This window comes from Sarcophilus harrisii, chromosome 2 (genome assembly GCF_902635505.1).
Source record: "Sarcophilus harrisii chromosome 2, mSarHar1.11, whole genome shotgun sequence".
NCBI lineage: Eukaryota > Metazoa > Chordata > Mammalia > Dasyuromorphia > Dasyuridae > Sarcophilus > Sarcophilus harrisii.
In genome coordinates this window covers 395665876-395954233 of record NC_045427.1, presented here as the reverse complement: position 1 = coordinate 395954233, position 288358 = coordinate 395665876, and the positions used below count along the sequence as shown (strand labels likewise).

Here is a 288358-nt window from a genome sequence, read left to right as displayed (position 1 = left end):
CCAGAAGATTAGATGAATTCACAATTTCACCAACAATGCATTAGTGTCCTAGTTTACCCACATCCCCTCCAACATTCATCATTATTTCCTGTCATCCTTGCCAATTTGAGAAGTGTGTAGTGGTATCTCAGAGTTGTCTTAATTTGCATTTCTCTGATCAATAATGATTTGGAGCATCTTTTTCATATGATGAATTCTTCATCTGAAAATTGTCTGTTCATATCTTTTGGCCATTTATCAATTGGAGAATGGCTTGATTTCTTATGAATTAGAGTTAATTCTCTATATGCATGCCTGATTTCTTAATCTCCTTTTTCAGGATTTTATTAATATTAGCATTTAGAGATATAAAATTTCCCCTTTACAATTCTTTTGGTTGCCTCCTGTAAGTTCTGGTATGTTGTCTCATCATTGACATTCTCTGGGATAAAATTATTGATTGTTTCTATGATTTGTTATTTGATCCATTCAATCTTTATAATTCTGTTTGTCAATTAGTTTTTAGCCTATCTTTCCATGACCCCTTATTACATGTATTTTTTTTATTGCATCATGATCTGAAAAGGATGCATATAATATTTCTGCCTTACTGCATTTGATTGCTAGGATTTTTTGTGCTAATACATAGAAAATTTTTGTGTAATCACCATAGATTTCTAGAAAAAGGTATGTTACTTTCTATACTTATTCAGTTGTCTCCAGAGGTCTGTTATATCTAACTTAAAAAAAATGATTGTTGATTTTGTGATTGAATTTATCTAGGCTGAAGGAGGGAGGCCAATACCCCTATTAATAAAATTTTCTTTCGATTTCTTCCTGTAATTGATTAACTTCTCTGAGAATTTGGATGCTATACCACTTAGTGCATATATGTTTACATTGATATTAATTCACTATCTATCGTAACCTTTAGCAAGTTATCTATAGTAATCTTTTATCATAATCTATTTTAATTAGACCTATTTTTACTTTTGCTTGGTCTGAGATCAGAATTGCTACCCCTGCTTTTTTTTTCCCCTTACTTTACTTGAACCATAAAATGTTGTGCTCCAGCCTTTTACGTTTATTCTGTGTATATCTCTCTGCTTCACATATGTTTTTTGTAAACAACATATTGTAGGATTCTGATTTTTAATACATCTTGCTATCAGTTTCCATTTTATGGGACTGTCCATCCCATTCACATTCATACTTACTTACAATTACTAACTGTATTTGTCTCTATCCCATTTTTCTCCACTTATACATTTTTCTCTCCTTTCCTTCTATCCCTCCTACCAGTGTTTTGCTTCTGAAACTCCACCTCCCTCAATTTTCCATTTTCTATTATGCTCCTCTCTTCCCTTTTCTTTTCCATTTCCCCTTCTACTTCCCTATAGGGTGAGATAAATTTCTATACCCAACTAAGTATGTATATTATTCCCTCTTTGAACCAAAGCCTAATTGTGTAAGATTTAAACAAAGTTCATCCCACCCCTTGTTTCCTTCTATTGCAAAAGTTTTTTTGCACCTCTTCATGTGATGTAATTTATCTATTCTGTTTCCCCCTTTCTTATACTAGAAGAATCTTTTTTTTTTCATATTGTTATATCATTACATTAAAGTCCATTTATACTCATGCCCTCTGTCTGTGTATACTCCTAACTGTCCTAATAAAAATATAGCTCTCAAAATTACAAGTATAATTTTTCCTAGGAGGGATTTAAATAGCTTAACATTATTGAGTGATGTTTTCCTCCTTTTTACCTTTTTTATGCTTCTCTTGAGTCTAGTAAATAGAAAGTCAGATTTTCTATTTAGTTTTGATCTTTTCTTTAGGAGTGATTGAAAGTCTCCCATTTCAAAAGATATATATCTTTTCACTTCAAAGATTATGCTCAATTTTGCTGAGTAGTTGATTCTTGGTTGTAATCCAAGCTCTTTTGCTTTCTAGAATGTCATATTCTAGTGCTTTTGTTTATTTATTTATTTTTTAATATATAACTGCTGCTAAATTTTGGGTAATCCTGACTATGGTTCCTTGGTTTCTGAATGGTTTCTTTCTGGCTGCCTACAGTCTTTTTTCCTTGACTTGATAGTTTTGGAATTTGGTTAAAATATTCCTTGAAGTTTTTATTTTGGGATATCTTTCAGGAGATAATTAGTGGATTATTTCAATGGTTGTTTTATTTTCTGCTTCTAGAATATCAGGAGAGTTTTACTTGATAAGTTTTTTAAAGCCCTTGTCTAAGCCCTTGTCTTTTGATCATGGCTTTCAAGTACTCCAATAATTCTTAAATTCTCTATTCTTCATTTATTTTCCAAGTCAGGTTTTCTTTTTTCAATGAAGTATTTTCTATTTTTTCATTCTTTTAATTTTTTTTTGATTCCTGATTCCTCATGGAATTATTAGCTTCTACTTGTCCAATTCTCACTTTTAATGAATTATTTCCTTCATTTAGCTTTTTTTATCTCCTTTTTCATTTGACTTGATTCTGTTTCAAAGGAGTTGTTTTATTCAGTAAATTTCCCCCCATTTCACCAATTCTATTTTTTAAGAAGATATTTTCTTCAGTGAGCTTTTTTTTTTTAATTTGGAAAATTCTATTTTTTAAGGATTTTTTTTTCTTCAGTCAATTTTTGTGCTTCCTTATCCAAGCTGTTGACTTTTTTCAGTTCTCCTACATAATTCTCATTTCTTTTCCTAATTTTACTTCCACTTTCTTATCCTATTTTAAAATCCTTTGAACTCTTCGAAGAGAAACTTTTGAGCTTGAGACTAATTCATATTGCCCTTTGAAGCATCACATGTAAGTATTTTGCCATTGCTATCTTCTTCTGAGTTTGTGTTGTGATCTTCTCTGTTACTGTAATAGCTTTCTACAGTCAGAAGTTTTGGGGTTTTTGCTCATTTTTTTTTTTAATTGAGCTCTGCTCCTAGGGCCCAGGAGACAATGACCCAAACTTCTTTTGCTTGAAGATAAAAGCCTCATCACTGGCTTTCTGTGCTGTGACTAGAGGTGGTAGTTCCTTCTTCCTTGGACTTGGTTATCCTGATCTAATTGTTTCTATTGTGACAGTGTTCTGGGAGCTCTTAATTTGCCCTCTGTGTTGGGGTTGGAGGGGTTGGAGGTATCACAACTGGTTTGTTGTGCCAACTAGCTGTTGTGCTGTTCTTAGGGAAGGGGGGCATCACCTGCTGATCTATGGTTAGCTAAGAGTTTCCCACTGGAAAGGGCCATGCTCCCCTTTTACCTAAGTGAGAGAGATCTTTCCCGAAGTTCTTCTAAGTAATTGTAAACTGAAAAATTATTCCATTGTCTTTTTGAGGATTCTGTCACTCTTGAATCTATTAAGTAGCTTGGTTTAGCATTGTTTCCTAGGGAAACTGGGAAGAATTCAGGCAGTTTCTTGGCTTCTCTCTACTATCATGGATCTACCCATGAAAAAAGCATCTTTATTTCAATATAATTGGTTTCCTTTATATTCTTTATATTCTAATTTACTAATTTGAAAACATTATTCTGATATGGGATACTTAGGCTACTTTATACTATCAAAGGGGTATATAACATACCACAGATTTTACACACACACACACACACACACACACACACACACTTTAAGAATATTTTTAAGATTCATAAAGGAGCTAGCCTATGTCTTTGAGACCAGAGTAACTAAATTCCACTAAGCGAGCTATTTTCACAGGTTTGTTTTAAAGAGAATACAACATAATTTTCAGGGCCATTAAAATATAAATTATGATGATCTCTATATAATAGATATAGAAATGTAAGCTATCTCAAAATCATGTAATACTCATTTAGTAAATAGAATCCTGTTCAATTTCAGTAATAGAAATGAGGTGCCCAAGGTCAGAGAGTTAGCAAGAGTCAAAGGTAAGAATTTAAATGCAGATCTTCCCTTATTGGAGTCAGTGCATTTACCACAACATCATTGTCATTTAACATCAAATTTGAAGTGCCAAAGTTTATCTTTGGTGATCACCACTTCTTTCCATATTCTTATTTTCTCCTTTTAGAAATATTTTCCAGACTTCAAGTTCTTTTGCTGCCCCCAGTTTGCCTGAATAACTGATTCACCCTAAGCTCTTAACTGCTTTCTCTGCATTTCTCTCTCTGTGTGTCTCCATCTCTGTTTCTCTATCTCCCAGTCTCTCTGTTTCTCTATCTCTCAGTCTCTCTGTCTCTCCATTTCTCTCTCTCTCAATCTGTTTCTCTCTCTGTTTCACTATTTTTTTTCTTTTTTCCTCTATATTTCTCTCCTCATCCTACCTCTATCTCTCTCTCAATCCTTAAAGGGATATATGTGTGTGTTTGTGTGTTTGTATGTTTGTATGTATTTAATGATTGGATTTCAGAGAACTCCAGAAATTCCAGAGAGAAATTGGGAGACATATATTGGAGGAGAGTTTACCAGGTGGTTCCCATCACCCCTACATATGTATGCTCACAAATCTTTTTACTGTTTTGAATAAATGGGCATTATTGAAGATCACTCCTACCTAGGTTTTTGTTCAGAATAATTGATTTAAAGCTATAAGAGACTTCACAATTATTTTTTTCCAAGTTTCTCATTTAACAAATGAAGAAATTTCAGTCCAAAGAGTCAATTGATTTACCCAAAAATAACACAGGTATTGTAGTGTTCTGGTTTAGCTTTCTGGAGGTCTTGGTTTCAGCAGAGTAATCACCACAAGAATAGCCAGGGATAAAGTCCAAATTCTTTATTATTTCCTTCACAGTTTGTCACCTTGCCTGCGGCTCAGTTAGCTTTCTGGAGGCCCTCCTCCAGAATAGGTCTTAATTTCAGTGGAAGAAACAGGAGAACCACCACCTATGGTTTCTGTCTTGAAGTTTCTCTCAGTCTGAGAGCTTGAGCTCCAGCCTCCAGTTCTCTGTCTTTTCTGAATCAGTCTCTGGTTGAGTTTGTCCCAGTTTATATGCTCTATTACAATTACATCATTATAGTATACTGAGTATAATCTAATCTAATCATTATCACTAGGACAATCATACTGAACTAGAGAACTCACATGTTAAACTAGATAACTATTGTCTTATCAATTCCACTGAGCTAACACCTTGTTTAAATCAATCATACTGAGCTTAAGTATATTTCTCCAAAGTTCTTGCCCTTTACACTATGACAATAAATATAATGCTTTTATTTCCACTTCACCCTAAAATTCTACTCCTCTGTACATTGTTTACTAAGTGGTAGAAATAAAAATTCAATCAGAAAGAAAGACAATTGTTGTCCTTGAGAAAATTATAGTTCTTCCGGCCAAGATGGGAGCAAGGAGGCACACAGCTGTGTAAGCTGCAAGGAGGCACACAACTGTGTAAGCTCCACGTTTTCTCTCAGAATCCATCTCATTACAAGCCTCTGAATCAATGCCTGACTGAAAAAAAAACCCACAAACAGTTACCAAGAGGAGACATCCTTAAGATTCGCCAGCAAAGGTCTGTTTTTGCTCGAGGGCGGGACGGTTTTAGATCGGGCACAGGCTGAGGGCAGCGGCAGCAGGAGCTTGGGAGGCAGCTCACAGCCGAGCAGACCTGAGGGGGTTGGGGTGTGATCTCAGCCGTCCTTGCAGGGAGAGCTTCACCACAGGATTGGATACTTTGCTCTGGCAGCAAGTCAGTAGTCCAGCAGAGAAGCTAAAAACACTGGGGGTGAAGAATACAACCCCAAACAGCTGGAGTTCCTTGAGACCGGCCACCCCTCCCCCACAGTGTCTCAGCACGCTCTCAGAGTCTCAGAGCGCAGGCCAGCACAGTCCTGCTAGTGCCTCGCTGCTGCCCCCGCAGTCTGTAGAGGAAGCTCGGTAATGCCACCCAGCCCCTCCCCCCAAAAAAGCAGGTTCCATTTGGGTTTTTTTTTTCCTTTTTTTTCTTTGCTAGTTTGTCTCTGATTCTTCTCTGACAAAATGAGCAAAAAGTTAAAAAGGACTTTAACGATTGACAGCTTTTATACAGACAGAGAACAGACTCTAAATCCTGAGGAGACTAAAAACAGATTATCTTCAGGTGAATCTCCACAGGAGGAGATCATCTGTTCCTCAGCACAGATGAATCTCATAGAAGAAATTAAAAAGGCTCTCACAAGAGAGCTACAAGAAAAATGGGAAAAGGAGAGGGAGGCTTGTCAAGAGAGTCTGGAGAAGTCATCCCACTCACTTAAAGACAGAATGGATAAAGAAATAAAATCCTTGAAAATAGGATTAGTAAACTGGAAACAGAAAATAGCTCACTAAAGAATAAAATGGGCGAAATGGAAAAACATTCCATACAACAAATTGAACAATTAGAAAAAGATATAAAAAAGTGAGTGAAGAAAACACTTCACTGAAAATAAGAATAGAACAAATGGAATTGAATGACTCAAGGAGACAAGAAGAATCAGTCAAGCAAGACCAAAAACCAAAACAATGGAGAAATGTGAAATACCTTCTGGGAAAACAACAGACCTGGAAAACAGGTCTAGGAGAGACAATCTGAGAATCATTGGACTCCAGAAAAATACGATGAAAAAAAGAGCCTGGACACTATTTTCCAGCAAATTATCAAAGAGAACTGCCCAGAAGTCATAGAAACAGAGGGTAAAATAGACATTGAAAGGATTCACCGATCATCCACTGAAAGGGATCCTAAAATCAAAACACCAATAAATATAGTGGCCAAATGCCAGAACCCTCAAACAAAGGAAAAAATACTCCAAGCGGCTAGAAAACCCAATTCAAATATAGAGGAGCCACAATAAGGATCACCCAAGATCTAGCATCATTCACATTAAAAGATCGAAGGGCCTGGAATATGATATTCCGAAAGGCTAAGGAAATCGGTATGCAACCAAAAATAACTTACCCAGCCAGAATGAGCATCTTTTTCCAGGGACGAAGATGGTCATTCAACAAAATAAGTGAATTTCACCTATTTTTGGTGAAAAAACCAGAACTTAACAGGAAGTTTGATCTGCAAATATAGAACTCAAGAAAAACCTAAAAAAGTAAAAAGAAATCTTGGGAACTATATTTCTGCTGTAAAGATGTATAAAAAATACATGTATACCTTGTTCTAGAAATCAGAGGTGGAAAGGACATTGTATCAGAAAAAGGGTAAAATGGGGGTACTATATCTCACAAAGAGGCAAAGGAAACCTATTATATCTGAGAGAAAGAATGGAGGTGGATGAGTATAGTGGGTATTTTACTGCCATAAGAATTGACTTTAAGATAAAAAATGTTAGACATATTCAATATATGGTGAAACTTCTCCCATCTCATTGAAAAGTGAGAAGGGAAAAGTGAAAAGGGAAGGAATAAGCTAAGCAGAAGGAATACAGAAACTGAGAGGGAAAAGGAGTAAAATAGGGGAAGGAACTCTAAGGTGGGAGGAGGGATACTAAAAAGGGAGGGCTGTGAGAAGCAAGTGGTGCTCACAAGTTTAATACTGGGAAGGGGGGTAAGGGGGAAAGAAGGGAGAAAAGCATAAATAGGGGTTAACAAGATGGCAAGTAATACAGAATTGGTAATTTTAACCATAAATGTGAACGGGGTAAACTCCCCCATAAAGAGGAAGCGATTAGCAGAATGGATTAAAAGCCAGAATCCTACAATATGTTGCTTACTGGAAACACACCTGAAGCAAGGAGATACATGCAGAATAAAGGTAAAAGGATGGAGCAAAATCTACTATGCTTCAGGTGAAGTCAAAAAAGCAGTAGCCATCTTGATCTCAGATCAAGCAAAAACAAAAATTGATCTAATTAAAAGAGATAAGGAAGGGCACTATATCTTGCTAAAGGGTAGCATAAATAATGAAGCATATCAATATTAAACATATATGCACCAAGTGGTGTAGCATCTAAATTCTTAAAAGAGAAATTAAGAGAGCTGCAAGAAGAAATAGATAGCAAAACTATAATAGTGGGAGATCTCAACCTTGCACTCTCAGAATTAGATAAATCAAATCACAAAATAAATAAGAAAGAAGTCAAAGAGGTAAATAGAATACTAGAAAAGTTAGATATGATACACCTCTGGAGAAAACGAAATGGAGACAGAAAGGAGTACACTTTCTTTCCAGCAGTTCATGGAACCTATACAAAAATAGACCATATATTAGGACATAAAACCTCAAACTCAAATGCAGTAAGGCAGAAATAGTGAATGCATCCTTTTCAGACCACGATGCAATAAAATTACACTCAACAAAAAGCCAGGGGAAAGTAGACCAAAAAATAATTGGAAACTAAATAATCTCATACTAAAGAATGATTGAGTGAAACAGCAAATCATAGACATAATTAATAACTTCACCCAAGAAAATGACAATAATGAGATATCATACCAAAATGTGTGGGATGCAGCCAAAGCGGTAATAAGGGGAAATTTCATATCTCTAGAGGCTTACTTGCATAAAGCAGAGAAAGAGAAGGTCAACGAATTGGGCTTACAACTAAAAATGCTAGAAAAGAAACAGATTAAAAACCCCCAGTCAAATACTAAACTTGAAATTCTAAAAATAAAAGGAGAGATCAATAAAATTGAAAGAAAAAACCTATTGAATTAATTAATAAAACTAAAAGTTGGTTCTATGAAAAAACCAACAAAATGGACAAACCCTAAGTAAATCTGATTAAAACAAGGAAAGAGGAAAATCAAATTGTTAGTCTTAAAAATGAAAAGGGAGAACTCCCCACTAATGAAGAGGAAATTAGAGCAATAATTAGGAATTACTTTGCCCAACTTTATGGCAATAAATTTGCCAACTTAAATGAAATGGAAGAATAGCTTCAAAAATATAGCAGAGGAAGAAGTAAATATCCTAAACAGTCCCATCTTAGAAAAAGAAATAGAACAAGCTATTAACCAACTCCCTAAGAAAAATCCCCAGGACCAGATGGATTTACATGTGAATTCTACCAAACATTTAAAGAACAATTAACCCCAATGCTATATAAACTATTTGAAAAAATAGGGACTGAAGGAGTCCTACCAAACTCCTTTTACGACACAGACATGGTACTGATACCTAAACCAGGTAGGCTGAAAACAGAGAAAGAAAATTATAGACCAATCTCTAATGAACATCGATGCTAAAATCTTAAATAAAATATTAGCAAAAAGATTACAGAAAATCATCCACAGGATAATACACTATGATCAAGTAGGATTTATACCAGGAATGCAGGGCTGGTTCAATATTAGGAAAACTATTAGCATAATTGACTATATCAATAAGCAAACTAACAAAAACCATATGATCATCTCAATAGATGGAGAAAAAGCATTTGATAAAATCCAATATCCATTCCTAGTAAAAACACTTGAGAGTATAGGAATAAATGGACTTTTCTTAAAATAGTCAGGAGCATATATTTAAACCATCAGTAAACATCATATGCAATGGTGAAAAACTGGAATCTTTCCCAGTAAGATATGGAGTGAAGCAAGGTTACCCACTGTCACCATTACTATTCAATATTGTATTAGAAACACTAGCCTCGGCAATAAGAGTCAAAAAAGAGATTAAAGGAATCAGAATAGGCAGTGAGGAAACCAAACTATCACTCTTTGCAGATGATATGATGGTATACTTAGAGAACCCTAGAGATTCTACAAAAAAGCTATTAGAAATAATCCATAACTTTAGCAAAGTTGCAGGTTATAAAATAAATCCCCATAAATCCTCAGCATTTTTATACATCACCAACAAAATCCAACAGCAAGAGATACAAAGAGAAATTCATTCAGAATAACTGTCGACAGCATAAAATATTTGGGAATCTATCTACAAAGGAAAGTCAGAATTATATGAGCTAAATTACAAAAAACTTTCCACACAAATAATGTCAGACTTAAACAATTGGAAAAATATCAAGTGCTCCTGGATAGGTCGAGCAAATATAATAAAGATGACAATACTCCCTAAACTAATCTATTTATTTAGTGCTATACCAATCAGACTTCCAAGAAAATATTTTAATGATCTAGAAAAAATAACAACAAAATTCATATGGAATAATAAAAGGTCAAGAATCTCAAAAGAATTAATGAAAAAAAAATCAAATGAAGGTGGCCTAGCTGTACCTGACCTAAAACTATATTATAAAGCAGCAGTTACCAAAACCATTTCGTATTGGCTAAGAAATAGATTAGTTGATCAGTGGAACAGGTTAGGTTCACAAGACAGAATAGTCAACTATAGCAATTTACTGTTTGACAAACCCAAAGATCCTCACTTTTGGGACAAGAATTCATTATTTGACAAAAACTGCTGGGATAACTGGAAATTAGTATGGCAGAAATTAGGCATGGACCCACACTTAACACCGTATACCAAGATAAGATCAAAATGGGTCCCATGATTTAGACATAAAGAACGAGATTATAAACAAATTGGAGGAACATAGGATAGTTCATCTCTCAGACTTGTGGAAGAGGAAGAAATTTGTGACTAAAGATGAACTAGAGACCATTATTGATCACAAAATAGAAAATTTTGATGACATCAAATTAAAAAGCTTCTGTACAAACAAAACTAATGTAAACAAGATTAGAAGGGAAGCAACAAACTGGGAAAACATCTTCACAGTTAAAGGTTCTGATAAAGGCCTCATTTCCAAAATATAGAGAGAGCTAACTCTAATTTATAAGAAACCAAGCCATTCTCCAATTGATAAATGGTCAAAGGATATGAACAGACAAGTTTCAGATGATGAAATTAAAATCATTACCACTCATATGAAAGAGTGTTCCAAATCATTATTAATCAGAGAAATGCAAATTAAGACAACTCTCAGATACCACTACACACCTGTCAAATTGGCTAAGATGCCAGGAAAAAATAATGATGAGTGTTGGAGGGGATGTGGGAAAACTGGGACACTGATACATTGTTGGTGGAGCTGTGAACAAATCCAACCATTCTGGAGAGCAATATGGAATTATGCCCAAAAAGTTATCAAACTGTGCATACCCTTTGACCTAGCAGTGTTTCTACTGGGCTTATACCCCAAGAAGATACTAAAGAAGGAAAGGGACCTGTATGTGCCAAAATGTTTGTGGCAGCCCTGTTTGTAGTGGCTAGAAGCTGGAAACTGAGTGGCTGCCCATCAATTGGAGAATGGTTGGGTAAATTGTGGTATATGAATGTTATGGAATATTATGGTTCTGTAAGAAATGACCAGCAAGATGAATACAGAGAAGCTTGGAGAGAATTAATGAACTGATGCTAAGTGAAATGAGCAGAACCAAGAGATCATTATATACCTCAACAACGATACTGTATGAAGATGTAATTTGATGGAAGTGGATTTCTTTGACAAAGAGACCTAATTCAGTTTCAATTGATCAATGATGGACAGAAGCAGCTACACCCAAAGGAAAAAAAAAACACTGGGAAATGAATGTAAACTGTTTGCATTTTTCTTTTTCTTCCTGGTTACTTCTACCTTCTGAATCCAATTCTCCTGTGCAACAAGAAAACTGTTTGGATCTGCACACATACATTGTATCTAGGATATACTAGACATATTCAACATATATAGGACTGCTTGCCATCTAGGGGAGGGGGTGGAGGGTGGAGGGAAAAATCGGAGCAGAAGTGAGTGCAGGGGATAATGTTGTAAAAAAAAATTACTCAGGCATGGATTCTGTCAATAAAAAGTTACTATAATAATAAAAAAAAAAGATGCTAAAGTTCAAAAAAAAAAAAAAAAAGAGAAAATTATAATTCCCAAGAGGAAAACAATACATAAAGGCAGGGCCATTGGTAGTAGGAACCAAGAGTCCAGGAAGTGATAAAGGAGACAAGGTTCTAAAATTTTCTTAATATAGTTTCTCATAGGAATTTAGACTTCAGAGGAAGGGAACACAAACTAAACTATACTTTGAATATAAGAAAACCAGAGTCAGAGCAAACTTGTGTGGTTAGTTGGCTGCTTTGTCTAAAAATGTCCAGAGTCAGAAGCAGAGCCAAGAAAGGAATGGCTATCTAGCTTCTTTTAGTATGGATTTCAATTATGCTTTTAAGAAATTTGGGTCTCTGTGTCCCTAAAGGTCCTGATCTCCCTTGCCAAAACAGCTTTCAATATATTTGATTCTCAGAAAGTGAAGGACTGAGTTGAAAGAATAATTTGAATTCTGCTTTGAACAATGAGGCCCTAGTGCAACCAAGTTTGGTCTCTTGAAGGGGTTGTTAGCATTCAGGTGGAGTAAATGATTGCTTTGAGAGACCCACACAATTTTTTCAGTTTTCCAAACATTTTGTATTCCCGGCAGCACTACTCTGGGTTCTGGAGTGTCAGATTTCAATCCTTTTTGGCTGAGGAAAGGCATTTTTGAGTATTTGCTAGGTGCTAAGTAAATAGGAGAAGCATGAAGATTTCAGCAGCCTGAGAAAGCAATTACTGCAAGGCTTTCCGCTCTTAAATCAGAGGATTGCTTGGGTTTGAAGAAGGACAGGGAGAGTACATTGAATATAGAGGGAAAACTGTTGGGAAATAAGGAAAAGAATTGTTGATAGAGGGATATATCTTTAATTTACTCTCAAACTGTGCTTTGACAAACCACAGATTATCTTTTTAAGGATGTTTTATTTAACATCAAAGCAAATAAAATTCATAAAAAAGAATGAGCTCCAAGACTAAAAAAAAAAAAGTCTGGATCAGACATAATTGTGCTTCATTATATATAATTAATCTTTGTAAGTTTTAAAGGGGATCCCAAAAATCTTTATCATGTCTTCTCACACAAACCAAAAAGTTATAGCTTTCTAATAATGTTTTTAAGCATCTGTTTAATTTAATTAGAAGCTGAGCTTTGCCAAATACATTGGCATGTCATAATTGTGCTCTTCAGCCTCTGAGTTCCCTATTAAAAAGACTTCAAGTTTTGCAGTCATATGGACTTCTCAATGCCTTTCACCTATGCTTTACTCATTCCCACTTCTACATCTTTGATTCTACTCTTACTTAGATTTGCTTTCCTAGCAGAATATAATGGTATGAATGAGGATTATAGATAAAGTATCAGGTATATATATAAAGTCTGGTTTCAGGTACTACATCTATCAGAGATTTACCAGTGTGACCTCAGCTAAGTCATTTATCTTCCTGAACTTCCATTTGCTCACCTACAAAATGAGAATAAAATGCTTTACTATCTCTCTCATAGATTTGCTATGACAACTTAAATAAAATAATTAAGGTAAGATATTTTATAAATTTTAAAGCTTTGCAGAAAACATTATGTATTATGACTCTTTGTGATGATTGGCATTATATTCTTCAGTATTCACCATAATTCAACTGATACTATAATATATATTATACTTGAAGAGCTTTGTTCTCACATGTTGCATTCCCAGAAAACTACTTAAAGTTCTATGTACTTCATGGGTACATATATACTTTAAAAAGTATCACAAAGTGTCCTAGCAATGCTTTTGCTTTATATTAATCAGAGGATTTCATTCAAAGAAAGGATATTTGATGAATTATATCATAAGAAAAAAGAGAAAAAGATTATTTTCTCCATAAACAAGAAAAAAACTCACTCAGAAGTATGCAGATCAACAAAAGGAAGAGTGGACATGACTATTTCAGGAACATGTATGAGCACGATGAATTTGTGAAGGAGTAATTCATGTTCCTAATACTCTGTAATGGGCTGAAGCTCAAGTTGATGCACTGAGGTCCCAAGCACGTGAAGGTAAATAGTAATTGGACCATACTCTATTAATATATATGCTTGGAGAAAGAATGGCCCCACCCACTCTTTCTGCAAGTCCTGATGTGTTGTATAGGAAATGATGATTTTGGTGGGTGGAGGCAGAAGGGAGGAAGAGAGGTGGGGAGAGACTGCTGGCTGGTTTCTTGTTGCAGCTGCTCACATTGCTATCGCGATCCCCCTTCACCTCCACAGAGAATAAAGATTGAAGATTTTCCCTTAACCTGAATTCCTGACTCTGGCTGATTTTAAAATACGTGGTCATCACAATACTCACAGCTATCTATATCCTATGTGAATGTCCTTATACTGCTGATCTCAAGTGGTAAGATGAGCAAGAGTAGGTTCTATAAGCTTTCTCTTATTTCATAGAACATAGATTAAAACTTTAGGTCTTATAGGTGAGGGAGGCTGTCCTTTCATTCACCTGGTCTTTCTAGATAAAGACTAGAAAGAAAATTTTAACTGCTTTCTTTAAATCTTTTTTTTTTTTTTTTCTTTTACCTATATTGGAAGTTACTAGTGAAAAATTTCATCCTAATACAGAACAGTAACTGATCTACATTGTGACTTGGATGATCTATAGGCATATTAAACCTCACATGTCTAGAACTGAACATATTCCCTCCCCCCCAAACCATCACCTCTTCCTAACTTCCCTATTTCTTTCAAGAGTACCACCATTCTCCCAGTCAGCCAGACTCACCACCTAGCTGTTATCTATGAGTTCTCACTTCCTCCTTCCCCCCATATGCAATTTGTTGTAAAGAATTGATTTTACCTTTTTAATGTCTCTCAAATGTGTCCCCTTACTGAAAGTTATGTTGATTTAGTGACTCATTATTCCTAGCCCTGCTTGTCAATCAGTGTTGAGGAGGCTCTTGTAGATAAGGTGACCCCAGATTGCAGCTTTTTGCATTATCTGCTCTTTGCCACACCTCTCTACCTATACCCTATCTGCATAAATTCTCATATACTTGAAAAGGACCTGAAATGTAAGGGTCCAACCCCTTTTACTGACATGGACCTATCTTAATTTATCCCATTTTGAAAGTTAATAGTAAAAGTCAACTTCACCTTTAAAGTTTTCACTGATCTGTGATCAGCGCACCAACATGTTGCTCCCTTCACATACTTTTAATAATCTCCTTAAATTTTTTGTCCTATTTTTTTTTCTTGTTAATCAGAGTAAAATCTCAGACAAAGAAGTTTCCTTTTAACAAATGATTAAGACAGCCAGAAATCTTGTTTTGTTTTCTGAAGGTTTTTCACTTTGGCTCTTGGGAAGCTTCACCCCTGCAAGCCTTCTTACAAGCATTGCCTGGGAGTGGGCTCAAGTGGACCCCACTCCACCCCATAGAGGTTAGTTAAGCAATGAAATGTCAATCAATTTAGCTCCCCAGAACTCAGAGCAGAAAAGAGATTTTTCCCCCCTCTTCACATGAAGAAAGGCACAAAGTTTTTTTTTGTTTTTTGTTTTTTGTTTTTTTAATTTAATAGCCTTTTATTTATAGGTTATATGCATGGGTAACTTTATAGCATTAACAACTGCCAAATCTCTTGTTCCAATTTTTCACCTCTTACCCCCCACCTTCTCCCCCAGATGGCAGGATGACCAGTAGATGTTAAATATATTAAAATATAAATTAGATACACAATAAGTATACATGACCAAAGCGTTATTTTGCTGTACAAAAAGAATCAGACTCTGAAATATTGTACAATTAGCTTGTGAAGGAAGTCAAAAATGCAGGTGGGCATAAATATAGGGATTGGGAATTCAATGTAATGGTTTCTAGTCATCACCCAGAGTTCTTTCTCTGGGCGTAGCTGGTTCAGTTCAATACTGCTCCATTGGAAATGATTTAGTTGATCTCGTTGCTGAGGATGGCCGGGTCCATCAGAACTGGTCATCATATAGTATTGTTGTTGAAGTATATAATGATCTCCTGGTCCTGCTCATTTCACTCAGCATCAGTTCATGTAAGTCTCTCCAGGCCTTTCTGAAATCATCGAAAGGCACAAAGTTGATGTAATAGGTAAGTAAAGACCTTGTATGTATTTGTGTGGAAACATTCATAGAGGGAATGTTACTTCTGAGGAACACAATCTTATAAGTTTGGGATAATATAACATAAGTTTACAACTGAGAGATGGGGCTTTGTAGGGACCGGGAAAATAAAGGGAGAAAAAGAAAAAAAAAATCATATTTTGGCTGGATAAAGGATGGGACCTTTGTGCTGTTGGATGTTTATTTGAAACTTAATTTTCAACTATTCTGAGAGAACTTTGAATTAACATTGTCCTCATTTTCATAAAACAAACATCAGTATGCCCTTGAGAATAACAGAAAGAGTGAAAGGTTTAAGGAATAAAAATAAGTTTAGAAATATGATACCAATGCAACACTAACTCCCAGCCATGTGGGACTGCCTACCCTACCTAATCATTTCTTGACTTCAGTTCTAGTTGTGAATAATAGAGACAAAATTTACTATGAAGGTATAGGGAAAGGAACTAGGAAACAGCAGGAATTCATAAAGGATTGCAATATGAATAGTAAGGGAAATGTTTGATCAGGATGTGAAAGAAAACATTTACAGGGTTGTTTTTTGTTTGTTTTTAAGCGAAGTTTAAAAGAAAGCAGGGGATCTTAAAGGACATTAGAGAGAAGAGTGAATGAGTACAAGGTTAAGGAAAGTTGTGTAGTCTGAGTAAAGAGTTTTGAAGATTTGGAGAGAAGTGAACAAGGGTTTTGATTATCTGGCTATTCTTTGATATCAAAGCTCCTAAAACTGCAATTTGGGAACAGGAAAACTATCTGGAAAGCTTCAAGAATAGGTAAATGAGACTGAGGAATAAGAATTGAGAGAAGAAGTTTCCAGGACTAGATAAGTTCATGACACATCTGGGACTCATGATGAAATGTGCTGATTAAATGAATGTAGATAATGGGTTACCAGACTATAAGGAAGATTGGTATTACTTAAAATTGATGATCATAATTGCTTTGCTTTGTCCTTTTGTTTCATGGCATTTGTGTTTATTGAATTTTCTTTAGTATGTAATGTGCTTTCTCAAATAGCTTTTTCTGTAACATTCCTTAGTTTACTGTAAAGCCTATTTAAAACAAGGTTTGTCTCCTTGGAGATACATGCAATTCTAAGTTTATTCAACTTCTTGATATGATGGAAAAAGTTGTTGCTGAACCATATATATTTTGTTTTATTGTTCATTCATTTCTATATGTGTAGTTAACATCAAATGGGGGAATTATTGAAAATTTTGTTAACTCAGTGACCCATTGTTCCCACTCATTCCATCAATGTTGGGAAAGGCTCTGCTGGATAAGGTAACACCCAGTCTGCAGATTTTTGCATTACTTCTTGTTTGCCACACACTCCTTTTTATGACATATGTCCTTATCTACACATTCACGCTTGCTACCTTAGAGAAGAGCTGTGATGCAACAGTTCAACCACTTTTGCTGACACAAGCCTATGTTTATTTCATTATGAATGATACCAATAAAAGTTGGTCCTGCCTTCAGTGATCAGTTCATACTTGTAATAAACATTGATTCTCTTTGAACTGAGTTTTGTCTCCTTATTTAGGGTAGAAGCCAAAGCAGAATTTCCTTACAACACTCTTCTCTTCTCTGACACTGCCACCTCCCTATTATGAGTATCCATTATCTTACACATGGATTAGTGCAATAACCTTCTGCCTGGTCCCCCTGCCACAAATCTATCCTCTCCTCAGCTATCAAAGTTATCCTAAAATTTGGGTCTGATATGTCACAATCCCCAACCCCCAACCCATACTCACACACAGACACACACTCAAACATATACTCCTGAACTCCAGTGAAAATCATTTCCAGAATAAAATATAGAAGTCTGTTTGGAATTCAGAATTATTCAGAATCTGCCCCTGGTCTTCGTACTTTATTTTCTCACATATACTCTGAGATACAATGACTCTGAGCTCTTTCTAGTTTCTGGAACAAGAAACTTCATCTCCTGATAGGGCATTTGTTCTGACTGTCACCCATGTCAGGAATATTTTCTCTACTTATCTTGGTCTTCTTACTTCCCTGGTTTCCAGTCTCAAATAAATCTTCCATATAAAATCTTTCCCAATACCCACTAACCTAATGCTTTCTCTGCAATGATTATTTTAAATGTGTCCTGTATATAATTTATTTATATTTAGTTGTTCACATGTTGAGTACCTTTTTTGTTGTTGTTGCTTATTTTACAGTTTTATAAAACCATGACAGCATTTGCAGTTTTCTTAGAAAACATACTGGAGTGAGGGGCAGCTAGGTGGCACAGTGGATATGTAATGTCAGAGAAACTGAGGCAAGATAGAGATTAGAGAGTTTTTAATAGTTTTTTTGAAAGGAAGAGATTTACTGGGACCAAATGGATCCATGGTTTGATCCCAGGACTGAATGAGACTACAGTCTCTAAGAATCCAGCCAGGAATGTCTGATACAAAGAATTTTTTATAAGTTAACAAGAATGATGACATAATGGGAGGAGGCACTTGGGATGGGGATCACATAATGAAGAAAGTACCAGAGATGGGAAGAGGCTCCTGATATTCTAATTAATTGGGATGGGGAGAGGCACCTGATATTCTAATGCTGTCTAAGATATAAGACCTTTATCCTATCACACATTCTAATGATTAAGAGGGAATGGCTATAACCTAAGGTCTTGGGGCAAAATAACTGAGGTAGGACAATTAGAGAAACTGGGTCTGGACATTAAAAGGAAACTGTTAATCCTAATTGCTTCAGCAAAAGTAATAATAATAAAAGATGCTGGAGCAGTTTGTCATTTTCCTTCTCCAGCTCATTTTACATATTAGGAAAATGAGACAAATTTGGTTAAAATCTTGCCCAGGGTCATTCAGCTAGTACATGTCTAAGACTAGCTTTGAATTCAGAAAGATGAGTCTTATTGATGCCATGCCTAACACAGATGAGGTCTTAGATAGTCAGATAAGCATTTGCAGAGAAAGACTGAAGCATTAATAGGATTATAATAATCCCTGAGGTAGCTGGAACGAACTTGGATTGGATGCTTTCAACCTTCAGTGAGCCTTTTGTTCTTAAGTAGTTCTTTTGTTCAAGTGGACTTTGATTGTTGCTTCACACCAGACTGAGGTTTCTAGTAACTTCATCTTTACAGTATAATATCAGAAAATCAAGTTATGATATCAAATGACCAAAATTATATTTCCCCTATGAAAGTTCTGTTCATACTGTACATCCTTGCCAATTTCTCCATGAATTTAGCCCCTTATTCAACAGCATACTCCTTATTATGACTAAACTCCTTTTTAGGGTTAGCCCACCATGACATACTCCTACTTTTTCTTTGTTATACCTAACTTCTTTTGAAGGTTAGCTAACTTCTCTTGGAATTTAGTCTGCTCTTAACAGTGTAATAAAATCTTTTTCCTTTGATTTAGAGAATGTTTAAATATAAAAATTCTTTTGAAATAACTTGTGACCCTGGCTGGTAACCTCAACACAATTTGGGGTTGACACTCTATATCCCATCACTTTAGTGAGTAAGTTCAACATTTTAGTGGCCTGGTATGGGGAGAGTCTGCACCCCTAAACCACTTCAAATACTGATCTATTCACTGTGACACCTGGTTTCTTAGTGAATGAGATTGACAGGTGAAGTTTTCTCAAGAAATCTATGAGACCAGGCTTAAGTCATGTGATCCCTATTCCCAGAGGTCTGTAGAGCTGGAAGATGAGGTCTTGGGCCCAGGTTGCAGGAACTCACATGATCTCTAGGCCTAGAGGTCTCTAAAGGCCAAGAGTGTAGGTCAGTGACAGGAAGTGACAAGAAGTGACATCACCCACAAGAAGCAGACAACATTGGTGACCACTGGTCAATGATGGTTACTTCCTTTTAATCTATCCAATGAAAAAGGCTTAGGTCTTTTGCTATTTAACCAGCTTCCAGCTGTTGGATAGAGCATATGTTGGGAGCTGAGATGTTTCCTGGGTGTGCTTGGATTTCTACTGCAGGGATTTAAATGTTTTCTCTTTGTACCTGAAGACCTCTCTGATTAGTTAATTTGGGGAAGGGGGTCTAGCACCCATTCCACACTCTAGAGTATGGTATACATAGTTTGTTTATTCATAGTTGGTTTTATGCCAATTCTCCCACTACTGAAAGCTCTTTGAGGGCATTGATTACCTTTTGCTTTTCTTTATATTCCCAGCATTTAACACTAGGCCAGAAACACAGTAGATACCTAATAAATGGATTTTTTTTGAAAGACTGATATATAAACTTATGGATTTGCTTGAAGCATTGAGAACTCAGATTGTCCAGGTTCACTATTCACTTCTGCATGCAATTCCACCACCACATCACACCCCCGTCCAAAGATAAGACTTATCTTTTTAATTTTTAAATTAAATTTAAATTTTTAAATTTCTAAAAAAAAATTAACTGTGTGCAACTTTTCTTTCCAGAAAAGGAGAATTTTTCTTCTCAGTACCAGCTCTTGGGAGCAGAGGATAGCCAGTTAACTAAGTAGAAGCTTGAGAATCTAATCAGTCTTTGACCATACTTATTTCTATTCACCAGTTGTAATATCTTTGTTCCAAAACATTATCTGTCTTAAGGTTGCAAAATTCATTTCAATGTCTGGCAATTGCTAGATCTATTCTTCTATATTTCTGGAATTTTACTAAATGCAAGGAAAAAAGAATTCCTGTCCTAAAGAAGGTCACATCTTAGTGGGAGAAGACAATATTTTAGAAATGTCAATTTGAATTAAGAAGGAGATCATATAGCATAAATTGTGACCTTTAATCAGAGGAAGGAAGATGCAACAATTCAGAGGTAGGGGGTGTTATTGTGTATTGGACTCTGTATTAGGACTCTGGGAGAGGGGCTGCAGTTTCAGGGGATTGGCTCATTCCTAGGTTTCACAGTCTGTGGTTTGTCTATCAATTGAAAGTCTATTGGGAAAGTGTGGGAATTCCTGCGGAAGAGAATTTAGGTTACTACAAAATAATCAGAGGCTGAAAATGATAGTCTGGTTAGACTCAGGCAATTCATGGGTCTGAGAATGAGTACAAATTAGCTGCAGTCAGTTTGTAGTAAACGGAGAGCAGGAATGTGAAAAAACAGATTAGGGATGAAGATATATCTGTTGATGGAACATGGTAGAAAAAGTCACAGGAGAGGAAGCTGGCCTCTGTGCTTTCCTTAAATGGATATTTTGGGAAATGTCAGCCAATTAGAATGAAAGACCAAATGTGTGGATTCTCCACCTGAAACGAATATCTGGGATTGAGAAATTTCTAAGGACTGGCAGAGAAAGTCTGAAACAAATGTGAAGCAAATATAAGCTATTGAGATGAGACATATGATACATTTTTTTTTCCCTCTCTCACCCCTCCTCATTTCATTACTCCTAGATTTTTTTGGATTTTCAGGATATTTTTAGCATGTGAGGGAAAAAGTAGGGAAAGATACTATCAGCCATAACAACAGAACAAAACTTTGTTATCATTCTTTATGACAAATTTCTACTTTTATTATATGTGGTAGTCAGCTACTAACCTTTAATGCTTTGAGCTATCCTAGTTAGTCAGTAAAAATTTGCTGAATGATTCACAACTAAATAATAGAGGGCAAAAGAATTGCTTAGAGAAAATAAACTGAAATGATTTTAAATAAGTTAACTTTGAAATCCTAGAGGTTCTCTAGCAAAACCAATGATAAGAAAATAAAAATCCCCAAACTGTGTTAACTCAAAATTATAGAATTCCAATGTTTTCAACAATGCACGAAGGAATTTTCTTCAAGGATGTTCACCTTTCCTTGATACCAACCTCCAAGTATTCACTTCCTACATAGTTTTCTACCCTAGTTTAATGTCAATGTAAGAAACAAAATATCTTACCAATAACTCCACAGATTCACTGAATTCAGGAAAGTATATATTTTTTTTTGATGGGACAATTGGGGTCACTCTGTCAGTCTATATCTCGGTGTAGAATGTTTGTGGCATGTTTGTTTTATGAGCTAGATTAAAATTGTAAAAAAAAAAAATCTGAAACAACTCAGTTGTGGGGATTGTTAGTAAGATCAATATAGCCCAATCTCTGTTTGCTAATTCTTCTCATCTCAGAACTATAAGGAAATTCAAATTCTGCCTCACCTGCAGAAATAGGGAAAGCAAAACCCTGGTGATCCCACACAACCTTGCCTAAATGCCCCCAACCTAGCTTGGGGGAATGGGGATGGACTGTTGGGTCAGTAGGTTCCATGGTCAACATTCCCCGAGCCCTGGCACCTGAAACTGAGGGATATCTTGGTACTCCATCTTTTCAGCAGGCTCTGTCCAGAAACTGCCTAGGAAGAATTCAGGTACCCCTGGCACCACCCAGAAAGCCAGTCTGCATTTGATAAGACTACCATTTTCTATCTCAATTATGAATATATATTAACTATGAAATTTATGGAAAATTATTTTATTTCTGCCCAGTCTTTTAATGTCAAAAGAAGTAATAGATGTTGTTGAGAAGTGCTTAGCATAAAACATGTATATGAATGTTAACTTCTTTATGGATATAATTGCTTTAAAAGATGCTATATTAATGTTAACTGCTTTTTTGGATATAATTGCTTTGAAGCATGCTATATAATTGCATCAGATTTGATAACTTTATGGGCTTTTTAAAAATGTGACCAACAGATAAATGATTTCTAAGCAATTTATTTTTATTTTAATTTTTGTTGAGGCAATTGGGGTTAAGTGACTTGCCAAGGGTTACACAGCTAGGAAGAGTTAAGTGTCTAAGATCAGATTTGAACTCGGGTACTCCTGACTTCAGGGGTGGTGCTCTATGCACTGCACCACCTAGCTACCCCATTAAGCAACTTTAAAGGAAAGTCCACTAAAGGGATCTATTTGCACTGATAGTGTTGAAGAGTTTTGCAACTTTTAGGAAAATAGAAAATCAGTTTGCCACTACTTTAAAAGTCTAGTTATCTAGAGTCAGACGTCTATGAGCCACGTCAGTAAAAAAAATGACACCTTTTCCTGGCTCACAAAAGAGAAATTATTTGTGTAGATTTGGAAAACAACCAAACTGCAATTCAGTTTGTCTTTACTCGTTAACTAAAGTTGTCAGTTTTGAAATTGTTCTATCTCAGTTTTAAGAATCATTTTGTTTTCTCCCTAAAACAAAAGGGAAACTTATTTAAGGGAATAGAAACTACAGCTAAAACTATTTGACTATTATGTAGGAAAATTCTAAAATTGTTAACTAAATTACTATAGTTATTGTCATCATGTTAAGCTTATCAGTTTACCTCCAGTTATGAGGTATGAACTCCTTTCCCCATTCACAGAGTGGGGGAGGTATCAAATAGCATAACCCAGAAAACATGAAGAATACTTGAGGTGGACAGCTTAGAAAGCATAGCTCCCTCCCTGGCATCTTTATCAACATCCCTTAAATTGTAAGCGTGCCAGTTTTCTTAAAACCATCAGGGTAAATATCATCAACCCTGAGAAATAAGTCTGTTTAGGATTTATAGTTTCTCAATAAGGAATGCATTTACTAAGAATCTATAAGAATGTATGATGATTGATCCTTTGCACCAGGATAAGTTTAAACAAACAAAACATGTTAAACAAAATCTCTTGTGGGTTTTAGTCCTGATACACTTTTAAAGTAATGTATCTAGCCCTAAGATGCAATTGATAGAATTTGCTATTAGAGATAAAATTTCTTGGGACTGACTGTAACTGATATTCTTTTTTTGAGTTCTGAATTTAATTACCTAATCATTAAGTCAGTAGCCCACCTTAAGAGAAAGAAGAAATCACCTTTTAATCTGCTTCACTGAAAGAGTGAAGAAGAGAATTAAGAAACAGGTTAATTATGAATGACTTAGGGAAGACACCCAAGGAACTGAAGAAAATTCTGCCCCCTTTCAGGGGTGCCTTGTAGAGGATTCAGATACCCCTGGCACCACCCAGAAAGCCAGTCTGCATCTGATAAGACTATCATTTTTTATCTCAATTATGAATATATATTAGCTATATGAGGTATTAACTCCTTTCCTCATTCACAGAGTGGGGGAGGTATCAAATAGCACAGACCAGAAAACATGAAGAATACTTGAGGGGACCACTGTTTTCAGCATATATTTTGTTTATCAGTCTGCCCCAGATATTTGGAAGAAGCTGCAGAAGTTAGCTTGGGACCGCAAACTTCCTAAACTCAACTGTTAAAAACAGCTTTTGAAGTCATTAATAATAGGGATTGAAACAGCTGCAGAGGAGCAGACTGCAGGGTCAGAGCAAGAAACAAGAAACAGGCTCAAATTGTAGCTGCTGCCATATCCAGGAACCATGGGGGTTCATGCATTAGATGTCACAGTCAGGGCCAGTGGGCTCACAACTATCCTTGGAAGAAACTCCTAGGCCTTTGCCCTAAGTATAATCAGGAGGAACAGTGGAAGAGAGGCTGCCCACAGGGGACAAGCTGCTCCTCCCAATGTCCTGCCCTTTGGTCTCCAGAGGTCCAGGAGTCTGTGGCTCAACCATGCCCCCTTTTGCTATATCATGATGGCCGAACCCAGAATAATTTTGGACATGGCAAGTAAGACTATTGAATTTCTTTTTGATACAGGGGCCTCTCTCTGTCTTGCTCTGGCACTCTGGTCTCATCTGTCCTTCCCCCAAAAAAGTATTAGGGATTGAAGGGAAATTTAAGAATTGTTTTGAGACCTCCCCTCCTTGCCAGTTGGTAGCCTGTTATTTAAACATTCATTTCCTAGTATTCCCTCCTATCCTGCTTTCTTGTTGGGGAGTGATTAAATGATGAAGTTGAAGACCCAATTTTCCCTTCTCAGACCACCAGGTAAATTTTTTGTTTTTCTCTCAAAGCCCTCCCATATTCCCTCTGAAATCTGGGAGATAATAGATTCCTCTGTCTGGGAACAAGGAATCCCCGGGCGGGCCACTCATGCCACCTCAGCCTTAGTGGACCTATGGGATCCCATTGTGTTCTCTCATAGATGCTAAAACCCAACAAAGCCAGGATCTAGGAAGAGTCCCTGATCGAGAAATTTCTTAAGCACAAGATTTTAGTTCTCTATGAGTCTCCCTGCAACTATACTCATTCTGATCCCAGGGAACACAATGGTTTTCCACTCTAGATCTTTAAAAATGCTTTCTTGCATATCATTGCATACAGAATCACAATTTTTTTTTTGCCCTTGAAACCCAGGGGAATGTAATCACTGAACCAATGCACATGGCCAGTATGGTTTAGATGGTATCTCGAACTGCAGCCCAAACATGCAGAGGCTCCTTTGACTTTAGGCCTTACCAACCTTTCCCCCAGGCAGAGGTATGAAAGGCCCACCCAGGTTTATCAGGGTCTGTTAAGGTCCAGAAAGCTATAGACTAATCTCTTGTTCCAGCCTTTGCCCAACCTAATAAAAGGTGGGGCCAAACTCAGACCTGCTTAATTCTCAAAGAAATTTGGGTGATACTCCTTAGAATTAAAGTGTCATATAGCCCTTTTGGAAGTAGCTAGAAATTGGAAAAAAAAAAATGGATGCCCATCAATTGGAGAATGGTTGGGTAAATTGTAGTGTATGAATGTTATGGAATATTATTGTTCTGTAATAAATGACCAGCAGGATGAATATAGAGAGGCTTGGAGAGACTTACATGAACTGATGCTGAGTGAAATAAGCAGAACCAGGAGATCATTATACACTTCAACAACAACACTGTATGAGGATGTATTCTGATGGAAGTGGATATTTTCGACAAAGAGAAGATCTAATTCATTTCCAATTTATCAATGATGGACAGAATCAGTCTCACTCAGAGAAAGAACACTGGGAAATGAATGTAAGCTGTTTGCATTTTTGTTTTTCTTCCCAGGTTATTTTTATCTTTTAAATCCAAATCCTCTTGTGCAACAAGAAAATTGTATGGTTCTGCACAATATATTGTATCTAGGATATAATTTAACATATATAAGATTGCCTGTCATCTAGGGGAGGGGGTAAAGGGAGGAAAGGGAAAAATAGGAACAGAAGTGAGGCAAGGGATAAAGGGTAAAAAATTACTTATGCATATGTTCTGCCAATAAAAAGTTATTAAAAAAAAAAAAAAAGAATTAAACTGCCATAGCTCCTGAAGCAGCTCCAGAAGATAAGACCTGTCCCTTTGTCCCAAATGAATTTCAAGATGACATCTTGAGGGAGGGGGGCGGGAAATGATGTAATATGAAACCTTAAAACTTTTGGTTTTGAAGTCTGCCTCAGGAAACTCCTATGCCCCAATATATCTAATTCTGACTACTCCTTATTCAGATAGTTTCTGGCCTCAACAAACTCCCACAGATCAAACTCTTGAAACAATAGTGAATAAGATCACTCCAATTCATTGCTGACTCTTTTCAGTAACAATCTGATCAAGTGAGAACCACTTCTTCCTAGTATGAGCCATTGGATTAGCATATCTATGATAGAAAGCTATCTAAGTATATCTCCTTGCTTCAGTTTCTTTACTGGTTTCCCTTAGAATTCAATCTGCTTAGTATTTTATGTTTTTCCAATAAACTTTGTCCCTTGACTAGAAGATGGCTTCAAGCCTGCAAATTCCTTTGAGACATCTCATGATACTGGTCTGGCACTTGCTTCCCACTCCTTTTCCCAACCTCAGCAGTGGCATCTAACTATTTTTCATTGCCTCTTTGGTGTAACTTATCCCTTAATATTTACTCACTAGAGTAAGAATGGTCCAAATCCAGAACTAGATTTATAGCCCTTAATTCATCAACCCTTAAGAAGACTTAATTTCTTCTGATTCTGTCCTAACTTTCTTCAGCAAATGCCTGGGTAAAAGGAATAGCCAACTGGGCCAGTGCACAGGTGCTCACTCAGTTCCCAGGCAAAGTTGGTTTAAGAGTCCTGCTTCCATAATATCACCCATGATTTGTGTGGGGGTATGCTCATTCAAGAAATTGCCAAAAGTACCCTCAATTACATTCCAGACTCAGACACGTGCCACTACAATCTCTAGATTTCACCCTGCCATGAGAGGTAAGGTTGTTGATCTCCAGCAGTGAGGGACTAGTGTAAAGCATTGCAATTCTCTCCAGGAATGTTATTTTTGGAACAAAAGGAATTCACTCTCATGTTTCTCCATACCCAAAAGGAATGGTACTATCTGGGACAACTTGTAGCACAGACATAGAAACTGTTTTTTGTTCAGACTATTTACAGAATACCTTACCAATTCCTATCCCCAAATTACTCTTTGGTCTTCATTTTTTAAATGGTTAGCCTAAGCATTATTCTAAATTGGACAGTCTCTTCCATAAATTCTCTTTTTTCCTCTTGGGACACAATGGTACTACTGAAGAAAGCCTCTACAATTCTATAATTTGACAAACATCAAACTGAATTATTTATGGGGTATCTTTCCAAGTAATATTAATCCCAAATCTTAATCTGATGTCCCCATCCTGTACCCCAAATACTATTGCAGCAGAAGAAAAGCATATATCCTATTAATCTCCACCACCCCTCCCTTCACTGGATTGATGGACTCCTTACAAGGAACCCATTCAGACACTGGGTAGTTTGAGTGCCATTCACTAGCCAGTTCCAGTTCTTTCCTCAACAAATGGGGCCCAAAATCATTTGAAGTATGGAGAAATGGTCTCATCTTCTGAAACTACTTCCTATTGAGAATGGGCATTGAGCCAGGTCATCTTACAGGAGTTTGAAGGAAGGAGTTTGAGCTGATTAAAGATTTAGTGGGTTGAGTCAGGTCCATGAAGCTGGTCTATATAGCTGTCTAGTAATGGTCATTTGAAGGTGAAGTGCTCAAAACTTAAAATAAGGCTAAGAAAATGAGAGAGAGAGAGAGAGAGAGAGAGAGAGAGAGAGAGAGAGAGAGAGAGAAAGAGAGAGAGAAAGCAGAACCCTCATTCTTGGGAGATTTGCTTATACCTTCCCTGAATATTCTGTAAATAGTCAGGCATCATTTCTCCTTTTAGAGACTATATTATACCCCAAAAGCAATTTGAAGAAAGGGGATTCACAAAATCTTTCATTAATAGATGTCATTTGCCTGTCAAAAGCAGGATAGTGATAGAGATTAACCCAGACTTCTGCATGAGACATATGTGTAAAGCCTCTGCCAGTATTTTTTTTTAAGATATTCCCCCTCTTTTTCTTGTTGAAGGACAAACTGGAAAAAGGCCAATATAGACTGGCCAGCAATTTTTCAAGATACATTATTCAAAAGAAAACATTATAAACATTATACAAAAACATGTTATTGACACATTAGTAACAAACTTAAATAAAAGTGGCTTTCCCATTCAAATAACAAAATATTCCAAAATTACATCCTTCTAAGAAAACTTGAATACACTAAAATCCTCTTCTCTAAACTATACAAAGGGTATTTCAGCTTTAGTTTCAATAATCAATAAAATAGCAGGTCACATAGACAGTTTTCATTTTTTTTTTTACATTTACATAAGGTCCTTTAAGGACCTTAATTTATACAGACACATTCATCTAGCAATAGATAGATGACTAAGGCAAATTACTCCTTTACCTATTTAAAAGATACAATGACTGTACATTTTCAGATTGAAAACAGCAAAATATAACATACTTGAACTGTGCTTATGGTTCTATTGACCATTAACTCTGATTATTGAAATTTGCTATAAGAGGAAAAAGCAGGGGGATAATTATAATAATTAACAATAACTAACAGTCAACTCAGGAATCCATTTGAGTAACTTAATGATATTTCTCTCAAATGTTGGGTTACTAACTTAATAATTCATCAGATAATCATTCCCAAATTCAAGAACCAATACAGTAACAATTATAATCTCAAGAGATTTCATCTCAATAGCAAGTTTCACTAAGCAGGTTTTAAATCCTATACTATCTATCCCATGTATTTGTAGAGCAAGAAAACTATAGATTGTATTTATTAAACAATAAGATCATGATACACTTAATAAAGATTAGATAATTTGCTGAATGGGTTTTAAAAATAACTATTTTTAGAGAATTTGCAGTTAATAAGAAATCTAACAAACTTCTAGAAGTTCCTTATAGTGTTAAGCAGTAGAACTTTTGATATAGCATCACAGACTTAAAATAACCACAGGCTTGAAAAAAAATCATTCAGTTATTAACTTCATGTAAATATAAGCTATTCCTTTAAATAATAGAAGCAATTAACATTAAAGGAATTTCATTTAACCAGAAAATGGTGGGGGCAAAGAAGGGTGAGAGGTGAACTCTAGATAATAGGTTTATTTTCTCACTTCTAAGGAGTAGCCACATTCAGTGAGGGAAGGGTGGACTAAGCCTTCACTTTCCCAAGCCAACAGATCATGTAAATAACTAGTATACATTCTTCAATCTTAAATTTTAGATTAACTATCAAAAATCCCAATAAAAAACCTCCAGAAATCTAAATGTGAAACCTAAATAGAACTCATCATTCAGAGCCAAGCTTTTTCCAAACCCCAAAAGTTCACAAACCAGCGCCAGGAGTTGAAGTCTACATCCACTGCCTGTCCAATCCCACCTTAAAGTAATAGAGGCAGAGATAAGACAGTGACAGAAATTGGTTTAGCACCCTGGTCCCAACCTTTGGGGAGATGGTCCAGTCTAAAAGCCAAGCCTTTGTTTGGGTCAGTCCACCAAGGCACTTGGCATTGTGGTGTCTTTCCCTTTCTTCCCTTCCCGCATACCATGTGGTGTCTTTACTAACGCCACTATGCTTTCTGATCCCACTTCTCCTCCATATAGCTAACTTTTTTAGGGTGATAAATCCCTTTCAGGATTTAGGTTGTCAGCTAAGGGCATGTACCAACCTCATGGAGTATTTCCTTTCTCCTAACAAATGGCAAGTTCCACTAAGTAGCTTGTCCTTTCCAACATTAATTATTAAAATCCCTTTCTATACTTTCCAATTTTATTTCATATTTATCATTCTTAGTTTCTATTGTCTTTCTCCATTTTGCCTGCAATAATAATATATTATGTTATATTATAATATAATAACTATTATATTTATATATAATAATATATTTTATAAATTATAATTATAAATTTAGAAAGCAACATATTTCATTTAATTAGGAGATACAAACATGTGACCTCTAGGTAAGTTACAAGAGAACTTTGTTTTAATAATCTATTTTTTTAACTTCAAATCAAATACAGATTTAAATTTCTAATAGCAATACTACTATATGCATGCAGTTTTCTAAAATCTTATTCCCAAATGCACCCAATTGAAAGTTTTTTTTCTTCTTTTTTATTGTAACTAGTTTATTTATTTTTAATAATCATTGTTCATGTGTATTTTTAATGCAACAAACTCATATTGGGAAAGAAAAATCAGAGCAAAAGGGAAAAATCATGGAAGAGATTAAAAACAAAAAACATTCTCCAGTGGATAAATGTTCAAAGAATATGAACAATTTTCAGACGAAGAAATTAAAACTATTTCTAATCATATGAGAAGGTGCTCTAGATCACTGTTAATCAGAGGAGTGCAAATTAAGACAACTCTGAGATAGCTCTATACACCTCTCAGATTGGCTAAGATGACAGGAAAAGATAATGACCAATGTTGGAGGGCATGTGGAAAAACTAGGACACTAATACATTGTTGGTGGAATTGTGAATGGATCCAGCCATTCCGTAGAGCAATGTGGAACTATGTTCAAAAAGTTATCAAACTGAGCATATCCTTTAACACAGCAATGTTTCCATTGGGCCTATATCCCAAAGAGATCTTAAAGGAAGGGAAGGGACCCACTTGTGCAAAAATGTTTGTGGCAGCCCTCTTTGTAGTGGCAAGAAACTGGAAACTGAGTGGATGCCCATCAGTTCAAGAATGGCTGAAAAAAATTGTGGTATATGAATGTTATGGAATATTATTGTTTTGTAAGAAATGACCAACAGGATGATTTCAGAGAGGCCTGGAGAGAGTTACATGAACTGATGCTGAGTGAAATGAGCAGAACTAGGAAATCATTGTATATGGCAACATCAGTATTATACGATGATCAATTTTGATGAATGTGACTCTTTCCAACAATGAGATGACTGATGCTAGTTCCAATGATCCTGTGATGAAGAGAGTTATCTACCTCCAGAAAAAGGACTGTGGGAACTGGCTACGGATCACAACATAGCATTCTCACTCTTTTTGTTGTTCTTTACTTGCATTTTATTTTCTTACTCATTTACTTACTTTCTTTGGTCTGACTTTTTATTTGTGTGTGTGCAGCAAGAGAATTGTAAAAATATGTTTATACATATTGGATTTAACATGTATTTTGACATGTTTAGCATATATTGGATTGCTTGTCATCTAGAGGAGAGGGTGAGGGGAAGGATGAGAGACATAGGGCTATGCAAGGGTCAGAGTTGTTAAATTGTCCATGCATATGTTTTGAAAATAAAAAAGCTTTATATTAAAAAAAAAAGATACTCATTTTCTGAGAGATAATGCAGAATAAAACATTAAAATACTTTACACATAGAAAAATAAATAAATAAATAAAAAAGAGGAAAAGAAGTGAACATAGCATTTGTTGATTTACCTTTAGTCTCCTTAGTTGTTGTTGTTGCTGTTATTTTTTCCTGGATACATATGGCATTTTCTGTCCAAAGTCTATTGGGACTGCTTTGAATCACTAAACTATTGAGAAGAATTAAGCCTTTCATAGTTGATCATCACACAATCTTGCTGTCATTGTGTACAATGTATTCCTGGTTCTGCTTATTTTGCTCAATATCAGTTCATGTAAATATTTCCAAGCCATTCTAAAATCAGCTTGTTCATCATTTTTTATAGAACAATAATTATCTTCATATACCACAACTTGTTCAACCATTCCCCAGTTGATGGATATCTACTCATTTTCTAATTCTATGCTACTACAAAAAGAGCTGCTATAAACATTTTTGCACATGAAGGCCCATTTCCCTCCTTTATAATGTCTTTGGGATACAGACATAGTATTGGCACTGCTGAGTCAAAGGGTATGCATAGTTTTATAGCCCTTTGGACATAGTTCCAGATTGCTCTCCAGATTGAGTGGATCAGTTCACAACTCCACCAATAGTGTAACAGTGTCCCAGTTTTCCTATTTACCATTATACATTTTGGTCATTTTAATCAGTCTGAGAAGTGTGAAGTGGTACTTCAGAGTTGTTTTAATTTGCATTTCCCTTATCAATAGTGATTCAGAGCATTGTTTCATATAACTATAAATGGCTTTAATTGCATCATTTGAAATTGTTCATTTCCTTTGATTATTTATTAGTTGGGGATTGATGTGTATTCTTATAAATTTTACACAGTTTTTTCTATATTTTAGAAATGAGACTTTTATCAGGAGTACTGGCTGTAAAGATTTTTTTCCCAGCTTTGTACTTCCCTTTTATTCTTGTTTCTGTTGTTTTTGTTTGTGTACAGTCTTTTTAATTTAATGTAATCAAAGTTGACCATTTTGCCTTTCATAATGTTCTCTAGTTCTTTTTGGATCATAAATTCCTCCCTTTACCAAATATCTGATAGGTAAATTATCTCTTGTTCTCTTAATTTGTTTATAGTATCATCCTTTATGACCAAATTATGTAACCATTTTGACTTTATTTTGGTGTGGGGTGTGAAATGTAGATCTAAGTCAAGTTTTTTTAAATATTATTTTCCAGCTTTCCCAGCAATTTTTGTCAAATACTGAGTTCTTATTACAGAAGCTGGAGTTTGGGGTTTTATCAAATACTAGGTTGCTATTGGCCTTGCTTATTATGTCATGTGTATGTAATCTGTTCCACCAATCTACCATTCTTTTTCTTAGCCAGTACCAAATGGTTTTAATGACTGGAGTTTTATAACATAGTTTTACGTTTGATACTGTTAAGCCACCATGCTTTGTATTTTTTTAAAATTAATTTTCTTGATATTCTTGACCTTTTGTTCTTCCAGATGAATTTTGTTATTATTTTTTCTAGATCTATAAAATAATGTTTTATAAATTTGATTGGTATGACATTGAACAAGTAGACAAATTTTGGCAGAATTGTCATTTTTATTAAATTAGGTTGGCCTAGCCATGAACAATTTATAATTTTCCAATTTTTTTAGATTTGATTTTATTTGTGTAACAAGTATTTTGTAATACTTTTATATAATGTTTATAGTTCTTGGCTTTGTCTTGGTAGATAGATCCCTACTACTTTATCTTCTTTCAACTCCATTCTCTTACCTTTCCCTTCTGTATTTCTGCCCACCCTTCTATCCCTTTTCTTTTCCTCGTACTTTATAGGGTTAGATACATTTCTATACCTAACTGAATGATAAAACATTCCCTCTTAAAGTCAAAACTGAAGAGATCAAACTTCATACAATGCTCATTTCCCTCCTTTCTTTGCCTCCATTATTACACTAGTTCTTTGCATCTCTTCATGTGGACTATTTGTCCCATTATGAGAGACATAGGCCTATGGGAGCAAAATGGCTATGGTTCCTATCTCTCTCCTTTCCTCCTTTTTTTTTTTTTTTTTTTTTTTTTTTTTTTTTTTTTTTAGAACAGATTTGTTTCCACAGTTTAATGCTTTTTCTTTTGATGTCATCACACCAGGGACCATTCACTATCACACCCTCAATCAATGAGATGGCTTCCTTTGTTTGCCTCAGTGATAGATAAAGTTCTCAAGAATTACAGACACTTTTTTTCCTATCTAGGGATGAAAAGTTTAACCTTTAAATATATATTTTCCCCCTGTTTAGCTTTTTATGGTTCTCTTGAGTTCTGTGTTTGTGGATTAATTTTCTGTATAGTTCTGTTTTTTTTCAGTAAAAATAAAAGTCTCTTATGTCATTGAAGTTCCATCTCTTCCTCTGAAAGATGATGTTGAGTCTCTTTGGGTAGTTAATTCTTGGTTGTAACCCCAGATCCTTTGCCTTATGGAATATGGTATTCCAGGCCCTCCTATCCTTTATTGTAGAAGATAATCTTGCCTGTTGCTTCTTGATATTTGAATTATATTTATCTGGCAGCTTGCAGTAATTTTTCCTTGAGATTATAGTTTTGGAGTTTTGCAATAATGTTCCTTGTGGTTTTCCTTGTGGGATCTCTTTCTAGAGGTGATAGATGGATTCTTTCAATGAATATTTCCACTTCTGTTTCTAGAATATTGAGACGTTTTCCTTAATGATGTTTTGTAGAATTCTATCCAGGGTCTTTTTTTTTTTTTTTTTTTTTTTTTTTTTTTTTTTTTTTTTTTTTTTTTGGGTCATGGCCTTTAGGTAGGCCAATAATTTTTAAGTTATCTCTTCTGGATTTATTTTCCAGGTCAGCTGTTTTGCCAATGAAGCATTTCCCATTTTCTTCCATTTTTTTCAATCTTTTTAGTTTATTTGATTGATTCTTGCCATCTCACAAAATCATTAGCTTTCATTTACCCTGTTTTAGTTTTTAATGTGTGATTTTCTTCAATTTTCTTTTGAATCTCTTTTTCCATTTGCTTAATTATACTGTTTAAGAATTGTTTTCCTCAGACAATTTTTTCTCCTTTTTCCATACTGTTGACTCTCTCATGCATACCTCTCATTTTTTTTTTTCTACCTTTCTTATTTGCTTTTTGAAATCTTTTATGAAAATTTCCAAGAAACCTCTTTGGGCTTGAGAACAATTTATATATCATTTTTTGAGATTTCTTTTGTGGACATTCTGCTTTAGTCTGAGTTTGAGTTTTGGTCTATTACCATAGTAGCTTTTTATGGTCAAGGTTCTTTTCTGTTTCTTGCTCATTTTCTTTCCTTTCCTTATGGTATGTTTTCTTTTCCTTTTTTTTTTTTTTTTTTAAACTTTTAAGGTAGAACTCTGCTCCTAGGATAAAGGGAACACTGTCCCAAGTTTCCTGTGCAGCTTTGAGTTTTGGTTTTGAGCACAGGGACCTTGTGTTTGTAGGAGGTACTTTTGCCTTCTCTGTTCAGGAAACAGCCTCATTTCCCAGAGTTTGCCTTCTCAGCTGGGACTGGAAGCTGCCCCACCGATTTTTCTCTTTTACTGACCCAGGACTGAGGATCTTGGCTGATTTGCTGTGATTAAGATTTACCGGCTTTCTCAGAGTCTATGTAAATTGGGCTAAACACTCTTTTCATCCCAGTGAGACTGACCTTTCTTGAAGTTTCTTTCAGTTTATCTTGAGCTGGAGAGTGATTTCATTACATCAGATTCTGTTCAGAGGCTTTGAATCTCATGTGGTTTTTGAGAGATACTGGGAGACTTTGGGCAGTTTCCTTACTTTACTCCAACATCTTCTATACCATCTAAATTTTAAAATGCAGCAAGTTAGGCCACATTTTTTGGAGAAAACTCCTCTTCTCCCTCAAAAAACCCATTCTCCTAGACTGCCTGAAATCTGTAAATGTCAGTGAACTATTTGAGAGAGATGGAGACACAGGCCCATGGGAGCAAAATGGCTATGGTTCCTATCTCCCCCTAAATTTTGTACTCTTCTCTAAATTCATGTGAAGTGCTCATATTAAGAAGGGGGGAATTTTAAGGTAAAAAATGGATTTCCCTCGATTTCCCCATGATACTTGGAGATAGACCATACTCCTTTACAAAATCTAGAGTCCCTGAGAAGTGTTTTGGTATTCTTTGGGGGAATATAGGTATCCATCTAGAGAGAAACTGATGCTGACTCCAGAGCATGAGGTTTTGGGGGAGCCTATCATTCTTTGGAGAAGCTGGACTGGACATAAGTCCAAATACAGAGGCCCTTGTCATGCCTAATCCCCTCTATGGAGAGAAGCTTGAAAGCTTAAGAAAAATTCAGGTTAATTTGCATCAAGATGTCTTATAAGCACTTTTAAATTCTAAACTGGCCACATTTTTTTTTTTTTGGTAACTCAACTGACTGAAATAAAGAAAATGAAATACATCCACATGCATAAACAAAAACTGCTTTTAAATTCCTTTTCTTTCGATCTAGTACAGAGTTGTTTCTTCCCTACTTCCTGGAGAAGAACCTTTTCTTTTCTGGGGCCCCAACTCATAATATCTGGATCCATTTTCATTAAAATGGGGGCTGCCATTTTAATGAAAAAAATAATCTTATCAAGAACTCCACAAACTCATTGATGAAATCAGGAAGAATTTATTTTACATTCTTGGAAGAATGGGTGCCTAGATGAATAGATACACCTTTGAAACTCCAAAGGCAACATTTTATTTCCTATCCTGAAGCACAAGTCCCTCCCCTGATTCCTCATTAATTAGATATTACAGAAGTTACCTTACATGAATCTTCACCCCTCATTACATATCAAGTTCTTTGTTCTAAAAGACCTTCCATTCTAGAAGGAGAAAGGGTAACAGAGAAGAGCTAAGGGCAGAGAACAAAAAATTATTTTCAAATATCAGGCTATCATCCTTCATTACAAAAGTCAGTCCTTGCTTCTATGGTATTAACATTCTTTTGGGAAAAGATATCCTCTATCCTGGATTATTCCTTGGTGTTCTTGTGAATTTCAGTTTTCTAATTTAAGTTTTGTTTAACCAATTTAATTTTCATAACTATGGAAAACTAATGCCCATCCAGTTGTGACATCAAGTCTACATACTATCCTTGTAATTGAGGGGAACTTGAAAGGACTCACCTTTTATCATAACCAAAACACTTTGTAATTGAAGGTGGAAGATTCTAGAGTCTTGGAAAACAATTTAAGTGAGACCACTTATACTCAGATAATAAGTGGTCTAGCTATCTCCTAAAACTAAGAATATACATTTTTTTCTCCCAAATATAATGTACTTTTTATATAACTATTTATTTTATAAATAGATGACCTTTTTCCCTCCTTCCTTCATTTCTTTTCTTTCTTCCTTCCTTCCTTCTTTTCTTTCCTTTCTTTGTTTTTCTTCCTTTCTTCCTTCATTTCTTTTTTTCTTTTTCCTTCCTTCCTTCCTTCCTTCCTTCCTTCCTTCCTTCCTTCCTTCCTTCCTTTTTTCTTTCTTTCTTTCTTTCTTTTCCTTTTTTCTATTTTTATCTTTTTATTAGTTATTTCACATAATACTTCGAATAATATTTAGCTTATAAAGACTACCTAAAAATCTGCATATAAAGAGATATGTCATGTCTGGACTAGATTCTGCCCATTTTGTAATCTTTCTGAGACTTCCAGAATAAATAGCTACTTACTTCACTCATAATTGATTTCTGACTACTATTATGTCACCCTTATCTCAAGAACCCAGATTTATGAGTGATGATCCTCTTGGATTCTTAAAAATTCTATGCAACTGCTATCCAGATGGGAATCATATTATAAGGCAGCCAGGTAGAATAGTAAATAGAGTATTGGATTTGGAGTCAGGAACATTTGAATTAAAATACTTCCTCAGATACTCCTTTATGGATTTAATCTATTAGTTAATGACATACTCAGGCCTTAGGCATATTTCTTTTTAATGGATTCTTCCAACTTCATTTCCTTGATAAACCTATTGCTCTCTCAAATCTATATTTCTTATTTACCACTCCTGATGCCTATTTTACCTCTTATTTTATCTGTAACCTCTTTTCCAAGATCCCTTTTGGTTACTGTGAATTTGTCATATGTGTATTTCTCCTAGAAATTGCTACCCTGACCTTATCACAATTACAGGATAGTACAATAGCTTCTTGAGGCTGAGATTGTTGTTATTTTTATGGTGGTGGTAAAATCTTAAGTAACTATGTGTGATTGAAGAAGAGAGCATTGATAAAATTACTTCCTGAGGCAAGCAGGGAAGGGAACTGATGGAGATCAATTTAATCTCATAACCTACCCCCTATAGAGGTTATAGGCAATTCCAAGTTGTTATGTTGAGACAGAAATTGAATTATGTTTAACCACCAAGGTTAAATTTTCCCTATAAATCTGTCCATGTCTCATGTCATCTTTATTGAATCGCTTTGGGGATTATAACCATCATGGCACTGTCTTGTGGTGTCTTCAGCCCTCCTGCCCATGCCATGCAGTGTTTCTCTTCTCATCTTCCCACCATCCCTCATGGTGTCTTTCTCCTTATAGCTAATTAAGTTTTTTAAGATGTTAAACTCCCCTATGGATTTAGCTGCCAGCTAATAGCATATTCCAGCCTCATGGGGTATTCCCTTTCTCCTGATTAGTTGTGAGATCCACTAGGGAATTTATGCTTTTCATTGTTAATTGTTGAAAACCCTTCCCTTGTCCTTTCAATTCTATTTTATATTTATCATTCCTCTGTCTATTGCATCTCTTCATTTTGTCTGTAACCTCTTCTCCTAAATTAAACTATCTTTGCCAAGGAGAATGGTAATTGTGAATTATTTACATGACGAACTCCAACATTTGGTGCTTGAATATTAACCTCATAATTTAGAACTAGAAATTACTTACTTCAATCACATTGGTGATGGCGGCAGTAGTGGTATATGTTTGCATTGTCATCAATAGCATCGTTGTACATGGGAGGTGCTTAAGTTGGAGGAGAATCCTCATATACCATTCAGTGCTGTATGCAAGGTCTTAAAGAAATAAATTGTTGAATCCATGTTGATTGAATTGGGGATATGGGTAAATGAGGAAGGGGAAATGTAAGCACAGATATTTTCACATGCTACTGAATCTTTCAAACAACTGCCAGGAACCAAAGAAAGGAATGTAGTGTTTTTTTTTGTTTTGTTTTGTTTTTTATTTTTTGTCTTCTAGCTGAGGTCTAGCTTTTACCGTATAATGTAGGCAGGACATTGTGTACATTGAATTTGTAGTCTCAAATGGAAATGAGTTCAGTAGTTCTATTATGAACACCTGTGGGCTTTTAATGTAGGATCTCAGAATTGCCCAGTGGAAAATTACCCTTGGTCATCCCCATGGTATTTTTTTTGTCCTCTATTATTCTTCAATAGCTTAATGTCTCCATTTATAAATGCTTGCATTAAGTCCAGAAGCAAACATTGTGAATACATAATATCTAGCTGTGCTAAAGCAGTTTTAAAAGGCTATAAAATGTTTCCTGATGGTTAATTTTATTGTTAGATAAAGTCTACGGTGTTTTTCCTCTAACAAGGTACTCCTACGGAAGTAGAGATTAAAATTCACTCAGCTTATCCAAAAACAAATACTTAATGTTGAATCAGTAGGTCAGTTATCTTATTTGGGTAGGGAATTTTAGAAAATAGGAAAAGATTCTTTTGTTATGTTTTCAACTTAGTGAAGCCTTCAGTATAGTGATTTCATTTCCCCCTTTCTCCCCCCACCTGCCCCAGTTCCAAATAATTGTTTCTACAGGTTAAAGGAAACACAGGCTAAATAGATAATGGCATTTGTTTGGCACAATAGTAACTAGTTTGCTTGACCAAACAATTATGGAATGACCAGAACTCAGAAGTTATACTTTGGCTTCAGCAAATCAATGAAAATTTATTTGGAGAATAGCAAATTGCATGATTCCTACATTTAAGCAATCATCCTCAGTCAGAAGTGGGGACCTCCCAGTAGAACTTTACACTGAGGGCCGCTATATTTCTGCTCTCACTGGTTTTGACAACATTCTTAATGGGAATGTGAGGACAACTATATATTACAATGATCTACTATGCCCGTCATTTATTATCAATACAGTCTTATTCTAATTTATTTTTACTGATATCAGCACTTTATGGAAAAGAAACACATCATTAAAAAAGTAATGGGATTCATCTTCTCTGTCTCCTGTATTGTTGTTCAATCGTTTTTCAGTTGTGTCTGACTCTTTGTGTTTGTATTTGGGGTTTTCTTGGCCTACTGGATAACAGAATGCTTTGCCTTTTCTTTTTTCAGCTTTTTTTTTTTTTTTTTTTTTTTTTTCAGACTAGGAACTGAGCAAAATAGAGGGATCTTGCCCAAGATCACACAACTAATTAGTAGTAACTCAGATAGTTACTATCTGAGGCCAGATTTAAATTCATGAATGTGAGTCTTCCTGATTCAAAGCTCAGGGAGCTATCCATGGTACTATCTAGCAGTCTTCCTCCTTTGTCCACATGTATTTATTAAGTACCTAATATGTATAGGGCATTAAACTGAATCTTGAGGGAGATACTAAAAGCAAATTGGGCATTATCCTCACCTTCAAGGAGCAGGTCCAAGATGATATTATGAAAAGTCTATTCAATAACGTTTTTGGAGATTTATTTTTGAATCATGGTTCTGTCATCCACCTATAATAAACAAGCCATTTAAGCTCCCTGATTCTGTTTTCTCATTTTTTAAAAAAATGGCTATAGTAAGTGTTGCCATACCATCTTCAAAAGTTGGTTAGGTGAAAATGTTTTGTACATTTAAAAGCATTCATATCAACTATTAACATACACAATAATAATGAATATTGACTTATGGTTAAGTGTGTAAAAGAGGTGAAAATTAGGTGCTAAGAGGGAAAAGATAATTACTGCTAGGAATGTATTAGGAAAACATCACAAAAGAGATAAAATTGTGGCTATGTCAAAAAGAATGGGGAGGTTATCAATAGGCAAAAGAGGTTTACAGTGAATCAAGACATAGAGATAAACTGTGAAGGACATATCTGTGGGGATAATAACTAATCTAGCATAAGTAGGAACATTACACACATGAAGAGGTTGCATGAGGTGAAGGCTGGACGATTACAGTGGCACCATATTGTGAAATGTGACATAGAGTTGGTTTCTAATCCATTCTCCTATCCACTTGCTTTTATGCAAAAGAGGTTATGGGTGACCTTAGAAAAAGAAGTTTAAATATATTTAATGACTTATAGATTATATTTTACTTTCTTTTCATTATGGTAAGAAAAGTTGAGTAATTTTTCCTGGTCATCAAAACTAACCATCATTTCTTTTTGACACAAAGTCATAACTTGAAGGATAATAGATTAACGTTATATAATTGCATAGCCAGGTTGTTTTCAGTTAAGCCGTATTCCATGCTTAAATCTGTCTACAAACCTGATGCAACTTATTTCATTGATTTTGTTTTTGTTTTTGTTTTATTTGAACAATAGAATTGAAATATGTCCTTCCAATCTATTGGTGAAAATTATTTGTCTGGCTTGTGATTGTAAAAATAAAAAATGAGAAAAAATACTATTGTACAGTTTCTTAAAAATTTGATGAATAATAATAGTCTGCCTAAAAGTTTTGCTCAGAATTGTTGGAGAGCAAACCAGGGTGTAAATACCCAGAATTTTTCCATCAACTTACAAGTTCTAAGACTCCAAAATATCTTATTGATAAATAAGAATTTTATTAGAAGAACATTTTATTTTTAAATTCTCAAAAAAAATCAGATATATTATATAATTTAATCTTTAGTGAGATTTCTTCTTTAACAGTTTAATAGTTTCATTCTGGAAATTCACTTGTAAAATCCTTGTCTATTAATTAACTTGCTGGAGGAGATAACAAGAGAGCATATGTTCTTGGAATAATGATATTTTGCATTTTAATAATACCCACATTAAATACTCAGTAAATATTTGTTGAATAATGAAGGAGTGAACCAATGAGTAAAGAATTCCTAAAGCAGAATATATGGATTCCTCACACAGGTCGGGGCTCAGTGTGCTAATTTCTGGGTCATAAAATAAAAAAAAAATAAAGATTTTTAAACAATCCATTTATTTCAAAACATCTGAGATCTCCCATAATTTTTTTTAATTTCTTCTCAACTCTTGATAATATACCTATTAAGTAGTGTGGTCTCCCCACTCCTAATATGTACAATTACTCCTATATAAGCTATTGAGCTAGTATCCTAGACATGGTTCTTACAATTTTTTACAAATCAATGTAGTCTTTGGCTTTTCCATTAGGTATCTCTGAAGGTCACTCCAGAAGTAGGTTTCCTTTTTTATTCATCATGTCACTATAGAGATACAGTTCCTTAATATGAGGAAATCTCACTAACAAAATTTCCTCCCAGGTATAGAAAATGATAAACCATTTTATGCTCTTGGAGATACAACTATAAGACTGAAAGGTTTAGTGATGCTCATGGTCTTATGACCATGATATATATATATATATATATATATATATATATATATATATATATATATATATATATATATATATATATCAGAAACAGGACATGGACCAGTCTTCTTAATTCAAAAGCTTGTGTCCTATTCACTCTTACCAGGTTATTATTTGAAAACCAGCATTTTGACCCAATTGGCATTATCTCAGTTCACCATGTTTCCATTTATAGACAATAAGAAAATTCTCCACAATTTGAAATTCCTGAGAAGTTTTTCATTTTCCTTTCATATTAAATACTAAAAAAATAAAATAAAATAAATGCTGCTCTAAAAGGCCAGTGGCAGTCAAGTACTAGGAAGTGAACAGTTACTTTGTCTCAATCATTTAAGCACAAGTAGGCATGAGATTTGGAACTCAAAGTCCACTTAGCTGTTATCTTATCCAAATCTCTGGTATATTTAAGGAAATGGAGATACAAAAAAGTTAGAACTGAGATCACACAGTTAATATATAGAGGAGAAGGGAAGTGAGCCCATGTCCTGTGATTATAATCCAGGACATTTCTCATTAAATTACAATAAGTTTCTCCTACCAGAGTGATTATGAGATGCACTCAGGATGCAAAAAAGAAAAGTAAGAGTTAAATACAATAAACTGACTACCTAGTTCCCATGTTCTGTTTTGTTTATTTGTTTGTTTTCTTGATGAAGAGAACATTCAGAAATAAACATAAGCTACAAGCAACTACTGTGGTCAATGTTCTTCCCAAGTGGCCAGCTGACTATGGGATAGGTGATTGAGATTTAATGAAAATTAGTTTACATTAATTTTATTGTGTAATATATCTCACCTGCCTTAACTAAAATGCCCCCTATGCTTCTTTAGCAGAGCATGTGAGAAGCTATAAAGCTCAGTGATGTTCCAATAGAAATAAAGTTAATTGTGTCAGGAGGGAAATAATGCAATGACTCTCAAGATGAGAATAACTGATCCTGACATGGCCTCAAGACGACAATATTATGCTAATTAGCAGGATGTACTGAACCTTTTTGGTAAGAATGGGTAGAGACACTTTAAAGGGCAATTCAATATAATGTCCTTTGAAGGAAATAAGCCTGAAATACTCCAAAAGTTCAACCTATCTGATGCAGGCCGCAATATACCTTGCCAATAAATGATTTAAGGAAACTTTGGGCCAGTGCCCAGCAGGAGTTAAGGAATTGAAAATTATTGCTGAAGTAGAATAGCATAAAGGTATCTGCTAGAAAAAATTAGCACTAATAAGAGCCAGCAATAAAAGCTAAAATATATTTTGGAGACCTGCCGACTGGCTGATACTCCCTATTGCAAAGAACACAAGATAAAAAGTGATGAAGTGGAAGATCTGAGACAGAATGCTTTGTTTGCAGCACATTTTCTGTAATCTAAAGTCATAGAAAAATAATAATTCAACCAATAAATCCATTAGGAATTCCTTATTAAATATATGCTTTGTTTCAGGTACTGAATTAAGTGCTGAGGATATATAAAGAAAAAATTGAAGAAAGCTGTTCCCTCAATGATCCTACATTCTATGTTCAGAGTCTGGACTACTAGAAATTCTATGCTAATAATTTGCCCATCCTATGAATGCCATATTATGATATACGTAAAGCTATTTGTATCTGCCATTATTTTTAGGAAAGAATTTCTGTTTCTGTGTGCCTTATGATTTCTGGATTTAATGGTACCTTCTTTTCCTTGGTAGATATTATGTAGCACACAGTATATTTTAAAAAGTAAAGTGAAATTAGTTTTCTTTTTATATTTGACAATATCTCATTAGATAAAATAAGTGAAGAATCAGGGTTGAGAAAAACTGGATTAGACATTGCTTAAAAGATTTTTTCAGACCAGCCATATCATTGAAATCATGGTTTAAAGGGGACAGTGAAGAGGGTACTATTTTATCAGCTCTTGTCTAGACTATAGGAATAGTCTTTTAATCAATCCTTCTGCTCCCAGTCTTTTTCCATTCTAATTCATCCTCTATTCATCTTCCAAAGAGGTAAAGACTAGTTCTGCCTATGCCATGCCACTCAATAAACTCCAGTGACTCCCTATTACTGCCAGAACAAAACAAATGAAATATTCTGGCATTTAAAGCCCTTTAAACCTAGATTTTTCTTACTTTTCAGTTCTTTTTACCATTTACTTCCTTCTATGCAGTCTATGCTCCAAGAATACTTCCCTACTTGCTATTCTAATTCTTTGTTTGTTTTTTCCCCCCTTCCTTCCCTCACTTCCCAAGAAGCTATAATTAAGTGTGGACATATAAATATAGCTATAAATAGATATCCCCCATATATATAGATATAGATATAGATAGATAAATGTGTACATATACATAGAAATCTATAATCATATACATATATGCACATATACATTCATATTCATATATGTTAGACTATATTTTGCTTATTTCCAGTTCTCTTTTTCTCTGAAGATGGATAGCACCTTTCTTCATAATACAAGTATTTCTATATTTTTCACAATCTATTGGCTCATTATTTCCTACTTCACAACAGTATTTCAACTTTATACTGTCCAGTTAATTTAAATAGTCTAAAACAATATTGATTATTATAGTGTGTGTGTACACTGACATATAATGTTTTTTTCACTATTTTTCTCTTTTGACTAAATCTATTTTAGCTTTAATTTTGCCTAAGGTCATGATAAATAACCCTGCATTTTAACTCCTTTTCCCCTCTAGCAGCAGCCCACACTGGGATGCATCTGATTAGTATAGTTGTACTTGGTGTCTCAGAGTCCTTCAATTTTTTCCTACTCCAATGTCAGACTCTCAAGCTGCCTGAGATGAAAGTTTCTAAGGCTAAAACTTCCTCCCAACCCCAGCTGCCCCAAGGAATTGTTGATGCACTTTGCTCAGAATGAATTTCTGCCCCTGGAGGTTCTTTCCTTGGTTCTTCTGAAGTAGTCTTAGGTGAAAGCTTTAACTTCCAAAAGCTTTCTGACCTACCCCGACATCCTCTCAATACCCTCTCACCCTACCTATATTTCTTTGGGATATATCATCACAAGTTCCACGTGAAACTCTTTTGAATCTTCATTATCTGAAGGAGGCAATCTTGAATTCTTGAAGGTTATGGTAAGGGAGCACAAACATTGTCAAGTACCACCAAGCTGGAAAAGTCCCAAGTTTATAAAGGCTGTCAGGTTGTATGTTTGCCAAACTCAGACTAGTTAAATATAAAAAGTCTCTTCAACTTGGTGGCTCAAGTGTGTTTATCAGGAACAATAATTAGTAAGACTGAATCTATAGAGAAATTTAATTTTGTGTCATTACTAAGGATATCCATACTGATGAAATTATGAATCATCAATGGTTTGTATCAATTTAAGTTGAACAAATAGAACTGATTCTCATTCATACTCTATTCATGCCTGCTATTGGATTTATTGATGTGACTGGCTATTTTGTCTTACCATATAGAAATAGCCCTAGACATTTATATTATTTAATTTAGTCTTATTGTCATGTTCCCTTTCTTAAACTCTTAAAAGTATTTTCTATTGTTTTATATAACTTTTTCTGATAGACTTTCCTTCTCTTTTACCTAACAACTTTATTTGGGCATATTTGGATTCAGTAAGATGAGACTTCCTTACTTTAGGCCCAGTGCTCTATCTCTACACCACCTTGCTGCCCCATAAACTTCTATGCCATTTTACATGTTTCTTGTATTTTCATTTTTAACTTTAAATTTCATTTATTCATGTAATAAATTCAATGTCCTTTAATAGCATTAACATTAAGAGGACAAGAATTATTGTTGTGCCAAAGTTCTTTTATTGTCCTGACTCAGTTTCTCTAATTATTCTGACTCAGTCCTGCCTCAGTTTCCCTGCTTCTCAGTTCTGCAAAAAAAAAAAAAAAAAAAAAACCCTCCCTCTTTATCAGAATACTTGATAAGGATAAAAGATCTTATGTTTTAGAATATCAGAATGCCTCTCCCCATCCCAAGCTATTGGAATGTCAGATACTGTCTTATCAAGATGCCTCTCTCCATCTCTGGGGTGCCTCCCTCCATTATGTCATCTAATCTCCAGGGGCTCACTCCACCCTGTCAAAGTCCCATTTGTACTCTCAGTACCCTGCCTCTGCCCCTGTCTCAGTCTACCCTCCACATCTGAGCCACATGTATACATGTTATTGAGAACTCTGTTGGCTGGATTTTTGGAGACAATAGTCTCATTCAGCTGTGGGACCAAACCATGGATTCACTTTGATCCAGGTATAACTTTCCATTTAATAAATTATTAAATACTCTCTAATCTCTGTTTTGCTCAGTTTCTCCGGCATTACATTATGTCTTATTTTTCATGCCTCACAGAATCTTGAAAAATGTAATTTCTCAATAATTATTTGTGGACTGATTGAATGAATGATGGGAAGGAAATGAAACAAAAGTGTAGGATATGTCAGTGAATTAATAATGTAATTTTCTTGTGTGTTCATGAAGGAATTATCTTTGCTACATTTTGGCATTAAAAGAAACTTCAATCATTTCATAGTTACTCTAAACTCCAAAGAGTTATTGGTATAAGTATTAAAAACAATCATCCCCTCAAATTAACATAGAGGTGTTTTTTTTTAATTTCATAAAAAGTCCATTTCTTTTACATGTTTCTATTAGTTGGGGAAGTAGCAAGATTCAGTAATTGAAATCCACAAAGAAATTAAAAACTCAAGGATAGTCGATGATTTTCTTCATTCCCTCTCAAACCTTCTACCAGATCTACAAAAATTGTTACATCATTTAGTATGAATTTTATTTGTGATAGAATTAATAACAGGATGCCAGAGGACAAGACATTAAAAAATTATAAAAAGATAAATGTTAAATATTGTGTAATAGAATGACCATTATTTTCTTTTCTTAGTCTTTCTGGTAAAAGGCTCTCTTTGTTGCAGAGATTATTACTTCTCCAGTTTAATTGGGGCCCCTCTCCAAATCTCTAGCATAACCTCACTGATTTTCACCTTTTTGTCTTTCAATTACTGATGTAATCAGACATGCCTCAACAATACCCTACCCCTCCCTATAAAATGACATGATCCTTTTTATTATCCTCAATTTTCCCTGATCATAAAATCATAAATCTAGTGGTGCTAAGACATTAGAGGTCATACTTTTTTTAAAAAAATCTAGTAAGTTGGTTTACATTTTGTAATTAATTCATTTTTATTTTTAAAATTTATTTTTTAAAATAATAATAGCTTTTTATTTTTCATAATACATGCCAAAATACTTTTCAACATTCACCCTTGCAAAACCTTGTGTTCCAAATTTTTCTGCCTCCCTCTCTCCCTTCTTCTTTCCCTAGACAGCAATTAATCCCATATAGGTTAAATATGTGCATTTCTTCTATACATGTTTCCACATTCATCATGCTGCACAAGAAAAATCAGATCAAAAGGAGAAAAAAAAAAGAAACAAAAAAACAAGCAAGAAAACAACAACAAAAAATGTGTTGTGATCCACATTCAGTCCCCCTAATTCTCTTTCTGCATGCAGATGGCCCTCTCCATCACAAGTCTATTGGAATTGGCCTGAATCACCCCATTGTTGAAAAGAACTAGGTCCATTAGAGTTGATCATTACATAATCTTGTTGTTGCTGTGTCAATGTTCTCTTGGTTCTACTAACTTTACTTAGTATCATCTCATGTAAGTTAGAGGTCATATTATTATGTAAATGAGGAAAATGAGGATCTGGAAACTTACTTGCCCCAAATAATTTAATAATATTATAGGATAGTGAAAACCAAACCAAACAAATCTTAATTTAGACCCAGAGTTCCTGGGTTCAAATCCCAGCTCTGCCACAATGTGAGACCTTGAACAAGTCACTTTCTTGTTCTTTACTTTGGTTTCCTCATTTGTAAAATGATGATCTCTAAGACTTTACTTCTAAATCGATAATTTTATGGTCTTGTGAAGATTAAGTAAGTGAAAACAGATGGATGACTTGATGAGTGGATTATTCAACATATTGTCAAATTCAAGGATTAATGCACTAAATCCAACTGAAGATTCAAATATGGCCTTTTTCTAGTATTATAATGAAGGTACCCATGCTATTACTGTGAGTACACCTTTCTTATTGTTCACTAGGTTCACGGATGATTCAATACAAAATATGAACTTCTACATAGTCTTTGGGTGGTCCAAAAGGCAAATTATGCAAAAATATGTGTATTTTTTTCCTTCCTCTCTCCTCCCTTCCTCCCTCCCTTCCTTCCTTCCTTCCTTCCTTCCTTCCTTCCTTCCTTCCTTCCTTCCTTCCTTCCTTCCTTCCTTCTTTTTGTCCTTCCTTCCTTCTTCTTTTCTTCCTTTCTCCCATTCTCTCTTCCTTCTTCCCTTCCTTTCTCCCTCCCTTTCTTCCTCTTTCCCTCCCTCTTTTTATTTTTTTTTTTCATTGCAACTGCGGCCATCATTCACAGGGCCACAAACTGGTGGCCTCCTTCTCTTGGGATTTCATTTTGGTGTCAGACTTAGTTCAGATATCTAATCAGCTAAGTTCAGTGGTCCACTTAGACTATTTTGCAGCAGTGATTATAAACATGGGCCACTATGCCTAACAATTGCACATTTTCCATTGGAGATATTTCACCGTATGGATATGTTTTCATCACTTGAGCTGTCTTTATTTTTTTCTTTCTTAATAGTATTTTATTTTTCTAAATACATGCAAAGATAGTTTTCAACATTGATCTTTGCAAAAACTTTTGTTCCAAATTGCTTTCCTCTCCACCTCCTCCTCCTCCCTCCCCATGATAGCAAGCAATTCTATATAGGCTAAATATATGACACTATATATTTAAAGGTGTACTAGTTAATAATATTTAAATGTATCCATAATGATAATTAATAACAGGAAAAATGCTTAATAAGAGCTCTTTTTTTTCAGTTCAGCCTGAAGAAGGTGGCATATGTGCATTTCTGACTTTTTGCTTCAAGAAAGTCATTTATGAGTTGTGGTGTTTCAGGATTATTTTAGTCATTGAAATTTTGACCTGCTTTTTGGTTCTTTTAATAATGGCTCCTAGGAGTATTCCAGAATACATTCTGGAGACACTTTCAATTTCAATCCAGTTTCTTTTACAAGCCTGATAGAATTCACATTCTAAACTTGACAGTTTAAGACAGATTTCGGTAATACTTCCAAGCATTTCAAATGCCCAGAAATTTTGCATTCCCAACTACTACTCCACAATATATTCTAATGTTATTTTGATTATCTGAAGTTTGTGTATATGTGTTTCTAAATTATGTTCCCTTGCAAGTAAAAAATACCTCTCTGATCTGTATGGTGATGTGCCATTTATAACAGACAGCCGAATGCTGTTGTTTCTGCTAAGGATTTTAAATTTAGAAGAGTTAGTGCTGTCTGGAACAAAATTTATAATGAGCTATCTATATCTAAGTTAATGAGATTGATGCTATATTCACCACAGCTATTATCTTCATTTAGGGTATCCTATCAACAAAAAAATAGTTTTTTTAGAATTTAGTAAGTCCTTTTTGTGGCTCTTCCTGTGTAACCATGGTGTTATATAAAGAAATATATAGAAGCCTTTATTGGAACTATTTTTTTTAATGTGGTAAAAAATAAGGCACTAGTAAGAATGTGTCCTTCAAAGTCCAAGGATTAGTACCCATAGGACATAAGGAGCTCCATTTGGTCCCCGAATACATATCAATTTAGTCTTTCTTATCTCTCCTATTCCTTGTCTGTAAATCTTGACTGAGCAACTTAATAGATAGTTTTCTACCTTTACTCCAAGTGAATAATACAGACATCTGAGAACAGAGTCAAAGGAGCATCTCATTGCCTCTTTTCAATAATGATTTTTCTTTGCTTGAACTCAATGATACATTTTTGCCAGAATCTGCTTTTCCCTAAAGACTAGTTAGTGGGAGATCATTGATTTATAATGGACTATTTGAAGACTAAAGAAAACTGTCATTTATTGGTTTAAATGACATATTTGAATCTAAAGGACACACTTATCAATGTAGTAGATTTTTGTTTATGTTGTTCTAAACATTTCTGATCTATAAAATTTGATGTCTAAAACTAGCCACACTGGTAAGTTAATGTGGGAGAAAATTAATTAGCAAAGATGTGCAAGTATTTTCCAGTTGTTTTATAATATATAATATGAATATCTTGAATGATTTACAAAATGAATGGCAATTAAACTCATATTAGATTAATAGTATCTGTAACAGAAAGTATAATTCAAAAATTCCTTGAATATTTAATAATATTTCCCCTTTTGACAAATACTTTCGTCTTATAATTTGTATGGCTTCAAATTAGTTATTCTGACTTCATAGAGGTATGTATAAATTACATCTTTTTGAATTTTATATATGTTTTATTTTCATAACAAAAACATGAATGGATCTATGATCTGATCAATATAGATTACTATTACCTCCCATATAGAGATCACAAGCCATCTTGTACAATTCTTATCCATGTGCTCCTACAATGTTACTACCAGCAGGCCCATTCAACATGTTGGGGATTTTATTTACAGTAAGAGAATCATCAGTGTTGTGAGGCTTGACAAAACAAAGACAATTTCATCAAGAAACAAACATTTGAAAAACTTTAACATTTTTATAGAAATCCCAAAAGTAAATGTGCAAATCTGTCTATTCTTCATTTTTTTACAAGTTGACAAATAAGTTTTATTAATCACACATTTCTTTGATGTTATATTTTTCTCTGGTTCTTTCAAAATTCTTTTCATTTTTGTTTTGCAACTTCGTTGTACCCATTTTTAGCCTCCACTATCCTCTCAATGAAACTAATATTTCATTTATCTGACCCAATTCCATGTCACTTCCATGTTTCTTAACTATGCAATAATACATATAGAATGTGAGAGTTAAAACTCTAATGTGATTGTGTTATTTAAGACACACATTATAGATTCATGTGTGAAATGGTGAGCAACTGATTATGGGAAGACATTCTAATCCACTATAGTATATTCCTTAGCCTTGATCCATTTGTTGTTGTTGCTGATAGGCCGAACTCTTGAGTTTTTTTTTTTTTCTTTTAAAATATCTTTTCTAGGAGATTCTGCAGTTTCCTGAGACTTGACAAAACAAGAAACTCAATACTTTTATAGATTCCTTCATTGATTTGGGCCCTGTTCTATATCTCCTCCATGTTAGTGGTGAAAACTTTTTTAGAATTTCATTTCTCCATTTTTACTATTTTATATGAGATAAATGAATGATGAATTATTAAATATTATTGTATTTTAAGGAATTTTGCATAATGCTAAAGGAATTGTATGTGTGTGCATGTATGTGTATGAAATAAGTTGTGACATAAATAAAATTTTTATACATTTCTTTTAAATCAGAGATCAATAATTGGCTAACCTTTGCTCCCCAAAGATATCAACAGTAATTTATTTTATAAACACATAAAGAAATTTAAGACATAATTGATATAGTAATAACTTCAAACATATGAATTTATATTTAATCTTCTGAAATTGGATCATTAGTTTATGTTTCAACTTTAACTGATATATTTACATGAAATAATCCTTTCTTTGGTTCTTCATATAACATAAAGAGAAATGACATTATTAAACACTGATAACTATAGAGAGGATGCTCTTCTCCTTTGACTTTTAATATTATGATATTAGAGTGTGCTGAAATTCTATATTGTTCTGGTTCCTCTGATTACCATGACCCCACCCCTAAGTTTAGCATATCACATAAGTTTATAAGTAACTAGTAGATGGCAACAATAGTTGGAAGTAAGATTGTAAAAGAGGAACATAAATGTCACAAACTGGTAGATATCTTGTTATAAAAGTGATTTTCTATGCTCCTTTTCCTCCCCATTTTTTTCCCCTTGCTGCCTTCCTCCTTCAACCACCCCAAGTCTGTCTCTACCATGTCTATCCCTATTTCCACCCTGAGTCTTTTGACATTGTACTCTCTGCCTCATTAAAGTGTAACTGAAGCATCACTCCTTATTTCCTGCCATTGTGTTCTTTCCTAGTGATTAGCTTAAGAACTGGCTGTGCTTGCCTCCAAAAATGAACCCCTCTTGCAGTTCCTTTCATGAGTTTATAGGGTTGAAACTAAATTCTGTCCCATAGCTAGTCTGAACATGACTCTATTATTTCATTGGTAGAATTCAAGGATGGGCAGATCAATTTTATAACTCCCTTACTTGAAAGACTTATTAAGTCACAATAAATCAATTTAGAATTCAATAAATCAATTAAATGTTTGCAGTTACCTCCTGTATTTTAGTGAGTCATTATGACATGAAAAGTCCTTCAAGCATTAAAAAATAAGAAAAAATATAAGTTACTTTCTTTGAAAGGACATTAATAAGAGAAGAGTCTTTTTGATCTAATACAAATTTATAATTTGGGACTACACCAGTTGTTTTGAGGGAATAAATAACTTCCCACTTCTTCATATTTTCACAAATGGAATGTCATTTTATTCTTTATATTCAGAGGTTTTTCTCACGTATTTTAATTAGTCTAGATGACATATAGAAAGAATGAGACACAAATAAAATGACTTTTTAATAAATTTTTTGGTAATGAATCATGTCTGAAATATAACTAGGCAAAAAGACATTTTGAAAATATTGACATAGGAAACAGACTAGTGGATACATTTGGAAACTAGTTGGATTTTATGGCTAAAAACAATTTTAGGAAGTATACAGTGTGCCATAATCCTACCGAGACAGGATTTCTTAGTTTAATTGAGTTGGACCCTAATTGACTGAACTAAAACTTTAAATAAGCTTTAAAGAAATATAAGATTTTCTTTGAAGTAACAGCAGATGTGAATTGATCTAAACATTCTGGAGAGCAATATGAAACTAGGCCCAAAGGGCTATCAAACTGTGCCTACCCTTTGATCCAGCAGTGTCTCTAATGGGCCTGTATCCCAAAGAGATCATAAAAAAGGAAAAAGGATCCACATGTGCAAAAATGTTTGTGATACCCCTTTTTGTAGTATCAAGGAACTGGAGATTGAGTGGATGGATGCCCATCACTTGGAGAATGGTTGAATAAGTTAGTCTATGAATATTATGGAATATTATTGTTCTATAAGAAACTATCAGCAGGATGATTTCAGAAAAGCCTGAGAGATTCAAGCCAGTTCCAATGGATCCACTTAATGTGGATCACAACATAATATTTTCACTTTTTGTTGTTCTTTGCTTTTTGTTTCTTTATCATTTTCTCTCTTTTTGATCTGATTTTTCTTGTGTAGCATGATACTTGGAAAATATACAAAGAAGAATTGTACATGCTTAACATATATTGGACTATTTGCTGTCTAGTAAAGGGGGGGAAGGAAAGGAGGGAGACAAACTTGGAACAAAAGGTTTTGCAAGGTGAATATTGAAACTATCTATACATATGTTTTGAAAATTAAAAAAAAACTTTATAAAAAAAGAAGTAACAACAGAAATAATATAGAAGATAATTGTTCTCTTGTAGTTAACAACAGTGTACTTTTCATGTGTTATAATAAAATCTGCTATCAACAACATAGTGGCTGCTTACTGAAACTACAGTAATACACAGCTATTTTACCAAATCTTTCCACCCTTTTCTGAGTTTTGTGACCTCAACTTTATAACTGAAAAAGTAAATATGGATCCATTCACTCTATTTAATTAGAAAAGTAGACTGGGGAAAAGTGATTCTACATGCAGGAGTTCCTAGGGTGTTTCCATATTGTCCATTAAACATATGATCACCTAGAACAGATTTTTAAATCCAGAGAAATAGAAAAGAAGATGAGTGAAAACAAGCGTCATTGTTTTGTAAATAAGAATTTAGGAATATAGAATTAAAGAATCTTTGGAATGGGGCCTGAGGAAGGTCATCTGATTCAATTTTTTTATTTGATGCATACATTTCTTGTTTGTCATTGATGAGAGTTCATTTACCATCTAATTGAACAATTCTAGAAATGGGCACTTACTACTATACATATTAGCTCATTCCATTTTGCAGACATTTTAATTGCTAAAAAGAAATTACTGATTCACAAGGCAGTTTATGCAACTTTCTGGATAGTTCTAATTGTTATGGAGTTATTAAATTTTCCAGAAATATATCTATCTTGAAAGGTATACAAAATAATATAAATTTTACAACTGAATTCAAACCAAGAAACCTAAGTAGCTTAACCAAAGTTATAAAAAAGTAGAAGAATATGAGTGTGTATGTGTATACATGCATTTAAATATTCCTAAAATGCTTTGTGATTTTTCTAGTAAAAAATGAAATTATATCAGAAATCAATAGGACATAAATAAAGATGAAATATAAAATTCATAAAATAATAACAATAATATTGTATATGGACAGCAATTTTAGTGGAAATTCTTTTCTTTGCCTACTTAGTCCCTTAGCCCCATCACAATATCTATAAAATTGAAAGTTAGAATATGGAATGGAGCCATGTTATTGCTCCAAAATTTTGAATTTTTGTTTTACTACTACTATTTATTGTGGAACATATAATGATCCAAATAAAATTGCCTTTGGAAAATTTTGGCTTTTTATATGATGTTCCAGACTTCTTAGTGTCATTCTAAACCTTAATAAAATTTATAATAGCTTTAAGATATAAAAGCTTGCATATGCACTAAGGTTTTTGGGACACTTTAAATACCTCTTACCCCAGATCTTCATTACTAATGTGTGTATTTCTGTGTGTTTTGTATATATATTCGTATAGGTGCATACAAACACATACACATATGTTATATACACATATGTACATCCATATGTATACTTGAGATCCAGAGATAGAAGAGGCTATGAGCCAGTTTGTTTCTTAGTAATAAAGAGTAGGATGTTAAGTAATTTCAAATATCCTTGTCAGCATGGACAATATAAAAATACTTTCCCCCACTAGATGGAGCTATAATATATCATAGCTGATGGGAAGATTATATATTGATTTCAATTTGATTCAGTTCAATTAAACTCAATTCAAGGTAACCTCTAAATCTAAACATATAATTCTATTATTTCATAATCATAATATAGCTAACAAAAGTTTATTAAGTATAGACTTTGTTCAAGTTTCTAAATATGTAAATGTTTGTCAGTAAAGACCTCTTTTGCTATTAAAAAACTATTGCTACTGAAACTTCTTGTTTGTCTTTTCTCCCTCCCTTCTTTCCTTCCTTATATAATGCCGGACAAACTGAGACAAGATAGAGATTAGACAGTTTTTAATATTTTATTTAGACTTCGGAGAGAGAGAGAGATTGTGCTGGGAGCATGATGCCCCCATGGCTGATGTCCAAAGCATCCACCAGCTAACTTGAGTTCTCAATGACATATTTATAACTCTAAGCTCCGGTAGCTAAACAAAGGCAGGGGCATTGGAGTCCAAACTTTGGTGAATGGGAATCTCCAGGAAGGGCCCATCAATCTGGTTCTGACAGGTTAGGGGGTGGGACTATAAATTTTTGATAACATAGGAGGAGTTAGGAGTCAGTAAGTCTGAACTCCCCCTTATCTTTAATTTATACATTTATAATTTATAACTTTAGAGTAACTAGCCCTAAGTTATATCAGTTCTATTAATCAGGAGGGGGGCTGTAAACCAGGGGGATTAAGCCAGAACAATTCAGGGAAATTGAGGCAGAACAATAAAATGGAACTGTGGCACCACACTTCCTTCTTTCCTTTCTTCTTTCCCTCCTTCCTTCCCTCCCTCCTTCCTTCCCTCCCTCTTTCCTTCCTTTCTTCTTCCTTCCCTCCCTCCCTCCTTCCTTCCTTCTTTCCTTCCTTCCTTCCTTCCTTCCTTCCTTTCTTCCTTCCTTCCTTCCTTCCTTCCTTCCCTCTTTCCTTCCTTCCTTCTTTTCTTTCTTCTTTCCATTCCTCCCTCCTTCCTTTGTTTTATATCTATGGCACTTGTATTTATCATAATGGAGTTCAAAAGAAACTCCAAGCTTTATTTAACTATGAATTCTTCTAACAAACTTGATCCTCTCCTATGCATTACTGAGTCCTGAAAAGTCAATCCTTATTTTTACAGGATCTGTTAATTAAGATCTGACATTATCTATTATTCATTATTAAAAATGTTTTTAAAATTTCATAAATATTTTCACTAAATAACAACGTATTTGCTAAAATAATGTTTAAATATTTTTCCTAGCTACCAGGGTCAAAAGGTAGAATTAATCTTTTTGAATGATTTCTAAACATAATGAAGTTGTAAGGACAAGTGATAGCAGAATAGATCAGCTTGTAACTTATCTCTCAAAGAAAACATTAGCAGAGATTTAAAAACAAGACACAAAACAAAAACTAATCTTTTATTTATTTTTGCTTGGGCAAGATTTGACAATATGGTGGAGTTTCTAGAAATGGCCACTTCTAAGTTTCAAAATATGAAGATGGTCAGCAATATAATCAGTGGTGCTGACATCAAATCTGATGTACTTCAAAAACATGCATTATGTAATATTCTACTTTTGTAGCATTTAAAGACACATTTACTAAGGAACTGAAAAACAGTTGGTGGGTAGTTGCAACATACCAGGGGAATTTTTTTTTTATATTTATTGATTAATCTGTCTAAGTTTCACAATATTAGTATAATGGAGAATTTCGCTGCATAATAACAAAGCATTCATTTAAAATATTTCATTTCATTTTCAAGCCCTGAATATCTGGATATGTTCAATATTTTAAATTAATAAGGATAATACTGCCAATAACTAATCAAGCCTGATGATGCCCATGGGAAAAGAATAAATGACAGATGTTTAGGTCTATTAATTTTTTCTAAACCTCCTTGAATCAGCTATCACAATGAGGGTATTCATGATATTCTTTGGACAAGCATTTATTAAACACTTATTGCATAACTATAATTATCTAAAGAGATAACAATGAATATATCCTTTACATAATCATTCTATTTTTAATAGCTATAATTATTGCCCTAAATGGCCCCAAGGCTGGAGCTTAACCTCTGCCTTGTTGCAGCCTAGCTTTAACTTGGGCAAATTATTTCTCTGATTGTCCACAAAATGGTGAAAACAAAACTTTTCTTTATAACTTGTAAAGTTGTTGTGCCCTAGTGGCTATAACATTAGGCTTAGCATTAAGGTGGCTAATACTAAATCACAATTTCTGTGGGTTTCAGGCAATTCCCTAAAAATTATTTATTGATGTATAACTGAGGTGTAATAAAATTTTAAAAAGTTTAAAGCTGAGCTATGAGGTTGTGCTTTGGTAGAATGAGTTCCTGCAATAGTTCACCACAATTATTAAACCACAATTGTCATAAAGTAATCCAGATCAAGTATTTTGTAATTGTAGAGCACTACATAGACGTAATTTAACAATCCATAATATGACTTATTTGTACTAAGAAAATGTCTATATATGAGATTTGTGACTTCTACACATTCTGCATCTTGTTTCTCACCCCCCCCCCCCCAATTAAACCTGTGTTTACTTAAAAGACAAAGCAAAAGATGCCAGGATCAAAATATGCTTCCTTTAGAGGTTTCAATCTTTTTAGGCCACAATGGCATAGGGATCTTCCTCAGTGAGAAAGTACATTCATTCCCAGCAGAAACCAGTGAACTTCTTTAAAGGGGGCAAGATAGGAAAATTACAAATTTGTTATTATTTCTTTCAATCAATTATTTATTCTCTGTAAAATGTAAATATTAATGCTATATTTCTGTTGAGTCATTTTTCAATTGTGTCTGACTCTTTGTGATTCCATTTGGGATTTTATTGGCAAAAATGAGTGGTTTGTGTGAGAAATTGATGGATATTTGGCTTTTATAGAGTTATGAAAATTAAATTGGAAAAGTGAAATGAATTAGAAAATTGAAACCTACAAGGATATCAAAGAATAATCAGGAGTGGAGGATATTCCTGAAGCTAAATTTGAACTCTGGGAGGTGAGAAAAAAGAAACATTGATGCATTGTTGTTGGAATTGTGAATTGATTCAACAATTCTGTAGAATGATTTAGAACTATTGCTAAAAGTCTTTAAAATCATGCATACCGATGCAATACCAACTCGAGGCTAGTATCCCAAAAAAGATTTTTTGAAAAAGGAAAAGAACACATATGGACAGAATTCTCAGGACAAAGAATTGTAAATTGAAGGTGTGAGGGATGTAGAAGACCCTTACCCAAAATGACTACTCAGAGATCATTCAGTAGAAGGCAGAAAAGTTGTTTATTGAAAACCTCCAGAGGATGAGCCATCCCATCATGAGATAAGAAAAAGAAAGCTAAAGGTAGAAGGGCAAAAGAAGTAGTAAAGATACATAGCTTTTATACAAGAAATTACACCACAAGTAAGAGAGCATTGAGAAGGCGAGAGGGAGGCATCTAATTGGTTGTTGCTATTTGAAGATATTGGAATGGAAGGTTTCAGGGAAATCTCCTGATTTCTAGGAAACAGAAAATGAGGCCTTCATGTTTAATCAAGCAGATAGTGGTCTAGCTAATGGACTAAATATTGATAAAGGTCAAATACCAATAAATGTCATCAGCTCAGGTTAAGTAAATATGTTTCTAACTGGCCAAGGCTCAAGTAAATATGAGCCTGCACATATTATACAGGTCATGGGGAAACACAGAAACAAGGAAAATAAAATACAGAAAAAAAACTCATACATTCCTATAAGTTCTTCACCTTATCTCTCTATTCCCCACAACTCCCTCCTTACAATATGTGAATGACTTTTATCATATTTCTATGAAGAACTTACACACTGTTCAAAATCAATTAGCATAGTTATACATAGATATCAAGTTCATCATCAAGATCATCCCTCTCTAATACATTCCAGTCTTTTCTCTGAAGAATCATCATTTTAATAGCATCTTCTGTATGCAATATTTTGACAGGGACCATTGAACTATTCTGGTTATTAATCTAATTATACAGGGTAGCATAGTGGCAACAGAATAATACCACTGATTGCAATAAGTTCATACCATAAAAATTGCTTCCACCAACTGTCTTAGAAACAGTTATCACAGAACAGATTGGCATTTGGCAGACATAAAAATACAAAGATAAATAAAGAAAGATGACAATCTAGGGAAACCGAGGCACAACATTGCACACTCTCATTCTGAATATTTGAATTATTGAATTACCTCCCCTAGATACCTGGGAGGTCTCAGCATCATAATTTTGGCCAATCCAATGTGAAACAAATAAATCAAAATGAAACCAGAAATTGCACATACTTATGGCAAAGACAAGTCTCTTCCTGACAACCCCAGAGTTATCAGCATTACAAAGGCCCTCATCTCAGCCAGAGAATCCAGTTTGAGATGGACAGTTCTCTGTTTTAGGTGGTCTTCAGTCATTTGTGCACTTAACTCAGCTTCTGCTTATACAGGGAGTAGCAGGGCTTGAGACAGCCATGCTGCCCATTCAGAGGGGCATCTCACTCCAGGGGAGAAGGGGAGGCTTGGAGTAACTTCACCTGTCCCCACCCAGAGGAACAGACAGGACTGCTACTAGAATACAGATTTCTGAGCAGAGCTATCAGAGCATGCACAGTTAGACCATCAAGGCAGGCAAACCCCGAATATTTTAAAGGCTTGATCTCAAAAGTGCAATGTTATTGAAAATGCTGAGATACCTATTAAGAAACTGGGGTTACAGGACTGGAGACTGCCAATCCCAAGACAGGTGTCTATATCTTGAAGATTTCCTAAAAACAAAATAGTTCCAAAAGCTGAGTCTTTCAGGGCACTTCCACAGAATAAGTGGTTTCAAAGCTAAAACATAGTAAAAACAAAAAAGAACTGCTTAAGGACTTCCAATTAAATCTGAACTGGTGATATAGAGGGTGGGGCAAAAGTATCTAAGACAAAGTGAACAGAAAACTAAGGGTTTCCCACTCTTTTAGGTATTTTGAGAAAAATCCAACAGTTTCCCTTTATCTCTTCCTCTCCATTTTTTTTTTCCTCATGGAAAGGAATCATCCAAAAACAAACAAACAAAAAAGTAAATAGTCAAATAACCCTCCCACATATAAATCCCAAGAGTGAATTAAAGTTCCTATACATAACAGATTAGTACAGGAGGACTAGTACATATTACACAGGTCATAGGGGAAACAGAAATAATGAAGATAAAATACAGAAAAAGAATTCATACATTCCAGTAAATTCTTCACTTTATCTCTCTCTATTCCATACAAAGGGATGTCCCCTAATTGGGGAATGGCTAAATAAATTATGATGGAATGTTATTGTTGTTATAAGAAATGATGAGCCCAATGCTCTCAGAAAAACCTGTAAAGATTTTCACAAGCACATGCGAAGTAAAATGTCTTCATACAAAGCAACAATACAGATTGAAGCATACCCTTTTTTCAAATACATAATTTTTCTTGAAATTTTTTTTTTGGGGGGGGGATGAGTAGGGGTGGGAGGGAGATCTATATTTTCTTTTACAACCTGACTTTTATAGAAATGTTTTGCATAACTTCACATGTGCCTTCTCAATGCGGTGGGGAAGGAAGGGAGGAAAAAGAGAGAAAAAGAGAATCTGGAACTCAAAGTTTTAAAAACCAATGTTAAAATTGTTTTACATGTAACTAAAGGAAAATAAATGTTAACGAAAAATATAAATTTAAAAGAAAAAAAAATTAACTAAGAAAATGTCTTCTTGCTTCCAGGCCCAGAAGTCTAGCCACTGCATTGCCTAGCTACTTCCATTTAATATTTGCACTTGTAATAATGATGAGCTTTAAGTCTCTTTAACATTTAGATAACAATATCTATATTTTAAAACTTGTAATTACAACTCGGCTAAGGAAAGATGAAATTCCCTGGTGTGAGAAGTTTGTTTTGCCTCTATATCTTTTCAATTCACTCATTTACTGGGAAAAACTGAAGGAATTTGAATTTGAGAAGCTGAGGATCCTAGAAATCTTAGTGTTCTGGAACTTATGGGACAAGTAGACTATGTTGGACATTGACCTAGATATCAGAGGTTAAAATTAAAGCTTATACAAAATGGTGAATATAAAGTTTTATCATCTATGGAGATCAAAGAACAATGACCAACAAGTTCAGCTTAGAAAGAGACTTGACCTTGAGGGAATTAGTTCTTTAGTTAGCAATATCTCTTCATTACAAAAAAACAAAAAACAAAAAACAAAAACAAAAACAAAAACAAAAAAACAAAACCAAAACAAACAAAAAATTCCACCTTAAAACCTGGAATTAAGACTCTTCACTTGGGTGTGTGTGAAGCTTCATAGTAAAGGTTCTGAAGGGGAGGGAAAAACAATATTTCAAAAGGCAAAATGCCAAGAAAGTGTTTTGGTTTGTTTTGTATTCCCTTAGGGCAAGTTATACTGGTTTATGGTGAATGGCTACTTTTAAAATAAATAAAACAAAACAAAATATCTAACAAATCTTCTGTCAATGAAAATAAAACAATGTAATATAATCATCTAAAGTTGTGTTATTCAAACTCACATTTCATTTTAATTGGAATAGAACCAATTACCATATTTTACCTAATTATAACTTTGAATAGTGTGAATTCAAATACATTTAACCAATTCACAGAACTCTACCATCTACTCTAAGGCCAAGGATTTCAGCTAAGATGCTGAAGTTTTAAAGAAACTCTTCAGTTACATATCCATATAGATTTTGTCTGGTTGTTATAAAATCTCAAGATTTTATATCTTGAGTAAGAATATTCAGTGAAGCATTGTCCTTTACAGGACACATATTAAGCAAAGCAACATTTAATATAGATTCCATGTAAATGGAGCCCAGTAAGAATCAGGTCTGGTAGCATAACCAAATCATATCACTAGAACATATCTTTGTTAATTTTTCAGTGGCAGCATTTGTGATGGAAATCAGCCCCTATAATTCAGAGACTGATTTATCATTATTTTTGATTGTTTAGAATTAAGAAAGTCATAGAGACACTATAATAATGTGGATTAAGCTTTAAAGTACAATATATGTAATTTTTTTTATTGTATTCTTTTGTTTTCTTGGAGAAATGGCTGTTGAATATTTACCAGTATCTGATTGACTACATGAACATATTTTTGTTGAACAAAGGCACATGCAAGTTTTAAAAACTGGGAAAAGTTTTGGATGTCAGGCCAGCAATGTACTATGTCTGATGATTATTACAAATACCCTTCCCACAGCACTACCAAGTGTAGACTGAACCAGTTTAAAGTGGAAATATTTTTTAAAAATTTTAATAACAATTTTTCATTAAGTATATTTTACAAACAAAACCAGTGCAGACAAGATTAGAAAGGAAGCAGTAAATTAGGAGAAAAAATTTACATTGAAGGGTTCTGATAAAGATCTCATTTCTAAAATATATAGGTAATTGACTCAGATATGTAAGAATACAAGCCATTCTACAATTGATAAATGGTCAAAGAATATGAAAAATTTTCAGTTGAAGAAATTAAAACCATCTTTAGTCATATGAAAAAATGTTCTAAATCACTATTGATCAAAGAAATACAAATTAAGACAACTCTGAAGAACCATTACACATTTCTCAGGTTCACTAAAATGACAGGAAAAGTTAATGATGAATATTGAAAGAGATATGGGAAAACTGGGACACTAATACATTGTTGTATTAAACCTGTACTTTAATTTGTTGTATTTAACCTGAAGTTGTGAACTAATCCAAACACTATAGAGAGCAACATCGAATTGTGTCCAAAGGGATATCAAACTGTGCATACCCTTGGATCCAGCAGTGTCTCCAGTGGGTCTGTATCCCAAAGAGGTATTAAAAAAGTGAAAAGTTCCCACATGTACACAAATATTTATGGCAGCTTTTTGTAGTGCTAAGAAACTGGAAACTGAATGGATGCCCATTAGTTGGAGAATGACTGAATAAGTTATGCTTTATGAATATTATGGAATATTATTGTTCTAAAAGAAACCATCAAGAGGATGCATGTGTTTTGAAAATAAAAAGCTTTAGAACTTCCAGCCAAGATGGCAGAGAGGAGGCACACAGCTGTGTAAGCTATGTGTTTTCTCTCAGAATTCATTTCATGACAAGCTCTGAATAAATGATTGACTGAAAAAACCCACAAATAGTTACCAAGAGAAGACATACTTGAAATTCGCCAGGAAAGGTCTATTTTTGCTTGAAGGTGGGGAAGGTTTTAGATCAGGTGCAGGCTGAGGGCAGGCAGTGGCAACAAGAGCATGGGAAGCAGCTCACAGCCAAGCAGACCAGAGAGGGGTGGGGTGTGATCTCAGCCTTCTGTGGGGAGAGCTTTGATACAGGATTGAATACTTTGCCCTGGCAGCAAGTCAGTAGCTCAGCAGAGAAGCTAAAAACACCACTGGGGGTGAAGAATACAACGCCAAACAGCTGGAGTCTCTCTGGACCTGGCCACCCCTCCCCCACAGTGTCTCAGCAGGCTCTCAGAATCTCAGATCACAGGTACATCACAGTCCTGATATTGCCTCGATGCTGCCACACCCTTCTCCTCCCCACTGCAGTCTGTAGAGGAAGCTCGTTAACACCACCCACCCCCTCCCCCCAAAAAAGCAGATTGCATTTTTTTTCTTTTTTTCTTTGCTAGTTTGTCTTTGATTCTTCTCTGACAAAATGAGCAAAAAATTGAAAAGGACCTTAACCATTGACAGCTTCTATGTGGATAGAGAGCAGACTCTAAACCCTGAGGAGACTAAAAACAGACTGTCTCCAGGTGAATCCCAAAAGGAGGAGATCATCTGTTCTGCAGCACATATGAATCTCATAGAAGAAATTAAAAAGGCTCTCACAAGAGAGCTAGAAGAAAAATGGGAAAAGGAGAGGGAGGCTTGGCAAGAGAGTCTGGAGAACTCATCCCACTCATTTAAAGACAGCATGGATAAAGAAATCAAATCCTTGAAAAATAGGATTAGTGAACTGGAAACAGAAAATAGCTCTCTAAAAAATAAAATTGGTGAAATGGAAAAAAATTCCACAGAACAAAGCAACTCAATTGGACAATTAGAAAAAAGATATAAAAAAAGTGAATGAAGAAAATACTTCATTGAAAATCAGAATCGAACAAAGGAAATTCAATGATTCGAGGAGACAACAATAATCAATCAAGCAAAACCAAAAAAATCAAACAATGGGAAAAAATGTGAAATACCGTCTTGGGAAAACAACTGACCTGGAAAATAGGTCTAGGAGAGACAATTTGAGAATTATTGGACTCCCAGAAAAATATGATGACACTATTTTCCAGGAAATTATCAAGACAACTGCCCAGAAGTCATAGAAACAGACGGTTAGACATTGAAAGAATTCATCAATCACCTACTGAAAGGGAACCTAAAATAAAAAAAAAAACAAGAAATATAGTGGCCAAATGCCAGAACCCTCAGACAGAGGAAAAATACTACAAGTGGCTAGAAAAACCCAATTGAAATATAGAGGAGCCACAATAAGGATTACCCAGGATCTAGCAGCATCCACGTTAAAAGATCAAAGGGCCTGGAATATGGTATTCTGAAAGGCTAAGGAACTCGGTATGCAACCAAAAATAACCTACCCAGCCAGTATGAGCAATTTTTTCCAGGGAAGAAGATGGACATTCAACAAAATAAGTGAATTTCATCTATTTCTGATGAAATAACCAGAACGTAACAAAAAGTTTGATCTACAAATTTAGAACTCAAGAGAAACCTAAAAAGGTAAAAAGAAATCTTGGGAACTATATTTCTGCTTATAAAGATGTGTATAAAGAATACATGTATACCTTGTTCTAAAAACTAGAGGAGGTGGAAAGAACATTGTACCAGAAAAAGGGTAAAGTAGGGGTACTGCATCCCATGAAGAGGCAAAGGAAACCTATTATATCTGAGAGAAAGAATGGAGGGGGATGAATATAGTGGGTATTTTACTGCCATCAGAATTGGCTTTAAGAGAAAAATTTTAGACATATTCAATTTATGGTGAAACATCCCATTTCATTGAAAAGTGAGAATGGAAAAGTGAAAAGGGAAGGAATAAGCTAAGCAGAAGGGAATATGGAAACTGTGAGGGAAAAGAGTAAGATGGGGAAAGAACTCTAAGGTGAGGGGGGGGAGGGATACTAAAAAGGGAGGGCTGTGAGAAGCAAGTGGTGCTCACAAGTTTAATACTGGGAAGGAGTGAAAGGGGGAAAGAAGGAAGAAAAGCATAAACAAGAGTTAACAAGATGACAAGTAATACAGAATTGTTAATTTTAACCATAAATGTGAACGGGGATAACTCCTCCATAAAGAGGAAGCAGCAGAATGGATTAAAAGCCATAATCCCTACAATATTTTGTTTAAAGGAAACACACCCAAAGCAGGCAGATACATGCAGAGTAAAGGTAAAAGGTTGGAGCAAAATCTACTATGCTTCAGGTGAAGTCAAAAAATCAGGGGTAGCCAACCTGATCTCAGATCAAGCAAAAGCAAAAATTAATCTAATTAAAAGAAATAAGGAAGGGCACTATATCTTGCTAAAGGGTAGCATAGATAATGAGGCAATATCAATAGTAAACATATATGCACCAAGTGGTGTAGCATCTAAATTCTTAAAAGAGAAATTAAGAGAGCTGCAAGAAGAAATACACAGCAAAACTATAATAGTGGGAGATCTCAACCTTCCACTCTCAGAATTAAATAAATCAAACCACAAAATAAATAAGAAAGAAGTTAAAGAGGTAAATATAATACTAGAAAAGTTAGATATGATAGATCTCTGAAGAAAATGAAATGGAGACAGAAAGGGGTATACTTTCTTTTCAGCAGTCCATGGAACCTATAAAAAAGTTGACCATTAATTAGGACATAAAAACCTCAAACTCAAATGCAATAAGGCAGAAATAGTAAATGCATCCTTTGCAGACCACAATGCAATAAAAATTACATTCAACAAAAAGCCTGGGGAAAGTAGACCAAAAATTAATTGGAAACTAAATAATCTCATACTAAAGAATGATTGGGTGAAACAGCAAATCATGCACATAATTATTAATTTCACCCAAGAAAACGACAATAATGAGACATCATACAAAATATGTGGGATGCAATCAAAGTGGTAATAAGGGGAAATTTCAAATCTCTAGAAGCCTACCTGCATAAAATAGAGAAAGAGAAGGGCTTACAACTAAAAATGCTAGAAAAGGAACAAAGTAAACACCCCCAGTCAAACATTACACTTGAAGATCTAAAAATAAAAGGAGAGATCAATAAAATTGAAAGTAAAAAACTTTTGCATTCATTAATAAGACTAAGAGTTGGTTCTATGAAAAAAACACAATAAAATAGACAATCCCTTAGTAAATCTGATTTAAAAAAAAGGAAAGGAAAATCAAATTGTTAGTCTTAAAAATGAAAAGGGAAAACTCGCCACTAACAAAGAGGAAATTAGAGCAATAATTAGGAGTTACCCAGCTTTATGCCAATAAATTCAACACCTTAAATGAAATGGAAGAATACCTTCAAAAATATAGCTTGCCCAGATTAACAGAGGAAGAAGTAAATATCCTAAACAGTTCAATCTTAGAAAAAGAAAAAGAATAAGCTATTAACTGACTCCCTAAGAAAAAATCCCCAGGACCAGATGGGTTTACATATGAATTCTACCAAACATTTAAAGAACAACTAACTCCAATGCTATATAAACTACTTGAAAAAATAGGGATTGAAGGAGTCCTACCAAACTCCTTTTATGACACAGACATGGTACTAATACCTAAACCAGGTAGGCTGAAAACAGAGAAAGAAAATTAAACCAATCTCCCTAATGAATATTGATGCTAAAATGTTAAATAAAACATTAGCAAAAAGATTACAGAAAATCATCCCCAGGATAATACACTATGACCTAGTAGGATTTATACCAGGGATGCAGGGCTAGTGCAATATTAGGAAAACTATTAGCATAATTGACTATATCAATAACCAAACTAACAAAAACCATAACTAACAAAAACGATATGATTATCTCAATAGACGCAGAAAAAGCATTTGATAAAATCCAACATCCATTCTTAGTAAAAACACTTGAGACTATAGGAATAAATGAACTTTTCCTTAAAACAGTCAGGAGCATATATTTAAAACCGTCAGTAAGCATCATATGCAATGGGGAAAAACTGGAACCTTTCCCAGTAAGATCTGGAGTGAAGCAAGGTTGCCCACTATCACCATTATTATTCAATATTGTATTAGAAACACTAGCCTCAGCAATAAGAGTCGAGAAAAAGATGAAAGGAATTAGAGTAGGCAGTGAGGAAAACAAACTATCACTCTTTGAAGATGATATGATGGTATACCTAGAGAACCCCAGAGATTCTACTAAAAAGCTATTAGAAATAATTCATATCTTTAGCAAAGTTGCAGGATACAAAATAAATCCCCATAAATCCTCAGCATTTTTATACATCACCAACAACGTCCAACAGCAAGAGATACAAAGAGAAATTCTATTCAAAATAACTGTCCACAGCATAAAGTATTTGGGAATCTATCTACCAAAGGAAAGTCAGGAATTATATGAGGAAAATTACAAAAAACTTTCCACACAAATAAAGTCAGACTTAAATAATTGGAAAAATATTAAGTGCTCTTAGATTGGCCAAGTGAATATAATAAAGATGACAATACTCCCTAAATTAATCTATTTATTTATTGCTATACCAGTCAGACTTCCAAGAAAATATTTTAATGATCTAGAAAAAATAACAATAATGCCAACAAGATTAGAAGGGAAGCAACAAACTGGGAAAACATCTTCACAGTTAAAGGTTCTGATAAAGGCCTCATTTCCAAAATATAGAGAGAACTGATTCTAATTTATAAGAAACCAAGCCATTCTTCAATTGACAAATGGTCAAAGGATATGAACAGACAATTTTCAGACAATGAAATTGAAATTATTACCACTCATATGAAAGAGTGTTCCAAATCATTATTAATCAGAGAAATGCAAATTAAGACAACTCTGAGATACCACTCCACACCTGTCAGGTTGGCTAAGATGACAGGAAAAAATAATGATGATTGTTGGAGGGGATGAGGGAAAACTGGGACACTGATACATTGTTGGTGGAGTTGTGAACGAATCCAACCATTCTGGATAACAATCTGCAATTATGCCCAAAAAGTTATCAAACTGTGCATACCCTTTGACCCAGCAGTGCTACTACTGGGATTATACCCCAAGTAGATACTAAAGAAGGGAAAAGGACCTGTATGTGCCAAAATGTTTGTGGCAGCCCTGTTTGTAGTGGCCAGAAATTGAAAAATGAATGGATGCCCATCAATTGGAGAATGGTTGGATTAATTGTGGTATATGAATGTTATGGAATATTATTGTTTTGTAAGAAATGACCAGCAGGATGAACACAGAGAGGCTTGGAGAGACTTACATGAACTGATGCTAAGTGAAATGAGCAGAACCAGGAGATCATTATGTACTTCAACAATGATACTGTATGAAGATGTATTCTGACGGAAGTGGATTTCTTTGACAAACAGACCTAATTGAGTTTCAATTGATCGATGATGGACAGAAGCAACTACACCCAAAGAAAAAACACTTGGAAATGAATGTAAACTGTTTGCATTTTTGTTTTTCTTCCCAGGTTATTTTTACCTTCTGAATCCAAATCTCCCTGTGCAACAAAAAAACTGTTTGATTCTGCACACATATATTTTGTCTAGGATATACTATGACATATTCAATATATATAGAACTGCTTGCCATCTAGGGGAGGGGGTGGAGGGAGGGAGGGGAAAAATCGGAACAGAAGTGAGTGCAAGGGATAATGTTATAAAAAACTACCCTGGCATGGGTTCTGTCAATAAAAAGTTATTATAAAAAAAAGAAAGAAAAAATAACAACAAAATTCATATGCATTAATAAAAGGTTGAGAATCTCAAGGGAATTAATGAAAAAAAAATCAAATGAAGGTGGCCTAGCTGTACCTGATCTAAAACTATATTAGAAAGCAGCAGTCACCAAAACCATTTGATATTGGCTAAAAAATAGATTAGTTGATCAGTGGAATAGGTTAAGTTCACAAGACAGAATATTCAACTATAGTAATCTAGTGTTTGACAAACCCAAAGATCCTAAATTTTGGTATATGAATTCATTATTTGACAAAAACTGCTGGGATAACTGGCAATTAGTATGGCAGAAATTAGGCATGGACACACACTTAACACTGTATACCAAGATAAGCAAAATGGGTCCATGATTTAGGCATAAAGAACAAGATTATAAATAAATTAGAGGAACATAGGATAGTTTATCTCTCAGATTTGTGGAGGAGGAAGAAATTTGTGACCAAAGATGAACTAGAGACATTTACTGATCACAAAACAGAAAATTTTGATTACATCAAATTAAAAAGCCTTTGTACAAACAAAACTCATGCAAACAAGTTTAGAAGGGAAGCAACAAACCGGGAAAATATCTTCACAGTTAAAGGTTCTGATAAAGGCCTCATTTCCAAAATATATAGAGAATTGACTCTAATTTATAAGAAATCAAACCATTCTCCAATTGATAAATGGTCAAATGATATGATCAGACAATTTTCAGATGATGAAATTGAAACTATTTCCACCCATAAGAAAGAGTGTTCCAAATCACTATTGATCAGAGAAATGCAAATTAAGACAACTCTGAGATACCACTACACACCTGTCACATTGGCTAAGATGACAGGAAAAAAATAATGATGAATGTTGGAAGGGATGTGGGAAAAGTGGGACACTGATGCATTGTTGGTGGAGTTGTGAACGAATCCAACCATTCTGGAGAGTAATCTGGAATTATGCCCAAAAAGTTATCAAACTTTGCATACCCTTTGATCTAGCAGTGCTACTACTGGACTTATACCCCAAAGAGATACTAAAGAAAGGAAAGGGACTTGTATGTGCTAAAATGTTTGTGGTAGCTCTATTTGTAGTGGCTAGAAACTGGAAAATGAATGGATGACCATCAATTGGATAATGGTTGGGTAAATTGTGGTGTATGAATGTTATGGAATATTATTGTTCTATAAGAAATGACCAGCAGGATGAATATAGAGAGGCATGGAGAGAGTTACATGAACTGATGTTAAGTAAAATGAGCAGAACCAGGAGATCATTATATATTTCAACAACGATACTATATGAAGATGTATTCTGATGGAAGTGAATTTCTTTGACAAAGAGACCTAATTCTGTTCCAATTGATCAATGATGGACAGATGCAGCTATACCCAAAGAAAGAACATTGGGAAATGAATGTAAACTGTTTGCATTTTTGTTTTTCTTTTTGGGTTATTTCTACTTCTGAATCCAATTCTCCCTGTGCAACAAGAGACTTGTTCAGTTCTGCACACATATATTGTATCTAGGATATACTGTGACATATTTAACATATATAGGACTGCTTGCCATGTAGGGGAGGGGGTGGAGGGAGAGAGGGGAAAAATCCAAACAGAAGTGAGTGCAAGGAATAATGTTGTAAAAAATTACCCTGGCATGAGTTCTGTCAATAAAAGTTATAATAAAAAAAGAAAATAAAAAGCTTTATAGAAAAATAATAATAGCTTTTTTATTTTCAAAATACATGGAAAAGGAAGCTTTCAACACTCACCTCTGCAAAACCTAGTAATCCAAATTTTTCTTCCTTCATTCCCCCCACCCATCCCCCAGACAGCAAATAATCCAATATAAATTAAACATGAGCAATTCTTCAAATATATTTCCACATTTATCATGCTGCATAAAAAAAATCAGATCCAAAAGGAAAATGAGAGAAAAAAAAGTAAGCAAGCAAACAACAGCGACAAAAAGATGAAAATACTATGTTGTGATCCCCATTCAGTTCCCATAGTTCACTCTCTAATTGTATGGCTCTCTCCAACACAATTCTATTGGAAATGGAATGAATCACTTCATTATTGAAAAAAGCCAAGCTCATCTCAGTTCATCATTACATAGTCTTGTTTTTGGGTACAATGTTCTCTGGGTTCTACTCACTTACTTCACTTAGTATCAGTTCAGGTAAATCTTTCCAGGTAATTCTCAAATCATTTTGCTGATCCTTTCTTATAGAACAAAAATATTCCATTACATTCATATACCATAACTTATTCAGCCATTCCCTAAATGATGGGCATTCACTCAGCAAAAAGGGATGCTAAAAACATTTTTGTACATGTGGGTCCTTTTCCTTTTTCTATGATCTCTTTGGGATGTAGAACCAGTTAAGACACTACTGGATTAAAGGATACGCACATTTTGACAGCCCTTTAGTTATTTGGAATTATTTTGAAAAGTATAAATTAAAATATAATAAAACTTAGATAACATTACATTTGAAAAGTAAGTCAACATAAAGGGCCTTATGTATGGTTTAATGAGCCATGTATCTATTTGAATTTGAGAACAATTAATTTATATAATAAAAGGATTGACCTATTTACATATAAAGGGACTTATACCCAGAGAGTAAATGAGTGAATACACTTTACAATTACTATCCATTTTGATCCTTCCAACGGTCTTGGAAAGTAAATGTTGATATTCTCTCCTTTTTACATATGTAAAAACCGAAACAGAGTTTAAATTATTTGCCCACCATCACACAGGCAGTAAGTGATGTATTCACCTTTGAATTCTTCTTATTGATCTAAGGGCAAGCACTATATACATGGTACCATCTAGCTGCCAGATAATATATGTATCTGTATGTATATATATATATATATATATATATATGTTTCTACAATCTATCTTATTCCTGCAAATGGGCAATAAGTGGGGCAATTTTCCAAAATCTCTGTTCTTTGAATATAGTTCTAATTTCCAAGGGATTTTAAAAGAGATACAGAGGCTTTTTGTTGTTGTTGTAGATTCAAGAAAGTCTACAAGAGAGAATGTTATGGGTAGTTATTTTTTTGTGTGCCCTTTCTCTAATAAATACTTAACAAGGAGTGTTAAATCTATGGTAGAGAGATTCAATATAAAGATATTTTATATATATATATATATATATATATATATATATATATATATAATGACAATAATGAGACAACATAAGAAAATTTGTGGGTTGAAGCCAAAGATGTAATAAGGGGAGATTTTATGCCTTTAAATGGTTACTTGCATAAAATAGAGAAAGAGAAGATCAATGAATTGGGCTTTCAACTACAAAAGCTACAAAAAGAACAAATTCAAAAACTTTAATCAAAAACCAAACTTAAAATTCTAAAAATAAAAAAAAGAGATGAATAAACTGAAAGTAAAAAAAGAAAAATAACCCATTGAATTAATAAACAAAACTAAGAGTTACTTTTATGAAAAAAATAACAATAAAATAGATAAATCTTTAGTTAATTTGGTTAGAAAAGGGAAAGAGGAAAATCAAAATCTTAGTCTCAAAAGAAAAAGGGAGAACTTTCCACCAATGAATAGGAAATTTGAGAATTAATTAGGAATTATTTTGCCCAACTTTATACCAATAAATCTGATAACCTAAGTGAAATTGAGGCATACCTACCAACATGTAGATTGCCCAGATTAACAGAAGGGGAAATAAATTACTTAAATTGTCCCATTTTAGAAAAATAAATAGAACAAGCTATTAATCAACTCCCCAAGAAAAAAAAATCTCCAGGGTCAGATGGATTTACATGTGAATTCTACCAAACATTTAAAGAACAATTAAATCCAATATAAACTTTTTGAAAAATAGGAAAAGAAGGGCTCCTACCAATTTCCTTTTAAGACATAGATACAGTACTGATATCTAAACCAGGGAGGATGAAAACAGAGAAAGAAAACTATAGACCAATTTCCCTAATGAACATTAATACAAAAATCTTAAATAAAATATTAGCAAAGAGATTGCAGAAAGTTATCCTCAGGAGAATACACTATGACCAAGTAGGATTTATATCAGGAATGCTGGGCTGGCTCAATATTAGGAACTATTAGCATAATTGAATACATCAATAACCAAACTAATAAAAATGATATGATTATCTCAATAGGTGCAGAAAAAGCATTTGATAATATCCAACATCCACTCCTATTAAAAACACTTGAAAGTATAGGAATAAATGAACTTTTCCTTAAAATAGTAGCATCTATTTAAAATCATCAACAATCATCCTATGAAATGGGGGTAAACTGGAACCATTACCAATAACATCAGGAGTGAAACAAGGTTGCCCATTATCACCATTAATATTCAGTATTGTTTTAGAAATGCTAGATTTGGGAATAAGAGAAGAAAAAGAGATTAAAAGAATTAGAGTAGGTCACGAGGAAACCAAATTATTACTCTTTACAGGTGATATGATGATATACTTAGAGAACCCTAGAGAATCAACTAAAAAATAATCCACACCTTTAATAAAGTTGCAGGATACAAAATAAATCCACATAAATCATTAGCATTTTAATACATCACTAACAAAGAAAACATACAAAGAGATACAAAGAGAAATTTCATTTAAAATAATTTTCAATAGTATAAAATATTTGGGAATCTATCTGCCAAGGAAAAGTTAGGAAGTATATGAGTAGAACTACAAAGCACTTTCCACAACAATAAAGTCAGATCTAAACAATTGGGAAAACATCAAGTACTCTTGGATAGGTTGAGCAAATACAATAAAAATTACAATACCATCTAAATTAATCTATTTATTTAGTGCTATACCAATCAAATTCCCAAGAAACTATTTTACTGATCTAGAAAAAATAATAACAAAATTCAGCTAGACTAATAAAAGGTTAAGAATTTAAAGGGGATTAATGAAAAAAATGCAAATGAAGGTAGCCTAGCTGTACCAGATATAAAACTATATTACAAATCAGCTGTCATTAAAATAATTTGGTACCGGCCAAGAAATACACTAGTAGATCAGCCTAGATTAAGTTCACAGGGCAAAATAGTCAATGACTAGAGTAATCTATTGTTTGATAAACCCAAAGATGCCAGGTTTTGGAATAAGAATTCATTATGTGACAAAAACTGCTGGGAAAATTGTAAACTAGTTTGGCAGAAACTAGGCATTGACCCACACCTAACACTGCATGCCAAGATAAGGTCAAAATGGGGTTCATGATCTAGACATAAATAATGATATTATAAACTAATTAGAAGAACATAGGATAGTTTACCTCTCAGATCTGTGAGGGAGAAAGGATTTTGTGACCAAAGAAGTGGAGATCATTTTTTATCACAAAATAGATAATTTTGATTATATTAAGTTAAAAAGTTTTTGTACAAATAAATCTAATAGAGACAAGATCAGAAAGGAAGCATTAAACTGGGAAAACATTTTTATATTCAAAGGTTTTCATAAAGGCCTTATCTCTAAAATATATAGAGAATTGACTCAATTTATAAGGATTCAAGCCATTCTCCAATTGATAAATGATCAAGGGATATGAACAGACAATTTTCAGACAAAGAAATTGAAACTATTTCTAACAATATAAAAAGCAGCTCTAAATCACTTCTGATCAGAGAAATGCAAATTAAGATAATTCTGAGACACCACTACACATCTCTCAGATTGGTTAAAATAACAGGAAATGATAATGATGTTATGTTGGAAGGGATGTGGGAAAACTGGGACACTACTACATTGTTGGTAGAACTGTGAATGGATCCAACCATTCTGGAGAGCAATTTGGAATTATGCCCAAAGTGTTATTATACCTTTTGATCCAGCAGTGTTTCTACTGAACTTATATCTGAAAGAGATCTTAAAGGAGGGAAAAAGACTTATATATGCAAAAATGTTTGTGGCTGCCCTTTTTGTCATGGCAAGAAACAGGAAAGTTAATGGATAACCATCAATTGGAGAATAACTAAATAAATTATGCCATATGAATGTTATGGGATATTATTGTTTTTTAAGAAACAACCAAAAGGATGATTTCAGAGAGGGCTGGAGAGGGTTAAATTAACTGATTCTAAGAGAAATGAGCAGAACCGGGAGATCATTATACACAGCAACAACAAGATTATAAAATGATCAATTCTGATGGATTTGGCTCTCTTCAACAATGAGATTGTTTCAACCAGTTCCAATGGTTCAGTGATGAAGAGAGCCATCTACATCCAGAGAGAGGACTGTGGAAACTGAATGTGGTTCACAGCCTAGCATTTTCATTCTTTTTGTTATTGTTTGTTTGCATTAATTTTGCTTCTTTCTCTCTCTCTCTCTTACTGCTTTGGTTTGATTTTTTTTTTGCATGGCATGATAATTATATAAATATGTATGTATATATTGGATTTAACATATGTTTCTACCATGTTTAACATATATTGCAGAACTTGGCATCTTGGAGAAGGTGTTGGGTAAGGGGAAGGAAATTAGAACACAAAGTTTTTGAAGGACTAATGTTTAAGAATTGTCAATGCATATGTTTTTTTTTTAATAAATTTTTATTGACAGTACATATGCATGAGTAATTTTTTACATTATCCCTTGCACTCACTTCTGTTTCAATTTTTCCCTTCCCTCCTTCCATCCCCTCCCCTAGAAGGCAGGCAGTCTTATACATGTTAAATATACATATCCTAGATACAATATATGTGTGCAGAACCAAACAGTTCTCTTGTTGAACAAGAAGAATTGGATTCAGAAGGTAAAAATAACCTGGGAAGAAAAAAACAAAAATGCAAGTAGTCCACACTTATTTCCCATTGTTCCTTCTTCGGGTATAGATGATTCTGTCCATCATTGATTAATTAGAATTGAATTAGATCTTCTCTTTCTTGAAGATATCCACTTCCATTAGAATACATCCTCATACAATATTGGTGTTGAAGTATATAATGATCTCCTGATTCTGCTCATTTCACTCAGCATCAGTTCATGTAAGTCTTTCCAAGCCTCTCTGTATTCATCCTGGTAGTCATTTCTTACAAAACAATAATATTCCATAATAATCACATAACACAATTTACCCAACCATTCTCCAATTGATAGGCATCCATTCATTTTCCAGTTTCTAGCCACTACAAAAAAGGGCTGCCACAAACATTTTGGTACATGCAGGTCCCTTTCCCTTCTTTGGTATCTCTTTGGGATAAAAGTCCAGTAGTAACATTTCTGGATTAAAGGGTATGCACAGTTTGATAACTTTTTGGGCATAGTTCTAAATTGTCTCCAGAATGGTTGGATTAGTTCACAACTCTACCAACAATGCATCTCAGTGTCCCAGTTTTCCTGCATTCCCTCCAACATAAATCATTATTTTTTCCAGTCATCTTAGCCAATCTGATAGGTATGTAGTGGCATCTCAGAGTTGTCTTAATGTGAATTTTTCTGATCAATAGTGATTTGGAACACTCTTTCATATGAGTGGGAATGGTTTCAATTTCATCATCTGAAAATTGTCTGTTCATAGCCTTTGATCATTTATCAATTGGAGAGTGGCTTGATTTCTTATAAATTAGAGTCAATTCTTTTTGGCAAATATATATATATATATATATATATATATATATATGAAGAGCAACAGAATTCTGCTATGAATACCACAGGAGTCTAATCCAAGGGTATGAATATAATTACAGTGAACAGAACACCATAGTATATTATGGACCTATGCAAAAAAATACTATGTTAAGTAGAAATAGCTGAACTAAAAAGGCAAGATCAATGATAATAAAAAATAAAGTTAGAGATATATAGAGAATTATTTTTCCCAAAGGGTAATAGGTTTTTGATGTAAGAAATTCCATAATACGGGGGAGGAGCCAAGATGGTGGAGAAGGCACACACGACATTCTAAGTTCCTCCCATACCCTCACTACTAATTACCAAATTCAACCTCAAAAATAGAGCTTGACTGGTAAAATTCATGAAGATTGGAAGTACAACAACTAGATAATCTGGAAGATCACCAGAAAAGGTTTGTACTGAGCAGTGGCTGAGCAGGCCAGCACAAGCAGGGAGATAGGAGAGGCTAGCATACTGAGTGGACTATGACAGGGATAGTCTCCATGGCTGGAAAATTTACAGGGAGGATTCTACCACAGGTTGACTGCTCTGTTTTGGTTGCAAAGCTGTAGATCAGCAGAGAAATTAAAGCCAATGGTAGAGTGTACTCCAAAAAACATCAGACTCTAATAGGATCTGGCTATACCCATCCAAAACTGGAAGTGATTTAGCACAGACCACAGCACAGCTGTGCATCCACGTTCTGCAGCACGGGGCTTTTGCCCAGGGCAGTCACAAATCTATACAGCAGGGGGGGCTTAGCCCAGGGCAACCTCTAATCTGCATAGTGGGGGATTCAGCCTGAGGCAATAGAATTTCCACAGCATGACTGTGCTCCCTAGGGCAAAGACACTTCCTGTGTGGAGCTTTTCCCAGAGAACTTATGTAGTTTGGCCACTCCTTGCAGCCCATTAGCAGGATAGCTACTGTCCATATATCTATCCCTGTTCTGCAAAGGAAGCTGGTAACCTCCTTGCCCTGAAGGCAGACTCTAAGGGCTTTAAAAAAAAATGAACAAAAATGCCAAACAGACCTTGATAACTCCTATACAGAAAGAGAGCAGGTTTTCAATCCCAGGGAAACTAATAGCAGACAGTCTCCAGAAAAAACCCCAAAGGGGGATGTAACTGATCCTGATCACACAAGGCTCTACTAGAAGAAACTATAAAAAATATTAAAAGAGTGTTAGAAGGAAAATAGGGAAAGGAAAGAGAAGCTATGTAAGAGAGTACAGAAAAGGCTTATAACTCACTTAAAGAAAAACTTTGATAAAGTGGGCAAAGAAAACAACTTCCTGAAAGATGAATTGGAAAAGGTAAAGAACTCCCAGGCAAATAGAATTTGTAAATTGGAAAAGATAAAGAACTCCCTGGAAAGTAGGATTTGTGAATTGGAAAAAGAAAATAATTCAGTAAAAAAAAATAGTTAAATGGGAAAAAAATTCCATAGAGCAAAACAACTCATTTAAAAACTCGATTGGACATATACAAAAAGTTTAAAAAAAAAAAAAAAGCTAATGAAGAAAATAACTCATTAAAAATCAGAACTGAACAAATAGAAATGAATGATTCATTGAGATATCAAGAATCAGTCAAACAAAACAAAAAAAAATGAAAAATTAGAAAAAATGTTAAATATCTATGTGGGAAAATAGCAAATCTGGAAATTTAGGGTTATGGTGCATTTCCTCTTCATTAGTGGAGAGTTCCCCTTTTCAGACTAACAATTTGATTTTTCTCTTTCCTTTATGAATTGTTTTTCTGTGAGGCTGAGATATTAATACAGACTCCCTATAAAGTACTAAGCAAAACACATGTTAAATGGGGCACACAGCTGCTTTTTTTTTTTCTCTTTACTATAAACTTCAGATAATTATGTCAACTTTAAATGCACCAACATTGGATCCCAGTTACAATGTTCAACACAGAAAGAAAACTTAACAAATAAACACATGCTTTTATTTGCTTTCTTATTGGTTTATACTGTACCATCAAAGGTAGCTAGGAGACACAATGGAAAAAGTTGCAGAGTTGGTGTTGGGAACACTTGAGTTTAAATCTGGCCTTAGATGTTCACTTGCTCTGTGTCCTTGTGCAAGTAACTGAAGCTTTCTTGCCTCCAATTATGAGCTGAAGAAGAAAATGGCAAATCACTCCAGAATTTTTGTCAAGAGAACATAATATGCCATCAGGAGGAGTTGGAAAAAACTGAAATGATACAACAACAACAACAACAACAACCGCAACAACAACAACAACTGTGGTATTAAAGATTATTGATAAATGGAATTTATTTCATCTTTTTTTTTCTCTCTCTTAGGATAGCTCATTGGGATTCCCAACAATCCAACAAAAAATTAATTACATGATAACAACAAGAGGACCCATTGTGTTAGATGAATCCACTAGGGTTTGCTTTTGAATGCAGCCTTACCCTTTCCCATTCGTATCATTAGGTCATCTTTTCCACCCTAATTGAAAAACATAAGGAGAAATTGTATCTTACGTTTGGATTATCTTCCCTCTTACTTTGGGGACTATTAGAAATGAACAGAGATCATCTATAATTTCTATTAAAAATAAAAATTAGCTATTATATATCAGAAAATAAGTACCATCCTAGATTGCTCCATCTGCTACTAGAAACTTTCTATGCCTCATTTCTGCCACTCACTGAGACAGGTTATAATAAGCAGCAGCAAAAGGAACAACAATAAAAGCAACAAAAATTAAAACAAATGCTTCCAATAACTTATTATGAAATACATCCTAATGTCTCATTGATAATATGATATTGTTATGTTTCTTCTGGCAACTTTCTCTTTGAATACCTGAAAATTAGATACCCAGTTTTTTTTGGGGGAAGTTACATTTTTATTATCTCTATGTCAAACCTATGTATCACTTCACTTGTTTGATACACTTTTATAACTTATTAGTTCTTTGATCTTAATGATAGAGATATTATATCCATCATACAGCTTACAACCCCCCAATGATTTTTTAATCAGTGCAATTCTAGTTTACATTATTGCACTTTCTGTATTTTATCTAATTTTCTTTAAGAATGTCAGCTTCTTGAGGTCAGGAACAGTTTAGATAAAGTTGATTTTTTAAAAAGATTCTTTTAAAAAACTATCAACTTGCCAAACACCAATAAAGATGAATATTTCCATATCCAGAAAACAGAAATAAATGAGGATTACATATGACATTGGGAAGACCTATTAACTAAGTTTTTTCCAAAATTACATATTGAATTTAATATGTTATATCTGTGTTCCCTTTTGAGCTTCCTTTCCCCCTTTCTGTGCATTTTAAATGCTTCATTGGGGAGGATTCTGAAAGGTGATAAGAGTAGGTTGGTAAATTTCTTTTTTTTTTTTTTAAGTTTCATAAAGTTTATTATAACATATAAGAAAGATTATATCTTATGATAAGATTGAGTTTAAATGAGAAATGCAGTATTTAGTTTAAGAAAGGAGTATAAATAATATAAATCATGATAATATAATAAAAATCATGTTTTATGAAAAGATGGTGAAAAGGCTTTTGTCAAAATTCAGTACCAATTTCTCTAAAAAACTAGGAAGCATAAGGGAAAAAATGACTTTAATAGAATAAATAATAGCTATTTAAATTTAAAAGTAAACATTGTACATAAAGAAAAAAGATAGGGGCCTTTCCAATAAGACAAAATAAGAATATTATCACCACTGGAAATAATAGGTGTACTAATAATATCAGAATGAAAAAGTGAGAGAATAAGCATAGACAGAAAAAAACAAATTGCTTTCTTACTAATTCAATAATTTACTTAGAGAGTAGCCTAAAGAAATGAACCAATTTAAGCTTATTGAAATTCAGTAGTTGAAGGTTATAAAATAAATCATTATAAATTATTAACATTCTTCTATGTTATCAACAAAACACAACAGGAAGTTCTTGAAAGAAAAATTTTATTGAAAATAACTGCAAAAATTATAAAATATTTGGAAGTGTGTTTACCAAGATGAACTTGAATCCAGTTATAAAACACTGTAGAAATAAAAACAGATCTATCTGAAGAAACATTCATTGGTCTAGCCATTAAAATAAAAATGACAATATTACGTAAATTAATCACAGTGCTGTGCCAATCCACTACCAAAGGAATATTTTATAGAGGTAGGAAAAAAAAAAGGAAATCCATATAGAAACACATGGTCAAGAATCTCAAGGATAATATTTTGTGATCAGTAATGGTCTCTAGTTTGTCTTTAGTCACAAATTTCTTCCTCTTCCACAAGTCTGAGAGATAAACTATCCTATGTTCCTTCAATTTGTTTATAATCTCGTTCTTTATGTCTAAATCATGGACCCATTTTGATTTTATCTTGGTATATGGTGTTAAGTGTGGGTCCATGCCTAATTTCTGCCATACTAATTTCCAGTTATCCCAACAGTTTTTGTCAAATAATGAGTTCTTATCCCAAAAGTGAGGATCTTTGGGTTTGTCAAACAGTAAATTGCTATAGTTGACTATTCTGTCTTGTGAACCTAACCTTTTCCACTGATCAACTAATCTATTTCTTAGCCAATACCAAATGGTTTTGGTGACTGCTGCTTTATAATATAGTTTTAGATCAGGTACAGCTAGGCCACCTTCATTTGATTTTTTTTTCATTAATTCTTTTGAGATTCTTGACCTTTTATTATTCCATATGAATTTTGTTGTTATTTTTTCTAGATCATTAAAATATTTTCTTGGAAGTCTGATTGGTATAGCACTAAATAAATAGATTAGTTTAGGGAGTATTGTCATCTTTATTATATTCGCTCGACCTATCCAGGAGCACTTGATATTTTTCCAATTGTTTAAGTCTGACTTTATTTGTGTGGAAAGTTTTTTGTAATTTAGCTCATATAATTCCTGACTTTCCTTTGGTAGATAGATTCCCAAATATTTTATGCTGTCGACAGTTATTCTGAATGGAATTTCTCTTTGTATCTCTTGCTGTTGGATTTTGTTGGTGATGTATAAAAATGCTGAGGATTTATGGGGATTTATTTTATAACCTGCAACTTTGCTAAAGTTATGGATTATTTCTAATAGCTTTTTTGTAGAATCTCTAGGGTTCTCTAAGTATTAGGTTGGTAAATTTCAAGCTTTCCATGTTACTCCCACAAACAGAACACTTTTGCACCTTAGCGCTAACATAGATTGAGGAAAAAGTCAAGAATACTTGGGCCAGAATAAAGGTTTTCCTGATATGTCCCAAGTAAAAGCAAAGGAAGACTCCAGGGTCTAGGATTAACTCATGTGAAGTGCAAACACCTCCAGGCTATCTCTTCAAAATCACCAAGTGAGGAACCCTGGGGGTGTGTCTGGAGCCTCAGCAGGAACCACAGAAACTTTCACCTCATTGACATGTGGAATTAATGTTTGAGTCTAGGAAGACTGAAGGAACCTTGGCTGATTGGGAACACCAGGTCCAGTTGTGCCACAGAGATGCCTTCCTGAGTGAGAGGGAACCAGAGCACCCGTGAGTGCAAATGTGAATGAATTAGGAATGCTGCTGGTTGTGGGGATGTGCTGGAGGATGGAATTCTTGGATTAGAGTCCCTGGTCAGAGTGGAGAGCTGAAGGGAAGCTTAAAACACCATCCTTCACCCCATGAGATGCTTATACTAATATCTCTCTCTCTCTTTTTTTTTTTAAATAAAACAGAAAGGAAGAGAGAACCCCACTATGGAAGCATATTATGGGAACAAGAAAAACTTGAGTTCATTTTCAAAGGATGACAATGAAGTAAAAAAAAGTTTCTACCCCAAAGAATGGCATAAAATGTCTCCCTCCCTGGAGAGAATTTTTAGAACTCACAAAAAAAAATTAAAAATCAAATGAGAGACCTTGAGGAACAAGTAAAAAAAATCTTCCAAAAAAAAAAATTATGAAAAAGTTAACCAACTAGAAAAGGAGATAATAGAGTCTCAAAGACAAAAATAACTCTTTGAAAATTATCATTGGACAAAGGGAAACCAGTGAAGCTAAGAAGACCAAGAAGTAACATAACAAATTATAAATAATGAAAAAACCAAACAAGCAAACAAACAAAACAAACAAACAAACAAACAAACAAAACAATGTGAAACATCTTATAAGAAAAACAACAGATCTGGAGCAGAGATCAAGAAGAAAATATATAAGAATAATCAGACTTCCTGAAAGTTGTGATAAAAAAGAACCTTGGCAGAGTAAAGCAAGAAATAATCAAAGAAAATTGTCCTGGAGTGATAGAACAGAAGGGAAAAATAGAAATAGAAAAATTTCACTGATGACTATCTCAGTGAGATCCTTTGTGGAAAACACATAGGAAAATTATTGCCAAAAATTGAAACTCCCAGATTAAAGAGAAAATTTTGCAAGAAATAAGAAAAAAAATTAATTATGCAGGAGCTACAATTAGAATTGTACAAGACTTATCAGCAATCACAATTAAAGACTGCAGGTCCTGGAATCATAGCTACTAACATTAAAAAAAAAAGGTTTGCAGTCAAAAATATCATATTCAGAAAAATTATCTATAATATTGAATGAGATAAAAGGACAAGCAATGAACTTGCAAATTTTCAGGACTTTCTATCAACCAAGGACAAACTTAATAGAAAAATTAACATATAAGACCCAACATCAAAGATCACTTTCAAGGAACTCAACATGGACAAATTCTTTATGTTTTTTGTAAATGGGAAATGAATACCATATGTTTAACATCGTCATCAACAATAAGGTAGCTCAAAAGAAAAGATTGGAGCAGAGTTAAGGCAAAAATAGCAGTTCTTCAAATGAGATGCAGAGGAAGAATAGACACAGAGGCATTGTGGGGTAGATGAGCTCATAGTTCTGAAAACCTACTCACATTGGGAATATTAAAAAGGCAACACACCTGTATACCATGAAGGGCAGAGCATGCTCCAAATCTATAAAGAAATAAGGAGAGAGGAATGAGCAGACTAGGAAACAAAGGGTGTGGGAAGAAGACAAGGGAAGAATTCAAGAGTGAGGAGAGGTTAAGTAATAGCAAGGCAAGTTAGGAGCAGCATTAAAGCAGTGAGTCAGCAGGGATGGCAAAGATAAGTGTATGTGTATTGGGGGGGGATGACGTGTAGTTGTCAGTGTATGTGTATGTATGTATCTATATATATATAATTCCTTAATTACTAGGTTGCTTGGGGATGGTGCAGGGGTTGAATTGGGTAAATAAAATAAAAATGGTGAGTAGCAGAGAACAAAAGAATAATTTATGAGGAAATAAAAGATGGACACTCATGAATATAATTTCTTCTACTAATATTTATGCTTTCTTGATTTGGTAATTTGTTGTTATATATATTTTGAATCCTTCCTGATTTTCTGCTGGACACATGACAATGTTCTCTTTTGTTTTATTTCATTTTGTATTATGTTCCTTTTCTGATTTTCTTTTTTATTATTCTGTTTTTTTTAAATAAAACAAATTATTTTAAATTGAAAGAAAGCAAAAAAGAAAGAAAGAATGCTTTGTTGGCATTGCATTATTTTTATTTTTTCACCTCATTCTCCTTTCACTTTGTTCATTACTCCATTAATAACAAAATAAAACAAAACTAACAAAAAGGAAAAGCCTAAGTTCCCTCCTTTGTAAATGAGTATGTATACTCAGATAAAACAAATTCAAACACTGAACAGGATGAAAATATATTTCTCATTCTGTACCTCTACTCTCTCACTTTTTAAAAATATATGGGAGGCATGCTTCATCATAAATCTTCTGGGGTTATGATTTAACATTGTATCAATTAGAGTTCAAGTATTATATTTCTTTAAAAACTCTATTATATAATTTGTTCTTATAGTTCTCTTCACTTTACTCTTTATCAACTCATACAAATCTTTTAGGTTTATTTGAGTTTTACAATTTCTTATGGTACAATAATATTCCATTAAATTATTGTATCCTAATTTGTTCAGACATTCATTTGGTAGGTACCTACTTGGTTTCCAGTTCTTAATTACAACAAAAACAAACGCCATGACTATTTTTGCATTTATGGGCACACTTTTTTTTTTAACAACTTCTCTTTGGGTCATATGCCTAATAGTGTTTCCTTCCAGTCATTTCCCCCACCCACCCCCCTATTTCTCAGTATTTAGTGCAGAGCTTTGCATGAAATAGAAGCTTACTGAGTATTGTTGAAGTTAACTTTAAGGATTCCCTGCATTTGTAAATATTTTTTCCTGGCTATTCATACAACATTAGACTGTCCTTATCTTATTTCTTTATCTGGCTACATAAAGATCTGCCCGCTTTTCTTCACTTAGAAAAAGTCAGGCTGGCTAAAGGTTAAATAAAATCTTCATTCCACTCTTGTATTAGCCTTAAGCTTTGGTTTATGGTAAGCCAGCTGTCAGATTTTCTATTCTTAGCTTCTGACCTAGAATGTTTCTTAAGAAAGATTCACTGAAGGCTCTTAGTTTTTCTTCAAAAAAATTTACATCCTGAGTAACATTTTTATTGTTACTGTTTAATGTTGCAAAGTAGTTTGTTAACTGAGATTTCAAAATTATTGCATTATAGGATTATAGCATTTGGAGATGTTAGGAACATTAGAGATCTTTTAATTCAGTAGTGTTGAACAAATATAAAAAGCTATCCTTGTCAGTAACATATTTAAGAAACCATGTATTAATATTGTCTATCTTCTGTTGTCATTTAAAAAAAAAGATGTACCAATTAGATTTAAAACTTTTTTAGGCAGCATTCAGAAGTGTTGTAGACCCCATTCACAGCCATATGCTTGATAAATTGATATAGTCCAACCCTTTCATTTACAAAGGAGAAAAATGAAAACTAGAGAGCAAATATGATTTTTCCAAGATCATATACTAAGTAATTATCAAATCCAGAATTAGAAGTAAAGTCCTTATTTAAAATCTGATGCTTATTCTAAACTATTCTATTCATTTTTTCCCCTTCTAGTCTATTCTCCAATTCTATTTTACAAGCACTTATTAAGTATCTATTGTGCTTTGGGTACCACTTTTTAAAAAAGTGAGAGGTGCAACACTTGCATGGATGAAGCAAAGATGGCCGTGTAAAACCAGGAAACTGCTTGAGTTCTCCAGGTTTCAACTGAAAACCATATGAAACAAAGTCTCTGAGCAGAGTCTGGGAATGAAACCACTAACGAGCTCAAGACAAACTGGAAAAAAAACTTGAAGAAAGGTCAGTCTCACTGCGGTGAAAAAGGTGTTCAGCCCACTCAGACAGATTCTGGGAAAGCCAGTGAGAAGGTCTTAATTACAGCAAATCAGCAACCAAAATACTCAGTCTTGGCTCAGTAGAGTAGTAAATCAGTGGAGCAGCTTCCAGTCCCAGGTCAGAAGGCAAACTCTGGGAAACCAGGGTGTTTCCTGAACAGAGCCTGAAAAGTTACCCCTAAAAACACAAGTGGCCCTTGTGCTCAAAGCCAAGAGTCAGAGCAGCACAGGAAACTTGGGACAGCACCCCTTTTACCCCAGGAGCAGAGCTCAACTCTAAAAGTTAAAAAAAGAGGAACTAATAAAAGAGAAAATAAAGAAAATGAGCAAGAAACAGAAGAACCTTGACCATAGAGAGCTACTATAGGTGAGACCAAAACAACAATTCAGATGAGGAAAAAACATGCACAGAAGAAATCTCAAAGAAAGATATGAAGTGGATTCAAGCCCAAAGAGGCTTATTGGAAGTGCTTATAAAAGATTTAAAAAGGCAAATAAGAGAGGTGGAAAAAATGAGAAAGAAAATGAGAAATATGCATGAGGGAGTCAGTTGGAAAAAGAAGGAAAAAAATATCTGAAGAAAACAACTCCTTAAACAGTAGAATTAACCAAATGGAAAAAGAGATGCAAAAGATAACTGAAGAAAATCATACAGTAAAATCCAGAAAGAGGCAAATGGAAGCTAATGACTCTGTGAGACAGCAAGAATCAGTCAAAAAAACTAAAAAAGGAGTGAAAAAATGGAAGAAAATGTGAAATATGTCATTGAAAAAACAAATGATGTGGAAAATAGATTCAAAAAAGACACTTTAAACATTATTGGCCTATCTGAAAGCCATGAGTCTGCATAGTATTCTCTATAAGATTATTAAGGAAAACTGTCCCAATATTTTAGGAACAGAGGGGGAAATACTGTTTCAAAGAATCCATCAATTGGAAAGAGATTCCACAAGGAAAACCCCAAGGAACATTGCTGTGAAACTCCAAAACTATAATCTCGGGGGGAAAAAACTGCAAGCTGCCAAACAAAACAATTCATATATCAAAGAGCAACAATCAGGATTATTCAAGATCTGGCAGCTTCTACAATAAAGGATTGGAGGGCTGGGAATATCATATTCCCAAAGGCAAAGAACCTTGGGTTACCATCAAGAATTAACTACTCAGAAAGATTCAGCATCATCTTTCAGGGGAGGTCATGGATCTTCAATTAAGTTTCAATCATTTCTATTGAAAAAAAACAGAATTAAACAGAAATTTTGTCTGTAAACACAGAACTGAAGGGAAGCATAAAAACATAAACAGAGGACAAATATGTGTTCTTTAAATTTTAAACAGTTTACATCTCTAGATGGGAAAATGATATATGTAACTCTTAAGAACTATATCTGTCACTGCAGCAGATAAAGGGGGACATCATGTGGATTCAGAATATGATTGTGAATGCATTCTGATGTGATGACATCAAAGAAAAAGATATTGAGAGGTGGAAAAAGTCTCTACTGGAAAAAGAGAAAAGGGAAATTATTATGGGACAAGTAGATCACATGAAGAGGCAAAAAGACCTATTACAATCCAGAGAAATAAGTGAGAGCATAGTCTGAAGTTTGATCTCATCAGTTTTGGCTCTAAGAGAATAACTTGATCATTCAGTTGAATATAGAAATTTATCTAACTCTATAGAGAAGTAGATGGAGAAAGAGCAAAGAAAAGGGAGGGGCAGGATTTAAGGGAGCACAGAAACACTAGGGGAAAAGATGAGAGAACAGAGGAAGGGATGGTAGAAGATCATGTAGTAGGAGGAGTGGGTTAAAACAAAAAACACTACTAAGAGAAATAGGCAAGTGGTAAAATAACACCACTAAGGATAGGGTGGGAAAAGAGAACAAAAGTATATACAGGGGAGAAAATAGGATGGAGGGAAATACAGAGATGATAATCCTAACTGTGAATGTGAATGGGATGAACTCTCTCATAAAATGGAAGCAAATAGCAGAGTGGATTAAAAACAAAATAATGCTACAATATGTTTATAAAAAACACATTTTGACAGCGAGAGACACATACAGAGTGAAGGTAAAAAACTGGCACAGACTTTATTATGCTTCCACTTAAGGAAAAAAAAAAGCAGGGGTATTAATTCTGATCTCAGATAAAGCAAAAGTAAAAATAGATCTTAATAAAAGATAAGGAAGGAAAATACATCTTGATAAAGGGTACCATAAACAAGGAAGTAATAACAATACTAAATGTATATATATATATATATATGTATATATATATATATATATATATATATATATATGCAACAAGTGATAGAGCAACCAAATTCCTAGAGAAGATTTTAAGCCAGTTAAGGAAGATATAGACAGCAAAATTAGTCTAGTGAGGGATCTCAACCTTCCCCTCTCAGAATCAGACAAATCTAATCACAAAATAAACAAGAATTAGGAAGGTTGGGGCAGAGCCAAAATGGTGGAGATGACAAATGGGTCGTTCTGAGCTCTCCTTTACCATCAAACTATTTTAATGAAATTCAGCCTCTGAATTAGTGCTTGACTGTCAGAACCCACAAATATTGGGAGTACAACATATTACCAACAGAAGATAATCTTGAAATTCATCAGAAATTCTCATGCTGGGATGGAACAGGACTAGGCCAGGGACAGACTCAGGCAGATAGGCAGTGATGGCACTGAAAACAGCTCAAGCTGGGCAGACTGTTGGGGGGGGCAGGATGTGGTCTCTGCTGGTGGACAAGCTGCAGGAAGAACTCACTATTCTACCCTGGCAGCAAGCCAGTAGATCAGCAGAAAAGCTATAAACACAGAGGGTAAAACTATAACCACAAAGCTAGTCTCTCAGGACCTGGCCACACCCACGCAACACCTGGAGTGACTCAGCAAAACCCAAGCGCAGCTGCAATTCCTGTTCCTAGTGCAGCTGCAGTTGCTGTTCCCAGCACAGACATTGCCTTTTTGCTGCTTCTGATTTCAGAACAACTGCTAATCCCAATGAAACTGATGGGTGTTGTCTCACTGCCCCTTCACTGCCACTTGCTCTTGTCTGTAGAGGCAGCTTGGAAATATCTCACTGCCCCCCATAAGCAGACTGAAGCTTTTTTTTTTTTTTTTTTTAATGAGCAAAAAGGCAAAGCAGGCTCTAACTATAGATGGCTTCTATACTGAAGGAGAGCAGATTTCAAAACCTGAGGAGACTAAAAACAGTGTGTCTCTAGATGAAAATCCAAAGGTGGATATGATTTGGTCCCACCACCTAAGGCTCTCATAGAAGAAATGAAAAAGGATCTTAAAAGAGAACTAGAAGGAAAATGGGGAAAAGAAAGGAAAGCTTTGCAAGAGGGTCTGGATAAAGCATATAATGCATTAAAAGACAGAGTGGAAAAAGAAAACAACTCCCTGAAAAACAGAATTTGTGAACTGGAAAAGATAAACAGCTCCTAGGAAAACAGAATTTGTGAATTGGCAAAGGTAAACAATTCCTAGAAAAACAGAATTTGTGAAACTATTTCTAGCCATATGAAAAGATGCTCCAAGTCATTATTAATCAGAGAAATGCAAATTAAGACAACTCTGAGATATCACTACACACCTGTCAGACTGGCTAAAATGACAAGGAAAGATAATGCAGAATGTTGGAAGGGATGTGGGAAAACAGGGACACTAATACATTGTTGGTGGAACTATGAATATATCCAACCATTCTGGAGAGCAATTTGGAACTATGCTCAAAAAGTTATCAAACTGTGCATATCCTTTGATCCAGCAGTGTTACTATTGGACTTATATCCCAAAGGGATCATAAAGAAGGGAAAGGGACCTGCATGTGCAAGAATGTTTGTGGCAGCCCTCTTTGTAGTGGCCAGAAACTGGAAACAGAGTGGATGCCCATCAATTGGAGAATGGCTGAATAAATTGTGGTATATGTTTTGTAAGAAATGACCAGCAGGATGATTCAGAAAGGCTTGGAGAGACTTACATGAACTGATACTGAGTGAAACAAGCAAGGCCAGATCATTATATACTTCAACAGCAATACTATATGATGACCAATTCTTCTTTTTTTTTTATTTAATAGCCTTTTATTTACAGGTTATATGCATGGGTAACTTTACAGCATTAACAATTGCCAAACCTCTTGTTCCAATTTTTCACCTCTTACCCCCCACCTCCTCCCCTAGATGGCATGATGACCAGTATATGTTAAATACATTAAAATATAAATTAGATACACAATAAGTATACATGACCAAAACGTTATTTTGTTGTACAAAAAGAATCAGACTCTGAAATATTGTACAATTAGCTTGTGAAGGAAATCAAAAATGCAGATGGGCATAAATATAGGGATTGGGGATTCAATGTAATGGTTTTTAGTCATATGATGACCAATTCTAATGGACTTGGCCATCCTCAGCAATGAGATGAATCAAATCAGTTCCAATGAAGCAGTAATGAACTGAACCAGCTATGCCTAGCAAAAGAATTCTGGGAGATGACTAAAAACCATTACATTGAATTCCCAATCCCTATATTTTTGCCCACCTGCATTTTTGATTTCCTTCACAGGCTAATTGTACACTATTTCAGAGTCTGATTCTTTTTGTACAGCAAAATAATGGTTTGGTCATGTATACTTATTGTGTATCTAATTTATATTTTAATAAATTTAACATTTACTGGTCATTCTGCCATCTGGGAGAGGGGGTGTGAGGTAGAAGGGGAAAAATTGGAACAAGAGGCTTGGCAATTGTCAATGGTATAAAGTTACCCATACATATAACCTGTAAATAAAAGGCTATTAAATAAAAAGAAAAGAAAAGAAAAAACAGAATTTGTGAATTGGGAAAAGAAAATAATTCCTTTAAAAATTGGCAAAATGGGAAAAAAATTCCATAGAACAAAACAACTCATTTAAAAACTTAATTGGACAAATACAAGAAGAAATAAAAAAGTAAACGAAGAAAACAATTCATTAAATATCAGAATTGAACAAATGAAAATGAATGAATCAAGGAGACACCAAGAATCAGTCATGCAAAAACAAAAACAAAAAAAAAATGAAAAAAACAGAAAAAGATATCAAATACCTACTTGCAAAAACAACAGACCTAGAAAATAGATCTAGGAGAGATAATCTAAGGATTATTGGACTCCCTGAAAATCATGATGAAAAAAAGAGCTTAGACATTATTTTTTAAGAAATCATCAAAGAGAATTGCCCAGATGTCAAAGAATCAGAAAATAAAATAGTCATTGAAAGAATTTATTGATCACCTACTGAAAGAGTGCCCAAAATTAAAGCCCCAAGCAATATTGTGGCTAAATTCCAGAACTATCAGACCAAGGAAAAAACACTACAAGCAGCCAGAAAAAAAACAAAAAACAAAAAACAAAAAACAATTCAAATACCAAGGAACCACAATAAGGATTACTCAGGATCTAGCAGCATTCTCATTAAAGGATCAAAAGGCCTGGAATCTGATATTCCAAAAGTAAAAAGGAACTTGGAATGTAGCCAAGAATAACGTACCCAGCCAAACTGAGCATTTTCTTCCAGGAAAGAAGATGAACATTTAATGAAATAGGTGAATTCCATTTATTTCTGATGGAAAAAAAAGAGGTAAACAAAAATTTTGACCTCCAAATATAGGACTCAAGACAAGCATAAAAAGGTAAACAAACAAAGAAACAAAATTCTTGAGGACTATAATTCTGTCATTAGTATACATAAAGAGTACATGTATAATTTGGTTTTACTGTTATAATATAAAAAAGGTGGAAAGGAGATTGTACCAGAAAAAGGAAAAAGTGGAAGTAAAAAGAGGGAAACTACATCTCACAAAGAGGCAAAGGAGACCTATTATATTTGAGGGAAAGAAGGAAGGGAAATTAACATAGTGTGAATCTTACTTTCATCAGAATTGGCTCAAAGAGAAAATATTAAAAATATTTGGTTTACATAGAAACTTCTTCCACCTCATTGAAAAGTGGAAGGGGAAAAGCAAAAAGGGAAGGGGTAGGCTAAATAGAAGGGAATACAGAAATAGTAAGGGAAAGATTTATGAAAATGGGAGGAACTTTAAGGGAAGGGAGGGATTCTAAAGAGGAAGGGCTGCATGATGCAAGTGGTGCTCATAGGTTTAATACTGGGGAAAGAGTTAAAGGGGAAAAGAAAGTGAAAAACATAATTTGGGAATAACAAGATGACAGGAAATACAGAATTAGTAGTTTTAACCATAAATGTAAAATGGGTAAACTCCCCCATAAAGCAGGGGTGGATAGCAGACTGGATTAAAAGCCAGAATCCTACAATATGTTGTTTAAAGGAAACACATTTAAAGCAGGATGATATATACAGAGTAAAGGCAAAAGTCTGGAGCAGAATCTATTATGACTCAGGTGAAGTAAAAAAAAAAAAAAAAATCAGGGGTAGCCATCCTGATCTCAGATCAAGCAAAAGCAATAGCTGATCTAATTAAAAGAGATAAGGAAGGAAACTATATCTTGCTAAAGGGTAGCATAGATAATGAAGCAATATCAATACTAAACATATATGTACAAAGTGTACAAAGTAGTAACAGCATCTAAATTCCTAAAGGAGAATTTAAGAGAGCTGCAAGAAGAAATAGACAGCAAAACTATAATAGTGGAAGATCTCAACCTTGAACTCTCAGAATTAGATAAATCAAACCACAAAAAAAAGAAAGAAAGAAGTTAAAGAGATAAATAGAACGCTAGAAAAGCTAGTTATGATAGATCTTTGGAGAAAACTGAATGGAGACAGAAAGGAGTACACTTTCTTCTCAGCAGTTCATGAAATCTGTACAAAATTGACCATATATTAGAACATAAAGACATCAAATCCAAATGCAAAAAGGCAGAAATAGTAAATGCATCCTTTTCAAATCACAATGGAAAGAATACACCTTTTTCTTGGTAGTACATGATACCTTGCAAAAATTGCTCATGTATTAGGGTATAAAAACCTCAAGTACAAATGCAGAAAGACAGAAATAGTAAATGCTTCCTTTTTAGTCCACAATGAAATAAAAATGATATTCAATAAAGGGCCAGTAAAAGATAGACTAAAAACCAATTGGAAGTTAAATAATCTAATTCTAAAGAATGAGTGGGTCAAACAACAAATCACAGAAACAATACATAATTTCATCCAAAAGAATGACAACAATGAGAAAGCATACAAAAAACTATGGGATGCAGCAAAAGCAATTCTTAGGAGAAATTTTATTTCTCTAAATAGCTAATAAATTAAAAAAGGAGAGGAGTTCCAGTCAATGTTCTGAAGTAAAAACTCTCAAGTGACTCACTGAAGCTCTATTTATGCTGCTTTTCCGAGAGTGGGATTGTGGGATATCTCCCAGCATGCTCTCTGACCCTAAGAACTTCAAGGGAGGTGTGAATTCAGATATCTCATACTAAAACCTGAAATCTCCCAAACGTGTGCACTCCAATGAGTACTTAAATACTTCTTCCTTATAAGAGCTCTCTAAAGGTGTGAACACAAGTATCGTTTCTATCAGTTGTATTTAGTACCTTGTTTCAATTTCTGGCCCAAAATATCTCCTTCTAAGATCAAATCAATCAAATCAATTAGGAATGCAACTAAAAAAGCTAGAAAAAGAATGAATTAAAATCCCCTACTTAAATACCAAATTAGAAAATTTGAAATTCAAAGGAGAGAGTAATAAAATAGAAACTAAGAAAATTATTGAACAAAACTAAGAATTATTTTTATGAAAACAAAGCTAACAAAAGTTAATTTCCTTTGAAAAGGAAAGGAAAAAATAAAATCAAATGAGAAAAATAATTCGTAGTTATTTTACCCAATTCTGTGGCAGCAAGTCTGATAATCTAACTGAAATGGATGGATATTTACAGAAATATAAATTGCCCAAGTTAACAGAAGTGGAAATAAAATATTTAAATAGAGACATTTTAGGAAAGAAATTGAATAAGTCATTAATGAACTCCCTAAGAAAAAATCTCCAGGGCCTGATGGATTTACAAGTGAATTCTACCAAATGTTTAAAGAAAAATTACTTCCAATACTATATAAACTATTTGGAAAAAATAAGTAAAGGAATTCTGTCAAATTCCTTGTATGGCACAAATATGGTACTGATACTTAAACCAGAAAGAGCCAAAATAGAGAAAGATAATTAGACCAATCTCCCTAATGAACGTTGATGCAAAAATTTTAAACAAAATATTAGCCAAGTGATTATAGCCACTTATCATCAGGATACTACACTATGACCAAGTGGAATTTATATCAGGAATGCAGGGCTGGTTCAAAAACTGGAAAACTATTATTGTAATTGACTACATCAGCAGCAAAATCAAGAGAAATGATCTATGATAATAGATGCAAAAAAAAGCTTTTCACAAAATACAGCACCCATTCCTATTAAAAACATTAGAGAGCATATGGATAAAGAGAACTTTCCTTAATATAATAAGCAGTATCTATTTAAAACAATAGCAATCATTACTTGTAATTCAAAAGAGCTTGATGCATTCCCACTAAGATCAGGAGTGAAACAAGGATGCCCATTATTACCACTATTATTAGATATTATACTAGAAATGTTGACTTTAGTAATAAGAAAAGAAAAAAGAAATTAAAGGAATTAGAATAAGTAATGAGGAAATAAAAGTTGCACTCTTCACAAAGGATATGATGATATATTTAGAGAATCCTAGAAAATAATCCAAAAACTTACTGGAAATAATTCACAACTTTAATAAAGTTGCAAGATATGAAATAAACTCACACTAATCATCAGCATTTCTATATGTTACTGACAAAGCCCACCACCAAAAGATAGAAAATGAAGTTTCATTGAAAAGTAATGTAAACAAAATAAAATATTTGGGAGTCTACCTATCAAGGCAAACCCAAGAACTATATGAACATAATTACAAAACATTTCTCAAAAAAATAGTCATATCAAACAATATTTCAATTCTTCATGAATAGGCCAAGCTAATATAATAAAAATGACAATTTTGCCTAAATCGGTATACTTGTTCAGTGCCATACTAATCAAAATGTCAAAAAAATATTTTGTCGCACTAGAAAAAAAAATAACAAAATTCATCTGGAAGAACAAAAGTTCAGGACTATCAAAGGAATTAATGAAAAACATTATAAAGGATGGTGGCTTAGCAGTATCAAAACCAAAACTAGAGCTGAATAGAAAATTTGACTTTTGAATACAAGAGAAGCAAAAAAAAAGCAAGCAGGAAAGGAGAATCATAAAGGACTTAATAAGTTTAATTTTCCACATGGGAATATAAATACTTGTAACTGTCAATCAAACCAGAACTTCCTTTAGCTATGAGTGGCAAGAGTGGAACAACAGACTGAAGAGTAGGAGAGTCAGGGATCAAGCAGAAGTTTAATTAAATTTTAAGTGAAAAATGCTTACAATCAGTTCTTCTGAGGAGAAGGGCTTAATATGATGGGGCAAAGATAGTGCTTTATATACATAAGACAGCTGGACTATAACAGTTGTTCTGGGTCTTGATTAACAATTCTTGCAGTAGGCTCAAGGGTATTCCTGGGTCCTTTGGGAACAGTATTTAGGATAGTTGTCTTATGTTTTAAGGATCATTGAGATTTATGAGGTATAGAACCAAAGTTAGAGTAGTGGGAACTGGAATGAAATATCTGTTTTATTTCACTTAACAACTATAAGAAATGGATTGTGAGCATGTCAATCTTCTGGCTCTTAGGTCCCTAGGAAAAAGGGGAACACCTGATTCAATACATTTTGCCAGAAAGTTAAATCATCCACAACACAAAGGATTGCTGTTATGCCAAGCTCAGCATTGTCTGCTTGGTAGGCCTTAGCTATATAAAACAGGTTATCTCCAAAATATTTTGATGTTTTCCCCTTTTAACTAAAGTGGGAAGATAAATAACCTTATAGCTAATAAAGGAGAGGCAGGTATAAGAGACTGATTGATTCAAGATGAGATGTTGCCCAGGTGATCTATCCAGGTAAGTATGTCCCAGGTGTCATTACTAGCCATTGTTTGCTTCTAAGCAGAAAAGGAGTGGGGAGCAAGAATGTATGAAAAGAAAATGCCAACAAATGCTTGAATTACAGTCTTGTGGGTTGGGCATGTAACTATATACTCATAAGTTTGACAGCTATGGAAGTAGCTAATAGAACCTAGTAGGATTGATTAAATGATGTATTGATCAATTAATGCAGGATCAATTTTTTCAGGCAAAACATGACTTGCCTGAGATGTACAAATGTGAGAAAACTACTTGAATCAAGCTTTGCATCTGAACATATTGATAGTCCAGTTTTCCAGCCTTGTAGAGATAGACTCAAATAATGCTATTTCCATGTAAGACATAATAACATTGTCAGGTACAAGCTTTCCATATTTCTTCTACAAACAGAACAAAATTGTACCTCATGTCAAACATAGACCAGTGAAAACAAATAAGATATGGAGCAGAATAGGGATTCTAGGACATTCTGAGGAGATCTGAAGAAAGAGAATAAAATAGATGTTTAACTGGTATGAATTGTAAACACCTCTAGGCTAGTTCCAGAGAAACAGCTAGTTGAGAGCCTGTGGGCTAGCTGCATTTGGAGGGAGCCTCAGCCAAACTCACAAGAGTGGTCCCAAACAATGTGGGAGACTTGGGGGTATGAATCCAAGAAGATTGAGTAAATCTCAGCTGGTTAGGAATACTAGACCAATCTAGACTACAGAGACTGAGCCCTGAGTAAGAAGGAACCAGTACATCCATTGAGTGCAGAAGCAATGGAGCAGGGACGTTACTGGCTGCCACCACTTGTAAGATGGTGGAATTTTCAGTTCAGGGGTCTTAGGCCAGAGAGGAGAGCTGAAGTAACGCTATATCTCCCCATCCCAGAATTAGAGGTATTTATACTTTTTCATTAAAATAAATGAACAGGCAAAGAAGAAAGATCCCAACCATAGAAACTTACTATGGGAATAGGTGAGACAGGAGTTCATCTTCAGAAAAGGACAGTAAAGTTTAAAAAAAAAAAAAGAAAGACTTTTCTACCCCAAAGGGTAATGTTAAATGGCTACCTATCCAGAAAGAACGCATTACCATTTTGTTTGTTTGTTTTTAATTAAAGCTTTTTATTTTTTAAAACATATGTGGATAATTCTTTAACATTAATCCTTGCAAAATCTTGTGTTCCAATCCCCCCCCCCTCCGCTTTCCCTCACATTCTTCCTTAGATGGAAAGTAGTCCAATATGTTAACCATGGTAGAAATATATGTTAAATCCAATATATGCATACATATTTATATAATTATCATGTCACAAAAGGAAAATCAAATCAAAGCAGTAAAAAATGGGGAGAGAGAGAGAAGCAAAATAAAATGCAAGCAAACAACAACAAAGAGTGCAAATGCTATGTTGTAAACCACACTCAGTTCCTATTGTCCTCTGGGTGTGTAGATGACTCTCTTCATCACTGAACAATTGAAAGTGATTGGAATTATCTCATTGTTGAAGAGAGTCACATCTATCAGAATTGATCACTGTATAATCTTGTTGTTGCTGTGTATAATAATCTCCTGGTTCTGTTCATTTCACTTCACTTACCCATGAACTGATGTTCATGTAAGCCTCTCCAGGACTCTCTGAAATCATCCTGCTGGTCATTCTCACAAAACAATAATATTCCATAACATTCATATACCATAATTTATTTAGCTATTCTTCAATTGATGGAAATCCATTTAGTTTCCAGTTTTTTGTCACTACAAGAAGAGCTGCCACAAATATTTTTGTGCATGTGGGTCCCTTTCCCTCCTTTAAGATCTCTTTGGGATATAAGCCCAGTAGAAACACTGTTGGATCAAAGGGTATGTACAGTTTGATAATTTTTTGACCATAGTTCCAAATTATTCTCCAGAGTGATCGGATTCGTTCACAGTTTCACCAACAATGTATTAGTGTCCCAGTTTTCCCACATCCCCTCCAACATTCATCATTATCTTTTCCTGTCATCTTAGTCAATCTGAGAGTTGTGTAGTGGTATTTCAGAATTGTCTTAATTTGCATTTCTCTGATCAATAGTGATTTGGAACACTTTCATATGAGTGGAAATAGTTTCCATTTCATCATCTGAAAATTGTCTGTTCATATCCTTTGACGATTTATCAGTTGGAGAATGGCCTGAATTCTTATAAATTTGAGTCAATAATCTCTATATTTTAAAAATGAGGCCTTTATCAGAACCTTTGAATGTAAAAATATTTTCCTAGTTTATTTTTTTCCCTTCTAATTTTGTCTGCATTAATTTTGTTTGTATAAAAACATTTTAATTTACTATAATTAAAATCATCTATTTTGTGATTAATAATAATCTCCAGTTCTTCTTTGGTCACAAATTCATTTCTCCTCCATAGATCTGAAAGGTAAACTGTCCTATGTTCTTCTAATCTGCTTACAATATCATTATGTCTAGATCATGAACCCATTTTGACCTTATTTTGATATACAGTGTTAAGTATGTCAATGCCTAGTTTCTGCCATACTTGTTTCCAATTTCCCAGCAGTTTTTGTCAAATAGTGAATTCTTATCCCAAAAGCTAAGGCCAGAAAGAATTTATAGAAAAATTCAAAAAGAATTCAAAAATCAAATGAGGAAAAATTGAGGAAAAACTAAAAATTATAACTCTAAGAAAAACAAGATTATGAAAACAAAATTGACCAATTTAAAAAGGTGATCTAAAGTTCTTTTTATTTATTTGTTTGTTTATTTTTGCTGAGGCAATTAAAGTTAAGTGACTTGCCTAGGATCATACAGCTAGAAAGCATTAAGTATCTGAGGCTTGATTTGAACTCAGGTCTTCCTGACTTCAGGGCCAGTGCTCTATCCATTGGCCCATCTAACTATCCCTGACCCAAAGTCTTAAAGAAGAAAATAATTCTCTGAAAATTAGAATTTGGAGTGGTGAAAGCAAGAGGCAGAGGGTAGGCAGGTCTTTGAGCTCTTTCTACCTCCTTCAAATCAACACCAGTCTCTGAACTGGTTTTGGAGTGAAGGAATCTACAAATATTTGGAAAGTAAGAAATTTCCAGTAGAAGATATTTTGTACGAACTTCAGGAAAGGTCTGTCTCAACTGGGAAGGTGGGGGGAGGCAGCCCAGGATAGGGGCAGTGCAGAGACCCAGGGAAGATATCAGGGGAATCTACTGAGAGGCTCTTCGCCAAAATACAGCAGTGCTAGTTAATCTGTCCTAGTTTAGTAGCCAATGGATCAGCAGGCTTGCTGTGAGACCTTCAGCACAACTATAGAAGATAAATAGTGAGCCCATGAACTCCAGCATAATGTGGAACCTGCCCACACCTATCCAACACAGGTGAAAGAAGTCAGCAACACTGAACTCCAAGGCAGCATGAAGATACTATTGCATGTAGAGGAAGCTTGGGAATATCTTCTTTTTACCATAAGAGCAGACATCAACCTTTAAAAATGAGCAAAAAAGCAAAAAGAACTCTGACCACAGGTAGCTTATAAGAGAAAAGAACAGACCCCAAACCCTGAGAATAGTAAAGGAAACATGTCTGCAGATAAAGCCTCAAAAGGTGCTATGAGTTAGTGTTTAAGTTACTTAGCACTTTTGTAAGAATTCAAAAAGGATCTTAAAAGAGAATTAGAAGAAACTTGGGGAAATAAAATAAAAGCTTTTTAGGAGTGTTTGGAAAAACAAACACAGAAATTATCTGAAGAAAACTCCTTAAAAATAGATTTGGTGAAATGGACAAAAGAATATAACTCCTTAAAACACATATTTATCAAAATGGAAAAAAGAAAATAATTCCTTGAAAAATAATGCTCATGGGTAGGCCAAACTAATATAATAAAATATGATAAATATAATAAAATAATAAAAATTCTACCTAAATTAATCTACTTATTCAGTGCCATACCAATCAAATTGCCAAGAAATTATTTTACAGGATAATTAAAAATAATAGTGAAGTTCATCTGGAAGAACAAAAAATCCCTTTTGGGCTCTTCCATAGACTGAGACCAATTCTTATTTTTTCTTGGAGGTTTTGGATATTGGAGTTTTGACTTTGCTGTCTTTTGAGTGTATATTTTAATCTTCCTTTTTACCATAATAATTTTTTTTATAGTCAGAAGTTTTTCTGTTGTTTGCTCATTTTCCCACTTCATTACTTGACTTTTAACTCTTTGTTAAAGTAGGATTGCATTTGCAGAGTGGAGGGTGCACAGCACCAAGTTTTAGGGCTTTTGTGCAGCGATTTTCATTGATTCTTCTAGGTAACTGACCACAAGCACTCTTTTCTGCCCTGAAACTCTATTCTCTATTGTGACTGTGAGTTCTAATGTGCCAAAGCAATAGAGTCCTACCTTACTATTTGTAAAGAGATTCCCTGTGAGATGAAGCCTTGAGATCTGCTTTGCTGGCTTGGGACTGTGCTGGGACTATGTTCTGGACTCCCATCCTGGTGCCACAGACTTTTCCTATTGATTTTCTAAGTCATGTTCAGGTCAAAGTTGTTCCAATATGTCTTTTTGTGTGTTATGATGCTCTAAAATTTGTTTAGAATCATTACTTAAAGGAACTGGGGAAGGAGTATCTGGGGAATAGCTTGGTGAGTCCTTGCCTCTTCTCCACTATCTTCTCCTATCACATTTTTTAAAAAGTCCAATTCATTGGTAACAGCATTTGGATTAAAAGGAATTTTTTTTTTTGGTCTAGCAACATTTCCTTTATACAATGGTCTCTCAAATTTTACAATATAGATATATAAATATATAAATACAATATAGATATATAAATACCATACAATTTAGAAATGCAATAATTATATAAATTAGTTTAAGATGATATCAATTGCATTTCTAAATTATCACATAAAAATAATTGATCTTACTTTTGGAACTTTAAAGCCGCTTTAGAATGATCAGGTATGGGACAATTACATTCAATTAGAAAACATTATATCATTGTTATCTCAAAACAACAATCTTGGGAAGTGGGTACCATTATTATTTTTCTTTTTATAAATCAAGAAACTGGGCCAAAGTGAGAAAAAATAATATGTCTTGAAATTACATTGCAAATAAATTTCCTCTAACTGGAACAGAGAAAGGTTGGTTCACCAAGGGCAGAGGCTGGCTTGCTTTCTCCACTTCCTACAGCTGCACTAGGCACTGATGGGGAGGGGGAGAGAGGAGTAGAGGGAGGAGAGGAGGAGAGGGAGGAAGAGAGGGCATACCCAGACTCTTACACACAACAGCTGTGTGGAAGGGATAGGCCTATCTTTGAGATTGACTAACTGGGCTTTGAGAGTGCATCAGAGGGCACTGTCTAGAAGGTGGGGTGGCTGGTGCAGGTTCTTTCCATTTGGAGGTAGTTTCTGGTGGCAGGGAAAGACAAATAATGGCTATGTGCCCTGATCTCCCTGTCCCTGACAACTACAGATACTGCTGAGGCTGGGGCTATTTGCAGCTATTGGCAGTGTGTACTAAATCTGGGATGCCCCTAGGCTTACCTAGAGAGGCAGGCTATAGGATACTCAGGGGCACAAGGTCATTGAAACCACTAATAATATGGGCATCCACTGTGGCTGCTATCCCCTACCCCATACACACACATCACATGGGACAGAATGTAATTTAAATTTCCCTACAATTCTCCAACATTCTCTTTTATTAAACTGATCTGAGATGAGAGTAGTTAACAGAGAGACATGGGTTGTAATGGTCTTGTTAGCAATTCCCACAACTGTATATTAATGACTATGGGAATGGAATGGGGAAGACAGAGGGATTTACTGAATACCTCTCCCATTTCTTTTATCCCTTTCCATTACTGTATTATGTTGAACAATTAGGTTGTTTGGGTGGGGAGAATCTCTCAACACTTTCAGGGGTACTTTCCCTTTTTTTTAGCATCTAACCCAGCCTTTATTCTACATCCTGTTTTCCAGTGACCAGGTTTCTAGCTTCATCTTTTGTTGATTAAAGGGACCATACTTTCCTTTCCTAATGGTGCAGGAGAGACTCAGGAACTAGTTTTATCCTCTTCCACTGTACACATTCTTAAGGGGGACCCCAATGTCAGAATATTGTCAATCAGAAATAGCTCAAATTTTTTAGAGACTGGTGGGTGAAGATTATTAACAAAAAGGGTAAAAACTGAAAAGTCAAAGAAGGCTTAACAAGAGGTTTCTATAAAGTGTCCAGATAGTTTACCTATCCCCCCCCCTTCACTTTATTTCTGGGATTATTGTTTTTGTTGCCTAGTACAATGAAATCATCCTTCTTGCCAATTACTTTTAAAAACTTTTATAAGATTTAATCCTCATTTTTTCTTTAAAACAAATTCTATAGTAGGTATCCAAAATGTACTAAGATGGTTCAGAAGTGAGTGAGTTCCCAGAACTATTGCAAAATCTCAGGAGTCCTCTCCTGTAAGCTTAACATGACTAATTGCCAAACTTCTTAATTGTTAATCTAAAACCCCCCATAAACTGCTAAAATATTTTTTAGCAGTTCCTCAGCTTTAATTATCTGACTTCTGTAATGCCAATTTGGCCAATGTTTCAATGACAGGAAAAAAGTGTCTTGAAAGTTTTTCCCCCCCTCCTTTTTCTTATAACCTAATCTATAGTAGAAAATCTAAAGTAGAGCTGGGTCTGTTTATTGCTTCAACTATGAAAGTTCATTAATATTTCCTTGTGTTATTCTGGCTACAACCCTTAGAAATTTTTTTCTGTCTGTTATATTTTAAATCTTTCAAGATAACAGATTCTAGCTCACAGAATAAACATGGCATCGATATTCTGTATCTTTCAAAGTCACAGATACAGACAAAACAAAAAGACAAATACAACTGGCAAAATGTGAAAAACTAATTTTACCCAAATGATTTGGTGTATATAAAGCTTGAGATGTGCAGGAAAAAAAAACAGAGCCATGCACAGATCAGAAGTGCACAGAGGGGGCCAAATTACAGAGATGTGCTGCTCACATAGCTAACCAAGCAGTCTCTTAACATATGTGGGAGCCAAAGCTCGAACAGAGTCAGGAAAGAGCATCCTGGTCTGGGAGGTCTGGGCTAACGAACTAGAAAGAATTAGCACATGTTGTTGAAGCATGCAGAAACAACAACAACAACAACAACAACAACAACAACAACAACAAAGGCACACAGTAGCAAATTTACAGAGATGTACAGAGAACAAAGATAGGCATACATTATCTTTATAGGGCCTCAGGAGGAGCCCCAAAGTTTTCCTTAGAAAGAAAAGGGAACTCAAAGTGTGAGCCTGGAGGATCTGAGCAGGAAAGAATGGTATACTCACAAAGTAGGCAGGGAGAGGAGGCTCAGATTCTAGAGAAATCTCTGATGGTAACTAATCTATGCCCACTAGTACCAAAAAGTCCACTTGACCCTGTTACATGCGAATTTTGACACCAATTAATGTTAATTGTACTGAAATTCATAAGAACCTATTTTTAATGCTGGGAAGGGAGGAAGGGAGAGATTTTAAATTTTAAAGTTTTAAAAATGAATGTTATAAATTGTTTTTATATGTAACTGGGGAAGAATAAAATATTAAACAACTTTTTAATAAAATAAAATACTTCTATCTTGAATGACTTTTTAATTTAATTTAATTTTTTCTTACTGTCCCATATTGCTTCCTGCATCTTTATATATCCTTTTTTATTTTCTAGAGATGCCTGATTACCATATATTATCCTCTTATTGGTTAGGCTTTCCCTTCTAGAACACCATTCAAATTTATCTTCCACGGACAGTATGTACTAGATATACTTTCCTCACTTCATCTATATTTGACTTTTTTAGATTGTTTGTTTTGTTTCATTCTCTCAGGGGGCTAATTCTCCTCTTGTAAGGCATTACTTTTTTCATGTTTGCAAAGGTGATGTTCTCATGAATCTATGAACATATCAATGTGGGAACAATCTTCACCAATGAATAGCATCCACACCCTTTCATCCTGCACAATTATTGATCTTTCTCCATACAAAACTCTACTATATCTGTAAGTAGCACAGATGTTTAGGGGACTGTTCCACTTGATACATTCTCCAATCAATTTGCATGGGGCTTTCATGGATATGGAACATTTTTTAGAAGGGAACACATAAACCTTTGTTCCATATTGGATGACACAGAAAGCTCCACTGATTAGTTGTCATTGTCTATGTTGTCTTGAAGATTATTGAAAATGAAAAACCAAGAAGTATGACTTGTTAGAGACTACTCTTCTGCTGTAGTCTGTAAGAATAAAAAGTAATAATTCTAACATCCTATTGGACACTTCTTTCTTTTGATAGATTATTCTTCTTCTTCAGATTTTTAATAAAGGAATATGGGAAGGAGAGAGACATAAGGAAGAGATTTTTCTCCCCTCTTCCCTCCAATATCCTTTCTTTCTCCCCTCTCCTCTTCTTCGCCCCCCCCCAAGGTCTACATAAGGAAAACTTGCTAGTGAAAGGCCCAAGAAAAACTGAAACTGAATTTTCTCATACTTGGAATTTTTGATGTTTTTTTTTCCTTCTTTTGTTTTTCATTATCTGAATCATTTCTATAGTTAGTAGTTAACAATTCTAGAAAGAAAATATTCCTTAATGGAGAAAGTTGAATTCAAGATTTGGGCACCACCCACTTAAAGGGACAAAATTTTCTTAGTAGCATGCTTCTCTAAAGAATCATTAAGAGAAGTATTGTTCAGTTGTAAAATAATAGCCAAGTCAGGGAAGTTCAAGAGACCTGGATTCTGACCATTCCTGTATGGTATCGTTATGGCACTATACTCAATGTAGGTCCAGAAGAAAGAGAAAATACAATTTAGCAATCACATGAAAAGTCCTTATGTTTGAAGAATAAGTGAGTTCTTTAATGCTCTGTTACCAGTTGTTTATATTGATATGGTGCAACATCTAGTGGAGATGTAGAAGTGATCCTAAAGTCACTTAGCCTTGAAAGTAATGTAGTTAGAAATGACATATTTCTTGCCCTAGGTTATCTTGCCCCAATTTACTCTATATAGCCAAGATGCTAAGGCCACAAATATTGCTAGCTGTCAGATGACAGTCTTTTGGTCAGTGATAACATAGTTTCTGAAACTAATGGGCAAGAATAATGATATGCTTAAAGTTGACACAGGTGCAGAACAAAATTGGGTGCCTTCCACTTGATCTAGTGATGTTTCAGGCCCCAAAACACACTTCTGGAAGGTTCCCCCTATGGAAGGACCGTGCCTAAGTGCAAAACCCAGAATGCCTGTAAAGGGTAAAAGGGGACTGTACCATTAAGGAGTGGGTCAGTTCTTTGAAGGTCCCCACAGCTGTGGATAGCAACACTCTTGAAGGAATTGCAAACCAGCTTTATTGACACAGATATTTCTTGTGAATTGGGAATGAAATAAATCTGAGGAAAGAGGGAAGAGAGGAGGGGTCAGAGAACGCAAGAGTCTCTCAATCTCCTTGTATTGTTATCTTCTCACATGAAGGGATCTATTCTGCTGGACAGAATCAGATCCCCAGCTCCCACTAGCAGGTGGCTCCCATAACACCCATCCACCCACCATTTTCCCCATGAATTCTGCCCAGAGAATTGTGGGTACTATACCTGTGCACAAAGTCAGACCCAGACTACTCTTCAACTCCACTTCTATGCCATAAAATTAGTATATCAGTGTCACAATAGCCATTTGCTAGTGACTGCTGGGATTTAATTCTGATCAGCAGAATAAGTTGTGTTATGTGAGAGGCAATAATGATACAAGGAGACTGAGAGGCAATTTGGAAAAGGTCTTTTGACCTCTTACCTCTAATTTATTTCATCTCTACACAGAATATATATTTTATAAGTACAGCAAGATTATCATTGTTTAAAGAAAAACTTATTCTTTCTCAAGCAACATCTGCAACAGTAAATTTGTTTTATGACCTTCAGACAGTTATTTCTGATTCTTTGGATTATGTCTGTCTTTCCTTGGGCCTGTTGGCTCTACTTCAAAGAATAAGATAAAGGTAGTAATAGCAAAACATTTCTTTAGTCTCTCCAATGTACTATGATTCATAGCTATGGTGGAGCCGGAGAACTGCCTTGTTCCTTTGGTGTAGTCACCTCTGACCTTTTTACAGGTTCTCTAGATTTCCACACTTAGCATGGTCCTCGACATATCAGGGACATGAAGCACTTGATTTCTCTAATTTTTCCCTATAAATTTATTTTTCCTGCTGTTGTTTCTTTGCTAATTTTTTTTGGAGGGGTACTTAATCTACTTTAATTGGTGTCGCAGAACTTTGACCCTTGACTTGGAAATGGATTCAAGCCTTCAAATTCTTTTGAGATACCTTAAAATGCTGGTCTGGAATCTGGACTCCAATATTATGTCCCTTTGAATATTGTGCAATTTATGTGAGAAAAATCTATCTGGGAGCATTAATGTACCAAATGAAAACTGACTTGACCCACCAAGGATAGAATCTGGTGCCTATGAACTCTGAGTCAATCAATGTGGGATCCTTGATTATGGGATATATGTAAGTCTTTCTGAATACTTTATTCTGGGTTGCAGCCTGTTTGATCTTTGAGTAGCCATGCAATTGTTAGCAACTCTACTTCTCTGGATCAGGATCTCTCTGGATCATTGATTAGATGGAGAAAATATTAGAATAGTTTATCTACTAGGACTGTTATTAGGAAATAATTTTATGAACTCCCAGGTGCTATGTAAATGTTAGCTTTTATGTTTATTCCAAGGATTTGGGTAACTTTAATATTTATTCATCCACTTTAGCTGACAAAATATTTATCTAGCCTTTTTAGGCCTCTGCTCATATTTTAGGTTGTCTGAGGACAGAATATTTTCTTTAACGAATTTCACTAAATGCCTAGTACAGATTGGGGATGAGCTGCTTTTATTGTTTGCAAATATTTAATGCAACATGAATATTTTTCTAAAGAAATAAGTGTTCTATCTTTTGTCTTATAGTAACCTGAAACTGAGGTAGGAAAAAAATAGAACTGTCTCAGTCTTGGTTCTTGCATGTTCTTTCACCCCTAACATCTGTGATCTTTGGTATACAGGAAGAAGAAAGAGAAAATAGTAAGAGAGACACAAAGTATTGTTCACTTGATCAGAATTAGAGAAACAAAGTTTTCTCATCTAAGAAGAAAATTTGAAAGCTGTTTTCCCAATATTTTTCTGCCCTCTCCTCCATATCATTGCCTAAGTTAAAAGGAAATGGCCTAAGCTTTAAGTTTCTTTGCAGGGAAAGAAATGATCATTTGTTTTTGCCTCTGAATTTGTCTTGCAATATTCTACAATTCTATTCAATTTTGTCTATCTACCTCTATTTCCTAAAACTTTGGTAGATGATCTTCTTTAATCAGTTTTTTCCAAAGTATACAGCATTCAGAGTATTTTTGATCCTCTTAGGAGGAAAAAAAGATATTTAATATCACGAGGATGTTGTAAAATGGTTTTATCAATATTAACTTAATCAGGAATATTTCTACATGGCACTTTGAGACACTACGTAACATGAACTGTTACTTAACTAATCTATCTTTGCCTTCATAGACAATTTACTCTTTATCTGAATCTTTTTCTTCCTGTGCAACAAACTCATGGAGTGAGGGATGGGGAAGTGGGAGAGAGAAGGGAGTAATGCATAATCCATCATGGATACTTGGGAAAAATATGATTAAGAGAATAAAGAGAAGTCTTTAGAAATTCATTCAATAATTTGCACAGCAGGGATTCTAGAAAGTGTATCTGATGAAAGAATTTTTAAAATTCAAGTAAGTCTTTTCATTGAAAAACTGGGTTGAAGTGTCTCTGGTGTCACAGTTGGGCACCTAAATGTCCAGATCTGGGAGCTTTTGAGCCACTAGGGTATCTGATTACCATAGCACATTCTCTGCTTACTCAGGGAATTCTGAATGACTTCAAAATAATTTAGAAGTAAAGCCTTTAATTTTGAAAGGTTCATTATCACCTTCCTGTCTTAAGATGTCCAGACATGCATTATAATCTAACTACTGAATTGTCTTTGATTTAATCAGGAAAATGAAAGCCTGATGATGAGCATAACAACCTTCTGGCTGACAAATTGTTCATGAGAAGAAAATTATACAATAATGATAAGGCCTTATATTTATATAATTATATGTGTGTATGTGTGTGTGTATATATATATATATATAGATAGATAGATACAAACACATATGCATATATAAAATGTATGTCCACATATGCATATATACACACAAACATATATGTCTATGATATATCATAATTATGTATGACTATCAGATATATAATTTACACATATATTGCTTATATATCACACATCCTTTCTTTTCTCAAAATTATTTCTAATGCATAAAATGTTGTCAGTAATCTGGGAGATATCTATAGCATATTTCAAAATCACCTTCTTTTTTATTATCTCATTTGATGCTTTTAAAATAGCTAGAACAGTTTTTGTTTGTTTGTTTTAATTTTTCCTTTTTCATTTTAAAATGAGATATTCTTGAATTGTAGAGAGATAAAGTTCATACTGTTAATTATTGGCTGAACTGTGACCATAACTTAGGCCTTCTAATTTTTAGTCCAAGGCTATTTTGAATGAACTTCCTCTTCATTTCATTTCAGATCAAGTCAATGACATTTATTAAGTGTCTATAAAGTACCAGGTTCTATTCTGGGCCCTGGAAATACAAATTCCAAAAGATGATACACTTCTGCCCCCCAAATATTTGCATTCTACTGAAGATAAAAATAATTACATAATTTAAATAAGTTAATTCTGAAATTTAATATCTTGGATTTAAAAAACAAAACATAGAAAACAAACAAAAAAACAAACAAAAATATCCCAGCAGTGACTATTGTCAATTTACATACAATATGGTAGTGTTTAGGCAGATACTGTTAAGACTGTTAGATAATAGTACCACATTTCATTTTTAAAGACTCTGCCTCCCAACTATAAAAAAGTTTGTCTTTTTAGTATTTCATTGATATAAGCAATTATTTTGTAAACTTATCAATATAGCTTCCCAAGTCTTTCATCAATTTTGCCTTAAGAATTCTATCATAACTTGACATTTTTACTAAAATGATGACTTGATGTAAAGATATTTCACAATAATCTTGTTCACATTGTATTTGACAATATCAAAATATGTTTGTATTCATTGTATGCTCTATAGACAGATAATTTATCAGCAAAAAAATTTCTCTTTTGGAAATTATTTATTTTTTATTTTCTTTTTGATTCAATTAGAGTTTATACAAAAAAAATGAAAAAAGTGAATTAGAAAAGTTGTCCAGTTTCTCTTTGTTTGGATGAATATAATACTTATAGAAATAGACACAATATAATTTTCAGGAAACGATAAGACAATCAAATGCTACATAGTAGTGAAGAAATCCCTAGGAAATAGTGTTTCAATGGAGTGAAGATTCACTTTAGAATGCTTGCTTGTTTTGTTCTCCACTCCCTCTATCTCAATGACCTAAATAGATTTTCCCATCCACCTAGATAGATTTGTTCAGTTGGAGTTTTTAAGGTATACCTTAAATGCTAATGTGATACTGTTAAGTTAATAAAATTTGAATACTTCCAATCTTACAGGCTTTTTCCCCACTGGCAAGTTCTTGGAATCCTTATTTTTGGGAAATGTCTCCAGGATAGTAATTTTTATTTCTCTGAATTCAGTCACCATATCTCAGTTGCCTTGTACTCTTCTCTTTCTCTTTTCTTACTCTTACTTTTCTCTTTTCTTTCTCTTGATTTTGAGGAAGGACCTCAGGGTAGCCATTCCTCATTTTGGGGATATAGTTATCATGTTCCTCCTACCCATGTACTTTCTCCATTCTGTGCTGAAAAATCTATCCTTTTTATCATTTATCTCCACTATATTAGAATGTGAGTTTTTTGAGGGCAGAAGTCAGTGATACACTCATAAATGTTTTTTAATTGGCTTTCAGAGAGGAAAAAAAATTATATTGGACTTATTTTTATGTTTAATTTGCTTTATAAAATAGACATTTTCTATCTCATTTTCTTAAGTCTAGACAACCAATAAAACAATGCTTGCTGGTTGTTGTTTTCATTTTTGAAGAGGACCAAAATGATATCACTATTTTAGAGTAAAGTTACAATGTGACTGACTGGTGGCTGATCAGACCTATAGGAGCTCTGAATGCTTTACCACAGGTCAGGTACAAATAGTCTTAATGAACATTTGGGTGGATTCTCCAAATTTGTGAATCTCCTGATTCGTTAATTACTTTTATTCTGCATGGCTGAATTCAGTGCTGTTTTATTGCTTTGCTTTTGGTAGGATGTGTTTAAAGAAGACTAGTACCTCTGATGTGTGGGCTCCTGAGACTTTTCAGGGCTGTTTTCCATCTTATCAATTCTACCTAACTTTCATCTGTGCCCCCAAGAAGCCATAGCATGGACTGGGGCTGTGCCCTAAGAAAATAAAGCAATAGCCATACTCTCATTGTAGCCTTTGCCTTTTCTGAGCTGTAAAATGTTCAAAATGAAAATAGTTCCACTAGCTTGATCATGTTTCTAGTAAGGATTGTCTTTGTTTATGCTTGTTTAATCTGTGGTTCAAAGTCCATTTGTATAATGAAGAATTGTCAGGATCTTAGAACATGAAACATATTGAATTTCTGGCCTTTAGTTGAAAACAGAAGACATTTGAATCCAGACATTCTCTTCAGAACCTTGAAGGTAGAGATACTCAGCAAAGATACCAATATGAAGAGAAGATTGACATCCTAAACACATGCCTAAAAATGATCTCTCCTAGCTAAGAATAAAAATAAATCAAAATTCTTTTTTTTTCCCTCACATTAGAGAAAGTACCAAGTTTCAGTCCTGTCTGGTAGGAATCGAAATGTCTCTGAGAAAGATAAGCAGAAGATCCATGGTTCCCTGTAAAGCACATCTATACTGACTTATGAGGATAGATATAATTTACATGAGCAATGTCTTCTTTAAAAACAATCAACTGAAGTAAGTGAAAAACAATAGTTTAAGTGAAAAATAAAAGGCCATTACCCACCACTTACTGTTCTGCATCACACTGCTGCCTTTATTTCCAGTACTAGGTAGCCATAAAGCCCTTGCCTTTTTGTGTTATATTAATAGAACATACTTCCTTGACTTTAAGGAATGCCTATAGTCTGGCTGAGGAAATGAGAATTTGTAATATGAAGCAATAGATTAAAGTCATTTCTAACTAACTGATACCGAAACAAAATTAAAAGAAAAGAAAATTTTCAGTTAAGATTAATTGGAAAAATTTGGTCTATTTAGTCTGAAAAAAGAAGACTTAGGGTGGAGATGGGAATGAGCTATTTTAAGGAATTGAAATCCTGAAATGATTTATTTTGTTTAGTTTCAGAAGGCAGAATCAGGAATAAACATGTGAGTGTTGCAGATGTAACTTTGGGAAGGGGGATGGATGATTGCTCATGGGGCATGCTAATAGGTTTGATTAAATAAATACCCTGATAATTTTCAGATTCTATGACATTAAATTTTAATCAAGAATTCATATATCAGTACAAATTATGAACAATTTTAATAAGGGACAAATCAATATTGACTGGGATAGTAAGAGAGAAGCATGGAAGAAGTGGGACTTGAATTTGATCATTAGGAAGAGGTAAATGATAGATACATTGAATGGAAAAGAGTAGAATGTGAATTCAGTTAGCAAGATCTGTTCCTTAAGTGGAAAGATACATATGCATCAGAGTACAATTTGGTAGCAATATATAAAAAATTAGAGACAAATATTAATCACGTTTACAAATGCTTTACTTTTTTTCTCATGTGATGTAATGTAGTTACCTTTAACTTAAGAAAAACACCATTAATATTGTTATTGCTAGAATTTATATCATGGTGTATAGTTACAACATATGCTAGAAGGGAATGTGTGAGAGGAAAAGAATTGATGTACATAATAAGTTGGGATAATTTCTGACTTTTAAACCATTACAGAGCTGCAATATTCTTTCAGAACTCTAAATGGATAGATACGAAATCTGAAGTTTCCCTTCACCTTCATAAGTGGTGAGAATATTTTTGGGATAGGGTTTCATAAATTTTTAAAAACACAATCAGTATCTAGCTGGTTATTGGCATGATATGCCAGCAATGTGCCTCTCTACAAATGTTTATCCCAATAGATTATCTCCTAAATGATGATAATAATAATAATAATAAAAGTTTGTCCTCTGATTTGAGAAGGTCTCTGAGGTAAGGCAGATACTTACATTATAAAAGTCAAGAAAGTTGCTTGAGTTGAATTTTGTGACAGGAAAAATTCTAAATTATGGAGCCTTATATAGCTCATTAATCTTTTAGTAAATATGATCTATGAAACATTTTAAAATATTTTCTCTATTTTTGACCTACTTTTCCTCGCTACTGTCACAAACTTGGAACATTTCAGCAAGCATAGTCATAGAACTAGAACAGAAAAGGACCTGAAAGACCATTTACTCTTAATAAACCAATCCTTCCACTTCTAACCTTGTATAGATGGAAAGTGAAGCTCATGGGGATCAAGTAACTTTCCCCACATCATAAGTGGGATTTGAATGAAAGATTTTTGACTATAGAGTCAATGTTCTTTCCAGTGTAGTACATTGTCATTAGAAAACCAAAATTTCATAATGTAGTATGCTTATTCACATTCATTAGGAAGGCCATTTCATGATAGATGTTATAAATAATCAACTATAAAGTTGTATTTGAGGAATATCTGAAAAGCTTGTATATATATTCATGTATATATATATATACACAAACACACAGATGTACACACCAATATATGATACACACCAATATATGACATACATGCATGTTTATTGTATCCATGTTATATTTACATATTTAGAAACCCACACAAGGAATATAAATGTATATTATATGTATACATAATAACATACATAGAAGCATGATGCACATGTGATCTCATATATATACACATATGTATATATACACACATATGTGTATACCCATACACAAAGAAACAGTTACATATAACAGGTAGGCATACTTATAAGTGTGTCTTTGTATGTACAAACATGTATATACACACATACACATATGTATATGTGCATATAAGGATGTGTACATACATAAATATACATAAATAATTATGCACATTTATGCTACCATTGAGGTATAGGTAAATGTGTGAGGATGTATATATATGAATGTGTATATGTGTACATGTATATGGTCATTCATAACCTGGCCCAGAAAAATTAGAAATATTACCTTTGACTTCTTCCTTCTAATTCTGTATTTCTGTCCTTGTAATATAAAATATAGCCAGAAGACAGCCAATGATTTTAATAGTTATATGAAATAATTTCCTTTCTAATGAAAGAATCTTGAAATTCCAGTGTTATTCTGACTCTTCTTTCTCCTTTAATACTCATATACCATTAGTAAGTCAATTTTTCTATTGCAAAACTCTCAATTCTATACTTTCTTTTTCATTTCTAATGAATGCTATTTGAAATCCTTATCATCTTATGTCGAGGTTATTGTGAAACAATAACAACAACAAAAGAGAACAGTAGAATGGTTAAAATAAAAAAAATCTAAGAAAATTAGAGCTATCAAGGGAATATTTCATGCAAAAAATGGATGTGATAAAATACTAAAATTGTAGGGACTTCACAGAGGATATTAAAAAGAAATGGCAATAAAATACAGAACTATGCAAGAAATATCTTAACATTATCAGTAACCACAATGTTGTTATTACTGATCTAGAACCAGTCATTTTTGAGAATAAAGTTAAATGAACTTTAGGAAACATCAGTAACATTAAAGCTAATGGAGATGATGAAATTCCAACTAAGGTATTCAAAATCCTAAAAGACAATGCTATTAAAATGCTCCATTCAATATGCCAACAAATATGGAAAACTCAATAATGGCCACTGGATTAAAAAAGATCATTTTATACACCAGTTCCAAAGAAGGACTATGAAATAGTGAAATTAGAAGACATTTGCTTTCCTTTCTCTAGCAACATAATGCTTAAGCTAGCAAGCTGTGCAAGCTTATGCAGCTTAAGCAAACTAGGCTTCAGTAATATGTGAACTAAGAATCACCAGACTTGCAAGATAATTTTCAAAGAGGTAGAAAAAAATAGACATCCAATTGTCAATATATGCTGGATTATGGAGAAAATAAGGAAGTTCCAGGGAAAAAAAGAAAACATCATTTCTGCTTCATTAACTATACTAAAGCCTTTGATTATATGTATTACAACATGCTGTGGCAAGTCATCAAAGAGATGGAATTAACACATCATCTTAATTGTCTACTGATGAATTTGTGTGGGGGTCAAGAAATAGCATTTAGAACTGAACATGAAACAATTTGATTAGTTTGAGATTGGAAAAGGAGTACAACAAGCGTATATATTGTCACCTTATTTATTGAACTTCTGTATACCATATGAAATGTCAGACTCAATGTATTAAAAAGTCAAATTAAAGTTTTCTGATATGAAATAAACTTTGATGGCAGAAAGTGAAGAATTAAGAAACCTCTTGATGAGAGTGAAAATATGACTAAAAGCTTACCATAAAACAAAGCAAAATAGATAAATAAAAAAAAATCCCTAAGATTTTGTCAACTTGTCCCCTTACTTCATGGTAAATAGACAAAGAAGAAATAGAAGCACTGTAAGATTTTATATTCTTGGTTTCAAAGATCATGTCAGATAATGACTGCATTCATGAAATTAAAAGATACTCCTTGGAGGGAAAACTGGCAACTCTGGACAGTATAGTAAAAGGTGGAGATATCACCATGTTAATAAATATCCATATAGTAAAAATCCAGTATCACTTTGAGAGTTAGACTCTAAGAAAAGCTGTGTACGATAGAATTGACACTTTCAAGTTGTGGTGTACTTTGGAGTACCTTGGACAGCAAAGAGATTAAATTAGTCAATATTTGAAGAAATTAATTCTGACCATTCATTGGAATGGCAAATACTGAAGCTGAAACTTAATTACTTTGACCTCATAATGAGACTCTTTGAAAAAAGACCTGATATTGGGAAAGGCTGAAGTCAGAAAGAGACGGGGATGGCAGAGATTGAGATAGACAATATTATAGAAGCAATGAATATGAATTTGGATAGATTTTGGGAAATAGTGCAAGTTAGAAAGTTGTGGCATTCAATGGTTCATGGGGTTAGGAAATGTTTGACACAACTGAACTAATGAACAATAACAAACCTTATTCCTTACTATTCTTCTCTAGTGGCATGACATTTATTTATGAACTATACATTCTCCTAGATCATGTACTCCTCATGCTTGAAAATTCAAGTATTGAGGATTTAAGAGCAAAGCTTCCAATCATACTCTGTGCCTATTTAATCACATAGAGGAATAGTCTTAAAGATAACATTAGTGATTATTGGTTAGAAACTGACCTAAATGTAGTAGAGGAGGAATGAGTATTTTATGCTGCCTTTTTTATTATTCTTTTTTTTCCTTTCCTTTCCAAGAAAAAATTCTTCATGATAGATTAAACATGAGTTAAATAAAAGATGGATATAGACAAATATATAGATATAGATATAGAAAAATAATAACAAAGTACATCAGGAAGAACAAAAGATCAAGTTTCAAGGATATTAATGAAAAAAATGCAAATGAATTGGTTTAGCTGTGCCAGATCTAAAACTATATTCCAAATCAGCTGTCATTAAAACCATTTGGTATTGGTAAGAAACAGAGTAGTTGATCAGTGGAATAGATCAGGTTCACAGGACAAAATAGTCAATGACTATAGTAATCTAGTGTTTGACAAACTCAAAGACCCAGCTTTTGGAAGAAAAATTCTTTATTTGACAAAAAATTCTTAGAAATATTGGAAACTAGTATGGCAGAAACTAGGCATTGACCTACACCTTACACCATATACCAAGATAAGGTCAACATAGTTTCATAATTTAGACATAAAAAGTGATATTATAAGCAAATTAGAAAAACAAAAGATAGTTTACCTCTCAGATCTGTGGAGAAGGAAGGAAATTATGGTCAAAGAAGAACTGGAGTTCATTATTGAACACAAAAGAGATAATTTTGATTAAGTTAAAAAGTTTGTGTACAAATAAAACTAATGCAGATAAGATTAGAAAGGAAGCAATAAACTAGTAAAAACATCTTTACATTTAAAAGTTCTGATAAAGGCCTCATTTCCAAAATGTATAGAGAATTGACTCTAATTTATAAGAATTCAAGCCATTCTCCAACTGATAAATGGTCAAAGAATATGACAAACAATTTTCAGATGAAAAAATTGAAACTATTTCTAGTTATATGAAAAGGTGCTCTAAATCACTACTGATCAGAGAAATGAAAATGAAGACAATTCTGAGATACCACTAACCACCTCTTAGATTGGCTAAGATGACAGGAAAAGATAATGATGAATGTGGGAGAGGATGTGGGAAAACTGGGACACTAATACATTGTTGGTGGAACTGTGAACAAATCCAATCATTCTGGAGAGTAATTTGGAACTCTGCTCAAAAAGTTATCAAATTATACATACCCTTTGATCCAGCAGTGTTTCTACTGGACTTCCATCCCAAAGGTATCATAAAGGAGGGAAAGGGACCCATGTATGCAAAAATATTTGTGGCAAGAAACTGGAAACTGAATGGATGCCCATCAATTGGAGAATGGCTAAATAAATTATGGTATATGAATGTTATGCAATATTATTGTTTTGTGAGAAATGACCAGCAATATGACTTCAGAGAAGCCTGGAGAAGCTTATATAAACTGATGCTAAGTGAAATCAGCAGAACCAGGAGATCATTATACACAGCAATAAGAATATTATGCAATGATCAATTCTGATGGATGTGGCTCTCTTCAACAATTCCAATCAGTTCCAATTATACAGTGATGAAGAGAGCCATCTACACCCAGAGAGAGGACTATGGAAACTGAGTGTGGTTCAAAGCATAACATTTTCACTCTTTTTATTGTTTTTTGCTTGCATTTTATTTTTTCTTATTTTTTTCCTTTTTGATTTGATTTGTCTTATGCAACAAGATAATTATTTTTTTAAGTGAATTCTTTTTTTTTAAATTAATAGCCTTTTATTTACTGGTTATATGTATGGGTAATTTTACAGCATTGACAATTGCCAAACCTCTTGTTCCAATTTTTCCCCTCTTTCCCACACCCTCTCCCCCAGATGGCAGGATGACCAGTATATGTTAAATATATTAAAATATAAATTAATACACAATAAGTATACATGACCAAACCGTTATTTTGCTGTACAAAAAGAATCAGACTCTGAAATATTGTACAATTAGCCTGTGAAGGAAATAAAAAATGCAGGTGGGCAAAAATATGGGGATTGGGAATTCAATGTAATGGTTCTTAGTCATTTCCCAGAGTTCTTTTGCTGGGCGTAGCTGGTTCAGTTCATTACTGCTCCATTGGAAATAATTTGGTTGATCTCATTGCTGAGGATGGCCAAGTCCATCAGAATTGGCCATCATATAGTATTGTTGTTGAAGTATATAATGATCTCTTGGCCCTGCTTGTTTCACTCAGCATCAGTTCATGTAAGTCTCTCCAGTCCTTTCTAAAATCTTCCTGTTGGTCATTTCTTATAGAACAATAATATTCCATAATATTCATATACCACAATTTATTCAGCCATTCTCCAACTGATGGGCATCCACTCAGTTTCCAGTTTCTAGCCACTACAAAGAGGGCTGCCACAAACATTCAGCAGCAAGATAATTGTATAAGTATATATGCATATATTGGATTTAACATATATTTTTACCATGTTTAACATATATTGGATTACTTGTCATCTAGGGAAGGGAGTGAAGAAAAGAGGGGGAATTGGAACACAAGGTTTTGCAAGGATTAATGTTGAAAAATTATCCATAAATATGTTTTGAAAATAAAAAGCTTAATTAAAAAAAAAAGGCCTGGAAAGATTTACATGAATTGATCCTGACTAAAATATTGAGAACTAGGAATAATTGTACACAGTAATTGCAAGACTGTAGGATGATGAACTATTACAAACTTGGTTCTTCTCAGTGGTTAAGTGATCCAAGGCAATCCCAATAAACTTTGGATAGAAAATGCCCTCTGCATTCTGAGAGGGAACTATGAGACTAAATGTAAATGAAAACATCCTATGTTCACTTTCTTATTTCTTTTTTCTCCTGTTTTTTTTTTTCTCTCATAGTTTTTCTCTTTTGATCTGATATTTCTCTCCCAGCATAAAAACAAAAAGAAGAATGCACAGGTATATATTTTTTAAAATTAATTAATCAATCAATTAATTAATTATTACATTATTTTTAAAGAGATAGCTGTATTCTTTGAGGCTATCACTCTGGAATATTCCATGAGAATTTTTGATGTTTTCAAATAAGAAGACAGAATGGAAATATAGTTCCTGGAAATGCCATCTTTAGAAGGAAAAAACTCTGAGACATTGACAAGGAAAGATAATGAATATGAGATGTTTAAAACCTAAAAAGTTCCTCCTCTAGTTCTTAAAAAACCCTTTTAAGTATTGTTGAGACTAAAGACTTTTTTTTAAAGAATCTTCCAGCTAGAAGTGGTAGTTAGTCTAAAAGGACAGATTTCTAGGCTTTGTCTTTTTTTTACCTTTTACTCTTCCTCCTTATGATTTTCTGTATCTTTACTTACATATCATTTAAAAATTTTGGTACTTTAGCTGCACAATGTTTAAATTACTGTTTCACTTTTTATTTTCTTAAATCTCTTATAAAACTAATTGAATGAAAATTGTTAATTAAATATGAAGAATTATTGATATATTTCATTTTATTTTTGTCAATAAATGTAGACAGATGCTTGCAAAAAGTAGTCTGTTGTATGGGACAATTTTTTTTCACTTTGGTTTAATTAAAATCACAAATCTAAACTCCCCCTTTTAATGATATGTGTTATGTAAAGTAAACTGCTTAGGGCATGAATATATGATAATATCCCAATCCCATTTATTCATATAATAATCTCAATATAGGTCTCTGCATTATTAGAAACAAGAAAAATTACATGAGACTTTTGGTGCAGGTATATAGGTAAATATAGGTTATATTAAGTTAATAATGTAGGTTAATAATAATATAATACATTTACAGCATCATTTTTTCAAGAATTTGTACTTTGGTTCACATATATTTGAACACATATATGTAAGGATCTCCTGGTATGAAAACTTTTTTCATCAACACAGATCAGCAACACATCTTCAGCTTATAGTATTAGCGAGATACCTGAGGCATTTAGAAGATAGTGACATGTATTATTGTTATCTAGACAATATGCACCAGACTGAAATCTTCATTATTTCAAGGCTGGCTCTCTATCTTATAAAAGTTCATAAGATCATAGAGTTAGCATTGGAAAGGAGTTTAGAAATCATGCATTTCAAGCATCTTACTTTACAGATGAAGAAACTAAGGCCCTACAGATTTGAAAAATAATTCAACTTTCTCAAGGTGACTGTCATTTACTAATATTTAATTTAATATTGATTAAATAATTGGTTTAGCAATATTTAATATTATTTAATAATAAAATGATAGTTAATGACAGAAGGGGGGGTTGAACACAATTCCTCTGAATCCCAAGTGATGGTCTTTTCATTGTATGTCTTCCAAATCTAAAATAGAACACATAATATATCAGAGAGTTAAACTTATATACACACACATATATGTGTGCATATATGTATATATATATATATATATATATATATATATATATAGTACATTGTAATACTCATATACATTTCAATCCTCAAATTTTAAGGGATCAAATTTTTTTTTAAAAAAAATCATTGAGAAAAATATATTAAGAGAAAAATGGGTAGTGTGAATACTGGGAAAAGGAATAAATTAAATTAAGTCTTCCCAGGAAGTACTACTTTTCATTAGAATTAAATGGTTTACTTTCTTTCACCTGCAGGGAGTGATATCTCATGAAATTTTAAAGATGGGCCTCTAAACAAGAGAAATTATTTTTATTTTCTCACTCTACTTTGCATCTGCTACCTTCAATTGGTTTCAACTCCAGGGAAAGTGATATCTTCCCAGGATAAGCTCATCACTTTTAAATTTAAAACAAGCTTCTAACTCAAACCTTTGTTTACACCACCTTCTTCAACCTTCTCTATCAGTTGAAAGGCTGAAAGCGAGAATATGATACTCTTCCCAATGCCACCTTTACATAAGACAAAGACTGAACTCTCAGTTCATTTCACCTTGTATCTGCTACTTAATTTCAACTCTATGAAACAAAATGTCCCCATCCCAGTAGCTCCTGATGTCTCTCTCCCATCCTCCACCATTCAGTTTCCTGCTTTCTTTTGTGTGTTATATTTGCATTTAGATTATAAACTCCTGAAGGGCAGGAATTTCTTTTTGTTAGTTGTATCCCCAGCAATTAACATTGTACCTGGATACATTTTATGCATTTAATAGAAATGTATTGGATTGGATTAGAATCAAGCTATACTGAAACATTTTCTTCAACTCTTTGCTTCTGGAAGCCAGGGGATGTCCAGTAGTTAGAACACTGTTTTTTAAAGTGAAAAATACCAAAATTCAAATCCTGCCTCAGAGTCTTTCTATATTTGTGACTTTAGGAAAATTATGTAATCTCTCTCAGCTTTAGTTTTATCATCTGTAGGATAATGCTAGATCTTATCTAACACATACCAGTTTTGAGGACCAATTGAAATGACATGTAAAGTGTTTTTTAAACCTTAAAGTGCCATACAGACATTGGCTATCATCATCAGCATCTAAGATTTTCTGAATAAAACTAGTGATATTGGTGCTATATATATTTGCTGAACTCAGAGGACTCTTTTGTCCTCAAGAGAATGTAAAGAAGCCCTATTAGGTCCTCAAGGCATCTGGATTTGGATCTAGAAGAGGTAATTTCTAATTATGTCATGGAAAGAATATTGAATCTAATATCAGAAGACTCATTTGAATATTAGTTCTGCTACTGAATAGTTTTATGTTTTTAGACAAGTGCCTTTCCCCTTTGGATTCCAAGTTTCTTCATATACAAAATAAGCAATCACACAGATACCCCTTGACTTTTAAAGTCACCTCCAGATACATTATCTTCTGAGATTCTATTATTTAGAAATCGCTAAGAGACTAGAAAAATCACCATTTCCTAATTTTCTTATAAAGAAAAATCCCACATTGGAATATAAATTTTGTTGGTATATGTATGTATGTATGTATATATATATATATATATATATATGTGTGAGAGAGAGAGAGAGAGAGAGAGAGAGAGAGAGGGATTTGCTATATAAGATAGAAGATAGAAGCTACTATTCGGGCATAGTTTCCTAGAGGCAAAGATTTGATGAAAGACAGTTTGCTATTGTTGCTAATGATTTCTAATGTGTTCAGAGAATTTTGGTAGTTTTTTCTAAAATGCCTCTTCCTCTGTCAATCAGAGGCCAATCCTCTGATATTGGTCTTGATAATAGATTTACTTTATAATTGCAAGATTACCTTTTATTCTCATCTTTGCAGTCTATTTTTCAGAATAAAACAGAGAGGATCTATTCTTTCAGTATGATATATGTTTTGTACATTTAAAACAATAATTTCAAAGAAAAAAGGCTGTTCAGGACAGCATTTGGTATTTTATTTTAGAAAAACAGCTTATTTATCACATTATACCTGAGATTGAGTGGGTACTTATTTTCTTAATTGCATCTGAAATTTTAAACACCCTCCATAATTTTCCAAAGTTCCTTAAGGAAGTTCTCTCCTTAGGAAGATAATGGTATTCTCATATGCATCAACGTTTCAACATATGATTTGTTTTACAATTCTATTGCTACAAAAATATACTTAGATATAAATAAATTGCTTTAAAATTCTCAAAATATAGTCACTATTAAGGAATATACGGACTTTCTAAAAAGGAGTTACTAATATTGTGTGACCTTGGCCAAGTGACAGTTAAAGAGCTTTTTGTCCTTTTCTCTGCAAGGTGAAGTGTTTGAATTAGAGTATTACTAATGATGAACCTAAGATTTATTGGAATTATACTATTTCCAGTAACATTCAATAATGCTTATAATGCATTTGATAGGGATACTTCCAGAGGCCAGAAACATCTTTTATTCACAATTCTGAAGAGCAGAAAAAGAAAACGCCATTCAATTTCATTTTGAATTGGGAGAAAGTTGGATCATAGAAAACTCTTACAAAGAGAATTTCTTTGCATTGATGGAGCAAGGAGAGAGGTTTGGTGGTTTAACATGTAGACATTGATCTTCCTATGCATCATGCCTTTAATTTAAAAAAAAATATTTTCAATAATAAATTTATCTTTGTGTTGTGATGAAAAGTCTCCCCCTCCACCTCCCCACCCCCCCAGTTTTCAGATTTGGCAGCAGAAGACCTGATCTAGGCCAGTTCCAATGGTCTTGTGGTGAAAAGAGCAAGCTACACCCAGAGAAAGGACTGTGGGGACTGAGTGTGGATCATGATATGTTGTGGAATCCACAATAATATTTTCACTCTTTTTGTTATGGTTTGCTTACATTGTGTTTTCTTTCTCATTTTTTTTCCTTTTTGATCTGATTTTTGTTGTGCAGAATGATAATTGTGGAAATATGTATAGAAGAATTACACACATAAAACATATATTGGATCACTTGCTATCTAGGAAAGGGAGTGAGGAGAAGGGAGAGAAAAATTTGGAATACAAGGTTTTTCAGGGATGAATTTTACAAGTTATCTATGCATATGCTTTAAAAATAAAAAGCCTTGATAAAAATAAATAAAGTGGAAAAGAAGAACTGATGTAGCTTTGCTATTAGTTTGTTTACTACTGCTAGTTATTTTAACTTCTTAGAATCTATTCTTTCTCTAGTAATATTAATTACTAGTATTAGTAATAATATTAAAACAATTATCTTTTATATATATACATATGTATACACAAATCTGTATATATACATATGTGCATACACATGTATCTGCATTTTTACATATGTATACACATATATCTGTATATATACATATGTGTATATGTGTATATATATAAATCACCTTCTGCATGCCTGCCAAGCACTGTGCTAAGTGCTTTACAGATATTTTTCCATTTGATTTTCACAATAGCCTTGTAAGGTAGGATCTATTATTTTATAGATGAGGAAACTGATGCAAACAGAGTGACTTGTTTAGGGTAATGAAACTAAGGATTGTCTGAGGCAAGACTTGAACTCAGATATTCCTAATTCCTTACCCAGTGAACTGCACCACAAATGAAGGAAATTGATTGGATCATTTCTAAGGTCTTATTGAACTTCTATAATGTATAATTCCATAGAAGGAGAAAGAAAATATTGTAAGAATTGTAGGAAAAGCGAACAAATGAAGGAAACTGATCTCTAAAGCAATTTCAAATGAAAGTCTATTATGAGAAATTTAATTTTTGTCAGGATTATCAAATAAGAACTGTTTAATTAGGAAATTGTTGCTTTTCACCCATTGAGCTTAAGGTTCTGAGTGCCAATTTAGATATGATCTGTTGTTAGCCAAATAATTCAATTGTCCTCAGTTAAGGTAGGTTAAATCATGCAAGCTAATTTGTAATTGCCCCTATAAAACTTATGTTTGTAGAAATGAGATTGTAACTTTGCTACTTTTTAATCATTGGACTAAGAATAGAATAATATCTCTAAGACTGGGAAAATTTGAATTTTTTTCCCTCTAAAGCTCTATGGTTGTAAGCTTGTAGCTTATGAATTCCAATGGCCATCAAAGAGAAATGTACAAATGCTAGTGTTCGTTCCAGTCTACCTCTCATTCAATAATGACAAAACAATGTGTCTTGAAATGAGTGTTTTCGCTCTTTTGCTGACAGTACATTCTGAAAAGGTTTGTCCGTTAAAACATATTCCAAAGTTTTGCCCAAGATAATGGTTTAAAGTAAATTTGAAAATGTGCTACTTATATATTACATGATATAAAATTCATATTCTTCTCTGAAGAATTTGTAGCAATCTCCTGAACTAATTTTGCAATGTGATTACAACAAAATAACTCCCCCCCTGCCCACTAGAGATATCATTATGCCTGTCAAAAGCATATTCATCTAGCACCTAATTGCATTTAGGACTATGCTGAGCCTTAAACAAAGAAACCATATATCAACTTGTCAGAGTAGTTTAGCATTAAACAAAGAGTAGGTATTCACTAAGTACTTGCTGGTTAGTTGATTGGTTCTGTCCAAATCTTATAGAATTTAATTTTCAGAGTAGAAAAAAGCTGATTTCCTTTATGACTTTCACTGTAACTGAATTTTAGCTAATCATTTAACATTTTTAGGACCTATTTTTCTTATCTATACAATAAGGTGATTGTTTTCCTCTGTCTCTCTATCTCTTTCTTTCTCTATATCAGCAAATACTTTTCAGTTTTACAGGCTTAGAAATTTGCCCAACCACTGAGAGAAAAAATAACTAGGATAACAAGATTAGTGAGTGTCAGAGGTAGGATTGATCTAGATCTTCCCAATATCAAGAATACTAAAGCCATTTGCTTTTCATTTTATAAATCAATGAATTACAATCAGATTGGACTACTGATATCCACAGACAAATGACATAAAAATAGAAAAAATATATGACTCAATGACTAATCACTTATATCAAATGGTTGTCAAAGGGAAATTCATTCCTAATAACAACATAGCAAGAATGGAGCCTGGATGTATCTTTTCCCACAGAAAGATAAATCCATCTAGGAATGGTGAAAGAAAGCAGGAAATTTGTCCCTGATTAATCTTGGAAAGTTTCATGGTGGATACAGATAAGTGAGTCTGTTGACTGAGGGGAGAATATCCTCAGGATATAACATGGTATGAGAGAAGACTCAAACAGGGAAACAGACCAAATGGGCTACTTGGAGCAGATGAAGCTGAGGTAATGTAGGATAGTGTAAGATGGAGTAGTTAGGAAGTAAAAGAGGATAAACAGTGTAAGAGAAGAGAAAAGTTGAAAGGGAACTACTAGAGTAAACTGAGGAAACTCTCTTATTTCCTCTCCGACCCTTCAATTTTATGGATTAGGATACTGAGAAACAGGTTAACTGAAATGTCTTCTTTTAAGACAAAAAATTAAAATCACTAGGATTGGTTGCCATGAGTTTTGAGTCTCATACCAATCTCTTTCCATTATATCTCTCACAGTGATTCACAGGGCTTTAAAATGAATTTAGGTAGTGAAGGCCCTTCAAGGCACTTTGTGGTCATCTTGGATAAGACCAGGGTCCATTCCAATTTCTTACTTCATGAAAAATACATTAAGAAACATCAACAACAAAAACAATAAGCAACAACTGAGTGATAATAACTATTAATAGAATCCTTGTAATTTATATTATTTAACTAATTTAATATTGTTTGAATGAGGGAGTTGATCCCTCTAGGGGAGGAAGAAAATAAAGAAGATAAAAGAGAAGAGGTAAAAAGAAGAGGAGGAGGAAAAAGAGGAGGTGGAGGAGGAGGAAAAGGAAACTTCCCTACCTCATTCTATGTCAATATTTGGGGCATAGTCACAGCAATCTTATGAATATTCAGATAATGATGCCAGAGACTGGCAGTGAAAGGAAAAGAAAGAAAAATCAAGGGGCAAAAGAAAAAAACAAAACTACAGACCAATTTCCACCTTCATTATAGACTTTTATCATCAACCTTTTTTGTTCCTTATTTTTAAAATTTCTTCCTATATCATACATCTTAGCTGTTGGTGCACTTACCAAAAACAATAAAATGACCTTGTATTTTGTGTATATGTATAAGAATACAGGGATATGCATATATATGTTTGTGTGGGTGTATTATTTGTACCTATTTATCTATTTGGTGCCTACCAGAATAGGTAAGGAAAACTGAAGGAAGAGACTGTCTTATTTGCTTTGTACTTACTTACTGGGGTACCAGGCACCCCAATGCCTAGTACAGTGTCAGTATATAGTTAATGCTTAAGTAATGCTTATTGATTGAATAATGATCTGATTGACAACCTTCTTCACCCTTCCTCACTACAAAACCAATAGTTCAAAAATAAAAGACATCAAGAAAGAAGGAAAAACCCACCTTTTAAAACAGTATAGTCCAAAGACACCAGCAAGGAAATTCTACCTTCTTGTATTTAAGAGCAGCAGTTTTATTGTAAAAGTCCACAGGTCTGTGCAATTCCCTTTTGAGAAAGATTTCATATACATTTGACAGGGATAGATGATGGCAGAATTAATCTTTCTGTGCATAAGATTTTCCAAACCTATACAAAGATTGGGAAACAAACTTTTTTGTGCCTTCTTCTGTCATAAAGTAATTGTTCCATGACAACTAGAATACATCTCTCATTACTGAAATTTGCCAACAACTCTCCTAAAGCAAGCATTTTAATACTTTGACAATTAGAGAAAAATATTAAAAGAGAATTGATTGCATTTACATCAGCAATAAGGTTGCATAATTGAAAATATCAGATATATTCAAAAGTTTGGAAAACCTGTGGCTGAATGTGTTTCAAGATTCATCCAGATGGAATAGATGGTTTAAAATACAAAAACTACACACAGCTTGTCTATTAGCAAAGATACTTTTTATTCCCCTCTGATTATTTGGGGTCATTCATAAATTATATACTAGCGATGGTTAGATTCTGTCTTACAGGTAACCATACCACAGAAGAGAAGCACATCAAAGGAATATTGTTGTACAGAAACAAAACTATGAGGTGAAACAAACTGTTGATATGGCACAATTTATCATATTCAATGTCATTTTGATTAGCTCACTATGAGTATAGTTTGATAATGACAAGTTCATTGGTTTCATCCCTATGTGGGCCATTCCTTTGTGAATACTTATTGAATGCTTGCTGTGTGCAAGACATCTTGTTCTTAGTTACAATCCATCTCTTTATCACCAGTCATATATGGATTTTGGAAACCTGTGCCAGTTATACATATGAGAGAATGTTGTTGATTTGGCTCCAAACCATTTTTACAAATAGAGGGGAAAAAATCAAAGGAAATGCCCTAGTGATTGTGTATTAGTAATGTTTTACATACAAAGAGGAATAAAAAGAAAATTTCATTTTTATCGTTGAAAAATAAACAAATAAAAAGTTTTGCCTGAAAAAAATACAAATTCCAGATAACAATGACTGAAAACTGAAGTTCCTTCTGACCCTTCTGTTTATTTCCAAGAGATCATTTATCACTCCACAAATACCCGATTTGAGACAACTAGATATCATTTGAGCTTGGTATGGAAGGAGTCATCAGCAGCTTATGTATTAATAGCCTAAAGCAGATCTTGTGATGGAGAATTATTTCTATTGCAATCTAATGAACTAGAAAGCAAGAAAAATAGCATCAAGCACATATAATCACTTAATAAACTAGATATGAAATTGGCAATCCTTTTTGATTCATAGACTATTTAGAAGAGGCAAATGTAGATTTTGTTTATATATATATATTAAGGTATCTTAAACTGTCATACACAAAAATGCTATTTTAGTCTTCATGCATGAGAGGGCAGCTAATTTTTCCTCTCCAATCTCAAACCCAGACCTGATTCCTTATGATTCCATTTATATTTTTCACTTACAGCCCAGAGCCACAAAATAAAAGACAATACTTTATGGTATCTTTGCTTCGTTTATTTTGGCCCTAAAATAATGCATGCACTACTTTAAGCATTATAAGGTATTTCCATATTTACAACATTTTACATGTGTTCTTAAAAGGATAGTAATTTGTTCTTTCATTATTAACTTAGGGGTATGGGAGGATAACTTGTCTAGGCTAGTAACACTTATTTGAATTGAGAGATGATGATGCTCAAAATGAAAAGATTCTAAGGTAAAGATTGACCATGTCTCTCTACCCCAAGCAAAGATGTTGCACATTTTTTGGTAAATTGTGTGTATGTATTTGTACAATGGAAGGAAAAATATATTCTACCAATTCAACTTCATACCCCCTCCAGTTCTGTTACAGCTGCCATTATTACATTTTGATCTACTTTTGTTTTCAACATTCCTATTTTCCATTATATAACAGTTTTCATAAGTTCAATCAGTAATATCCAAATCACATTAATCAAAGGAAAGTTAGGGACAAATGACATGGCATGATTAGGATATTCTATATTATGGCACAAATGAATTGAGACCAATATAAAGTATATGAGAGATTATATTAACTAGACATTTAAAGGAAACCTTTAAACCATCTCCCCATGGGAATCATTGAGTAAGATTCTTATCATTGCTTCACTCATTTAAAGGTAAAGATAGGAAACCCAATAGACCAGATTGAATAGGCAGAAGGCAGTGGGAAAGAAAATCCGAGCATAAGAGTCCATTTTTGCAATGCGGATATGTATTCTTCCATGACGCCATGCTCCTGTTCGGCAATCTTCAAAGCAACAGAAAAAACTGGCACAGTCCTTGCCATCAAGACACTCATAACCATATTCTTCATCTCTCTCCTGAAGGTGTGTTGCATTGTTCATTTGAATAGTGGCTGACCTTGGTCGGATATCAATTGTTGGTGCCTAAGAGGATAATAAAAAGGGAAAGGAATGAAAGAGTTAATCAGACTCTTCAGAGTCAAACTTTTTTTGTCTACAGTATGTTTAATGGTAATGATGATTCAGCAAATGGGGACTCAGGAAATTGCTATGACATTGTGATCTACAATGATAAAATTTAAATTATGAAGAGAGCACATTTGCAGATTTCAAATTTCGAGCTAAGCAATGCAACTGAAAATAATATTATCAAGCTAATAGCTATAGCAAGGAAATTGAACAACAAATGAACTCAAAGATCTAAAGAGTTAGACCAAACTACATGAGATTTTATTCCACTAATTATTGGAGGTGATGTTGGAGACATGAAGGCATCAAATGGAATGGAGAATTACTTTTTTAAATGAATACTTTTTTTGAAACCAAGGCATCTATCATGCTTACATGTATGCACATTGCCTGTTAAAATGAACAAAGATGGTGCTAATGGCAAACTCTTTTAACTACATAGCAATATAAAATATCCTTGGGTTATAACTCCACAATATGATTAATGCATTAGAGAGATGAAATTTCACTTTAAATGGTCATTGTTAAGGAATATGAAAATGTTAGCCAAATTCACTAACATGAATGAGCATTTTCAATAAATTTACCAACTGAAATGGCAAAGTATTGTGTTTGGTGAACAGAAATTAGCATTCCTTTCTATTCAGTATATTTGAATCCTTGCCCTTCTTCTAATTGAAAATGAGTTAGAGGACAAAGGAGTTTCTTCAGCATTACCAATTTGGTTGTTAAAGAATTAGGAAAAATCAACTATGTTGATATTTAGAAATGAAATTCCTGAATTTCAATAAAAATTGATAACTAGCATATTTATTATCTTGGATAATAGTAGCCTATTCAAAGCCAGGTACAAAACTTGCATGGATATGTTTTTTCTACTATAAAACATTTTCAGTTCCAGGATTCTTTCCAAAGGACTCTGACAGTTTTTATATGCAAGGGGAGAGACTATGTCTTTAAACGTAATTTTTGGAGATTTAAGATGTCCATTTGAGTTCTAAAAACCATATAGCACTAGTGGAATGGAGGTTCTAAAAAAAAAAGGCCAAATCTTGGTTTAGGCTACTTGAGAAAGTTCCACTTTGTTCAAGGTGCTGGCTGCTTTTGAATTACAAATGAATTTAAAACATCTGTGATTTGGTGTAAGAGCTGCTGAATCAACTCTACAAATTTATTTCTAAATCTGTAGAACTTTCTACTTCTTAGATGTATTACCTGGAGTAGAATGCTTAAATGTCTATTAAAAAAATCTCATTTAAGCGTTAATAGTTAAATTCAGCAGTGGCATGCAGTGAATTTCCATTCCAAAAACATTATACCTTGAAGGAAAACATCCGAAGAAGCTTTGGTTTTGTAGACAGAAAAGAAATAACATTTTTTTTTTTTACAAAGAAAGGAAAACAAAGAAGAGGAAGAGACAAAATAAGATAAATTAAAGATGCATTCCCAAAGCATAGTAGGTATAAAAAAAATGAAATTATAAACAGAGAAGGATAGTTCTCAACTATTATAAGACCTGTGACTGTGGAGGAAAAAAAAATAAAAATCACTAATTACTAGTAAATTTCTAGTTAAGGCAATATTATTCTGATTTAATATTATTTGACCCTAAACTACAATAAAACTACAAAACCCAGTGTATTGCAAGATAACTTCCTACTGCTTATTTATCCAATATGAAAACAAGTTTTATGAATATTTTTCTAAACCCTTTCATCAGCAAGATCTGATTAGAGTAAGCTTTTACAAGATTAGCATCAGTATATCAGTACATGAGAATTAAGTACCTTATTTCCTCTTTGAAAGGTCTTGGTACTTGCCAGCTCTCTTGACTAAGAAATGATTTACATTTTCCACTTCATTTAAGAAATGAAAAAATACATTCAATAATATTAGCAATTCATATTTTCTCGTTTGCATTTTTTCACCTCTTTTCTCTTCCTGCTCATCCTTGCCAATTTTTCCTTCATCTGATCTATCCAAATCAACAGATTTTAGAATATAAGTATTTCTCATCTTTTAAACAAAATGTGTGATTATAGAAATTAAGATATTTCTTATGTACTCTTTAGTGCCTGTTAGCACAACCTTATTGTTTTGGGTGTAATACTGAAAGACATTAATGGAACTAACTTATTGGGAGAAGAAAATGGAGGAAATCAAGTAAGAAACAGGACAAAAACTGAAATTAAATTAAGGAGAGAAAATGGAAAGGTATAGAGGCAAAGGGGAAAAAAAGAGAGGGACAGACCTGCAAAAAGTAAGCATATTGCATATTGGGGAAATAAAAGACAAGCATTTTCTAAAGTTAATAATAGTTCTAGAGACAGTAATACCTAATAGAGGAACAGCTTCAAAGCCAGGAAGACCTGGATTTGAGTCCTTCTTCTGATATCTGTCATTTGATCCTGGACAAGTCATTGAACCAGCCAGTGTTATAAATAGTTCTCTAAGACTATAAATTCCAAAGAAGGTTCCAATTTGAATTGGGTAAATAAAGTTTCCTCTTTTAAGTGTTCTCAATACTATTGAAATCAAAGACCCACTACCTATTTTTAATATTGTGCTAGAGCTACCTTTGCCCTTGTATACTGTAATATTTAAGTATATATTTGCTCCTTGCAATAATTTCAGCAGTATTACCTGAGGTGCCATAAGGAAAATAAAACATAAGTTAGAGACTCTCAAAAGAATTCAATCAATATAGCTGATCACTCAAATAATTGTCAAAAGGTCAATCTTCCCATCACATTGCCTTTTGGGATAAAATAGAGAATAGGTCACCCTATCCTTTTGCCATAGTATATAAGTTTACATTTACTTACTATTTCTTCCCCTATCCCCATAATAGCAATTATTTTAGAGTACAAGAAACTCTCATAGGTATTATTAGCAATTTGTCTCTGGTAATATGAAAGGCAGTTGGATGAATGGGGTGATTCAAAAAGAGGTTGGCTTTCTTTTCTAAATAACTAAGCGGAAGGCTTAGACATAATTTGTAGCCAAAGAAATATTTTATCAGGTAGCTCTCTATTCTGAAGAAGTCCAAAATACATTAATACATTGTTTATATTCAAATTATCTATATGTCTTATGCATGTGAAATTTCTCAAACAAAAACAAAAGTTTTGTATTTTTTTCTCTTTGCAACAGAACATTATTTTCATTATTCTGGTCACATTTTATATTTAAGAAACCTATATCAAGAGATGGTTAGAAAGTGAATTTTGTTCTGAAATGTCAATAATTTTAAAACTATATTGGGGAGAAGGATTGGAAGGGTTAGAGAGAGATCCATAAGTAAAATCTAATGGAGTACAGCCAGTTAATGACTTGATGATAGATAAACTCTTCCATCAGTGAAAATACTTCTCATAAAATGAATACAGCATAAAATTGCCCCATTTTATGTAACTATGATAGCCCACAGCATGAATCAATTACATAAAGTCTTCCCCTGAGAAACACATATCTCTGTTGTCTCTAATGACCATAATGGATCAGTTACTCATTCTTTATGGCTGGCTAAACTTAAATTATTGTCCCCATCTTTGAGCTAAATAACTCAAGCTCATCTATCTGAAGATTAACAAAAGACAAAGTTTAGACATACTCTTTTAAAAAGCCCTGAAGGTCTAACTACACCAATAATTCCAATAGTTTCAAAAAATAACTGTACATACTGGGTTTTTCTTCTTTTTGTCTTTGTCCTTGCTTGGCTTCCGATTGCTGACAAAGTAATGCAGGGTGCCATATTCCACCAAGGCAGAAAAGACAAAAATAAAGCAGACAGACACAAAGAGATCCATAGCTGTCACATAAGAAACCTTGGGGAGAGATTTACGAGCAATCGTGCTAAGAGTAGTCATTGTCAGGACAGTGGTAATGCCTAGGAAGAAAACATGATAAAATAGAAAAAGAAAAAGTATTACTGTACCAAGCAGTGATCAGTATGAGACTGTGAGACACCATAATGCTCAAACTCTGTATATATAATGGGGAAGGGAAAGTAAAAAAAAAACTTAACTAAGGAAGCTTTTTCTTGAGTTAGAACATATTGTCTAATAATTCCTAACAGGGGATCTATAGTGACTTCTTATTTACAAATATACCAAGGGAAACTTAAGCATGCCTAGAATAATAAAAATCATAGAAAAATGTATTTAGAGCTGAAAAATATAAAATATTTAGTTCAATTTTTTATTTTATAGGGAATGAAACTGAGATTTAGAGAGATTACATGATTTGCTTCCAAAACATGTAGGTAGTAAGTAGAAGAGCTGGGATTAGAATTAATTTCTTGTAATTTCAAGTATAATGTTTGTTAAACAAAAACACTGTGCATCTAACTCAAAGAAAAATGCTATCACAAGGAATATAAGAAATGATTTTTACCATGATTAATTAATGAATGTATGCATAAATGTATGAAACAATGAACAATACTACATGCTTATGATGTATCAGGCTCTAAATTGAATTCCAGAAAAAAAAAACATATAAAAGTGATAAATTTTGTCTTTAAAGATTTGATATTCTCAAAAGAATGGATACAATACTTAAAGGGAAAAAATGACCAAAGAAGAATAAAGTAATAGAGATGATAACGGTATTTACAGAACAACTATTTGGTGAAAACATCATTGTACTAGGAAAACCAGGAGTCTTGAATTTTTATCCTGATTCTGACACTACCCAAGGGCATAAATTGATGAATTTTTCTTAATTTTGGTTTCCTATTTATAAAATATAGACTTTTACTTTATCATCTCTAAGGTTCCTTCTAGATGTGTTATGATTTTATTTTTACATTTCTTAGCCCAGTCTAAATTAAAGATAAGTTTGTTCTTAAGAATCAGTAGCTGGTCAATCTCAATAATGTAAAGCTTTGTTATGTTGCTCTTTGTGACTCACTATGAAGGAAAAAGAAAAAGAAAAATCCCATCAACTAAAAACAAGTTGTGTTGTGTCCACCAGAATTGCTCCTAGACACAGATAGCCAGTAAGCAATCAACTCTATCAAACCCTTAAACATAGAAACTCAGTCTCTGCTGGGAGGACTCCGTAAAGGAAATTTAATAATCCATTTCAGTAGGAGCCAAACAAAAAAGACAAAGCAATGAATAGAGTTTTGTGCATGGTGGGGTGGAAATGGGGAGTAGGGAAGATTGTTGGAACAATTTTACCAATCTAGAGATGAAATTCCTTTTTTTTTCATTTCTAGATAAGTATCATATTTTTTGAGGAATGACTAGTGAAATCAAAGCATGTTGGAATACACAGGAGAGCTGTTGGAATACATGGGAGCCACCTGACAGTGGCTGCTGGAGGTCTAACCCAGAATGGAACTCCTCTTGTGAGAGGATGGTACAAGGAGACTGAGAGGCAGTTGCTGTCCTCTGACCTCTCTGATTGAGAGGCTGTTGTGTTGTCTGACATCTCTTCTCTTCCCTCTGCCTCTAATTTATCTCATTCCCAGTCTGCAACACCTGTGTCAGCAAAGGCTGCGTTGCAACTCCTTCAGATGTTATGATCCATAGCTGTGGAGGCTCTTGGAGAATTGACCTGTCCCTTAACAAAAGCATCTTCTCACTGATTAGGAAACTCTCCCAATATCTATATAGTATTTCCTCTAACCTACTAAGTATCTTTTCCTTAAAATATTTTCCCTCTGTTCTAGCTGTTATAATCACAATTCTTGCTTTAATCATTTAATCCAAGCTTGAATTTAACTTAAGTTTGGGGTTTCTTTTGGGGATTTAAGTAAAACAGGGTGTGATAGTCAAAGGTGTAAAAGACTTCAAAATCATCTAAGCCAACTTCTTCATTTTATAAAAGAAGAATCTTAGTAAAAGAGAAATTAATTGACCTTCCCAAGATCACATTAGTAAATAATGAACACAAGATTCAAATTCATATCTTCTGATTCAAATTTATTTTTTTTTTCTTTCTTCTCAACTATCTTTCTCTGGGTGTAAAACATTCAACATTTTCTCCATTATTTAGTATTTTATTTTTCTCTTATTATATGCAAAACAATTTTTAACATTTGTTTTTAAAACAAATTCCAGATTGCCTTTCTCTCTCTCCTCCTCTCCACAGTTGAGAAGGCATTATGAAGTAATGCAAGACGTTTGTATGAAAATATAAAAGTCATGTTGTAAAGAAAATGTAAACCTATCCCCCCAAAAAAAAATACTCCAAAAAAAAAAAAACACACAGTTAACAAAAGAGGCTTCCATTCACATTGAGTTCTTTCTCTGGGGATGGATAGTATTTTTCATCATAAATTGTACCTAATTGTCTTGGATCATTGATAACACTGCAGAGAATAGCCAAAATGGAAAACAACAGCAACTCCCTCACAGTGTTGATGTGAAGATCAAATGGAATAACACATGCAAAGCATTTTGGATAATTTCCAAGTGCTATATAAATACTACATTTTGTTTTCTGGTTGTTTTTATTATCCATGTGTATATGGATTTGTATATCTAGAACCACAGAACTTTCTTCCCAGTATTCTTTACCATTAGTCATCTGGACTTTTTCTCAAGACCTTCTGTAAATCAACATATTCTGAAGTAGCTCATATACATTGTTGTAATTGGTTAAAAAAATTTCCTCATATAAAGTCTAAATTTGGCTGTCTGCATCTTCTAAACATTGTTCTGTCTGTTATATGGGATTAAGAAGAACATACTAATTCTTTCTCATGAGAGATTTTCAATTTGTTGAGAATAATTCTTATATTTTCATATAGTGAGAGTAATAGATATAAAGCTTTCTCTTTACATATACATATACATTTATCTACATGTGCATATGTGTATACTTATAAATATGCGTACACCTATATAATATAATTATTTTATTCTTTTTGAAAAATTTTAGTAAGGACTGAGTTTTTCAGACTGCATTAATGTTAATACCTGTAAAAGAAGATGATAATGTCTGGGGTAAAGATGGTCATTTTACTCCTTAAAAATAGCAAAAATAAATTTTCTATACAGAATGGAATTAAGTAGAGAAATAAAAAAAAATAATAGTTTTAACATCCTATGATAGACTTCTGTGATTTCATTAATTCCCCAAAATTTCCTGTCTAAGAAGCTTTGATAAATGAACTATCGTTTAGTAAATCTGCTTCTGTATATTTGCGATGCAAGTTAATACCTTTAGCCATGAAGCAAAGGAAATAGCATCAGTTTTTCTCACTTTCTATTGCAATATAGACTTTACACTGCCTATTTGTAAATTTGAGCAAAGTTTTTTAAAAAAAATTACCATGGGTAGACAATTATATATTCACTATAGCAAAATGTCATTCTTTGACCTTCTGATCCACACATATATGAACCCATGGAAAACAACTCACCCAATGAGGTTCTGGCTGGAACAGCATCCTTATTGATCCAGAAAGATACCCAGGATAAGACAACAATGAGTGTGCAGGGAATGTAAGTCTGAATGGTAAAATATCCCATCCTTCTGCTCAGTTCAAAGTATACAGACATTACAACATAATCTCCTGGAAAAGAACATAGAGTCATTTGAATCAGTGTACAAATAAGTTACTTAAAAATACACCTATAAATAACCCATTTTAAAATCCCACTTACACGTATAAATGGTTTTACTAGATAAATAATTTACATAAATACACTACTCAATTTTAAAATATAATAGTTCTCTGGAAATTCTCTAACCATATACTTACATTTTTCTTTCTTTATATCAGTAAGCAGATTAAGTGTAATTTTTTTGTCTACACTGACAACACTATGGGAATAATTGAAAGAATTTTCCAGATTTTTTCCCTTCATTTAAAGTAGAATATGATAACAAATGAGACCCAAATCCTGGTTGTCATTCATTTCCCTGAATCTGAGTCTCATTTTTTTCCATTCTGATTTTGGGATCCTTGTGGAAAGCATAATTTAGGTGTTTTTTTTTTTTTTTTTTTTGGTTTGTTTTTGTTTTTGTTTGTTTTTCCCATAGATCTCATTAATAAACCATTTTTTTTAAATTTTTTTTCTAAATGCTGTGTTCTTCAGGCTAGCCATGTTTTCATTCCTACTTGCTACACTCTTGACTCTGGATTTTTTCTACTATGCCCCCCAAATCTAAATAAATAGATCTGATAGCTTATATAATGTTCCACATCCATAGTCTCCCTCCTCTTCAAAGGTGGGAAGGAGATACACTTTCTCAAATCTTTAGGACCAAGCTTGGTAATTATAACTATAATTATGAAGAGTTTATTTTATTATTGTTATTATTTATGATATTAATTCTGTTCTTTCCATTTGCACTGTTGTCTTGCTGTATATTTCTTTGTAAGTTTTGTTTACTTTATTTGAGATTTATTTAATAAGTCTCCCCATGCTTTTCTGAATTCTTTTCATCATTTCTTACAGTACAATAATATTCTATTTTACTCATAAACTGCAATATATTTAGTCATATTCTAAAAGAGATTCTTTTACCTACTGGTACTTATGGGACTTTTCTTCCTATTCTATTGTTTCTTTAAAGTACCTTCATTTCCAGTTTCATTTCCAAAGTTATTAAATGCCTAATGTGTTCAAGCCACATGATATTTGTTTGTTGAATCAGGAATCTTCAGAATAATAACTACAAAAAAGGAACTTATAAGTGAATTTGGGATCTAATAAGATCAGTATCTCACTAGTTAATTCATAGGTAATGGTTGCATAGCAAACATTGGGGAACATATTTTACAAATGGTGAATAGTTATTTCTAGTGTATGAAAAATGGGCTTTGGTCCACTCTATGTTATCATTCTTATGCCTCAGTCAATTATGCAGTAATTAAATATTTATTAAGTATCTACAATTTGTCAGGCACTTGTTAACCTCAGAGAATAAATGATCATTTTTAATTGAGGATTTAACATACAATCAATTGATCTATCAATAAGTCAAATCAGCAAATATTTAAGAACTTACATATTAGGCAATGTGCTAAATGCTATGAATACAAATATAAGCAGAAAACCATTCTCTGTCCTTGAGCAACCAATATTCTAATAGGGGAAGGAAGGAGAAAAGGGAAAGAAATAAGCTTTTATAGATCTATTATGTGGCAAGAACTATGCTTCATAGTCACCCTGTTAAGTAAGTGCCGTTATTATTCTCATTTTAAAGGTGAAGAAACTGAGGCAAACAAATGTTAGGTGACTTGCTCCGGTCACAAAACTCATAAATTTTTGAGGACAGATTTGAACTGAGGTATTCCAGTTTTTAGGCCTAATATTCTATACACTACACTGAAGGGCAAAGATATGGATCTACACAGGGAAATGGAGTGTAGTGAAAGAAATGAGGACATAATTGGCCTGAAGGCCCATGCATTTAGAAGTAATATAGAAAGATTTAATGTTTGGTGGTTCTTAAGCTGCTTTGAAATAAGACAGAGGTGAGAAGGGAATGTATTCTACATATGTTGTTGATGTTGTTGTTGTTATTTCTCCTTGGTTCTCAAAGAGGACCATGACATCAGGGAGGTGATACTGTGACATGCAAGTGAATTGGATTTAAGTGAGGGAGGGGGCAAGGTCACTTGCCTTACTTTTCTCCTATAGAACCATCTGTGTTCATTGGCAAGATATAGATCAAGATGACTGGAGGTGCTCCTGAATGAAATGGGAGACCTTGGCCTTTGTATGTGTGTGTATAAGGTACTTAATAATAAATGCTTATTCTATATATGAGGGACAGCCAAGCAGTGCAATAGTTAAGAGAGAGAAGAGAAGTCTAAGGGGGCTGATATTTATTCATTTAGAAAGTAGCCTAGAACACTTTGAATTTAAAGGATTTGCCTAGTGTGTGTAAGAGGCATTACTTAAGTCAGGGTCTTCCAAATTTTGAGGCACTTTCTCTTACTACTATATCATATTACCTCTTCCATTTCTCTTTCCCTCCTCAAAGGAAAGGACAGGGATATAGATTTCAAAGATTAATCCCATTTCTGAAACTTCTAATCTAGTCATGGGATACAGATAAAAGGAGTGAGAAATGTCCATTTAACTGTAACTAAATGATATGCTCACACTGTTAACTTTATCTAGGTCCTTAAGATATTTGTCCACAAAAAAACAAAAACAAAAACAAAAACAAAAACAAAAACAAAAACAAAAAACAAAAAACAAAACAAAAAAAGGAAATAAAAAAGTACCCTTCAGAGTTAAAAGCTATTCCTACTCTTGTTTATGGTGGCTAAAAATCTGTTGGGAGCAAAAGACTGATAAATATAGGATTTGGGGGCTATGAGATTAAACCACTTGTTTTAAAATCTTAATGAAATCACTTAACCTTTCTGTGTCTTCTTGTTTTAGGCTATTAAAAAAGAAACACTATTTTCTGTAACATGCCTATTAAGGAGAGCTTTTGTTCAAATGAATTTTTTATTCATATAAACTTTACAGCCCAAGAATCTATTTTTTATCCAATAGCAGTAAAGAAAATGTTATTTGTGCTTGTCCACTTGATTGTATGTCCTCTGCAACAAGTTTTGAAAAGGATAGGTATTTAATAAACTATACACCTAAATGTTTTGGTTCTCCTCTATTACAGTTAAACCTACAATGGAAATTCTAACAAAAGGATGAGCTTCAAGTCAACATATTTCTTTGTTGCTGACACTAATCCAAACCTTTCTGACCCTCCACCTGTCTCCCCCCATCACAAACACCTTTTCTCCTTACTAGGCTTCTCACTTCCTAAGGGACCCTACTGAGCAGCCCTGTGAGTATCATAAGGCAGCAGTAGGGGCTGCCATGCTTTCTCATTCCCCAATCTGTGGCAGAAAAAAAATCATCAAAATGGTAAATAGTCTTTAGATTACCTAAGAAGCTTCAAGGTGAACCTGCTATTTTTACACATTGCCATTCAGATATGTAAAACAGGTCCAGGCTTTGAAACAGGCTGACAGGAAATTATGCATAAAGTCAAGCTGCATGGGGCAATGTGCTTGAGCAGCACTCAGAGTAAGATTAGATTTCCCCAAAGAATACAGGGGGAGGGGGCGGGAAACCCTGATCTTGAAAGCTTGTTGTTAAGATGGTCCCCTACAATTCTATCCCTACATAGGTCATAGAGATTCCCTATTTAAACTATATAAACAAAATTATATTGTGAGAGTTTAAAAAATTAAAAAAATATGTTTCCTATCCTACCATGTTACAAGTAGTTTGGTATCAATTATTTTTTATCATTGATTATTGCATATATGCTGTCATGCAAATTAATGGATCAAGTGAATCAAGGATTCAATATCTTCTTTGGAACATGAAGTTAGCATTCTTTCAAGCTGTTCTGTATTCTCCCTTCTCTACTCTAATTACTAATCTCCCTGGATTTCTTTAAGCCCCAACTAAAATCCCACCTTCTATAGGAAGTCTTCTCTAAGACTTTTTAATTCCACTTCCATTTCTACATTATTTTCTAATTATCAGGTAATAGCTTGATTTGTATATAATTGTTTGTATATTGTCTGCCATAATAGATTGAAAGCTCCTTAACAGCAGGGGCTGTCTTTTGCCTTTTATTATATTTTCAGAATTTAGCATAATATCTGGAACATAGTAAGAATTTAATAACTGTTTCTATTTATTGATCAGTTCACAACTGGTCATCCTATAATTTCATATAAAGGAGAGTTCTTATTGGATGAAATATGGAGTCAGAATTTTTACATTTAAAAGCAATTCAAAATCATCTTTTATAATATCATTCTAATTTTACTAATGAAGAAAATGGGACTTGGGGAGGAAAAAGTTACTTTGTTCAAGGTCACATAGCAAACTATTGGCAAATATGGAACTAGGGAAAGATTTCCAGTTGAATCTTTGTTTCATTACACTATGGCTAAGACAATTTATTTTTTGTGGTCAAAGTAACTAGGATGCAATAGTTAGAGCACTCTATCTGCAGTCATAAAGAACTCAGATAAAATGTTGCATTAGGGACTTACTAGTTGTGGAACCATGGGCCACTCACTTAATTTATCTCTGCCTCAGTTGTTTTTATTTTGTTTTGTTTTTGCATTTGCAAAGTAATAATAGTACCACCTAATTCTTAGGGTTATTATGAGGACAAGATTAGATAATATTTATAAAGCATTTGGAAAATTAAGTCACTATTTAAATACTAATTACTATTACTATTAGTAGTACTAGTAGTAGTAGTACTTTGTCTATGAAGACAAAGCAAAGGAATACAGTTTGGAGATAGCCTATGGGGATACCCAGTTTAGAGAGAGCTCAGACCTGAATTCTTATGTAAAGGAATGCATTTATTAGCCTCTTGATCTGTGCAGTCCAAAGATTACCTTCTATGACAAGGGGAATGGAGTGGAGAAATGTTATGTGGTTGAATGCATTTATATAACTGAGACATAAAATATTGACAATTACTGTACCATACTACTGCCATCCTTGTGAAGTACACCCACAACTCCAGGTGAAAGAAAACTCAATTATTATTCAAGCTGTCAGAGTGTTGTTGTTTTCTAAAAGGCATGGTGAGTCATGTGAAGGAAGAAAGACAGTTTTCTGTGTTTAATATTATCTCACACTGATATGACTCTTTAAAAGTGTACAAAGTACTTTGCATAAATTAATATCTCCTTTAGTCCTCACAACAACCCTGTAAGGAAGGGCCGTTATTATCTTCAATTTACTGTTGAGGAAACTGATCCCCAGAGTTAATAAATATATAGAGGGCTACAAACCCAAGTTTTTCAGAAATCTAATCACTCTGATGCTTTATCCCTTCTACCACAACATCACAGAATGCTTTGTGGTGCAAAAAACTATCATCCCTTCTTGTCCCTCTATTATAAAGTATTTTTGTAGCTTCAAATCAGGGTAGCAAACGGATCACCAAATACTCAAAAGACTGTAAACAAGCCCTCTCCAAAAGAAGTATCTTTCAACCTCAGAGAGCTAAAACTGCACAGACACAGATACTTCAGTGATTTTAACTTATTTAAAGGGTGCTATCCCTTACTATATTGCTGAATCTATCTAATTTCTGAAACTGTGATTTGGAATTAAAACCATTTTATTTAAAAGCCTTGCTGAAGTCCTTATCTTAGCCAAATAAGGAGACCCACACAACTGCCTACAGAATATGCTTTATTGCAAAAGCAAGGAGTGTGTGTGTGTGTGTGTGTGTGTGTGTGCGTGTGTGTGTGTGTGTGTGTGTGTGTGTAGGCCTGTGTATTCATGGGGAAGGGAGAGACAGACAGACACAGTCAGCCAAAGAAAAAGAGAGAGAGAGAGAGAGAGAGAGACAGAGACAGAGACAGAGACAGAAAGACAGAGACAGAGACAGAGACAGAGACAGAAAGAGACAGAGAATGTGTGAACTCCATTGGCAAATATCCAGTTATGGGATATTTTTTGGCATTTGTTAAAAGAGAACCTGTAGACTCCTGGAAGAATGATAACAATCAATAATATAACTGTATTTTTATAGTCAACATTGTATCCTAATTCATAATAACCATTAATTCACCCCAATTATTTTAATAAATAACTTGCAGATTTGCTTCAAAAAATCATGCTATCCTTTTGTTCAACTTAGGCTCCAAAATTCAGGTTAATTACATATCAGCACCAGAGGTTTAGTCACAGGTATTAATAAAATATTATTTTATATGTATGTAGTTTCTCCATGAGTTCTTTACTATTGGGACATCAGAAGGTCTGCTTATTCAACCTTTTAGAAAGTCCCAGAACCAGTTTGGTTGTCTTGGGAGAAATCTTAAAATATGCATGCATGGTCCATACATGGTTCTTGGGATCAAAATATTTTTGCTGAAAACACTTGAGGCCTCTGAATAAAAATACTGCTTAGGTATAGTCATATCATTTGCATTTAAAATATTTTTGCTAACATCTTAGATATTAAGATGAGAGATACTCCATAAAGAGGGACGGAATCTATACAGATAGCTATGGAATCTGAACAAATTCTTTGGAAGCTCTTTGGTTTTAATTTAATATACAAATCCTAAATTTAATTCTATAGTATATAAATATTACCATACCAACTGAGTTATTCCAGCATAAAATAAGGTTCTAAGGGAAAGAATTCTGGCCTGGGAGTAAGGAAGCCTGAGCCCTGCTTCTAGTTCTATGATTCAGAAACTATGCAACATGGAGGAATTCACTTGCCTTCTCCAGTTCTTAGTTTTCTTGTCTATAAAATAAGGGGTGGGATCCTGGTCCCTTGTCAATTTCTTTAATGAAATACAAGATAAGATGTCTTTACAAGTCAAAGGATAGGGGAGCAGAGCCAAGATGGTGGAAAATAGACAGTTCTTTTAGCTCTTTCTGGTTTCCCTGAGATCAACATCAGATCAAGCTTCTGAACTGGTTTTGGAGTGACAGAACCCACAAATATTTGGAGTGTGACAAATTTCCAGCAGAAGATATTTTGGAAAAACTTCAGGAAAGGTCTGTCTCAATTGAACAGGGGTGGGCGGAGAGAAGTAGTATGGGAGGAACGGTGGTAAAAGGTGGCCTAGCACAATGCAGGGCCTCAGGGCAGAGTGGTCTCCTCATGCTGGGGATATTTACCTGAAAATCATGATGAAAAAAAGATTCTAGAGATAGACATTGAAAGTATCTACTGATCAGCTTCTGAAAGAAACCCCAAAATGAAAACTCTAAGCAGTATCACAGCTGAATTCCAGAATTTTCAGATCAAGGAGAAAATATTGCAGGCAACCAGAAAGAAACAATGAAAATCACAAGAGCCACAATCAGGATTATCTAGGGCCTAGCAGCTTCCACTTTAAAGGGCTGAAGGACCTGGAATATGTTATTCCAGAAGGCAAAGGAATTTGGATTGTAGGCAAGAATCAACTATCTAGCAAAATTAAGGATTATTTTTTAGGAAAAAAGATGGACTTTCAAGTAAATAGATGAATTTCATTTATTTTTGATGAAAAGAGCAGAACTGAACAGAAAATTTGATCTTCAAATACAGAATTCAAGAGAAGCATAAAAAGGTAAAAAGAAAAAATGTTTTTGAAAGATTAAAAAGTTTACAACTCTATATGGGAAGATGATATGATATATTTAGCTCTCAATAAATGTGTTTAGTTGTCTCATACTATAGGAAAGTAGAGGGGAAAAGGGAAAGGAAAAGGAGCGGCTAATAGAAGGGAGAACAGAAGTAGAAGGGGAAGGGAATAAGAAAGGGGGAGGTAATGTAAAAGAGAAGGGATACTTGAGGGAAGTGGTGGTCAGAAACAAACCACTGGGGAAGAGGGTAAGTAGGGAAGGAAAGAGAAAAGTAGTTGGAGAAGTTGGGGAAAATAAGACTAGCTCTCTGGAGAATCTTGGGACCAGCCCAAGTCCTTGGTGTTAATGGAGAAGTGATGAAGGTCACCATGAGGCTGGTCAAGTCTTCTCTCTCTATCTCCAAGTCTGTCTCTCAGTCTGAACCAGTCTCTTCCAATGTCCAGGAGGCAGGAGAGCCACTACTAGGCTGATAAAAGATGGCATGTCTGTGGCTAACTTTGTCCTCAGTTTAAATACTCTATTACAAGTACATCATCATAGATGTCAATCTTGTAAAATAGGTGTCAACTTGTAGAACTATACTAAGTACTAAGTACATGTAAACTAGAGAATCATTATCTTAATTCCACTGAGTTAAGACCTTGTTTTAGGATTAAATCAATTATACTGAACTAGAGAACTATTAATCACCAGACTAAACTAGAAAACCATTGTGATATCAATTCCACTGAGTTAACACCTTGCTGTAAAAATCCTTGTTTCAAGTACATTTACAAATACACAGTTAGAAATTTTAACTGTGAATGTAAATGGGATGAATTCTCCCATAAAATGGAAGCAGATTGCAGACTGGATTAAAAGCCAGAATTCTATAATATGCTGTTTACAAGAAACACATTCAAAGGGTAATGATAAATATAGAGTATAGGTAAAAGGCTGGAGCAGAATCTATTATATTTTAGCTGAAATAAAAAAAAAAAGGTGTAGGGTTTTTCATCTCAGATCAAGCAAAAACAAAAATAGACCTAATTAAAAGAGATGAGGAAATAAACTACATTTTGGTAATGGGTACTGTAGATAATAAAGTAATATCAATACTAAACATATATCCACCAAGTGGTGTAACATCTAAATTTCTAGAGGAGAAGTTAAGAGAGTTGCAAGAAGGAATAGACAGCAAAACTATACTAGTAGGGGATCTCAACCATGCTTTCTCAGAACTAGATAAATTGAATACAAAATTAATAAGAAAGAAAGTTAAGGAGGTAAGTAGAGTTTTAGAAAGTTAGGTATGATAAACCTTTGGAGAAAATTCAATGAAGACAGAAAGGAATGTACTTTTTTCTTTGGAAAATAAATAATTTAATTCTAAAGAATGAATGGGTGAAACAACAAATCATGTACATAACTGATAATTTCATCCAAGAAAATGACAATAATAAGACAACACGCCAAAATTTATGGGATGCAGGCAAAACAGTTCTAAGGGAAATTTTTATATCTCTAGATGCTTGCTTGCATAAAATAGAGAAAGAGAAGATCAATAAACTGGGAATACAAAAAGATTAAATTAAATGCTAAATTTAATTTAATATTTAATTAAATTGAAATTTTAAAACAAGTACCAAATTTGAAATTCTGAAAATAAAAAGGGTAATTAAAAGTGAGTAGAATTGGGAGAATATTATACATGACTAAAATAAGATTATGCAATGATAAATTCTCATGGATATGATTATTTTCAAAAATGAGGTGATTCAAGCCAATTCCAGTGGACTTGTGATAGAGAGGACCATCTGAACCCAGAGAGAGGACTGTGGAGACTGAATGTGGATCACAGCATAGTATTTTCACTTTTTTGTTGCTGTTTTCTTGCTTATTGTTTTCTTTCTCATCTTTTTCCCTTTTTATCTTGATTTTTTCTTGTGCAGCATAATAATTATGGAAAGGTGTAAAGAATAACTACACATGCTTAACATATTTTGAATAGCTTGCTGTTTGTAGAACGGGGTGGGAAGAAGGGAGGCAGAAAAATATTTGGAACACAGGATTTTGCAGGGGTGAATGTTGAAAACTATTCATATATTTTGAAAATAAAAAAGCTTTTTTTTTTTAAGTCAAAGGATAGAGAGGTGTTCTACACTTTCATTTGTGCAAGGCATTTCCATATAGGGAAATTCTATTTACTAATACAAGTCTGCTCTCTAATTTAACATCTTAGACAGCTGTCTACAGCCCTGAGAGTTCAAATAACATCTCAAAAAGACAGTACATGGCAGAGGCAGGACTAAACTTACCTCTTTCTGACTTCATGGGTCTCTCTATCCACTGTGCTATATTGTGGATATATTATAACAAAAATTATATTCAGAGAAGTCAACTTTTGTTTAGCAAATTTTAAATCACTGCCTACCCCAGATTCTTGCACACAGGACTTGGAAGAATGGTTGCTTGATTAGACTGAAATGAAACATTGCCCAGAAAGGAGGGATTTAAAATAATGATGGCAAAATCTGATATTTATATAGGACATTATAGCTCAAAAAGAGCTTTAATTTATTATCTTATTTGAGCCTCCTTATATCCCTGAGAAGGTATGTAAATGTCTCTGTGTTCCTCCATTTCAAATACAAAATGAATACAGGGAAGTCCTTACTGATAGATGAAGAAGGGGGAAGGAGATAAATACAAGATGGATGCATGCACCGAATCCTGGTTTCCTGCTAAGTGACCTTCAGGCCCTCATACAAAGAAAGTGACAGTTTGGTAATCAAATATATTTACATAATCACACCTCAATTCTTATCGATGGAAATGAAATACAGATAATGCCCACTTAAGGACAGATTGAGAAACAAATTCATTATTAAGAAATGAAAAATTTAAAGATCATTTGGAAGTATGTGATTTAGAATACACAGTTTTCTTAGTCTCATATCTACTGGAATTGAAATTAAACTGTAAAATATCAGCTTAAGAGGGCAGTAGGATGTCCAAATTGAGGAAACTTGTGCACAAATCTCTCCTTGGAAGATGGCATCTTACAGTAATACCAGTTAATTCTTCCCAATAATCTCACAAATCCTACCATTACTGTGAGAAGAGCATATGAATGTCTATAGATGGGTGAAAGTTAGGAACCTAAAAATCTGGAGACCTTCAATATTCTCATTCCAGTCCTACTATTGACTAAGGCAATAGACAACTATATTTCTGGTCCTATTTTCTCATTCACCTGAAAGGAAGATGAGGGAAAGGGCAAATGATTTAACTAACTCACACCCACAAATGAATGCATATGTATGTATATGCTTTGGAGTTGATTTTAGTTTGAAGTCTAGCATTATCACTGACATCTTCTGAGGGAAAGGGAAAAAGAGTTTCCAGAGAAATTCAGAAATTTGTCACTAGAATACTGAAAATTCTACAACCACTAAGAAGGAATTAGTAGATCAATTTTCAAACTTTGTTTGACAGTTCAAAGGGTTCGTTAGATTAACTTGGAAAAGGATATATATATATATATATATATATATATATATATATCTTAGTTCCAAGGGAATACTTCGGAAATTTATGGTTCTTAAAAGTGACCAGAGCTTTAAATTTTTGGAGGCTTGATTTGTTTTTCATTGTCATGATTATTCTCACCAACTTCACACTTTCATTTAGCAAATCAAGAGATGTTGTTACAACCCTCTGACCTATCCCAATACAAATAATGTTTATATTACAGTACATCTGATTATAACCTGTCAAGTAAAAAAAAAAGTGCATCTGACATTTCACAGACTTTAAAACAAACCAAAACAAAATTTAAAACACCTTTCCCAAACCTTTTTGGCCAAAAGACTCAGTTCTAGAGTCATACCCTTATTCCTCAACCTATTCTCATTCCTTCCACTCCATCACAATGTTTTCACTAATTAATTTACATAGAAGAATTTCTGAAACCATCCAGATAGCAGAGCTGGCTTCACTTGATTTATCAACACATGCCGTTGAGAAAAATTTGAATGCCTATCTTCTTTTCTTCTCAGGCCTTTTCATTGTTAGCTCTGTGAGCAAAGAAATCTACTCCAGAAATAGAGTCATTTAATAAGGGGAGGTTGGCTGTCTGATGTAAAGAAGGTTCTCTGTCTCTTTCCTTCCTGTCTGCTTGTCTGCTCACCTGTCTGCCTGCCCACCAGACAGTAAGAGTTTTATGTTCAATATGTGTCTATTTGGAGATAGAGGAAGAGGCCAAAAGTACTAATGGAATGACAGCTGTACTGTCTCAGCGCAATTGCTGGACTTGGTCTCCTTCTAATATCCATTTCTAAGCCCTGGTTGTGGTTTGATTATATAATGAAGCAAAGTAATGTGAAGGTTTGGGAAAAGCTTGCACTGGAGTCCATTTTCACAAGATTATCTTTGGGATTCAGATCTCGGCAAGGTTGGTTTTCAATTTACATGTCAAAGAATGAATTCCAATTACAGCTTGTTATGTGTGTGGGGAACTATTTTTTCCTTTTTATAAAGGACTGATTTGTGTGCAGCCCTAAAATTAAGCACATTCTGTCCAAAGGGAAAGAAAAAGATTATGTCTGTGGAGTGCCAAGCCCAGTAAAAACTGAATTGGAGAGAGAAACATTCGAAAGGCAGAGTATTGACATATTTGTGCACAGTTTGTCATCTTTCCTATGGGTTCCATGTTATCTAGAATTCACAGAAAGGATTAAAACCAGGATCCAGCAATGATATATTACAGTTGACTATTGGTATATTCCACAGTGGCATTCCATCTTTTATTAGAGCTCTTAATGTTGGCATCACATGGACTACATGTTTCTGGCCTTCTTATTTAAAGAGGCAGAGGTATTTAATTAACTTAACTTTCAAATTATAATTTGGATTTCTTGTTTTAAATCATAGTTTTAGAACTCTGAAAAGAATTTATAATCATCTCTACTCCTGTTGTAAAGATGAGGAAACTGAAGCCCAGAGGGGGAAATTAATTTCATAAAGGCAAATAGATAGGACTAGAATTGAGGCCTCTTTACTCCCAGATAAGGTATCTTCTCATCAAAATCCCTCCCCATCATGATGTAGAGTTCTAACTTAATAAGAGTTCCAAATTGGAATAGAGTATACCAAAAATTACAGATTGTTAGTTTTTTCTTACCTTTTTGTCATATGATTATGTTTTTAAAGGGAGAATTTCTTCATAATTTTGTTCTAATTCTATTGTAAGCTAAGTGTATTCGCTATTTTAGAATTATTGAGAGAGGAAATGATGAACAAAATGAACTATTTTGAATCAAATTAATCAAAGTAAACCAAATGAAACAAAAGAACCATTTTATCCAGAGAAGATCATGGTCTTCCCAGCATCTATGGGAACAACTGTTCATCTGTATATCAGGGAGATTTTAACCACTTGGAAGAAATCTGGTATTTAAATAATGTGCAAATTAAAGCTTTATTTTCTCCCTCCCTGGAGCCTGGAAATGAAATTTCATAGTTTTAGTTCCAAGCTCTTCAGAGAGGAACTAGGCCTTCCAGAACTTATCCTCGTCACTCATTATCTATTCTGCCCCCGCAAGTATCCAAGCAATGTACAGAACTTGGTGGTGGTGGAGGATATTAATGGATACATGGTGAAGAATGATTCACTTGCTATAGTATTTCATAGGGTATAAAGAAATAACAAATAAGGGTTACTAATTCTAAACAGGATGATCTTGTGACTTTCATAGTGCTTAAATTAGACTGAAAAGCTAAAAATCTCTGCCTTCTAAATATTTGCACCCGTTCTTCCAAATGTCTGATTCACCAAACTCACATAGCCCATCCCTTTTAAGAGGGTCAAAGGAAGCCTTCAAGATTCTTTTCAAGACTCTCTTTCAAAAGCAACAATCTCAGTTAAAAGATTAGACATATATTTCTCTTGACTGGGATGACCCAATTTGACTTAAGAGGTTATTAGGAAAGGATCTTGGTTTTCTTTAGGAGTAGAGGAGACAAAAGATTCAGAGACATTTGAGCTTTGAAAAAAAGATAATGTCGGAAAAAGATAGGGAAAATTACCTAATTATACCATTTCCCCCAGAAAATCCTGTTTTTTATTTTATTTTATTTTTTTTTTTGTTTTTGGTTGTGGAGCCCAAAACTAGGGATATCTTTTCAACAAACACTAAAAATACTCATTATTCTTTTCGTATGGGCAGTTCTTTGATTCACAGAGATCCCAACTCTACTATGTCCTATTAAACTATCCTAAGGAATTGTGTACCATATAGTTGCATTTTCAAATTTTCATTAGTCTGGTCATCAGATGACAAACATATAGTGCCATATGTCTGATAGCAAAAGTGCCAAGGTGAACACTTTTACACAAATCCTTAATTGCATCTTCTTTAATTTTCTTTATCTAAATGCAACCTCAACCAACTTCCCACTATCTTCCTTCTCTTCTTCCTCCTCCTCCTTCTCCTGCTCCTCCTCCTCCTTCTCCTGCTCCTCCTTCTTCCTTTTTCTACTTCCTTCTTCTTCTTCTTCTTCTTCTTCTTCTTCTTCTTCTTCTTCTTCTTCTTCTTCTTCTTCTTCTTCTTCTTCTTCTTCTTCTTCTTTTTCCCTTATCTCTAAACTTCAACCCCTCCCTACATTTGTGTTTTGATTTTTTTGTTTTTTTAAAGACTTCAATGTGCCCAAGTCTACTTCATCCCAAAAAATAACCTTTTTTGGAGATTTTGTAGATGCCTCAAATTATTTTACTATGTCTTTCCTTCCTTTCTCAGCTAAATTCCTAGAAATCCACCCTCATAATTTAACTGCAACTGCTTTCTTCAAAGTTGTCAAAGATTTCTTATTTACCAAATCTGATGGTCACATTTCAGAGCTTATCCTTTTTAAACTATCTGCTGCACTTGATACTTTTCCTCAGGGATGTTTCTCCTTTCTAGGTGTTCTGAAAGTTTCTCAACTCAGCTCAAATCAAATAAGCTAACACATCTAAAGTATTTTGCATAACTTAAATTTCTATGTAAATAATAGCTATCATTTTCATCCTACTTGGACGATTATTTTATCTCCTATGTTGGCTGACCATACAATTCTGAACTGTGTGTTATCCAAGGTTCTTAATTTGGTTCTCTTCTTTTCTCTATGAACTTTCCTCACCTTATCATCTCCCTTGAATTTAATTATTATAATATTTAGGTGACTAAGAAGTCCATGTATTTACTCCTAGTTCTTCCCCTGAGCTTTAGTTTCAATCCCTTCAATAACCTATTGGTGATTTCAAACTGATTTTCTCAGAAACATCCCAAACTAAATGGAACTAATGGTGAACTTACCATTTCTTTCTTTCTTTTTAACTGTCAAAATAGCCTCAGTGTTATAGTCTTTTAGGCTAGTAACTTTTTATTCTAGAGTAATCATTCTCTGTCATGGTAGATATACATTAATTTGGTAATTTTGATGGTTTAGACAACATTTCTCATATTTGACCTCTTATCTCTAATACACTGCTGCCATCTTAGTTCAAATCCATCACAATTTCTTTCCCAGATTATCACAATAGCCTCCTAATTGGTCTCTCTTCTTTAAGTCTTTTTCCTATTTTGATCCATCCATTTTCTATTGAATTTACTTTCCTCAAGTTTATTTGTGATCATGTCACTCCTGAATTCAATTATAACCAGATTTTTGAGCATACCTAGTTTGTATAACATGGAACCTATTGCATCCCCAACCACATTTGGAGAGTAATCTCCTTTGATTATCTATCTGTCTCTCTAAACCTGGCAAAACCTACCTGGTCATTCTTTTTGTTGTTTTCACTTGTGCTCTTTTCAGGGATTTCTATATGCTATAGAAAGCATTGGTGAGAGGGGAAATATTTTCTCCTGCTGCTTACCTCTCTTTTATCCCAGGTCCAAGAAATGATCCTGGCACTGTTAGCTTCAGTTTTAGGTGCAGGAGGTTATCCTCACTGGATGAAAGTTTAAACTATGGTGACCTTAGAGTTAAGATTGCAATCAAGGCCATTCAGGCTAAGTGTGGAGACCATGAAAAGTTAGGGTACCTGAGACTCAAATCCAAGGAAGAACATTTGTACTTGAAACTAGGAACTATGCTTTGTGGGAACCAAACTAAATTACCATATGTTGTCCCCAGAGAGTGAAGTAGTACATAGGGAGAGGCCTCCCTCATGTTACTAAATTTGGATATTTGTAATTATACTTTATGAAGTAAGTGTTCCTTCATAAAATATCCTTTGTTATAAAACCTATTGTCACTAGGATAAAATATACTCTTCATTTAGTTTTTTAGAGATATCAAAAGAGGCAGGTGGATTGCTAGATAGCATAATGCATAGAGTACTGGGCTTAGAAACAGGAAAACATCTTCATCAATTCAAACTTTCCCTCAGACAGTTACTAATTGTGTGAACTCAGTCAAGTCACTTAGTCCTCTGTATCTCATCTGCAAAATGAGTTGGATGAGTAAAAGATTAATCACTCCAATATGTTTGCTAATAAGACCCTAAAATGGGTTATGAAGAATCAGGCACAACTGAATGCCCCCATAACAGCAACCAAGAGGTGGATAGGAGGATCTTGGTCATATCTGAAATCAGCAAGAGGGAATCCAAGAATCTGGCCTTCACAAGATGGTCCCCTATCTACTTAATCAGTCATAATGATCATTTCTTCCCTCCCTGAACTCTGTGATCTAGCCAAATGGACATGACATTCCATATCTCATATCTGCCTTTGCATAAGATCTAAATATCCTTCTTTACCTCCAACTTCTCCTTCCTCCTCCCCCATCATAGAATGCATTAAGTCATAAATAATGAAGAGAAAATTAGGGGTGGAGCCATAGAAAATTTCTCCCCTTGAAGGAGAAAAAGTGAAAAAAAAGTAAGAACCACTGAAGTGTCCTAGTAAACATTAGGAGGCAGACAGGGTGATCCTTGTTGTGTCTGTGTCTGAGAAGAATAAGAAGAAATGCATATGGTTTATATAGTTATAGAAATCCAAATAGTTTAAGAGATAAATATCTCTTTTTTCCCTCATGCCTTATAATGATTAGTAAAATAGTAAAAAAAAATCCATTAAATATATTGTATAATTAAATTATATTTGATTAAAGGAGATCTCACAGAGAAGTATAGTGGGTGATTCAAAATATCATTTTCACTCTTTTTGTTGCTGTTTGCTTGCATTTTGTTTTCTTTTAATTTTTTTCCCTTTTAATCTGATTTTTCTTGGGCAGCAAGATAATTGTATAAATATGTACACTTATACTGGATTTAACATGTTTAACATATATGGGATTGCTTGCCATCTAGGGGAGGGCTTTGGGGGAAGGAGGAGAAAATTTGGAACATAAGGTTTTGCAAGAGTCAATGTTGAAAAATTATCCATGCTTTTGTTCTGAAAATAAAAAAAAAAAAACTTCAATTAAAAAAAAGAATAGTGGGTGATTATGGGCAGTATCACTTCATAAAAGAAACAGCAAAAATTGAGCTTATAAAAAAGTTTCACAAAAGATCCACATATGAGGAATCATTACAAATATATTTTAAGAATAGAATTAAATTCTATGATTCAATGATTCAATGTTAGACCTGGTATAAAGAAAAAAATTCTAATAATTAAAGCTACTCACAAGTGGAATGGACTTCTAGACAAAGACTGTATGGCCACCCATTAGATATGTAATAGTGTTGCTGTTTCAAGTATTGGTTAGTTTGGTTGACTACTCTAATAGTTTCTGATCCTAAGATTTTATGATTCTTCTCTGGAGTTTTTAATAACCTCCATTTGTTTATATGATAAATTCCAAGATTTTTAGCCTGTCACAATCCAACTCTTTACCTCAATCTTTCTTATCTAATCTCTAGAGGCATATGCATTTCTTTTGATGATTAGGCAAAGATCATCTCTTATATTGTGTTTAATTATTATTACCTTTATGTATTATATATGAGATCACAGACTTTGAAGGGACTTTAGACATTTCTCAGTTCAATTCCTTTACTTTAAACCAAAAAACTAAAGAAGATAGAGTGTCATTTTTTTTTCTGTTTCCTGCTCAGGGAAGTAAAAAAATTCTGTGTGAACTTTTTGGAATTCTTTAGAAGACTCTCAGATGCACCAAGAAGTACCTTTTCCATTTCTCATTTTATCATGTGGAAGGATGAAGAGAGAAATAGAGTGACTTGGCATATGGATAATTGATTGACTTGTTGCTAGAACTAAATATGGGAGAAATATATCTTAAGTATTAATATCATGCAGAAAAGTGTAGCCTGGATAGTTGCTAATATAATTTCAAGATTTGTGGCATATTGTTATGAAAACAAACCAATACATGAGAAGAAACAACAACAGACAGCTTCACCACACTTAGGCCTTAGTATTCCAGGGAGGGCCTGGTGGTGTCTATATTTCTAACACAGGATGAACACAACATGTTGGATTTAGGTTGAGTGACCTAGATAAGTATCTGAGCTGAAATCAATACACCCCCTCTCTGTATCTCAGACATAGAGTAAAACTCTCAATGACAGAGCAGGGAAATGCCTTATTTGTCACATAGCCAAATCCTTCACCCTTCAGGAAAGGAAAGGCACTGAAGAAATTGAACTTGTAATTATAGCAAACAGAATGCTTTTTCCTGTTCTCCAATTCCACTTGCACATAGCCCAAAGCAAAAGTAGCTTATTTGTGGTGTCCTCACTTATAAGGTGATATTCCTTAAAATATATTATTCTCCTCTTGCTGCCAACCCTCTCTCACAGGTGTGCAAAGCTGTTCTAATTTCAGTAGCTCGCCTAAGACCTGCCAAAAGATAGCTCTGCATATTTCGATTCAACCTCCCCAAGACCAGAATCCCTATTGTCCCTTTCTATTACACCGAGTTATCTTTTGGGAGAGTATTCTAACCAACTTCTTTGGAGAGAAAAACTAATGAATGATATGCCGTGAGGAAAATGTTTTAACAGGATTCATGAAGACAATGATTTAGAATAGGACAAGTAGAGAAGAGTCAATAATGCTGCAATTTCTAATGGTTAGTCAATAGATAGAAATTTTTGATAGGGTAAAAGGAAATTACAAGTGGAAAATAACAATGATTACATAATTTATATAGAATTCTGAGATTTACATTGTCCTTTCATTGCCTAATCAAGTTAGGCAAAGTTAAACAGTTACTATTGTATCCATTTTGAAGATAAGAAAATGGATTTCATTTCTGTAGACCTTTGTCACCTTCCCATCCCCAATAAAATCAAGTGACTTCTCATTATTAATAGGATCAAAAATAAAATCTGTTTGACTTTTAAAGCCTTTTATTCTGGACTTCTTCCTACCTTTTCAATCTTTTTATACATGACTTTTCAACAAGTGATAATGGGTACCAGCTAGTTAAATTTCATTAGACTTTTCTATCATGCCCAGGAAGCTCTTCATCCTGTAAGATCATAGCCATAGAACTAACTGTTCATTAGTTCTAACTAACTGCTTATAGAACTCTGCCTCTGGGTCCTGTCTTACTAGAGGGCAGAGAAGCAAGTTTTTTCTGAACTTACATTTAAAGAGAGCACCTAGGCCAGCTGCCCCTTCACTTTCCTCCCAGTCAAATTCCTCTAGACTTCTCTATCATTCATCCATGCCAGGCACCTTACTCCCACTTCCATTTTTTAGTATCTGTGTGTGTATGTGTTAACTTCACTATTCGAGTTAAGCTCCTTGAGAGCAGAGTGTCTTTTTAAAAATTCATTTATTTACAGTCAAAGGATATGAACAGACAATTTTCAGATAATGAAATTGAAACTATTTCTAGCCATATGAAAAGATGCTCCAAGTCATTATTAATCAGAGAAATGCAAATTAAGACTCTGAGATACCACTACACACATGTCTGATTGGCTAAGATGACAGGAAAAAATGATGATGAATGTTGGAGGGGATGTGGGAAAACTGGGACACTGATGTATTGTTAGTGGAATTGTAAATGAATCCAACCATTGTGGAGAGCAATTTGGAACTATGCCCAAAAAGTTATCAAACTGTGCATACCTTTTGATTCAGCAGTGTTTCTCCTGGGCTTATATCCCAAAGAGATTTTAAAGAAGGGAAAGGGACCTGTATGTGCCAAAATGTTTTTGGCAGCCCTGTTTGTAGTGGCCAGAAACTGGAAACTAAGTGGATGCTCATGAACTAGAGAATGGCTGAGTAAATTGTATATGAATGTTATGGAATATTATTGTTCTTTAAGAAATGACCAGCAAGATGAATTCAGAGAGGCTTGGAGACACTTACATGAACTGATGCTAAGTGAAATGAGCAGAACCAGGAGATCATTATACACTTCAACAATGATACTGTATGAGGATGTATACTGATGGAAGTGGATTTCTTTGACAAAGAGAAGATCTAACTCAGTTTCAATTGATCAACAATGGACAGAAGCAGCTACACCCAAAGAAAGAACACTGGGAAATGAATGTAAACTGTTTGCATTTTTGTTTTTCTTCCTGGGTTATTTTTACCTTCTGAATCCAATTCTTCTTGTTCAACAAGAGAACTGTTTGGTTCTGCACACATATATTGTATCTAGGATATACTGTGACATATTTAGCATGTATAGGACTGCTTGCCATCTCGGGGAGAGGGTGGAGGGAGGAAGGGGAAAAGTCGGAACAGAAGTGAGTGCAAGGGATAATGTTGTAAAACATAACCCAAGCATGGGCTCTGTCAATAAAAAAGTTATAATTATTAAAAAAACATATTTATTTATTTTACTAAATTTTTAAACTCCTTGAGGAAAGAGAGTGTTTTTTTAAAAATGTATTTATTTACTAAAGTAAATATTTATTTAATTTATTTCCTAAAGTAAATTTACTAAAGTAAATAAATTTAGTAAGTAAATTTATTTATTTACTAAAGTAAATATTTATTTACTTTATTTACTAAAGTAGATATTACTAAAGTAAATAAATAATTTTTAAAAAAGAAACTCTCTGCCCTCAAGGAGCTTAACTCTAACAGGGGTGAAGGCCAAGTAGTGGAATCACTGAGTCAAACCATAAGCAAAACTTGGGGACATGATCCAAAATATTTTAAGACAATATGGAAGAATACTGAACTCAGCTAAGCCAGATCATCCCCAAAACATTTGTAGATTAAATTAGAAAGAATACAATAACTTGTTTTGAAAATTCTCATGGTTAGGGGGCAGAGAAAAACCTAGGTCGTTCAAAGAACAAAAGATATATATATATATATATATATATATATATATACATATATATATATGTATATATATATATATATATAGAGAGAGAGAGAGAGAGAGACAGAGACAGAGAGAGACAGAGAGAGAGACAGAGAGACAGAGAGGCAGAGAGAGAGAGAGACAGAGACAGAGAGACAGAGAGAGACAGAGAGAGATTTTTGGAAACATAATTTTCCTACAGCAGATTACACTTTCAAAATGACACAACTAAATGAGATGTTTAGAGAAATTAATAAGATGTCACTATGTCTATGGCTTGTTACTAAATAATATGATGTAGTAGAACAAAATGAAAATGGATCTTTCAAGGATCTTTCTCAAACAAGGTAACTTTCATAATATCATAAAACCATATATCAATAGCAGATGTGACAATAGTGACACATTATTCTATGTTCTCTTGACAATCAATATCAATGCTTATAGCCATCATCCAGGGATTCAATTCCTGTGAAGAGGAGGTCAGATATTCCTACAAACTACCAAGCAAACAGGTAAATACAAACCTGTTGTAGCAGGACACCCTGAAAGAGAGCATGTACTGGACAATTCAAATCCAACCATCACCTTGATCACTATTTCCTCTTATACCCTAATAAGGATCATTCAGAATCCTGAAACCAGAGCCTTGAGAATCTCAAATATCATCCTAGGAAGTAACACCCATGGATATGTGGTCTGGAAATTGCTCCTGCAAATACTACAGGCACAGATACTAAAAATACAAAAAAAGAAAGTTCCTGCCACCAAAGTCAACTAAGAAACTGAGATTTTCACATAACGATTATGTGATATTTTATTACTGTGTTTATTCAAATTGACATAAAATAGACATTTCACAAAAGGGTTTTTTATTGTAAGGTAGGAAATCCTTCAAAAAGTACAAATAAAAGAAATATTTTTTATTGGTGGACAAGGTCTCTTAGAGTCTCAGTTGTAGATTATATTTTACTGCTTGCATAATACATCAGAACAGTATATTCAAAGGAATTAATTTAAAATATGTTTATTCAAAATAGAAAGTTAATATAGATCAAAATGATAATTATGTTCTTCCATTAAAAGAGCATCATATTGGATAAGTCCATTAGTTTATATATCATTGGATATGTGATGTAGGCTGACAATGAACTGGGATGGAAAGAATGAAAAAATGGAATGGCCTGTTTGTGGTTGCTTTGCTTATATTGTCATTTTTTTCCATTTCCTATTGATATAAAGAATTACTTTCCCTTATTAAAATTAGTTGAATAAAAATGGTTTAATATTACCCCAAACTTGGTAAAATTCCTTTAATCACTGAAAAAGAGATTAAGCAATAAGATAAACAGAGGTCTTTAAATTTAAACTATAAAATCTCTAAGTCTTAAAGGAAAAGACTGTGACTCTTCATAAGATGTAACCTTCATAATAGCTCAAGTCAACTTCTCCCAGTTGTAAAGGTTAGAATAAGGACATGAGAGAAGTATGCCAAATTTCTAATCTTTGGAATATAAAAAGGATAATATATAAATACATTTTAAAACATTCTTAAAATCAATAATATGGCACATGTCTCTCTATTTAAGTATAACCATTAGGAACCAAAACATGACAGAAATACTTTATCTTGTTATAGAGCTCAGACAACAAAATGATTTTTAATTATCCTTGAGATTTATAACCAGGTTTGAAAACAAACAAAAAAACGTTAATCTAATTTGAGACGGGAATAAAATTTAGTGAAGTCTTTGGGTTATATTTAATAGTTTTATACGCATTCAATTTTGTTACAGCCATAAAGGAAAGGAAGACTAAATACAAATGAGGGAGTCATGTAAAAGAACTACTTTGAAAAACTAAAGAACTCTGGTTAAAGTATTTATTACAGATAATTATGTATGTTTACCATGTCTTGGCTGATAGCTAATAGTACAGGGGTACAGAATAGCACATACCTTTTCAGTTGTAGCCATTTTTAAAATTTGTTTTCCTTAACAATTTGTTATAAGAGAGGACTTTTTTGTAGGAGTTACTAGGGACAAAGGGAGGGAATAGAAATTTTAAAAAAAGAAAGAAATGAACATCAAAAATATTTATAAAACAAACAAAAAGAGAAAAGAAAATGAATTAAAGAGATAGTCAAGGTTTTATGACAAAAGCAGAACTAGAGATCATTACTGATCACAAAATAGAAAATTTCAATTATACCAAACTGAAAAGTTTTTGTACAGACAAAACTAATGCAGATAAGATTAGAAGGGAAACAATAAACTGGGAAAATATTTTTACACTCAAAGGTTCTTATAAAGGCCTCATTTCCAAAATATATAGAGAATTAACTCTAATTTATAAAAAAATCAAGCCGTTCTCCAATTGAAAAATGGTCAAAGGATATGAACAGACAATTCTCAGATGAAGAAATTGAAACTATTTCTAGTCATATGAAAAGATGCTCCAAGTCATTATTAATCAGAGAAATGCAAATTAAGACAACTCTAAGATACCACTACATACCTGTCAGATTGGCTAAGATGACAGGAAAAAATAATGATGATTGTTGGAGGGGATGTGGGAAAACTGGGACATTGATGCATTATTGGTGGAGTTGTAAATGAATCCAACCATTTTGGAGAGTAGTTTGGAACTATGCTCAAAAAGTTATCAAACTGTGCATACCCTTTGATCCAGTAGTGTTACTACTGGGCTTATATCCCACAAAGATTATAAAGAAGGGAAAGGGACCTGTATGTGCACGGATGTTTGTGGCAGCCCTTTTTGTAGTGGCTAGAAACTGGAAATTGAATGGATGTCCATCAGTTGGAGAATGGCTGAATAAATTGTGGTATATGAATATTATGGAATATTACTGTTCTGTAAGAAATGACCAACAGGATGATTTCAGAAAGGCCTGGAGAGACTTACACGAACTGATGCTGAGTGAAATGAGCAGGACCAGGAGATCATTATATACTTCAACAACAATACTATATGATGACCAGTTCTGATGGACCAGGCCATCCTCAGCAACGAGATCAACCAAATCATTTCTAATGGAGCAGTAATGAACTGAACTAGCTATGCCCAGAAAAAGAACTCTGGGAGATGACTAAAAACCATTACATTGAATTCCCAATCCCTATATTTATGCCCACCTGCATTTTTGATTTCCTTCACAAGCTAATTGTACAATATTTCAGAGTCTGATACTTTTTGTACAGCAAAATAACGTTTTGGTCATGTATATTTATTGTGTATCTAATTTATATTTTAATGTATTTAACATCTACTGGTCATCCTGCCATCTGGGGGAGGAGGTGGGGGGTAAGAGGTGAAAAATTGGAACAAGAGGTTTGGCAATTGTTAATGCTGTAAAGTTACCCATGCATATAACCTGTAAATAAAATGCTATTAAATAAAAAAGAAAAAAAAGAGATAGTCAAGGTGAAAAGAATACTAGCTTTGGACACAAAAGATCTTCTTCTACCTATGGCATTATGTCTGAGAGACCTTGGACAAGTCACCTGATCTCCCTAGAATTTCGTTTTCTCATCTATATAATATAAGGATAGCAGTACATGGACTCTCAATTCTCTGGCAGCTCTAAATCTGTGAACATATTAGGAAACAAAAAATAGAATAATTTTGTTACCAACTTAATCAAATATATTTGATTAATATATACTTAATCAAAACAAAAACAGAAATACCCTCCGATGGTCTACGTAATAGAAATAGTTTCATATACAATCCTTTTTTTGTGATTTCTGTATACTGAAATATGTGTTTATTAATTGTTAATTTCATAATAAAATGTAAAAAAAATAAACTTACAGGGATATCTTTGTTTCTCAAGTAATAGAATGGGAATATTTGAAATTAGGTCTTCTTACTCCAAATCTAGCATTCTTAATTGTTCATTTTTCTTATCTCATCTAAAATATATTGGAGGAGGGCATAGAGTTCTGCCAAGTATTCCTCTTTCCTTTGATACTCCCATAGAAACTAGGGAAATTGTGGAGATTTGTATTAAGGATTTATATTAGTGTAAGCAAATAAAATTCATGCCAATACTAACATAATGATACTGAATATATATAGGAAAAGATGTGGTAGAAAATGTGAATAAAATGACACATTGTTATTTTCAAATGATAAGTCTTTTAAATATGGGCAGCTGGGTGAAGCAGTGGATAAAGTGCTGAGTTTAGAGTCAAGATACATTCTCCTGAATTCAAATCTAGTTTCAGATATTAGCTATGTGATCCTGGATAAGTCTTTTAACCCTATTTGTTTTGTTTCTTCATCTATAAAATGAACTGAAGAAAGCAGTGATAAATCATTCCAGTATCTTTGTTAAGAAAAATACCACTAAGAGTCAAACACTGCTGAACAACAATAGTTTTAGACTTGAAAGATAAAAAATAATACCTCAGTTGAGAAAATTGAGACTTGATAAAGTCCAGTGACTTGCCCAGGAGCTCTGGTCTGCTGATGAAAGAGCCAGTGCCCTTCCTAATATAGCACACTGTCATTGAACCAATCTGCTAATGGGACCATTTATTGCTCTCTATCTCTTTTCAAAATGAATACTAGACTTTCCAGGAGAGATTGTGATGGGGGTGGGGCAGGGACTGGTGACTATTTGAAACTGAAGAAGATAGCAATGGAGAAATAGTGAACAGGACCTGTGGCAACCAAAGAATAAGAGGGAAGACTCCAAAAATCATGATGTTAACAATAATGCAGATAATTTTAGCTAATATTTTCTTGAAATGAAAATAAGAAATTTTTTTGTATTTTCATACTAGTAGAATATATTTTAGACATGATGTAAATACTGTATAAAATCAATAATATTTGTGCTTAATAGAATGATATTATTAAGGATTTAGAAATAAAAAAGAAGTTAAAGGTAATATGGCCCAACCATCTAATTTTACAGAACAAAAGCTAAGACCCAGAATGATTTTAGTAACTTGCTCAATGTTACACAAGAAGTAAGATGTAGAGTTGAATCCTAGCACTAACCTTTGCAGTCTGACTTCAAATCCAATATTCTTTCTAAGGTATTGCATTTCCTCCAAAAGGAGAAAGAAAAAACATGATAGTAAGAGACAAATTTTCTAATTTTTAAATTTATGGGATAATAGCATGATGAATCAAGGAACCTAGGTTGAGGGAGTATTGTCAGCCTGCCTTCAAATTAGGGTTCAAGTAGGGCATTAGACTTTTGGCACCTTTGGCTGCTTTGGGTCTCATCTTCAGACTTGCAATTACCCAAAATGGAATGAGTAGACTAGGTCTGAGGCTTTATATGTATCATGAACATGCATGAGGAAGGCAGGAGAGTGTCTAAAGCCTTAATGCTTGTGTTGTAGAAGGAAGGAGGCTTCCACCTTAGAGAAGGGTCTGGTGGAGGAATGGCCTTTGATCCTAAAGAATCTAGTACCCAAAGCATTCCATTCATACAAAAGAAAGGGGCCAGTAATTACTCTCATAGGTCTGAGCCTTATCCTAAGTGTTGTAAGTCTAGACAAGTGCCTATAAGCCTTGTTTGAAACCTAACAAAGAAAAGCCAAAGGCAAAAGAGCTTCAATGATTCTTCTAAATAAACTTGTGGCTTGAAAATAGTGCTGCCATCTTCTGTTGCACAGCCTCCCTCCTCTCCTACAAACTGGATTAATTTTTCATGTGATTATCAATTTGAATTTGAGCTTCAATGAAAAGTAGAGGCATTTAGGCAAGAATTCTACTTGAAAATATCTAGTAATTATAGGTATTATTTCTATTCCCGTCCCCAGGTCACATCTACCCTTCCTTATTCCTTGTGCTTTGCCATTTGGGAAATAATGCCTTAAACAAAAGCAGCAAGCTGAACTCAATCCTTTGGCAGTCTTTGGAAAATGCTAGAATGAAAAATGTGAGCAATATTTAAAGAACATAAGTAGCCTCCTTACACATACACATACTAGTTTTGGCTTTTGCTGATCCAAAGCTTTTTTTTTTGTTACATACAGGTGCCAATGTGGATGTCATGGGAGTTATTTTGCACCAGCTATATGTTAGCCTACACAAGCCTTTTTGATTTGCCAGATGTACTACTCATTATCCTATTGGCAAATTGTGAATCTTTGCCATTAAATGAGTTATCCCTGAAAGATTTGGAGACTTTACATACTGAATACAATTCCAGATATATTTGGACAACAACCAAATGACCTACATATTATCCAAGTGACAAATTGGATGCTATCAACCAGAGATGGATAGTTAGCTGCCCTTGCTTACTATGAGATAATGTATACCATAGATCAAAAAGGTAAATGGATGCAAATGTCGTTTCCCAAAGATCTCACATGCAAAGAATAGGGTGATCAATACAGAAGTGGGGAAGAAAATGAGGCTTCTATATTTTTATAAAGCAAAAAATGGGAACAAGTCTCAAACTTCTTTAGAAAATTTACCAATAGTAAAAATAAACTATCTCTAATTTGTTCTACATAATGTAAACTCTTTAAATGTAAGGGACTGTTATTTTTTTGTTGTTGCTGTTGTTGTTTTTTTGTTTTTCTTATAATATTACTGTTTTTTAAGTATCTAGCAGAGGCCTTTGCACAGAGTATGTTATTTAAAAAGTTCGATAAATTAAACTGAATATAGCTTGAGCCAATCTTCCATACCCAGAAGAAAAGGAGTGATTGTGTGTTTAAGTCTCTTTACTGGGTGTTATTGGACAAAAGGCAAGGTTATTACTAAAACTTTGTGGTTACTTCATAAGAAGCCAAACCACTGTTACAGGTTTAAGAGGAATTAGAATATAATAATGGAAAAAAGAGAACACATGCATAATATCTAAAAGGAATAACAGCCAGAAGAATGTCACAACATTTGTACTATTTTCCACATCTATGCAAATACATTGTTTAATCTTTGATCTATGCTTTGGAATGCTGGAGAATAGAAATATAAGGATCCACAGAAAGTATGACATGAGACTATGAATTTGAGGGAAACTACCTAGTTATAGCTTCAAGATGGAAGAACACCAAGAAGAACAAATGGCATTAATGAGATCTGGTTCATTGCCAGTAATTCCAGCCATGAGATGGATTTCTGTTACTGGATTAGTGTTGTAATTTGAAAACACAAAATATCTTAGTAATGGATAACCATATTGTAGTAAGTAGTTAAGATACTAAGACTACCAGTCTATGGATTAGCATCAGGAAGTAACCAAGATACTAAAAAGCCAAAAAAGTCTTTATTAGCAATCTAGAATGGAAATACTTGGTTCACAAAGCAAATGACTACAGAAGGACTGGACCCAATGAAAATCTCAGCACAGTATCTAGGATATTGTAAGTGTTTAATAAATGTTTAATGATTAGTTAACTGTTTCTATCTGTACACTGCAACCAACCAGCTCTTTGCAAAGGAAATTCAAAGTGTATATGGACTGCTGAACACAGGATAAATCTGAGTTCTTTACCACGGAATGTGGAAAGCCACTAAGGCTACAGCTGTGTGAAGGGAGATGATATTTTAAAATAATAAAGAAACTAAATCCATAGACATAGAGATTTTTGAGATATCAAGTATGTGGCATATTGTCACATCTGAAATAATTCAGGCTCAAATGTAAGAAAAGGCATCTTGATGAGATTTACACACTTAGTGGGTGGACCAAGCTCCCTAAAGAAGTCAGCAGCCCAGAAAAGCAAGACAAAGATTTTTATAGAGTAAATGATGCTGATTCTATCACAAAATATGTAAATGTTGAGATTAAAGGAGAAGTTTGCTAACAAAAGAAGTTTCTAAAGCCTTGATTAAATTACACATATGATTATCTAGAATATATATAGAAAAGCCTATTTATGGAGATATTAGTGGATGGTACTGATATTTTAACAGCATAGGTCTACCCAATGACAGCAAAGAAGGGAAACTGTATAGGTGCCATATCAGGGGAAAGGTTTATTGAGATTTGAAGTCCAATGTCCTGTTCAGCATTTTGTTGATTCTACTTTCTCATTGGTTGATTTCTGTGTTATGTATTGTGGTTACCATTTTGTGGTAACCTAGAAATGTGCTTACACGATGTGCTGGCCTACTCATTGTTCTAGTGAACTATTATTGTTCTATTATATATTACAATATTTGCTATATATATATGTATATATATATATATATATATATATATATATATATATGAATTATGATTAAATATTTGGAACTCTGGTTTGGAGCCAGATTTGGGCTGGATTGGCAGGGCCAACAATGATAATCTCATCAAAATCACCTTTTTCATAGCTTCTATATCTGTACTGAAAACTGTAGATAGATAGAGGTCATATGTGGTGCCTTCTCATGTCTCAAATGTCACAGAAAGACTAGATATGTCTTAGACTTTCATGGAGGAAGAAAGTCTGCTAGGCAAAGATTTCCATGTTCCTAAAAAAAAACAGAACAACAAAACACAACTCAGGAATAGGAAACTGAGGCAGATCTTTCAAAAATATTTGGCAGGATTATTTGTTTTAGATAGTTAATTATTAGTTTAATATGTGATGTCCTGGGGTGTGAGGGATGAGCCTTGTAGCACGTAGATTTCAACAAGTTTAAGGTTGCATTCTGCATTCTAGAGAGGATGATAAGGGATTGATAGAATACCTGTAAATAATATAGATTTATAATGCATCAAAACTGGACAACATATTATATATTGTACATTATGTAAGAAAAAAACCAATGTGATCATTATGTGTAATATCTTAATTTGCAAATAGTATTTTCTTTATTTGCACATACAATTATAATATTTAATGCTAGCATTATTATCTCATCCTTCTCTCAAAAATCATGAAGGTATGCATGCATGGTAAAGGCTGCATACTTTAAATGGTAGAAACTCCAAAACAAAAGTGCATAGATGAAATAGAAGTTCTCTGAGAGTAGGAATGTTTTTGTTCTTGTCATTGTACCCTCAGAGTTTAGTATAGTATCTTACACAAATCAGCAGAGACTTAATAAAATATATGCTGAATTAAATTGAATGGAATGGAAAGGAAAGTCATAGAGAAGGAACCATGACAACTGGAAAAGAACAGAACTCTGGAGGTTTTCCCCTTTATTTTGCACTATGAAAATGGGATTTAAATGTTGAAGAACTTCAAAGATTCAAATTTATATGAATCTCTCTTGAGAAAGTAGTGGATCAGGTAGTTTTGTAAGTGAGTTATGAGATAATAATAGGAAGCTAAAGATTAACATGAAGAGAGAAATTCCACTTTTTTCAAGATAAAGCAGACTCAAGTAACACTTGGTGACAGGGGATGCATACATGGACAGTAAATGACAATGGTACTTATATATTTTGAGATCAATGACTGCTATTTAAGGAGTCAGTCTGAATTTCCTTCTTTTAGTAAAATTATTCTATATTTGTAACAATGAAAACTGAATAGTTGCTATCGAGAGTCAGTTTCAGTTGGGAGAGAAATACCATACCTACAGTTTTCCAGATAACCTGATTGGGACCTACAAGTCAAAAGAAAGAGAAAATGCCCCTTCTTCTTTCTCCAATATACCTGGATACTTCATATCACAAAGAGTCTAATCTTTAAAAAAAGTTACATGAATGCTATATAAATATCATGATATTATATGATGGTTATGTATTATTCTTATAATTGATATAGTACAATTCTGAAATTGTAGGATTGTGGTATGGAATCATTGACTCTTAAAAATTATACCAACTGAAGGAAAGTCAAATTGGCTCTTTATCAAGTTGGAAAGACTATTGAGTATGGTCCTGGCAACAAAGATATTCTTTTTATCCAAGAATCAACTTAGTTAAATTCAGAGATAGATATACACAGGTTATTATTATTACTTTGCCTGTCATGGAGACTATCAACCAAAGCAAAGAATGGGGTGATAGCAAGGGTTAAAATTAGATGACTTGGGTTTTAATTTTGGCTCTTCAATTCATTAGCTGGATCACTTTGAGCAAATAATTTCAATTTAGTTTAAATCTTCTTAGGCATGGGGAAGGAGAAAAGGAGGAAGGTAAGTAATTGGACTATAGGATATCACAGTTTCCTTCTAACTTTAAATTTAAAATCATTAGGTGGTATGTAATATAATTAGTATTCCAGTCACACTATTATTATAGAAATGAATAATAAAAATATACTGTGAGATTTGGGTTTTGCTAGTACAAAAAACAATAAAGTAGTAATATATTCTAGCTAGTATGTTCAACTACAAGATGTCTCCCCACCTCTCTCTTTTAATGAAATCTCTGATCATTGTATTCTTCAACTATAAAATCTATAATGGTACCACATTCTCTATACTACAGCTTTCTAGCCAAAGGTCTCCAGAACAGACATTCTTGACTTTATTTACTTGCTTTTTGTTTGTTTACTTGTTTGTTTAAGCCTATGGACTTCTTTGGAATGAGGAATAATGAAGTATAAAATAAAATTCATATGACGATAAAAGAATCCAATTATATTAAAGTTTTTTTTTTTTTTTAAGTTCACTAAACCCAAGGTAGGAACCCCTACTACATTAACTCATCTTTCCATGCTCATCTAGCATCTTCCTCTTCACATACTTTATACTCAACTGAAACTGGACTAATTACCATACTGTAAATATCTCCTACCTTTTCCATCCTCTATATTCTATGATCATTATCCTCTATTCCCAAAATGTTATTTGCCTTCCAACTATTCTAAAAGTCTTAGTTTTCATTCTTTCCCCTCCTTAAAACATTATCTCATTATCATTTCTACTGTGGACAAGGTCAAAAGGTCTTCATGGTAATTAGTGAACAGAACATTGAAGTTAAAACCAGTCCCTAATCAAAACTCTCATTTTGCTATTTACGTATCTATTTTACCTTGAGCAATGCCACTATAGCTTATAGCTCGACTGTACTATATTTTGACAGATCATTTAAATACATGATTTACTTTAGTTTCACAAGAATCCTATCAGGGAAATATGATAGCTATTATAATCCCCATTTTTACACTTGAAAAAGCTGTCTGGGAGATGTTATCTTTTTACATATGAGGAAGCTGCAACTTAGATAAATTTATACTTTTCCATGGTTATGTATCTAATGTATATGTATGTTATATTTCTAATAAGCAGCAGAACCAGGACTAGCATGCCCTCTTGATTTTAGGTTCCTTTAGCCTATCCAATTTGCCACAATTCCTTCATCGTTAAACAACTCAATTTCTTCTTCTAGAAAATGAAGGATTTCAGACAAAGTAACCAAAGTTATCTATAGTCATACACAAAATGCTCTTAATCAGTATTGATTAGAGACATGAAAATTAAAACAACTCTAGTAGGATAGTTTTGTAATTTAGCCATGATATGCCTTGGGGATTTAATTTTGTGGTCTCATTGAAGAGATGATTGGTGAATTCTTTCAATGGTTATTTTACCTTTTGATTCTAAAATATCAGGGCAGATAATGTCTAGGCTCTTTTTTTCATCATGGCTTTCAGGAAGCCCAATAATCCTTACATTGTCTCTCCTAGATCTATTTTCCAGGTCAGTTGTTTTCCCTAGGAGATATTTCATATTTTCTTCTATTTTTTCATTTTTTTTTGTTTTTGTTTGACTGATTCTTGAAGTCTTAATGAATCATTCACTTCCATTTGTTTAATTTTAATTTTTAGTGTAATATTTTCTTCAATTATCTTTTTTAGCTCCTTTTGCAACTGGCCAATTATTTTTTTTTTCATTCATTGCATTCTTTTTCCATTTTTTCATTTCTTCTTGCAAAGATCTCATTTAATTTCCCCATTTTTCTTCTCAAGTCTCTTCTAAGATCCTTTATGCAATCTTCAAAGAAAGTCTTGTGAAATGGGGACCAGGTCATGTCTCTCTTTGGGGCTTCTTCTGGATTTCCTTTAGGAACCTTAGGATTTGAAGTCTATTCTTTTCTCTCTCCATAAAAGCTTTTTTTTTGTTTTTTATTCATTTTTTTTAAGGCTTGAAGTGTGTTTAACGCAAAGGAGTGACAGCTGCTTTAATGTGGCTAGGTCCAGCTTTCTTCCAGGGCTCAATGGTTTACAATTTGTCTTTTACAAATGGCAAATCTGCCAAACCACCTGCTTGCAACCAGGACAGAGTGGCCTAAGAGGTTCACAGAATAGTCTTAGGTATGTGGAAGCTACAATGCTCCGACTCTCTGCTCCAGCTTCTTGCCCTGGTCTCCCTATGCTGTGGTTTGGGTTCTGCAGACTGTCCCCCTGTCCAGTTGAAATAGATCTGTTCTGAAATTCTTCCAAGGTATCTTCTTCTAGAAATGTGTTGTACTCCAAACATTTGTGGATTTTTTTTTACTTTAAAATCAGTTTAGAGGCTTAATCTTCTGTTGGTATGAGAGAAGGATCGAGGAGGTTATAGAGAGTCATGTTTGCTCTCCAATGTCTTGGCTCTGCTCTAAAAGTATCATTTCACATCTATCAGATTAGCTAATATAACCAAAGAGGAAAATAATAAATATTGGAGAGGAAGTGGAAAAATTGAAATGTTATTACACTGTTGGTAAAGTTGTAAACTGATTCAAACATTCTGTAGAGTAATTTGGACCTATGCCCCAACGACATAAAACCGTATATACATACATACATTTTCTTTGATCAAGCAGTACTACAACTAGATACACATACTCTTACTTTCTCTCCCTTTGCCCCTACACACACACACACAAATGCACACCCAAACATAAGTTTAAAAAAAGAACTCTAGTGATGGCAAAAAAGTTATGATATATGATGGTTATGGAATATAATTGTTCTTTAAGAAGTGACAAGTAGGATGCTCTCAGAAAAAATGTGGAAACATGTATGAACTGTTGCAAAATAAAATCAGTAGAACCAGAAGTATACAGTAACTGCAATATTGAGTAATGATCAGTTGTGAATGACTTGGCTCTTCTCAACAGTATAATCATCCCAAATAATTAGAAAGATTTGTGGTAAAAATGCCATCCATCTCCAAAGACAGAATTGATAGAATCTGAAGGCAGATGGAAGCACACTTTTTTTTTTTAAAGAAATTCTTTATTTTTGCTTGTTTTGGTCTTAAGTTTCTCCACAATTAATATGGAAATGTTTTGCATGACTGCACATGTATAATCTCTATCAAATTTTTTACTGTTTCAAGGAGGCTGGTGAAGGGAGAGGGAGAGAACTTGGAACTCAGAATTTTTAAAAAAATCAAATGTTAAAAATGTTTTACATGTAATTGGGGGAAATAAATATTACATAAATAATTTTTTTAAGAAAATGAGTGGGTTGGATGATATCTAAAATATCTTCCATTCATGCTTGTTCCCTTCCCTTCCCTTCCTCTCACTGTGTCTAACCCTGAGTAGTTACTTAATAAAGTTATAATGATTGTCTTAGAGATTACTTTTTCTTCTATAGAGATTTTGTAGAAAGATGTATAAAAGGCACATACTGCAAAATGACACAGAATAGTTAAAAACTACATTGGTCAAGGGATACACTTTTAAAGACCCTATGAAGCAATAACTTAGCAGACAATTAAATTGGTTGTTAACTTTAGAAAATGGAAAGCAGGTCCCTAAACAAATATAACAAAATATGAACATATTTGTTATAAACAAATTTGATAAAATTTAATAAATTTAAAGACTCTTTGATTTTCCTATACCATTGAGACTTTTCATAGAAATTTTGTTGAACTCTAGGGGAAAATTCAGTGTCAGTGACAAATGAATATGCATAGCAAATTTCTTACTTAGCATCTGTTCTTTTACTATCGATATCATCTGGGACACAAAGAAATGAGACAAATTTACTCATTAACAATACTTTGAATTTCCACAGCAACAGAGTAGTAGTTCAGGACACTTTCCTCTATAGCCTTGCCTTTGTCCTCATAGCTTTCTTGGAAGGGACATGATATAATTAGACTCATTATGCAGATGCAGAAATCAAGGCTTAAAGATCAAGGTCATAAAGATTTAATACTTGGTTAGTTCTTATTATCCTAAAGTCCAGCTTTAGTTGTGACCTTTAGCAGAGCTATGTAAATGAACTCTGAAAAACCCTTATAGGATAATGTAATTTCAAGCTGAAAAGAACATTAAATATCCCTAGTCCAACCCTTTCATCTTCCAGGTAAGGAAATGAAGCCAGAACATGCAAAATGTTTGATCCAAAGTCAGACAAATAGTAATTAACAGAGTCAAGATCAGAACCCGGATTCTTTGGCTATAAATCTCTCAGTCTTTCAATTACAGAAGGACTCTCCTCACATTTTCCCTTCTTTTTTTTCACATTTTATTTCAGTTTTTCTCCTTTTACTCCCAGAGTTTCCACTGAAATAATTCATCCAAATCTACCATTCTCAGGAAAATATCATTTAAATAAATCATTTTCTGCTCCTCACATCAAATTTGTACATGTTTTGTCTCATTCACTCAAGGGTATGCTTTCTGTTTGTAAAGTAACAACCAATTTAATTACCTACTGAGTTGTTTTTTAACTGGAATGCCTTGACCAGTGTAATATTTTACTATTCTATGCCATCTTGAACTATATGTTATTTGTCTTTTCACAATTTCAGTATGGAAGAACAATTCATCCTTTAATCAATTTGTTGACTACTGTCTATTAAGTATAGTGGGAAGAGAAGGAGGACAGGGAGAGAATAATCATTCATTAAGTGCATACTACATGAAATGCACAGTGTTAGGCATTTTTAAAATATGTTATTTGATGTTCAGAACAATCTTGAAAGATAACTGCTATTATTCTTTGCATTTCATTTGAGAAATTGAGGTAGACAGAGACTATGTGATTAGCCTAGGGTCATAAAGCTAGAAAGTGTCTGAGGTTGGATTTGAACTCATCAAGTAGAGACTTCCTGATTTCAAATTCATCCCTTATGCCACCTAAGTCTTAGGTATTTAAAAACAAACAAAAAGCATTATCACCACCAGCAAAATGAAACAGTTTCTGCTTCACGAAATTTACATTCAGATGGATATTTAGGTCTCCTTTAAAGACTGTAGGCCTTCTCCTGATACTTTTTAAATATTTCATTTAATAAAATATTTACATATATCTATAATTTAAAACATAAACATTTAATATGAATGATAATGTTATTCATAGGCATCTTCAACTTTTTACCCTCACTCACTATGTGACTATACTCTTTCATTGTATAGTCATAAATATCCTAAATATTTTTGTCTCTTTTAATATGAAATTTATTCTTGATTATATATTATAGTTTAGTTATTGGCACCATCCTACTTTCAGTTATCTATGTGTCTACTACAATTTTACATTTTCTGATAATGTGACATTTTTATTTCAAAGCATAAAAAGTCATTAAGAGACTATTGGTCATCAAATAATAGTAGTAACTTGAAATTATGAACAGTATTCCCTACTTTCTCAAGTATGAACTAGATCCATTTCTATCACTTATCTAATCTATGGTTTAGTTTTTTGTCTAACTACAATTCAATCCTAACCTCTCCAAGATTTTACATTCTGATGAACTGAACCTACCTTACCTATCTTAACTGAAAGCATTAAAATGAACATTATGTCTTCTTCATGATCAAATGATCAGAGAACAATTTAGTATTAAAATTTGTAATATTGATTATGACCAAGATACTTGGAGTTCTGGAGGATAAACTATAAACCAAGGTAATTAGGGAAACTTTAAGGAAATGATTAGACTTGTGCTGAGTTTGCAGTAGGAATAATTTTAGATTGCTAGGTGTAAGGAGAGAACATCTGAAGAAGAGGAAGCAGCATAAATAAAGGTGAGACTGTGCATGACCTATTTAGGGGATTTTTAGATGATAGTTTAGTCAATCAGCCAGCAAGAATTTATTAAAAATTTACCATATAAAGCATTTTTGCAAAGCATTGGTAATACAAAAAAAGTAAAAAAATGTAGCACCTGTCATTATGGAATGTACCTTTTAAGGGTCATCTATCAATAATTAGGGACAGGTGAATTTTGTCCTGTCTTTGTACTTTGATGGGCCTGAAACAGAAAATGAAGCTGAGAATTTTACACAATGCCTCATTTAAGTCCAATTTTTGTCAAAGTCATTATCAGGTGACATGACTGGACATCAAAAACAAAGGATGAACAAGAACATACAAGATACACATAAAATAGATGGGGAGTAATCTGAGAGGGGAAAGTGTTAGTAGCTAGTTGGGGCTGAAGACAGAGGTTTAATAGTCTACTTTAGAAGGTAACATTTTAATTGATTTTTGAAAAAAGTCAAAGAAACTAAGAGTCAAAAGTGAGAATTCTGGGCAGGGAGATAACCAGCATAAAGACTCAGAGAGTAGAGATTCTATGAAATATTTGAAGAACTGGAAGTAGGCTATTTTGTTTGTATTGTAAATGGAATATTTATAAAGGGAGCAAAGTGTAGAGAGAGTAAAGTGAAAAAAATAATGGAAAAGGAAAAAGGAGCTAGGTTATAAAGTACTTAAAATTTCAAACAGAAAACTTAATATTTGTTCCTGAAAATATAGGGAGCCAAAATATTTTATTAAGAAAGTTGTGGCAGGATTAGAAATCAATTTGGTTGATGAATGGAGGGTTTATTTATGACAAAAAATTTCTGGCTCAGATTTTTTTTTTGCTGCCACTATGATAACAGAAATATTATAATGGAAAGAAAACTCTGTCTTCTATTTCTTGCCACCATTATGATAAAAAGAAAACATTGCTCCAGTCTCTTATGTTATGGCTCTAAACATTGTTCCTGGAAACTCAAAGATCACATAACCTACAAAATATCAAGCCTGGGAATGAAGCCATAGTTCTTGTTTTGACCAGCTGGCAGGTGTCCTTATATTCTCCCTTCTGTTATTTGTTTCCAGACATGTATCCTCTTCTCTTACCATTTTGCTTTCAGTAAAATTCCATTTTCTATCCTATTTATATATTAACATTCAATTCAAGGTTGCTGAAAGTGATGCTCTAAGATATAACTTTTCCTATAGTGATTCACCACTTTGAGCTTAAATAAAATCTGTAGATAATCAAGTCTGTTTGTTGACTTGGTGAGTAGAAATAGCATTAAATCAAAGGATGCATTGAATATTTTTTAATCAGATTTGGAAGTCAGATTGGCAGTTGGAAAAAACTTGAAAGAAAGAATCCAGTTAGAAAGCAAAAACAGTAGTCTTGGATAGAAATATAAAGACCTTAACTAAAGTTGTAGCTATGTAAATGAAAGGAGGTTAAAGTATACAAAATATTTTGTAAAGTTTTGAAAAACAAAATTTGGCAATGTGATGAATATATAGGGTAAGACTAAGGAGTAAAGGATGACACAAAAGTTTTGAGGTTGAGTGACTGAGGGAATTGAAAAATAATAAAGAATTTCTAAAGGTTTAGACAAAGTATAAGTTCTACTTGGGACATGCTGAGTTTGAGATGTCCAAGAAGTAGTTGGAAATATGTGACTATAGCTCAAGAGAGAGAATAGGTCAAAATAGATAGAACTGGAAATCATTTGCTTAGAATTCTAAATTGAAACCATAAAACCAAGTAGTGATATCACTATGTCAGAAAGTATAATATAAAAGGAGAAAGTGTCCCAGGAAAGAATATTAGAGGGTACCCATATTGAGCGGATGCTACATAAAATTAAGAAGTGATGCTGAGAAGGTATGTTAGTAGTTTGGAGATTCAGGAAAGAGAAGTGCACAAAAGCCTAAAACCAGAAAGTATACAGAAGGAAAACGTGATGTGTCTTGTCAAAGGCTTCAGAGAGGTCAAGAATAATTAGGATTGGTGCAAAAGCATTAGATTTGATAGTTGAGAGATCACTGGTAACTTTAGAGAGAAAAGTTCATTTCACTGAAAAGTTCAGAAGTCAAACTGAAGAGAATTTAGCAGAAGGTAAAGGGTGAGAAAGTAGTGGCATCAAATATATACTGCTTTATCAGTGAAAGCAAAGAGTGTATGTTAGGGCATCAAGTAGCCAAGGCTCGCCAGGAAAAGTTGTAGAATTCCCTAAATGTCAGCTAGTGGAATTCAGCGGACTTTCACTTTAGAACAAAATGTGTGAGCAGGATAATTAAAACAAATAAGCAAACAACAACAACAACAACAACAAAAAAAAAAAACATGTGGACAGGAAGGAAGGTGGATATAATGGGCAGAGAACTTGGCCTGGATTCAGGAAGACTCATCTTATAGAATTTACATCTAGTCTCAAATACTTATTAGCTTTCTTCCCTTGGACAAGTCTTAATCCTGTTTTATCATTTTCTTATTTTTAAAATTCGCTGGAGATGGAAATACAAAACCACTCTAGTTTAAGTGTCAAGAAAACCCCAAATTGGATCATGATGACATGACTAAAAGGACTGAAGGAGGACATAGTTGTGCCTTCTCTTCAAAAAATTTTATGGACATTTGGAGTAAAATCACATAATTTGAAACCCTAATGCTAAATGAAAGTCTCCAACTTTAGGATGAAAATTTATTTTCTTATTTCTGTTTATTTCAGAGGGGCTGCTAACAAAACTGTCTATGCAACTATTAGTAACATATGCTAGAGTAATTTTGAAAGGGTTGAAGCAAGTAGAAAATAGACAAACCAAAATGACACAGCATTATTTGGATCTTCCCAATCAACAACTTTCATTTAGAGAAGATATCAGACTATCTTTTAGTAAAAAGGTAAGAAGAGAGTATGGGTAAACTAGCATACTAATTATCCAATACTTAATATCAAATAGATTTAGTATCTGGTAATGTTCCTTGGCTCTACTGAGACGCATTGGAAAGAATGCAAAATACTTTTAACCTTTTTTTAAATACTAACAAAAACAATCATTTTCAGAGTTCATACTAAGTATCAATGCATTAGATATATGCTAAAAGAGGATCAAAGACTATTTGTTACTGTTTTTGACCTGGTGATCCTATAGAAGATAAATCAATTTTTGGTAATAAAATGTGAAGTAAGGCTAACAAACTACTAGCAGCAGAAGCAACAACAGATAGCAGTTCTATAGCATATTAACATGTTTCATCTCATTTGATCTTCAAACAACTCTGTGAAGTAGGGGCTATTATTTTCCCCATTTTAAAGATAAATGAACTGAGCCTGATTAAAATGACTTGCCTAGGACCACAAATTAGAATATTTTATGGTGGCTACAATATTACACCAATGAGAAATTAAGGCTGGAGATATCAGGTCTAATAAGTGAACCTGATAGTTTAAGGAAATTGATGAGTAATAATTGTCTATTTGTAGCCACAGTATTGAGCAGTGTTTGACATGTGTTTGATAAATATTTTTTTTATCATTCCCCTCTTTTTCTGCCAATCTTTATTTGCTAGTGGATAAAGCAAAATCCTAAGAATAGATGAACTGATTATCCGTAAACTGAGGTGGATTAAAGAAGGCCAATAAACAAATGGAAACTGAATGAATTTCTCAGCATTTCTATAATCACCAAAGACACTGAAACCACAATATTTAGATTCTAATATTTTAGTTCCTAATATCTTATTTGAAGACTCAGAAATGGCAATTAAGTAGATAGAACTTGGTAGGATGGCAATACCCACACAAATATAAATAAAGAAAAGCTGTTCTGGGTGCAATGAAATCTTAAAAAAAAATTAGGGAATATTTTAGAAGATAGACCAGAAATAGTAATATGCAAAATATTTTTTATAAAAACAGATTCTATTATTACCCCCCCCAAAAAAAAACAAGAGAACAGTAATAACTAGTGACATGGATGTCTACTTACTGTAATCATGGCATCCCCAAAATCATACTGCAGTTTAAACTTATTAACGATTAAAGTTGCACTAAGCCTTTTGGGAAAGTCTATATAAGGCAAGAGATAAATAACTGGGAAATGAGGTTGTCTACCTTTATTGTGAGTGGTGGAGAATAATGGATAACATACCTGAATGTTACCTTGAAAGTCCTTTCATATAAAAATCTTAAGAGAAAAGGATCTATCATATTGGTTATAGTCTCAGTTGAAAAAAATTGGTACAGATGATAGAATTTTTGATTGGAGTCAGAAAGGCCTGGTATGACATGACAGATCAAACAATTGCTAGCTTAGACAACTATGGACAAGTTCTTTAAGTCATTCAATTCACTTTTACTAAACACTGTGTGTCACATACCTTGTTGGCATACAAAGAAAAACAAAGCAATAACAGTCCTTGTCTTCAAAGATTCTAAATTTGAACACAGGAGGATATTATCATGGTAAATGCAAGACATATGCAAAGTAGATAGAAGGTAATATGAGAGGGGGAAACTCTAGCATATGAGATTCAGAAAAACATCCTTTGGAAGATAAAATGTTAGTTGGGACTTAAAAGAAGAAGTTTTAAAGAAGTGGTGATAATGGGAAGGTCCATGAATTCATTATGGCATCAATAGAAAAATTTTGGCAATTCATGAACTTGAATGGGGAAAATAAATCTTTATTTTTTATTTATGTTTGCTTTCCTTTATAACCCTGTATATCTTATTTTATACATTTAATCACTATTATGAGAAGGGCACCATATGTTTCACAAAATTGCCAAAGGATCTCATTAAACAACAAATGTTAATAAGCCTTTTAGTAGAGGAACAGTAGGAAGGTCAATGTGGTTAGATTTTAGAGTGCATGGAGGGTAGTTAAATATAAATAGGATAGAAAGATGGGGGGAGTTTTCTTATGAAGAACTTTTGATATTAAACTAATGAGTTCATATTTGATCCTTAAGTTAATAGGGACAATTGGATGGCTCAGTGGATAAAACACTGGGTCTGGAGTCAGAAAGAGCTGAGTTCATATGTGACTCCAGATGGTTATTAGCTCTGTGACACTGGACAACTCATTTAACTTTGTTTGTCTTCATCTCTTTATCTGTAAAATGAGCTAAAAAAAAGAGATGTTAACCTACCGCAAGAAAATCCCATGGTCTACTGGGTCATGAAGAGTCAAAATGACTGATTAACTAAATAACAGCATGAGTAATATGCAGCCATATTATGAGTTCACTGAATAGGGGGAGAAGATTTTCAGATCCAGATCTATCCTTTAGAAAAATTAGCTTGGCATCTGAGGATGGTGAATTACAATGGGATCTGAGAAGTCCATTAGAAGTTCATTACCACAGTTTAGAGGAATTGAATTAGACTTGATAAAAATTTGAATTAGATAGTGGCTATGTGAGTATGGAAAAAATAGGGACACACGTACATAAGTGTGAATGTGAGTAATATCACACAGTTGACTTCCTATATATATAAAAAAGGCTCTAATTTATGAGAATAACAAATGCATCTATGAAAGAACTGGTGTATTTATTGGTATCATGGTCATATTGTGCCTGAAAGTAAGTCATCACTTTATTACCTAAGATAAGAAAAGAAACATATTTCCTGTTTCTGAGCTATCTGTGTGAAATAACCGAATGGTTAGAGATTTGACCCCATATGGAATTATATTTCCTGGCATTGATTTATAGATCATGAGATCCAGCAATTCAAAATCTTTTTTATATTCACTTATAAATCTGCCAGTAACCATCACAGAATTATGCATATATCAGGTATATAATAAATACTGTGGTTGTTGAATTGGATGACAAGTCTTTTCAATCCAAGGCAAAGAGAGTCAAAATAAAAGGCAGAGGAAGGGGAGACAATCCCTTGAACTTCTTGCTTTTCATCTAGAGAACTATAGAAAAGAGAGACCCAAATTGCCTCATTTTTAACTTCACTCATTTCTTATTTTTGGGGAAAAAAAGAGGAGCAGCAGGAAAAGTTTCTCTGCTCCTCTCTTTCCTTTGTCCTGCATCTGTGTTGTTGTTGTTCAATAGGTTCAATTGTGTCCAATTCTTTGTGACCCCATACCTTTTCTGAAACACACTGGAGTGATTTGTCATTTCCTTCTCCAGCTCATTTTACATATGAACAAACTGAGGCAAACAGGTTAAGTAACTTAATCAGGGTCACACAACTAGTAATGTCTAACATTAGTTTCAAACTCGGGTTTTTCTTATTTCAGATCTGAAGCTGAATCCACTGCACCATCTGGCTGTCCTTTTGATTTTTCTGGATATGCTCTCAGAAATACCTTAGATGGTAATTAATGAAACTCCAGAATGTTGTAGGTATAAAAAAGGTACAGGTATAGGTATAGAAGAAATCCAATATCTGAGAACAGAAGTGGACAGAGTGATGGATAGCCTCTCTGTTAAGCCCTCTCCACTGAGTGACTCCAGGGAAGTAATACAGAGCAGTAGAACATTTATGTTTGTCTGGGGCTTCTTCCAAGGAGAGTCTTAAGAACAGGTGAGTTAGACTACAGAATCCATTCTAAGAAGGACCTCATTCTCCAGTGTCACAGATGTTTTGGTCCAGGGGAACTACTATATTCTTAGGCTACATACATGTTAGGAAATACTTAGATTTGAAGCTCAAAGTTTCAAAAGGCAAGCATGCTGAATTCTTTATGACTTTTTTCATTGTCTTCATTTTTTTGCAGCATAGCTCATATGTGAATACATTTTGTATGACTTCACTTGTATAGTTGATATATTGCTTTCCTTTTCAATTAGTGTGGGAAGGACTAGATAGAGGCAGAAATTTAGAACTAAAAATCAAAAAATAAATGTTAAAAATAATTTAATAATATATTTTAAAAGCAGAGCAAAAATACCATTATAGTTTAGATATTTGTCAATTCTTGGTTTCTTTAAATATTCCCTACTTGACTCTTCCAACTTTTAAAGTCTCTTTTAAAAGAAGGGAAGAAAGATAGGAAGGAAGGAAGGAAGGAAAAAAATGAATGATTTAATGTAGGATGTATCAGCTTTGTTATTTAACAAAGAAAAGTTTCATTTTTTTTCTACTTTGTTACAGAGTTCAAATTTTAAAATTTGAATATCCCCATTTCTGAAAAACTAATCATCTTCAGTGAAAGAGATGGTGTGAGTAGTACTATACAAATAGTTGATCACTGTGTATATTGGATATAGTCATTCATGGAGAGCAGTTGCAGTCTTACAGAATTTTTTTTTATAATATGAATAATATAATACAAATAATGCTTTCTCTTTGATGAATTTTTGGCAATAGAATGTGGACAAAGTGAATAGAAAAAGGCATCAATCCCTGTAATTTTGACATTCTAATGCCACAATTGAATAGGAATCCCTAACACAAACAACTTTCTGTTTACCTCCTTCTTGGACAGAAAATTGCCAGTGATGATGTTTACAGAGATACTTTAGCAAACACTTTTTACTGTGCTCTCTTCATTTTCCCCCTTTTTTTTCAGTGAAATGATCTGAAATTCTCTCCACCTAGTAAAGATTTTTTTCTGGTGTGGGGTAGGGCAAAAGTTTTTAATCTCATTATCCTGTGATTCAATTGCATTAAAGAAAGTGAACCATCAGTTGTGAATAAAATAAAGATGATATTATGTGTTCAACTATAAAAAAGATAATCTATATCCCAATCCTGTAGAGGTAATTGACTACAAACACCCAATAAACATAATGTCAATGAAAAAAAAGATATCAGGAGAAGGGAATGCAAAAAAGCAGCCATCCCTGTTGTAAAAACCAAACAGTATAGCAAAAGAAAAATGCCTTTACCATTCTAATAAAGCTGATATTTCAGGAAATGCAGCTCAAGCTGAACAGACTGCTGGACTGGCAGCTGATCTCTTCATACCGAGCCCTTTAAATTCCCAGTGATACCATTCTACCAGCCAATATTTATAAACTCTTAATTCACCATCACACATGTGTATGTCTATGTACACAATTCACATTCAAACATTGAAAGGGAAGAAAGGTAAGCAGGAAAGAAATATGATGGGAATAATTAAAATGGATGTGCTTTAGTAATCACAATCAAATTGAACAATAAGTTCATTTATCTGGATAATGATTTTACTGATTTTCTCAAATTGTTTTGCTGAACCAACTCTACACTGAGTTATTTTAATAATTTTATTATTTTTATGATAATAGTTTCTTGATTCAGAAAAATTTGGGAATGCCACCCTTTGAAGCAGGTGACATAAATGTACTCTAGTGGCTTTAAGCCAAGAAGACCTTTAAAATATTCTTACTAACCTTAATATGTGCCTTAAAATTCATTAAAATCTCAATTATAACTAGCTTCTTGTCACTCTGATAAAACACCATCTCTACAATCATCAACCAAAGAAATAAGGCACAACAGGAGTACTCCCTAGTACTCACTAGAGGGTAATAATTCAGCACAGTAATGAATTCTTGAGTCCTCATTACTCTCCACAGTACAGTATCAAACACTTACTTTGCAATGGCAGGAGATTCTGAACCAGAAAAATTGGCAAAAATCCAATCAACAGAACACACTGTTATATCTATTATCCTCATAAAGTATTTATCTACCCCCTAATTTTTATGCCTCTGTAATCAACAATGGGTCTCAGACCATTCATAAAGTTAGTGAAATTCAACAGTTACATGGGTAAGAAATGGGAATTCTTAAGCCTCTTTTGGCTGTGATTTATAGTTCATTGGATTTCTTCCCCTCTCTTCCTCTCTTCACTTTCTCCCTCCTTAACTTTCTTTATCCATCCCTACTTCTTTCATTTCTCCCTCTCTCCCTTTTTCTCTCCCTCCCTCTCTACCCTTGTTTCCCTTCCCTTCCTTCCTTTCTTCCAATCTTCCTTCCTTCCTTCTTCATAAAAGCAGAGTAATAGTAAATCTAACAATAAAGTTTAGTGGGGCTTGCTCAAGTCAAAACCATTGTTCTCTGTGAGAGTAAATGTGTCATGGTCCTTGAGTTCAGGAAGAGGAAGACAGTGGTCTTCCTATTCCTATTTAGCATAGCAGCCTCTCACTTAGGAGGCCTGCAAATAATAAACATGATCAGTAAAATTCAAAACCTCTGGACTGAATTGACTCTTACATTGCGAATACTGAGTTATATCGAGTGAGTAACTACCCTCAACAAACTAGAATATTAGATTTAATCTTAGAAGTGAATGTAATAAGGCTAACTGTTGATCTAGAAAAATCAACTTTACAAGTTCTGATAGAAAAAAAAATGTGGTTCGGAAGTAAAAAGCTCAATATTCAGTCAAAAGCTTCACTTCAAAGTCCCAAAATGTGATGAGGATAAAGATTGTCAATTGTATTAAAAAGGAAGAGAGTCCAAGCTAGGGAGTTGAGAGTTTCCTTGTATCTTTCTCTAATCATTATCACATTTGGAGTATTGTCTCTAGTCATTACATTTTAGAGAGGGTATTAATAAACTACAAAGAATTTTTAGTGAGGCAATAGTAATTATGAAGGGCTTCACCATAGGAGGATGGGTTAAAAGGAACGTGGACTTCTTAGCCTGGACAATGGGAGACTCAAGGATCTCATGATTGCCAAATTCTATAGAAGAAAAATTTATTTTACGTGAAAATGAGTTCATATTATATCAACTACCCAAAAATCAGACCAGTTTTACTTGTTTTAAACTGATAACTGATTCTTTATTCTTCCATTTTCTATGTTAAACCTTGTTCTATTAGTAGATACAATATCAGAAAAAAAGTTGTTTCTTTTGTATCATTGTATCAATCAGCAGTTGACACAACCAGACCATCAAAGTCAATGTAGTATCTAGAAAGTAAATTGTTCTAATCCTATCTCTGCTTCTGTGGGTAGGATTATAGAAAGTTATTTCTACATAAAATCCCTGTTTCAGCACTAGATGATTCCTGAATTTCCTCTAAGAAAATACCTATGATTCCATGATATTAGGCATGTAAAGGAAAATAAATTTCCAAAAGTCACACAATTTAGTCAAGGGAAGTGTTGTCTGGGATTCAGATCTCTTGATTTGAAATCCAATATTCTTCAAAAAATACGACTTAAAGTTTGTATTATTACACAAAGATCTCCAGAAAGATGGAGTTTCTGTGTCCCTAGGTACAGCACATTACTTCCCTGCTCCTTGAGAATTCCATAATCATTATGTCATTTAACTCTAAGAATTATGGGATTATAGTATTTGAGTTGGAAGGGATCACAGGAAAAAAAAAATCTAGGTCAATACCAGAAGAATGTGTATTTCTTAAGGGAAGTGATTTTAATGTTTTGTTTTTCATTTCCATTGCTTCCCATAGTGTTTCATGTATAGGAGTCATTTAAAAACACTTTTTGGAATTTGGTTAAAATGAACTATACTAGAACTTGAATCTCCTCTATAATAATACTTACAAATAGTCATCCAAGATTTTCTTGACCACTAGAAAGTTGAGATACTTAATATCTCCTGAAAAAGTCTGCAAATTCAGGATGGTTTTCCTAAAGTTTCTTCAACCTAAAATCTGCTTGTCTATTCTTTCTACGATCTTTTTCCTTCATTTCCTTTTATTTCATTGGGTTCAAATAAATCTTTAAAAATTTAGAAATTCAACATGTTGGTTAAATAGGTTACTATAATACAAGTAACAATCATGCTTACTGAGTGACAGGATATAATTGGCAAGAATGACTTTGGAGGCATATCTGTTTATTTAGGACTAGAATTTGCCAGAGGCAAACCCAGTTTATGTGAGATGAACAATCCTTATACTAGTCAAATCTGTCAACCAAATTGGGTAATGTTTGTCAATGAAATCTGGGACTTTGCATATTGCAGTCAACTCTCATTTATTCAGGTATATCAGTAGCTAAAACTAGTATTAACAATAAGTAGCCATTCCTTAAACCCAAACTCATCATTAACAAGCTAGTGTAAAGTCACAGAATACCAACATATTATTCATCTTAGTTTAGTGGTGTGATTTTGTGGAAAAAACACTAGATTAAGGGTTAAGAAAACAGAAGATAATTGTCATTCCACATTTAGCTAACTAATGGATCAATTAATTTTTCTGGGTCTCAGTTTCTCTCTTGCTACAATGATAATGATAATTTGTAGAAATGTTATAAGCTGAAGTAAAACAAAACATAAGATTAGTAGAAAATCAGTCAGGAAAAAAATAAGTATTTTAGTTTACAAAATATTTTTCACCAAACCATCTGTTAGCTTTTGAAATATCTTCCTAAATTTAATATAAATAATTTTGGGGTCATTCAAAGTTTTAAAATATCTGTTACAGGATTCATCCCAAGAAGCATAGGTAATCATAGATTGGCATAAAATCAGTGTGTCAATGTTATTGCATAAGCTATATTTCTAATTTTCAAAGATAGTATAATGAGAGTACAGGGGCACTGTGTAATCTGAACATTTAGTTTCAAATCTTGGTATCAGTATTTGTCAAATGTGTATCCTTGAGTTTTTAGTTTCCTTACCTATAAAGCAGGGATAATAATTCTTATACTACTAAACGCTAAGATTATTTTTGGGAAAATTGATTAAATATTTAGAACTGAAAGGGACCATAGAGGTCATTGAAGCTAAATCCCTCAATGAAAAGAGAACGTAGGGTCAGAAAATCAAGTGACTTGACCAAGGTCACATAAATAGCAAGTGGCTGCAAAAAGATTCAAACAGACATCTGATTTCAGATTTAATACTTTATTAAATTATTAGAGCAATATGAAATATTAATTTCTTGGATTTAGATATGTCTCTTCTAATTTAGCCTAAAGTAAAATTCAGACCCTGGTTTCTTTTTCTTTTTTTTTTCTTTTTCTTTTTTGATTTATTTATTTATCTGATTTCTTTTTAAAGCATACACACAGGGGTAGTAAAATGGAACAGTGAATAGAGTACCTGCCCTGCAATCAGAAAGACGTGAGTTCAAATCTGACCACACACACTACTTATAGCTGTGTAACTGCAGGCAAATAACTTAACCCTAATTGCCTTGCAAAAAAAGAAAAAGAAAAAGAAAACACATAAACACACCTGTGTGTGTGTGCATATAAGAGTTGATTGTGCCATTTTCTCTTTCCATATGAAGAAAGATTCCTTTTTACGATTTGTTCTAGGTTTAATTTTAGTACAACAAATAAGTTCATTGTTCTCAGTCTTGGCAAAATGAACTATGGAAAAACTCCTTTGGTATCAAGATAATTTCAAAATCTATCAATATAACATATGCGACACTTAGGAAGTGTCACTTTAACATTTAGTATTTTTTTGTCTGCTCAAAAACCCCATACAAAGTTGTAGAAGATGTTCTCTTAATTTGGCAGACACGGAAACCGAGGAAGAGAAATATCAAGTAATTGGCTGAGTTTAGAGTCTTAGAAGGAAATGCACTAATATATAGAGGAAAGCAAGGTCTCTAGAAGGAGACATCATTTGAATTGTGTCTTAATGAAGCCAGTGATTCTATCTCTGAAAGGCATATAGGAACAGTATTCTAGCCATGGAGAACAGAAATTTCAAATTTCACATTTTAAATGTGAAAGATGCAACATAATTCATGAGGAACAAGTTTGTAGGCCAGTTTGAACTGGTGTTGGGAGATACTTGAGACAAGAAGATTTCTTAGAAAGTTATTGTAATAGTCCAAATGAGAGACAATGAGTCTCTGAACTAGACTGGAAACTTTGTGAGGGGAGTAACAAGGACATATATTTTCCTTCTATAAACTAAACTTCCCTATATCATCTCCAGGATCAAATATTAAATCTATTTGTCATTCAGAAGTTTCCATAACTTGATTTTTCCCTACTTTTTCAGTCTCCTTATAGTCTACAACTTTACCCCTACACTTTGATCCAGCAGCACTAGCCTCTTTGCTGTTACTTGAAAAAGAAACTCTACTTCAGATTCGGAGCATTTTCACCAAATGTCCCCTTTCTCCTCTGAGATGCTCCCCCTTCTCAGTTTTACTTTCTGACTTTTCTGGCTTCCTTTAAGTCCCAACTAAAATGTCACTTTCTACAAAAACTTTTCCCAAAACTTCTTCATGCTCCATCCATTAACTATTTCCTTAAATAATGCTTTAACCACTTACCACCTATGTGATCTTGATGAATTACTTAATCTCTTTATGTTTCAATTTCCTTAATGTTAAAATATATGAGTGGGTTGGATTAGGTGATCTCTGAGTTTTAGACTACCTTAAATCTATGATATTACAACTTATTTTCTTACCTCCTCTATCTTGAACTCCATTTTTGATATTAAGAATACAGCAAAGCACAGTTGGCAGTAATAGCCATGGGAGTTAATTCTTAACTCTGCTTCTTATTATTCATGTGACCATGAACAAATTGCTTCTTTGACTTTTCCTCATCCCTTAAGTGAACATAATAATTACTAAACTATCTGTTTACAATTCATTGTAAGGCTCTTATACTTTATGCTGAGCTGGGGTTCTTAACCTGGATCTATGAATTTTTAAAAGAATAATTTCATTATTTCAGTATAATTGGTTTCCTTTGTAATTTTATGTGTTTTACTTTATATATTTGAAAATATTCTGAGAAAGGTTTCATAAGTTTCATAAGATTGCAAATAAAGTCCATGAAAAAAAATCATTTCAATCTTTAAAGAGTCACATAAATGTCAGTTACTGCTTTGAAAATTCATAACTAAAGGGCAACAACATAAAGACATCAACTTAAAATCAAGGGGACCTTATAATAAGAGAGCAATTCTCAGTGAGAGTCATTTCCAAATCTTAGGTGATTTTACTTTTTACGTTAACTTATTTTTTTCCCTTGAAAAGCTTATTCTTTTTGATATATGATCATAAAATATCTATATAAAGTTTGAAATAGATAAATTTACATCAGGTAATTAGGAAGTCTTTTAACCTTCTCTAGAAAAGAGAATTTTTTTTTAATATGTCACTATCAAGAAGTCACCAAGCTTATCATAAATTATAGGGACATCTACCACAAAAGCTACCAGTAGGTGCTTTTAATCAAAGAGCCATGTATAAAATAGAATCTTGAAATTATGGAGACCAATATAGATGTCTACACAACAAAACATGTCTTTGGATGTGTTACAACAGAAAAGGTAATAGCTATGGAGTCAGAGGAGACCTGGGTTCAAATTTCACTTCAATCACTTTTTACCTTGGAAAAGCCACTTGACCTCTCTGACCTCATCATAAATACATTTGTAAAATGAAGTGGAACAAGCTGGGCTAAACTCTCCAGTTCTACATCTATGATCATTTGGATATCCCTACTTCCATGATCCAACATAAGTTATAGATACTCAGTCAGAGGTCTGATTATATCACTCCCTGGCTCAGTAAAATTTAATGCTGTCATTTTGTTAAAGGACCCTCCATTTGAGAGTGAAAACAAACTTCTTAAGTTGTAATTTAGAATCTTATACAATCTAGTTCTTCCTGTATTCTCATCTTGTGCACATTCAGCCCAGTTAAACTATTGGTTCTTCCCCAAGGGCATCAATGATTCTCTTATTTCCATACATTTGGTCAGGTTATCTCACAAACAGGTTGAATTACATTTATGCCACATTTCTCTCTATTGAAATTATTTCTTTTCTCTAAGACTAATTTCAATTATCCCCTTTTCCCATGAACTTTTTTATTTCCCCATACTGAAAGTAAGTTTCTCACATTTTCCCTAAGGACCTGGATCTTTATCTTTTCATATTCCATTTATTATTACACATGTCTAAATCTCTCAATCAGAACTGTAAATTTTTTGAGGGTAGAGAATATGACATACAATATTTTTCAATGTCCATTGTCTTGAGCAATGCCTTTGGCACTGTAGCAGCAAGTCATCACTCAATGAGTGAGTCTTGTGTCACTGAGGTCTGGTCAGACACCTTCGGCTTGCTGGACAAATGCAAACATTTTAGGTAGTTTGTTTCTTGGGGAATCATAATGCAATTTAGGGTCCATGACTTAGAGAGATTGTAAACCATGCAAAGATATTGTACACTTAGTTCTGGTTGGTAATACAATGGTGAGAAGATTACTAATGATACCAATATCGCTTTTGGTCATGAATTTGGAGGAATCAAAACTTGGTAGGAACAGAATTGAGTCTGTTTCAGACACTCAGGAAATATATGAGAGAGCATATGCCCTCAAAGAATTAGGGAAAATAATTGTATGTTAGTCCTTGTTACATTTTTGAAATAAACATGCCTTTGTAAAACCTTTTGATAGAAGTGGTTAAATGAGTCTGGGACATTAGTTATTGGTCCCTAATAATGTGAAAGGAGCACACAAATGGTGGATGCTAAGTTAAAGGCATTTAAGAAAAGAGATACCATAAACACCTTAGGATTATTCTTGTGTTTCCTGGGGGGGAGCAGGTGTAGCAGGCTGGGCTCCAAGAAACTTGAGCCAGAGTATAAATGCTACACTTGAATGCACTTAGCTTAAGTAGTCAGTATTTGGCACTGAGGCCTATATTCCCAGAGCCATCATTTTTTTCTTTGTAGAGAGCTGAACTAGTGGAATTTGAATAGTATTGACATCAAGAAACCTGTAAGTTAGTTCCAGCTCTAGTTTGGAGACTGGAAACATAACATCACCAACAGCTTAATCCATAAGAAGAAAAGTCAAATTAAATGCATTTGATTGCCAAAATTTAGCTGAAATTTTAGTAGTTAGTGGATTTAATTGAATCTCTGCTTGAATATTTCAGTTGTTTCTAAGAATATGAAATAACAATAATTCATAATTTTTGAGTTTTACATTTTACAAATCATATCTCTTTGTAAAAAATGTTTTGCATGTATTATATTGACCATTATGCATGACCTCCCAAGGTCTTATAGGTAGGAATTGGTAAAAGTAGAGTTTGAGCCCAAATCTCTAAATGCCAGGCACAGTTATATATCTCTATTATGAATTACTGCCTTCTCCTCAGATTTGCTTCATTATAAGCAGGAAGCAATGTTACTTTGAAAACAATTAATTCCTCCATTTTTTTTTGCAATTTCAAAATATGTGCAATTCTAAAACTACCATTGCTTTATCTCCTTAAGTAGCAGCTAAAAAGAAATATTATTTATTTATATTCATTTTTTATATTCATTTTTACTTAAATTTTCATGGTCTCTTGCATCTGTCAGAAAGTTCTAAGTGAGTTTGCTCTGGCCAGAGAGAAGCGGAAAGATTTGCTCAATGTCACACTGCAAGTCAGCAGTATAGCCAGGATTTGAACATATTTCAATTCTAGTGGTTTTTTTTCCCACCTTTCATCATAGACCATAGTTATAAGTTGATCACCAATGATCCAATTGGATCATTGGATCATTGAGATCAATGAGAAATCCCACATTTCTATGGGGTCAAACTAAAATTATTTGTGTGTCTAAGTATATACATATATACTTAGACACACAAATAATATATGTGTGTATGTATATGTGTATGTATGCATGTATATATGTTTGTGTATGTATAAGTATGTGTATATATGTATATTATATATATATATATGTAAATATATATAATGTGTATGCATTCAGAAGTAAATGCACACATACCTGTAAGTATGTGTGTGTGTGTGTGTGTGTGTGTGTGTATCTATATAGTCAAAGGAGAAGCAAACTCTTGATTGAGAGGAATAATGCCAAGAACACATGTTAGAAAATTGATCCCTACAATGATATTTTGATTAATGGGAAAGAATAGGATTGAAATTGATTAGACCAAGGTAAGAAATATGGTAAAGTAGAAACATTGCTGAATTTACAGTCAGAAAAGTTGTGTTCAATTTGAGATTGTGCTATGTCCCACCTATGTTATCTTAAGTCACATCACAATTTGATCCATTTTCTTCCTCTAAAAAATGAGAATGTTGGACTAGATAATTTCCAATATCCATTCTAGTTTCATATCTCTCATTCTGATCTCATCTTGATCAGATTCAAATTCATAGCATCTTAGATTTGAAGTTAGAAAAATTATCAGAGATCTTCGAATTCAATATTTGATGATAATGAGTAATTGAAGCATCATTATATATTCATATGTCCAGTAAGCATATATGAATGTTATGGGATACTATTGTTCTATAAAAAATGATGAACAGGCTGATTTCCAAAAAGCCTGAGAAGATTTATGTGAACGTAATGATGAGTTAGGTGAGCAGAACCAGAAGAACATTGCACATACAATTGTATGTACAAGATTATCTGATGATCAACTATGATAGATTTTGTTCTTCTTGGTTCTTAGTTCTTAATTTTTCTTAGTTCTTGGATCAGTGATCCAAGACAATTCCAATAAATGTTGGATGGAAAATGCCATCCACAGCCAGAAAGAGAACTATAAATACTGAGTGCAGATCAAAGCATACTATTTTCAGGTTTTGTCTTTTATTTTATCTCTTCTTGTGGTTTTGCACTTTTAACCTGATTTTTATTTCCCAATATGACTCATATGGAAATATGCTAAAAAACAAATGTACACATGTAAACTAAGTCAGATTGCTTGCTGGTGTGTGGAAGGAGAAGGTAAGGGAAGATGGAAGCAAAAACATAATTCAAAATCTTACATAAAATGAATGTTGAAATCCATCTTTACCTATAAGTATATAAGCAATATACTATTAAGATTAAAAAAAAGATCATTTATAATTTTGGAAAGAGCCAATTTGTTTGACCAGTGAGGTTAGACATCATGCTCAAAAGTTAAGAATAGAGAAAGGATAGGAAGTCAAGTACCCATTGTAGATGACTTCAGTTTAATCATGCTTTCATATAGGTAGAAGATATATAAAAGTTAGCAAATGCAGTTGTTTCATGTGAGGAGTGTTTAAGAATATGAGAGACATGGCATATTTGTAGGCAATAGGAAAACAAAAAGTTGATAGGATGTGATCAAAGGATTAGTGAAAAAGTAAGGATGATAAAAGACCAATCTAGTGGACAAGACAGGATAGAAAAAAGATCAATTGCCCATGAGGAGGGATTTGTCTTTCTGAGTAAAAGGGTCACTTGTATGTGTGAAAAAGAGGTTAATGGAAGACACTGTAATGAAAGACATCTAAATAATGTGAGATTAGGAGGGAAGAAGATACAGTTCTTGAAAAATGGCTTCAATTTTAGTTTTCATACAAATATAAGACAAAGTTATCAGCTAAGAGGACAGGGATAGAGAAAGATAGGAAACATATGAGGAGGAAAGCAAAGCTTCTTAAAAGTCCCTATGATTAGTGAGATAGTGAATTGATTAGGTGTAAAAGACTTACTTTTTTTTCTCAGGAAGGAAATAATTCAGATTATGTGGCGTAAATTGATTGTGGACCCAGTCAGAATTGTTTAATGTTTTCTCCAGTTTCATTCAGGAACAAAAGAGCTAGAAAAGAGTCAGTTGATTGAGGGACTAGGGATGGTGATTGGCAGAACAAGATATAATATAATAAGGAGGCAAAAGACTTAAAAGAAGAAAGATACTAAATTAGTTTCCTAAGGGATCAGTATGAGGAAAGGAAGTGAGTTTAACCAGTGCAGAAGTGACTGTCTTTGAAAGAAATGAAGATTAAATGCATTGGAAGATGAAGACTTTTTGGAAGTGCAAGCAGTTAGAGATGGAAAAACATCAGAATGTGATAAGAGCAGTTTTAGAATTCATAAACATGGAGGTGGAACATTTGTGGTGATCATTTCTATATGGGGCAAGATAGTGCAGTGCCATGCCTGGAGTCAAAAGACTTGAGTTTAAATTTGACCTCTAACATTTTTGAGCTGTGTGATTGTGGACATGTCATTTAATCTCTATTTGCCTTATTTTCCTCAGATATAAAACAGAAATATTAATAATAGCACCTATCTTTTGCATAATGCTTGGAATATAACAAGTAAATATTTCATAAATATTAACTATTGCTGTTAACTGTGATGGGATGGAAAAGTAAAGTCATAAAAAATGAATAGTTGTGAAGAATTGTGAGGTTAAGATGTTTGAAGAAATATCAGAATGCATTTTTGAAATTCCTTAGTATGAGGGCAAGAGTTCTGGAGAAAGGAAAGGTGGTAAATCATATACCATACTCCTTAAATAAGAAATAAGAGTGGCTTGGAGTTTGAGAGAAAATAGTCATTAGAATATTGATTAGTAATATATAAAAGTTGAATGAACCTCAGGGGAGAAAATATTATTGAATAATGGTGAGCCTGGAAGGAGAAGAGGAAGAGCCTGGAAGTGATATTAGGGAAGAAATATTCAAGTTCTCCCACTGTGGTCAATAAGATTAGACATGCAAAACATTACACAAAACTTAAATTCAAATTATTATTATCAGCAATAATATTTAGCCATATTATCAAGCAACTGTGGTTCTAAGCTTTCTTGCATCTAAAATAGAAATTGAACCAGTTGAACCCTAAGCTACTTTGTAATTGTAATCATTTCTGTTTCTTTAATTATTAATCAAAATAACCAAAATGGAAGTTTTGGTTATATTTTGGTTCCAAAATGTCTAATCTCTTTTAGAAAACAATTCAAATAAATTCACTTATTCAGATTTAGAATCATATTATTTTCCATTCAGTTCTTTAGTGATATTTACCACCTTTACTCTAAACAAGGAATTCTCAACTGTTTGGGGAATATCATGGATTCTTTCTAAGAATAGTGTTTTTAAAATTGTAAAAAGAAACATGATTCCAAAAATCTTATTATATTAAAATAGCTATAGTATAGAGATAGACAGACAGATAGAAGGATAAGTTCATACAATTTGAATTAAAAACTCCTACAAAACTATGGAGCAGCTAGGTGACCCAGTGGATAGAGCACTGAGTCTAGAACCAGAAAGACCTGGATTCCAAGACAGCCTTAGAAACTTATTAGCTATGGGACCCTGTACAAGTCACTTAATCCTGTTTGTCTCAGTTTCCTTATCTATAAAATGAGCTGTAGAAGGAAATGGCAAACTATTTCAGTATCTTTGCCAAGAAAATACAAAATGTGGTCATGAAAGTTGGGTATGAATGAAATGTCAACATCAGCAAAAACAGCAACAACTAAACTTTGACTATCTAGACTTGGAGAAGAACCAAAATGTCAAATAATGTCTTTCTCCTTTCCAAACTCAAAAGAACCATATAACTGTGAATTGTTATTAATTTCAAATTGTTGTTTTTTAATCAGTCATCATTAGTAAGTAAATGAATAGAGGAGAGGAGAAAATGAGAAGCTAAAATCATAGATTATTGTGAATATGATATTTATAGGTCTCACATGTTTTTAGTCTTATAATAGTTTATTCCATATTATTATTATCGAACACAAAAAAGCAGAAGGAAAGAGAGGGAGAAACAAACACAGAAGGAGAAAAAAAGAACAAATATTTCATGATTATCACTGGCACTGGAATGGTTGCTTTAAACAGCAATAATATTGGTCATTAAATTGAATTAGGAAGCATCAGCAACTCAGAAAAGAATTGCCTATTTCCCCCATCTGTTTCTATATATTAACAAAGAAATATTAAGTTTCTAAATTATAGTCAGTGTTAGTTATGCAAATCTCTTTCAAGTAAGATTTTTTTCCTGCATGAACCATTCTTCTCCAATATATTGGTCTGAAAATGAATTCACAGGTAATGATACATATATTCAGTAACACAAATAAATATGAGTATCACTCAAGATTCTGTCCTATGTCTTCTTCCTCTATTCTGTTGACTCCCAGGGATCCAATTATTATTTCTATGTACATGATTTCCAGATTTACTTATGCATTCTCACTACTGAACTATAATCATACATCCCAATGTCCTTTTGTACATCTTGAACTGGATGTACTATATCCATCCTAAATATGACATGGCCAAAACAGAACTCATATTTCTTTAAAATCTTTCCCTCTTCCCAATTTTCCTATTACTGTTAATGGCAAAACTTTTCCTTCAGACACCCATATTCAACTTTACCATAATCCTTAATTCCCCACTCAAACTCATCCCCCCAATATAATGCTTTTAAGTCCTATCTTTTCTTTTCTGCCTTCATTGTATCACTCACATAAGTCCTATTCTCTCTGCTTACACAATTGCAACCTTGACCTGATCCTCATTATGTCATAACTGCACAATCAATAATCCTTTGGTTTCCTCTATTCTTTTCCCCTTATGATATATCTGTCATTATGATGTCAAAGTTGTTTTTTCCCTAAAATATAAGTCTAACAATCCTTGTGGCTCCATATTACTTTCAATATCAAATCTAAAATGCAATTTGACTTTTAAAGTCTTTCATAACCTGACTCCACTTTTCCTTCACAGGTTTATATTTTACTATACCCTATCTATTTTGCAAAAGAACTAAACTAGCTTTTTTTTGCTTTGCTTTTAACACCCAATTCTTCAACTCCTGATTATGTATATGTACTTTCTATCTTCCATGCCTAGAATGTCTTTTGAAGATGTACATATCTGGAGAAAGTTCTTGTATAATCAGTTATCCCACAGAAGTGAAATCACAGATTTAGACCAAATAATAGCTACAAACACACACACAAATATACACATATGTATGTGTATATATGTATGTATTTATATGCATATACACTCATGTATAAATGTATAGGACAATCACATACATGTATACATATATACATAAATAATATATACACACACCTGCACATATATATATATATAATTCATATATTTATATAAACACACACACATAAAGTTCATTTAGTGCTTACCTTACAAGATTGTTTTGAGGAAAGCACTTTGTAAAATTTAATTTATATATATATATATATATAAATATACATATACATGAATTATATGTTTTATGTATATATATATATGACATATATATATATATATATATATATATACACACATATCGTTTTTGTGAAAGCAATAAAGTGCAGGATATCTAGAGAGAAATATTCATATTACTTGGTAATGAAAATTTTCAGGGTAAATTTAGCTACACTAGGAGCAAAGAAAATCTCATAAGAGTGTGTAGTTCTCTTAAAGTAAAAAATTTAAGGGTCAAGTACTGTGTTTCAGCATTAAAGTTGTTAAGAAAACATGTTAAGTACAAACAGAAGGAAAAAAAAGAAAACACTCCAGAAAACATGTTAAGTGCATACAGAAGGAAAAAGAAAATACTCTAGAGAAACCTTAAAAAAAAGAATAAAGCAGGTGCTAAGCCTATAATCTTGACGACATATTCAATCACAGAAATCTTTGTTGTTTCACTTAAGTGCTTATGGAGGGGGGAAGCCTCATAATTTAAGGTTTTAATTTTAGAGATGTGAGGAACAATTTTTTAAAAAATTTATTTTTAAGATGAGGATATTGAGACTTAGGACAAAACGCAATTTGAATTATTGTCAAATTGAAATATTGCCAAATTGTCAAAATTCAAAGGTGCAAGGTATAAGGGAACTTAGAGTCCATTTAGTCCAACAGACTCGTCTTGAAGATGAGGAAAATGAATTACAGATTTTTAAGCTGACATTATGATGATCATGGGACAATAGGATCATATATCTAGGAAACAAATAACCTTCAAAGAGCATGAAGTGCAAACTCTAAATGTACAAGGATTACAGTAATAGTAGGTAAGAGAACTGGGGATTCAAATACAAATTGACTGCACTTCCCAATGAATAAAGCTGACTTGCCCAAGAAAACAATTTTTTATTAACAAAGCTCAGATGGAGGGTAAGCTCTCTTATCCAAAGACTACCATTTTCCCTGGTTCACATATATTTCTTCTATACCACTCTGTCTCTTACCCATAAATAACGCACTCAAATGCTGAGTCAAATGTGATGAAGTTTTTCACAAGGCAACTTGTGCACAAAGATAACTAAATTACTGCAGTTTGAAAGAATCTTGCTGCCAACAATCCAATGGGCAACTTTTTTAGGATATTACAAATGCAATAGTTTATCAGTAGTTCTTAAATGGCAGGTAGTTCACTGTTTCATGATATATTTTGTTTCATTACTGGGTAATTCTAATTGTTAAGCTATTTCCCCTATTTTTCCCCTAAAAGCTCCTGTATGCTCATCCTTATAGCTTTTATTTATTTTAGTTATGCCTCCCACATAAGGTGGTTAATGTTCACTCCATATAGCATGCTCTTAAATTCATTGCAAATAGGAAACATATTTCCCTCTAAATTTGTCTTAAATATATGAAAATGAGTACTTTCTCTGAAACTTAGAATCTACTCAAACTCATATGTTTTTCAAGTGGAGAAAATTGAAGCTCTTAGGAGATGTGATTTATTCAAGGTCCTGCAGATAATAAGTGGCATAATGAGGCTTTAAATCTAGGTCATCTGGTGTATATTTATATTCTATTCTCCACCATGCAGTCTCCCCTTAGAAAATAACTATCATATATATATATATAGATAGATAGATAGATAGATATAGATATATAGCTATATAGACATATAGACATATCTATATTTATAGAGATAGATAGATAGATTTAGACTCAGAAGGGAATTTTGAGGTCATTTAATTCAACCATCCCTTTTGCTGATGAAGAAAGTGAGACATAAATATTAAGTAACTTTTCAAGAAGACATAGCTAGTTGAGTGCCTGAATTGAGTTTCTTGATTCTAAGAGTAGTTCTCTATCCTCTATCTCATACTGTTAATCCATTGACTGTCTTTCATTTCCTTTATTCTGGGCACTTTTCTTCTAACAATAATAGTCCAAAAGCATCAAGATGGTACAGGAGAAACAGTACCTATTTTAGAAGAAGGGCATGCTTATAATTTCTTAAAGTTCATGATTGATTTTGGGTCAGACATTTTAACTCCTTAAGCATCAGTTTCCTCATTTATAAAAAGCATCACTGGGACCTCTGTGGTTCCTTCCAACTCAATGTATAATCCTAAAATTTAAATTTTATGCTTAAAGTGAGTAAAGGAAATAGAAAGTTTGTACCACTTACATGATGCTATTTTTAAGGAGTGTCCCTAACTGCAGCATATTCTTCTCTACCCTCACCCATATGACCTTGACTCAATCCTCTACATTCAGTTAAAGGTTTTATATAATTATATATAATTTATATATAATAAATAATAAAAATATATATAAATAATTACTTGCTGATATTTTGTAAATCTGTTACAAATGTTGCTTACATCCCCCCCACCTTAGAATTTAGACCTAATATCAAAAAAAGTTACACAACATTTTTCTATTACTATTCTGATTTCCTTTCCAACTTTACATTATGTAATTGAAAAACACTTGTATTTATATTTTAAGTGCACTTACTGCAAGAATTTGAAACAGGATTTTTTTTGTTTCAGTTGGGGGAGACATTGGAGAAAAACAGAAACATGCACATTTTTAATAGATTTGAAGATAGTATGTACTTTTAGGTGAGACAATTGTGTTATTAATTGTATGTTAGTTATACTTAACTTTTTCTTTGTGATATGAGAACTCTTGTGAAGTAGGAGTAATCTGTAAATGTTTATAATGTAAAATCAAGACATATGGATACATCTTTTAAAAAATAGCGAATGAATTAAGACTTCGGAAATGATTGCTCATAATTCTGGCAAAAGACTCAGCTACCAGCAAGCCAGCCTACTTTCTAGTACTGCTTTGTTAATGACTAAGTGATGGCGGTTGTGCTTCCCGAGAGAACTGACCATGTGGCCTGGATTCCTCCCAAAAGAAGCAGTCTTCTGGAAATTGTTGGCAAAAGAGGACAATTATTCATTCTCTAATTCCTACTTCTATCCATGCCATATTAACATGTACAAAGTGGGGGATAAAGAATGATTTTTATCTTACAAAACAAGAAGAGAACCATTTTATGTGGTTCATTCTTTTACCTTTAAAAACCCTGCTACAGTGATTTTTCCCCCACTCACATTCCCATATATTTTTATTATAGATACAAGTGTAAGTTATCTCTGCTTTCCCTTTTGATATACTCACAGAAGTCCCTGATTTTCCCATGATTCAACAGTAGAGAATCCCATTCTCTCAGACACTGAAGAAGTATGTAGTGAATCAGCAAGGTAATCTTTTTTCATCACTCACAGCATGCCTCCCTTCTCATTAATCTCTCATGATTCTTTCTTTTGCTCTATCCTCAGCAACAAAAAGTTATGTGGTACAATTTGTTTTTTAAAGACTCCCTTTCAGTGAAATATTCTGTGAATTTTGGTCTTTTCAATTGAAGATACTTCTTTTTAATACTCTGATTTGGGATTTTATAATATATGCAGCCCAGAAAAATCAGAGAACACCAAAGTTATACCTATTTAAGCTTGCACTAACTTCACACAATAATTTAAAGTTTGACAAATTCTACATCATGGCATTTGATCTCAAGATACAACATTTGATGTTAATGTTCAAATATCAACTATTTGACTATAATGACTATAGTTTTCCTTCCCAGAGAGTTTCCTTAAGCAAGATTTATAGACCATGTTCAAACCCAATTGGGAATCAGAACATGCTGTAGATTTTATTTATGCTTTGAAACCAAGTATCATAAAACAAGTATTTATGGTAAAAATGCCATTAAATTAAAAAAAATGATTTCTGCTTGGATCATGGATGAGAAATGATTTTTTTTAATGCACTGGAACTTTCTTCATCACCTGTGACCTCAACCCACAAACATTCCTTTGTCCCATATCTCTCATTGTTGAGCTCTTCTATTTTGGGAAGAGGTTCAGGTCAAACTCTTTTCCTTCTTTTGGTTTTGCTCCTGATGTTTAGATTTCACTACCATGACATAGCTTGTGAATCTTCTCCTACCTCTTCTCAGCTCTATTTTAAGTGGCATTTTCCCATGTTAGAATTAAAAACATTTTTGAGGCCAGAAACCATTTTTATCTTTGCTTTTATTTTGATTCTCAGCTCTTATAAGAATATCTAGTAATAATAAGCACTTAGTAAATGCTTGTTGACTGATTTACTAATATATATTATTTTAGACTACCCCTACTTATTTAATTAGTTAAGGTGAGTCATACTAAAAGTCCAACTATTGAAGGTTATTAATTTTAAAGTTGGTATTCTCCCTGTCTTAATAATTGAGTCATGTTACTTCATATTTTGGGGTAAGTATACAGTCTATAAAATATAATTTCAGGCTGCTCTTCTATTATACACATTTTTAAGAACTAAAATAAGAATACTATTAATTTCCACTTTTATTATTTTATAATATTTCTCTGGTAGAAAGAGCTATCTTTTTATTTTTAAGTTTTTTGAAAAGTATCTCCTATTTTCTCTTTTCTAAAAGGATAAATGCTTATTTACAGTAGCTATTGACAATGCTTGTAAAAAGGGGAGGGTGTATTATGATTTCAAATCAGAAACAAACATCAAAGATTCATCAGAATAGTGGACAGAAGCATGGGATTAATCCATTGAATCATGTCTAACCACTTATGAAATTAGCTGAAACAACAATCCAAGTTGTTACCTCATTTTCTATTTTAAATTAAAATGCTTCCATTCCACTAAACAGAATCAAACAAATGGCACCCTAGTACACAAAACTGTATCTAGGAGAGCAGTGTGTAAATGAATACTCAAGTTGGGGATTTTCCACTATCTTTATTCTCACAAGTGACTTTATCATATTAAGTAATTCAAGCGACTCAGTGTGTGCATAAAATGGAAAAAGAAATCTGATGTCTGCAATTTCTCAGTGAGATCAATAGTTTTGTGAAAGCACAGTGATTCTTTAAAACTGAAGTGCATCACTTTCTTCATGGAGAAACTCTTTCAAAGGGTAAATGGTCTATGCCTCCAGAGACAAGCCATTGTGGACTCTAGCATTGAATTCCATTTAAATTTGTCTATTTGATCTTGATGTAGTTATTAAGAGTTTCTCTGAGTTTTCATTCTTTAAGAAAAAGATGTGTATTTCGTATTAAATACTATGAATATGCTTTGTATAAATTGTCAGATGATGCGGACTTTTCTTTTAAAAGAAATATGATTGTGAATGACCATAATGCTGGACTTTCCTGAGAGACTGTTTAGAACAATTTACTTTTTAAATTTAGTATTCCTTTTTCCATAGAAGTAAGATCCTCTGATTGATTCTTTCAGGATGAAAGATTAGAATATATAAACAATACAGGCAATCCCATCTCCTTCCTTTGTTTCCCTTTTTTTACAACCAGCCACTCACATCAATTTAACCTTTATTTATTAAGTGCCCACTGTGTCCCAAGAACTGTGCTAGACTTTGGAAAACATGAAAAATTCAACATTGTCATTTCCTTATGAAGGACTGTGACCATGATAGGATGACCTTCAAAAAGACTATCTTTTTGAGGAGGATGATAGTAGTATTGAAAGAAGGTCAGATTGAACAGAAATGAATATTATGTTTTGTTTCATTTTAATCAATTAATATCTACTTTACATGTGCAGATATGTTATAGAAACTTAAGACCAAAAAAAGTCTGAGTGGGAAATAACAGATGAAAATAAGAGGAAGATCTTCCTAGCCCTGGGTACATCTATATAGAAAGAAATCATATCTGCAATGTAACTTCAAGACTTGTCATTGAAACAAAATTATCAATGAACTTTTTCCAATGTTACCATTATCTATTAATTATGAAATGCATTTTTTCATCATTTTCATTATTCATGACCTTTCTTTACCCTCTGAAACTCTCAATTGCCATCTATACTCCTTGATAAATTCTTTAGATTTTCATGATTCTACTCGTTCCATGGTTCTCCTCCTACCTATGTGACTGCTTCTTCTCAGTCTCATTTGCTGGATCTTCATTCAGATTTCCCCTTTAACCATGGGGATCTCTCAAGATTCTGTCTTATACTTTCTACTCTTCTACTTCCATTCTATTCCTCTTGGTGATTACATCAGGTCCCATGGGTTCAATTGTCTCTGTGCTAATGATTCCCAGATCTACTTATCCAAACTTAATTTCCAGTATCACATCTGCAACATTTGGATTAAATGTCTCTTATTCCCCAAACTGAGGGAATCTTTTCCCAAGCTGTCTTTCCTCCTCATCTTTCAATCATTTCCAAGGTTACTGTCCTTCTCCAAATGGCCCAGGTTTACAACCCAAGTATTGTTCTGAACTTCTAATTTTCTCTTACTTTCCAATCCACCACCTTATATTCAATTAGTTGCCTAGTCCTGTCAGTTCTACTTTGTAACTTCTTTTGATTTTTTCCTTTGACAATATTACCTGCCTGATTCAGGCCTGAGACCCTTATTTGTTCTCACCCATATTACTGCAATTGTTGCTTAGTTGGTCCACTGACTTCAAGTCTCTTCCTTCTTGAATCTATCCTCCACTCAGCTATTTAATTGATTTTTCTGAAGTTCAGGTTTAACCATACCACTCTCTGTCATCATTTAATACAATAATATACAACTTTTCATCACTTCCAGTATTGAATATGAAATCCATTGCTTAGCATTTTCATGACCTAACCATTTTTTACCTTTTTTATTTGTTTGTCACAAATGTATTCCCCTCCCTGAATTATGAAATTCAATGATATTGCTTTTTTGTTCCTTGAACAAGTATTTCCATCTCTTAAAAATGGACATATTCAATGGTCCTCCCTCATGCCTGGAAATCTATTTTTCCCTCATCCCTACTTTCTTATTTCCCAAACCTCCTTTAAGACTGAATTTCTACAATCAGTCTTTCCCAATCTCACATACAATGCTGTCATCTGTTTATCCTGATCCTGAGATCATAGATTCATTTAAATATTGGAGAAATTATATTTATGTGTTACTTTTCTACCACGTCACATTCTTGCAAGCATTGTGAGCATTTGTGTACTTTGACTAGCACCTTCAGGTTATATCATATCACCTTCTAGATTGGTCTTGAATATCAGAACATAATAATTTTTAGAAATGAAACACTATAATTTCATTTTTACCTTTGGATATACTGTGTCATACTGGATAAATTTCTATCAATCAGGAACTTATTCAGTAACCTTAGATCTAAACATTTTTCATAGCTATATATTGATGATAGCAATATCATGGGTTACATCTTTGAATAACTTAATTACTTTCACCTTGCTATGCAAATAGCTCAATACAATATTCCTAAATTCGTTTATCTTCTTACAAATATCCATTATTATACTTGCAGAAACTCAGGCAAAGATTGTATAAATCAATACAAACTACTTCTGCAAGGGCCGGATGGGGGAGGGGAGCCACTGTTTGAGTTAATGATGGATGAGGGATACTATCTGCTCTGTGGATTTAGGTTCCTCTGGTAATGATATATCAAAAGTATGACATTTGTAAATGAAGAATTCAATACAACTCTCTTTCAGTCTCCAGGTTACCAAAATTTAGGTTGCTTGTATTAGAAAATATTACATAGTTCTATATTATTTAATAACATACCAAATGTAAGGCTTTTCATATCTAGCAACCACACATGTAATTTTAATTATGATTCCTGACTGTTTTAAATGCTATTGCATATTTTTGAAAAAGATCATTTTAATAAGTATAGATCTATAACATCCATGATAGGGTCTAATGAATAACACAATAGTGTTCAATAACTAGATTATAATTTGTTATTATAAGAAATATCAACAAACCATTTCCTCAAAGCACATAAGATATCAATTTCCTTCAAAGATTAATCACCTAAATCTCAATAGTGATTGTCTCTAGGAAATTAGAATAATTGTATTCAGCTTGGGATTTTATTACTTCATATTTTAGACTGACATAAAATCGATAACATATTCTCACATGCAATGAGTATTGTCTATAGATAGCCACATTTCATTTTCTTTTATATCTTCTTGAATGAGAAGGGTTCCATCATCTTACCTGAAGTTGTCTTCACCACCTCAGTAGTATTTCTCAGTCCAACAAATGAAAACTGATAAAGCCTCCAAGATCTTGTGTCTCCCACTTCAACAGAACTGCGCTTCCATTGATAAACAATTTCTTCCTGGGGATAGCCATCTTCCATGCAATGAAAGAGAGGTTTATAATGATCATTTACTGTACTTTTGTGTTTAAAAGAAAACAAACCTTGTGATTATAAAACACCTTTTTATTTTTTGTACAGTATTTTAAATATATTGTTTCATTTGACATTTACAACATTGTGTAAGCTCCATGATATCAGTATCTAGTTTGGGGATTTGTAAAAAAGCTGTTTATAAAAGAACTGCTTAATAAATTTTGCTGAATTAACTTTTTTAAAGATGGAGTGGAGGTAGTTATTGTAATTATAATTTTATAGAAGAGGAAATTGAACCTTTTCAAAGTTAAGTGATTTATTCAATACTAGATAGCAAAGTGACACATGACTTTGAACTATTATCATTTTCCACTTATAGAATTGGTTTTAGTGTTTTATTTTTTATTATTTTATTTTATATTTTACTTACAATATGAATGAAACTATATCATGAAACATCATTGTCATTTCACCTTTTTAAGACTATACAACTAGGAAAATTCATGCTTAGAACTAATTTCTAGAACAAATTGCCTAATCTTGTTGAGTTGTTTGTTTTTAAACTAGATTTTGGGTCATTTTCTATCTTTTATATGTGAGAAGGAGATAAGATGGAAGAGAGAAATTAGTTCAATGCTGATAGGTAAAAATTGATGACAAAAATTACATTGGGAAATTATTTATCTATGTCGCATCTGGCAACATTTTTTAGAGTAGGCATAGTTTTAACATTCTAAAGACTTGTTGAGCATCAGAAAGCACAAAAAATGGAATAAAATTCTTTTTTTTTGATTTAAAAAACTTAGAAGGTAAGAATGTTTCTATTATATCAGAGAGGGAGAAAAGAGTAATTCCAGAGCAGTCCAGGCCCCAGGTAGTCAACAATGGGACTTGGGGCCTCTGAACCCATAGCAGATTTGATAGTTCCAGATCTTTCAGCCCATAGATTCCAAAGACAACTTGGAAGATCAGCAGAAACAATTTGTATCTCTAGGATGAAAGGGTCTTGGGAAGCCAGCATTAGTTGATTAGTTAGAAACTCTAACTCACTATTGATTAAAGAAATTCAAATTAAAACAATTCTGAAGTACTGCTTTATACCTATTAGATTTACTAATGGGTCAGCAAAGGAAAGTGAAAAATATTGAACAGGGTGTGGGGAAAAAATGAGACCTTAATACCTTGTTAGTAGAATTATAAACTGAGTCAACTATTCTGCAGAGTAATTTGCGACTATACCCAAAGGGATATAAAATCATTGGTACCCTTTGACCTGACAATAGCACCACTTGGCATGTGTTCTAAAAGACATCTTTTGAAAGAAAGAACTTATATGAACAAAACATTTATAACAGCTTTTTTCTCAGAGAAAAAAAACTAGAAATTGAGAGAATGCACATCACCTGGAGAATGGCTGAATAAGTTGTTCTACATGATTGTGATAGAATATTATTCTTCTGTGGGAAATAATGAGGTGGCTGTTCTCAGAAAAACTTGGAAAATTCTCCATAAGGTCTTGCAAAGTAAAATGTGATGTGTGCAAAGCAATATCTATGTTGTGGGATGATCAGGTATGAAAAACTTTGCTATTCTCAGCAATAATATGATCTTGAAGGACTTAGGATGAACCCAGAGAAAGAATTGATTGTGTCTGAATATAGATTGAAGTATACTTTAAAAAAAAAAAACTTTTTTTTGTAGGGGAAGATCTATTTTTCTTTTACAACATCACTTTTATGTAAATGTTTCACATATTTCACATGTATCTTCTTAATGAGGTAGGGGGAGGAGTAAGGAGGGAGGAAGGAAGCTGGAGAATCTGGACATCAAAGTGTTTTGTTTTGTTTTTTAGTTTGTAGTTACTGAAAAAAAGACATTAAATAAAAAATTAAGATTCTGTGACTCAGTGGATCCCCAAAATGTGATATAACATGTTTTGCCTATGAAATTCAATTAGTTAAATATTTGTTAAGTGATTATTATGTGTCAGGCACTGAAATTACAGAGACAAAAATAAAACCATGCCTGCCCTTAAGGAACTTTCATTTTACTATGGAATTGTGGAAAGCTTTGATGCAGTAATTTCTCTGTTCTGCTTTCTTTGATAGCTCCATGCCATTTTGGAAGAACTCTAGTGGTAAGAATAATTTTTTAAAAATATATCTTTCACCTTAAATACTTTTTTCTCCCATTTCTATATCACAAATATGGAATCTTAACATACCCTTTTAGATAATTAATTTTTATGAATTGATTAGTATTTGTCTCTTTTTATACTAACAGAAAATGACCAGAGAGTATTTAAAGGGAGATATAACTTACAGCTGGAGAATTCCAGGGGACAGGAATGTTCATCCATTGGGAAGTTATGCAACTGTAATTGACACTCAGCATCTATTGTTAACCTATGGAAAGAAAATCTCTAATGATTAAATTAATCAAAATGAAAACTTGCTAAAATTTCTATTGAATGCTCAGCCAACCGTAGAAGTAGGAGAGTAAATCTCTTATAAACAAACATGAATGAAACTTTATGGGGAAAATAATGTTCCTTTTAAGAGTTATTGAACATAGAATTGAAAGGCTTATTTATAGAAATAAAATATGGATACCTTGTTTATTTCAAACCAATAATTCAGAATTTGTGATCCTTTAACTAGATAAGTATTACAAATTACTTTTTTCCCAGTTTATTAAGTATTGGTAAATTAATATAAGTTGAAATATGACAGGAAAGCATAATTAACCTCTTTAAAAATCAATTTCAAATACTTTAGCATGTTTATATGCAAATTAAATCTTGTCTATTAATTAATGAGAAACTTCTTGGAATTCCATTGTTATCACTTAGCACAAGTCAATTAAAAGTGTTTTTTCAATTGATTTGCTTTTAAAATCTCCAAATCATACTTCTTTATGACTCCTAGTTGGTGAGGTTTTATTGTACCCAGGAAAGAGATAGGCTATTTTCTATCTTACAGACTATTTCCTTTTTTGTTTTTAACAAATGATCATTAATTCCATACTAAGATAATATTCTGCTCATAATGACATTCCATCCTTACTTTAGCTTTATCTATGAGAAACTAAAAGGGAAACATTGAAAAGGAAAAGGATTAAGCAGACAAAAGGGGGGAAAATGAAATGAGCATAAACCTATTTCCATAGGTAGTGTGATTTAAGCCTTAAATGACAGATGCCTAAGAGTTACATCTTAGTGACTGTCTTTTTACTTAATTACATCAATACTACTAATTAATGATTGATTAGAAAAGACAAATTAATGTCAGAGAAACAGTATGAGATGTCCTGTGAAGAGAATACTAATTGTGCTTTAGATAGTGAAACTAATTTAATATTTCAAAAGCTCTGTACTACTTTTTTGATGTATCAGACAGATTTTGATCTCCAATGAATTTTAATTATAATTATGCCTCTCTTATCTACTACTGAAATGTATTATTTAATGAATATAAAATAACTATTAATCATTTTCTTTCTAAATGAGATTATTTTTCTAATACATACAAGATCAGTAGGACTAAGATTTGGGAGTCAATTTTGAGGATTTTAAAAAATATTAAATAATATGCACCATTATAAATTTGCACAAAATATATAATCCAAATTGATTGGCTGTGATTTTGTAAATATTATGCCAGGATCTTAAAGAATTAATAGATTTGGGAAGTATTACCAAAATGGTAGAGTGAAAACAGGGACTCACCTGAGCTCTCCCTCAAATTAAATAATTACTCTAAACAAAGTCTAAAGCAGCAGAAACTACAAATAGACAGGGTGAATGATTTTCCAGTTCACAAATACTTAGAGGAATGATAGGAAAAGTCTGTTAGACTAGTTAGGGTAAGAGAAAAACACAGCTCCATACAAGCTGCACCAGTGCAGACAAGATCCCAGCAAACCAGGAGTAGATCTGAAAGTGACTGAATTGTTGGTTGCAGTGGTAGACCTCTAAGCCCAGAGACAGATTGTACAATGAATCTGGAGATTTACAGGGGTCCTGTTCTTGGCCCCTGGGGCAAATCTTTATTGTATTTTCTACAGTTGAATATGGGATACAGTACTGTATATCAATCCCAGTGTGAGGAGGAACACTAGCACCTGAGAGCTTGTGACCTCGGAAGAGCAGAAACTATGTTCATAGTTCCAGGGTTGAAAAATGCATTTGTGGGTCTCTCACAAAGTGCACAATATAGGATTGTAGTCCTCTCCCTAGAACATACAACCATGGAGGAGCCAAAACCTTACAGAACTCCATATTTACCTATGAAAATAATTTCACAAAAACTCTGAAGCTTTGGACAGTGGCCCTTCCACCAGGGAAGTATAGAGTTAAAAGTCAAGAAGCAGGCTGGAAAGTGATCAAACAACAAAATAAAATTATGATTATAGAGGGTTACTATGATGACAAGGAAGATTAAAACACACTCAGAAGAAAAGAATGATGAAATTCCTATATCCAAAGCCTCCAAGGAAAATATAAACTGATCTTAGGCCATGGCAAAGTTCAAAAAAGATTTTAAAAATTAAATATGAGAAGTAGAGGAAAAATGGGAAGATAAATAGGACTGATAAAAGAAAATCATGAAAAAAGAACCAAAAGCTTGATATAGGAGGCACAAAATAATGCTGAAGAAAATAACACCTTAAAATAAAGGCTAGACAGAGAGGCAAAGTCAAGAGGGCAGAGAGAATCCCAGAAGGTGCCTGAATTCTCCTCAGCTTTCCTTGGAAACAACATTAAACCTAGCCTCTACAAAACATTTTGAAGTAAAGAACCCACAAAAAGATGGAGTGATACAATTTTCCAATTTATGATCATTTAGGAGGACTTCAGGAAAGGTCTGTCTCATTTGGATAAAAGGGGAAAGCAAATAAGCATAGACAATGTCTGGATAAGCCAAACAAAGATTTTTAGTCCCTACACAGATCAGAAATTGAGGCTTCAAATCCTGTCTCCACAGGCTAACTGCATAGCAGGCAATTATGAGTCTGCTAGCCACAATACAGAAAACAAATTGCAAACCCCAGAGCCTTAGGATAACACATGTGACTAAGCTGGGCCTCCTAAGCACAATAGGTAAGCCATAACACCTGAAACTCCAGCATAGAAAAATCAGTGACCAGGCCCCCTGACACCCAGCATAAAAAACTTGAGACAATGGCCTTGTACAATAGATGCAGAGTTAAATTCCTCAGAAAATAGAATTGGTCAAATGGAAAAAAGGTACAAAAGTTCACTGAAGAAAGTTAATTTTCAAAAGTTAGAAATGGATAAGTGGAAGCTAATGAGTCTATGAGACAGCAAGAATCAGTCAAGCAAAATCAAAAGAAAAAAATTCAAAAACATGTAAAATACCTCACTGAACAAACAATTGACCTAAAATGTATTCAAGAGATTTAATGATTTAAGAATTATTGTAGGGACATCTAGATGACAGTGGATAGAGTCCTAGCCCTGGAGTTGAGAAAACCTGAGTTCAAACCCCATCTCAGACATGTAACACATGACAGCTGTGTGACACTGGGCAAATCACTTAACCCCAATTACCTCTCAAAAAAAGAAACAAAAAAGTAATTATTGTTCTTTTAAAAAGCCACAATCAAAAAAGAACATCTTCATTATCAGGGAAAACTTCCCTGCTATCCTAGAACCAAAAGGTAAAATAGTCCTTGAAAGAATACATTGATCACCTGCTGAAAGAGATCCCCAAAGGAAAACCAAAGGAGTATTGTAACCAGATTCCAGAATCATCAAACAAAGGCAGAAATACAGCAAACAGCCAGAAAAAAAACAAATTAAATATCAAGAAGCAACAAACAGGATTACACAGGATTTAGAGCTTTTACATTAAATGATAAGTGGGCTTGGAATATAATATTATAAAAGTCAAAGGATCTGGAATTACAACTAAGAATTAACAACCTAACAAAACTAATACAATCTTTCAGAGGAAAAGATGGATAGTAAAGACAGGAAAGTTTAAAATTGTCTTGACAAAAAGACCAGAGCTGAGCAGAAAATTTGATCTTCAAATTTAAGGCTCAAGCGAAGCATAAAAATATAAACAGGAAAAAATGTATATTATTTAATAAGATTAAACTATTTGCATCCTTACACAGGAAAATGATATTTGTAACCCTTGAGAACTGCATCTGTATTAGAACAGAAGTAATATGTGTATGCATATATGTATATACATACATATATATACATACACATATTACATATATATATATATACAAATATATACATATACATTCATATGTATTTTCAGACAACATAGTAAATTTGATTTTGATATGATAATACAAAAACAATTAGGAGGTAAAAGAGGGGTTATATTGGGAGAATTGAAAAGCATGAAACAGAATACAGTAAATCACATCATATGAATAGAGGCAAAAGACCTAGAGGAAAAAAAAAGGGGATGAGCACTGTTTGAACCTCACTTTCATCTGATTTGGCTGAAAGAGGGAATAGAATTGGAAATACATATCTATCTTACCCTATGGAAAGTAGGAGGGAACAGGGGAAAGAAAAAAAAGGAAGGGAGTTATTAACAGAAGGGAAAACAGAAATAGGAGGGAAATGAAAAAGGGGATTCATAGAAGGGAGGGTAAATTGAGGAAAGTCATGTGCTCAGAAGTACAGTATTGGTGAGGAAAGAGCAAAAGGAGATAGAAAAGTTTTAATGGGAAATAATATGATGGAGGGAAATATACAGTTAGTAACCATACCTGTGAATGTGAATGAGATGAGCTCTTCCATAAAATGGAAGCAGTTAGCAGAGTAGATTAAAAACCAGAACTCTACAATATGTTGTTTACAAAAACATATTTGAGGCAAAGAGATATACACAGAGGAAAGGTAAAAGGTTGGTACTTCAGTTGAATTTTTAAAAAAATGCAGGGATAGCAATTCTGATCTCAAACAAAGCAAAAGCAAAAATAGAGTCAATAAAAGAGATAAGGAAGGAAACAATATCTTGCTAAATGGCACTATAGAATATGAAGTAATAAAACATGCATATATGTATCCCACACACACACACACATACATACCAAGACATATAACGTCCATATTCTTAGAGAAGTTAATTCAGCTGCAAGAAGAAATAGACAGCAAAACTAAACTAGTGGAGAATCTCAACCTAACTTCTCATAATTAGATAAAACTAACCAGAAAATAAGAAAGAAGTTAAAATGTTGATTTGAATTTTACAAAACCTAGATATGATAGAACTCTGGGGAAAATTGAATGGGGATAGGAAAAAATATATCTTTTTTTTTTACAGTGGTATATTGTTCATACATAAAGAAATGAGCATGCATTAGGGCGTAAAAACCTCACAATCAAATGCAGGAAGGCAGAAATATTAAATTAATTTTTTTCAGATCATAATGCAATAAAAATTGTGTATAATAAAGGGCTACAGAAGGATCAATGGAAAACAAATTGGAAACTAATTAATCTAATCCTAAAGAATGAAGTGGTAAAACAACAAATAACAGAAACAATAACTTCATCTGAGAGAATGACAATAATGAGACAATTTAACAAAACTTTTGGAATGCAGCCAAAACAGTTTTTAGAGGAAAAAGTTTATATCTCTAGAAAAAGAGAAGAACCATGGATTAGGTGTGCAATTACAAAAGCTAGAACAAGAACAAATTAACAATATATAATTAAATACCAATTTAGAAATTCTGAGAAAAATTAAAGGAGATAGTAAAAAGAATTGCAAATAAGAAAACTATGGAACTAATAAGTAAAATTAAGACTGCTTTTAATGAAAACAAAAACAAATTAGAACAACCATTAGTTAATTTGATTAGGAAAAAAAGAAAGAAAAAAATCAATATCTAAAATGAAAAAGGGTGAATTCTCTACCAATAAAGTGGAAATTGAAGCAATAATTGGTAGCTATTTTGTCCAACTATATGACTATAAATCTGATAGTTTAAATGAAATGGATGAATATTTACAAAAATAATTGCTCAGATTAGCAGAAGAGGAAATGAAAAGAAAAACATACTAATCCCTTGTTGGAAAAGGAAGTTGAATAATTCATCCAAGAACTCATTAAGAAAAAATATTCATGGCCAGATGTGTAATATTCTTCTCTAAATTATAATTTTCTCTGGGAGCAGATTTCTTGGGGGCCTTCTGGAAGCAGCCTTAGTTTCAGTTCAAAGTAATAACCCCAAATGCAGCCAGGAGTTAAAGTTCAGATCCTTAATTCTTTCCTTCAAAATAGCCTGGTTAGCTTTCTTAGAGGCCTATCTCTCTCCTTGGTTCTGAGAACTCTTGCCACTAGTCCTTTGTCTCTTCCAGTTTCTGAATGTCTAGCTCTGAATATCTCAGGTCAGCCCAAAAGTGCAAGATGGAATGAATCTGTCTCCATCTCCGAGAGTGGGCTTGTGGGTCTGGCCCTGAAGTGCATCCTGGTTGAGGCTCCTAGCTTATATATGCTCTCTTAAAGGTGTGAATCTTGTGGAACTCTTAAGTTGTGGAACTAAGTTTATTTAGAGAACTGTTAAACACCCTGCTGAACAACCATTGTCTCTATCAATTCCACTGACTTAGCACTTTGTATATAACACAGATGGATATACAAGGGAATTCTACCAAACTGGATAAAGAACAATTAATTTTAATACTGTGTAAACTAGAATCCAACCATTCTGGAGAGCAATTTGGAACTAGGCTCAAAAAGTTATCAAACTATGCATACCATTTGATCCAGCAGTGTTACTACTGGGCTTATATCCCAAAGAGATTTTAAAGAAGGGAAAGGGACCTGTATGTGCCAAAATGTTTGTGGCAGGTCTCTTTATAGTGGCCAGAAACTGGAAACTGAGTGGATGCCCTTCAATTGGAGAATGGCTAAATAAATTGTGGTATATGAATATTATTGTTCATTAAGAAATGACCAGCCGGATGATTTCAGAAAGGCCTGGAGAGACTTACATGAACTGATGCTGAGTGAAATGGACAGGACCAGGAGATCATTATATACTTCAACAACAACACTATATGTTGATCAATTTTGATGGACATGACCCTCTTCAACAATGAGATGAATCAAATCAATTCCAATAGAGCAGTAATGGATTGAACCAGCTACACCCAGTGAAAGAACTCTGGGAGATGACTATGAACCATTACATAGAATTCCCAATCCCTATATTTTTGTCTGCCTGCAGTTTTGATTTCCTTCACAGGCTTATAATATACCATTTCAAAGTCTGATTTTTTTGTACACCAAAATAACTTTTTGGACATGTATACTTATATTGTACTTAATTTATACTTTAACGTATTTAACATGTATTGGTCAACTGCCATCTGGAGGAGGAGATGGGGGGAAGGAGAGGAAAAATTGGAACAAAAGGTTTGCCACTTGTCAATGCTGTAAAATTACCCATGCATATAACTTGTAAATAAAAAGCTATAATAAAAAAAATACTATGTAAACTACTTGAAAAATAGGAGAAGTAGTCCTACCAAATTCATTTTGTGACAAATCAGGAAGAATCAAAGAAGAGAAAGAAAATTTCATAGAGCCTGAAAAAACTTAACTAATGAATACTCATGCAAAAATTTTAGATGAATTATCATCAAAGAGATAATAGCAATTTATCATCAAAATAATAAATTATGACCAAAGGGGATTCACACCAGGAATGAAGGGATGATTTGAAATTAGGGAAATTATCAGAATAATTCAGCACACCAATAAAAATAGAAATCTTATGATTATCTTAGTAGATTCAGGAAAAAAAAACTTTTGACAAAATATAGCACTCATTCATATATTTTTTAAATAGAGAAAATAGGAATCAAATGGAATCTTTCTTATAATGGCAAGCAGTAATTGTCTAAAACCATCAGGAGGCATTATCTGTAATGGGGCTAAGTTAGAAACTTTCCCAATGAGATAAGGATTGAAACAAAGATGCCCATTATTACCACTAATGTTTAATATTGTCCTAGAAATGTAATCTTTTGCATTAGAAGAAGAAAAAGAAATCAAAAGAATTCAAATAGGCAATGAGGTAAAAAAGAAACAATCATTCTTTACAAATGATATGATGCTAAACTTAGAAAATCTTAGAGAATTTTTTGGGAAAACCAAACCAAAAAACAAATGAGCAAGAGATAGAAAGAGAAATTCCATTTCAAACAATTGGACAATAAAAAAATATTTTGGAGTCTGCTTGCCAAGACAAATTCAGGAAATCTATGAACACTTTTCACACTAAAAAAGTCATACCTAAACAATTGGGAGAATATTAATTGCTCATAGGTAACCAGGGGTAATATAATAAAGATTACAATTCTACTTAACTAATTTACATATTCAGTACCATACAAATTAAACTAAAATAATATTTTATAGAGTTTGAAAAAAAATTTAAATATAGATGGTAGAACAAAAGGTAAAGATTATCAAGGGAATTTGTGAAAAAAAAATGCAAAGGAAGGCGGACTAGCGGTACCAAATCTCTCTCTCTCTCTTTCTCTTTTCTCTCTCTCTCTCTCTCTCTCTCTCTCTCTCTCTCTCTCTCTATATATATATATATATATATATATATATATATACATATATATATGTATATATACATATATACGTATATACATATATGTATATATAATAGCTTTTTATTTTCAAAATACATACAAAGATAGTTTTTAACATTTATCCTTACCAAATCACCATATATTCCAAATTTTTCTCCATCCTTTCCCCCACTGTCTTTCCTACATAGCAAGTGATCAAATATATGTTAAAACTGTACAATTCTTTTATACATATTTCCACATTTATCATGCTGCATAAGAAAAATCAGATCAAAAAGGAAAAAAATGAGAAAAAAATAAGCAAGGAACAACAAAAAATGTGAAAAAAAATTATGTTGTGACCCACATTCAAATAGCCATTTCCATCAGAAAACATCCTCATACAGCATTGTTGTTGAAGTGTATAACAATCTCCTGATTCTGCTCATTTCACCTAGCATCAGTTCATGTAAGTCTCTTCACACCTCTCTAACATCATCCTACTGATCATTTCTGATAGAACAATAATATTCCATAACATTCATAAACCATAACTCATCCATTCCCCAACTGATGGGCAACCACTCAGTTTCCAGATTTTTTGCCACTACAAAAAGGACTTCCCAAACGTTTTTGCACATGTAGGTCCCTTTCCCTTCTTTATTATCTCTTTAGGATATAAGTCCACTAAAAACATAGCTGGATCAAAGGGTATGCCTATATTGATAGCCCTTTGGGCATAGCTCCAAATTGTTCTCCAGAATGGTTGGATCAGTTTACAATTTCACTAATAATGTATTAATATTCCAATTTTGCCATATCCCCTCTAACATTTATCATTCTCTTCTTCTTGCATCTTAACCAATCTTAGAAATGTCTAATGGTAACTTAGAGTTGTCTTAATTTGCATTTATCTGATCAATAGTGATATAAAACATTTTGTATGACTATAAATTGTTTTAATTTCTTAATCTGAAAGTTATATGTTCATATCATTTGATTATTTATCAACTGGAGAATGGCTTGAATCTCATTTCTAAAATATATGGAGAATTGACTCAAATTTATGAGAATTCAAGCCATTCGTCAGTTGATAAATGGTTAAAGAATATGAACAATTTTCAAATGAAAAAACAGAAATTCTTTCTAGTCTCATGAAAAGGTGCTCTAACTCATTATTGATCAGAGAAATGAAAATTAAGAAAAAGTGAGATACAACTACCCATGTCTCAGATTGACTAAGATGATAGCAAAAGATAATGGCAAATGTTGGAGGTGATGTAGGAAAAATTGGAACATTAATACATTGTTGGTGGAATTGTGTATGGACCAAACCATTCTGAAGAGCAATTTGGAACTATACCCAAAGGGTTATCAAACTGTGCATACCATTTGACCCAGCAGTGTTACTACAGGGCTTATAACCCAAAGAAATCTTAAAGGAGGGAAAGGGACCTACATGTGCAAAAATATTTGTGGAATCCCTTGTAGTGTCAAGAAATTGAAAACTGAGTGGATGCCCCTCAGTTGGAGAATGAATAAGTTATGCTTTATAAATGTTATGGAATATTATTGTTCTATAAGAAATGATCAACAGGATGATTTCAGAGAGTCCTGAGAGACTTATATGAACTGAATGAAATGAGCAGAAACAGGAGATCATTGTGCACAGCAACAACAGAATTATACAATGTGGCTCTTTACAACAATGAGATGATTCAGGGCAATTCCAATGATCTTGTGATCATGAGAGCCATCTACATCCAGAGAGAGATCTGGGAATTGAGAGTGAATCACTACATAGAATTTTCACTCATTTTGTTGTGCTTTGCTTGAATTTTGTTCTCTCTCTCTCTCTTTTACTTTTTGAGCTGATTTTTTAATGTATGCCTGTATTGGATTTAGCATATTTTACCACGTTCAACATATATTGAATTACATGCCATGTAGGGGAGGGATTGGGTGGAGGGAAGAGGGTAAAATTGAAACACAGTGTTTTTCAAGGATCAGTGTTGAAAAATTATCCTTGCATATATTTTTAAACAACAACAACAAAAAAACTCCAATAAAAAGGTTAAAAAATGAGGTCCTTGTCAGAATCCTTAGATATAAATTTTTTCTCCCAATTTCCTGTTTCCCTTCTAATCGTTTCTTCACTGATTTTGTTTGTACAAAAACTGCCTAATGTAACATAATTGAAGTTATCCATTTTGTATTTCATACTATTCTCTAGTTCTTCTATAGCCATGAATTTCTTCCTTGTCCACAGATCTGAGAGGCAGACTATCCTTTATTCTTCTAATTTAATTATAGTATCACTCTTGATGTGTAAATTATGACCCATTTTAACTGTATCTTAGTATAGGGTGTTAAATATTGGTCATTGCCAAAGAAGAACTAGAGATCATTACTGATCACAAAATAGAAAATTTCGATTATACCAAACTGAAAAGTTTTTGTACAAACAAAACTAATGCAGACAAGATTAGAAGGGAAGCAATAAACTGGGAAAATATTTTTACACTCAAGGGTTCTGATAAAGGCCTCATTTCCAAAATATATAGAGAATTAACTGTAATTTATAAAAAATCAAGCCATTCTCCAATTGAAAAATGGTCAAAGGATATGAAGAGCAGTTCTCAGATGAAGAAATTGAAACTATTTCTTGTCATATGAAAAGATGCTCCAAGTCATTATTAATCAGAGAAATGCAAATTAAGACAACTCTAAGATACCACTACACACCTGTCAGATTGGCTAAGATGACAGGAAAAAATAATGATGATTGTTGGAGGGGATGCGGGAAAACTGGGACATTGATGCATTGTTGGTGGAGTTGTGAACGAATCCAACCATTTTGGAGAGTAGTTTGGAACTATGCTCAAAAAGTTATCAAACTGTGCATACCCTTTGATCCAGCAGTGTTACTACTGGGATTATATCCCAAAGAGATTATAAAGAAGGGAAAGGGACCTGTATGTGCACGAATGTTTGTGGCAGCCCTTTTTGTAGTGGATAGAAACTGGAAACTGAATGGATGTCCATCAGTTGGAGAATGGCTGAATAAATTGTGGTATATGAATATTATGGAATATTACTGTTCTGTAAGAAATGACCAACAGGATGATTTCAGAAAGGCCTGGAGAGACTTACACGAACTGATGCTGAGTGAAATGAGCAGGACCAGGAGATCATTATATACTTCAACAACAATACTATATGATGACCAGTTCTGATGGACCAGGCCATCCTCAGCAACGAGATCAACCAAATCATTTCCAATGGAGCAGTAATGAACTGAACCAGCTATGCCCAGAAAAAGAACTCTGGGAGATGACTAAAAACCATTACATTGAATTCCCAAACCCTATATTTATGCACACCTGTGTTTTTGATTTCCTTCACAAGATTTCAATATTTCAGAGTCTGATTCTTTTTGTACAGCAAAATAACGTTTTGGTCATGTATACTTATTGTGTATCTAATTTATATTTTAATATAATTAACATCTACTGGTCATCCTGCCATCTAGGGGAGGGGGTGGGGGAGTAAGAGGTGAAAAATTGGAACAAGAGGTTTGGCAATTGTTAATGCTGTAAAGTTACCCATGCATATATCCTGTAAATAAAAGGCTATTAAATAAAAAAATATATATAAAAAAATAAAAAATAAATAAAAAAATAAATATTGGTCATTGTTTATTTTCTGCCATACTATTTTCTAATTTTTGTAAATTATTATTGTAAAATTATTTTAAAACATTGACTTCTTATCCAAGAATCTAGGGTCTTTGGGTTTATCAAACACTAGATTACAATAGTCTCTGACTATTGTGCCTTTTGAACCTAACTTATTGCATTAACTACTCTATTTCTTAGCCAGTACTAACTGGGTTCTGATGACCAGTTTTAGATCTGTTATAACTAGGCCATCTTCATTTGCCTTTTTTCCATTAATTCCATTGAAATTCTTGACCTTTTGTTCTTCCAGATGAACTTTGTTATTATTTTCTAGCTCTGTCAAGTAGTTTCTTGGCAGTTTTATTGGAATGACATTGAATAAGTAGATTAATTTAGGTAGAATTGTCATTTTTATTATTATTAGCTCAGCCTCCCCAAGAGCACTAGAAAATTTTCCAGTTGTTTAGTTCTGCCTTTATTTATGTAGAAAGTGTGTTGTAATTGTATTCATATAGTTTCTGATCTTTTTCTTGGCAGGTAGATTCACAAATATTTTATATAATCTACAATTATTTAAATTTAATTTCTCTTTGTATCTCTTGCTGCTGGATTTTGTTGGTAACCTAGAAATAATGACTTTGTGGATTTATTTTGTATACTTCAACTTTGCTGAAGTTGTGAATTGTTTCTAGTAGATTTTTAGTTGATTCTCTCAGATTCTCTAATCTTACCATCATATTATCTGCAAAGAGTGATAATCTGGTTTCCTCATGACCTAATCTAATTCTTTTAGGTTCTTTTTCTTATCTTATTGCAAAACTTAGCATTTCTAGCACAGTATTGAATAGTAATGGTAATAATGTGCAACCTTGTTTCATCCATGATCTTATTGGGAATGGTTTTAGTTTATCTCAGTTACATATGACACTTTTTTATGGTTTTAGATAGATGCTATTGATCATTTTAAGGAAAGCTACATTTATTCCTATGCTCTCTACTGTTTTTTAATAGAAAAGGGTGTTGGGTTTTGCCAATTATTTTCTTCATTTATTGAGATAATCATATGATTTCTGTTAGTTTGGTTAATTACATAATCCATTATGTAATTGTTTTCCTAACACTGAACCAGCACTGCCCTCCTTGTATAAATTTTACTTATTCATGGTGCATTATTCTAGTTATAACCTGCTGTAATCTTTTTGCTAATATATTCCTTAAAAATTTTGCCTCAATATTCATTAGGGAAATTAGTGTATAATTTCCTTTCTCTGGTTTGACTCTACCTAGTTTATCTATCAACACCATATCTGTGTCATAAAAGGAATTTGGTAGGACTTCTTCTTTTTCTATTTTCCCAAGAGTTTGCATAGTATTTGAATTAATTGTACCTTAAATGTTTGCTTGAATTCACTTGAAAGTCCATCTGGCCTTGGAGATTTATTCTTAGGACATTGATTAATAGCTTGTTCGATTTCTTTTTCTAATCTGTGACTATTTAAATAATTTATTCCCTCCTCTGTTTATCTTTGAAATCTATATTTTTGTAAGTATTCTTCCATTTCACTGAGATTATCTGATTTATTGGAATATAGTTGAGCAAAATAGTTCCTAATTCAACTATATTATAAAGTACCAACAGAAAAATTACTTTTTACTCACCAAGAAATAAATTGATGAAGCAGTTGAATAGTTTAGGTATGCAAGACACAGAAGCAAATGAATAGTAAGACACTGTTTGATAAACCCAAAGATTCCAGATTCTTGGATAAGAATGCAGTACTTTATAAAAACTGAAAACTGGTAAACAGTATAGTAGAAACTAGGCATAGACTCATATCCCATGCCCTATACTAAGATAAGATCAAAATAGGGGAGTGACAGACACAAAAGATGATAATGTAAACAAATGAGTACAGCAAGGAATAGGTTACCTATTGGATCTATGGAAAAGGGAAGAATTCATGACAAAATGATATAGAGAACATTACAAAAGGCAAAATGCATAATTTGGTTACATTAAATCAAGGTTTTTTGTACAACCAAAATTAATACAACAAAGCATTAGAAGGAAAGTAGAAATATGGGATATATATATATATATATATATATATATATATCTTACATTCAAAGCTTCTGATAAAAGCCTCATTTCTAAAATATGTAGAGAACAGAATCAAATGAATAAGAATAATTGTCATTCCTCCATTGATAAATGCTCAAAGGATATGAACAGTCAGTTATGAGAAAAATAAATAAATCTGAAGTCATATGAAAATAATGTTCAAAGTCAGTATTGATGAAAGAAATGGAAATTAAAACAGCTTTGAGGTACTATCTCATATCTGTCAAATAAGCTATCAGGAAAATATAATTATGAATTTTGGAGATGATGTGGGAAAATTAGAACACTAATGTACTGTTAGTAGAGGTGTGAACTGATCCAACAATTCTAAAGAGCAATTTGGAATTATCCAGAAAGTACTATAAAATTTTGCATGACTTTTGAGCCAGAAATACCATTAATATATTCCAAAGATCACAAAAGAGGTAAAAAGATCAACATATATAAAAATATTTATAACAGCTCTTTTTGTGGTGACAAGTAAATGAAATTTTAGGAGAATGCCCATCATTGTGGAAAGACTTAAATTGTGATATGTGAATGTAAAAGTGTACTATTGTTCTATAACAAATGATATATAGGAAAAACTTGAAACATACATGGAAAAACTTAAATGAACTTGTGCTGAGTGAAGTGAGCAGAACTGGGAGAACACTAAATAGTAAGAGTATCACCGTATAATGATTACTATGGTAGTCTTAATTCTCCTCAGCAACACAATGAACCAAGACAATTCCAGGGAATTTATGGTGGAAAATACTGATTACATGTAGAAACAGATGACAATGTAGAGACAGAGACAAATGGTAAAAGAGGCACAAAAATCCAATGAAGAAAATGTCTTGAATAACACAATTGACAAAATGAAAAAAGATATAAAAAGTCCTTGAAGAGTATGATTAAATTAATTCTACTTAAAAATAGAATTGGACAAATGGGAAAAAAATGTACAAAACTTTACTGTAGAAATTTTTTTTTGCAAGTAAGAGTTGGGCAAGTGGAAGTTAATGACTTTAAGACAACAAGAAACATCCAAACAAAATCATTTTTTTAGAATGGAAAATAATGTGAAATATCTCATTGGAAAAAAAATTGATTTGGAAAGTACATCCAGGAGAGATAATTTTAAAATTATTGAATTACCTGAAATTCATGATCAAAAGAGAGCCTAGACATCACCTTTTAAGAAATTATCAAGGCAAACTTCCCTGTTTTTCTAAAATCAGATGGTTAAATAGAAATTAACAGAATTCCATGACTACCTCCTGAAAGAGAGGACAAAATGAAAACTCCCTATGGAAAAAAAAATCACAGCAAATTTCTCTGATACATATTTTATCATACATATAGAAAATTGAGTCAAATTTATAGAAATAAAAGTCATTTTTCAATTGATGAATGGCTGAAGATATAAACAGGCAGTTTTCAGACAAAGTAAGCAAAGTTATCTATTATCATATAAAAATGTTCTAAATTACTATTAATTAGAGAAATGGAAATTAAAACAATTCTGAGCTATTACCTCACACTTCTCAGATTGGCAAATATGTCAGAAAGGGAAATTAGTGAATGTTGGAGGGAACATGGCAAAATCAAAATACTCACATTCTGTTGGTGAAATTTTACAACTAATTCAACAATTCCAGAGAACAATCAGGAATTATTCCCAAAGGGACATAAAATCATGTATATTTTGGACCAACTAATACCATTATTAGTCATATCTCAAAGAGATCTTTTAAAAAAGGTAAAGAATCTATATGTACAAAATATCTATAACACTTCTTTCAGTGGTTGCAAAGAATTGGAAATTGAGGGGATGTCCATCATTTGTAGAATGGCATAAGAATTTGTTCTATATGATTATGGTAGAAAACTGTTGTGATATAAAAAATGATGAGCAGAATGTGCTCAAAAATCTAAAGACTTGCATTACTGATGCAGAGTGAAATGATCAGAATGAGAAGAAACAATGCTGTGTGAATGATCAGTCTTGATACATTTAGCCATGTTAGTTATATAGACAGAATCAAGGTTAGAATGATACTTCAGTATTCGAGAACTTCTCTGTAGTAATGGTTTCCATTAAAACCAAGACATTTTAAAACACATCAAGTATTTATTGATCTTAGAAATGACCTATTCAGTATATACTTTCTTATCTCTCATTTAGTGGAACTCAGTATAAAATAATGAGTATAGAAGGTTACAGAGGTGTTAATGGTAAAAAAAAAAGCAACAATAACTTCCATCAGGAAGTGACAGAATATCTTATTATATCTTATTTATTATTATTCATTTTATTATTATTAATATTTATTTATTTGACATATTATTAGTTATATTATATCTTAATATAAATTGAGTCTTGCCAAGATTCCCTTATATTTGGATATCTACAAGAACTTGTCAAAATTGGATGGGGTATCCCGCAAATAGAACTTACTTACTAGATTAGAATATTTTGGTGTCTACCTAAAATGTGCTGAAAATTTCATTGTTCATTTAAGTACTGAGAATAATATTCTCTCCTATTTTCCTTAACGTCATTGAACTTGAAGAGAAAGAAACAAAAAAGCACCTGAGTGTGTATAGTACACGGCCATCATTCCAGATTCTGAGCATGCGATTGGGTGTCGTGATCCAGTGGGCATCAGCTTTTTTGGAGTTCCGGAAAAACGTATCTGGGATCCAAATCTTCCCAACCATGTTGCTATTGAGCCTGAGGACCTTTATGGTACTGTTAAATTTCAGGCGTCTGTCATACCAGGTTTGCGCAAAAAAAATATCAATTGTATACTCCTGTTATGTTAAAAACAAACACGAAGTCAGCCAATTTGAGATAATAAGAAGAATATTTTGACATCATTTTTCCTCTAATTTATAAATTTGGAAGGAACATAAATTTACTTTTTTTTTTGTCTTGTTAACTAATTTAAACTGCAATGGAAATTTACATTGGGACCCTGAACATCAAAGATATATTCTCCAAAATCAATAAAAGCCTTTTGCTAGAAAGGGACATTAGTAAACAAATTATTTCACAAGAATGCTGCACTAATGTGAGTTAGCCAATTCCATATGCAATGGTGTTAATCAAAGATCAGAATTCTCCTTAGAATAAGAGTTTCACCCTTAAATTCACTTCAATTCTCTTTCAAATGTTGAGAAATGAACCTAATTAAACAAAGCCCTATGCATGAGCTACCCAATTTTCTCAAAATGTGACCAACTGAAAAGGTGCTTTCTCACCAATGCTCTGTATTTTTCGTGGATTACATGTAATCCAACTTTATAGAAGTTATTTTTAAAAAGTTGGGAGATAACATGGATATCAGTGTCTGGATTTGGAATCTCAAAGGAGAATTTATATTCTTGTTTTTGTCAGTAGCTAGATATGAACACAGATGTGGTAGCATCATATATCAATATAAATTATGCCAAAAAATAAATATATAGATAGATAGATAGATTATGCCATATATGAGGATTAACAAGTAGAACAAATTGTCTGGAATGGAGAGGGCATGATAGAGTTGGCATTTTGTCATATTCACAAAATCCATTTTCACCATGCATTCTGTTGTGTCTGTAATTTTTATTAAATATCAAATAATAATAATTATTGAGAAAATAGTTATAGGGGAAGTTGTAATGTCATAGATAAACTTTCACTCATTTTTGCTTTGATACAAACAATGAAAATGAGAATCAAATTTATTTTCTATAATCCTTCATCAATTAATTACCATTTGTCTCAGTAGTATAATTAAAGGCATTATATTATATAATCTGGAACCAGATATTTCTGCAATAAATTATAGATAATTTGACATATAAACTATTGTATTTTATCTTATAGTCTTACAGATATATATATATATATATATATATATATATATATATATATATATATAATCACCATTATCTTTTAGGGGATCCAGTACACTGGTTATATTTATTATATTTTATTGTTATTAATCCCTCTATATAATGTTGAAAAAATTTCCAGCTGAAGCTATCTATTTCCTTCTCATTTCCAAAAATACTCTAATAATCAAATACAAAATTTCCTTTTCAGTATCCTGCACAGTGTCTTCTTGAAAACAAGTCTTTCAAGAAACATTTGTTGAAAGCATGAGAGAATTATAATTACAAAACATAAAACACAAAACCCAGATGGTTTCTTCAAATTAACAATTTTTGAAGTTAACATGTTAGTAGTGTTAAATGATAGCCCACATATTTGAAACTCACCATGTTAATAGCATTCACTGGTCCAATGCTATTCACATACATGTCAGTATGAATCAATGTTGGTTTTACTGTGAAGAAGAAAAAAAAAACCAAACAACATGTGAGTAAAAGTCACAAATCTTACTGTTATCAGCTTAGTAATTGAATAATTTTCATCTAAAATGATATATATAATATATATTTAACTTGAATCCAATAAACAAATAACACATATTTGCAGAAATATAATTTTCAGAAAAAATCTCTGTTGAAAAATTGGCAATATTATATATATGTATATATGATTATTCCTCACAAAATGATCTTTTAAAAATACACAACTTGTGAAACATCTTTCTCTGTTGGATTCCCTACAATCTTCTTTAGCTGCAATGAACTATCCATTTGAGTGCATTTGAGAAGGAAATTTGCTGAGCATAACTTCCATGTTAAAATTTAAAAATTAAAAATTAATAAACCAATTTAATAGAGATTAATAATCATTTTTACATGATTAGAACTGAGTTAAAAATATAGAGTATATTATGGGGCAATACTTAAATCAATTGATGAAGCATTGTTTTTATACAGCTGCATTTCTTTAGCTTTGTTACATCTCTGCTTTTATTTTTATTATTTTCCTCATTTGTAAATCAGCAAGAATTGAACTAAATGATCACTAATTTCTTTTCTTCTTTGAACTGAGACATGAAACTGAGACATGAATTGAGACATAGAAAACTCTCTAAACTAATTTGTCTAATGATCAGAAACTGGTATGTAACTTACAATTTCAATGTTTTCTGTGAGAGCTGAAGTCCCTTGTCCCAGGTACCACATTTAGCATATATCATATGATATGAATTTAACAATATTCTAAGTTCAAGGACAGACTTTTATCCTCTCTATCACATTGCCTCTGAAAGTTTTATAAAACTGAGAAATGTTGATTCTTTCCATATGACTGACCAATCTGATTTTTGTTTCTTATGGCATAGTGGAAGCTGCAACTTTTCCCATAATACCAGAGTACCATGTGGAGCATATACTATTGTATTGAGAGGGTATTGATATTGAGCATATGTAGGATAGTTTTAATTCCTGGCTCTATTTGCATTTAAAATTAGATGTTATATATACTAGTTATCCTGCCATCTTGGGGAGGGGGTGGGGAGAAGGAGGGGAAAAAATTGGAACAAGAGGTTTGGCAATTGTCAATGCTGTAAAGTTATCCATATGTATAACCTGTAAATAAAAGGCTATTATAAAATAAAATAAAATTAGATGTTATAAGTCCCTGCTAGAACAACCTCTAACCAACTTTGAAGAATCTATTTTTACATATATTTTCAATTTCTTAGCAAATTTTCAATAATTCCTTAGCAAATAAGAATCAGGGCTTAGTTTATTGTTTTGCCAGTTGTCTAGACTTAAGAAAATGATAATAATTCGTATTAATCTTTAAAATTCACATAAATCTTCCCAACTGCAAAACTTAGTTTTTAAATCTTTATCTGCACAGTCAGTCCTAAATTGTAGTATCAACATTTCTTGAACTTAGTAGCAGTACAGTAGAAAGCTCAGCAAATGAAAACATCCCTAGACTGCTAGACCAGATGCCTGGTGACTGTCGGCAAATAGTAATAATAATTTTCATTTCAAAACAACTTTAAAATTTGCTAAGTGCTTTACATTTATTTTCTTATTTAAACTTTAGAATGTCCCTTGCCTCGTCACTTTTCCATTTTCCCAGGAATTTCTAAGTAGTGGCTAAATCTTTAATTCATATGTACTTCCAAGCCATTTGTATTAACAGCATATATGTCTCTCTTTTTCTTTGTCCACTGCCATGTATTCCTTGCAAGTTTTGATCATTAACTTCAAAATCACACTAAAAAAATGTTATTCCCCCAGTATTTTGATCAGTGATATTTATTTGTTTTTGCTGCTGTTTTTTGTCCCTTCCTCAATGCTTTTCATCACTTAGCACTTCAGAATTTTCTGATATAGCTGCAGTGATTGCTTTAAAACATAACATGGAAAGTCCATCACATGTCCTGGGCTCCTAAATCTGTTTCTTATATAGCTTGATTTATATGATCCATTAGGAAAGGAGTTGAGAACACACCTCCTATATCAGGCCTCAGCTTATTGTCATATCCTTCCAATAAGCCATTTAAGATGAAAGTGACATCTCCCTCCGGGACTTTTGGAGTTAAAACCCATGTTTTGTTTGAAGCATAATCTTCATAGTCATCATCGGATTTCTGGCTACTGAGGCTGAAAACAAAAAGTAGACAATAAGTTCAGAGCAGGACCTTGTCATCTTTAGCATCCCATACAGAGACCTTTGGTAGAAGCAATAAACAGTAAATCCATAAAAAAAATAATCAAAATAAAAATGTTACCAATAGATTCTTTAAAAGGTACTTCTATTGCATAGATAGTGATTGCAGCTGATTTAAATGCATAATCCAGTGATCTGGAGTATTCCTAACCTAATATCCTTGGCCAAGTATATGTAGCCCAGGATTTGTGGATCTCCTCTTGTCCTTTAACATTTCTACATTTTCCCTCTTTTCTCAAGAGGGAGATAGTAAAAAAAATCTTGTCATCTATTTAGGTGGAAGTGATGTATAAATGATAAGTGTGCAATTTGGGCCATGTTTCCCTCTTTTGAGAGGCTAAATTGATTGAATCTGTTAACAAGAGCAAGAGAATCTTAATTAGATTCACTTTCACAAACAGTCAAGCAACTACTCCTGACATAGATAAGGGTTTGGTCTTTGATTAAAAAAAAATTAATTGTGCATACACAAACCCACACAAATACATACATACATATATATACACACACATACACACACACAAGGTGTTTTCACTTTTTGGTTTCATTGCATTTTGATAAAAAAGAATGGCATTTCTTTTTTATGAAATACCACAGAGATCATTTGAAAATACCATTTTTTCCTTTTTGCTAAACAGAAAGGAAATATATATTTCACTCTAATGTGAATCCCGAAAGCTAAAATTCTAAAACCTCCTTTATCTGATAAATTTCTGACTTATTTAATTTCTAAGCAACAGATCATCTCAATGCATTATGTGTGTTTCTTGAAGGCTACTATAAACACTCCTTATATTGGCTTTATTTCTCATAATTTATATTTTCCCCATAAATAATAATAATAAACCTCTTGGGACTATATAGGGTTAATATCAATTTAATACAGCTAAAGAAAGAGGATACTCTTGCTACAGAATCCACTGTGCTGAGTGATGGAAATCAATGTTCACAATGATGACTGAGGTATTACATAAGAGCCCTTCTGAATAATAAAAAAATGCAATTTTCATTTGATTAGAATATTAAATGAACAAGAACACTGAGTTCAACTCTTCAGATAAATAGGACTTGATGATATGTTGCTGCTATTCCACGTAGATATCTGTGTCACCTGTGACAATATTTGTGGTCATCTATCATCCTGTATGTGTAGATCTTAGCTATATTAAATCTGAAATCTGTTACAATTTCTTCACTTTTGACTCCTATTAGACATCATACGCCTTTAATTTTGTATTCTGGAAGTACATGGATTCTTCCCAAAACCTAGCTAAGGGACACTTAAAGATACTTTGATAATACTAACTGGCATAATTTATACATCTTAAAACATGCTGAACATCTTACATAAAGTATAATGTCTCATTTGAAGACCATAATAACCTTTGTGGAATATATACTTTGAGATTACTATCTTCAGTTTTGTTGATGAGTACTTTGAAATTGGGAGAAATTATTTGTCCACAACACCTAGATACAAAGTCTTAGAGGTAGTATTCAAACCTAGGTTTTTATGAATCTAAATTCACTTCTTTATCTACTTGCTGCATTGCCTGTATTAAGCACTTATTCTCAGTTGAAAAAGATTATCATCTGCTCTGTTAGTTTTTACAATACACTTCACCTCTAAAGAAAAAAGATTATAGATCAGAAAGCTATACTTGTTCTGAGCAGGCATACCCATATTCAAATAAACAAAAATTACAACAATACATACAACTAATCTCTACCATGTTAGAATACCTTAAGATAAAATTCAATAAAGATGCTATAAAATTGGAAACTTTAGATTTTCTTATATTATAGCATAATAAACTCTCTTCTCTCCTCTTTCCCTCCCCTTTTCTGTTTCCTTTAAATTAATATCAATTTGAATTAATTAAGTTTCATTCAGTTCCAACAGGGCCGATGACATTTTTCTGGGCATCTTTTCAAACTTGGCCAATCCCCAAATCCTGTTGTGTGCTGGGGCTTGATCAAAGCGTCATCACCTTCAGGAAAAAGCCACAAGTTCACACAGAGAAATCTTATTCTGCCAGGCAGAAAAAGGGCCTATTAGCAAAAAAAAATGCCTTTCCTGTAATTTTTATTTCAGGTAAACAATCTTCCAAATCATCTATCTGCAAGGGCCTCATAAAAATAAAATCTTGTGACATGTCTCATTACAAAGAAAATCTCTCCATTATGAAGGATAATTTAAAGTCCTAGCTAAAGCATTTGGCTCATAAAATGATTTTGGAAATGTTTTAAAATCATATATGTACCTGCCTTGTTCCTGCTATTAGATTGAAACTTTTTTTAAAAAAAATAAGACAATAGCTTTATTTTTATTTTTCAAAATACATATGAAAATAATTTTCAACATTCACTTTTGCAAAACTTTGTTCCAAATTTTTCTCCCTCCCTCTCCTCTCCCCATGTAGTGATCCAATATATGTTAAACATGCAATTCTTCTAAACATATTTCAGTTTTTATTATACTGTGCAAGAAAAATCATATTAAAAGGGAAAAAAAGAAAGAAAATAAACAAGCAAGCAAGCAAACAACAATAAAAAAGGTGATCTTCATACAGCCCCTATAGTCTTTTATCTGGATGAGGAAGGCTCTTTCTATCAGAAGTCTACTGGAATTGCCTTGAATCATCTCATTGTTGAAAAGAGTCATGCTCATTCCAATTGATCATCACATAATATTGTTTTTGTGTATGTTGTTGTCTTAGTTTACCCATCTCACTTAGCATCAGTTCATGTAACTCTTTACAGGCTTTTCTGAAATCAACCTGCTCATCATTTCTCAAAAAGCAATAATATTCCATAACATTCATATATCATAACTTATTCAGCCATTGAACAACTGATGGGCATCTACTCAGTTTCCAGTTCCTTGCCACTACAAAAAGGGCTGCTACAAACATTTTTGCACACATGGTTTGTTTTCCCTTTTTTCTGCACCTTGAAACTTTCTGAGGTCATAGATCATTAGTTAGAAGGGAGCTTACAGCAAGCCCTCAATATTTCAGATGTTGAACCTGAGATCAAGTGAGGGGAAGGAATTTGCTCATCACTAGATAGTCTTAGAATGAGGTATAGAGACAAGGTCTCCTGACTCTTATGTCAATATATTTTTTACTTCCCCAGTCTACTTCTCATTTCCTTTTGTATTTATTAAATACCTGTTAATCAAATACCTATTAATATAAACCAACTGGCATAGTAGATATGAAATAAGCAGATGAAATCTTTTAAAAGAAAAAAAATCATATGGAAATCACTTGAAATATTGCTTTCCCATATTTCTATTCACATTTTTCTTTCACTGAATCATATACTTTAGGATTTTCTCCAGAATATGATCAAACAATTGGCCAAAAAAATATGGCATCAAGAGTTCTTTAACCAAATTTCCCCCTTATAATTGACTATGCTTTTTACTTTTTCAGTGTGAAAACCTAGTTAAACTGGAGGTCCCCAAATACACAGAAAGGGCCACATTTACTTTTCTGAGATCCCTAGATGATGTCTCTAGGCCTTCATCCAAGGTAGGCTGAGCAGAACTATACACAGATGTTTTCCAGGAAGAAAAATAATGGACTCCTCCACTATAAATATACTACGCTGTCCTTCCCTAGAGTTTTCTACTTTGAGATCTAAATTAGAGGGGCAGATGCATAATCTTGGATGTTTTCCAGGACTTTTTTAAGCTAAAAAGGGGAAAAAAAAGGCTTTTACTCTCATTGAGCAATGGTTTTCATGGTCTTTACAGATTCTCTCTGAGCAGCAGTGTTCTCATCACCACTGGTGTAGAAACCTACAAAAGTTGTAGCAAAGTTATATGGCAGACATTGCTGTTTGAAATGAATGTGTTATTTTCATTGTCACTGTTGGTAAATTTTTGAGTGTCTGATAGGCAGAAAAATTAGTTGTAATATTTAGAGACACTAGCATCCATTTATGATGACAGAAAATCAGTGATGAAGCATACAATTTACCTCTTCATAGAGGGGTGATTAATTCAAGAGTCAAAAATGAGACTTTTTAAAAAACCATAGTCAATGAGATAATTTGTTTTCCTCTATTGGTGTATATCTGTTTTTCTTTTTCTGTTTTTCCATTAGCATGTTGGGACCTTGGAGAGGTTGGGGAAGCATGTCTGGTAACTATAAAAAATAAGACTTTAAAAGATATTAGTATATAGAATAATCCATTAAAATAGCACATTTTTAAAAAATGCAACTTTTTTACTTCTCAAAAAATTTAGTACTAAATGTATGGTCATTTTAATGCAAGATGTATTTTGGCAAGGGACAATGACATAAGTTTTGATGTAAAAAAAAGACCTAAGATCAAACTTTATCTAAAATTTGCTAGCTATATAATCCTGAACAATTCATTAAATTCTGAGTGCTTCAGGCAATTCCCTATGATTTATCTAGTAAATCAGAATAGATATGATATACTTTATTAGAAGATTAATGATAAAAGCATAGCTCCTTTGTATATTCAAATTATCTTTTAACTCAAAGGTCAATAAAACAAAACAAGTTTATAATTTAGCATTTGTCAAGGCCAGGAAAACATTTTTGTGCAATACGAAACTGACTTCTAGGTTTTGACCTCACCACTCCCAGGAGTAATAATGCAAAAAAAAAAAAAAAAAAAAAGGAAAATAACAATAACGCATATGAAAATACACAGAAGGGAATAGAAGGAAGTTCATTAAGAGGGCATAAAAAAAGGGAAGTCTATAACTATTTTGTTAAATATAATATAAACTTAAATATTGTGATAGTCATAGTTTAATATGTAATATTTTCTAGCCTTCCTACACACACACACATATATATTCATGTTTGTTAATTAATGTTAAATTCATAATTTGAAAAATAAACAGAAAAATGACACAAGCACTCAACATAGTCTTCTACATTCTTAGGCTATTCATAAGAATAGATGTTCAGTCTTTGGCTACTGTGGTATTTTCCTCATGGTTTATATAATGAAATCCTAGTTACTTGTGATTACAAATTAAAGGACATTCTAAACTTGAATTACTTCTTGCTTTCAAAGCTGATTTGGTCATATTTTGAAAACTGGCATTTTTGATCTTTTTGCTGCTTTTTAAATACCTTTATTTTGAATTCCTTTTAGTTGCCTTTTGAAGAAAATTTACTTTGACTTTTCCCAAGTTAACAATTTTTAATGTGATACTCTTTGTTGCTAACATTTCTTTGAGGATTTTGGATGACATGAAAATCCTGGTTGCAACAATTGGCTATTTACTAGTTGGTTCTGAATCAATGCCCATGTATGGTCAGTATAAATCAAAGAGCTATCACTCTGAGTACATAGACAAGTGCTTCAGGCAGACCGTTTAAAGTGAGATTTCCCTAGACATTGAGGAAATCTAACTGTAAGCCAAACACCCAGATTCCTTTTTTTGAGCTGTGAGTTATAGCAGAATACATAATATGTTTCTTTTTTGCTTTTTATCTGCTATCCTCCAGTGGCAAATCATTTAGATATACACACAGGATATAATCCAAAGCTTTCTTCTGTAGGCCATTATGAGTCATTATCCAGACACTATGTTTCGAACAAGGTTTAAAATGTACAAATAAAACAATTAAAATGTACAGAGAAACTGCTGCAGAGGTTTTCTTTAACTTTAAATGAAGCAGTACCATATCATTGGTAGATGTACAACTTGAAGTAAGAAAGACCTGAATTCAAATAGTGCATATCACACTTACTAACCATGAAACCACAAATAAGTCATTTAATTTGAGTTTCAGTTCCTTTTTCTATAGTAGAAATAAAAAAAAATATCAGTCATAGTGAACTTAATAGTCTCAAAGGAAATCATGTATGAAAAACATAATAAAATGCTAATAATTTTATCCTTTCCAGAGAATGGTCATTTCTAAAGATGTAGATGAAGAGAGATATCAAATCTTTGTATTCCTACATATATCTAAATGTACTAACCCTGGGCTAAAAGTCTTCCCCATCAGATGAAAAATTTAATGCAAAATTTTGAATGGCACCTTGCAAAAAAGAATGGTAAGAATTGATAAAATGATGTTCGTTTTTTTTTTATGATAATGGCATGCTAGTTCTGCTTCCTTGTGCCATAAAATTGGCATTGACAGGATTTAGCCAATGATTCGGATGTGAGACAGGATCATCAAAAACCATCCTAGGGAAATGTAATAGTTTCTACCAAACTAAAATTGATTATGGGCTTAGAAACAGAACATGTGCTTAATTTCCAAATACTAGCATAGCTAAGTTTTGAAAGCTCATCTTTCAAAATCATTTTTCTAATAATACAAATTGTTAAACTCTATTTTTTCCTCTATTTTTTAATCTCCCAAACCAACCTGGTCTCTAGGGCATTATATAAAAGCTTTAAGAATATATGTCAAATGAAGGTGGTCTAGCTGTACCAGATATAAAACTGTATTATAAAGCAGCAGTCATCAAAACCATTTGGTACTGGCTAAGAAATAAAGTAGTCGATCAGTGGAATATGTTAGGCTCATAGGACAAAATAATCAATGACTCTAGTAATCTAATGTTTGACAAACCTAGAGACCCAGCTTCTGAGATAAGAATTCACTATCTGACAAAGGCTTCTGGGAAAATTGGAAACTAGTATGACAGAAACTAGGCATTGCCCCACACCTAACACTGTATATCAAGATAAGGTTGAAATGGGTTCATGATCTAGACATAAAGAATGATATAAACAAATTAGAAGAACATAGGATAGCTTACCTCTAAGATATGTGGAGAAGGAAGGAATTTGTGACCAAAGCAGAACTAGAAATCATTATTGATCACAAAATAGATAATTTTGATTACATTAAGTTAAAAATTTTTTGTATAAACAAAATTAATATAGAGAAGATTAGAAGTGAAGCAATAACTGGAAAAACATTTTTGCAGCTAAAGATTCTGATAAAGGCCTCATCTCCAAAATATATAGAGAATTGACTCTAATTTATAAAAAAATCAAGCCATACTCCAATTGATAAATGGTCAAAGGATATAAACAGACAATTTTCAGATGAAGAAATTGAAACTATTTCTAGTAGGATGAAAAGAAGCTCTAAATCACTATTGATCAGAGAAATGCAAATTAAGACAACTCTGAGATATGACTTCATATCTTAGATTAGCTAAGATGACAGGAAAAGATAAAGACAAATGTTGGAGAGAGTTGGGAATACTGGGATACTAATACATTGTTGGTGGAGCTATGAATGGATCCAACCATTCTAGAGAGCAATTTGGAACTATGCTCAAAAAGTTATCAAACTGTGCATACCCTTTGATCCAGCAGTGTTTCTACTGTGCTTATATCCCAAAGAAATCTTAAAGGATTTAAATTTAAAAACTAAGATCACTGAAAACTATATATGTGTTTGTGCAGTTGTGTGTGAATATTAAAATCACTATGAAAATGTGAGATCTTATCATCTTCATCATCATTAGCTTAGTCCTCTTCTCTGTTTATGTTTTTTCACTTGATTATTTATATCAATTCCTATCTTTATAAAAATGATTCCTAGATCTATATCCAGATCTTATTCTCCTGAGTTCTGATCCCACATAAGATATAAGGATTGGATGAATAAGTATTTATCTAATATCTTCTATGTGGTACAGTGCCAAGCATTTTATCAATGTTATCTCATTTGATATTTAAAACAATCTTATGAAATAGGTTTTATTATCATCCTCATTTTACATTTGAAGAAACTGAGGCAAATAGGTTAAGTGTTTTGCCCAAAGCCCCACAGCTAATAAACATTTAAGGGTGAATTTGAATTCAGATTCCCCTGACTCCAGGTCCAGGGTCTTTTATCAGTCGCACTTCCTAATTTCCCCTATTAGAATTTCATACCAGATATATTGGATATAAACACTGATAAAACAGGAGGAAAAGAGATCAAATGTGCTTTCCATACCTCCCAAGTTCTGTCAAGTCTACCAATATTCTTGCAATCTGTCAAGTTTACAAATTGGACATTATTCCTGACATTTTCCTCTCTCACTCTTTCTATCCAGTTAGTTGTCAAATACTGCTGCCTCTACTTTCATAACATTTCTCACATCTGTCTCCTTTTCATCACGCTCATAGCTCCTAACCTTAGTTTAAGTTCTCATCACTTCTCTATAGGACTATTATAATGGCCTCAAAATGGTTTTCCCTTCATTATAATTCTCTATATTCCAAGTCTTCTTCCACACAAGTTTCATAATGATTATTCTTAAAAGAAAATCTCAAATGACTCCTATTTATTCTGGGATAAATCACAAATACCTCTGATTTTTAAAATTTTTCATCAGTTTAGCTTCAATCTTTCTTTCTAACATCATTATAGAATAATCTATTTTCTGAATTCCCTATTCTAGTAAAGATGACATTGTTAATGTTCTGCCCATATAATACTCCATCTCTTATCTCTTCCCATTTGCATTGCCCATCCTCCAATACTGAAATATACTCTCTCCTTACCTCCATTTCATACATTTACCTTCCTTCAAGGTTCTTTTTAAAAGTCAACTTTTACTTGTTTTTTTTTTCTGGAGAATGGGCACTTAATAAAATTTTTTTGATTGATTTTTCATCATATTGTCATTACCAATAATTATTATTTATTTGGATAGGATCTAACCATTTCAAAATAATTGACTTTATAAAGAAACTCTACTTAGGACAAATCAAATTAATCAGCATGGGCTAATAATGTTCTGACCTGACAACTAAGAAATTTTATTTTTTAAGGGTGCCACTTGAAGTGTTTCAAAGGCAACCACATTCTAATAACGTAGGATATAATGACCATCTATCCAATAAAGTGATGATTATTGTTGTCTTAGGCACATAGTGAAACTAAGTCTGCTGATTCCTTTATATCACTCTATGTAAAAAAAAATCTCTGAGACATCCTTTTATTTAGATGTAACTTTTCTATGTATCCTGTTTTCATTTTTAGCATGAAAATCAATATGAATATGATTCAGATCTTTCCACAGTATATTAATTCACTAATTGTTAGATAAATATTGTACATTAAGAGATGCAAGATTCATTGTTGGTAGAATGTAGTAATTTATATAATTTTCCTTTAATTTCTTTCATCCTACCCCTGGAAAGTAAATTAGGAATATAAACTGTATAAACTGAGGAAAAGATCTAATTTTAAGTGTATCATGGATTAAAATAAAGAATCCATCACTTAAGGAAAAACCTGCCAGTAATGAGTCTCTGTGCTCAATCAAGCTGATTTTCATATGGCATTTAATGCCTGTCACTTGTTGTGAAAGACTATCTAATAAACAGCAATCAAAACAGAACAACTAAATTGACTTGCCTAGTTAGCCTTAGGTAATGTAAAACAATTAATAGAAAGAGTGGACTTGTAGATAATGAGATATAGCTTCAAATCCTGATTCTGAGATTTTTCATTTGTGTAACTTTTGGGAAATCATTTTACTTCACTGAGATACAGATTTCACATTTGAAAAATCAGGTTTTTAATATTTGGGCAATTAACAGCAATGGATGGAATAATGGACCTGAGTTCAAATATGTCCTCCAATACCAATTATTATGATTTCTGAATAGGTAATTGTGAATCATTTAACCTATGTCTGTCACAGTTTCTACCTTCACAAAATGAGGGTAATAATAGCATCTATTAACCAGAATTGTTGTGAGGAGAAAATTAGATATCTATAAAGCACTTGGCACATAGTAAGCACTATATAAATGTTAGCTATTACTATAATTATCTTACCTAACTAATAGAGTCATATGCCTGTATTACACATCAAATGAGAAAATTTCTTTTAAAAATGTATAAATCAGCAATTAGTTTTTTAATAAAATACATTAAATTTGGGTCACGAAAAGATTTTGAGTCACTATGTTAAATATACAAAGGTTAGCATCACTAGCAATGCCTATGCTGCATCATAGTGGGTCAAGAAACTAGAATTAAAGGAAATAGCAAACAAACAAATAAGAAAAAAAATATTGAATATATGTTTCTCAAGAGTCATAATGCTTTAATTCTAAAGAATATCATAAAGGAGATTTGTGAATTGGTCTAAGTCAATTTAAATAAACTTGGGATGGGAAATGCCAGCTGCGCAGAGAGAGAACTAAAGAAACAGAATGAAGATTGAAAAATAATATTTTTAGCAATTTTTTGTTTGTTTGCTTTTTCTTTCTCAAAGTTTTTTTCCTTTTGTCCTAATTTTTTTTCTTTCACAAAATGGCCAATCTGAAAATGTCTTTTGTTTTATATCTCAGTCATTCCAAATGTATTATTTTCCAATGAATTCACTTGGTGAGCTTTTCTACAACAATAAAAAAAATAATAACTAACTTGAAAAACCAACCACGTCTGACAGCTAATAATGCAACATATTGTACTTGTAATCCTGTAGTCCTCCAAGGAAGAAAAAGAAATAAGTTTCCTCATTGATTTTTCTGAAACAAAATTGGTTATTATGTATATTATGTATATTATATTATGTATATATTTAGATCAATTTTAAAATGCTTTTCATTAAGTCCTTATACTTATTATGTGTGTGGTTTTTTGTGTTTACTTCTTCATTCTACATTAATTCATACAAATCTTCAATGGACTAATGTATATACCGTTGAAAGTTATACCAGTATCAATCAAATCAAACTAATTCAATGAATGTAAATACTGAATGCAAAGTACATTACTGGGTGTCATTGAGGATACATAGAATTGTAAAACACAATTTCTGTTGTCACAAAACTAAAAGTTTATTTGGAAATGGAAGATATAATTGCATGAACACTTCGACAACAATAAAAGAGATTGGAAGTAAATGTTATGATGTATAACAAGGAAGTACATGATAAATTGCTGAAGTTACTCTATATATAATAATTTCCATATAGTCAAATGTAGGAATGTAAATGTCAGAGAAAGTTTCCATTTGAACTAGATTTTAAGAAATAATCAGAATTGGTTCTTGTGGCATTTTTCAATACATATATTTATATATATTATTTTATTTATGTCTATTGCAACCAACTAACTTCTTGTTATTTACCTTTATAAGTAGATTGCATCTTAAAAATATGTATAGCCAACAAAAACAAATCCACATATTGTCTATATCCTACATTTGTTATCACCATTATATTACCTCTCTTTGATGAAGTATTTTTAAAAGGTTCATAGTTGTCATTTCCCTTTATGTACTATTTATTTCTGACTATCCTTATTCCTTTCTCTATACAGATAAACATTTACACATAATTCAGTTTAATGTGTTTCTGTCATGAAAAACATTGGGCACAATGTGTGAATCAGCTAGCAAATGTGGATTTTAATAGGTGGAGAAAAGTAGAAGAACATGCTGGCTCAGGAGTGATGTAAACAAAGATATATATGCAATATAGCAGAACACATATATAGGGACAATATGAAGAGTTTAGTTTCAGCATAATGTTTAACAAGTTGTTTAGATGAAATGAGAGATGGGTCACTGCATAATGTAGTTCACTATTTTGTCTTTAGTGTTATAATTGTGGTCCTAATACCCTTAGCTATACTGAAGGACCAATGGAAATTCATTTTCAAAAGACTTAACCAACACAGACCTCAATGTTGACAAGTTAGCACCCTTACTTTCTTGTGAAGTTATTGAATTATTCAAATACATCACTTCATATAGTTTTTGCTTCCTCAGGACAGGATGGAGCTTTAATATTCTGTCCAGTTTTTTTTTACATTTTTGATATAAAGTCAACAACTTTTCTAGTGGTAGAATAAGAATTCTTTCAATATTGAAAAACTTTCTGAAATTTTTTGTATCCTTTTCAATAACCAAGACAAAACATTAAAATATCATTAATTAATCAAAAATATTTATTAAATGTTTATTGAGTGCCAGGCATTGAACAGTGTGTTTGAGATACAAAGAAGAAAAATGGGTTAACTAGTAATGCACTGTTTTTTCTTTTACTTTAAGATAAGAATTTTGAAGTGATTTGAGTATAAGTGGAAGAAATTGGGTAAGGCTAATCCTGTGAAATTGCCATACAAGACCTCTAGATATTGTCCTAATTAAAACTGGTTATGCATTTGTTGCATTTCTGTTCTCTTTGTTTCAGAATATGTGGCTATATTAAAATAAAAATGAAGAGGTTTTCAACTATCTGGATGTCTAATGTAAATCAAATGAAGTATATTAAAAAAAACTTTCGTGATTAACTGAATTTTACCTTTTTATCACCATATTTTGACATCATGAAAACATAGCTCAAGAATTCCTACATAAGGATAATTATTCTTAGCCTGTATACCCACTAGAAGTCATCTATAATGCAGAATCTTAAAATCTGCTTCTCTGAAGCTGACTGTTTTTAGGAGACAATTCTTATCTTTTCATCATCTTGCTAATCCTGAGAAAAGTGATGAATAAAAACTTTTATTGCTTGCTTATAACATTTTTTAATCATAGAGGCTTGTGTTATCTTTTCAGACTTATTACTATAAAACACCCCCTAGACATTCTCTCAGATTAGTAACTACTCAACTCTGGAGCTTTCTTTAATATAATTTTTTTCCTTGATAATAAACCATGTGGTGCAACCATCACACTGTGATGTACCCAAAATAGTAAGGACTTTTTCTATACTAAATTAGTTAGTGTCTTTGATGATCTGATAGATTTTGGTTTATTTTTAATAAAATGCTTTGGAAATATGCGCATATAAGTACTTCAGAAAAGTATTTGTTTTGATTCAGGACCATGTGATTTGCATAATTATGTTTTTAGAGATGATGAAGGAATTCTGAAAAAAACTGATATTAGAATTAAAAATCATTATATATAATTTACTTTTTAAAGAGAACCCCAAAATAGCATTTTAGGTCAATTGGGATTGTAAAAGTATATCCAGTAGAAAGAGAACAGGTTGAAAGACTAGGTTTACATTTTTATATATGTACGAATGAAATATTTTCTGTTATGAATATTTTGAAAAGTCTAATGATCGAGTCTTTAAAATTTCTTAGTATAATACAATCTATTTTTTTTAATAATGGAACTCCTATCTGGGACTTAGTACTTTCAACCATCCCTGTATGTGAGCTTAATGTCTTAGAAGGGAATTCATTGGCCATGAATCCCAGCTCTTCATTTTAGAGATGGGAAAACTATGATCTGAAAAAGTTAAATGACTTTTTCTGAGTCACACACAATTTACATTAGAAATGATATTTAAACCCTGTACAAAGAATTTCAGAGGCAGGGAAAATCATACTGTAGAATGATTTCTGCTGTACCACTAAAATGACTAAGTCATAAAAAGATTTAAGTCTGAAATGATGAGAGAGTTAACATATCATGTGTTCCCTATGATAACAAATACCATAAACAGCATTTCTCTATGTAACATTTCAGCAACTATGAAAGCAGGTCACAAATCAGATTTAGATTTAATCCTCACTATTATATATTTTTAAAAGAACTTAAATTTGAGATTGAGAAGATTGTCATTTAATGAATTTCTTAATGAATATTAACAACAATAATGATAATAATCAACATTTATATAGGTTTATAAAGCATGTTACAAATGGTATGTCATCTGATTTTTAAAACAGCTTTGAAATGCAGATGCTATTATTATCAATACTTTACAGATAAGGAAAATGCGATAGAGGAGGATCACATAACTAATGAATTCATTAAGCTAGATTGGAACTGAAGTTTTCATAGCTATAGGTTTGGCAGTTTATCCATTGTTCCATGGAACTGCATAAGGCCATTTTAAAAACTACTTATACAAAAGCAAACAAACAAGCAAAAATGCTGCTATTCAAAAGAAAGCCATAAAATTTAAGCTTTACTCTGGTCATATGTAATTTCTGTGTTTATAAAATGAATACTTTTATATTGATAATGATAAAAAGCCAGATGATTTAATCTACAAGGTTATTGCCTAATTTTCTTCCTATATTCCATTTTCAAATGAATTCCTATTAAGAAATTATCCCCTAAGGTGAAATTTTAAGAAATCTTCTGACATGAGTTTTAAGTTATTAGCCAAGACACAAGGGAAAAAGGTGGTTCTGCAACTAAAATTCTATTAAGGTCACTTTTTAAATCTGATGAACAGATTTTTGTGTCAGTTCCATACTGTGAGAAGAGATGGTATTTTTTTTCCTAGTGATATGAGCCACAAAATTGTACGTGAATGTTCTTGAGGTTCAGAATTAATGTACTGTTTCATTCAGGCATATTATTAATGGACAAGGCATGCTTTATACAGATGAAAACTAACAATACATTTTATAGCTCATAGAAGAAAATGTGTTTTTTTGTTAAGAGCAATCACTAAAGGACATTGATGACCTTTTGGACACTACTAGTAACATCCTTGAGACATTGAGTTGACATCTTATTTACTCAAAACTGCAAGAATTCTCCCTCCATGATTTGCATATACTCTTTCATTATCCCAATCTATAATACTAAATACAAAAGTGCCCCAAACTGCCAATACTAGCTACCATCAAATTCCCTTTCAACTTCATTGACTATTCTCTTCCTCTCACTTGTATGACTCCTTATTTTCTCTGGCAATGCTACAATCTTAATTCAGGCCCTCATTACCTCATGGTTTGACTAGTTCAGTACCCTTCGATTGATCTCTGTTTCAAATTTCTCCCCATTCCAGTCTATTTTTCACTCCACTAACAAATTAATCTTTTTTTTTTGATTAAAGCTTTTATATTTTGCCAAGACAATTGGGGTTAAATGACTTGCATAAGGTCACACAGGTAGGAAGTATTAAGTGTTTGAGGCCTGATTTGAACTCAGGTCCTCCTGACTCATGGCCGGAACTCTGTCCACTGCACTATCTAGCTGCCCCTTGATTAAAGCTTTTTTTTTTTATTTTCAAAACCTACACATAGATAATTTTCAACATTTACCTTTATAAAATCTTGTGTAATAATTTTTCCCCTTCTCCCCCATTCCATTCCCTATATGGCAAGTAATTCAATATATTAAACATGTGTAATTCTTCTACACAGATTTCCATAATTATCATGATGCACAAGAAAAAACAGGTCAAAAAGTAAAGACAAAAGAGAAACAAGCAAAATACAAGCAAACAATGATAAAAAGGTGAAAATACTATGTTGTGATCCAGACTCAGTCCCCACAGTCCTCTCTCTGGATTCAGATGGCTCTTTTCATCACAAGACCATTAGAAATGGCCTGAATTATTTCACTGGTGAAAAGATTTATGTCCATCAGAATTGATAATAGTATAATTTTGTTGCTAAGGTCAATGTTCTCCTGGTTCTGCTCACTTCACTTAGCATCAGTTCATGTAAGTCTCTCCAGACCTCTCTGAAATCATCCTTCTGATCATTTCTTATAGAGCTATAATGTTATTCCTTAATATTATATACCATAACTTATTCAGCCACTCCCCAACTGATAGGTAGCCACCCAGTTTTTAGTTTCTTGCCAGTACAGAAAGGGCTACTACAAACATTTTTGCACATAAAGACCCTTTTCTGTTTTTTTTTTTTTTTAATAATCTCTTTGGGATACAGTTCCAGTAGAGACACTGCTAGATGTATGTGCTAGAGTATGCACAGTTTGATAGCCCTATGCATATAGTTCAAAATTATTCTCCAGAATAGTTGGATCAATTTACAACTCCACCAGCAATGTATTAGTGTCCTACTTTTCCCACATCTCCTCCAAGATATATCATTAACTTTTCCTGCCATTTTAACCAATCTGAGAGGTGTGCAATGGTACCTCAGAGTTGTCTTAATTTGCATTTCTCTGATCAATAGTGATATGGGGCATTTTTTCATATAACTAGAAATTGCTTTAATTTCTTCATCTGAAAATAGTCTTTTCATATCCTTTGACAATTTATCAGTTGAAAAATGGCTTGAATTCTTATAAATTTGAGTCAAGTTTCTATATATTTTAGAAATGAGGTTTTTTCAGAACCCTTAGATATAAACATTTTCCCCAGTTTATTGCTTTCCCTCTAATCTTGTCTGCATCAGTTTTGTTCATACAAAAACTTTTTTAACTTAATAAAATAAAAATTATCCATTTTACATTTCATAATGTACTCTAGTTCTTCTTTTGCCACAAATTCCTTCTTTCTCTTTTAGAATTCTTACAAGGTGCTAAGGAATTGATATAAACAATGGCTGTTTAGCAGGGTGCTTAACAGTTCACTAATGTACTTAGTACTTAGAGTTCACACCTTTAAGAGCACATATATAAACTAGGAGCCTCAACCAGGATTGACTTTGGGAGATTCACAAGTCAGGGACCGCAGTCAGGAAGAACGAAGGAAGACAGAGAAGTGGTGACAGGCTGTCCTGTGGAGAACACTGAAACCAAGATCTGGAAAGCCTTCAGAAAACCAGCCAAGCCCCAAGTGAAGGAGATAAGATTTTGGAAGAGACAATTAAGGATTTGGACTTTAACTCTTGGTTGCATTTGAGCTGATTATTACTCTGAACTGAAACAAAGGCTACTCCCAGAAGCCCTCCAAGAAACCTGCTCCCAGAGAACATTATATTTTAGAAAAGACAACATTACATTTCTCCACAGATTTAACAGGTAGACTTCCTTTGTTCTTCTAATTTGCTTATAAGATTACTCTAAATCATCCATTTCAAACTTATCTTGGTATAAGGTGTTAGGTGTGGAGCAATGTCTAGTTTCTACCATACTAATTTCCAATATTTCTAAAATTTTTCGGACAGTGAGTTCTTATCTCAGAAGTTGTGATCTTTGGGTTTATTAAGTACTAGATTACTATAGTTGTTTACTATCATGTCTTATAAATCTAACCTATTTCACTGATCAGCTATTCTATTTCTTAGCCAGTACTAAATTTTTTTGACAGTTTTTAGTCTTATACATTTGCAATTGTTTCATTACAAATTAATCTTATTAATAAAGAGATCTGATGATGTTACTGTTTTATACCTTTCCCCCTATTCACTAAAATGCAATCTTTTCCTATCATCTTCAGTTTCATATATAAAACTCTGGCTTTTGATGTTCTTTGCTACCTTGCCCTCTCTTACTTTTCCAGTGTTCTTGCTTTTTATTCTCCCCTCTCTCCTTATTCTTTAACCCAGTGACACTGACTTTTTACTTTATCTTACACAAGATATTCTATCTTTTGATTCACTGGCTGTTCCAAATGCCTGGAATTATTTCTTTTCAATTCAGCTTCTTGCCTTCCCTAATTTCCCTTCAGTATGAACTAAAATCCCATCTTTTACAAAAACTTTCCTTGATAACTATTAATGCTAGTCCCTTTCCTCAGATGTTTATCTCTCATTTCTTTTTTACAGTTGTTGCTTATGTATAGTTGATTTCATGTTGTTATCATCCTTACACTTTGAGCTCCATGATGGAAAGAACTCTTTTTGTCCTTTTTTTGTATCCCCCATACTTAGTACTATCTCTGGGATAGAGTAGATACTAAATACATGCATACTGATAGACTGTCTTCAATTTAACTTCTCCATTGTCATAGGCCAGTTTTAACTGTCCCTGTAAAATTGCTATTCCACAAATAATACATTTCCCTTAACTTTAAAGAACTTCCTCTTTTCTGACATTAAGAGCTAAACTGTTTTCTTTTCTATCCTTTCCAGAACTGGTTAGACATTCTCTTATAATCTCCAATATATTGATATTGGGGAAATAATTAAAATTGTTATGCTTTGAAAAACTCAAGATTTCTTTGTGTCACTATCGTTCAGTCACTTCTCCATTTTTGAGGTTCATCCACTTCAAATTTATTACACAATTCAGACCCTATTCTCTATTATCATTGGATTTTTAGAATATTTCTACTCAAGACTTCAATGCATGGTTCATGGTCTTTCTTTGCCATCAGAATTTCTGTTCTTTTACTAGAAGAAGGCAACATAAATATTGATGTTCCCTGAAAAACTCTAACCTCTCAGTTCTTCAATATACTCCACAACTATGTTTTACTTTTTCACTCTTCCTCAGTTTCACAAAGAGATGATCACACTCTTGACCTTGATATTCCCCATAACTGTTCATTTTTCATGATCAAAAATACTATTTTTTTTATTTGAGCATAACCTTTCCTTATGCCTTGCACCTAAATCTATCCTTCATCTTCAAAATTATCTCTGATCTATATTCCTTACTACTTTCGAAAATGATGGGAAATTTATTTATCAGTTTTACTCTTGTAAACTCAATACATCACTTTTTGTTTGTTTATCTTTCATTTTATTTTCCTATTATTATTTTAATTTTCAGCTCTTGATAATCTTCATCATTTTGTTCCTCTGTTTCAATGAAAGTGTTTTTTAATGAAGTTGAAGAAAGTAAATAAAACATACATGCTGATTGATTCTACTTCAAATATGTGTTGCCAAATCTCAACTACCCCATTAATGAAGTAAGTAAAGGAGTGTTTTTATGATTCCCTATTTGATTTTCTATTATGTTCATTACACAGTATTTTAAACTTTTTCTTATTTTCTCAGCTCTCCTATACCAGTTCTCCTTCTCTTCTTAGAAATGACAGTATGATTTCAAACATTAATGGGAAAATAGATACCCATTCTTTTTTGAGCTCCTTCTTTATCCCCTTTTCTATATTTAACAATAATCATATACAATTGATTCCTCCTTTTCTTTATTCTTTCTTTAATAACTGATCTTTCTCTTCAACCTTTTTAGCAAAACCCTCAGCCTGACCTCTACATTGGACCATCCCCTCCTGTCTTTTCAAATCACCCCAATCAACATTACTTCTCTCTCCCTTAAATTCAGTTTTTCTTTATGTATTGATACTTAGATTTTGGTGCCCCAACTCCTTTTATGGCTTTCTCTTTCATTTGCTGGATCACCATCCACATTCAAAAATTAATATATTAAGTGATTTATACTAGAAATTTAAGCTTGAAAAAAGTTTTTAATTCAAACTCTGGGAAGTAGAAAACTTGATGTTTTGCCTTTGTTGTTGTTTAAGATTTTTAGTCAACCATGTGTGTGTTAAATAGCTATTTAATGATCTTGTTCTCTACTTTCCCAATATTATTATTAATGACTTTTTCAAATGTTAATGAAGCAGATTGTTAAGAAAATGAAGCATGCTACTGAAATTATGAGGCTGATGGATAACACAGATGAACACCAAAATGTTCAAAAGTGGAAGAGTCCAGAAATTCAGAAAACAGCTCTTAATAAAAATTAGTTAGGGAGAGAGAAATATTTTTGTGGAGTCAATAATGACAAAGAGAAAATGATATTTTAATGAATTAGGATGAAAAAATGCAATATGAAACTGAACTTGATGATTTATTTATTAAAAGTGTCCTGAATGGAAAGATGAAAAATATCTAAGTAGGTAGAAGTAAGTCAATATTTGGGGAACTTTTAGGAAAAAGATATACACATACACACACAGTCCACAGTTTTACATTAATTCAATCATTTTGGGGGAAAATTGGAATTATCTGAGAACACCACTGAATTATTTATACCTTTTAACCCAGAAATCCAATTACTAGGCATATTCTATATGGAGGCTAAAGACAGGAAGATAGGTAGATCTTCTGTCCCTAATTATTCATAGAAGTACTTTTTATAGTATTATGGAAAATTAAATAAAGAAAATATCCATTGAATGGAGAAGCAACAGAAAAAATAACAGTATACAGCTAAAATAATTTCCCCCATAAGAAATGAGGAATATTAGGAATTCATAGAAAATTAGGAAAACGTGAAAACTGAAAGAGTAGAATAAGTAGAACCAGAGAAGATAATGTATGTATATAGATATATGTAAAATAAATAGGATGATGGAAAATAAAATAACAATAGAATAAAGCCAAATGTGTAGTCTGGTAGTTATAGTGACCAATTTTGGCTGCAGAACAAAGATAATTAGGTTTTACTTGTTTCCTTTCCCCAAGAAAATCAATGTATAGGGGATGCAATGTTATAATACAATAAGTCATACTCATTATGTTGATTAGTTTTGCTTAACTTTTGTTATTATTGTTGCAGTCAATGAAAGGATTGTTGACAATATCTGTAGATGACTATGTGGAAAAACAAAAGCCATAATTGAATTATTTTTAAATGATGAAATATATTTTATTCTGGAACAGGTGTCAATATTCCTAGGTTAAATACATTTGCAGCCATCAAACTGAAAATTTTTTAATATTTTAACATTTTAATTTCATGCTGGTCACCAACATAACTTAAATCTTATAATATGTATATGCATATATAGTGATTAATTTTCCATGTAAATAGCTACACATTTTTCCATTTCATTTCATTTTTCTGTTGTTTGCCAGGAATCTTTTCCCATTCATTCATATTTACTTTTCCTCTAATCATTAAGAATTAGACTTTGGTATGTTCTTTTGGTTTTGCTTTAACTCTCTTGCAACCTGTGAATTTCACAGACAATTTGAATACCATGGTTGGAACAGATCAATATATTGGCTATTTAAAACCAGTTCATTTCTAAAAGGTAGAGAACTAGGGAGAAAAAAAGGATTGTATCCATTAGTCACTTTAATATGTGTGCATTAGTTATTGAAAGAAGAAAGTGGATTGATTTTGTGAGAAATACGAAAAACAATAAGAAGTTCAAGAAGAAAAATAGCTTCTCAGATACAAGTGCTTGAGGAGAAATACAGACATTTAAGTACCTTAGGAAAAACAAGCCCTTTAAAGGCATAGCAGTGACTAAAGGAAAATAGGTATCATTACAATTCATTTTGTTCTTTTGTCCATTTATATATTACTTTGTTCAGGATTTTAGGGTGAAGCTACAGCAAAGAACTATTTTGGTGCATTATAATAAAAATTTGTCTTATACATGATAAAAATATGAATTTCGTGTTGCTTAACCTAAATTTCAGATTAGTCACTACTCATAAAGAGTTCTTATTTCATACATCAGAAGCCAGAGAGGGAGATCAAACTGAAGAAGAGATCGGAAAAATGAAAATATACAATAGCCACTAGCATATAAAAACTCCTGACTAAGACAGAAGTGGAAGTGAGACTTTCTATTTCATAGCAGGGTGAAGAACAAAGAACAATTAGGAGCCACTGCTTCAGATTGAATCAATTGAATCAGGTAAAACAATTGACAGAAGACAGATTAGCTTCTGTAGTTGCTGGGAACTTATTGAGAGAGAGCTCTGAGCTGCTGCTAGCTGATTGGAGAAAGCAAAATCAACTTATGTTAAAAACTGGCTGTGTTCATATGTACTGCCATCTACAGGGTTAATGACAATTTTAGAGTTCTGAGAGCTGATTAGAGAACGTTTTTGCAATTTTCTGTTTTAAGAGCTAGTTTTCACTAAAATAGCTTAATATTGCTACTTGTCACTCTCCACTCCCACCAGCAATGGTCAGCAAAGTATTTTGAGCAGACCTGGAAAACTATACACCCCAAGTTTAGGATAACTATTTCTGTGAAAGCATGTAATGTTGCACTTTGCCAAAATAATTTAATATTGCTTCTATAGACCATGGATATCAGAGAATGGTAATGACCAGCAGGCGAGTATATGACCCAGAAGAAAGGTGATTATGCCTCTTAGGAAACACACAGTGCAGATTTTCCAATTTAAAAAAAGGGGACCTTAAGGTCTATAGTTCATATTCATTATTTGCTCCTAGACACTTAGTTTTTCCTACTCATGTTCTTTACTGCTATATTTCCATAAATTTATGTCCACTCTTTGCACCTTCCAGCATTACTCCTATGGTTACTATGTACACTATTGAGAGTTTTCCAAGATTTGGGGTCAATTTGTATGTTATGATTATTCATAGTTTTGACATTTATGGGATAAATGTTATGTGTTAATTAATCCTGCTTTTTCCTTCTTATTTAATAAACATATCATGCTTGAGATTCAAAGGTATAATGAAATGATTTTATCCCTATCTATCTATATTTGAATGTATGAAGCACATCAGTGGGGGGCTCAAGAGCTATAGTATCAAGTGGTACAAATATGTTCTATTTCTTATTTGTTAGGGTTTAATTACAGCCTGGATAAATTTATTTCCCAAACTATCCTCATATCCCCAAGACTTGCATACCAGAACTTTTCAGAACACTGTCACTACTAAGATAGTTTAAGTCAAACACAGAGTGGATGAAAATTACATAAATATTAATTATGATTTTTCCCCACTGAAACTGTACCTTTTTAGTCCTGAAAAGTAAAAAAAAAAAAAAGAGTAAAAATTCTGAAAATTAAAAAAATGACTTTTCAATCTACTTTCAACAAGATATTTATTTTGAATGTTTTTAGACACATTCTCAAAGGAGATGCTTAAGAACTACAAGTTGTGATAGAACTCAATTCATATAATCATATTTGTACTGATAAAGTAAACTGCATGGCATAAAAATGGGATGGGACATAGATGAAATAAACCAATTATCCATTCTCCAGTTGTGTAGAACCTGCTTTTCTGTTTTTGACGAGATAATATGTTTTTGTGAAACTTTACTTATTGAGCCTTTTTTTGGCTTAATAAACTAGTTGATCTGTAAAAACGTCCAGGAGGGAAAAGTAGATACAAGTAACTGATCTCTAGAGACAACAGTAACTACTAGTAAAACAATAATAACTACTACTAATAATGTTTAAATTCAATATGCTTTAAAGTTCTTTGATAACTCACTATGTTAAAAAAGAGAGGGGTGACTGGCTATTGTAGTGCTATTAAGTCCTACAAAGTTGTAAATCATTGGATACAGTCAAAATTTGACTGGCCTCTGAAGATTTGTTAAGTTCAGAAGAGCTTAGCAAAAGTCTGGACATGAAAGTATGGTATTTTTTTCCTCGTGTCAATTTATTAAAATTATCTGCTAAGTCAAAGAGGAGCTATGATCTGTTCCAAGAAAAGAAATTCTCACAGTCATAAAATCATAACTCCTAAAAGTACTGAATTGTTTTATACATATTTAAATAAAGTGTATGGGATATTAAAGGAATATTAATATCTCTGTTGTAAGAACTACTTTCCACTGTTGATATGCATCTGGCAACAAGTTTTCTAGTTCCAAAAAGCTGTATCATGGATAGTGGTCACACCATGGTAAGAAACATTTTGGCAGGTGGGTTGAAGCATGTGGAAGTTAGTCATTAGGCCTCAAACCCACTGAAAAATTATTAGTGCATGTCTGCATGCTGCCCCAAGCATGTGAAGAATCCCCCATGAAATAGGTATATGTGAAAAATTTGTTCCATGAAGGTGGTGGAAGCAGGTACTATGGAGGACTTGGAGCTTGGTTAGATATAAAAAATTCCAAAGTAATTCACTGCATCCTGAGCCATTGCCAGTCATCTTGACTTTTATCTTGCTATTGAATTTAAGGATAACTCAGGAGGAGAGAGTGAGGCCATTGATTTTGCACAACTCTGTTTTCACTTAAATCCAATTTACATGTGAGTCAAATGACATCACTCTTACCATTTTATCATTTTTCTTTTTACCTTATTCCAAGTCCTGTGGTTAAATGTGATGAAGTGATGAAAAAGCAGGTATAGTCACAACATTGCACATAGGAAGACAAGGGTATAGAGTTGTTTTATCCCTGCACTAAGAAGCAGTGGGATTTGGATTTTTCCTGAAAGTCTGAGAAGCCTTTTTTAAGAACTACCATGCTTACTTCCCAGTATGAGGAAGGAGGTTGAAAAGGTGCCCTAAAAATTACTTCCTAATTAAAACCTAACCCTGATCTGCTGACCATGCAAACAGGGATACAATATAGATATAATATAGATATATAGAAAGATATATATGTATACATATATGAATACACATATTATATATGTATATAAGAATACACACATGCACGTAATGTAGGTATATATACACATATGTATATACATGTATCTTTGTATAGATACATGTGTGCGAATGTATGTGTAACAACAAAAAAACCTCTTGCAATTATGCTTCCATCACTGATATGTGGGAAACGTGCTCTTAAGAACAAGAGGGAATCCAATAGACCTAAAAGATGAATTGTTCTTGTTGCAAGAGAACTCAGCCAGTATTACATCCAAATAGCATCCTGAATGAAGCAAGGTTGGCAAATGAAGGTCAACTAACCAAAGTTCCATTTAATATATATTTTTCTCGGATGGTGGTCATAATGAAGAGTACTGTGGAGCAGATGTTAGTGTGATAGTCAAAACTAAACTAGTCATCAAGTATCTCCCCCAAAGAGTGAAAGACAGGCTCATGACAATGTAATTGTCACTTGAAATAAGTGACACGCCATCATTATCACTACCTATGCTTCCACTATGATGAAGAACACTGATGAGTTCAAAGAAATATTTTAAGAAAACTTGAATATGTTCATCATAAACATGTTAAAAGAGGAAAACTTTGTAATTTTGGGTGACTTTAGTGCCAGAGTAGGTACAGACAATCAGACATGGCAGGGAATCTTTAGTAAGAATGAAGTTGAAAACATTACTACTGAAGACTAGTGTGTCTCATAACTTTCTCATAATGAGTGCTGCAGTAACTATGCCAAAGATAGCTAGATTGCACAGTAGATATGCACTGATCTTAGAGTCAGGAAGACCTGAGCTTAAATCCTTTCTCCAAAATTTATTTGCAATTTGATTTGGAACAAGTCACCTAATCTTGTTTGCCTCAGTTACTTGTTTGTAAAATGAACTAGTGAAGGAAATGAAAATTAATCCAACATCTTTGCCAAGATTAACCTAAATGGATCACAGGGAGTCAGACATAATTATAATGGCTTAACAACAAAAACTACTCAAAACACTTTTATTATGCCTTAAAGGCTAATTATGGGTCAAAGATCTATGGTATATCTCAGCTACTTAGTGCTAATAGAGCTACATTGACTAGTGGTGATCCTAGAGAGATGAACTGAACATATTCCATAATATTCTCAATAAATTGTCATCCACCAATGCTAAAGCCATTAATTATCTATCTCATTTGAAATCAATTCTTCTTTAGACAAACTTCCAAAAAAATTTTGACTATTCAAAAGGCTTTGCATGTCATCAGGCAACTCTTTTGTGGCAAACACCTGTGACTGATTCTATTCCAGTTGAAATTTACAAAGCAATTTATCCATTTTACAAAGAAATTTAAACTGCCCATATAAAAACTTACTAAATCCTTCCAAGTTATATGGCAAAGGGAGTTATTTCTCAGGTGTTCAAGTATGCTTCCATTATAAAAGAAGAGGAAATAGGTTGTTCAGTGACAATCATGGGAGTCGGGGATGAGGATGGAAGACTCTTCTCTTAGTCATTACTGACAAGATTCCTGCCAGAATCCTGCTTAATAGGTTAATCTTTCAGATGGAAAGCAGAGATGATTATCTACTCAAAAACTGGTATGGCTTCAGAAAGAACTGTGGAACTTTCAATACGGTTTTTGTTGCCTAACAGAAGAAGACAGAAGTAATACATAATGATGACTGATCTTACCAGGGTCTTTGATATTGTCAGTCACAAGGGCTTGTATAAGACCATGAAAAATTGTAATAGCCCAAAATTCATCAGAATTGTATGTCAGTTTCATGATAACAAGTTACTTGGGTTCTGGATGGACATGTTCCCAGTCACCAATGGAGTGAAGATGAATTGTGTGCTTCCTCACACTTACTTTAGCATAATGTTTTTAATGATGTTGTCAGATAAAGTCAATAAAGACAAAAAGACATCAAATTCAACTACTGCATTTACAGTAAGTTGTTTAACTTGAAAAGACTATAAACCAAGACTAAAGGGGAGGGAGAGCTGGTGTTTAATTTTTTTGATCACAAATGATTGCATGTTCTATGTAGCTTCTGACAATGAAATGTAACAAAGTATGGATAGATTTTCTGCACTTTTACTAATTATGGTCTAACAATTAACAACAAGCAAACAGAGGCACTCCAGTTAGCACTATATCATTCATATGTGAAATCATTGGTTATTATTTTGAATGCTGTGAATAACTTAATTTACCTGGCAATATAATTTCTAGGTGAAATTAATGCACACTTTGCCAAAGCTACCTTGGTATTTGGGAAGCTCTAAAGAAAAATGTGGGAGTGAAGAGGTTTTATACAATGTACCAAACTGGAGGTCTACAGAACCATTTGTTATGTACCAGAATTCTGAACTTGAAACAAGTATTCTTACAAGGTGCTAATTCAGTGTAATTGATGAGACAATGGTTATCTAGTTTAGCATGATGCTTAATAGTTCAGTATGATCCTAAGTTCAGTATGATTGATTTAATCTTTTTTTCTCCTTTTTTTTCTTTTTTATTATAACTTTTTATTGACAGAACCCATGCCTGGGTAATTTTTTACAATATTATCCCTTGCACTCACTTCTATTCTGACTTTCCCCCTCCCTCTCTCCACCCCCTCCCCCAGATGGCAAGCAGTCCTATACATATTAAATATGTCACAGTATATCCTAGATACAATATGTGTGTGCAGAACTGAACAGTTCTCTTGTTGCACAGGAACAATTGGATTCAGAAGGTAAAAATAACACGGGAAGAAAAACAAAAATGCAAACAGTTTACATTTCATTTCCCAGTGTTCTTTCTTTGGGTGTAGCTACTTCTGTCCATCATTGATCAATTGAAACTGAGTTAGATCTTCTCTTTGTCGAAGAAATTCACTTCCATCAGAATACATCCTCATACAGTATCATTGTTGATGTATATAATGATCTACCTGGTTCTGCTGATTGATTTAATCTTACAACAAACACTGGTTCCCTACTGATATAATGATTGCTTTATACTCAGTGTGGAGCATATAAGCCGGGGGGGGGGGAATGCAGAGAGAGATTCAATTCCATCGTTGGTCAGGCTTCTGGTGGCTGGCCTGGCCTCCTGCACTTCCCCCACTAAGACCAAGGCTAGACTGAAAGGCTCTCCAGAAAGCTGCCCAGCATCAAGCAAGGAGATAATAAAGGATTTGAACTTTAACACCTGCTACTCTTGTGGTGATTACTGAACTGAAAGGAAGGCTGCTTCCAAAGATCCCAAAGACCTCCAGGAAAACAGAACTAAGAAACTACATCCTTATGCTGATTTCATTGTTATATGTCTGTAAAACCTGGACAATATACCAGTGCAATACTAGGAAATATAATTGGTTCCTTTTGAATTATCTTAGAAAGACTCTGAAGATCACCTGGAAAGAAAAGATACCTGTCATTGAATTCCTTTCTCAGGTTTAACTACCACCAAGCATTCAAACACTATTGAAAACACAACTCAGAATGACTGGCTGTGTTGTTTGAATATCAAATGTATATTTGTTTAAAAGACTAATTTACAGAGAATTCTCACAAAGCAAATACATACACAGAAGTTAGAAGAAGCGATTCAAGGACACTTTTAAGTTCTCTCTCAAGAACTCTGGAATGAATTATGAGATGTGGAAGGCACTGGCAAAGAGTCACTTGGCATGGCATGTAAGCATCAAAGTGGTTGTGCTCCATAAGAAATAAAGTAGTTCCAAAGAAAAGTAAAGTGGATAAATTTAGAGACATCTCCATTCCAAATGTTCACTTAGACTATTTGTGTCCAAGGTATGATAAAATTTTCCAAGTTCATCTTGGTCTAGTCAGTTACAGACAGACACACTGTACATTGACTTCAACATAGTGATGTCAGTTTTGATCCTCTTCAAATAGCAAGGATAGCAACTAATTACTAGTAGCCTCCCTTTGTATAATATAAACTCTTTGAGAAGAGAAAACTTTCTTTTGTTTATTTCTTTCCCTAACAACCATGTATTGCATAGAGTTTAGTGATTTACCAAATAAGGAAAACAAAAGGGTGAAAACTATTACCAGTGATTGTGAGATTAGTTTCAATATTTTTCCCTTTGGACAGATGTGGATTCACAGTGAATAAAGAACAGACGGAAGAAAATTATGAGTTTGGAGATGAGCACAGCATTGTTATATGAATTACCTGGTACTTTCCAACTGTACTTAGTAATGTTTGCTTTATTAATATAATGACCATTTAGAAGGGACTTTTTTTTATTAAAGCTTTTTTATTTTCAAATCATATGCATAGATAATTGTCAACATTTGTCCTACAAAACTTTGTGTTCTAAATATCCCCCTTCCCACCACCCCTTCCCCTAGGTGGTAAGTAATCCAGTATATGTTAAATATAAAATTCTTCAAAATGTATTTCTACATTTATCATGCTGCACAAGAAAAATAAGAACAAAAAAGAGAAAAAAAAATAAGTAAGCAAACAACATCAACAAAAAGGTGAAAAAAACCATACTGTGATGCACATTCAGTCCCAACAATCCTTTTTCTCAATGTAGATGGTTCTATCCATTACCAAGTTCATTAGAATTAGCCTGAATCATCTCATTATTGAAAAGAGCAAGTTCATCAGAGTTGCCCATCACATAATCTTCTTGTTGATGTGTACTATGTTTTCCTGGTTCTACTCATTTAGCATCAGTTCTATGTAAGTCTCTAGGTCTCTCTGAAATCATCCTGCTAATCATTTCTTATAAAACAATAATATTCCATAACATTTATATACCATAACTTATTCAGCCATTATCCAACTAATGATTATGCACTAAATTTCCATTTTTTTGCCACTACAAACATTTTTGCCATGTGGGTCCTTTCCTCTTTTCTATGATTATTTTGAAATACAGATTCAATAGAGAAACTACTGGATCATAGGGTATGCACAGTTTCCTAGCTCTTTGGGCATAGTAGAAAGGGATTAGAATTAATTTTCATGGGTCTGTGTCTCTCTGCTTTATATGTTCCTTTTGAAATAGAGTTGTTTTTTTCCTGGAAAAGAGGACTTAGACTTTACTTTATCCTTTCAAGACCATATTTGAAAAAGTCATAGTTATCATATTCAACATGTCACATGAAAATGAAAAATATTAAAAATTTGATCTCAGAAAAGGAGATAGAACAGAAATTGCTTTAATGTGTAATTGGGAAAAATAAAATATTATGTGAAAAAAAATTTTGGAGAAATTTTGCTGTAATAACAAGGTCAGAAGTCATATTATAAGGGGTTAAGAAAAGAGTGAGGTTAAGAAATAGACTAGGTGACCAGTGGAATAGGTTAGGTTCAAAGGACAAAACAGCCAATAACTTTAATAATCTAGTGTTTGACAAACCCAAACATCCCCGCTTCTGGGATAAGAATTCAGTTTTTGACAAAAATTGCTGAGGGAAATTAGTATGGCAGAAACTAGGCATTGACCCACACTTAACACTGTACACCAAGATAAGGTCAAAATGAGTTCATGACCTAGACATAAAGAATGAGATTATAAATAAATTAGAAGAACATAGGATAGTTTACCCCTCAGACCTGTAAAAGAGGAAGGAATTAATGAACAAAGAAGAACTAGAGATCATTATTGATCACAAAATAGAAAATTTTGATTATATCAAATTGAAAAATTTTTAAACAAACAAAACTAATGCAGACAAGATTAGAAGGGAAGCAATAAACTGGGAAACCATTTTTACAGTCAAAGTTTCTGATAAAGGCCTCATTTCCAAAATATATAGAGAATTAACTCTAATCTATAAGAAACTGAGCCATTCTCCAATTGATAAATGGTCAAAGGATATGAACAGACAATTCTCAGATAAAGAAATTAAAACTATTTCTAGCATATGAAAAGATGTTCCAAGTCATTATTAACCAGAGAAATACAAATTAAGACAACTCTAAGATACCACTACACACCTGTCAGATTGGCTAGAATGACAGGGAAAGATAATGCAGAATGTTGGAGGGGATGTGGGAAAACTGGGACACTGATACATTGTTGGTGGAATTGTGAATACATCCTGCCATTCTGGAGAGCAATTTGGAACTATGCTCAAAAAGTTATCAAACTGTGCCTACCCTTTGATCTAGCAGTGTTACTACTAGGCTTATATCCCAGAGATTTTAAAGAAGAGAAAGGGACCTGTATGTGCACGAATGTTTGTGGCAGCCCTTTTTGTAGTGGCTAAAAACTGGAAACTGAATGGATGTCCATCAGTTGGAGAATTGTTGAATAAATGGTGGTATATGAATATTATGAATATTATTGTTCTGTAAGAAATGACCAGTGAGATGATTTAAGAAAGGCCTGGAGAGACTTACATGAACTAATGCTGAGTGAAATGAGCAGGACCAGGAGATCATTATATACTTCAGCAACAATACTATATGATGCTCAATTCTGATAGATGTGGCACTCTTCGACAAATAGATGAACCAAATCAGTTCCAATGGAGCAGTAATGAACTGAACCAGCTACACCCAGCAAAAGTCCTCTGAGAAATGACTATAAAGCACTATATAGAATTGCCAATCCCTCTATTTTTGTCCACTTGCATTTTTTATTTCCTTCACAGGCTAGTTGTACACTATTTCAAAGTCTGATTCTTTTTGTACAGCAAAATAACTGTTTGGACATGTATACATATATTGTATTTAACTTATACTTTAACATATTTAACATGTATTGGCCAACCTGCCATCTGGGGGAAGGGATGGGGGGAAGCAGGGGAAAAGTTGGAACAAAGGATTATTCAATTGTAAATGCTGAAATATTACCCATGCATATATCTTGTAAATAAAAACTATAATTTAAAAAAAAGAGAGAGTGAAGTGAAAGAAAGTTGTGGAATTTGTTGTAGACTGTAAGGATTGCAAGGATTTTACTACAAATGGCAGAAGAAAAAATAGGGCAATAGTTAGCAGGAATGGAAAGACCCAGTGAGAGTTTCAGTTTTCTTCAGGAAGGATTGACAGAGCAAAAAATAAGCTAGTAGAGAGTGAGTTTGAAAATAATTGAAAGTGGGAATGACTAAGAGGCAATCTGTTTGGAAGATGTGGAATGGAGTACGATTGCTTGAACAAATAGATGGGTTAGACTTGTTAAGAAGTAAGTTCACTCCATCATGGGAGGTGGGCTGAAGAAAGAAAAATTGGCAGAAGCTACATGAATGATAGAGATTAGGAAGGGGAGAGAAGAGAATTAATGGAGAATTATCTTATTTTTTCCTATAAAATATGAGGCAAAAATCTCAACTGAGAAAGTGAGGGACAGAGAAACCATAAGAGACTTTGTTTTTAATTAAAGCTTTTTTATTTTTCAAAACATGTGCATGGACAATTCATTAGCCCTTGCAAAACCTTGTGTTCCAATTTCTCCTTCTTGCCCCTCACTTTCCCCTAGATGGCAAGTAATATATATTTTATAATATATTTTATATATATATATATATTTTAATATAATAACTATAATATATATATTATATAATATATGATATAATATAATATATGGAAATATATGTTAAATGGGATAGAAATATAGGTTAAATCCAATATATGCATACATATTTATACAATTATCATGTTGCATAAAAATCATATTAAATCAGTAAAAAAAGAAGCAAAATAAAATGTAATGAAACAACAACAAAAAGAGTGAAAATGCTATGTTATGATTCACACTCAGTTCCCACAGTCCTCTCTCTGGGTTTAGATGCCTCTCTTCATCACTGAACAATTGGAACTGATTTGAATCATCTCATTGTTGAAGAGAGCTACATCCATCAGAATTGAAGTACCATAGAAGTTGAGGAAGCATGAAAAATTTTTGGAAGAATTGCTATGGAGAGTGGGAAAGTAAATTGATAAAGGAGAAAATGTATGATTATCTGGCAGCAGTGAGGAACCAATTGTGGTTATGTAGCATTAAATTATAATGCACCTAATCAGAAGAATAAACAAAAATTGTTTAAATTTTTCAACCTTTACTCTTCAGCATATGTATAGAGGCAAGAACATGACAAATGGAGGGGGAGATCTAGGGCTGTGGCTTGGCAAGGGAGAATCAGTGATATGATAAGAAAGCTAGGGATTTATGAGAGGAGAGGAGAATACAAAGGTGAATTGCTTCACCAAGGAATTAAGATGGGGAAAAAGGAAGAATATGCTTAGTTCAGAGAAAATGATCTGGGAGAGAATTGAAGGGTCAAAGATTGAAGGGAACAAAGAAAACAGTTGTTGTTTTTGTTTAATAAGGGAAAGCAGCAAGAGAGATGAAAATCCAATAGATTATGAGGGATTTCATATTTCTTGAACTTGAAGTTGGTATATTATTAAGATTGAGAGTTTAATTGTCCATGTGTATCTGGTTAAGGTGGGGTGGAGAAGTAGATTATGTGACTTGAATAGGTTGAGAAATTGATGGTTAGGATATTTGAGAGCAAATCAATATATATTAAAAATTCTTATAATATGAGGGCAAATTTGAGGAGGAGAGAAAAAAATTATAAATGAGGTATTAAACTTATTGAGGAAAGAAGAGAATGACCTAGAAATCTACTGTAGACAATAGCAAACATGATTTTGGTTGGATAACAGATAGGTATAGCATGAACTTCAAGAAAGAAAGGCTGAGTGAAGGAGAAAGAATTTGGGATTAGTAATCTAGACTTTAGTATTTTATCTCCTTTCAATTGATTAGGCAAAATGATTGAAGGTGCAGTCAGGATTGAAAAAGGTGGCCAAGGAGGCTCCATTGTTAGGAAAAGCAAGATTTCAGAGAGAACTTGTAGATAAAAGGAATTGGAATAGAATAGAAAATATAAGCTGCTTAAAAGTAGGATATTTTCATTTTTGTTTATGTGCAGTTCCTCGCACAGTATCTTGACCATAGCAAGAATGGATAATTCAACATTAATTAACAAAGCAAGTTGAGAAGAAAAGTGTTTCTATGGATATGACATATTAATTGTTTATTTTTGTTGGAAAATTATGATTTAGTTATAGGTGTAGTTACACTTTTTGATTTGTAAATATTTTCTTCCATATTTTTAATATGATTCAATCTGACTCTGTCTCTTTTTGTCTCTCTCTGTATCTCTGTCTCTCTTTCACATACATACACACACACATACACACACACACACTCAAGTAGGTGTATATATACATACATATGTATATATATATACATAACTTCAAAATTTCAAAACTTTCAAAATAACTTCAAATGTAGATAGATAGATATACACATATCTATATCTATCTATCTACATTTGAAGTTTTTTAGGACATATTTTTAATTTTCAAGGATGTTGTTTTCTCTTAACAGCATATATTACTTATTAGAATGTAAGAGTTGAAGGGAACTTTAAAGATCAACATCTAGTTCTATGCCTTTGTTTTATAGAAAAAGAAACAGAAACTTAAGGAGAGAACTGACTTACAGACTAACATAGCTGATTATCAATAAAATTTCAGACTAGAACTCAGTTCTTCCAAAATCAGAGCTCTTTCCTAAAATCATGATTCTTTCCTCTATAATGTAGTGCCTTCCAAGATTTCTAGAGAGATTGTGCTTCATTTTACTTGAATGAATAAAAAGAAAAATGAATCATTCTGGTCTATTTTTCAATATTCTCAGTATAATTCCTATTTCACAAACTCATTTTAATGTCAATACCCTATATTGCTGTTTTAATATATTATATTTGAAATCTGTATCAAAGAGATCTTAAGAATATTTATTCTAAGCTCAAAAGCAGAACAGAGTCCAAAGTTGATCAAATTTTCTTATCCTTCTACTTTCATATTCAGTCTTTCCATTCTCCTTAACAAATTAATAATGTCATTTCTATCTAGTTTCCAACTGAAATCTCAAAGAATTATTCCAGTCATGAATATATGCCTGAAATTTTCTGCACACTCATCTCTACAAGTTTAAATATTCTCCCTTTAATTTTTTCATATATAGAAATTACAATATCTTAATGAAAAAAATTCCTTACCAATTAGCAAAAAAATCAGTAATATATTGCTTAGACAAAAATCTATATTTCCTAATATGTCATACAGATATTTGAAATTTTAAGCCATATTTATGATTGTTGATAAAAAAAACACCTAAAGATCCAATAGTCCTAAATTAATATGTTGACAATGACTACCCACACTGCATCACACCATGAAGATCACTTTGGTCACCCATCTCCAAAGCACATGTGTGTCTCCATATTCACATTCAAACAATTAGGAGAAGCAACAGATACCCTGAATGACCAATATATCCCTCTTACTATTATTCATTAAAATGAAGACAAGCCCTGCTCTCAATTGTTAACAATCTAATCTCAAATACTTCATCATAAATTAGAAACCCTTGAAAAGACATACCTAACTCATACAAAAAAAGGAAAATTTCATTTAAGAACAAAAAACAAATTTGGATGACATAAAGTTCTGTGTGTGCCAATATCTTATTTTTCATAATGTATTTCAACAACAAGATAAGGAAATATGGAAATATAGAAGTAGAAGTTTAGATCATTTAATCATAACATATTTTACTTCATATTAAGCAAGTTCAATTAAATAAATATCAACGCAAGATTTATATTTATCTCAGTAGACTTGCTCTGACACTAACTTTTATAAAATAAGCTTTGTAGCTTATATGCCTCAATAATTATAAAGAATTTCTCCTTATTCCACTCCCTGTTAAACTTGACTATGCTATTTGCAAATCATATGGTTCTTTAAAAATGAGTGGAAAATGCTATGTGAGAAGTGACTATTTGACATTTGGAGAGTGTCTTATTCATACAGAGTTATACAATACTGTTTATAATAATATATAACTATAACTATATTATAAATTCTTTTGTTATAAAAGCAAAATAATTTATATAATTATATTATTTCATTTTTCCCACAATTGACTAATGTGTAACTTAATAGAAGGTTTTCCATTCTTTTTTTTTTTTTTTTTTTTTTTTAAGGATGTTGATTCTCAACATTGTTTAGGGAAATGTGAATAGCTTTGTTTTAAAGAAATGGGGAAGATGTCAGCTTTTTGTATTCAAAATTAAATGGATAAAGCTACTTTTAATTCTTTTAAATATTATAAGAATTAAAGGGAGAACCACTTAAAAACTGTATTTTTGCATCATAGCAAGTGTAATGAAATAACATTGTGATAGGAAAGAAGTACCATGCTATTTTTATATGTATATCAAATATACTTATATTATTATATGGGTTCTGTGCTGGTGTCACTATTCACTAAACTTTTAACAATAAGAAAAGTGATTCAATTTTTGAGGATGAATTCCTGTACCTGTCAAATAGAAATACAACCTGTAAACATCTATTTATTCATAAAATTGTGGTACTCAAAATAACTAAATTGATGCAGTAAGGCTTTGCAAAGCAAATCATCATGTAAACTATAGGTATTATATCACAACATGAAAGAATTTGGAATAATTTAACATGTACATGGGAGCTTTAAATTTCAATTTATTGAGTATTTTCACTCTACCTAGAGAAATAAAGCAATTATTTACAAGCAAAAACATTTTTACTTTAAATACCCAGATTTATATATCTTCATAATTGCTTCATTATTTAAATTTGTTAATAAGAATTTTATTTATATCTTCCCCCCCCACCACAAGATAAATGTTGAATATGCACCCACCCAGTGAATTTGGCCCATCTGCATAATTTTCAGGGAGGAGTAAAAAATGTTGCTTCATTTATAGATAGCTAACAGATTAGGTGTTGGTTTAACTATCTGAATCATTATTATTTGAACTATTACTTGACTTTGATTATAACCATAGTATAAGGGGGAAATACATATTCCTAAATGCTTTTAAGAATACAATATACAAAAAGTCTTTTTGTAATTATCAATAATGAAGGAAATAGTAATGGGCCTGTGACTTTTACAAAAGAACACTAAGCATAATTCAGACTTTAACTTTCAAAAATTTCTCATAACAGGCACTTAATACATATTGATGGAAACTGAAAGAAAATCTTCTCAACAGTACTATGCTCACAGAACCCAAAGTGATAATTCAACTGGGCAGACAGACTGTTCTGTGAACTGTCTTCATTTAAAGCAGCAATGTCTACTGCAGAGTTTTTGAATTAACTTTGACAGAATCAGATTAAAAGATTACTGGGAAATTTTAAATAAACAAATAAAAAGTATAATAAAATATAGATATTATTGATTTGTTGTTTAATATGAATGTAGATATTCAATTTTATTTTATCTTGACACCACGGCTCTAATGGCCCCAGATTCCATTATTAATTCCCTGAATGAATTTGGGCAAATAATTTTAATACAATCTATGCCTCTTTTTTTTTCATCTGTAATGACTATTTCAAAGAGTAAAACAAATTCAGTGATCAATGATTGTGCACCTACTACGTGCAAGGCACTACAGTAGATACAGGATATAAAAAGACAAAGTTTATAATTTTGTCTGCTCTCAATATGCTGACAATCCACTGGCAGATGAACATTTCTATATATTATGAAGACCAAATGAGAAAAAAAAATGATAAGATGCTGTAAAAATTTAAGAGAAATTTGGAATTTTTATTTTGGAACTATGCTATTGCTAAGCTTAAAACATCTCTTATACACTGCTAAATTCAGGATGTAATTCTCTTTTTCCCACATGTTCCTAAATAAGGTATCAAAATGAGAAATCTACTTCATTGAAGCAATAAATAGACTCAAACTTTAGCAAAACATGATTTCTGAATTATCTAACTGTAATTTTTCATCCACATTGTCCATTCTCCAATTAATTCATTTATCATAATTCTTGACTATTTTGTTCATGACCTCATAGAAATTATATATGATAAATACTTATTTTGGAAAAGTTTTGGAAACATTTTTGAACATAGACCTAAAATCAGAACATTTTAAATAATAGAATTTCAAACTGAAAAAATCTTTAGAATCTATGTAGCTGCAGCTCTTCATTTTAAAAAGAAAGTAAATTAGGTTTCCTTTGTCTTTTTGCTTTGGTGAATATGCTTTATTAAGAATAAGCATTGGAAGAGTAATTTTTAGGAGAGAAATGATGATCTGGAATGAGAAGATTTTGTTTTTGTTTTTGTTTTTTTGTTTTGTTTTGTTTTTGATTAGCTTATTGGTTGAGATTAGGTTTCATATCCTTGCCCAGGATAAAAGTGCTTTGGCCAACTATGGGACCATGCTATAGATCAGCATAGAGGCTGTACCTGAAACATTTTACCTCTCCTTAGGTAGCCTATTTCATTCTCCACCACTATCATCACCACTAAGCCTCACCACATTGGTTCCAGACTTGCTTTGTATGTCTGACTAATGTTAGTCTTCCTATACCACGGAATTTTTTATCTCAAGCTATCCATCAACTTCATTATTCCTTAAGTAGCAGGGATTACAAGAATGTGATACAAAGTCCAATAAGGGGAGCTTTCTAGAGGTCTCTACCTATATAAATTGTGGAGGGAAAGGATCTGTCACTTGTATGTACAATTTGTATGTATCTTATATATATATATATAATATTTGGCATATTCTTGCCTTCATTGTTTGTGTCTTTTTTTTTCATTACCAAATGTTTAGTACTGTCAAACACAATAAACACTTAACAAATGTTAGTTAACTGACCAACTAACTTTTGTGAAAGTCTTGGGTATAGAGCAAATAGATACAACATATGAGACTGCAAATACATATTTAAAGTAATACAATTGCCAATTAACTTATATGTATCTTCCTTCCTTAAATTAATTTTAAAATAGCACATACTTGTCTGTGACAAGTGATTTGAATGAAATATGAAAATTCCAGTCAATAAATGTTGAATTTTTTAGCCTATGTGATGTCAACCAGTTTTATATTGGGAAACACTTAATTGAGAGACTAAAATTTTCAACTTTTATTTGAAAATCTATCATTGGATAGTCAGAAATGTCACAGTTTATATTTAGTTTTTCCTTTTTATTTTCTAATATCTGATGATTTAAATACATAATTTTAATATTAAAAAGTTCATTTAAAATCATTTAACTAATATGAATTAAGCAGCAACAAAGTTTCATTTGCATATATGCTCATGTTCTCAAAAACAACAGGAAACTTAAAAATCCATGTAAACTATCACTACATGACTATTACATTCACTGAATCTCAAAGTGTAGGAAAATTATAAGATGGAATTTCAAAGTTTTTGAGATTTTTAAATATTTTTCAAAGAATAAAAATTTTGTTATAATACAAATTAGAAAAGATTTTTTTCTCAATGTGTGTGCAATAGCACTGGCAAATAAGGAGTTTATTTAGAACTTTGGTGAAATATAGGATCCCTTGTATTGTTATTGAATTTTTAAAATCATCTTTAAAGTTGAACCTTATTCCAAATCATTTTCTATAACGAATTATCAGAAGGAGTGGAATCTCATTTTCCTTATAGCAAAATCTGGTGGAGAGGGAGTTTCTGGAAGAGAATGCAATTGTAAATATTGAAGATTATAAAGGTTGGGTTGGAAGTTTTTGTATTTCTTATCTGTTAAATAAGGAATTTGGACTCATTGATACCTAATCTCTCTGTCTTTTCTTATTTCTGTCTTTTTGTGTCTATATCTGCCTCCATCTCCTTCTATTTTTCTGTCTGTGTTTCTCTTTCTTTCTCCTTTCATCCCTCTTTCCTTCCCCTTTTCTCTCCCTCCCTACTTCTTCTCCTCTAATATTTTATAATTATATAATATGAATGATAACAGATTCAAGTTAATTGAAGGCTCTTAAGTTTTGTCAAAAGGCAATATACTTAAAGTAGATTCATTTTCTTGTGCTATGACAAAATTATTTTAAATTGATCTGTTAAATGAAAGGTGAATTTGATACCATAATATCCTATATATAGTGCTTTGTATAAGAAGGAGCTATATGTGTCTTAATTAAGACATTATGTATAATAATTTAAATGACAGATTTCCAATAATATAGCTGTAACAAATATTTAACATGCTCTGAAATGAGTTTCTTAAAGTCATGAAACTTCAGTTTAAACTACAAATGCAATTCTGCGTAATTTTAGAATTTAGTGATTTCTTGTTCAACCTTTCAAGTAAATGTTGGGTATTTTTTCAATTAAATTATATAATTGTCTTAGTTTGTGTTTATATAAATACCAAATAAACAATACATGAGGTCAGTTTGCAGGGGGTTAAGGAAGGAAGAAAAAAAAGCAACTGATTGGAGTTTTATAATTCTAACATTAGCAATTTTTTTTTTATTGTTTGACATTATATGGCAATAATTGCATCCTCCCAATATATCCTGAATTCTTATGAAACTCTTTTCAGTTCTGGCTCCAAAATTGCCAGATTATATCCTGATCTCCATTTTTCTTTAACAAAGTAAGCATTCAAAAATAGAAAAAAAATCATTAATTTATATCCCCATAATCTGTCTTAGTAATTGCAAAAGATATTTTATATACACACTAATAACTAAGAATATTCAGCATTAAAAAGTGAGAACTTCTACACTAAGAATTTCTCACATCTTTTTACAGCAATTTCAATATAAACTCAATATAATAAGGCTATTCTTTACCATTTATGGTTTTGTAATTTTAACAATTTTTAAAAGTTCCTTTTTTTTCCTTTCTGGAAGCCAAAAAATCACCAGATCTTACATTTTATCTGATATTAGAATAGAGGGAAGGGTAAAAAGGAAAATGTGAAGATATGTTAAATTTTATACACACACACACACGCACACACACATACACCATGAACACAATTACTTTGTCTTCACTGATTGATAATATGGATTAATACCTTCATATAAATACACACATATATAGGGGCACACACAATGATTAAAATTGGATACTTGGAAATAAAAACTCTAATGTGTCTAACTAAAATAGAATTTACTGATTCTACAGGTACCAGAAATGTTGACCTAGAAACCATAACTTGCTTTCTACCAACAAAAGTTCAGTTTACAAATGGGCAAAAATGTCTTATTGAAGACAAAATAAATTTTATTCTGTCAAAGGAACCACCTACTCTGAGGCTCTTAATGAAAGTACACTTTGTTTCTGTAGTAAAGACAGGGAAGTAGTAGAGATAAAGAGGTACTACTTCTTCCTGGTACACCTGATAAATCAGATCCTTGCTTTGCCAGGCTCTCTATTCTTAGTACAATCTGACACTTTCCATTGTTTTTCAAGGGACATATAAGGGAGCCAGCAAAGAAGGATGGGTCTTCCTAAAGGGATTAATGACATTGTTAATGATCAGCTCTTCCACTATTCCTTGATACTTATTACTTTACAATAGTCTACCCTCCCAGGAAAAGTTCGGGCCTGGTCTTGAGACCCTATCTTTTCTAGCCAATTCTTTTTAACCCCAAGAGAGATTAGGTCATGGCAATTAAGAGAAGGTGCAATAATGGAAAATGGAAGGCACTTGGCCTAATACCTGAGGCCACTGAGAGAGCGGCTTAGATTTTAAATAGTAAACTTTTTTTGTTGCTACTGATACTTAAGATAGAAGGGACGAGAAATTCCTTTTAAAATATTCCATTCCTCTACTCCACACATATTTCAACAGATCCTATTTTCAGTCACTTTAGTGCAGATGAGTAGTAACAAGTTAAATGTACATTACACCTTTCTTGCTGACCCTGAGGCTAAATTCAGCATATTTTTCAATACTGCAGCAGAACTCACTCTTCCCAAGGGATACTTAATACAATGAATCAGTCAGTTCTATTCTTAATCTGTCCTATACGCATCTGAACACGAACTGGGATTATAATTCCAGATGGAATGCGAGGAAACAGTAGTATAGCTGGGCAACTATTGTCGTCTTTATTGTCCTCTTCTCTAGTCGAGAAGCTACTGCCCTTACCCCATGCTCACAACAGTTAGAAGGAAACGTGAAAAGGAAAACGAAGCCCGCAGCGTCGTGCTGCTGTCCTTGGTGCTGAAGGCATTAGCTCACTAAGAAATGGTCATAGGGGACAAAAAAGAGTTCACATGAGTAGTGGTATGACATAAATATTTAGAGAGGTTAAGGGGAAAAAACGATTGAAATCATGTCTAGGTTCCACTCTCATATCTTTTTCATGCCCTTACCCCTTGAATGATGACTTCCTCCGTTGCCCCCCACCCACACCTTACAGACTAATCCAAAATCCACCTATAATAATGAGGAAAATAATCTGCAATTCTCTCCATTATCCCCTGCATTATCCTTTTACACAGTGGTCGTTTACCGTCCCCTCCCCCATCCCCAATATCTCACGAGGAAAAATACAGATCACCCTTCCCCCTTCCCGAGTTCACACACACACACACACACACACCCCTCTACAATCCCCAAACCCTCTATATATTGGTGATAGTTTCCACTGTAAACTACATTTCTCTCTCCTTACCCACTCCCACTTTTCTCCCCTGAAATACGAACCCGAAAGAAACGTATCTTACCCGGGGTGGAGGGCGAGTAGGAGCAGAACCCACATCATCATTTTCAGAGAAAATGCAGGAGACGAGAGTACCCGGCTTCCTGTTCTCCTTGCAACTGGAGAACTCATCGTTTGGTATTTTACTCCTCCTTTCCTCTTGGTTGCAGGCGGGTCTCTCCTTTCTTTATTATTATTATTATTAGTATAATTATTTTTATGTAGTGACTCCTCACCAACACCCTCCCCTACTAGATCCCATCAGTGGGAAAATACATTGCTTCCAGCCACGGGAATTAATATTCAGAGTGTAGAAATAAGATCAACAGCATAAACGCTTGCAGATACAATGAAAGCGCCAGCTCAGACAGCAGCTCCCCAAATCTTGGAGAATAATATAATAGAGAGTAGAGAAAAGAGTGAGGGATGGGGGTGGGGAAGGCACATAGAGGTAGTTAAGGGAGAGAACAACGCTCATGGACACGTTCACACATACACCTGCCCCCAACACTCACGCATCACTTTCCAAATCCATCAGTTTTTTAAAAAAAGAAATTAAAAAAATGAACAGAAAATGATTGGAGCTGTTGCCTGAATGCAGATTAACTCCGAGGTCAAAGTGGAAGTGATGCACGCTGCTGCAGCGCAGATTAACACATGCGTGGTGTCGTCCTGGCTGCCTTTTAACGTCTGGTTACACATTCATTGCATGCAAGTCATGGCTTTCATGGGAAGGGGGTGGTATTCAGACGTCTCTTAGCTAAGGACAGAAACAATGTCGACAGGGATAGAAGGTCTGCCTTAGTCAGAATTGCGAAGTATATTCATCTTGGGTTTTGTAGCCTCAGAGATTGTGATTTAGATGAAGGGAAAAAAGAGTAGTTGTTGCTATGTAACCCATCCAATCCCAGTGGAGGAATAGCATTGGTGGAGTCCTTATGAATGAGGTGATAAAGACTGAGATAGGACAAATTAAATTCTCTCAAGCTCTTCCCTTCACCTACCTCAAAGTGAAGTAGGTTATACGGAGACAAAGTAGAGGAAGCTGCAAAACCATGCATTTGAGGATGACTATGTTCTCCTCATTTTTTTAAGTGGAAATGACTGGAAAAGGGAATACTACTTATCTATTGGCTAAAAGTACTAGGATCGATTTGGAAGTGGTCCACCATGCAAAGAATATAGAAAAATGAACCTAAATAAGAAGTAATAAACTTTAAGGCAATGAGATGGTTGCAAAACTGACTTTTTTCTTTTCCTTTTATTGGCCACTATCATAGAGATCAGAAAAGGATTCTCTTCCTTCTTCCTTCTTCCATTCATTCTCAAGAATACATTAACATGGGTAGTACATCAGGCACGTATACTAAGGTTTCCATAAAAACCTCCCATTATTTGAAAATATTTCTACAACAATTATAGAAAACTATACCAAATCTCCTTGGTGGGGTTTGGGAAGTCTCATGTTGACTGACCTCCATTTGTCCTTCCCAATAAATAGTAAGGCAAAGGAATCTTTAAAGGAGTTATAGTTGAGGATTAGAAGCCTAGCTTCAAGAAGTGTTAGACAGACTTCTTCAAAATGAGCAGCCATTCTTCTTTTAAGAAGTCCCTGTGGGACCATAGAGATATATATGTATATCCCAGATTTTAGAAAACAGGCTTCAAAGGATGCATTTGAAATATAGACCCAATGGCACAGAATATAAAATGCTACCATGGAAGTCATTCTGAGGGGGACAGAATATGGTCAAAAATGAAATACTGAAGGCTCAAAAGTAAATGATTCGAATATGAAGAAAAAATGAATTCTTATGACAACACATATAGAAATAAATTGAACTCACCAAACAATTAATATTTTAAATGAAATATGCAGAAGACTGAAGCAAAGTGAAGTCTTAGAGGATTATATATATATATATATATACATATACATATACATATATATACATACTGTATGCACAAATATATATATATATATATATATATATATATAGTATGTATATAAAGGGATTGCATTACTCTTTAAAAAGTATCATGAATTTTAAAACTCAGAATGACCTTTTTGAAAGAAACTAAGAGCAACTAAAGATATTTTTAAAGCTATATTGAAAAAAAATCAATAAAACCTTCATTCAGAATGAATAGATAATGGACAGTAGAGAGAAGAAAGAGATTCTAAACTTTTATTTTGTTTCTTTTTTTCTTAAGTTTATTGATTTATTTTAATACTTCAGTTGTTCTTACCCATATACTCTTTTCTTTTTTAAATTTTTTATTATAGCTTTTTATTTACAAGTTATATGCATAGGTAATTTTACATCATTGACAATCGCCAAAACTTTTGTTCCAATTTTTCCCTTCCCTCCCCCATCCCCTTTCCCTTATGACATGTTCCCCATGGCATATTAAGTATGTTAAAGCATATATGTCCTAACAGTTATTTTGCTGTACAAAAAGAATCAGGGTTTGAAATAGTGTACAATTAGCCTGTGAAGGAAATCAAAAATGTAGGAGGACAAAAATAGAAGGATTGGGAATTCTATGTAATGGTTCATAGTCATCTCCCAGAGTTCTTTTGCTGGGTGTAATTGGTTCAGTTCATTACTGCTCTATTGGAACTGATTTAGTTTATTTCATTACTGAAGATGGCCATGTCCATCAGAATTGATCATCATATAGTATTTTTTGTTGAAATATATAATGATCTTCTGATTCTGCTCATTTCAGTCAGCATCACTTCATGTAAGTCTCTCCAGGCCTTTCTGAAATCCTCCTGCTGGTCATTTTTTACCGAGCAGTAATATTCTATAATAAAGTCATCTAAAAGCATCTGTTTTGATTACAACCACATAATGGATGTCTTTCTTATATTATGTGTTGGTGTTACACAAATGGTTTCTTATCTTAGGAGCAGAGAGTATGACAGGTGGAAGGAAGGAAGAAGGGGGGAAAGGAAGAAGGAAGCAGGAATAATTCTAATGTGGTATTCATATACCACAATTTATTCAGCCATTCTTCAATTGATAGGCATCCACTCAGTTTCCAGTTTCTGGCCTCTACAAAGAGACCTGACACAAACATTCATGCACATACAGGTCCCTTTCCCTTCTTTAAGATTTCTTTGGGATATAAGCCCAGTAAAAACACTGCTGGATCAAAGGGTATGCACATTTGATAACTTTTTGAGCATAATTCCAAATTGCTCTCCAGAATGGTTGGATGTATTCACAATTCCACCAACAATGTATTAGTGTCCCTGTTTTCCCACATCCCCTCCAACATTCTGCATTATCTTTCCCTGTCATTTTAGCCAATCTGACAGGTGTGTAGTGGTATCTCAGAGTTGTCTTAATTTGAATTTCTCTGATTAATAATGACTTGGAGCATCTTTTCATATGGCTAGAAATAGTTTCAATTTCTTCATCTGAGAATTGTCTGTTCATATCCTTTGACCATTTAATCAACTAGAGAATGGCTTGATTTCTTATAAATTGAGTCAATTCTCTATATATTTTGGAAATGAGGCCTTATCAGAATCTATGTCTATAAAAATGGCTTCCAAGTTTATTCCTTCCCTTCTTTTTTTTCCTTAAGGTTTTCTTTTATTTAAAAGATCATTCACAAAATACCATATCCATAAATTTACTTTCTGTCATGAAGCAGAATGGGTTAAGTATTTGGAATTCCATTCTCACGTTTAAAATGCAACTGGATTAACCAGAAGTTTAGATTTTTGTTGCTGTTGTTCTTAATCTTTTCCACATTGAAGATGTAAGTAGGTGATCTAAAAGCATCTATTTTGATTACAACCACATAATGCATGTCTTTCTTAGATTACATGTTGGTGTTACACAAATGTTATCTTAGGAGCAGAGCGTATGACAGGTGGAAGGAAGGAAGAAGGGAGGAAAGGAAGAAGGAAGCAGGAAAGAGGAAGAAGGGGTCCTGTAAATTGCTGTAACTCTGAAACAAAGATAACAGTAACTGGAGCCAAGAATCGGGAGTCAACAATACCACCATCCAAAACTTAAGTGGCCATGGTTTCCAAGAGACCCGGACTCTGCTGGCTTCCTTCTAGTTACTGGTATCCCCAACCTTAAAATTTGGTCTTTTAAATTTCCCAAGCATTTTTAAAAATAGAAAGTAAACTCTCCCCTGATGAGTCTTCTTTCTAAGAGGTACAGATCCATCTACGAGATGTTTCAAGGTTCTTGAGGAATCCAAATGAGACGCAACATCTCCAGATCCTAGAGTTGGCTCTCCTGACCCATTTCAAAAAATGATAAAGAAAGCACAGTATCTCACTATTGACTACTTACACTTGGAGACAAGGAAATACAGGGCTAGATGCAAAACATATGGCCAAGGGTAGTAAGTTTTACACTCCTTCCAACATAACACAAAGTCAACTTTGTCTGTATAAACCTGCATTTAAAAGTTACTTACCAAACATATAAAACTTTTTAAAAAAAGTTTATTTTTTTTAAAAAGCAAAGACTCAATGAGCAGTTTTTTTTTTTATGTTCAAATAGACACAGACCCACACCTCTGTGCAAGCCCCCAAAGCACCTCATCCCAGTTGAGTTAAAACCGGATTGCAATTTGCAATCCTTAAACAAAGCACAACCCTCTCATCTGCCTAATAAAAGGAGTTCTCTAGTAAGGATTTTGGTTTGGGCAGAGCTATATGATCTACAGACCCTTGGGAGTGAAAGCAATTAATTGTCTAAGGTAATACCCATTTCTCAACTTTATACATATACATCCAGTTTAGAATTGGATCCTATTCTGCTCATATCATACTGTTTATGGGAAGGAATTGGGGGAGGGGTGAGAGGTAAAGAAAACTATCTGTGAACTAGTTGGAAGTTTTATTATTGCTTCCCTTCTAATCTTGTCTGCATTAGTTTTGTTTGTACAAAAACTTTTCAATTTGAAAAAATCAAAATTTTCTATTTTGTGATCAATAATGATCTCTAGTTCTTCCTTGGTCATAAATTCCTTCCTCTTCCACAGGTCTGTGAGATAAACTATCCTATGCTCTTACAATTTATTTATAATATCATTCTTTATGGCTAGGTCATGAACCCATTCTGACCTTATCTTGGTGTATGGTGTTAAGTGTGGGTCAATGCCTAGTTTCTGCCATACTAATTTCCAATTTTCCCAGCAACTTTTGTCAAATAGTGACTGGGGTCTTTGGGTTTCTCAAAGACTAGATTATTGAAGTTATTGGTTGTTTTGTCCTTTGAACCTAACCCATTCCATTGATCAACTCGTCTATTTCTTAGCCAATAACAAATGGTTTTGGTAACTGCTGCTTTATCATTTTTATTTTACTTTTGTTTTCTCTTCAAAAAAGAGTTTCTCTTGTACATGAAAAAGACATAATAAAAATTACTAATAAGAAGTAGATTGCCTAGATAAATAAGAAAATGTTAAGTAAGCATCTATGTTTTCTGCTTTGTGCCTCAGATGAATTTCATCCCCAATATCCTGAAGAATGGACAGATTTAATTGGTGAGAAATACATAGTTAGAGAAGCAACAATTACAAAAAATCAACATAGCTTTATCTAAAACAGGTCATGCCAGACTGAACTCATATCCATTTTAATAGGGTACTATTGGTATATAAAATGCTTTCATACTATTATGTTGGAGAAAGTGGAGATATATGGATTTGGCATTATACACATAGATATATTCAGAATTAATTAAATACTAGGTAGAATCAAATAGCAGTTATTAGTATTTCAATGTTAACAGGGCAGAAAAATCTCTAATAATTGTCAGGGATTTATATTGGACCCTTTAATGTTTAAAATGTTTTGCCAATGAATTGGACAAAGACACAGATGGTATGCTTATCACATATACAAATGAAAAATAATTCTTGATATATTTGAAGATTGGACTGACTCATAAAATAAAATTAAAAGGAGATGAATACAAACTTTTATATTTGAGTAAATAAAATCACCTTTGAATTGGGGAGGGAGTAGACATGATTATATAGTTAGTATACTGCAAACTCAATTTTTATCAGTATGATATGACAGACAAAGAAGGTAATGCAGTCTTGGGCAGAATTAAGAGAAGTATAATTTCTAGGTAACAGTACAACTACACACTGACTTCATAAGACCTCATCTGGAGTATTACATTCAATTCTAGGATAAATTGGAGAATGTCAAGAGGAGGGCAACCAGGATGTTGAAAAGCCTTAACTGTATGGAACATGTTGCATTGTTGAAGCAAATAAGAATGTTTAGCTTGGAGAAGAGAGCTAGAAATCATAATTAAGTGTTTTCAAAGAAGGCAATTTAAATTTGATTTCAGGAAAAGGAATTCCTTACTAATCAGAACTTTTCAAAAGTGGAAGGAATTACTTTGAAAAGTAGGTGGTTCCCTTGGAACTTTTCAAGCACAAGTTGTATAACTCCTTGTCAAATATAATGTAAAGAAGAATCCTTTCTCATATGATTCTATAGAGTAATTGGATAGATTCAATCCTAACTGCTAGAAAGAGGAAGGACATCTCAAAAAGAGATATTTAAAAAGCATCATTAACTGATAGTAGGCAAACTGTAATACCATCTGTGTGTATGTGTATATGTATATACATATGTATACATATATATGTGTGTGTAGAGAGAGACTATAGAACATTCTCTTAGAAATTCATAACATTTATTAAATTTGTGAATTTTAGAATAAAATACTGTTATTGTTTAATGCCTTGCATGAATTTGTAAATAAAATTACTCAGAGAAGCTAATGTCTAGATGCCAGAAAGGTAGGGACTTATTTTGGTGGAATTCTTTAGGTATTCTCTGTACTTTGACTTTGAAATAGAGAATGAGACCTTGTCTATCTCACTCAGTTCTTCCTACCCCAGTTCCTTTTAGTCTATTGAAGAAAAATAAATGGTTTGAAGCTTTTAATTCATTATATTTTATTTCTAAATTTGTCAAAATTACTGGAGATTGGAGAATTTTCTATTTTTTCACATATTTTAACCAAGATAAAGCAAGGAAAATGGTATACCTTCATTTTTTTCCAAGAAAAAACACTCTGATCCACACAGTACAATTTGGTTTTCAAGCCAAACAAACAAATGAAGAGAAAATGTGAAAATATTAACCTCCAAAATGGTAACTGTCATTTATGTAGACATTTATGTATATTTACTATACTTTATGAGGTGCTGAAAAGTCAATGATTCTCCCATCCCACCATAATTTCAGAGTAATAAATTGTGATATAATTTGAATTATTTTTTTTCTAATTGTGAGTAAGCTATTGTTTTTGCTGTCCGCTGGGCATTGGGTGATACCAGAGCAACAAACAGTTTTTAGAAAGGAAACACACAAAAACACACTCCAATCACTTTCAGATTTCCTAGAAATATTAGATAATGATGATAAATGTTGCTTTATGCCAACATTTCTCTCTTTTAGTTAATCTTGAAATAGGAGTCTCCTATAAACTACTAAGCCTTAAAGTATCATTTAGCAAAATGATGCTATACTTATTTGGGAGTACAGGAGGAACTACAGCAAGATATGCTTCCCCAGTAAGTTTAGAAATAGGACTTTTTCTATGAGTACTTAATTCTTAATTTTCTTAAAAGATGAACTTTGGATTTTTGGAAATTATTTTACTTAAACATCTTATCCGTGGTAGTACCCCCATTCCAACTTAACCTTTGTCTGAGGTAGTTTTAATGCATTTTCATGTTATTGGACTAGAAGAGTCAGAGCTTTATTAAATGGATTGAGGCATTAATTAAGATCTAGAAGTTTTTCAAATACAACTAAAAACTCAGAAAATATATGGAAACATCTAAATGTAATATTTTAGCAAGATGAAGCACTAATAGTTATGGCATAAAGGTTGGGACATAGAAGGCAATTGATACACCTGATTCACTGGCTGATAATACAATAAGTCAATTGTTTTGTGGTGATGGTTGAGTCATTTTTAAGTCTTGTCTGACTCTTTATGATTGCACTTGATGTCATTTTGGCAAAGATACTAGAGTTATTTGCTGTTTCTTTTCCCACTCATTTTATAGATGAAGAAATGGAGGCAAAGAGGGTTAAGTGACTTGCCCAGAAAGCTAGTGTCTGAGGTTGGATATGAACTCAGATCTTTCAGACTCCAGGACCAGCCTTTTGTTCATATTGTCACCTAGAGTCACCTAGAGTCACCTAGAGTCAAGTCTGTTAATTAGCACACATTTACTAATTATTTACTGTATAACAAGCCAACAAAGATGACAGAAAAGAAAGGAGGCAGCACAAGCCAGATCCCTCCAGAAATGCTCCAAAAACAAAGTTAGAAGTTCATAATAATGACTGAGAAATGAAAAAAAAATTCACTGGATTGTATTTTCATTTGAAGATCACAAACTATGAAACAGGAATAAGTCAGAATGACAGACTCAGCACTAATCTCAACCTAATAACAAAGGATCATCCAGAAAGGAGCCCTAAAGTCTATTAGGCCAATTCAGAGTAGTTTTTAAATGCAGTCTTAGACACAGATGAAGTGTTCATGCCAGAAATGTATACTTAGTGGCCTTATTCTGCTTATATTTGGGGTCCAGAGATGATTGGTTAAACCTCAGGAACAAGCCAACAGTGAAAAGTCTTTCAGAAGAGCCACGACTCAGCATCTAGAGTTTTGAGGCAGGTCTGTAGCATAGATATATGCTTAATTGATCTTGAATTCTGCCCTATTTCAAGGCAGCATTTTGGGTCCTTTAACACAGACTCAATGTCCTGACCTCCCAACCCCAATTCTTTCAGAGCACATCTTGGACTCAGTATTCTTCTCAGGAAAACAGCAAGGGAGTCTACCAGAGGGGTCTGGATTTTAAATTTAGCTTAATAAAGTCTCCTAGTTAATCCCAGAAAATATTCCTGAAATAATTTCCAAATTAAAAGATAATGATGAGCTAGGGATTCCCAAAATACAAACTCAGACCAAGAGAATAATACCAAAAATACATTTAAATTATGATTTAAAGAAATATGCAATTTGCCAAACAGATCAACTAAACGTGCTAAAAACAAAAGATGTGTTTAAAATGAGTGAATTAAAATTAAATGTGACCCAATATAATATTAATCCAAAAACAAGTGAGAGCTAAAGAGGAAACAAGAAAATTAATTTGTTACATATGAACAAAACCTTATGCAAGTAACAGATTCTCTCAGAATTATAATGTACTAAACAGAAGTTACTGCATTATGAGCGCAAAAATATTCAGTCAATTTTTTTAATAGAAGAAATTATAAATTATCTTATACAAAAAGCCCCCAAACTTTTGACCCAGAAAACAATTCAGGAAGACATGACCTTGGAAACATTAAAATAACTGAAAGCAAAAATTAAGATTTTTAGGTAAAAAAAATACTGACAGGTCCCAGAAAGAATTTAAGCACAATGAATTGTAGAGGGCTGAAATGCCCAAAAGATATGCTTGAATCAGACTACTGAGCACTTAAGGCTAATAACCTATTCAATGTAAGATTATGACTCTATTAGCATATATTTGGAGAAATGGTTCTTCTCACCTTTGGTACTTGCTGAATGTTTGTTATTAAGATAATCATAGGCAAGGATTGGAGGGCAGAAGGAGAGAGTGGGCAGGACAAGGAGGAGAGAGGTTGGTGACTCCAGACTCCAGAATACAGGAGATATCTTTCACTTCCCACGCTAAATACCAAGGACTTTAATTTATGCTGATCCTGAGGCCCTCCAGGGAACTAGCCCATACATTACAATGAATCATCCAAAACTTAGCTGCTAGCAACTTTGAAATGCAAACACAAAGAAAACAGACACATAAAAATATAAGCAAATAATCAGAAAATATACATAGGGAATGTTTGCATTCTAATAGAAGTGGGGGTGACAAACATTCTCTAAGAACCATGATTTCAGCATGTATCAGGGAAAGAATCAGATAAGATGAAGGCCATAGGTTTTCATTTTGTTTTTCTTTGAATATCATCAAAAGAAAAGGGAATAGAGGATTCAAAAAATAAACTAGGAACAAAAAGAAAGGAATATAGGAGATTATTATCTCATATAACAAAGACTATAAGTTGAAATGGATACAATTGTGGACAGGATGTGGGAAGAGGTGTTTTTAAATCTCACTTTGAAGTCCTACAGTGTGAAGTGAGAAGAATAATTTGTATTATAACAATAACATTGTGATAAGGAACAATTTTGAAAGACAAACTATCTTCAATGCAGTGCTCAATCCTAACTCCAACCATTGATTGATAATTAAAAAAAAAGTTTACTTTGTGTTTGACACTATAATAAGAGATAGAAACACAAAGACAAAAATGTAATAGTCCCTGCTTTCAGAGATAGATGCTATCAGTATAGAGTAAAATATAGTACTGCTATCATAGAAGAAAAAATTTTACTGTTACTCACAAAAAGTCTGGAACCAAAGTCAATCAATGTATTCTTATCACCATTTTGCAAATTAACAAGCTGAGACTCAATGAATTTGTTAGCTGCAAAAACTCACAGCAGTGGGAACTATGAAAATAAGGACTCAAAATCGAACATTTTCTCTATCAACTGACAAAGTCCAAGCTTAAATAGGATGGAGATTGCCTTCAGCTCCAAGTCAAGAACTGTTTTTACCATACCCACTATATGGGTATGGTAAGGTTTTATACAGAATTATGCCCAGGTAAATGTGTGAAATGGCAATGTGTTCTTATTATTAGAGTTTGTTGTTGCCTCCATAGAGATAATTGGAAAGAAGAAGCAATTAGTCCTTCCTTTAATTTCTTTTATTTAGCAGAGATATATTTCTTCTTTCTAAATGTGTGATATTTTGTTTGTGAAAAAAAGAATAAATGATAAAAAATTTGCACATCATCCAAGTGATATTTACTGAAGGATCTTCTTCATAGTTGGCCAAATTCCTGAGGAAGAGAGAAGTTTTGGATTAAGGACTGTCTCTGAAAATATATTGGGTTTGTTCTTATAACCTTGCCTACACACTGCAAAATATGAGTGTGAAAATTTTCAAGAGCCCAATGAGCCATCCCTACATAGAAACAACAACACTTCAGGTGCTTCCAAGGTCATTTGATATGTTATTTCTAAATATTATGTAATGTTAACATAGAATAGAAAGGTACCATTAAGAGTGTTCTGGATCTGGCTTTTTGATTTAACCCTTAATATTGTTGAATCAGTCTTTAGAGTCTAAGACTATAAATACAATACAATTAATGCTATCAATAAAATAACAGGTAGCTAAGATTAATACAAAACTATTAATACAACAACAGGTGAACATTTTCCCAGGTTTATTTGTTCAGCACTTCACATTTTGAAGTATTTTCCTTTTATGTGGCAAATCAACAAGTATCTACTGAAATCCTAATGGCATTCTTTAATATTCATCTTTAGTACTTTACTAGCCCCCCAACCTGGAGTTTCAAAATTAACTATTCATACATCTTAAAACCCCTAACATTTATATCTATCTTGTTTTTTGGTGCCATTATATTTTATATTGAACAATTCCACAAGGAAATTACTTCTGGGATGATAATGGTTAAAGGTAAATCCTATATGTCCTATCTGTACCATAATAATAGATCCAAGGATTATTTACATGTCAGACTTTTAAAATCTTCAAGAGTTGAAAAAAATGCATTCTTAATTATATAATTTCAAATACTATATAACTAGACATTATTCTGGTACTATTTGATAGCTAATCAAAGTCTGAAAATAAACATGATGTTTAGAATGCTGTGAAACGAGAATTTAAATTTGGAAGGTTTCAAGCACTAAATATTAGAGGTGGGAAATACTAGGTTTCAGAAAGTGATCAAAATGTATATTTTGGAATATCAATTTGGCAGATGTATGGAGAACATATTAATGAAAGGTGATACCAAAAGCAAGGTGACCAATTATGAAGTTACTATAAAAGATAATAAAAAACCATTAATTAGGGTAATGGATGCATTAGTAGAGAAATATGGAATAGATACCTGAGAGTTTTTGGAACCACAGTAAAATCCAATCAATAAATTGATAAGAATGTATTAAGTGCTAATTTTGCAGACAATATGCTAACCTCCGAGTTAGAAATAAAAAGTAAAAAAAGTATCCCTACTAAGAAGAAGAATTAGCACATTTAAATCAGTACATCTAATAAAATTGTATCAAGGCCAGCAGAGTAAGTGATAGTTTTTGGCACATGGAAGTGAAGACATGGAGAGGCGGCAATCTCTTCTCCTTCCTTTCCTTCTTGCACCTCCTGGACACTTCCGACATCTAACTTGCAGGAGGTACCTGAGCTGGAGATTTAAAAAAAAAAAAAAAAAACAAGAATGAAGGGTAATGTGAAGTTGACAATAAAAGATGCAGTGAAATATTTTGTGTTTTTGATATCAGAAGAATTGAAAGTTCCAGCAAAATGAAGAGGTTTTTCAGAGAGCAATAAATACCCAGGGAGCATTTCTGCTTGTGTCCAGTATCTAGCAAAAAACAGCTTTTTAATCTCAGATTCTAACCTAGAGGCAACATTCTTGCCCATGTTGTTGATGTAGTTAAGTTAATTTTGAAGATGATTTTTATTAGAAGGTTTATTATTAGATTTAGTTTCTAAATCTTAGAAGGTTTATTTGTTTGCATTTTTGTTTTTCTTCCCGGGTTATTTTTACCTTCTGAATCCTATTCTTCCTGTGCAACAAGAGAACTGTTCAGTTCTGCACACATATATTGTATCTAGGATATACTGTGACATATTTAACATGTATAGGACTGCTTGCCATCTGGGGGAGGGGGTGGAGGGAGGAAGGGGAAAAGTCGGAATAGAAGTGAGTGCAAGGGATAATGTTATAAAAAATTACCCAGGCATGGGTTCTGTCAATAAAAAGTTATAATTTAAAAAAAAAAAGATTTATTATTTACCTAATGAAGCAAATTATAAAGAAGTTTTCAGAGGTAGTATCAAAGATTGAAGACAACAAAAGTAAATTCTTCCTAACAGAAACTGCTGAATTTCTTCCTAAGTCTTGAATTCTGTTAATAGTACCAATAGAATATTTGTCTATTTGCTATTTTCATTTTGGACAACTGGGCATTATCCTAGCACCACAGAATTTGGGGAAATATCATGTTTACCTGCCACACCTCCCATGATGAGTCTAGGCACTCTGAAAAAAAAAATCCTTGTCTCACAAATCTATACAGGTAGCAGTGGACAGGGAAATCAAAAGGTACCCAAGACAAAATCCAAACATCTCTTTATAGAGCTCACTGCTTTCTCCCAGCTAACACCACAGAAATTTTGAAGCAAAATTTTCAATTGGTAATTGCAACTGTCCAGGATTTTTGCTTTCAAGCACATTCACAAAGTATTTGTTTATGCAGCTGGTATCACAAAGGTTTGTGCCAGACCTATGCAATGGGTACAATCTGTTTTCCCAGTCCCACCTCCAGTATTGAGCACATGAATTGGATGCAAAATTGGCTCATGGCTTTGAGGTTTTGTACAATAAATTTAGTTCAATTTCTAACTCCAAGAAGTCTCTAAGGATCACCACCTCTCTTTGGAATGACTTTCTTCTTCTTTAAAGCATAGCTATTTAGAAGATAGGAGACTATACTAAGTACCTGATGAAATCACACATGACAGAGAACTCTCTTCAGCATTCTGTGAATGAACCAGAAAGCTTTCTTGAATGCAGTGAATGCAGGTGAAGAGATCTTAACCATATTACAAATAATGTCCTTTGATCTGGGAAAACATAAAAAGAGAAAAAAATCTACTTTAGAAAAATATGGTCATTGGCTATGTATTTTACTGGATCAGTTGGATAGTATTCTGCAGGAAGTAAAGATTAAAGAGAGCAGACCTATGACTTAACCAAAGTCACAGATTATGAAATTGTGTCCAAAGTATCAAAGAATTTGCAGATCACCTCCTGAAAGATAACCCAAAATGAAAACTTCACAGAACGGTGTAACTAATTTTCAGAATTATCAGATCAAGGAAAAAGTATTGCAAGCAGCTAGAAAGAAGCAATTGACATATCAAGGAACCACAATCAGGATTACTTAGGATCTAGCAGTTCCCACTTTAAAGGATCAAAGAACCTGAAATCAGATTTTCTGAAAAGCAAGGAAACTTGAATTGCAGCCAAGAATAAACTGTTCAGCAAAACTGAGCATCCTCTCTTAGAGAAAAAAGATGGACATTCAATGAAATAGGTGAAGTTCATTTATTTCTGATGAAAAGACAAGAACTGAATACCAAATTTGATCTTCAAATGCAGAACTCAAAAGCAGCATAAAAAATTTAAAAGGAAAGAAAAAAATAACTTTCTTTTAAAAGTTAAAAAGGTTACATACCTATATGGACAGATATGTTTAAATCTTGAGATTTGTATCTTTATTATGGGTATACTTAACTTGGGGAAAACAAGATGGCAGGGAATAGAGTTAGTAATTTTAACTGTGAATGTGAATCAGATGAATTTTTCCACAAAATAGAAGCGGATTGCAGACTGGAGTAAAAGCCAGAATCCTATAAGAAACACATTTAAAATGGAATGATACATTCAGATCAAAGGTAAAAGACTGGAACAGAATCTACTATGCTTCAAGTGAAGTAAAACAAGTAGGAGTAGCGATCCTGATCTCAGATCAAGCAAAAGCAAAAATAGATCTAATTAAAATAGGCAAGAAAGGAAACTAAATCTTGATAAAGGGTACCATAGATAACAAAATAATACCAATACTAAAAATATATGCACCAAGTGGTACAGCATCCAAATTCCTAGAGAAGTTGAAAGAGTTTCAAGAAGAATTAGACAGCAAAATTATTCTAGTGGGGGGATCTCAACCTTGCTTTCTCAAAACTACACAAATTGAACCACAAAATAAATAAGAGAGAAGAGGAGATAAATGGCATTCTAGAAAAGTCAGGTATGATAGACCTTAAGAGAAAATTGAATGGAGACAGAAAATAATATATTTTTTCTTGGCAATATATGGAGCTGATACCAAAATTGGCTATGTATTAGGGCATAAACACTTCAAAATCAAATGAAGAAAGGCAGAAATAGAAAATGCATTTTTCAGATCATGATGCAATGAAAATTACATGCCATAAAAGGCCAGGAAAAAATAGACCAAAAATTAATTGGAAACTAAATAACCTAATCTTAACGAATGAGGAGGTGAAACAAAAATCATAACTACAATTGACAATTTTATCCAAGAGAATGACAATAATGAGACAACATATCAAAATTTATGGAATGCAGCCAAAGAAATTCTTAGGGGAAGTTTTATATCTCTAGATACTTACTTACTTGCATAAAATAGAAAAAGGGAAGGTCAATGATTGGATATGAAACTAAAAAAAAAAAAAACTAGAAAAAGAACCAATTAAAATCCCCAAAGTAGATACCAAATTTAAAATTCTGAAAATAAAAGGGAGGATTAATAAAACTGAAAATAAGAAGCCTATTAAATTAATAAACAAAACTAAGAGTTTTATGTAAAAAAAAGGCAAAATAGATTAACCTTTAGTTAACTTGATTAGAAAAAGAAAAAAATCAAATTATTGATATCAAAAATGAAAAAGGAGAACTTACCACCAATGAAGAGGAACGTGAAGCAATCATTAGCAGCTATTTTGCCCAACTCCATGTCAATAAATCTGATAATCTAGGTGATTGGAGGAATACTTACAAAAATACAGATTACCTAGATTAACAGAAAAGGAAATAAATAGTCCCATCGTAGAAAAAGAAATAGAACAAACTATTAATCAATTCCCCAAGAAAACATCTCCAGAACCAGATGGATTTGCATGTGAATTCTACCAAACATTTAACAAACAATTAATCATAATACTATGCAAACTATTTGGAAAAATAGGGAAAGGAGTCCTACCAAAGTCCTTTTATGACACAGATATGATGCTGCTACCTAAACAAGTAGGCTTAAAACAGAGAAAGAAAATTATAGACCAATTTCCCTAATGCATATTGATGCAAAAATTTTACATAAAATATTAACAAAGAGATTACTGCAAGTTATCAAAGGATAATATAACATGACCAGGTAGAGTTTATACCAGGAATGCAGGACTGGTTTATTATTAGCTAAACTATTGTCATAATTGACTATATCAATAACCAAAGAGTATAAAAATAATGGTTATCTCAATAGAGGTTAAAAAAGAATATGACAAAATCCAACACCCATTCCTATTAAAATCACAATAGAATTTAGGAATAAATATAGTTTCTCTTAAAGGAATCAGTAGCATATTTTTTTTAATTCATCAGTAAGTATCATATGCAATGGGGATAAACTACATCCATTCACAATAAAATCAGTGGTGAAACAAGGTTGACCACTATCATCATTGTTATTCAATATTGTATCAGAAATACTCATTTTAGCAATAAGAGAAAGAGATTAAAGGAATTAGAGTAGGTAATGAGGAAACCAATTTATCATTCTTTGCAGATGATGTGATGGTGTATTTAGAGAATCCTAGAGAATCAATTAAAAAGCTACTAAAAACAATTCTCAACTTTTAAAAAGTTGCATGATACAAAACAAATCCCAGTAAATCAACAGTATTTTTATATGACACCAACAAAGTCCAGTAGCAAAAGATACAAAGAGAAATTCCATTTAAAATAACTATAGAAAATATAAACTATTTAGTAGTCTATCTGCCAAGGCAAAGTCAGGAACTATATGAATACAATTAGAAAATATTTTCCACACAAATAAAGTCAATTCGAATCAATTGGAAAAATATCAAATGCTCATTGGAAAGTTGAGCTAATATAATAAAAATGACAATACTACCTAAATTAATCTACTTATTCAATGTCATACCAATCAAACTATCAGGAAATAATTTTACAGATCTAGAAAAAATAATAACAAAATTCATCTAGAAGAATGAAAGGCCAAGAATTTCACAGGAATTAATGAAAAATAATGCAAATAAAGATTGTCTAGTGGTATGAAACATAAAACTACATTATAAAGCAGCTATATATGGGTACTAGCTAAGAAATAGAGTAGTTGTGAAAATAGGTAAGTGAAATAGGTAAGGTTCATTAGATAAAATAGTCAATGATTATAGTAATCTAGTGTTTGACAAACCCAAAGGCCTCAGCTTTTTTTTTTTTTTAAACTCACTATTTGAAAAAAAAAATCTGCAGGGAAAATTGGAAATTAGTATGATAGAAACTAAGCATTGATCCATACCTAACACCCTATCCCAAGATAAGGTCAAAAGGTTTCATCATCTAGACATAAAAAGAAATATTATAAGCAAATTAGAACAACAAAGGATAGTTTATTGATCAGTGGGGAAGGCAGGGATTTGTGGCCCAAAAAGAACTGGAGTAAATTATTGAATCCAAAATGTATAATTTGGATTATATTAAGTTATAAGATTTTTGTACAAACAAAACCAATGCAGACAAGACTAAAAGGGAATCAATAAACTGAGAAAAAAATTTGCATTCAAGGATTCTGATAAAAGCATCATTTATAAAATATAGGAAAAATTGACTCAGATTCATAAGAATACAAGCCATTTTCCAATTGATGAATGGTCAAAGGATATGAATAGTTTTCAGATGAAAAAATTGAAACCATTTCTAGTCATATGAAAGGTGTTCTAAATCACTATTGATTAGAGAAATGCAAATTAAGACTACTCTGAGGTATCATTGCACCCCTCTCAGATTGGCTAAGATTATAGGAAAAGATAATAAATATTAGAGGGGATGTAGGAAAACTGAGACACTAAAATATTGTTGGTGAAGTTATGAATTAATTCAGTCATTCTGGAGAGCAATTTGGAACTAGGCCTAAATGGCTATCAAACTGCACACCCTTTGATGCAGCAATGTTTCTACTGGGCTTGTTTCTCAAAGACATCACAAAGGAGGGAAAGGGACCCACATATGTAAAAATATTTGTGGCAGCTCTTTTTGTAGTGGAAAGAAACTGGAAACTAAGTGGATGCTCATCAATTGGACAATGACTGTTATGTTATGGTATATGAATGTTATAGAATATTATTGTTCTATAAGAAATGATCAGCAGGATGATTTCAGAGAGGTCTGGAGAGTCTTACATGAACTGATGCTAAGTGAAGTGAATAGAACCAGATCATTATACATGGCAACAGCAAGATAATTCCATGATCAATTCTGGTGGATGTGGCTCTTTTCAACAATAAGATGATTCAGGCCAATAGTAATGGTCATGTGATGAAGAGAGCCTCTGCACCCAGAGAGAAAACTATGTGACCTGAGTTTGAATCACAGATTAATATTTTCACTCTTTTTGTTTTTGTTTGCTTGCACTTTGCTTTCTTTCTCCTTTTTCTCCTTTTTGAACTGGTTCATCTTATTGTTGAAGAGGGTTACATCCATCAGAATTGATCATCATATAGTATTCTTGTTGAAGTGTATAATGAACTCCTTTTTCTGTTTATTTTATTCAACATCAGTTCATGTAAGTCTCTCCAGGCCCTTCTGAAATCATCCTGCTGGTCATTTATTACAGAACAATAATATTCTATAACATTCATAGGCCACAATTTATTCAACCATTCTCCAATTGAGGGGCATCCACTCAGTTTCCAGTTTCTGGCCACTACAAAGAGGGCTGTCACATACATTCTTGCACATACAGGTCCCTTTCCCTTCTTTAAGATCTCTTTAGGATATAAGCCCAGTAGTAACACGGCTGGATCACAGGGTATGCACAGTTTGATAACTTTTTGACCATAGTTCCAAATCACTCTCCAAAATGGCTGGATGTGTTCGCAATTCCACCAACAATGTATCAGTGACCCAGTTCTCACACATCCCCTCCAACATTCCGCATTATCTTTCTCTGTCATTCCAGCCAATCTGACAGGTATATAGCAGTATCTCAGAGTTGTCTTAATTTGCATTTCTCTGATTAATAATGACTTAGAGAATCTTTTCATATGGCTAGAAATAGTTTCAATTTTTCTATCTGAGAATTGTTTTTTCATATCCTTTGACCATTTATCAATTGGAGAATAACTTGATTTCTTATAAATTAGAGTTGTATGGAACAGAGAGAGAAAAGGTGAAGAACTTACAGGGATGTATTAATTCTTTTTCTGTATTTTATTTTCATTATTTCTGTGTTTCCCCTATGACCTCTATAATATGTGCAGGCCCATATTTACTTGAGCCTTGGCCAGCTATAAACATATTTACTTAACCTGAGCTGATGAGATTTATCAGTATTTGACTTCTATCAATAGGTAGTCTATTAGCTGGACAACTATCTGCTTGATTAATCCTGAAGTCCTGATTTTCTGTTTCCTAGAAATCAGGAGATTTCAGGGAAACAGAAACCTTCCATTCCAATATCTCTGAATATCAACAACCAATTAAATGCTTCCTCCTCCCTTTCTCAATGCTTTCTTATTTGTGATGTAATCTCTTGTATAAAAGCTATGTATTTTAACTACTTCTTTAGCCCTACCATGGAGCTTTCTCTTTCTTATCTTGTGATGGGACAGCTCATCCTCCAGAGGTTTTCAATAAACAACTTTTCTGCTTTTTACTGAGGTGATCTCTGAGTAGTCATTTTGGGTAAGGGTCTTCTATATCCCTCACAGTGTCAACTTTTTATATATTTTGGAAATGAGGCCTTTATCAGAACTTTTGACTGTAAAAATATTTTTCCACTTTATTGCTTAAGGGATATAATTTTCAAAAGAAGTAATTGCAACTTTTGAACATTCCAATGAATGCACATTCCAGTTCATTCAAATGAATGAAAAAGTTCACTTTGATCAACATTCAGAATTCAAAAGTTATTGCTTTGGTGGTGAATACTATGTTTCGGGGGGCGGAGCCATCTATGGCGGAGAAGACACACACGACTTTCTAAGCTCTTCTCTTACCCTCTTTATCAATATTATATCGAGCCTCAAAAATAGTCTTGACTGCTACAATTCGTAAAGATAAGAAGTAGAACAACTCACTGGCCGAAGAAAATCTGCAGTCTCGCCAAAAAAGGTTGGTTCCGGGGCCAGAGGGGAGATTGGCGCAGACGGGGAGAGAAATTAGGTTCCGAGGAGAGCCTCAAACCGAAAGTGAAAGCACAGATCACAGCACAAGCCCGCAGCCCCAACCCGCAGTAAGGGCTTTTCCTTGGGGCAGTTGTGATCCTGCACGGCAGGAGGACGCAGCCCAGGTTAGCCTCCAATCTGCGCAGTGGGGAGCTCGGCTTGGGGCCATAGAGCTTTCCCAGGGCCGATTTGCATTGGGCAGAGACACTGGGGCAGAGTTCAGGGCTTTCTGCGGTCTGCTGTCTGCTGCTAATACTCACAGTCCCAAAAGAGGCTCCGGCCCGGGGCAGTGACACTTTCACCACTTAGTCTCTAGCCAAAGGCAATTGCTAATCCACTCAGCCCTACTAAGACATTTGATAGCTCGGCCAGTGCTGTATCCACTTCCTGTAGGGGGAAGGGAAAACTCTCACTCAGAGCACTCCCATACCTCTGAGCCAGAAATCAGATTACATCTTTCCCTGTCTGCAGAGGAAGCTGGTAACCCCCTTGCCTAGGAGACCTACCCTAAAGGCTTTAAAACATGAATAAAAAGATGAAAAGAACCATCGACAGCTTCTATGCAGAAAAAGAGCAGGTCAGCAAACCTGAAGAGACCTCAAACAGCAAAAATGCATCAGACTGTCCTCCTTTACATAATGCTCTCATAGAAGAGACCATTAAAAGTCTCAAAAGAGAGTTAGAAGATAAATGGGGAAAGGAAAGAGAAGCCTTACAAGAGAGCAACAACTTCCTGAAATACGAATTGAAAAGTTAAAAATTCCAGGAAGTGCAAATTGGTGAA

At 33.2% G+C, this 288358-nt stretch overlaps 1 protein-coding gene across 2 annotated transcripts; it reads right to left on the bottom strand.

Moving 5' to 3' along the window:
* Positions 1-126186: 126186 nt before the first annotated feature.
* Positions 126187-268098, bottom strand: GABRG2 (gamma-aminobutyric acid type A receptor subunit gamma2). 2 transcript variants are annotated; one of them, XM_003756793.3, is made up of 10 exons: positions 267416-268098; positions 225708-225859; positions 223601-223668; positions 221925-222145; positions 205276-205358; positions 202815-202952; positions 136042-136194; positions 132347-132552; positions 129983-130006; positions 126187-128618 (listed from the first exon to the last, which is right to left on the bottom strand). In XM_003756793.3, exons 1-10 carry the CDS (start codon positions 267520-267522, stop codon positions 128343-128345), a joined length of 1428 nt encoding a protein of 475 aa, XP_003756841.1. In that variant the 5' UTR covers positions 267523-268098; the 3' UTR covers positions 126187-128342. The 2 variants fall into 2 exon arrangements, with proteins under 2 accessions (XP_003756841.1, XP_003756842.1); XM_003756794.3 differs by lacking the exon at positions 129983-130006 and having other exon boundaries at positions 267416-268094.
* Positions 268099-288358: the final 20260 nt, after the last annotated feature.

Bases quoted from the DNA above. Each gene is read 5' to 3' on its own strand.
- GABRG2 (XM_003756793.3), bottom strand. From the start codon at position 267,522: ATGAGTTCTCCAGTTGCAAGGAGAACAGGAAGCCGGGTACTCTCGTCT. The intron at 132,553-136,041 runs GTGAGTTGTTTT...TTTTCTTCCTAG, and splicing joins TCCAGCCAGAACCTCATTGG to GCATTACCACTGTCCTGACA. The intron at 130,007-132,346 runs GTATGTACAGTT...ACAAAACCAAAG, and splicing joins ACAAAAAGAAGAAAAACCCA to CTTCTTCGGATGTTTTCCTT.